This window comes from Neolamprologus brichardi, chromosome 15, assembly GCF_056152115.1.
Source record: "Neolamprologus brichardi isolate AB-2024 chromosome 15, ASM5615211v1, whole genome shotgun sequence".
Taxonomy (NCBI): Eukaryota; Metazoa; Chordata; class Actinopteri; order Cichliformes; family Cichlidae; genus Neolamprologus; species Neolamprologus brichardi.
In genome coordinates this window covers 19900232-20188589 of record NC_142118.1, presented here as the reverse complement: position 1 = coordinate 20188589, position 288358 = coordinate 19900232, and the positions used below count along the sequence as shown (strand labels likewise).

Genomic DNA, 288358 nt, shown 5'->3' with positions numbered 1-288358 from the left:
GAAAAGAAAAAAAGGAGGATGTAATGATAAGCAGCTGTTGCTGTAAGTTAACGTAGTTTCATGCCATACCACAAGGTGGCACTATCTGTAAAGAACATGGGCATGAGCGCTAAGAGTAAAAGGTGGTTGTTGTTTTTCCGGTTAACCAAGCATGGTGAATAAAGTACGTCGCAGATCACAAAAGGACTCTTTCTTCATAAATAAGGAGACAAACAAAACACTTACGAATGTCACAAAGGCACATTGCACTGTACTAAGTAGAGTGATACACCTCCTGCTGTCAGTCCTCCAAGTTTATCCCTGTGGTGTTCTCCTGTCTTGGACAACCAATTTTTTTTTTCTTTACTGGCACACATAATTTGTGGGGCATCTTGTTGCGTCACCTGATTGTTCAATGGCTGTACAAAATAAACGGCAGGTGTATTGGCTGCATTTTTAGATAAATAGTTGTATATATGTCCACAAGTTTTCAAAATCTACAATTTATTTAGCATTTTAAGTTATAAAAATAAAAAAATAATACTAGGATTTTTAGTTTTTTTTGTGTGATTTCAGGTCAGTAAGATTAATACAGTAGGTCAGTGAAAAAACAGCTAAATTCAGACACATGAGGTTGAGTTGAAAAGAATGATACCAAAGGCAAGGGGAAAAAAATAAAATAAAAGGGTTAATCCAATAAATCATGAAAAATCAGGTTTACATTTTTGTTCATGAAAGTGCAGATTTCTGACATTTTCTGTAATTTAAGCATGTAAAAATTAGATTTTTTTTCTAACAAAAAACCACGTGAAACTTAAACTAGACCCGTGTTTGTAAATGAACTGCTCAATGTTGTGTAGCTTCCTGGATTTTATACTTATTGGGCTACATATTTATTTATTATACAGGCTATACAGTACATGAAAACAAAACTTGCATGTTTTATGTAACTAAAGTGTTTAATTATGTGGGCTACAGAAAATAATTAAGTTATAGACTATATTTATATGAAAAACGTGTATACTTACTGCATTTGAATCATTTTAACCATAGCTTTGATTTTGCCACCCCATTTGATTTCTTTCACCGTAAGAAAATTTGCCACCATCGGCACACCTGTTTTCTCGATTACCTGAAGGAATATTTAACCCCGTGCTGACGGATTCTCGACGCCAGTCCATTAATCACCTTTCTGTGGTAACTTGCCTCCCGCGAAAGCATTGTACTGATGTATCATTTGAACTGCGTTAACTCTGCCTTCTTGTGTCTAGATTTCGATCCGGTGTCCTGCATCTGCCACCTGCCTGTCCTGCTCGCTTGGACCACCCGGTGCACCACCTGGCCTCATCACTGACTCTACGGATACCCTTTCCACGGACTTTCACACTCCCTTCCCGAGTCCCACGGTCCCACTCCGATCGTAAGCCCTGTCTTGTTGCGTTTCCCTGTTTTCCCAGCTCACTATTAATTTTCTCCCCTTTCTGTTGCAGCCTGTCACAGTCCCGCTTCCCCACGTCATCTATTTCCCCGGGTTTTTCAGTTCCTCGCTTGCTTCTCTGGTTATCCTGGGTCACCTTTTGTTAATATAGTAGTTTTTTGCTGCTCGCATTTGAGTCTGCTTTTGGATCCTTTTGCTGCACGTGCACCTCGGCGGTCTACGTGGGTCAGGTCCTCAGGAGGTCGGGTAGGCCAGAAGTAAACGGATGTGAAATTGGACGGTCTAGCCTGATCTACTCCCGCCCTTAATTCAGAGTATTTCCGGTCATCAGCGCCACAGCATGAAAAGCGAAAATGGACCCTGAAATCTTGCTTTGTTTTTTGTGTACATTTTTAATTATCGACGAGTTAAAAAAAAACTGTGTCACCGTCGTCATCGCCGGCATGCTTTGTACTGCAGGCTCATCAGAGAAAATCATATCCAGGTAAAACTATTAATTTAGATGCATTTAGGAATTACTTAGCTAGTTTTATGGATAATTTCAGTGACTGAATGACGGCGGTCATTCAAAATATATGAACAAAATCTCTTAGAAAATGTTCTTCTATAAGTTTCAATTTATTTTCAATTATTCATATGATCCTGTTACTTATTTGTGTACATAAAATGGCAGTAAAATTGTCAGAAAGCTGAAAACAGGGTTAATTTTTAGTTCATAAAAAAGCTTAGCTACGCAAATGAAATGTTTAAAGTGTTATTTCTCAGTGTTAGTACATTTCACTCAAGCTTAGTAATCAATATATGCCATAATATATATGTCATAAAATAAATGAAGTCATACCTTTCTATTAAAACTGTTTATGCTGTTCTCCACCTTTTCCTTAACCAGACAAGGCCTTTGTACTGCAGGATTAACCAAGGTGTACCAGTCCTGGACCGTTTTTTTAACCAGGAGGATCCAAGGCCTGATTTTCGGCTAAGCAGGGTGTCTCTGGCAGTGTTGCTAAATCTCCTGAACCAGGAACGGCGGCATGGATGGGGTGCCACAATTGAGATACTGGTGTTTCTTTTCTGGTTGGCAAGTGGATCATCCAAAAGGGTGGTCTCAAGAGTGTTTGGGATGCCTCATTCTACTGTCCACTACATCGTCCACCGAGTCACAAAACAGGTGTTGGCCATTCGCTACCAGGTCATCCACCTCCCAACAACCCCAGAGGACCTGGAGGTAGTGTCCCGTGGGTTTGCAGGGCTGGCACGCCACAGAGCCTTTATGAAAGCGGTGGGTGGAATCGACAGCTGCCACATACGCATCAAGTGTCCAAGTGTCCCTGATGGTCAGTCCTATAGGAACAGAAAACTGTTTCCATCCATCATCTTGCAGGCGGTTTGTGACCATCGGGGGCCGCTTCATCGACACATACACGGGCTGGCCTGGGTCGGTGCATGATTCCAGTCTACTCCCCTTCATCACACCTTACAAGAGGCCAGTCCAAGGTGTGTAAGCCCAGCGCTTTAACAGCCATCATTCCAGGGCACGCATCATCATAGAATGTGCTTTTGGAATGATGAAAACAAGGTTCAGGGCCATCTTCCTGCAAGTGCTGGAGGTGCAACACACCTTTAAACCCCACCACTCACTTAATTGTGTGTACACCCACATCTATATATATGTATATTAGGGGTGAAACAATACTTGTATCGATATTGAACCGTTCGATACAGTGCTTTCAGTTCGGTATGCATATGTATCGGACAATACAAAATTTTTAATTTGTTTTATCAACTTTTCTTCTGACGATGCTGTCTGTGTTGAGAGCTCAGTGGATCTGCTTTCGACTACTCCGCCTAGGCTGCACTGTCGAGTGCAGATCCACTGAGCGCAGCGCAAGCTAGCAAGATAGAAGCTAATCTCATTGCAACATGGCAACTGCCTCAACGCTACCCGAAATTGAACCTCCCCCACCCTCATTCAGATCTGGCGTCTGGAACTATCTTGGTTTTCATGTGAAGCATGACCCTGATGGTAAGCGCATCATTGACAATGTCGGATGTGCCACACAATGCTCAATTGGTGGGAACTAGTGCGTTAGCGCAGTTAGCTTGTTAACGTGTTGACGCCGTCCAGCCCCATGCACGGGGCGATCCGCGGTAACTTGTTAACGGAGATTTGCCGCGTTATGGCATTAATGTCATTTTAACGAGATTAACACTGACAGCAGTAGTGGGAACTGTCATGGTCCTGGGTCGGTGACCCAGCGCTTTCAGTTGATTATTATCATTTTTCTAGTTTGTTCTGATTTTGTATTTGTTCTTAGGGTTTGAGTTGTGTGTTCTATCATCCCTACCTGTGTCTCTCCTCTGCGTTCTGATCGTGTCCCCAGTTGGTTGTATAAAACAGTCTGTGTGTTTCCTGTTTTACTTTGTAGGTTTGTGTCTCGCTATGTCCATTAGTTCCAGCTGTGTCCCCGCCTGTCTGCCATTTCCTAATTACCTGGTGTGTGTATTTATAGTGCGTGTCTGCCTGTGCTCCTCGTCGGCTCGTCTGTGTTTCATGGTGTCCTGTTCCTCGTCTGCGTCTCTCTGCCTCTCAACCCATCCGTATGATCTCCGGTTTGTTATTTAGCTATCCCAGTTTTAGTTTTGTTCTGTAAATTCTCTTCCCTCGCTGCCTGTTTTTGCCACTCCACCACTTGTAAATAAACCTCACTCGAATCACCAGTCGCTGTCTGCATTTTGGGTCCTCCTTTTCCTCCACACCACACGGCTCACCCCGCCAGCCGTGACAGGAACACAACGAATATGACTGCACATTTACGCCAACATCATCCTAGTGCAAAGACAAGTGGAAGCAGAAAAAAACAACAAGCATGGATGCTACAAACTTTATCATTTAGACAGCCGTTAGCACATGATTCTCCTTATGGGGACCTGATATGTTTAATATGCTGCTGAGAATATACCCCAGAAGAAGCGTATAGTATAGCTTTTATTTTGGAAAGAGCCATTTCTCTGTAATAAACTCTCTTTTCCAAAGATGAGTGATTTCTCGATCAGATAGAATAATTTTTTTTATTTGTTGTTTCAGCAACATTAAATTTAAAAACTGTACTTTTGAGTTAAATATATATTTATAATTTTAATAAATGACAAATTAAAAAGGCATGAACATCGAACCGTGACACCAAAATATCGAACCAAACCGAACTGTGAATTTTGTGTATCGTTCCACCCCTAATATATATAAATATGTATATACATACATATATGTGTATATGTATGTGTTTGCATGTAAGAATAATGTGTGTATGTATATCACTACAGGTCATTAGAGCATGTGCCGTCCTCCACAACATTTGCCTCAGTGCTGGCTACACTGTGGCTCCTGAGGATGTACCTGAGGAAGATGGATCAGAGGATGATGAGGGGGAGACTGGTTTGGAGGCAGTCAGTGGTGCTCTTTGGAGGGACCAGCTGTCTGCCGAGGTGTCTGCCCTGGAGGAGGTACCACCAGACCATAACTACTGTTAACAAGCAAGTAAACATTTATCTAGGAATCTTTTTTAATAGCACTTTTTCAAACTATATGTAACTACTAGTATTATACTAGTAGTAATATAGAATCCACTTTCTACGGTTTGCATATTTCTGAAAAACCTCTTAGTGGTGTGGCAGCTGTCAATTGAGCCAGCCCTGCAAACCCGTGGATGGACTATGCAGTGGACAGAGGGAGGAAGCATCCTAAAACTCTCTTTGCAGACCACCTTGTGTGATTCTCCACTCTCCGACCACAAAAGACAAACCACGGGTCACAGTCGCAGCACCCCAACCATGTCTGATCTTCCTTCGGCAGATCCAGCAACACTGACAGAGATTTTCTGTTTGTGTGATCTATCAAACTATATTAAAGAACCGGTCCAGGAACAGGTCACTTAGGTAATCCTGTGTGAAAAAGTTTAAATATTTGTATATATTTTTTCCTTCTTTGACTAAAACTCTTGTTTTATTGTTATTTACCTTTAAATATCAATTTAAAACTCTTCAAAGTTTAATTAATGTTCATACATGTTAAAAACAACTGTAAATAAAATGAGTTCAGTGAAATTTGTTTTCATCAATTTATTCATAATGAAAAACTTTTAAAATAACACAACAAATAAATAAGAAGAGTAAGAAATAAAGAAACAAGTAAGAAATGTAAATGTAAAAAATATCTGAAGGCACAACCGATTTAGGAACTAATTTTCATTCATCAAAAACTTTTAGAATGACATAACAAATAGAACAAAGTAAGAATATATTTTTAACTTATTTAGGAACTAATCTTTCTAGTATAGAAAAAAGTCTGTCCATCCTATCCCTGCTCCTCAGCCTCCCTTTGGTACTGCATGTCCATCCCCCCTGTCTCTTCTCCTCTTCCTTCCTGTTGTTGGTGGCTGACCTCCTTCCTCATCTGTCTCCTCTTCCCTCTCACTTTGGTCACCCACTGCTGTACTTGGCCCTGGAGTGTCCTCAGGGAGAGAGGAAATAAGGACAGGGGGCCTAATGAAAGGCCTCTGTCCCATCACCTCATCCATGAGGCCAAACCAGGGCCAAGTAGCAGCAGTGGGCTTCCCACTAACTCCCTCTCCTGACCCTGGATACTTGCAATCCTAAAGGCAGAGGAAATCAGAAATGATAGACAAATATAAACAACACAACTTTTAGTAAATGTACATTTATTACATTTTATTCTTAAAAATTATGTTCTTGACAACACACATACTTTTTATCTTTTCTTTCAGTTGTCCCACTTCTTTTTGGCCTGAAAGGGGGTGACTTTCCCTTGCAGGCCCATCTTCTTGAGAATAGTCCTGATCGCACACAAAAAAATAAGAGAAGAGAGAAATCCATGACAACTATGATAATCCCTAAATCCAAAAGTTTTCACAGCAGAGCACAAGAGGAATACCATCTGGACATCACAGGTTCTGTACAGAATGAGGGTTATTGAAACCGTACTCAGATGAATATGATGTGTAAATTGATTTATTCTTGTACCTCCATCCAATAGTCGCTGAATTTTTTACCCCAGTGAAGAGGTGATTGTTTTCTTCAGCCTTTCAACGTAGTGATGTGTTGTAGTGATGGGATTTCCAAAAGAGCCGGTTCCCAACCAGCTCTTCAGGTTGTTTTGTTGCGCACCGCCTATCTTTAGGCACACCGGCACTAGTGATGTGTCGGTCGCGAACGAAACCGCTCTTTTAGAGCCAAATCTTTGACATGAACAACGGAGCGAGCTCGTGTATGGAACGCCAGGACTGCCATAATGAATTAATTAAATACACCATTAAATAATTAATTAAATGTGTCAATAATTAAAATGGGAAATAATTAATTAAATAAATAGTTATGACACATGTAATTAATTAATTATTGACACATTTAATTAATTATTTATGTATTTCACATTTTAATTAATTATTGACACATTTAATTAATTATTGACACATTTAATTAATTATTTATTGACACATTTAATTAATTATTTATGTATTTCACATTTTAATTAATTATTGACACATTTAATTAATTATTTAATGATATATTTATTTATTTCATTTTGGCAGTCCTGGCGCCTGGCTCTCATCATGAAATAATTTTATCTGTCAACCTCACCCATCAAACTCAGGGGGCGGGGTTAACGCTGATCGACTCAAAACCATTGCTTTGGCCTGGTGGCCATTGTTTTTAGCACACAACAACCAGCATGTGGAAACTAACAGAACTGAACTTTGAAAAACCCTGTTTGTGTGTCACCAAATACAGTTTTAATATTTTTTTAGCCGAGAATGTAGTGGTTTAATCTTCATGTGTGTGGTCGGTTTCTCAAGATACAGCCTCTTTGCAAAAGTGCTTCGATGATTTCGGAGATGTCTGCCCAGTCTCACAGCAAAGCGTGGATAGACCCGCTCGCCTCGCAAGCAATCGAGCTGTTATTACAACCGACAAAGCTCAGGCCCCGGTACACAGCTGTAATAACCCCCACTGACACGGACTTCTTTTACTGAGGTTATATTTATCAGGGTTTTATTTCCTGATGTTCTTATGTGTCCTACGTGTTTCAGTCGCCAATTCTGAATTATAACTAACATTAAAAACATGTTTAAGGAGGAGAGAGAGCAAATAAATTCGATTAACAGCTGATCTTTGGGTTTTTGTTCAGTAATCAGCGTGACCTGTGTATAAACGCATAAAAGAGATAACGTTGGTGTTTCCGTCATGTAGTAACTGCTGGCTTTAACTGTACAAAGGTTGTTCGAAACTATGACACACATACAGACTTCATGATGTTCGGCTAATATTTTTATTGTGAATATTAATCATGAGGGTAAACGGACCTGTACACCACAGAGCGAGGTCAGCATATCCACGATATCTTCAGCTCTCTGAGGTAACACAGAGTTTCCCAGCTGACTAATCTAACTGTCATCTACGAATAATTCACGGGTCATATCAATATGATTTTACAGAAAAGCATCCTTAATACTGCCAACTATTCCAGAGACGTGAAAATCTACAGCATAAAGAACACAAAAATATAGCAGTCTAACGCAACACTGTAGATGAACCGTCAGTTTGTCAAAGTGGAATGAAAGCGATTGGTTGAACAGGTGTTCGTGATCTGTGTTTTCTGCATTTTCATCAGCGTAAGAGACTCAGCAGCAGATTAGAATAACAGTTATACATTTAATAAATTACCAAATGAATGCAAGAAACGAGCAAACCTGTTCCGACAATTTGAGTTTGTGTTCCCTCAGCTGCAGACTGTTTAAATGTTTGAGAGGAAGATTAGATATAAAGCAATCGTCAAACATAGACTCAGTCTGCGTTCACATTTGATATGAGGCCAGGACGGATAATGGCTGTGTCCTGTTTTAAGATCATACATGTAAAATTGTTGTCTGACCTCCGTCGATCCAGCCGCTCAGAGTTAACTGAAGTTAACCTGGATAAATTATAGTTAAGGAGTATCACAGATAACACCCACGTGAGCTGTGTGACTGTTCACCACTACACTGAAATCAGTAGGCTATTACTGAAATACACGTGCAATTTCATAAACTATGATGTAAAGTCCTACTAACATGTTTAGTTTTAAAGGACACCTTCCTGCCTTATTAGCAGTATTAGTTTTCTTCTAACATCCAGAAGTCTGCACCATGTGTTTCATAGTTTGTAACAAACCTTTGACAGTTAAACATAACATGACCGAAAAAGCAAATAAATAAATAAATGAATAAAAAGAGAGAGAGAGAGAAAAAAATCACACAAATTATATGTTAACCTCATTTATTTTTAGTTAAGTAAACTCTAAAAATTCTAACAGATCGCTGGTGCTTAGAAAACCTATTAAAAAACAGATGATATAATATTTCTGTCCAGGTTGCAGTCTGCATTATGAACATGTAGTTGGAAACTCTGCTCCTCTCGGTGGAAATGCGCCTTCTCTTTCCTCTTTGTATAAAAACATTTTAAAAGTCAGTTTAATCTCAAAATTTACTGTTAAATCCAAAACACACCAGATAAAGAAAAGCGAATGGTTTAGTCGAACACAGTGAACCATTAAACGTCTGTAAAACTGTGCAGTTATGAAACGTAACTTTAACCTCAGCCAAACCAATTTGCTCAGTTGTAAATAAAACAGCGAAGTAAACGTGACCCGACAGACAGAACCTGAGTGAATTAAGTCCAGCGTTTAACACTGAGAGCTAAAACTCAGGTGAGGTTTCAAAGCTGTGTGCCGGTGATTGGACATCAGCCGCTGATAAAGTGGGTTCGCCTATTAAGTGCTCTGTTGGGAAACAAGCTCCAGCAGCTCTGCGCTCGGGAAAAACTATATTTACTTATCTTGTGCAGAAAAATGTGCTGACGTTGCGTAATATCGAGCACCGGCTGCCCAGTTAAACTGTGACTATCACCAGGTAACGTGGGCGTGTTTCTTGAATTAGCAGCAGGTGTTAAACAGCTGACAGGTGAGGAGGAGGATGCATGCAGGTAAACTGAGGGCCTGTTGAGCTGATCGCTGGTTTTGTGAGAAAAATGTCAGCTCGTTCTTTATGTTACAGAAGCACAGAGACACAAGAGCAGGTGGAAAGAGACGATCGTTCGGTGAAAATGAGAATCTGCGAATGCAACACATGGAACACGGAGAGTGGAATATGTAAACAAACCGGTTAACGTAACCCCCTCGGTGCACTCTGCATGCTGACTGTTAGCAGAGCTACTGAAATCTCTGAAAACATCTGAGCACCTTTGCAAACATGTTCTATGTTGACAACCTGACCCGACATGTGAAGATTACAGCGCGACATTCGCAGCTAAAACACTGTTAAAAGTGTAGTTGGTGACAGAAAAACGGGGTATTTTAAAACTACACCACCAACATTGCTGCTTGTGATTTGAAATGCATTCTGGGATACCTGGCTGCCCCAAGTCTACACAAGCAATCGATTATCTAGGATCGACCTGTTTTGACTTACTTTGCACGGCAACCAATCAAATGTTAGAGAAGCTGCATGGGCTGCGTTAACCCCGCCCCCTGCGTTTGATGGGTGAGGTTGACAGATAAAATTATTTCATGATGAGAGCCAGGCGCCAGGACTGCCAAAATGAAATAAATAAATATATCATTAAATAATTAATTAAATGTGTCAATAATTAATTAAAATGTGAAATACATAAATAATTAATTAAATGTGTCAATAAATAATTAATTAAATGTGTCAATAATTAATTAAAATGTGAAATACATAAATAATTAATTAAATGTGTCAATAAATAATTAATTAAATGTGTCAATAATTAATTAAATGTGTCAATAATTAATTAAAATGTGAAATACATAAATAATTAATTAAATGTGTCAATAATTAATTAATTACATGTGTCATAACTATTTATTTAATTAATTATTTCCCATTTTAATTAATTATTGACACATTTAATTAATTATTTAATGGTGTATTTAATTAATTCATTATGGCAGTCCTGGCGTTCCATACTCGTGGTTTGTTTGTTTTTTTTCTTTTTCTTTCTCTCACCCTCTCTCTCGCACTTTTTCCCGCTTCACTCCGCAGGAGCCTTGTGCTTTGCGCTGGAAAGAGGGGGGAGGGGCGGTAGTTACACTCGCAGTAGCACAGAAACAGGAGAGGGAGAGACAGAGAAAGAGAAAGAGAGCCAGGGACTACAATGTCACATTAGAAAGGTATAGTAATCATCCACAACTATTTTCAGTTGCGGATGACAAAGGATTCAGAAAGTTTATTCATGCAGGCCCATATGACAGAGAATGTGCATCTTCTTTTTGTTTTCATATTTTAATTTATATTTAATTGTTTTGTGGTTTGCAGTGTTTTGTGTTGTTTCACTTTAAATTTGTTTAAAAGGAAAAAGTTGAAAATTTAAATAGTTAAAAGTTGAAATGTGAATAAATGGTTTTTGAATTATATGATTTATTTATTACATTTTATGTGGAGTAAATAAAGTATATTTATGGTGGCCCCTAGAGACAAAGCACGTACAAACTCCAAAACACTGTTTTGGAGTTTGTACGTGCTTTGTCTCAAGGGGCCACTGCATATATTTATATATAAAAATATATAAATAAAACCACTTTTTTTTTTTACATTAGTAATTTCTTTTGTGCATAATTTTATATTATTGTTAATAATAAATTATTTAAAGCAACAAAACAACCTGAAGAGCTGGTTGGGAGCCGGCTCTTTTTAGTGCGCCGAGCCGATTCTCTAAAAAGAGCCGGAAATCCCATCACTAGACTTCATCAGAATTGTGAATATCACAGCAGATGCCTTTGTGTCAAAGTAACTGAGAATAAAACACAGAAAAACATAAAGGAGATTTTTCTGACTTGACTTTTTATAGCAGATAACCTTAAAAATATTCTGTAATTTTGCATAATTTAGAATTAAGAGAACCGGCACTTTCGGCTCGGCTCACTAAAAAGAGCCGGAAATCCCATCACTAGTAAATCCAGAATAAACACAAAGAATGTATGCTTAAATTCAAAGAGAATTTGAATAGTTTTCTTCATTCGAACTTGCACATTCATGTTAAGAAAAAACTCTGTAAACATTTATCCACTCTCTCTCTGTCACTCATGGGGAGGCACTTCCAAGTCCTCGAGACGAGGAACCAAAGCTATGTAAAGCGCGTGTTTTCAACGATATCAATGGGTCTTCAGTTTGTTGCAATCCACTTGGCATTGTGCAAGTCAATATATCCGAGGTAGACTTACTGAGTCCCCCGATGCTCCGTGAGTGGTTTGTTGCAAGCTGGGTGACGCGTTAGCCAAAGTCCTAGCAGCCTCCCAGACTAACATATGCTTCGCTTCAATGTGATATTTTAAGCTGGAAGTTCTTCAGTGAAAAGAAAATTCCTGCTTGCACAATATGCATAATACTTTATGTCGGTCAATTTTCCAGTCTGGTTATTTTTTTTAATACTCAAATCATCTTCAATATTGAGTTGATTGGTTCAGCTGCCCATCACAACCAGATCAACTTCCCATTTGCGCAAGTGCGAAGGTAACTCTACTTGGACAAACTGGCCAAAATGCATTGACAGAAACACTTCAGGGATTTTAAGTCATTCTGCGCTCCAGATGCGTTAATTGCGTTGAAAAATTTAATCACATTGACCGTGATGGCGGATTCATTTGCGTTAAATTTCACGGCATTAATAAGTTCACGGCAGCTACAATGGTCTTAATTTTTCTCCTTTGTACTTCACTCTTCTATTGTCATAAGGTTTGCCGAATTATTATCCAGCTGGGAAAAGAACTTGGACTGCAAATGGATTGTTGTTTTTTTGATTTCTGCACTCACCCTACAAAAGGCAGAATAATATTTCAATAGAGGCTACGTCCACGGGTATTTTTGAAAACTGAGATTTTCCGTCTTCGTTTTAAAAGATAATCCCGTCCACACGTAAAGGCAGAAATGAAGGAAAATGCTGCTAGGAACATGCCAAAGCAACAGGTGGCGATTAGGGGTGCAACGATACAACAAAATTCACGGTTCGGTTCGGTTCGATACTTTGGTGTCACGGTTCGATATTTTTTCGATACAAAAAAAATGTTCATGCCTTTTTATTAATTTGTCATTTATTAAATTTTCACGGCACATTCTGCACCACATCTCTGTGCGTTCATCATTTGTTTGAAGCCAGCTCACCTCCTGCAACCACTTTTCCGAGAATACGCGCTTCTTTTGTGGTTCGGACTCCTTCTGACATTTCTTTGGAGGTGGAGGAACATCACAGTAATTGCTTAAAGGAGCTTCTTCGACATCTTTAAGAGTTCTAAACAAATGTCTGTCCTCTTCCTGAAAATCTTATGTACGCAAACACGCGTTGCAACTTCTTATCTTGTGCGGGTTTTTATTTTGACAGCGAATGCGCACCTGCAGACCACTTATGTGCAGCCCTGGTTATTTAGCTCGTCATATTGCAGCCACAGAAATTCTTTTGTCCATGAAACCATAAAGCTGCACTTTCTTTTTGCCTTATAGTCTGATTTGTCATAACCTTTCCGTTTTGTCACTTCTTCACCCTGACCTGTCTTATTTGGCTCAGCAGAACTAAAATATATATCCTGCTGCTTTTACACACGCACTCACATAACGCTCAGCGATTCTCTGCGCGATCAACCTCTCACATGTTTAAGCTGCAGGAGATTTCACTTGTCATGTTTGCATAGTAAGCTAACGATTGATAAGACGATGTCAGAGGAATTGGTGCGCAAATTATCATCACTCACCAATCAGTACTGTCGCTCTCTATACACAGTTCACGCGATTGCAAAGTGAAAGCAAAAAACAAGCGCAAATTCAAACGCGATTTCAGTATGTCACATATTGACAGTGGCCGATGCCAATGACATAATTACCCAGCTACATTTCCGAAAGAATGCAAAAGCATTGACATATATTTTTCCTTCCTACGATAGGCCGACGGGCAGGGCAGAGATAGATTTTGGTAGCCCGACTGGAAAAAAGCCCCAGGACGTCGGGCTAGCGATTTTGCGAGCCCTGTATCTGATTGAGGAATCACTCATCTTTGGAAAAGAGAGTTTATTATGGAGAAATGTCTCTTTCCAAAATAAAAGCTATACTATACGCTTCTTCTGGGCTATATTCTCAGCAGCATATTAAACATATCAGGTCCCCATAAGGAGAATCATGTGCTAACGGCTGTCTAAATGACTCGGGTAAAGTTTGTAGCATGCGTGCTTGTTTTTGTCTGCTTCCACTTGTCTTTGCACTAGGATGATGTCGGAGTAAATGTGCAGTCATATTGGTTGTGTTCCCACTAGTGCTGTCAGCGTTAATCTGAAATGACGTTAAGGTCACAACACGGCAAATCTCCGTTAACGAGCTACCGCGGATCGCCTCATGAGTGGGGCTGGAAGACGTCAACACATTAACGAGCTAACTGCGCTAACACACTAGTTCCCACCAATTGAGCATTGCTGGCACATCCAACATACTGTTTTACTTTTGTCCATGACACGCTTACCTTCAGGGTCATACGTCACATGAAAACCAAAATAGTTCCAAACGCCAGATCTGAATGAGGGTGGGGGAGGTTCAATTTGCCATGTTGCAACAAGCTTAACTTCTGTCTAGGTAGCTTGCCCTGCGCTCAGTGAATCTGTGTTCGACTACTCCGCCTAGGCTGCACTGTCGAGCGCAGATCCACTGAGCGCTCAACACAGACAGCATCGTCAGAAGGAAAGTTGATAAAATAAATTAAAAATGTTGTATCGTTCGATACATATGCGTACCGAACCGAAAGTACTGTATCGAACGGTTCGATATCGATACGAGTATCGTTGCACCCCTAGTGGCGATATATTCCTAACCGTGTAGAAATGTTGGCCAATCACAAGTCTAGAAGCCTCGGCGGGAAAAAGTAAACAAAGATGGGGCATAAAAGCAGAACCGAGTCGTATGTGTGGAGGGACAGTAACTATGTGTGTATATGTAAGCATTTAAACACAGCAGAGAATACAATTAACAGTAACAGTATTGTAGAAATTCATTTCACCGAAACAATAACGTGGCGCACAGTGTGATGTCCAAAAAGGCGCACACCTTTGACGCTGCGTTTTCTGCGTTTTTCTTGTCCACTCGTAAATGCAAAAACGGAGTTTTCCAAAATATCCACCCTGGCCGGAGTTTTTAAAAATCTGCATTTTCAGTGACCAAAAATGCCGTTTACGTGTGGACGAAAGGTGCAAACGCATAGAAAAATCTGTGTTTTCAAAAATACCCAGGTACGTGTGGACGTAGCCAGAGAAAACTAAATTTGGCTAACCATAAGAATACATTTATAACTGAGAGTTGCATAGCACCTTTTAAGACACCCCAGGATACTTAAAAACGAGAACTGTCATTATTCAATACACATTTAAAAATCAGTTAAGTCTGTTCAAGACATGTGAATGCACAATCCATTAGTTTCTTGTATATTAGGTTCTTGCATTCATATATTCCCATTTATAACTGAGCCAACACAGGCTGCTTTAGCGGACCTTCAGTAAATCCCATTTGATCACAAGTTACTTCTATATAATATTCCAATGGAAGCAAAATATTGATGCTTTGTTTTTCCCCAGATCTATTCAATTACCTCACACACATGGAAGAGCTGGGCATTTCAATTTGAAATCAGCTATCATCGGTGCTTTGTGTACTACCACTTGCCTTCTGAGAGCAAAGGTCTTCTCCATTATTGCAGCCAACCCTGTGGTCATTGTTTTTCTTAACTTCTGACAGGCGGTCCACTCTGATTTCTTCTAGTGTCTCTGCAGTTTCACCAGCTGGATAGGTGGTGCCATAATTCACTTCACCTTTTCTTGGCTTCTTCACAGCATATGAAGTAGTATATATATCAGTAAGACTCAATTTTTTTTAGCCCAACTACATTCAAATCACAAACTTGATGATGGCCAATGAACCCTTTTGTCGACGGTCACTGATAGGGTTGGATGGCAACTGCGATCTGAGGCTACGTACACGGGTATTTTTGAAAACAGATTTTCTGCTTTTTTTTTTCTTTTCTTTTTTAAATCCCATCCACACATGCAGTTTTGAAAAATATTTCCATCCACATGTAAACGCCAAAAACACAGTCAAACATTGTCAAGAACATGCCAAACCCTAGCCATGTAGAAAAGTTGGCCGATCAGAAGTCTAGAAGCCTGGGAGGGAAAGAGTAAACAGGGTTTTATGCAAACCTTAAGTACTTCTGAAAGGTTTTGTGTTTTTCTGGATCAGCAGCTAATTCTGTATTACTTTTCCATTGCTTTTATCATTTAAAATGTTAATAACCAAAAAACAGTATGTTGGCTGGCGTAGACTCAGAACTTAGGAATGAACAAAATGCATACAGCATGCATACATTTTAATTAAAAATAAATTAAATGTATTCGAAACTGACGACAACGTCGGCGTTGTGAGACCATCAGTGTAGATTGTAGTAGTTCACTCTGATGTCTCTGTCTTAACTGCGTGTTGTAGAGACTGGAGCTTTCCACCGTCTCTCCCTGATTCTTTGATGTTGGCAAAAGAAGCACGACGAGATGTTAAACAAGGTTCAACTTTTATTTCAAACAAATCTAACATATGCGCATTTGGAGATCGACAGTCGAATACAATCTATGCTGCCCTACGTGACCCTACATTCATTTGAAACTTCCTGACACAGCAGTTACCCTTATACCTTCGCATACCTTCCCCTGCTGCCCGACTCCCAAACTTGGTGGAAAACTACTAAAAACCTGTGCCCACTCTACAAGTTCTACTCTTTCTCACTCTCTCTCTCTATGCTGTGTGTGTGTGTTAGTAGCTCACCTATGACCTACTTAAACAAATAACAACTATAATACTTTGTACGTAAACTTATGTAATTAAACCCTAAAGTTATAATACTTCATCCCCACAGTGTGTATATGTAAGCGTGTAAAAACTAGGGGTGCAACAATACTCGTATCGATATTGAACCGTTCGATACAGTGCTTTCGGTTCGGTACGCATATGTATCGAACAATACAAAATTTTTAATTTATTTTATCAACTTTCCTTCTGACGATGCTGTCTGTGTTGAGCGCTCAGTGGATCTGCGCTCGACAGTGCAGCCTAGGCGGAGTAGTTGAACGCAGATTCACTGAGCGCAGGGCAAGGTAGCGAGACAGAAGTTAAGCTTGTTGCAACATGGCAAATTAAACCTCCCCCACCCTCATTCAGATCTGGCGTTTGGAACTATTTTGGTTTTCATGTGACGTATGACCCTGAAGGTAGGCGCATCATGGACAAAAGTAAAACAGTATGTCGGATGTGACACGCAATGCTCAATTACATTGGTGGGAACTACTGCGTTAGCGCAGTTTGCTTGTTAACGTGTTGACGCTGTCCAGCCCCATGCACGGGCGATCCGCGGTAGCTCGTTAACGGAGATTTGCCGTGCTGTGGCGTTAACGTCATTTCACTAGTGCTGACAGCACTAAAACTGATCAGAAAACTACTGATCATTGGGGTCCAATGTTTCCAAATGTAACACAGCTGTGCTGTTTTCAAAAGCTAATTTATAAATTTCAAATTTCACGAATTCTCGTGTCTGAGGCGGCATGCTCTCCAGAGCAGGAACAAGGCTGAGGAGAAAATATTCTGTTGGAGACGGGCGTGGCCTCTTTAGGGACTCCAGGATGGCCAGCTCCACCGCCGATGGACCGTCCTGGAACCGCCTTCGAGCTGTCCTCCTCTGTGGGCCTGTAAAACACAGCACAAAACACCACAAAGAAATGAGAAGGCTGCAACTAGATTTTCATTTTCAAAATTGAAAAAAAAAAAACAGGATATAAGCAGATTGGTTGTAGATATTTAGTAAAGGTGATCACAAGGGAATTCAAGCAAGTAAAAAGCTCTCAGTGCTTGATGTTCATACCTGTGGGTGCAGCAGAAGGACCTGAGGGACCAGGGACTGGGGAGCCAGGAGAAGCAACAGGGGATTACTCTGCTGCATGATTACTTGACTCTATCAAGATAATATTAAATGTTAACAGGTTGAAGACAATAGTCATAGAGAATATTATATTATTATATACTTATATACTTATTATTATATACAGTGATCTCTCATTTATTGCAGCACATGAACAGTAGTCACAGTTCTCACAAGTTGATTCTCAAAGTGCAAATCTTTGTCGATTTTAAAACGTAAAAGTATTATGCCGCGCTTTTTCTCCGTCTGCGGCGCCACTTGTGCACCTTTTTTGCAGTGTTGCCAACTTAGCGACTTTGTCGCTATATTTAGCAAGTTTTCAGACCCCCTTAGCGACTTTTTTTCTAAAAAGCGACTAGCGACAAATCTGGCGACTTTTTCTGGTGTTATTGGAGACTTATTTATGACGTCTTTTTGACGTGAAAGCAAGTATCGCTCTTACTCTCAACAAGCAGCGGTGCTGCCGTGGGCACCTCGCCCGTGCCAAAGCGCTCACGGGTGGAGGATAGTCCTCCCCCAGCTGCTATCAGGGCAGGAGATGTTCACACCTGTGCATCCGAACTGCAAATGAATCGCGCATGAGCGAAGCCGCTGCTCCCGCACTGACTGTAACGCAGTCAGTTCTTCTTTTACTGTTATGCTGTTTTGTGGATCAGGTTTAAAACACACACACACACACAAAGTAACTCCACCAGAGTGCCTATTTCAGGTCACTTTTGCCGGTCCAAGCCCAGATAAAGGAGCAGGGTTGGAATTGTGACATTACAAAAAACAATTATTGCTAAAATAAATTTAATTCGTAGTTCTAAATAAACTCTAAATGCATTTAGGATGTTTTTTACTCACTTTATGTCTCTTCCACGATGTTATTTCTCTCTCCAACAACTTAGGTTACAATTATATTAGCATGACCAATTATGCAAATTAGGCGATGACGTCATTTAGCGACTTCTAGCTACTTTTAGGACAGCCAATAGCGATTTTCCTTACTGAGGAGTTGGCAACACTGCTTTTTCGCTCCCGGTGCAGGTGTCTATTTCCGAATGAGGGTCATAGTTATGAGTGTTTTTGTGCTGTTTTTTCTATTGGACGTTATGGTTATCAAAACCAAACATGATAAGTTTGGCAAGCGCAGGAGACACGACACGGAGGGGATTTGTCATTTGGGTTGCAGAATGCAATGCACATTGTTGAAAGCTGTACGGTGCAATAAAAAAAAAATCAGCGAAAAGGTGAGGCAGTGACGGATGAACAGCGGGACTACTGTATACTGTTTATTAATAAACAAAATATATTCCTATATGACAACAAGCATAAATTAACTGCCTACATTAATTAATTGTAAACATACCTTCTAACTGACACTCCCCTGCTGCCTCTTCGGGCTGTTCCTGGTCCTCGGGGGAGAAGTTCCCCACCGTCCGCACCATATTATATGGGCTAAGCAGAGACGGGAGACACAAACAGAGCCTTGTGTTTGTGCCCGAGGGGACAGGGGCGGTAGTTACATCGCAAAAGCAGTAGCACACGAAAAGAGCAGGAGGGAGAGAGAGAGAATGAAAGAAACAACAAGAGACAACATCATCACATTAGAAAGTTATGTTAAAGAAAATGAGTGACACCAAGAAAAGCAAGCAAAATCTGTAACCATTTCAATTTTATTGACAATAGAAATGCTTTTCTGAATAGTTTCTGGGATGCTTAGAACTCAAAATGCACTGCTTTAAATTGTTTATTTTGATAGTTTATTTTAATGCACATGCTGTTTTCTTTTGCAAAGAAAACAGTCTCCATTGTTGACATACCATCACCTGATCTCCAGTAACACCGTATCATCATTCCTTTCTCTGGCTTTTTCACATACATAATATAAAACAAAGTTTACACTTTAAATTAAATAGTTGTACAGCACTTTGTTTGAAAGCGCTTTATAAATGAAGTTATTATTATTATTATTATTATTATTATTATTATTAAATTGACTTACATTACATTTTCTTCTTTTCTATCTTGTACTTAATTTGTCACTAATTCCAACACAGATAAACATTCAGCCACATATGAATGCACTTCACTTAATATTAAGTTTTTGCTATTTTAGTTCAAATACATTTGTCGTTAGTTCAATCCATCTTAACGTGCCCGTTCTTATTCATTTTCTTAGGAACACTTTTCTTACATTTCTCTTCAAAACTCAGTTTTTGTCAATCACCAAATATTATAATATAACATAATAAATAGAATCTTTTTTTTAAATCAGAACAGATAAATAACTGTATAGCCACTTTTTATTTCACTCAAAATCGTCTTGTATAAAGTGTGATTTTCTGATTTTGTTTAACTTGTATTTTTCTTCTCTAGCAGAATTTGTGATTTTCATGCACTACTTAATGTGTATCCATACTTAATAAAAAATACTTGATAAAAATGTTCACGTCAGAGCAGAACAAAATATACATGTTAAGACATCCTCAACAACGGTATTACGGATGATAGCTTTTAGTTGGCTTTGGTTGCATCGATCCAGTCCACAAACTTAGAAACTTGAGTGTAGACACTGGGCGTCCTGCCCAACATACATCCCTCAGCCCATGTTGTGACACCCTGAAGGACAAACCTGTTCTGCTCATAACAAACCAGAGGACTACCTCTGTCACCCTACAGGGAGGAAACACAAATTAGATATTAGATAGTGGATACTTTACAATTTTACTCACACAGATCTTTTTGATGGTGTTTAGGTTAACTGATGCTAAAACCAAGCTAAGAAAGTGTCAGAGTCTGTGTGTGGAGAGAGGAGAGCGGACCCAAACGCAAATAAAATGAAGCGTGGAACCTAACTAGATTTTAACGAAAAGGGAGCTGTTTATTGTGGCTGTTAGAAAGGTGCAAAACAAACCTAAAGTGGAAAAACTAAACATAAACATGAAAACCTGGTGTGGATGGGTGGATACCTGGAAACAGGGTGTGAACACAACAGACAACCTAACAATAGATGCATGACAACAGATCACATAAATACACACAAGGGTGACAAGGGAAGTGGAAACACACGGGGAACACAGCTGAAACAGATGACGCCACAGGGGAAGAAAAATTAAACAAATTAGACTGTCAAAATAGAACAGAAAATACAGGTGCAGACTTAAGACACACGACCTTGACATAACATCAGGGAACAGGAGATGCGACACGGGTATAAGAAACAAATACAGAACATGACAGCGAGGGGGAGACAAGGAATGAGACACAAGGGGAAACATGTAAACAAGAAGGGGAGACAAGACTGGGGACACGGGAAAGAGAGGGAACGAGAGCAACACAAAGGGAGACAAAGACATCACAGAGACACACAAAGGCCGAGGGGGACTTAAACACAGGGGACATGACAGACTCCCACACTAAAGACATGAAATTATAACCATCATAATGAGGAAGACAGACATGGGGGGGGGGACCTGAACAGACAACTAAATAGTAGTGATGTGCGATACCACTGATTTCCTTTCCGATCCGATACCAAGTAATATTCGGGGTGGTATCGACGATACTGATCCGATACCGATACTTTGTACAAAAACTTATTTTATTTATTGTATCTCAAATTATAGCATCATAATGATTACAGGACATCAGATTACTTGTTCTTATCACTTAGTCATGCAGAGTTCATCACATAGAAATAAAAAAAATTAAAGTTGTGCCCTATTTGAACACCTTGCCTGGCTGCAGCACTAAAGGACTCTGTGAGAGACGTCTGTCTCGCCCTAGCAGCACCTGTCCCTGTCCTCCTCTTCAGTTCGCCTCAACATACGCTTGTCATATTCTGTGATATGATTTACTCTGAGGTGTTTGACAAGGTTAGTGATGTTGCCACAACCATATATACCAACCCTCCCGATTTTTCCGGGAGAATCCTGATTTTCAGTGCCCCTCCCGAAAATCTCCCGGAGCCACCATTCTCCCAAATTTCTCCCGATTTTCCACCCGGACAACAAAATTGAAAAACCATATCGCAGAATTCATAGCGCGGCCCAGCCTATTCCAGTTTCCAGATACTTAGTTTTAATATTACTCTTATTTCTCTCATATTTTGAGGTGAGAATGTAGCTGTGTAAACCTCAAATATCTGAGCCGATTGACACATCATCTTCAAACCCCCGCGGTCTTTCACTACTCGGGTTAAACATGATATACAAGTCACTTTGATAACTTAAAAATGTTATTGTTTGGCTTTTTCAGTGTTTTATTTGTTCGTGAGTAAATCGGTTTGGCTGAGATTAAAGTTATTAGATTAGATTAAATTAAATGTAACTTTATTAATCCCACGGGTGGGTTCCTCCGGGGTTTTCACACAGCTGAATAAACGTCAAACAGAAAACTGATTAAACAAAGTGTGAGATGGTCAAGAGTTTATGCCAGCGCCCGGTTATATTTTAGATAGCAAGGAGCAGACGGCAGAGTTTCACTCCACCGAGGGAGCCTGTGACGTATAAACACTGTATAATGTATTTATCACACCCCCACCCCAACAGCCCTTTTGAATATCTCCCTAATTCTGAGGTCTCAAGGTTGGCAAGTATGGCCACAACACCTCACTTTTTTGCCACATGTATTGCAAACCACATCTCAGCTGTTTGTGGAGGTAAAATACGTCCACACAATTACTCTCCGCCGTTGTTGTGAGTGCGCACGCCAAGGGGCTGCGAGACATTTATACAGCCATATTTCGCACATGACTATAAAAGGTGGAAGAGGAAGTAGTTCCTTTGAATGTAGACAATCCGAATGTCATAGTTTCTTTCCACTGGGTTCCTGTTAATGATAATCTACAAATTTACCCTAAATTACTAAAATATTGATATTTTTGTGTGAGAATCGATTCTAGAACATAAATGATTGGTATCGGAGGAATCGATATTTCAGGATCGATCTGCACATCACTACTAAATTGGCAAACAGAAAACTCAAACAGAACTAACTGAAACCTAAACAATACAAATTAGAACATAATACTACAAAAAGGCATTAAACTCAAATACTGGGTCAAAAGACCCAGAACCATGACAGAAAGAGCAGAATATTGAAGGCTGACAGGTCTGAGTTCTGACAAAGTGAGAAGATGTCATTTTTTAGTCAATTGCAGTGTGTGAATTTATAAAAATTGGAATGTACATGTTCACTTTTCACAAGAACCAAGCTATATTTCTTTTGAGATTATTTACAAGGATAGAAACTGTTAAACAATGGAGAAAAAAGAGAGGGATTGTTTGGCCATTGGTTCAGAAAAACACAAGAGTAGTTAAGAGAAAAGAAATGTATGCATATGGGTTGTTGACAACGGCCATAATTAGATGAATTATGAATCCTACCAGAGCAACTAGGTACGTTGCAGTGCTCCCAGCGGGCATTAGGATCCGTAGTGTAACACCATGGTCCATTGCTGTCCCCATCAGGGTTTCTGCAGAAGTTGGAGTAAAGCTCTGCTTGTGGGTGGCTCTGCGGCGTGAAACTGCAGCAGAAACATTAAGAACAAATCTTACAAAGGCATAAAAGGATATGAAATGATGATGCAAAATCAAATGCAAACACATACTTTGGCCTGTGTGGGTAGCTTGAGTCCCATCTTTGACAGATCTTTCCTGAGTTTGTTCTGGACTTTCTTCCTCTGTAATCTCTTCATATTCCATTTACACACCCCAGAACATAGTCTAGAAAAGAAAAGAAAAGAAAAAAAAAATAGATTTATTGATGTTTATCACAAATTTCTTAATGTAAGTTATTTAACTGATCTGAGTTCTGTGATGTTTTATGAAACTAAATTAAATTACAGCAGTGTTTAACTTTCAGGTGAAGCTGTTTTCAGTGGTGGAGATTCTTCCTCTGTAATTCTCACCACTGCAGACCATACAGTGGTCTCTGGCCTGCTGTAGTGGAGGGGTAGCACAGTGAGCTCGCAGGAGCGGCACGGGGGTGTGGTTGAAACAGGTATGCTGGGTCAGGTTAAATGACACTGAGCACCGAAACAACAGCATCTGCTGCCCACAGACAATAAAAGATAACAGAGCAAACTGCCAACTGTGTGTGTGCGTGGGGTCCTTACCACAGTGGTGCTGAAATCTTGGTGCTATGTCGGACCCCCCATTCACTCCGCCCGCTCCAGATTGTGGGCCAGGTGATGTCCGCACAGCAGGCGGCTGCGCAGGAGGAGCAGCTGGGGGTATTGCGGGACCACTTGGAGTGGGACACCGCTGTACTGGAGTGGCTGATGGGGGCTGCGGCTGTGCCAGCGTGTCACATGACGTGATGTCTGTCAGGCAGAATTGGATCACCTTGGTCTTTCCCCGGAGGATTACCGGCAGCAGTTCCACGCTGATCAGATGCCGGAGGGGAGCGGCTGATAGCATGGGCAAGGCAGCTCGAAGACGAGGCGAGGTGGCTGTGTCCAGGGCCCATGTAGGAAGAAGCCCGTATGCTGGACTTGGTGGTCATGGAGCAATTTGTGAAGGGGTTGCCCAACGCCACCACACATTGGGATCGCTACCACAGCCCCATCGATCAGAACGCGGCAGTCACGCTGGTGGAGGACCATCTGTCCACTGGCTAGGAGCACACGCATCTGAGCAGCCAGCCTACAGGATGCCGGCGACATTGAAGAAGGGACCTCAGCATGGACAGGACAGAGTGAGCACCGGTGTGGAGCCCCAAGAACCTGTTTGCACCCCTGCTTCCTGCCAGAGACCCAAAAACGTTCGTTGCCGCCTCTGAGCCACGGGCGGCTGAACAGACCCTGGGGCCGGAGTGCTGAAAGTGCGGGTGGCTGGGGCACCTACGGCGGGATTGTCCGATGATGGAGGTGGGCCAGGTGTTCCGCTTCGCTGGGGCTCCGGCCTTGGTGTCCACCTTAATGGACACGGGCTGCACCCAGACCCTCATCCACCGAAGCTTGGTTTGCCCCGGTTCATTCTTGGAGGTGGAGTGGGTGGAGGTAAAATGTGTGCATGGGGATGTTCATAGGTATCCCATAGTACCGCTGCTGCTAAAATTCCGGGGCAAAATGCATAGAGGAAAGGCTGCGGTTAGCCCGCGCCTGTCGCGTCCCCTGATTTTGGGTACAAATTGGCTGGGGTTTCATAGCTTGTTGGGGCAGTGCGTGGGGATCCGATTGTGACTGGTAGATGCGTGTAATGTCTGCATGGTGCTCAGTGGTGATGCGGGGTCGTCCGATGCTGACTTTTGTGGGGAGGAAGAAGAACCTTCTCCGGAGGTCCTTCTGTCTCCTGTGTCACGCCCTATGGAAGATTTTCCACTGGAGCAGTCTTGTGATGACACCCTACGCTCAGCCTTTGACCAAGTGATAGATATTAATGGTCACCTGGTGTGCCCTGAAGCCATGCAGACTTACCCGCACTTCCAATTGCGGAACAATAGGCTGTATTGACTGAGTTGCGACGCTCACACTAACGAAATACACACCCAGTTGTTGGTGCCACGGAGCCGGCTGAAAATGATTTCCCGGGCGGCTCATTGCAACCCCATGGCAGGCCACATGGGATGCAAGAAAACTCTGGAGCAAGTAATGGCCCGATTTTATTGGCTGGGCATCTGGGCAGACGTGCGCCGATGGTGCGTGTCATGCCCGGATTGCCAGATGGTGAGCCAGCCAGCTGTTCCAAAAGCGCTTTTGCATCCATTACCCTTAATGGAGGTCCCATTCGAACGCATTGGTATGGACCTCATTGGGCCATTCCACCAGAGTGCACGCGGCTATCACTTTGTATTAGCTCTGGTGGACTATGAAATGTGATACCCGGAAGCAGTGCCGCTGCGCACCATTTCTGCAAAGAGCCTGGCTCAGGCACTGTTTCAGGTCATCTCCCGAGTTGGTATTCCGAAAGAAATACTGACTGACCAGGGCACGTCGTTCTTGTCTCGCATACTCAAAGAGCTGCATGAATCACTGGGCATTAAATCTGTTTGGACCAGCATCTATCACCCTCAGACTGACGTGGCGCGGCTGAATAAGACTTTGAAGTCCATGATTCGTAAGTTCATTCATGAGGTTGAACACAATTGGGATCGCTAGTTAGACCCTCTGTTGTTTGCAGTGCGGGGGGTTCCCCAGGCCTCCAAGGGATTTTTTACCTTTGAATTACTGTACGGCAGGAAGCCGTAAGGGTGCCCCAGATCTGGTCCAGTGGACAGAGCAGTGCCAGGCAGCGTTTGTGTGGGTGAAACAGGCTCTCTGTGGGGAGCTGCTGCTATACACACTTAATTTCTCTCTCCCTTTTCTCCTGCAGACAGATTCCTCAAACAGAGGGCTGGGGACCGTTTTGTCCCAGCAGGTAGGGGGAGTCGACCGACCGGTTGGTACATCAGCTGGAAGCTAATGGACCAAGAAACCTGGTACAGCACTGTGGAAAGGGAGTGCCTAGCGATCCGGTGGGCGGTTGACTTCCTTCGTTACCAGCTCCCAGGATGTCCATTCACCCTCTGCTCAGACCATGCCCCGCTGCAGTGGCTCCACCGCATGAAGGATGCCAACGCCCAGATTACCCAGTGGTATCTGGCCTTGCAGCCTTTTAAGTTCAGTTTTTCAAAATATTGTGTAGTGCCTATATTTCAGATATTAGCTACAATAAATACCAAACCAAATGGAAATTGTTGAAAGAGAAATGGCTGCTAGAGGACAATTAGACATGTATGTCAGCTGAACAAAACAAAACAAACACAATGACATGTATGAATCTTACCAAAGCAGCTGGGTACGTTGCAGTGCTCCCAGCGGGCATTAGGATCCGTAGTGTAACACCATGGTCCATTGCTGTCCCCATCAGGGTTTCTGCAGAAGTTGGAGTAAAGCTCTGCTTGTGGGTGGCTCTGCGGCGTGAAACTGCAGCAGAAACATTTCGAAAAACTTTCACTAAGACATAAAAGGATATGAAATGATGATGCAAAATCAAATGCAAACACATACTTTGGCCTGTGTGGGTAGTTTGAGTCCCATCTTTGACAGATCTTTCCTGAGTTTGTTCTGGACTTTCTTCCTCTGTAATCTCTTCCTATTCCATTTACACACTCCAGAAGATATGCTAGAAAAGAAAAGAAAAAAAAGACTAGAAATAGATTTATTGATGTTTATCACACATTTCCTATAGTAAATAATTTATCTGATCAGAGTTCTGTGATGTTTTACAAAACTAAATTAGTCTGTGTTTATAGACACAGCACCTCACTCATAATGGCACATATGCTAAACATTAACTACAATGTCAACAAAAAACATTGGAAACAAAAAACATGTAAACTAGAAAAGACTTGTCACTGTAGCCGACAGAAAGGACAACATGAAAACAGAGGCTTTAGTATTAGTTTTAGTCATAGAGAAAATTGAGGATCGTTACCATTTTTTTCATACAAAGCTATGGTGCTTCTGCGAAAGACACTGACTGTTTTGGAGTTTGCCGCTGCTGTCCAACACTCTTGGTCCTTTTCATTATAGATAAAAGACCTGTGTGTAAAAAATAAATAAATAAATAAATAAATAAATTTAAAAATTGTTGATTCCTTTCTTGAAAGGTGCTATACAAATCTAAGTTATCTACACATTAGGTTTTGAGGTGGCCAATGGAACAACACATACATGGACAAGGATTAATAATATGGTATTAATAGAAAGCTACTATGCCAGCTAACCCACTAAGAGAGATAAAATCAAATCACTTTTATTGTTACATCACATGTGTGCAAGTTTAACAAGCAACAGTAGTGTGCAAAATACAAGAAACATAAGATGCAAGCCAAATATAAGAACAGGAATGTGAGAATTATAAGAATAAATATATGTATAAATATAAGAATGTATGCACATATATTTATACCATATATATATATTAGGGGTGCAACAATACTCGTATCGATATTGAACCATTCGATACAGTGCTTTCGGTTCGGACGCATATGTATTGAACAATACAACATTTTTTATTTATTTTATCAACTTTTCTTCTGACGATGCTGTCTGTGTTGAGCGCTCAGTGGATGAGCGCAGCGCAAGCTAGCAAGACAGAAGCAAAGCTCGTTGCAACATGGCAACTGCCTCAACGCTACCCGAAATTGAACCTTCCTCACCCTCATTCAGATCTGGCGTTCGGAGCTATCTTGGTTTTCATGTGAAGCATGACCCTGAAGGTAAGCGTGTCATGGACAAAAGTAAAACAGTATGTCGGATGTGCCACGCAATGCTCAATTTGTGGGAACTAGTGCATTAGCGCAGTTATCTTGTTAACGTGTTGACATCATCCAGCCCCAAGCACGGGGCGATCCACGGTAGCTCGTTAATGGAGATTTGCTGTGTTGTGGCGTTAACGTCATTTCAACGAGATTAACACTGACAACACTAGTGGGAAAACAACAAATATGACTGCACATTTACGCCGACATCATCCTAGTGCAAAGACAAGTGGAAGCAGACGAAAACAAAAAGCACGCATGCTACAAACTTTACCTGCGTCATTTAGACAGCTGTTAGCACATGATTCTCCTTATGGGGACCTGATATGTTTAATATGCTGCTGAGAATATAGCCCAGAAGAAGCGTATAGTATAGCTTTAATTTTGGAAAGAGCCATTTCTCTGTAGAAAACTCTCTTTTCCAAAGATGAGTGATTTCTCGATCAGATAAATTTATTTTTTTATTACTTTGCTGTTTCAGCAACATAAAATTTAAAAACTGTACTTTTGAGTTAAAATATATATTTATAATTGTAATAAATGACAAATGAAAAAGACATGAACATTTTTTTGTATCAAAAAAATATCGAACCGTGACACCAAAGTATCAAACCGAACCGTGAATTTTGTGTATCGTTGCACCCCTAATATATATATATATATATATATATATATAGAATTCAAATTCAAATTTTATTTGTCACATACACAGTCATACACAGTACGATATGCAGTGAAATGCTTAGACAACTGCTCGTGACCTATAAGAAAAAAAGAAAAGGCTATGAATAAGATAGGAAATAAATATAAAAATTAAAAAGGGGTAAATTCAACCGGGAAGGAATAAAATAAAATAAAATATAAAAATTAAAGTTAAAAATGAAATAACTGAACAGCACAAATTAGAATGAAGGGTAAATTTAACTGGGAAAGAATAAGATAAAAATATATAAATTAAAGTTGAAAATAAAATAACTGTACAACAAAATACACAATACAAAGTATAGAAATATATAAGAATGTATGAAGAAATATAAATATATATATATATATACACACACACACACACACACACACACACACAATAACAGCAGCTGTACAAGTATTAACAGGAAATGAAGAGTATAATGTCCAGTTTTGTGCAATCCACATTTGTAAGTGTCTTGTGCTGTGCAAATATGCTTAAAGTGATTTAAGTGATGAAGTGAAAACAATGTCCAGAGTGTTCAGTGTGTGTGTAAGAACTATATGTGTGGGTCAGTACTGTGTGGTGGTGTGATTGAGAGACTGTATCGCCTGCGGGAAGAAGCTCCTCCTCAGTCTCTCTGTGTTGGTCTTCAGGGAGCAGAATCGCTTTCCTGACCTCAACAGAGAGAACAGTCCAATGTTGGGATGGCTGAGGTCCTTCACGATCTTCCTGGCCTTGGTCCAGCACTGCCTGCTGTAGATTGAGTGCAGGTCAGGGAGCTTGGAGCGGATGGTGCGCTCAGCTGATCGCACAACCCTCTGTAGAGCTCGTCTGTCCTGCATGGTGCTGTCCCCGAACCAGGTTAAGATGTTTCCCGTCAGGATGCTCTCTATGGTGCAGGAGTAAAAGTTCTTGAGCACCGTGGAGGGCAGTTGTAAGTCTCTCAAGCATCTGAGGTGGTAGAGACGCTGTTGGGCCTTTTTCACCACGGTGTTGATGTGACAGGACCATGACAGGTCCTGCGTGATGTTAACTCCGAGGTATTTGAAGCTGTCCACTCTCTCCACTGGGCACTCGTTGATGACGGGGGTCTGGTAGTTCCTCTCCTGCTTAGTGCTTAAGTCCACTATCAACTCCTTTGTCTTACTGATGTTTAGAAGGAGGTTGTTCCTCTGGCACCAGTTCTCCAGATTCCTAATCTCCTTCAGGTAGGCCATCTCGTTGTTATCAGAGATCAGGCCCACCACGACGGTGTCGTCAGCAAACTTGATGGTGGTGGTGGAGCTGGTAGTGGCCACACAGTCATATGTATACAAAGAGTACAGCAGGGGGCTCAGAACACACCCCTGGGGGGCTCCAGTGCTGAGAGTGGTGGAGGCTGAGACATGTCCGCCCATCCTTACTGCCTGTGGTCTGCCAGTTAAGAAGTTGGAGATCCACTGACACATAGATGAGCTGAGTCCCAGATGCTCCAGCTTGGTGGTGAGTGTGGAGGGAATTATGGTATTAAATGCAGAGCTGTAGTCTATGAAGAGCATTTTAACATAATTCCCCCTTCTAGTGTCCAAGTGAGTAAGTGATGTGTGGAGGAGATGAGAGATGGCATCGTCTGTGGAACGATTTGGACGGTAAGCGAACTGTAGTGGGTCCAGTGTGTCTGGTAGTGAAGAAATGATGAAGTCTCTGACCAGGCGTTCAAAGCACTTCATCACTACTGAGGTGAGGGCTACAGGGCGATAGTCATTGAGAGAAGCAGGGTGGGTTTTCTTTGGGACAGGAACAATGATGGACTCCTTGAAGCATGTGGGGATCACCGACTGAGATAAAGAGATGTTGAATATCTCAGTGAACACAGGAGCTAGCTGGTATGCGCAGTATATATATATATATATATATATATATATATATATATAGAGAGAGAGAGAGAGAGAGAGAGAGAGAGAGAGAGTCATCAGTATGAATATTGTGCAAAAGAAATGGCATATATGTACAATATGGAGTGCATAAATGTCAACGTTTATATACACCTAAGAAACGGAAGCTGCTCACTCTCTCCACAGCTGTACCGTTGATGGTGATGGGGGTGTGTGCTTCTCTACACCTCAGGAAGTCCACTATCAACTCCTTTGTCTTCGTGATGTTGACTCTCTTGGCACCAGTGTGTCAGGGCGCTGATCTCCTTCCTCTAAGCAGTCTCATCGCCACTGTTGATAAGACCCACCACTGTTGTGTTGTCCACAAATTTCACAATGATGTTGGAGTTGCTAGTGGCCGTGCAGTTGTAGATGTAGTGTGAGTACAGGCGAGGGCTTAGTATACACCCCGACTGGCCGAATCGGGTGCGTAGGAGGGCTTTGTACGCATCCAGGAAGGAGGTGTAACAGTGGTCAAGCAGCCGCTCTCCTCGTGTGATGAAGTAAATGTGTTGGTGGAGTTTTGGTAAAACTTTCTTCAGGTTTCCTTTGTTAAAGTCCCCGGTTGTGATAAATGCCATCTCTGGGTGCATGGTTTTCTGGCTGCTGATCGCACTGTACAGTCCTATCATTGGTCAGTCAGCCTCGGCTTGTGGGGGAATGTAAACAGCCGTAATAATGACTGCTGTAAATTCCCTCGGTAGCCAGAATGGCTGGCACTTAATCATCAATTACTCATCAGGATTATACAGCTCATGTGGGAACTATGGATGAGGAGAAAGCCAACATTCACACTTACCAAGAAGCACCTAGTTGTTCAGTTTAATAACATCAAGAGAAGCTATTATCAAAGCTTGAGATCCAGAGTCTAAAGTACAATGGGAACAGCAGTGAGCAGTATGGAAATATTTAGCTAACCCTCGTAGAAGAGAGCAGTGAATCCAAACTAAATGTTGCCCAGCCACCTGCAACGGCAGATGCATCTACTGAATTGAGAAAATATGTAGCCAAGGTAGCCACCCAAGCAAAAGCATGAGTCTCCTGGTTAACAGTCCCATCAGAGGAGATGCTTGCAGATGTAAACAACTGAACAATACTGAAAGAACATCTGTGAGAAAGAGGTGCCACACCACACCAATACCAAGAGGCTGGTGGACTTAAAATAAGACCAGACCACAGCAACCTTCCATAGACACACAGAAGCTCCTCTCAAGCATAATAGCAACTAAACTGAGTAGAAACATGCGTCAATACACAAGAATAGCTCAGAAAGGCATTGGAAATACAACAGACAGCAAAAGCATCAGCTCCTTGTTTATAGAGCTGCAACACAGGACTTTACAACTACGCAGAAAACGCTGAGCACCGCCTAGATTGACAACCTACAACTCAATTCTTCACACATCCATATTAGAGTGCCTGGACTATACAAGGCATAATGGTAGGAATAAGATCCCACTTATTGTTTATTATTATTTGAATTTGAATTTGAATTTGAATTTGAATTTGATACATAAGCCTTACTGGTCATCAGATTCCCAGTGTGAACAATAAAGAAAGAAAGGAAAAAGTGTATGGGTTAGTGAGTGTCAGAGCCACAATTTGAATCATGGAGCATCGACAAATACAGCTGAAGATAGATGATGATAAGCAACAATTGTGATAGATGTGGCAATCCCAGTGCAGAGCAACATCAGGAAGAACGAGCACAAGGAAACAGAAAACTACCAGGAGCTAAAGGAACAACTGGAGCAGATGTGGAGGGTTAAATGCGGCCCTATGGATAATGGCAGGAGTAGGAGCTGAAAATGGAAACATATTTATTTGTATATACATACCGTTTGTATATACATGCAACATTTTGATTCACAGAACGAAATGTGAGATGTAAACTTACTTGCATGTGAAAGATGTTTCAGTGTTACATTTGGTGGCACACTCAGCCACAGTATTAACTGAATACGTTCGTTTGTTCAGTGAGAGAATCCATGCACCTTCAGTTTTGGAGTAGCCCTCCACGTCACTGCCACCAACTGCAATCAGCCAAAAAAAACCAATTACTTCATGTATTCCCTGGTCAGAAGTGACTGCCAAAGGAAATGAATGGGAACCCAAAAGCTAAATTTTCCAATCTTTTATTTAGCAGACCAAGTATTGGATATGAGGAGTAAAGTGAAATACTTAGGTCATATCTTAAAAAGTGATCTCTGTGATGATGATGATGATGCAAAACGCCAGCATTGTAAGTTGCACATGCAAGCTAATATAAGGCCACCTAAATTTTACATGTGCACAGACGATGTTAAAGTAGCCATTTTCAAGCCTATTGTGCCTATGGCTCATTTGTGGTGTAATTATATCAAAGTCATAATGGAAAAAAAACAAACTCCTGGTGGCTTTTCAGGATGCATTTAGAATTTTCCTTAAACTTCCAAGATTGACATCTGCAAGTCAAATGTTTGTCATGAGTAATGTCCCAGCTTTTCGTGCCTTACTGAGGAACTATATGTACAAATTTATGTGCTGTTTGAATGAGTCAAGAAATTCAATAGTAAGAGCTGTGACAGTTATAACACATGGCGACACAACTGTTTATTCAAGTTTTTATGAACATTGCAATAAGTGTCCTTATATTTGTAAGTTTTGTCTTTGTTTTTTTTATAATATGGAAGAATTTTGTCTGAAATATATATCTGTATATAAAAATCCCCCCTTCGCCCCTGTGGGCGGTCTATCCTTCAAGCTCAGGTCCTCTACCAGAGCCTGGGAGCTTGAGAGTCCTGCGCAGCATCTTAGCTGTTTCTAGGACTGCACTCTTTTGGACAGAGATCTCCAATGTTATTCCTGGGATCTGCTGGAGTCACTCGCCTACCTTGGGAGTCACCGCACCTAGTGCTTACCACTGGGACCACTGGTACCTTCTTCTTGAGCTCTTCTCTGAACCCTTGGTATTTCTCAAGTTTCTTGTGTTCCTTCTTCCTGCCAGCTACCATCTTGCACCCTGCTGTTATGTGCTGGATTGCCTCATGGGCATCTTTACACAGCCTGCACCTGGCATTTTGCCTGGTGTGGTAGACCCCAGCCTTTATGGATCTTGTGCTCAGAGCTTGTTCCTATGCTGCCATGATTAGGGATGCGTATCGTTTAGGTTTTATCCGATACCAGTGCCAAACTGGTACTTTTGAAACGGTGCCAGTGCTTAAATGGTGCTCGAACTGGTGCTTAAAGAATGGAGAACACAAACTTTGTCCAAAAACCTCTTATGTTTTTATTTTTAGCAGTCTCTTTTTTTTCTGCAAAATGATAACCAAGTTAGCCTTTTCTGTTGATACAACATGAAGGGAGTATCTGCCATCAAACAAGGAGACAGCCGCATGTAACTACGATGGTGTTTGCTAGTTCACCTTACATGCATTAATTTAATAACGTGGTTAGCCTACTCAATGTAAATAACACACGAACAACATTAAGCTAATCACCCAGAGAAGAACGGCTGCTACTGCCATCGTCATCCATCATCATTTCTGGTACACTGGCAGGGCTAGCACCAGGACTCTTCTTCGATGTTGCTAACTCCGGGTCCGATAACAGGCACCACACCCGCAGTAGATGTGCTTGGTGTGAGGACTTGCAGCAAGCTATCAATTACGGTGCATTTCTCGGCTTTTAAAAAAACGCTATGCATCGCCAGGTGTTTCATCAGATTCGAGGTGTTACCTTCTTTGCACAGTATCACCTTAAAGCACATGTTGCAGACTGCTGAGTTTGCATCCTTTGCTGTGAAGTACAGCCAGACTTTTGACCGCTTCGCCTTGGGCGTTTTTAATCCTTAGAAAGGTAAAATGATTGGCTAGAATCCAAAGTGTCAACATCTCAGGAAAAAAAAAAAAGCACCGGAAAAAAGCACCGAAATGTGCGCTGCTTTTCGGTCTGGTTACTACCGTTTATGTCAGAACACCGGTACCCATCCCTAGCCATGATTAGTGCCTCTGTGCTGTCTTTCTTTGTCCAGCCACTGGTAGGATTTCCGGATGTCAGCCACCTCCTCTATCTGCTGGTGGTACATACAGTGCAAGAGCCTGTCCTTCCATTATGGTCCCTTCTCTTCCTCCTCTTTCTTGGGTTTCGGTGCTTGAGGTATTCAATGAACACGCGGTCAGTTGGCGCCATCTTCCTGATGTATTCATGGATGTTCGCTGCCTCATCCTGGACTGTGGTGCTGACACACCAGTCCCCGGCCTCCTTCCTTCCGCTTAGCATACAGCCTCTGGGTGCTTGATTTGGAGTGAAACCCTTCATGCATGGTCAGAAGTTTCCTGGTCTTGATGTCAGTGGCTACTATCTCCTCCTTTGGCCAGTTTATTCCTGCAGGGTACCTGATCACGGGCAGGGCATAGTTGGTGACAGCCTGGATCTTGTTCTTACCATTGAGCTGACTTCTCAGGACTTGCCTGACCCTCTGCAGGTACTTGGTGGTTGCAGTTTTCCTAGCGGCCTCTTCATGGTTCCCATTTGCCTGTGGGATCCCCAGGTACTTGTAGCTCTAAATCTGCAATGTTGCCTTCTGGTAGTTTGATCCCCTCAGTTCTGACTACCTTCCCTCTCTTCGTTATCATCTGACTACACTTCTCCATTCTGACTGACATTCCGATGTCATTGCTGTATATCCTGGTGGTGTGGATCAGTTAATCAATGTCTCATTCGCTCTTGACATACAGCTTGATGTCATCCATGTACAGGAGGTGGCTGACAACTGCTCCATTCCATAGTCGGTACCCGTAGCCAGTCTTGTTAATGATCTCACTGAGGGGGTTCAGGCCTATGCTATGAGCTTGAAGTTGGCCGCTAGTGTTGTCCTCCAGATTCCCATTGAGTTCCTGATGAAGGCTCCTAGGGCCCTGTTGATCTTGTATAGGCCTATCAATCCAGGAGGGAATTCCAGGACATATTTTAAGAAATCTGCTACTGCTAAATTTGGGGGATTAACAGTAGCACAGGGAAAGATAAGGGTGGAAGGGATCACAACCAGCACCTCAAAAGCTCAAAGATTCTTATCTTTTAGATCAATATAAAACACTTTTAGACTCCCACATCAAGAGTGCTATTGGATTTCTCATCTGTTGTTATTAGATACATTTCATTACAAGTCTAGCAGTTCTCATAAGAGCAAAACACAAATGCTGTCAAGACTTATTTTTACATCAAGATTTTTTTTCTTTTGCCACCTTGCACAGAAGTTAAGACACAGCAGGTAAATAAAATATTTTACTGAACAGTTATCCAATATGAAGGCATATCAATGTATATTCAAGTAAGTATTTAGAATTTTGACTTGTTTTAACCCAACAGGCCGGTGTGTAAAAGTAGTTATTAAAGCAGAGGAGATATTGTAGCGCTGTCCTTTTTGTTATGTACCCAAATGTTACATTTTTAAATAAAGTATATATTCTTTGTCAATAAGCAGGTTTTGTCCAGTCAGTCAAGGTTGCTGATTAGAGGGTTTATTGGGAAATCGTGTAGCCAAACAATCCATTTTACGTCATCTGACTAAAAGGAACCAGTATACGAACTCCAACATGGTTACCAAATCATCCAACACACTGTTTTAGGTCTTTATAAACTACACTACACAGAATTATCCTAAATTACTTTAATGTAAACTTACATTTATCAAATTCCATTAATTATTCAAATCTAGACTAAAGGTATAGCTTTGAATGTGCTGATGTGGTCTGTCATGACCCGTTTAGACCTGAGACTGTGAGAAAAAATGAGGCTCTGTGCTTATTATTTTGCTGAGTTATTTCTAGCATATGTAATGTAAAAAAAAGAAAAGTGTTAGTGTTATTGTTGCATTCTGCATTATAAGAATTTAGCACTTAAAACGCGTCCATTATTACTATTTAAACTAAATGCTAAAAAAAAAAAAGAAGCCAACCCCAGCTAAACAAATAACAAGAAAAATCATCTTTACATGCCCTATAGTAGTTGTACTACTTACCAGTGGAGATCAAGGCTCCCAGGAGGAAAGCTGCTGTGTACAGGCCCATGGTGAGACCCTAAAACTAGCAGTTCATCATCAACTAACTCAAAGAGACACCTTGTGGCATATTATTGGGCTTCTTTTAGCATGTCAGGGGGGCAAATAGGGCAATTCAATGACTTGTTAATCATTGTCCCAACAAGGACAGCAAAAGCACTGCCGATCAAAATCCTTGTTTATGAGCGCCAGCAAAATCATTGCATCACAAAAAAAAGCACAGCGTTTCATTCTCAATTATGTGTTGCATATTGTTAAATATTTTCAGCTGTACCAAGTGTTTTTAATTCCCAGTTTTATTTAGTTATTAAACCACATTAGAGAGTTGAGAGAGAACTTGGAGGGTTTATCTGTTGTTGGATGTAATGATCAGCCTTCTGCCAATCACATAAGGTTTAAAAAACTACCCCTAAACTCTGACTTCTTTAGATATCATGTGAGGGTTTGTGTCTTCTATTGTATTCCATTATGCTCTTTGTTTTAAGAATTTCATTATCTAAGCTTTGAATCTGAGCAAGAACAGTTTTAATTCAGTTTAATTTCACTTAGTTCACAGAGTGGATTTTAGTTGTAATGGTTTAGAATTGTTACTTTTATTTTTGCTTATTTTTTTACTTTTAGCTCCATTTGTATTAGTTTGAGTTCATCTATATGTTTTTATAAAGTTAATATCAATAAGTATTTGTCAGGAGCAAAACTAAACACCTTCTGAAGGCAGGTCATTCACGCATAACTAGACATCACAGTCTAAATTAAGCTTCACTACCATGTCATGCTTGATGTGTTTGCCAATTGAAGAACATACACATTTGTAATACATTTATTTTAGTTTAATGAGTAAACAATATTGCCAAAGTTATTTTTTATTTTTTGAAATTATACTTCAATTTTCAGTTCACTCAACAATACTTCCTTTTTGTTCCCCTATTTGAGTTTTACTCTTTGGCTTACTGTAATAACTTTTAGTTGAATAATTAAAGTAATCTATAATTATCATACTGCTCTTCTTGTGTGTTTGCTTCGGTACACAATTCAGCAGCCAGCCAAACTCCATTCAAAAGAATATGGGAGTCAGGATATAGCGTCCAAGCTCCAGGTGTTTTATTTTACGTTGCACCGCTATACACCATTGATCAGATTGAAACTAAAACATAAAAACATAGAATACCATAGTAAGGTGATTAACACAATGATATATTACAAATTCCCTCATCTACCCTACAGCAAGACAAGGCTAGCCACAAAAGACAAAGATATATTCATGTAATAGGTTATCCTATGCATACATGACATACATGTGGTTAGATTAGCAATATACTCATACACAAACTTAGGCTTTAGAACACAACTCTCGCTAAGTTATACTTTTCTAGTTGTTGTTTCTGGCTATTGATTTGTGCTCTCCTTTGGTTTATAGATTTCCCTGGACCTGTCCCAGCCCTTGTTTTTCCAGAAGTTTTGATGTGAGTGTTTCGAGTGGTGTATGACTGAAGAGGATTAATGTTTGGTTTTTTTCATCCTAAAGGACCCCTGGATTTCTCCCTCCCCACATTTTTGTAGATAGCCCTTGGTGTGTTTTTCTCTTGTAAATAAACTGTTAAATGTTTTTCTGAGGTCCTGTGCCTGAATCCAGACCCACTTCTGTGATACCTTAGTCCCTAGTGACAAGTCCATAGTGTTCAATTTTTACTTTTCTTCATTAAGATAAAAAATATAATTATTGTTATATTTTAGAGCATTTTTAGTCAAATTCTAGGTATGGTTCCAAGAACAAGTAAAAAAACAAATACATACATAAACATCTGGAATTGAGATACTTGTGCAATCATAACTCATAAAATGTGATCTGATCTTTATCTGAATCAGATTTGGGCAAAAACAATCTGACTAAAATACAACCTAATTCCAAACAGGTTGTGAAACTGTAAATGAAAACAGAACTCAACGATTTCAAATCATTAAATTGACCCATAATTTCTTAACATCCGGAGTATAAAAAACATATCAAATGTTTAAACTGAGTCCTTTTACTGTTTCATGAGCAATAACTATTTAAAAAAAACTTCAAACCCATGCTGGAAAAGTAAAAGAAACAGCTGGAAGAACATTTTGTAACTAGTTAAGTAACAGCTCAGTAACATGGTTGGGTATAAAAAGAGGCAGAGTTCCTCTAAAGTAAAGATGGGCAATTGATTGCCAGTCTACTTTATACTTTTATCTCGTCATCTACTGTACATAGCATCATCAAAAGAGTCCAAGAATCTGCACAAATCTCTGTGAGCAAGGGACAAAGCAGAACATCATATAGGATTGTGGCATCAGAACGCTATCAGGGAGCACTGCATTCAAAACAGACATGATTCTGTCATTGAAATCACTCCACTGGTTATCAAACACTTGTAGAAATCATTGTCCGTGAGCACAGTTCATCACACCATCCACAAATACAGTTTACAGTACTGGCAGAGTCATGCAAAAGTCGACACATCTGGAAATGCTGCAATCACTGCAGCTTTAAATTGTAAGATAGGGCCTTTACCTTTATGCATAATCACTTATCACTATTACTTTATGCATAAAGTGCCCCGATGAAACTATTGTTGTAATTTTGTATTATAGAAATAAAACTGAATTGAATTGAATTCTCTTGGTAAAGCTCATTAAAATCCACTCAGTGGAAAACATGGATGCTGTTTCATCTGGAGTTAAGCAGAGACGGACCACCTGGCTTGGTACTGGTGCTGATTTCAAAAGTCGGCATCTCTGATCGTATGGAAGTGCATCTGTGCTTATAAGTATGCACATCTGGAAAAGCACCATCAGTGATGAAAGGTTTATACGGATTTTACAGCAACATATCTTGGCTTTGCATTTTTCTGAGAGACAATGCTAAGCAGCATACTGCAGCTGTTCCAACAGCATAGCCATCGAGTAGAAAAGTCCAGTTGCTGAACTGGCCTGACTCCAGTGCAGTGCTTTTAGCAGTTGAAAACATTTGGGGCATCGTGAAATAAAAACTACAACAAAGAGACCCAGGACTGTGAAGCAACTGTGCGTGCTTCCAACGTGAAACAAATTCTGTTGGGGATGCCTACCTTGGCCTCACCGTTGTGCAAGACACGCTTCATTATATTTTCTAGTCTTTGGCTTGGAAGGAAGTTGGTTTGGAAGCATATTTGGCGATGCTTCATCTTCTGCTTTGCGTTTGTGTGGGAGCCCTGTCAAAAACCTGTCCATTTTGCTAGCAGTGTCCAAGCATTCTTTTTTTTATTCATATTGCACACCCCCTAGCTATGTCTTGATGCATGCTCAATCATCCAGGTAAGTAAATCTCCAAAAGTTCATTCTGTCCATCTGGACCAAGTGTTATCAGATGAACAGAATGAACTTTGGGAGACCCCCTAGCAATGGCTCTGTGTCCTAGCATCTGGTCTCCTCAGTTCCTGGTTATTTAGTCCTCCAGTGTAAATGAACATGTATAGTGTTTGTACCTGCACTGAAATGCAACTCATACAAGACATTGATACTGTTTTGTAATAAAAGTAAACTAACAAACTAACCCTCAGATCTTGTTGACATTTTGATGAAACCTGTGGACAGAGAGAACCACAAAGGTTGGTATGCAAGCATTAGGTGACCTTAAGTCTCCAAATGCAACTGTGAAACAACACAAATTGCTAATACTACACTCCACTACACAATTGCCAATATGGATAGAAGAGTGAAAGGTCTAATCAAGTACACATTTCTGGCATTGAGTAGTGATTGCTCCAAAGTGAAACAATGACTGTTTTGAATACATTTTTATTAATACTAAAATAATGCCAGGTGGTGTTATATGTTGTTACAGTAAAGAATAGACTATGCCATTCATACAAAATATTATTAACTTTGGACATCAAAAGTCAGTGAAATTCAGTTTTCATCCACCCGAAGTCACTGGAATTGTACATAACTCAAAATCAGTCATCACGTTTTTAATGACAGTTCCAGGACTGACTACAAATAGTGCTCACATTTAACAGAGCTACAGGACAGAGAGGAGTAGATATCTACATCTTACAGAACTAGTGGGTTAATTTTGATTTGTGGACTCTACATTAAACACATTGAACAAAGAAGCTCAATACAACAGTCAGCATTCTCTGTCAGATATGGAGGGGGAAGATGGCAGAAGATTGCAACAAAGGTTTTGGCAGAGGGGAATATTTACGCTGATGGACATCAAAGAAATGGCCCTCTAGTGTTAGCAGAAAATGCAAATCAAAGTTACTAAAACATTAAATATAGGTGGAGTTAACAGCTAATCAGGGAAGAAGAATCACAGTTTTACTGGAGCCATGCTGTTACAGAACACAGTATAGATGTTAAGACATCCTCAACAACCACATTACAGATGATAGCTTTTAGTTGGCTTTGATTGTTTCATCGATCCAGTCCACACACTTAGAAACCTGAGTGTAGACACTGGGCGTCCTGCCCAACGTACATCCCTCAGCCCATGTTGTGACACCCTGAAGGACAAACCTGTTCTGCTCATAACAAACCAAAGGACCACCTCTGTCACCCTACAGGGAGGAAACACAAATTAGATATTAGATAGTGGATACTTTACAATTTTACTCACACAGATCTTTTTGATGGTGTTTAGGTTAACTGATGCTAAAACCAAGCTAAGAAAGTGTCAGAGTCTGTGTGTGGAGAGAGGAGAACGGACCCAAACGCAGACAAAATGAAGTGTGGAACCTAACTAGATTTTAACGAAAAGGGAGCTGTTTATTGTGGCTGTTAAAAAGGTGCAAAACAAACCTGAAGTGGAAAAACTAAACATAAACATGAAATCCTGGTATGGATGGGTGGATACCTGGAAACAGGGTGTGAACACAACAGATGACCTGACAGCGGGGACACGAAAGAGTGAGGGAGCGAGAGTGATACGAAGACAGACAGCCCACTTTTCAACAAATTATCATTGAACACATGCATAAGGTCAACCACGTGGAGTTCAAAACCAGTCTCCTTAGGCAGTGCAAAAGCAAACACTTGACTTTTTCTTTTTAAGTGCTCTTTCTCACGGTCCCTTTTCCCCTCTGTTTTTCTTTTCCTTCCTCTCCTTCCTTCTCTCTCTCCTATCCCCCAGTCATGTCTGTCCCATCTGTAGCAACTGAAAATAAAATAAAATAAATAAATAATAACAACAAAGGTCGATCAAATGGACCAATATGGCAAGGCCATGATGATCCACTTGGTAAAGTAAATCCATTGGGTACCTTTGTTTTTCTTTAGACAACAATTTTGATAGCTAAAGAACCTAACGGGACACGCAAAAAAAAAAAAAAAAAAAAAAAAAAGCAAACACCTGACTCAACCACTCTATCATAAATTAAGCATTGAGCAGTCCCATATGGAAAAGAAATAGTAAAAACTTATATGATTTACTCATGAAAGTGGCCACTTTCTCATTACTTTCATATATTGTTTTAGTAAGTATCCAAAACATACAAGTTTCATTATATAATTTTTCAAGGGATCTTATATGTGTTTTCACTCTTGTATGCTTTTCATACAAGTTTCACACAAGACAGATACAAACTTTATAAGATTTATATATGTCTTTTCCATCATTGTGCATTGATTTAGCTCTCTAATGTTTCACCTGTTTCATATGTTTAACATTTAAAAATTCTGAAAAGAACAGCACAAAATATCTAAATCACGACTAAGTTGCAATTCAGTGAGCCACAAGAAGATGGTAGTGAAAATTTGGGCTATAACGGTTGTATTAATGTATATCAACTTGAAATGCTCCCAAAAATGGCACTACAGCATGTAAAAATATAAAGATAAGCTCTGGCGGACTTGGTTCTATGGTAGGTCTTAAAGGGTTAACCTAGACAGGAAACATAGAGTGACAATTCACAATTACAGAGTCCCAACTGGGTTGAAACCAGTCATAACAGACCACATCAGCATGTTCAAAGCTAAAATTGTAGTCTAGACTTGAACAATAAATGGAATTTGATCAATGTAACCTTATATTAAAGTAATTCCATGCAATTCTTTGGGCTTTAGTTTATTTAAGTCCAATACAGTTAAGAAAGAACTAAAAAAAACAAGGAAAAGAATCTATGTAGACAAAAACACATATAAAACAATTTTCATTTAAACCTACATTTATTTGTTTTACAACATTTATGTGACTTTGTTTTTGCTCCCGTGCTTGAATTATTTTCAATCTGGATCTCAGTAGCAAAATGAACAAAAACAGTCTTAGGTGCATGCATGCTTTCTGTTCTTGAATAGCAAAATGGCATTGAAAGAATTTGCCAAAGTCCTGTGTCAGTGAAGCTAACCGCTGCCTCTTCTCTGGCAATTACACATTTATTAATGGTTATAACTTAAAGATCCTGCCATATCTTACCAAGGCACCTAGTAGGAGATTTGTTGTTTACAGGCTCATGGTGACACACTACTACCAACAGCTCATCAGTAACAAATTTACAGAGGAGCCTGTTGTAGTTGTTTCCATCCCTGTTTTCATTTGTTCAGTTTTTTAAATATTCATTTTTAAATTATTAATAATCTAATGAATGTGAAGTATTTTTTTCATCATGTTGTAAATTGTTTTTTGAATCGGCATGCTCCATCTGCCTGTCACACTATTGCAGGATGTACTGTGCATAAGATGGAGGACATTTATAGGGACATATCCAAAGGCAGGAATGATTTACTGTGTCGTTCAGTAATATTTGGGTAATCTCAGTCTCTCACTGAGCATCCGACTGTGACTAGCATGCATGTCATAGAGTGGGTGGGAGTTATTGTACAGCTCTTGGACAACATCCGCCCTTTTGACATTACCTTAAGAGAGTCCAGCTCCATCCCTACAACATTACTGGCCTTGCAGATCAGTTTATTGAATCTGTTGAGACCTTGAACCTGTTGCCCCAGCATGCAACAGTATAGAGGAAAAAGCAATCAAATCCTGATTAAACAGTGCATATTAGGTTAAACCACCGTATTAATTTTAGATTTATTAAATGTGTAAATCTATAAGATTACCACATTTCTTTATATTTCTGCTTCATTGCATTTCAGCAAAATAATTTGTCTTTTTACTCCACCACTGATAAAACAATTGAAAAAACATAGTATAATCTTAATCATCAACATTTTCAGTAACAAATAAGTATGTAAAAATTCCCTACATTAAAAGCACTAAATGTCCTTACACTATGGGATATATTATACTAAATACATTTTGCAAATATTTTTAAAGTTTATATTTGAATTATTGTATTTTTATTTTTGCATATGTGCCTCAGTGCTTATTTAATCACTGCTCGTCATGTCTTTGTAATGGAGAGCCTGTTTCATTGCATAGATCTTATATCTGGCTGCATTAATAAGTGTTTTCTTTTGTCTGGACTTTAGTTGTCTTGAAGAAAAAGAACCCCCAAAACAGAGCAATTGGCAGTCAGTGTAGTACCTATTAATGGCCTGAAGAGAGTGGTGTTGATCATCAACCTCGGGAAGCGTTACCCTTAAAACAAACTGCCTCGTCTCTCCAATTTCACCTGAGCCAACAATGGGAGCGGATATCACAGACAAAGGACGGCTTTTGTGCAGCATGTGAAAAGAAAGTGAGGAGAAATGGATGAAAGGTTGAAGCCAATATGTCCGTGTCAAGGACGTGAACTAAAATAGAGCCCCAGATGATGACATCTACAAATATAATAAACTGCTCAGTGTTCGTGGCTGATTCACATTGAATAGCCCATATAATGAATGACCAATACATATCATGATACAATTTGAGTAATTCTGATGGGGCAAATGGTTCATGGGAATGAGGAGCACCTCTACAGTTTTCAGTGTTACTATTGAGAGAGTAAAGTCATGTTTTTACACTCATATTTGTTTTGCCTTCTCCAAAGGTCAGGTACTAACAATCTATTGAGAAGAAATTATAATTTAATTAAATGCACACATGCAAGGAAAATGAAAACAATTTTTTATACATGATAGAGCTTGACATTGGCCTAAAACATTCCAAGTATTTGCATAGTTAGCCTTGATGGGTAATAAAATGATACAACTGAAAACCCCACTCAAACAAGTATAGAATTTATGAGACACTAGCAGGTACTTTGAGACACTTGTACTGCAGAATGAGCTTTTATTCCTCTCATTATGGTCAGTGGTTGCAATTCTATTCTGCACAATAAGTCAGACTGTTTCAAACGTGTTTTCATGGAATTTAAATACTTTAAAATTTGAATCATAAAATCACTACATTGTATTTATTGCTGAAATTATTCTAAATTAAGCCAGTCAAACTAAACAAAATACAAAATGCAGTTTTAAAATTAGGATTTACTTTATTAAAGCAAAATTGCTTTCTAAACCCTGTGTGAAAATGTAATTGACATTTCTCAGTCTTAAAAGGATTACAAAGCAATTTCCAAGGCTTTGGGACTCCACCAAACAACGGTGAGAGCCATTACCCACAAGTAGAGCAAATTTGGAACAGTAGTGAATCTTCCCAGCAGAGGCAAGCCTACCAAAATTACTCCAAAGTGATCAACAATTCATCCAGTACGTCATGAAATAACCCAGGACAAAATCTAAAGATGTGTGGGCCTCACGTCTCGGGGTTAGTGTTTATAATTCAGCAATAAAAATGACACTGGATAAAAATGGTTTCCATGAGAGAGTTTCAAGGTGAAAACCTCAGCTGACCAAAAAGAACAAAAGAGCTTGTCTTACATTTGCCAAAAAACATATTGTGAACTGATGAGAGTTCGGGTCCTATTACATCTGGCATACAACTAACACAGCATTTCACAAAAAGAACACGATGCAACAGTAATAATCTCGGGCTGCCTTGCTGTTTCAGGACGACTTGCCGTAATTGATGAACCATCAATTCGGAGAATGCCAAGCCATACATTTCTGCTCTGCTCACCTTTTTTTTTGAAAGTCTGGAGTCAAAGCTGATTGAAATACTTTGGCATTGTCTTAAACAGGCCGTTCATGTTCAAGTCTCTAATGTGGCTGAATTAAAGTGATTCTGCAAAGAAGAGGGAGACAAAATTCCTCCACAGTGAAAGATTCATTGGCAGTTCTCACAAAAACTTGATGGTATTTCTAACAGGGATTAAGTTATTAACCCCTGTTAGCAAGCTTAGGGGGAAATTACTTATCACAGGTAGATTAGAATAATATTTTTTCTTTAATAAACTAAATCATCATTTAAAAACTGCATTTTGCTCCCTCGGGGTTTGTGGTGGCTTTGACCTCCTTGTCATGTGATGGGGGCTCCACCAGGTGTCAGGCGGTTCTTATGGCCCTGTGGTCTGGGGTCCGGTCCTCAGCTTGTGCTGGAGTGGCTGCCTGCGGCCTCTGGTCCCCTGGCACTCCCGCCCTTGGCTGTGAGCACTCCTATCTGGCCCTCCCTCTTGCCTCGGATAGGCTGGACACACAGCTGTGATTGGGATGTGTGACCTCGGGTCTTCAGCACTTTTGGGGTGCTGTGGTCGACTGGCTTCTCCTGGATCTTTACCCTTCTGCCCTTGGCTCTTGGGGGGCATTGTTGTTGCAGTCTATCACCTTCATTTTCAACTACATTTAATGACAAACGCTCATACGCAGAAACTCACATCCTCTCTCTCGCTTTCTCTCTTACGCGTTCAAACAGAAAAATCGTATGTTTGCTTGTGTAGCTCACTTTGTTTTGTCTTTCAGGTGCTTTGCATCCTTTGAGTGTGTTTTGTTACAGATGCAGCAGTTGGAGGCCCAGCACGTCTGTTTGCTTCATCGTTGACTTTCTCCCACCGCCCCTCTTCTTTTCTCTCTTTCTTTCTGTCCCTTTTCATGTTCTATTCCTCCGCTTTCTTCTCCCATCTCCCGTTCCTGGCCTTCACCCCCCACTCCAGCAAAATATCCACACGCATGATAACACGAATAATAAAATAAAATATGATAAATAAGTAAAAGAAAAAGATTAACAAGGAGAGCCAACAGAGAGTCTCAGATTTGAGCATATTCAATGATACTAAAACTAGAGTGTGTTAAATGTATTAGTTCATTGCTAACTCTCTGAGAATTTCCAGCTAATATCATGGAATGAAAATTTAGAAAACTTCCGTTAAGCTTCAAGGTTGCAATTCTACCAAGTGTTTAATAATGATGTCACCCATTAACAGACAGGAATAAGGCAATAAATATACAAATATTAGAAAGCTTTAAAAATAATGCATAATGCAGTCCTGTGCAAACACCTTAGACTATGCCATAAATGATTAAATTTACCTCTTAAGAATTTTTTTCAGGGTCTCATGAACTTAAGAAAAGTCTTCACTTGAATGCTTGATCCTATTTGATAATAGTAGATGTAACATTACTTTTTAGCAAGGCTGTTCTCAAAAAGTATTTTATTTAAAACTACAGTATTTGTGTGTAAATGCACTTGCGGCCTGACCTTGGCCACCTGTTTTGAAATGGTCTGTTGAGTTGGTTCATAATGGCTTTTAACTCAGTTTAGACCATTATACTCAATGTAAAATCCATCAAATGTACTTTCAATGGACTCTTGTTCTCATTTTTGTGCACAGGAGCAAGGGATACATTCAGAGAAAGAATCGGCCCATTTTTCTATGAGGTTCCTACTTTCAGCTATAATAACTCACCATATTGTTTCACTAAGTGCAGTGGTTTTGTTACATGTTTCTGCAAGTTGAAGGTCAGGTTCCATAAAGTGGGATGACAACACTTCAAGCAGAAGATAGCAAGTTGAGAGCTGTGGGTGCAGTGTCCAAGGTTTGCTGCTCAATCAATATCCAACTATCAGACCTCAATTTAGAAATGTCCCTCTCCTTAAAAAGGGAAGAATGCCTTCCTTCTACAGCTGCACCAATCAGAATATAATTTGTTCTGCTTCTCATTCATTTCTCTCTCTCTTTTTGTGTGTGTGAATGAATTCAAACTAAACTAAATCTACAAATGTTCGTCTTTCTGATACATTTTTCCTGTCTTTCGTTTACTCTGTCCATTTATGACTGAAAAAGCATTGTTTTTCTGTGCTTTCAAGGTTTCTTCTGCATTAATATTTTCTAAAGCCGCTGTGCTTTAAATAGGGAATTCTGTCCAAAATTGTCTTGAAGTGGTTGATTTGTAAAGACAGGTACAACAGTCATAGACAAAAGGTCACTACATCATTACTGCTATATCATTTTCTAGCTTGGTGTGACATTAACCTTTCACCAACAAAAATCTGCTTCACTGTCAAGTCTGTGTGAACAAATCTGAACAAACTGTCTCGAGATGGTCAGCAGATATCGTGCTCACAGGAACAAAAAACCTGAAAAGATAATGTCCCAGCAGTGGTTGCTGCCGGTAAGCTTTGTGACATGGTGCTCCAGCCGTCATGATGATGATTCTCATATAACGCTTTTCTACTCTCCTGGAGCACACAATGCACTTTATACAACATGCCACATTCAACCATTCACAGAAGCACTTTCTTCTATGATTTTAAATGCTTTCTAACTAACATTCACACACCATCATACTCCGATGGATGCACTGGAGAGCAAGGATATAGACTGGGGGAGCCAGGGATCAAACCTCAACCTTCTGATCAGCTCTACCTGCTGAGCGACAGTCACCCCATTAACAGTGGTCTTAAGGGATGGACATGGTCAGCTACGAACCTTGGGTAGAGTGACTCAGCAGGTACTAAAGCTCTCAAAGTGTGCCAAGAAAATATCCCTTACATGATTATACCGCCACTACCGACCTGAACCGCTGATGGAAAGCAGGATGGATCCATGCTTTCTTTTTGTTTATGCCAAATTCTGATCCCACCTTCTGATGCAGAAATAAAGACTCATCAGACCAGACAAACATTTATCATTCAATTTCAGTGAACCTGTTTGAACTGTAGCTTTAGTTTCTGGTCCTTAGCTGACAAAGGTGGCACCTGGTGTGGTCGTCTGCTGCTTCAGCTGTACTTCAGGGTTTTGCATTGAATCGTTATTTGAATTACTGTTGCCTTACTATCAGCTGGAAGCAGTATGGCCATTCTCCAACAAAAACCAGAGAACTGCCACTGTCCTTTTTTGGACAGTTTCTGAAATACTCCGACCAGCACGCCTGGCACTAAAAACTGTGCTGTGTTCAAAATCACTACAAAACTTTTCTTTGCTATTGTGGTGCTCAGTTTGAACTACAGCAGGTGTATTTGACCATATTTACATTCCGCATTAAGTTTCTGTTATATGATTATCTTAGTTAACGAGCAATATACCTAATAAAGTCCCTGGTGAGTTTAGGCTTCCCATGTCCTATCAAAGTGATGTATTTCGTCCTCATGTGACCTTTGCTTTTTTTTTTCTCATGCTGCAATCTGACAACATCATGCATGATATTATTCTTGCCCAAAAACAATAGCTTGCATCTGGATTATCATAATAATCCATGTGATTGCAACGCATAATCAGTTTGAGTTTTTCCTCCTGACTGTAAACCCAATCAAACCCCAGAAACCTATCAGGGTCACTTTGTCACTTCAAAATATCATCGCTTTGTGTGTTTACAACCTCATCGAACAGAAGGTCCCGACAGATGGACACAGAATGATGATACATTAAAACTGCGTATTTTTTAAAAAATAAAATAAAAACACACACATTGTTCCTTAAATTGAGTGCATTTTTCCTTTGATTAAAGCATTGCTTAAGTGACTTGTCCTTGACTGAACCATTGTAGAGCACTGTGGTTTTGAAGGATGTGGGATTAAACACTCTGCACACCTCACAGTACAGGTATCGTTTGCTCTGTGTGCCCATGGATTTTACAACTGTTGTACATGGACATACAAAAAAAGAGTAAAAGCGTGCTTTGGACCCTCCCCATTGCACATATGGTTCAAGTCTTCACTGCTTTTGTCTGCCAGATAGAAAAGTGAAATTGTTGGATAGAAATGCTAAACTGGTTAACATCATTGTGTCAAACCCTTGTTATTATCAGATGGGAAAGGCAACCCTCTCTCCTCTTGACTGAAAAGGAAAAATATTTCCACTTTGGGTGAGTGCTTGTTATAGAAACCTCTTTGTCTGTGCTGGAGGTTGTCAGCCTTTGCTGTCATGCCAGAGAAATAAGAGATTCTGAGATTGACAGCTTTAGACAGAAACCTTATAACCTTAAATATAAACCTTATTAATTTTAGATTTCATCTTAAAATTGCCTGAAATTTAAAAGACAGCAGATCACTTTAAATTTAGCTTTTTAAGTGGTTGCACAAAAGTCTCACAGAACATTTAGTCCTGAAAGCTGGTATTTTATCCAGTCTTGGCTTTAATGGCTCTTTACACACACACACACACACACACAAAACAATCAGCTGCACATCTTATTTTTTCCCACCTGATATACATTATTTAATTATCAATTTTATGTTTTGAAAGGGTACCCAAATCCAGAGATGGGCAGTAACGCGTTACTTGTAACGTTACAAGTACAAGTAAGTATCATCATTCTGTTACTTGTAACGCGTTACTGTAATCCGATTACTTTTTTCAAGTAACGAGTAAAGTAAGGGATTACTATTGCAAAAACGGTAATTCGATTACCGTTACTTTCCCTTAGGAACGCTGCGTTACTGCGTTACTAAAACCGTGATTTTTTTGCAAGAATGTCTCATGACAGTGATTTAAGCAAGCGTGACGTTTGTGACAACAGCTGTGTGCAGATCAACAATGGATCATATATCGAGTGCGGGAGAGAGTATGAGCGTGCAGTGTTTAAAGCGTGGAAGTACTGACCTTATTTTGAGTTTGATTCCATAAAAAATGACAAAAACATTAGTGTCCATTGTGCGTGGGAAGAAAACTTCTTTTTACAGCAAAAAAACCACCCTAAACTTCCAAGCAAGCACCGAGTAGCTACGACGTAATGGGAAATTCACAGAGAAACTCTCAGATTCTTCAACTGACCGCTGCGGCTCACCTGCAGCAGGGTAAACCTCCGCCTACCCTACTCCTGCTTTACAGGTGAAAATAGAGCCAAAGGACCGCTAGTCTTTGACTTTATTTATTTTCTGCTGTGTTTTACTTGCATCTATTTGAAAGAGTGAGTCTAAACACAAAAAATATTTTATTTTATGTGCTGGAATGTGCAGAAAATAGGTTTAAATATTAAACAACTTTTTTCCAGTCAGAGAATGTTGCATATAATAAAATTTTGCTTGATGCATAAAGTTAAAAGATTAAAACTAATAAAGCAAGTTTTAAAAAGAGACTTTTCCATTTGATTACATTTTGTATGATGGATTATGTAGAAAAAGTAGAATTGGGCTGAAAGATCTATTGCTTTATCACCTATTCAGGTTGTAAATCGTGTTTTTAAAAAGTAACTAAGTTCAATTCAATTCAATTCAATTTTATTTATATAGCGCCAAATCACAACAAATGTCGCCTCAAGGCGCTTCATAGATACAGAGAAAAGCCCAACAATCATATGACCCCTATGAGCAAGCACTTTGGCGACAGTGGGAAGGAAAAACTCCCTTTTAACAGGAAGAAACCTCCGGCAGAACCAGGCTCAGGGAGGGGCGGCCATCTGCTGCGACCGGTTGGGGTGAGAGAAGGAAGACAGGATAAAAGACATGCTAAGTAATTAATTACTTTTGAAAATAAGTAATCAGTAAAGTAACGGGATTAATTTTTTGGGGAAGTAATAAGTAATTAGTTACTGATTACTTTTTTCAAGTAACTTGACCAACACTGCCCAAATCACAAGGGTAAAGATGCATTTCTTAATTTCATTTTACTAGTTTTCTTTTCTTTTGATTAGTGATAAATACTAGCGCATCTCACAAAAATTGTTTTATTTTGAAAGCTCTTTTTTTCTGCAAACTACTTCAAAAAATGAAAAATTTCATATGCAGGGCTATATTCATAACACATAAAGCAAAATAGTTCAAGCTTTATTTCTGTTCATTTAGATTTCTGTGAAAATCAGAAACCAAAGATCTATTAATAGATAGATAAATGCATAAAATGCCCAACTTCTAAAACTTATTAGTTTTAAAGTGCTCATTTTTCTACTCAGAGCTTGGTTGGGCCTCCTGTACCACAAATTATAAATGTGTCAAAGGAGGTAAATGGAATTTGTGGTAAAGGAGGCGTTGATGCAGTAATTTGTCATAAAGTGAATCCCAGGTCGCTTAGGCTCTTCTGTATTTTTGGGTGAGAAGGTTGGTTTGTAGGAGTTTTAATACTGTAGGCTGGTGCTAAGTCCTGCTGGAAAAGGAAATCAACATCTCCATAATGCTTGTCAGCAGATTGAAAGTACCTGATGGTAGACAGCTGTGTTGACTTGGACTTGAGCCAACACAGTGGCCCTCATTTGCCAATATCTGTGTGGAAACATCCATACTTGTTTGTGCAAAAAACAAATGTGTATTCATGAAATGAGCACCAAAATTAGAATATGTCCAGCAATGATAGAAGTAATCTTGAGATAAGGAATATGTTTAAATGAAAAGATTAAAGCTTTTTTCCATTTGTATTCTTTGCATGCAAATTATTATTGTTGTTGTTGTTGTTGTTGTTGGTTGTTAGTTAGTTAGTTAGTTAGTTAGTTAGTTAGTTAGTTAGCATTAGATAAAATGCTTCTGACATTTTCCCTGGTTCAGGATTGGCTTGATATTAGCAATGTGACAACTGTAGCACCTTTTCTTAAGACATCTTTGTAAAGTAGCTCCTGATGCACTGACATCATTCAGTCCATGCCTTGTGAAGCTCTCCCGTCTGAGTTTTCAATGTGTCTAAACCTTCATTGTCAAAACACAGCAGCAACGCACCAATCAAAGCATGTACTAATATACTGAAGGTAGTACTGACATAAAATGAAAACAATTTTTAAAATAAAGATTGAGATCTGCATTGATGTTAAACTTTCTATTTGAATTCAAACATCAAGCAGAACATTTCACACACAGTCCATAGAAACAGGCTAGCCGTGTGAATTTAGCTGCATTTAGCTTCTTTTTTTTTTATCTTCTTCCTCTCTTTTTTAAATTTTTCATCACATTTTCCATTATGCCTGAAGCTGACTGTGTGTGATAGGAGAAGGTGATAGAGCTTCATTTCATGTAAGGTGGTAGAAATCTTTCCGCTCATTAGTGTTTGCTATATTGCTGATCAAAACTACAACAGGACAAAACGAACCTCAGGCCTCCAGGAAATGCCCTTGTGCTCTCAATGGCCAATCTGTCATTATGTGAGTCTCATAACTGGCTCAAAATTGGGAGAATTTTGCAGTGTAGTTCCAAAACAATGTGCCAGTCTATGAGTGCATCCCCTCTAAAACCCTAAGATGATTAGGGTACAAAGCAGTGGCCAGAAATAACAAATCTTTTGACAATACAAGGGAATAAAAGAGTATAAGAAGACTATCTTCGCATGCTAAATGCTAAAGTTTTCATGTGTTTTCCTTAAATATAAAAATTTTATAATGCATGAATATGTGCCATACAACACTCTTCCACACAAGCTGGGTTTGTTACACTCTTATCACCCTGATTAGTGATAATAGGACAGCTCAGCAAAAACATCAAATTAAAGGGATTCAATTGGTCTGTGTATACTAATCTTGAGCTTCAGTCATGAAAAACATAAAACATGATGGGGTCCTGTTCTTAATGTTTAATGACAGCCCAAAATGTTAACTGATAAGCAATATTTTCCTGCAGCCTCCCAAGCTCCTCGTGGCCTCATCTCTTCTGTTGTTTCAGGAACAATGCAATGCATCTCCATGAAGACAGTCATATATACAGTGCTGCAAAAATATGCACACATGCACACACAGAGCCCAATGTACTGAGGCCAGCTGTCTCCTTCTTTGCCATTACTGTAAGAGAATACCCCCGGCCAGCGCTCTAACCCACTCCATCAATCTCTCTCCATTTGACAGAAACTATGCCCACCTGTTCTCCCACAGTCCACACACACACACACACACACACACTCAGAGACTGAAGACAAACGTGTGACTTTGGGCTTCAGGTTTGGCTTGATGGAGGCCAGTTTACTGTGTTCGGCCTCAACATGTCTACTAACGGACATAATATGATGAATGATAAAAACATCAGCTGCAAGGTTTCAGGGTCTTCTGACACATACATGTTGGGATCTATTGTTTTTTTCTAAAACCTCCCGCCTCATAAAATAGAGTTTAGAAAAGTAAAGCGAAATGAAAACAACAAGCTGGAAGACACTACAATGGGCTGGCTGTAGCATTTTTGCTTTATTTTTCTCTGGGTCCATCACTTCAAGTGACCCTTTTCACATTACACAGATTTCAGTGCTTCTTACACCACTCCCACACTGGCAGCAGCTGGAAAAAATACATCAAGGTGGAGTTCAGTCTTATTTTTAGGTAGGGGGTCTTTGTTACTGATGCTCTCACTCGTTCTTTAACATTCCCAGGGTACTTTACTGGGGAACACATTAACCTGAATCCAACAGTCTAAATATGTGAGAAATAGTCTTTTTTTGTGTGCGACAACTATCTGTAACTTATGTTAGTTAGGCATCAATCATGTGATGGACAAATATGCTGCACGTTATTTGAATGGAGTTTAAACCTCCTTATAAGATAAATGGTAGGTAAAGTTCTTTTTTTCTTTTTTTAGCTCTGATGTGATAGTATTCATACACTCCTGTATGTCTGCTTTTAAGTGTAATTACAGTTTAATCTTTTAACTGTTATTTCAGCTGCTGCTCTGCCTGCTAATCATTGCAGGGTTTCAGCAGGGATGCATCCATAGATCACCACATGTCTGTTTCAGCCACATTTTTCATATGCGCCACATGTTCACTTCTATAAACTACAGCTAACAAAAATGTGGGACATCGTTTCTACATGTGGGAAAACAAGGCATAAACATTCCTTATATTTCCACATAAAGTGGGGTGAAAGGTTTGATTGATTTTTGCTATTAAATGCAAATTTCTGCATTGGCATGGAAGTATTTTAAAACAGCATTAATTAAAATCTATACAAATTAAAGTGTCTGCTATATCTGTGTATTTGCTGCTGCACTTCAACTGCTGCAGTGTTTTAAGACAGAAGGTTTCAGGTTACTTCACACAGACTCTCAGTTTGTTTTGTCATGCCTAGGCGGTGCCACACAAACGTTTCTCAGCCCAGCAGCCTGAGGAATGCTAAATGGTTCTAACATTTGCAGTAGATTTATTGGTTTATACAAGACAACACTAGTTTAATCACTGCTATTTCTTTAATAAGAAACTGGTGGACTTTTACTGTTCCATCAATTTAGAGTTGTCTTCAAACTAAGATGCAAAAGGCACTTATTTGTTTATGTTGCACATTTTTTTCATATGTGTGATTGGGATCAAAGAAAAACAGTGAAAAGGATTTTGTGAAGTTTTCCCTAAGACTGTCTGTTTGGTGTATGGCTGTCATCTCTTGTCCTCTCTGTGTAGCGCTGGAAAGGAGGACCATATTTATGTGTGGTTGCAGTGGATGATGGAGATGCAAAACCACTTTTGATTTTGGTTAAATGTAAATAAGCATGTTGACCTTTTAGTAAACCAGTCAAGCATTTGCCTCACCATTGTGAGTAGTCAGACTGGAAAAAGAAAATGTCAGAGAACATAGACTAAAGAAACATACTTGATTTAGTTCATTTCTCAGATAACTCGATGAGGAAATGAAAAACCTGGAATTTCCCTTCAAAAAGGATGTTTTGTTTGTTTCTAAAACACAATATATGGTACAAATCAGTTGTATTAAACTTGAAAAAATCAATTAAGACCATTTAGTCATTAGGAAAGCATTTACTAAGAACAGGGAAGTGTCCCCCTGTTGGCCATTAGGAAGCATGACTATTTAAAACACTCTATTTGCTTCATTTTTCAAACCTGGAACTATTATATACAGTCTATGCATTTCAGTGCACAAAAAATTTCCAGTCATGGATCTTTTTTTTTTTCCAGAAATTACAGCTGGAATCATTCGGAATCAGTTTATATCTTCGCACTTTTAAATCTTCACCTGTCTGCAGCTGACATTTCTTAAAAGATTAAAGTTCTTTAAATCCAAACTCAAACATTCCTTGCAGGTTGTGGGATTTGAACCTGTGATCTAACCTTTAGGTTTCTGCTGCCCCACATCTCAGTTAAAAATCCTTGACACAATAGAGACCAAATCCTTTTTAACTCCCTCTTTATTGAACTTTTTTTTTCCTTTTCACCGTGGTCATAGATCACCTGTCCAACCAGACTTGCTTCTCTTCACACCTCACCAATCACTCTTCATCTCCACCCCTTTCCCACCTTTCCCTGTCCTCCTCTTCTCTACCTGTCTGGTCCTCAGTTCCATTAAACACACACACACACACACAAACCCCCGAGGCCCTGTGGTGCTTGCTAATGCTTGTAAGACTCAGGCAGGAAATGGGGAGGTGTTGGGTGTTGGTGGGGGTGGAGGTTTAGGGAAGAAGGGGCTCAAGGTGGGTCTTCTCAGGTTACCTGTCCAGGTAAGTCTGTTTGTTTAAGGGTATCTCTGTAGTATTCTGGAGGTCCGTGCTGAGACATGGAGTGCTCTCTGTTCAAGTGTGTGCTCCTGGTTTTAGTGTGTGAAGCTATGTTGACATTTGAAAGAGGTGACACCTAATCCGACTATTGTGGAAGACCCTCCTCCTCCTCTCTGACTGCCTCTCAAACACAGACCTCGGCTCTTGTCTTACACGTCAGCTATCTTCTTAAAAATAAAATTATAGCCACTGATGGGAACCATCTATCGTCCCAGAAAGAACTTGTCAAAGTAACGTTGGCACAGGTTTAGGCGCAGCCAAGGCCGAGCTCTCACTGCCTCAGAGAAATATACAGCCAGCTGAAGTGGGTGATGACGGCCTGGCGAGATGAACTTGGAACGATAATCTTTCTAAGTTCATCCAGCACGAAACCATATCTCTGTTGGGCTGCTCTCTGATAAGCACAGAGGAGTACAAGAAGACTTTTATAGCTGTAATTATCTGTTCCCAACTTTTACAGCAGAATCCATCAGGTCTAACTTGGTATAAATTCACTCTTTGCAGTGAAGGGAGTGACAATCAGAAGATGCCATCATAAAAATAAAAGCACTTACTGGACCTGGACTGGTTTTTGTTTAAAGACTTTCCTAAAATTCTGTGTGGACGATTAGTGGTGCTGTCAAGCTATATAAATCTCACCCAATGAAAGCCTGAGAGTCAGCTGTTGCAAATAAAATGTGTAAAAATAATTGAGTATGTGATTATTTTTGTTCACAGTAAGAGGTTGAGGTCTTTGGATTTAAGTGGCATGCCATGGCATAATTCATCAAGCATGGAAACAAGATGAATTCAACAGATAAATATTAGCATCATGTGAAGAGCTGGCATGCTCTACGAGTGACTTGATGACAGAGAATTTTTTTCAGTGAAAAAGGGCAGGATAAAAGAAATAATTCTTCTACCACTGCCTTTTTTCCATGGCAGTGTTTTTCGTCCTATTGTTCTGGGAAGACAACCTTGAAAATACTGGCTGCAGACTATTTTGGGAAATCTTGGATGCTGCCATTCAGGTGGCTGTTACTTAAATAGGTACCACACATCAACACAACAGTGTTGATGGAGGCAGTGCCTTTCGACAGAACATGTGCTCTACCATGCTGCAAAAACTGTGCACACACTCCCCAGATCCCAATCCTATAAGCATATGCTCTAACCCATAACCATGACCAAAGGACACCCCTTCATGTCCCACATCCATGCCCCAGTGGGAGAGAGCAGTTTGCCTTCCAAGATTCATTTTACTGTGTCACGCAATATGGACCGTCTCAGCACTGTCATCAGAAGCCTAAAGCACTTTTTCTATTACTACCTACTTGGATCGACTCGCCACAGATCGACTGGTTTTCCATTACAATCCAGTTCTACCTAACATGTGTTCTGAGACGTAATTAATATGCAACACAAACATTACAAAAAAGGTGGACATCGACACAAGAATATGCCTGCTGATCGGTCTGTGGCTTTTCATCAGATTCAGGTATCACCTGTTGTTTTTTGCCCTTTCCCCCCCTGCTGGGTTTCAAAAATGGCGGCTTTAATTTTGTTGAACGAGGTGCTCTCATGACTTATCGAGTGACGCTACTGATCAGCCAATCAGTGGCATGCAGTCTGACAACATCACTTTTTAGTATCATGCTCGGATTGCTTGGGTACTAAAAAAGTACCTGGTACCAGGTACTATGACCTAATGGAAAACCCTGAAAACCATGGTGAACTATGTAGTAGGTACTAATGGAAAAGGGGCTTATGTGTCACAGTTGTGATGTTTGTATCAAGTGGAGCTTATTTCAGCATTGAAGAACTTGATTAACAGAGTCAAATGGCCATAAAGAAGTGTACATTTTTTCTGGCTTTTAGGTGAATCAAACAGTTTTGTTTTTTGGTATTAGTTTGACTTTTGACATTTGTGCGTTTCAGCATTACAGTTTCCACTTCTGAATCAATGGAAATCATGCATGTGGGAGGTAAACACCTCAATAAAAGTTAGTCAGCGTGCGCTCAGCCCCAGGATTTGTTTTACCCCACAGCTGACAGCTCTGGCACTCAGACTCTGGGTAACAAGAACTGCAGCTGTGTTTCCACCCGACGTGGCTCTCCACGTTTGTTGCTCATGACAAGCAAATCAACCCTTTAATGTATTTTATAAATGTATCTTGTCACTGGGTTTGTTGATGCAAGTAGGTGTTTGCCATGTCATCTAATTTTCTATGACTAAAAAAGCCTTAATGTTACTGACATTTGGTTATTTATTTCTCCATAATGGAACATGCAATACACTCAAAACACATGGATGCCAGAGTCCACCTCACATATTGAATGTGTCAGGAAACCAATGAAATACTATTTCAAATATAGCCAAATATAACTTAAGAAAAGACACCTGCTTGAGGGAAAGTGTGAATATTCCTCTAAAATTAAGTTCACACTAACACGAACACTTTCTTCAAGAGAGTCATGAAAGTCACATCGTCAATAAACACTGGTGACCCTGCTCCATAAATGCCATAACCTTGCCACATAACCATTGTATGTATTTGTTCATGTGGTGTTTCTCTTTTCTCATTTTATTGTTCTGGCTGAAGTTGATCTTGGTTTCATCAGTCAGTTTGTCACTCCACATTTTTGCCATCTATTTTACAACTAGTGATCTTTACTCTTCTTAATCTTTCGTGTTAAAGGAGAAAACAGGCTTCACCTGGCCACGAAACAGTTAATACAACACAATCACACAATTTAAAAAAAAAAAAATGTGCAAAAACTTATGGTCCTAATTGTACGTGACTAGCAGATTGAAATTAATAATAATACAATTTAGTATTATGTTGAAAATACTTAGGTTGTTTGTTGTGACTGACAAAAGCATCATGGTGTAAACAATGCTTAGTACTCATCCACTTTCTGTGAATCATTTGTATCAAAATGTTCATCATCCGTTCTCTCTTTTGCTTGTATCTTTCTCTTTGCACAAAATTTTTTTTTTTTAGCAAAGTGTGGTAGAAATGTGGGGAATGCTGCAAAGCAGAGCAGGAAGATTCACTCTTCCATTGTTAAAGGGCTGTTCCGCCCCATCTCTCCTGTAAACAGGAGAAGAAATCAGATAGCCTCACTTAGCTGTGCTCTGCTCCAGCTACAGAGATCATACACTGAAACATGGAAGGTTTGGGAGGGCGGCAATAAAAAGAAATATATGCACTGAAAACATGAAAATGCTTTCAATTTATCTTCAAGAAATGTGAACATCAAATGTATCATGTTAAGATGAATGCATAAAGACACATGCCATTGAACCAGCTGCCTCAAGTACAGAGGTGCTCTGGAACTACTATTTCTAAGGGTGTCATTCCTTACAGTTCTTTTCCCCTATCTAATACCTACTGCATGGTGTTTATTAGTAAATAAGCAAAGGTATTATATCCACAATAAAAAAAACAAAACATAACGCAATTACATCAAATTCCTTTTTTTATAATTAGCCTTTTGTATATTTACTAGACAACAGTATAATCAATCGGAATCAGAATACTTTATTAATCCCAGAGGAAATTATGTGGTCACAGTTCCAAGACAGCAACTAAGTAAACTATCAATACTACTATTGTTTAGATATGAGCAACGAACAACCCATTTTTGTTTATTTCCTCCCAACACTATACTTTTTTAAAGGTATTTTTTATGTTCTATTATTAATTTTGATTGATTTTGAGTACATGCAGATAAGTTTTAAATTCCACCTATTTTTTTTTAAACAATCAATTTGATTTTGGCTGTATCAGCTTTCTCCACCAAAATGACAGCAGAACACGTTTGAACTTGTCGCCTCGAGCCACTGGTTTTCTACTGAAAACAACTGCCAGGGGCAGCAGGAAACATGGTTGATGAGAGTGTTGAAGCTGACAAAGTAAAAGAAACTAAAAAAGTAAGAACTGTAGAGCTAGTGATTAGTCTTTGTCACTCTGTCACTACAAGTGACCGCTTTCATCAGCTAAAACTCTATTGTTGATTAGGTATGTGGGTGTTCATCAGTAATGCTGGGCTCGTAGCGTAAATAACATAAAATTAGCAAACAGAGAAATTCTTTTTCCTGATATAAAATCTTAATTACTAGGGCATTAAAGTCTCAGCATCCCAAGTAACATAAATTAAGTCAAACATTTTGTTCATCATAATCATGCTCAAGAAATTCCTGTAAATAACTGACTCCCTGTTAAAACTTGTGACCTTTACAATCAAGGTCATCATTTGAAGCCCTAAATCTTTAATTCTGGATGAATTTCAACATTCAGTGTGGGGATCTGTAGAGCCATCTTGTAGTCTGGCTGTGTCAGCTCAACACACCCACACCACACAATGGTTGATATTCCTCCACATGTGCCACAGACACAGAAAATCCAGCCAATTTTCACAACAAAATACACGGTGCAGATTTTAGCAGTGCTTCTGAAATGCTCATGGTGACGTTTGAAGATGTGTGAAGGACAAAAACCGACTGAAAATTACAGCAAGTCTAACATATTTGCAGACCTGATATACTGGCTGATATTAGCTAATTGCCAATATATCAGTATTGGCACTTAAAACACCCAATAAATGAAATAGTACAGAAGAGATAGGATCAACACCCTTTAACCATGCTATTAGTGTCAATGTTAAATAGATTGTCTACCAAAGGGCACTCCAGAACTTTCCTGCTGTCAAACATAACAAGCATCTGATTTGAGTCATCCATAAATGAGTAATCTATGACTTTATGTGAGAAAATAAGACATGTCAGACATGCACCCAGTGTATTGTCAGAGTCAGAGCTGCTGTCATAAATGCATTATAATGAAATCGTTTTGGAAGCAACACTCTGCATTTCGTGATCATCCTGGTAACACATCTGGGCAGCTATTTAAACCAAGCCTCTACTTGAATGAATATGAAAAGAACCATAACACACACATAAAAACTCATGAATAATCTTTTTTTTTAACACGTCTGCTTCTACTTTGCACGCTCAAGTTTCACAGTGTTACGGCCAATCCAACCATCGTCTGCTCATCTGACCTACAGCTTTTCTACATTACTGTAGTTCCCCCCTCACCCCGACTGCACAGGTGAAAGTTATAAATCTACAGTGTGAATGCAACAGTCCAATTGGCTCAAATGTTTCCTGGTTCATCTAATGACCGGCTCTTTGGTGACATGGCAGGGACAACAGAGTATCTACATTTTACAGTTTCTATCGGTTAATGGTCGTGGTTTTTCACTCTGTTGGATTTGTTATTCATTCATGAGATACTTACTTTTAGTTTTTTAGGGCCTTTGAGTTTTGCTTACTTATCTTACTAGTTTGTGGTTCTTGTTTGCTTCATGTCTGTTCCTATTTTCATGTCCAGTCTGTCTTTGTCTCTTCTGTGTTCTGTCTTCAGCTTCTGTTGCGATCTTGTCCTCTTGTCTAGTGGGATTTTTTTGCTCTCCCTGTCTCGTTAGTTAGATTTAGTTCATCTGCATTTCCTGGTGTGTTCCATGTCCCTAAGTACCTCATGTGTATTTAAGTCTTCAGTTTTGTTCTTTGTCATGTCGTTGTGATATCCCCTCATGTTGTGTATACTCCATACTCTTCTCTGCCTTGTGTTTTGTTTGCCACTTACCAGGTAATAAAGCTGAGTTTTATTACATTGTGGGGCATTGTATATAAGTGTAAAAATATTGTTTACTTTTACAGTTCATTAATTAAAGCAAAAACCAGACTTAACATTCAATGTGCTAAAAAATGTGCTTTTTGACTGTAAGCTTATATAGCTTAGAAAGCCTTGTTGCTTTTGCTTTAGTTTCCTGAAATGAAATCATCTCCACAACATGGACTTGGTTGGCAGTTGCTCATATAATTTGAGTGTTGGCAATAAATGTGTTGTTAATGTGTAGTAAATGTGGAATGAATGTGGTAGCAAGTGTCTCAGGAGCTCAGAGGAATTAACAGGCTTTGAATTCCTCAACGGGCCATGAAGATTTTAGCGGGGCAGACAGCAGCAGACGTGATAGGGATCTGATGAGAAGAAAACAATTGCACTGATCGCTGTGGTAGAGCTGTATCATTGCAGCAGCAAGTAACAAGAAGTGAAATCAACATAAAAATTAGCAACAAATGTGCAATGAGGGCCGACTCCAACCAGTTGAATGCAACCACCAATCATTAAATTCTGTAAAATAATTTATTCTCAGTACATGTCTAATTTTGGTTTTTCAACATCAGAAAAGTACAGGATGGGACAATCTGGCCTCCCAGCAGCACCGAAAACATGAGTTCATCAGTTTAGAAAGCAAAACTGAGTTGACTGTAAGAATTTTTCATTTCATGAACACCGAGTAACAAATTTGTGCTGGAGGATTAGGTCAGATTTGGTTTCATTAAATGGATGGCACATTTAAATAACCATGACCAGAGCTGGTTAACAAGTTTTTTTTCACTTTAAATGGTAAATGGCTTGTATTTGCATCTTTGAACCTGACAGAGCTGTCACTTTATAGTTACAGGCAGAAAGCAAATACAAACAAAGACTTTACACTGGAGCAAGATTGACAGAAACAATACTTCAGGTCATATATCAATATATTCAAAAAAGGAGGTGGTTGACAGCAGGAAGCTGGTCTGTGGATTGGGGATGTTTTTGACTGTATTACACATCTCACATGGGCTCCTGCTGAGTTTCAGCCTCCACCATAGTATATTGACTGAGTGAGGCCCTAAAGAACCGTGCAAGTTTTACTTCTTCTTGAGAGCTTGTTGATTGTGGCTCTGATTCACTCATTTTGGCTTGAGTGGCACTAAAATTGTGAAAAATTGGCTTAGTGACATAATGGTAGGAATATCCATTTTTATAGAGACTTTGGTCAAAATCTGAATATTTTTACCAACATTTGCTTTCATTTCTCGTTGATATTTCACAAATATTTAAAAATTAATATTAAAGATACAATTTAACTTCCCGGAGGCAAGTAAATTAAAAACAAAGTATGTGATTTCCCAAGACTTTTCTGTACAAAAAACTAGTATATATTAAAAAAAAACAAACACCTGATGTAAAACAGCAAATTTTAGGCTGATATTAAGAAAAAATATAGAGAAAATCAGTCCTTCTCTGCTGTATTTTCTTGTATTAATGCAGAAATACACAATTCAAATGTTTCAAATTAAGAGAGAAGATCCTTAATAGAAATATAAATATGCATAAATAAATATACACATTTACTAGATTTTAGGTATGTTTTAAAAAAAACTGCCAGAAAATAGGTATTTACAAAAGTACAATTACAATCCTACGTTATATCAAAACCACGATGGAGGCGGACGGGCTTCCAACAAACCTTTTGATTAGTAAGTGGTCTGCTCTACCTCCTGAGCCACAGCATAATATGTACAAAAATGGTGCTTCAATTGACAGACAGAACGTTGTTACCAGATTACTAAAATAAAAACGATGCACTCCATCCTTCCCTGTGCTTTGATTAAAGAGCAGCTCTTGTCCTTAACCTCATCCCTGTGTCTCATACAATTAGAAGAGCTTTACGCCGTCCTATTCTTCAGGAGGGCTGAATTAACTCTTTGTGGAAAGAAGTGATTTTTTTTCTTATGAATCGTGCAAAAGTACAAAAGGATGAAAGAACTTTTTTTTTTTTTTGAAACAGGCATGTTTGCGTTAATGACAACACAAGAATCAGACCCTCTCCATCCCTTTTCTTTCTGTCGTCACTCAAGTCAGATGCTGACATTAACCTACAGCTGTCTTCCTCACAGCTGAAACAAATTCACAGGCGTGCCATGAGAAGGAGAACATGTAGCTAAAACTGTCTCTGTCTTTGATTTGACTCTCAAATTTTCTTTACCTTTCCCAGCAGCATTTTAAAAAAATTTTTACATAGCAGTACACAATATGGGCCTTCCGTTCCTGAATCACAAATTTCTCTCCATTCGTGTGACTGTTTTTTTCTGAAGCACAATACTCACATATTTTACAAGGACAGAGTCGTGAAAGGAGCACAGGATACAGCTGTGTATTACAGCCCTATTATTTAGCTGACAGTCCAGCCCTAATATTTTTAGAATGGTTGTTACTGTTTTAGCATAGAAACTACCAGAATCCTCTACATGTTATTTAAGAGGGAACCATAGGACTGATGTAGCATCTGCAAGGATATGGACGCTGTATTGAACCACACCCACAAAACCGTTGATTTATTTTCCTAATTTCACCTGTGCCAATGAAGAGCAACAAAGTGAAGTAGTTTCAAAGGGTTTCACTTCAATATAAGGAAAGCCCAGACTGGACCTTCTTGTTAAAGTCACCCATACACGTAATTAAAAAGCCTCCTGGTCAGTGTTTTCTGGCTATCTTTCCAGGAGGGTCTATGATGATGCAGGCACAGCAGACATGGGAGAGATCAGGTTTCTTGGTTAGCTTGTGAAGACCTTGCTGTCCTGGAGGATTTAGTAGAAGATAAGGAGAGGGAGGTCCAGCCATCTCTATCTAGACTGCTGTCCCTGCTCTGACCCATATAAACCGTCTTCCAGCTTTGGATCAGCCCTACTCTCCTGACGTCATCTGTATGTGCACCTGCAGAGCAGACGATTGGTAATTATCAAACAATCAATATACTTCACTATTTATCAATCAGCATGATTAATCAAAAATTGAAATTCATTGATTTCACATTAATTCACTTTTTTTTGTCTATTTAAAACGTTCGAATGCCTGCAAGCTTCTACTGTTTTTAGCATCCCAGCACTATAAACGTTGTGTAATTACAAAACTGCAGGAGCGACATGATGTGTGACAGAGGGCCACTTCATCCACTTCACGATTTGACAGTGGGGCAGCCTCATGCCTCATGGACTTATCAGGACCGTGCTTCCAACTCCTCGAGTGAGAAAACAAAAATAAATAAAACATTTGCAGAGTTTCTTACACTTTCTTTAGTGTAAGAAATAGTTCTTACACTATTTCTTACAATAGAAATAGTTCATGTTTTGCACATTTATTGCTTGAACAGTGTTATTTGTGCACTATTAATTGCTAATAGATGTGCTCATATGATAACAACCATGAGTGAGAATGTATCCAGTTAATATTGACAGCCCCTCTTCTCAATATGTTGCTTAGAGCTATTAGTGGTCAATAATATTATACATTTAAGCTGCCTGGTATGCCATAGTAAACATATATTTTCGCTAGTGTAGTGGTATTTGAAAAATTTAAATCACGCATGAAATTAAGTGACATGCCAGATGTACTGCTGTCGAGTCCTGCAGCCAAGCATCAGCTTCCTGCTGTGTTTTTTATGACAGCTACAATCTTTAAGGACCCCACGCGCTTCCTTCAACGTTAAAGTGCAAAAGATCATAAATAAATAAACATTGGCAAACTTAATTTTACCCTCCCCCATTAGTTACGTCAAAGACTTGTGATGAGAAAGTTTAAAGCATACATTTGGTAGCTCTTTCCTAAATGGGTACCCACAAACAACTCTTACTCATCACTAAACCTTCTGGCTGATTGAAAGCTGAGTGAGTGCATTTAGGGAGCATTTTTTGTATGTATGTATTGTCACAGAGGAAATCATCAGAGCCAGATGGATGACCAGTCATTTAGGCTGCAAGGGCAACTGGAGTTTCAGAAAAGCAACACAAACATTGCTTACTTCACTGAATGGCTTTTATCAACTGGGCGCAATCAGGTCAGTCAGGTTAGGAGCACTGCGAGGAATTTGAATCAGATTTTTTGGTTGACAGTCACAACATTAAAAGACGAGCTTTCTCTTTACCGTCCTGAAAAACCAGAAGAGTTGTTTTTTCAGATGTTCAGTTTTAATCACTTTTTAGTCATTTAATCATCCATTACATTGGAAATGGGCTTTTAAGCACTACATCTATCCAAAAGTATCCCCTCCAATTAAATTTCACTAAATTCAATTCCCACTTGGGCTACAACAATCTAATCCCTGCATCACTGTATCCGGCTCTCAATAAATCCATGATCCCAAGTCAAAGAAAATATTCTAAACATAACAGGGTCCAAAATTAATAGATTTTCTCTTTAGTAAATAAAATTCCCAAAGGTTAAATATTTGTAGTAAAATACTCATACTGATGATTTTGCCGACATTTGACACTTATTTCCATCCTGCCACTCATTTGTATTTCCACAATATTCACCCTTACTCTGACAATGAGTGGCCAACCTTAACACTAACCAGGCAGTGAATGCAAGCCATTCAGAAGCAGAGCTGGGAGGGTCTTTGTGGAATATGAGAATCAAAAATGTAGATAATAAAAAGGTTTAAGTGGATAAAACTAATAAAGCCTCCAATAGGTTTACAAACCTCTCGGTTTTAATTCTAATAGAAAATAATAGTAAAAATGTAGAATTTTGAGGATTATAATTCTCATATTTAGTGGTGTAAATTTTACTACACTTTCCACTCTTTCACAGTGGAGAACCGTTGCCTTAGACTTGACACTCAGCTGCAAACCACCCCAGTGCAAGCTGGAGTTTGTCATACATTAACTCCAAAAGGAAAGCAAAAGATCTCATCTCTGCTTTTTGCAACGATGAAAGCAAAGCAGAGAAGCAGAAAACCAGGAAATTTGTGTTGTCAGATATTGTCAGTGGAATAACATGAAGGAAAACACGGAGAGTGGGGGAAGTACATAGAGTGGATAGTGAGAATAAAACCCGCAGCCTTGAGTACAGGCCAAGTCTTCGTTTTGGGGAGTGGGGGCAGTTGAAACACAATCTCACACCAGTTTCACACCAAAGTTAGAAAATTCAATAAATATTTTGCATACGCACACACAGAAAAGGAAGAGAGCATAGAATATAGAATAATTTGTGCATTGGTTATGGAGGAAACTGCTTATTTGAGATGCTTGATATAGATAGATAGATAGATAGATAGATAGATAGATAGATAGATAGATAGATAGATAGATAGATAGATAGATAGATAGATAGATAGATAGATAGATAGATAGACAGACAGAAACTTCACAAGTAGTCTCAACAGTAAATAGATAATGTGAGTGGACAGCTAACCACAAGCAAGCTTTCTAATGTTGAACAGTGCTTTATTTATTCAGCAGTAAACTCTGTTCAAACCGTTTTGGCATTTCACTGCTTGAAGAAAATAACAGAGCAGCAGTCACTGAGGAGAGAGCCAATACATCTTTGAACCTGACAGAGCTGTCACTTTATAGTTACAGGCAGAAAGCAAATACAAACAAAGACTTTACACTGGAGCAAGATTGACAGAAACAATACTTCAGGTCATATATCAATATATTCACAGAGAACACTGCTGCATGCTGTGGCTGTTGATTTACAGAATGTACCCGGAAAATGGTATTTTACAAAATGACAGAGTAGTATTTCACAGTTTCACATAAATGGCTGCAGAGGTGGTCACTTCAGACGTACACAGATACACACGATGCAAAATAACACATTGCTATTCTTGTAAGGACTTCTTTTAAATGCATTACTGGCCTGACAAATGATTTTTTTCTATCTCTTTTTTTAAAAATAAAAACACAGTCAAAACAAGATGTAAAACTGCAAGAGGTCTGAGACCTGCATGCTTCCTCCAGGAAGTATTACAGCCAAAAACAGCTGGTTAAAAAAAAGCATGGCACATTCAAGAAAAGTTCTTTTGTGTTTATTAAAAAACAAAAATCCAAAACAATGAGTGAATTTAGATGGGACCTACAGTACCAAATGTGGCTGGATAGATGAAAAACGGTGTGATCTAGCTCGATATCAGCAGGGACAAACTTTCTCCTGCCTTAATAAATATTTACTTTATGTTACTAGTATGTTGTCGGTCAAATTTAACATGATTTTTTTTATTTGTTGTGCCCCTGTGGTTGTAGATTATCAATAAAATTTGCACAGCTGGAGAGAGAAGACAGGGGGAGTGTTTCTTAGCTTTTCAAGGAGGGCATCTCAATACCTAAGTCAACAATGCCAAGAGTACATAATGAGGAGGCTGGGGTGGTTTCAAATGGCATGGAGGAATCAGTGAATTCAAGGTGGCAAGTGTCCCGTAAAACTTTCCCCGCTGAACATCTATAATTGTGAAAGAAATTCACCTTGAAGTCAAGAAGCTAATGAATGAGCCACTGACTGTGAAACATAAGCTTTGTAGTTCGAAACAATCCTTATTTATGTTATGCTGGCCCTGCCTCTCTCAGATGATCCTCTGTCTGAAACAAGCCAATTTATCTATTTTTTTTCTCTTTGCTGCTTCTTTTAAACATAAAGGTTTAACAGCAGATGGCCACATTAGCGATATCCAATCTTTTTGATCTCATACCGGGAGAAGAAAAAAACTGCCTGAAAGTGAAGCCTGAGATTTTGGCTCACATGGATTACTTGTTTGCATGCTGACCTCATTATTTGAACCACAGGCCTTGGTGAATGTGAACATTCCCAATTTTAACTGTATGTATATATAACAGAAAATAAGGAAAAACATATGAAATCTTTTTTAAACTTACTTTCAGCTTATTTTATTAGCTTATTTTCAGTGTAATCCATTTGATGGGGTTACACTGAAATGGTTTATGATTCTTTGGTCAGTTTTAATTTTGGTTAACTATACAAATTTATGCTGTTAACCAACTGCTAACTTTACCTTTTCAGGAGACTGCCATCAAGTTTCTGTTAGCTTTTGTTTAAGAGAAGGCTCAAAACAAGTTTTCTGATCCACTTCCCAGTGTAACCAGATACTTCCCGTGGACCATGCAGGACAGAAACAGACTTCACTACCAAAGCCATGTTCATTACATTTAAGCAAATTGTCTTGTGTGTAATTTGGACAATGAAAATCAAAGACATAGGACACAGAAGCTATATCAAGCTGCAGCCTCACACACAGTATTTCTGTAAGCAAATTCACTTAAACCCAGATAAAATAATGCCATTTATCCTGAACCTTTAGTATAATCCTATGAATAATCGACATCTTACAATTAGTGTGTAGAGTGCAAACGACAAAATGATGCCTGAATTGTTGTCAGTTTTTGGGCTGGCTGGATATTGTGACCCTTTTAAGTATAGAAATAGACACACGCCTGTACATACATCCAAGCTCACAAATTACTTTTGACAGTTGTGTGTTCGTCCTCTGCTCCCTCCACTTACATCGCACCAGTTGTCCCAGTAGGGCGGGACTCTGCTCACACTAAATGCTCCCTTTATCGAGTCCGTGGGCCTGGCTCGGACACTGCACAGTAGGACAGTGTGCGTCCATGTGTGTGTTCGCTGAGTTGAAGAGCAGTTGTCGATGACAGCTGCATGAGAGGAGGGAGAGAAAGAGTCAAGTGGCCTCAAATAGCCGACGTTCTCCTCATTCATCTGAAAGACCTCGCCACTCTTTCTCTCTCACTCAGCAGCCATTCGTGTGAAGTTCACATTTCTTTTGCTGACACAGCCATACAGTTTCATAAAACGCTCATAACAAAGAGGTAAGCACAGTCCACTCTGCAGTGAAGTTTAGAGGTCAATCTGCTGCTGTCGTAGAAATGTCCCTCCTTTAGTCTATCAGCGGTAGGTAAAAGGCTCCGGTTATGCAGTTCGACCCATCAAGTAGTTTTACATTAAATATATACCATGGCAACATGCTTTAATCCACTTTAAGTGGTTTTTCAACCAACACCAAATGTCTCAGTTAACCTGTAAATGTATCGCCATTTCACAGTATATTTTCTGTGACATGAGTTATCATTGTGTAAAGGGGACCTATCATGCTTATTTACAGCTCAGAACTTTCATTCTTGGACTCTACCAGAGTAGCTTTACACAAATCACTGTTTTCTTTGGCAATTTTCCTGCTTTTTCTTTCATTTTTAGTCCAGTCCTTGTACCTGACCATTTTCAGAGAACCCTTAAATCGTTCAAGTATAAAAAGGCACCTAACTCAAAGCATTAACCACTGTTATGTCTACAGTAACAACCTAGCAAAGAACCAGTTTTAAATTGTATATCTACAGTAGGCACTTTGCTAGTAGCAAGCTGCTGCATAAGCATATTCCTATAGCTGAATCTATGAAAAACACCAAAGATAACAGTTTAAAAGGAATAAAATCATATTTCTGCACCAACAAGGTGATTCCCAAAGACCTACTAGCTCAACAATTTAAATCTCCTGCCATGATGTGCACTGTCTTAAACAAAATTGAAGAAACCTGACAAATGAAGGACAAAAGAAGAAGTGAAAGGTGTAAAATATATACGTATATATATAGCCAACAAACTACCAAACAATCATGTCTTTAAGAAATTTAAGAAGAAAAATATCCAATGAAGACCTAACACAGGACCTGGAGATGAATCTGGCCCTTCAGCTGATCCATCTGTTGTTTGCTGAAGCCTCATTAGAAAATGTCTCAGGGGAAGAGTGGCTGTCAAGAAGCCGCTCTTATGGAAGGGAAATAGGGAGAAAGGGTTGATGTAATGGACATAGCTGAAAATCACTGGCAACAGTTCTTATGGAGTGATAAATCGAAATTTTACATTTTTGGTTCAAATAGTTTTCTACATGTACGGACGAGGCAAGGACACCAATGAGTGTCTCCAGCAATCTGAGGAACATGGTGGAGGCTCTGTCATGGTTTGAGGCTCCATTTTAACCAGTGGTGTTGGTGATCTTATCAAAATTGATGGAATTATGATCACAGAAAAGTACTATTGGATTTTGACACACCATGCAACTCCATCTGGAAAGCATTTGATTGCCAATGGCTTCTATTCAGGTGTGCCAATGCACAGAAAGCACACCCGAATAGAAAATCACACAATGGAACGGTACCAGTCATGAGTTTGCTGCTCCTGAGCTCAATATTACTGAAGCAGTGCGGGTTCATCATGACAAAAGGCACCCAACATCCAAAGAAGAGTTCTGAATATCCTTCAAGAAGCCTGGAGAACTATCCTTGAAGACTACTTCAAGAAATAACAAGAAAACTGCCTAAAAGAATAAAGGTGGTCATACCAAATATTGACTTTCAAGCTGTTTCATAATGGCCAAACTTTGCATTTGTGTTTGCACATGCTCCACTATACTGCTCCTATTTCCAATTTTCCATGCAAAACATAAAGAAAAAAAATGTGTGAATTATTGTGAATGACCAAAAATAGTAAAGAAAGCAATAACAGGTCCCCTTTAACAGTGTATTTTGGGTTATTTTTGTTTGGGTTATGACCAAGAAGAAGCAGTTGGCAGCGTTTTCAAGCAAGCACTGATTTGGTGATTTGGTGAAATTTGAAAAGTGTGATATTTATCCTAAAGTGTGATTCAATTTGGACTACAAATAAAACGTTTAGAGACCTTTACATCACATGTTGGTGGAAGAGGTTTTCCTGTCAGGGCCAACAATGTGCTTAATATGCCAAGAAAACAGGAACTTGAGATTTTTAAAAATCACAAGTTCCTGAACCTTGAGATTTTCAGTATAAACACAAATAAAACAGAAAGGCAGCAAAACCTTGCAGTATAATTGGTGTAATAATTTCAGCACGTGATACAACATGTAATGCTCCTGCAGTAACCTTGATGAAAACATTTTAAATTTTAAACCAAATGCACTTGAGATGTTTTGGAATCATCAAATCTATGCTTACTGAGCTAACAGCCTGCTGCACTCAAAGAGAACAAAGTCTGCATGCCTACATTTTGTAAAGATATTGATTTGTTTTCCAACATCTTTGTTGTGGTATTGTCATATATATTAAATCCTCAGTCACACAGGCCTAGACGCCAAGCGGTGACATCTGGTTAGCTATGCTGAAGTGTGCATTCTGACTGAAAGCTGTTTTTTTGAGGTTGGTAATGTCAAAATGGTTACATGGAGATATACAGTGCAGCACTAAAAACTTCCTTGCGATTGCTTCAGTCAAAAGCAGAGTTCCTCAGTCATGCTGACTTGTCTGTTAACATTCGCCAACTACTCAAAAAGCAAAGTGAAACTGTCAAAACTGCGATGCAAATTTGAAATGGAGACCTTTGGCCCTTAAAGTAAAAACTGTGCACTTTAAACTGAGTTGGTATCAGTAGTAAGTCACTTTTACTTTGAAGGCAGTTTCAGCTTCACACTATTAAGTTTCACAACATCTTGGCGAGTGAATGGCAAGTCTTTGCAGATGAGTCAGCATCTCCGGGCAACGATTTACCTGGTGGCGGCCACCAACCACAAGCAACCATTCACCAATGGCTCAATGAATCCACATTTGTCCCTCACGACTAGAGGTTGCGGGGATTACTGATTGATCTTCAGGTCTGTGTTACTGAGCCCTAACTTTGCGCGGTGCCATATGAGACAACAGTTTGCTTCATCTTTAAAAAGTATGAGCACACTTAAAGGAACTTCACACATTTTCCCATATTTTCCCAGTTTTGGAGATACTAGCTGCCTTTCTCTTGAATTCAGTGGAACTACACAGCATTCATCTTGTGGTGTTCAAAGCACCAATAATGTGGATATTTTTAAAAAACTGCAATTGTGTCTCCTTCTATAAATCATGACCCAGAAGCCTGTTTTGTTTTGCTTTTTTCATGCCAAGCTACACCTGCTGAACATAGTTTCCATGTGGCACATGGGGAAAAAAACTAAGAAAAGACAGGGCCTGAATTTGGTAGACAGGAAATAGTTCTAGATGGTGGATTTAAAAAAAATATGATGTGCTCATTTTTTCTGGAATGACATACTGCTGCTATGTCTGCCACTTTAAACACCACATTGTCACTTAGTGCAATTTTAGGAGAAGGCAGCTGATGTATAAAACACTGGGCATCTCACATCAAAACAGTTAAGATGGATATTTAGCGCTACAAGCCAGGAAAAATATGCCTCTTTAAATTTTTGAAGCTGTAATCATGGCTTAAATATATTTTGATATCAGTTGAAATTCATTCATTCAGGTTACATTTAATGTGTACAGTGTTGTGCCGGATGAAACATTACTCCATGTATACCCAAAAAGTTTGTCCTCCTCCCTTCGCTCTCTGCCAAAATCTTGCTGTGCTGCCTCCTTGACACCAGCGTGGCCTTTCCTCCAGCCATAACACACTCCTAGTGTCTGAGCCCAGTTGCCCCAGTGAGGCAAGTCCTGCCAAGTCTTTTCAGGCGCTAGTCTTTGGAGTCCGACAGCACATGTGTCTCTGTCCGTCTGTCCAAAGACTTTTTCCACTTTAGGAATGTTGTCCCTGCCTGTTACAGAAGCACAAAGAGTCTTGTCTTTGTCCATATCCATCAAGATCATATTTTCTCTCTCTCCCCTCTGCGAGTCCACTTTTGTTTCCATGTTTGCTGTGTATCCACACTGTTGCCGTTCAGCTCAGCAGGGCTGCACTGCTGCTGCACAGTCCGCCGTAACACAGAGCTGCAAGTAAACCAGAAGCCGTTACAGCAGGAAAAAGAAACTGCTGCCTCACTGTTTTTGTCTATCTGTCAATTTATCTGTCAGTCATCCCACAACAGCAGTAGAGTAGAGCAGGAGGGCAGGAAAGCGGCTACAGCCGAAGTAGTAGACAAGAAGAGGGGGGAGGGGGGTCTCAGTGGTCTCTAAAACCAGTACAAATCCTTGCTCTTATCCTGTGCTGGCAGACCTGAGAGAAAAGGAGAGAAAAGCAGGAAAAAAAGGCAGAGAAGGAAAAGGGACGAAAAGAAGGTAGATTAGAAAACGAGGCGCAAATGCCCTGTTGATAAAAGCAGAAGGAACTGCCCGAGGCAGAGGGGGATGAAAGCGCGACAACAACAGAAAAGAAAGTTGACAGCTGGTGTTAAGGTGCTGATTGACAGCCAGTTTGTTGGTTTAAACCACTTGTGTAAGTTGATCTCAGGCAGGGAAACAGATCGTTATTTCATTCTGCTTTTCACAGTATGTTACTAAAGCTGTTTCCCCCCCAATTAGATACTGAGAGATACACAGAAAGAGAATGTTATAATGAATGCTAGAGCAGCCTCATTTATTAATTAGTTTTCTAAATGAGTGCGCTTTTTGACAAACCAAGTTCAACATCTGCACAAACAAGCAGCAAAGGTTTAGCATGTCAATATAGACAGCAGAAAATCCATTTAAAAGACTGATATCAGTGTCAATATGAATGTCACTTACTGGTTTTCACGGGTGGTTTTCATCGACTCGAAGTCAAAGTGTAAGCTCACATCTTAAGCTCAATTGATTGATTTTGTTTCAATTACTTCAGCCCCATAACAAGTTAACCTTGCATCTCATTACACAGTTTTCCCGAGCCTTTCATTCTTCTCAAACAGTATTTAAAAGAAAAAAATCCAGTAACTGACACTTCACAGATACGTGTGTTCTCGGTGTCTTTCACCAATACTAATTACCAATGAGAACAAATCCAATGAGAAGAATGCGACGCAGCATTTAAATCAATCCAGTCTGCAATTTGTATTAAGACTGTTCTGTTCTAACCTCACAACAACAAATCAATATAAAACAATTATTCTTATGTGTTTGCTTTGAATCTCTTAGTATGGGAAAACATTTTTATCTCAATTTCCAATTAAAGGTCGTGCTCTTTCTGAGATCTTTGATATCCGAGGAGTTCTCAGTCCTATTATTACTCAGTACTAGAGTATTGGATGATTTACACAAGCAGATTAAGCCAACTTTCTTTTAGGATTTCTTTTGGATATCCACACTCATTCCTAAAACTAGGAAGAACTTTCAAAAATCAAGTGTTTAGAGCAGTAATAAACCTGAGCTTTTGGCTCATATACTGACAAAAATATGTATGACAGTAAATAAAGAAAAACATAACAGGTCTCTCTTTATTTAAGCTAACATTTTAAGTAAACAATGACCAGCCGACATGCAATTTGAGGGCCTCATCATAACTCACCAAAATACTGGCCATCGACCCCTGAGGCAAAGCAAGCAGACTAAACCTTACCCACTGCAGGATTCTGCCATTAATTCCTTTTTTTTCTCTAACCATTCATGAAGTTTGCATTGTTTCATAACAAAAGCTAAGAGAGCATTAATAGAGAAAGCGTAATACATCTTAATCTGAAAGCTAAGGCCTTAAATAGGATTCAAATAACTTTAGATATCTAAAAATGTTAAATTTTGCATGTTAAAGGATTATTTTTAACTAATGCGATGACAAGAAGATATCCAAAAATTAAATTGAGGGGTTTTTTTATTGCAAAATTTACCTTCCAGTGCTTGGTTTGGAAATATTTTACAAAGAAAGCAGTTCTACTCAAACAAAAATATTTGAGATTTTTGATTAAACTTGGTTGTTGAATTGCTGGGCCTCTCTTCCCCAAGCACAAAGCTCATCATTGTTTTATCACTGTTTTACTAAAAATAGGCTGCTGACTAAAAAGCTGGTGTAAAAGTCATTTGTCATAACTGTGCAGAGAAACTGTTGTAAAACAGTTTCTATGTGTGCTCCAGTTCAGTCTATTGTTAGTTCAATTTGTTTAGTGCATATGACAGTTGTTGCAATTCTGATGAGGAGAGATCCTCCTGTTCATCATCCAGCTGTTTCTTCTTTTTTCTGTCTATTTTAGCTCAAGTGCCCACTTGAGTTGAAGTTTCTGTTACCTGAAGGACAGAAGATGCAGTTTTCTATGCAGATCCTAAAATAAGTCAACTTCAAAATTGGCAGTACCTGTGTCCATGTTCAGTCCAATCTCTGTTCCTGCCCCCGTGAAGGCACCGCTCCAGGCCGACCCCGTCCCCGATTCCCCTTTACCCCCGAGGTCACAGGGAGAGCCACTGGGCCCCGGTACCGAGCTGCCGGACGTCAGGCGGTGGTGCGACCTCACTGACGGCACCAGCAGCGAGCCGTAGCGTGGGTCGAACGCTGTGCCGTACATCTCGTGAACACCTGGACGTGGGTAAGCTGAGCTCTGGGTGCTTATAGCACCTCCTAGCGAGTAAGGGTGATGGTGGTGATGGTGGTGGTGGTGGGATGGGTGCCAGGCATCGGGGCTGGGCTGGTGGAGGTGGCTGTGCAGGGAGGCAGAGGAGTAAGGGTCACCTGGAAAGGAGAGCTCTGTGTGGGGAGCCGACAGAGCACTGCCCAGTGTGGAGGAGACTGACGGCTGGTAGGAACTGTTCCAGAAAGACGGAGGGAAACTTCTCTGGCTCATAGGAAAGGATCCATCTGTGAAGATAGAAATGCACATTAATAAAGGAAACTCATTTCATAAGTATGTCACACCTACTTATTTAGACTTTTAAAAAGTATGTAGCTTGAATAATGTTAACACATTGTGGTTGAAGGTTCATTCTTGACTGTTGTTTTGAAACAAGGATCATTTTTTTAGTGTCATAATTTATGGTATGCGTATTGAATTTATCGCAACTTATTGATCATCTTTTTAAGGCAAAAAAGCATAAAATACAGTCTTTTAGCTCCTTTAATGTGAATTTTGCTGCTTTTCTTTCTTTAATATCACTGCAAGTGGAATCAGTTTATTTTTTTAGACAGTTTAAAAATGAAATTTGAAGCTGTGTTCTTGGCAATGTGGTGTTTGTGATGGTCATTTCTCACATTTTTCTGATATTTTATGTACAAGATAATCAATGACTGCAAAATAGTCGATGCAATTTTAAAGCAAGCACTGCTGAGTAATAATAATAATAATAATTGTGAATAATTGTTATGTCGGCTTTTATCATCCCTTTATGTTTACACAGCTAAAACTGAATATTAATGGGGATACCAATTCAGTTTCTTTTAATTCTTTAGCTGATGGAAAGAATCACCGGTTAACGTGACCCTAAAAAGGATTTCACTTCAGCGAAACCTGTGATAGATGTAATGTCATTAAAAGCGATATACAAAAAAATAAATGAGAAAATTCCTGGCAAATACTTTTAATTGTGCACTGAATTTATATCTTTGGATAAATATGTAGCTCTCACCATCTTTAATCTGACCCTGTAAAGGTATTCCTGTTGTTGCATATATTTTAAATCACTCCAAATTAGATAACTGGCAGCAACACAATGTGGATTTCTTAACATATTGTCATATGTTTTTGTTATCATCTCTTTTTCGTTCCCATAGTTTACACAATAAAAAATACAAATTCAGACATGAGTGCTCAGGTGTAGTTGAGTTATTTCATTCTCATATTTCCTTTGGGACTCGTAAAATTCACTGAATTCTTTTAGTATTTTTTTTTTATCTGCATCGTCTTCTTTCTCTTATGGTGTTGGGGACGTTGCACTTGGGCACCAATTATGGAAACCCCTCCCCCTGTCTTGGATTCATTACTTCCTGAGAATTCTAGCCTAAACCAATTAGATCAGGCGTGGGTTGATCATCAGTTTGCTTTGTGTTTTTGTGCTCTGGTCCAATTCCAATCCGGCCCCTTCACACTCCCGCTCCGTCACAAGTGTAACTCCACGAAGAGTCACACTTGTGGCTGCTGAAGGATCGCTTAATTAATGGATATGGTAGAATCGTAGCGGCAACCTCTGGGATGTTCTCGCCTTTCTCAGCTCAAAACAGGAACTTGTAATCAGCATCTGGAGTGACTGGATGTATTAAGATCGGGTCCATTACTTATTGGAAAATGCAACTGCTCCGTTTCATTTCATTTCCTTCACAGAGTGTGGTTAGTAAGCCTGCACTGGTGCAGCTTTGGCTTTGGTGGGTTTATAACCCACTTCCACTCACGGCTAATTGGTTTGGAATAGCACTTAATGTGGGGGACTGTCCACGCAAAGGCGCAAAGGGACTGAAAGCATGCAGGGAGGGGGGTGTTGCTGCCAGATTGTAATCGGGCCTCTGACTCTGATGAAGTCACGGTAGTGTTGAAGCAGTATTATTCCACTGAATTTTCCTTGGAAATTGCAAAGTCAAGGCTCAATTAAAAACTTTTTCCCCCCTTAGAAGGACACAACATATAATTATGGTGAGCATGATGTTTTTTTTAATAAAAAATGATTCTATTTATGTGATTTTACTGTAATAGTCAGTAAAACGTCTGTTTTCATTTTAAGATATTTGCACAGTGGACCATTATCACACTTGTGGTACATATGAAACACGTCTCTCCCTCTAAATAATCTGAAAGCTGTTTCAGAGGCGTTTCTTTATAGACTAAATTCTTCTTTTTATTCACAAGATCAGGCTGAATTACGCCTACTTATTGAATACCTACTTATCATACTATTTGTATTCATCATATGTATAATGTTTCCTATATTTAATAAATAAATACTATCAGTTATTTCACTTGTAATTTTCTACCACTAAAGTTAAATAGCAGTTTTCATCATCGTTAGTGATGGTTCACAGCAAAAGGTGGCATTAAAATCAATCCTACAATTGTAAAGACATACACACGTTTTGGGGACATACGTGACACACAACTTTCCATTATCCTTTCTATACACATGGACAATTCCTAAAAAAAAAACCACTATAAAAATTTGGAGGAGTTGACATTACACATTTAAAAATATCACACCAGTGCATGTAAATAGATGCCTGGGGCATAATTGATTCTACTCAATCACTTCAATATTTAAAGACAATGAAAAGCAGCATAAAACTCCACTAAAAGAAATAAGTGGCAAATATGCAGGAATATTTAAGTATCACCAGCGGAAAAGGGCCACAACGCTGAGCCCGCCAATGTCAACATCAGAAAAAAGAACACACACCACACAACCTGAGAATATTAAGGCATTTCATGAGTAGAAATGTGAAATGTTGAGAAATGTTGCCTACAATTCTCAAAATACTGACAACTCTAAAATAATCCAAAACAATCCACTAATACACACATGTGTGTGTATGTATACACATACATACATACATATATACAAAAAAAACACTACACACCTCTTACGGCCTTGTGGCTGCTCGACGCGGGGTATGCACTCGTCTGGCTGAGAGCTCGGCTGAAGTGTTCATCCACCACCGCGCTGATATCGCCCTGGAAGTAAGTGAAGAGGACACAGCGGGAACTCAGGTACTCGGCACCGGGCGGCAGCTCCTTGTCCTCCTCTTTGATCGCTGGGGGGCCAAGCCGGCTGCCGCTGTCCTGGTGGTCTTGCATTTTGGAATACAAAGCCAACTTCTAAAAAGGACACAGATATATTTATATGATTGTAATAAAACAATATATTCATGCTTCTGATGCATATATAATTTTTTGTATTGACATGACATTTGACATCAAAAATATATTTCTATAAGGACACAGCAGGTTTTAGAGGAAGATGAAGGAACTCAGTTAACATCTGCTTGTCTGAGACTGCATTGTCTAAATATAATAACTTACAAATTTGGCATTAATTTCGAAATTTAAAAAATAAAGTTTTTTGCAGTGTTTGGTCATTTTTTTTAAAAAACCCACCTAATACGTCCAGGTATGAATGAATAAACTGGAACATGCTGATATTATCAACATGTGAAGTGAAGTGGTTGTTTTTAAATATAATAATGCATTAAAGGTGTGCATAGTAACTGATAATTACAAATAAAAATCTATAAATAACAGTGTTAAAACAATATGTAAATGACTTAAGTAACATCAGGGCATATATAATTACTGTGTTATATGATGAATTTAGTTTAAATGACTAAACAAAATAAAGGATTAGAATTTGCTGTCTAGCAAGCACTGAAAATCTAGACTATAATCATGTGGTGTAGCTGGAACAGGCTCATCCCCAGGCTGTTTAGACCAGACAAAGTGAGTTGTGGCACTATGCGAAATATGTGTAGATGTTGACTGAGAGTTTTTAAGAGTAAAAAAAGAAGCTCTTTAACAGGTCTAGAAAAGCCTGTTTAAAACTAGTCACTCTCTAACTTATGACCCTTGCAGGCTTCAGAAGTCCCCTGGCAGAAGCAAATATAATATGAAAAGTTTTGTTAGTAGATGAAGGACATTTAAGCTGAGAACAATCTGAGATATACTTTCAAAAAGTGACAATATTACTTTAAACATACTGATGTTACTTTAACTGCACTTAAAGATAAAACCCGCGTAGCAAATAATGTCTGTTGCAGTCTGAATACACATAAAAATATTTCAAGGCAAGAAAATAAATAAATAAATAAATAAATACATTTTAAAACACTTAAAGAGATAAAAGATTGTAAAGCAAATAAGTCTTCATTAAATCTTTTTTTATCATTATTTTATTTTAGTTGTACTTTTGACCACGTTAAATTAGAATGTTTATCTAATACTGCAATTGACTCTATACCACATATATAACCTATGAGGTAACTTAACAGTGACATAAATGCAAACAACATAAACTGTTGACGCAAAATTGAGTTTTAAACTTCTTTACACTTTACGTTTTGTGTAGCGAGCCTTGCAGCAGGTAGCGCAGTGATACAGTCATTTTTATAAGATCCTAAGCGGTGATTAACTGTCTGTTTAACACATTTTAAATGCGCGCTGTTTTTAAAAAGTGCTTTTAAGGGCTGTAAGTTTCGATTGTGCGCTTTAATGGCCTTTATCTTTTGGATTTATGCGTAATAAAGTTTTATTGACCTTAAATAAAGTTTCTGCATGTGGCTTGCAGCCTAAAGTGAAGACATAAGTCTTATAAAACACTTTATGTCTGTGTGTTCCGTACCTGGTGGTGATAGGGGCTGTAGGAGCTGAAATAAGGCTGAGGACCAAACACTTGGTACATCACATCCAGGCAGCTCATGGCGAAGAAATCACGGATAAGAACCAAGCTTCATTGATAGAGCGTGTATGGTCGGACGGAGCTCAAACAGTAATCCAGGAAGTGGTGGAAAGCGGCACACTCTCAGACTCTCTCCGTTGAGCCGCTCTGCGCTCTTTACGCACTGGACTCACACTGAAGGGAACCCCTACAGCTTCCAACCCTCCTCCTCCTCCTCCCGCCACACACCCATTCTGACACCTCCTTCCTACCAATCCGAGCACAGAGCTCCGCCTCCGCCGTAATGGGCTTCTAATTACTGAACACCAAAGGACACCGCTGAAGCGTGGAGCTCAGGCGTCTGCTGGAAAAAAAGAAAAAATCTTCACTTATAGTTTTGATAATTATACTATTATACTGTGCTCTATGAAAACTCTGTAATTATAGTCGTGGAATTTTTTTTTTTATTTTTTATTTTTTTACAAAACTTCTTCCTTCATTATTTCCAATTAAGTGACTATATTTAAGCACTGCTGTGATTCACATGAACATTAATACAAAACATATAAAAGTTCATTGTTGACCTTAAAAATGATGCTGCGACAAAATACTGTCAAATGTCTATTTAGTTACTTTATTTAAAATTATTATGAAATTAATTTTGTAAATATTTCACTTGTGAGGACAAACTCATGTCTGTAAGGAACTTTTTACATGGTAGTTAAAAAAATGATGACTTTATTCTAAAATTTCTGGATTTGTCTGCATTGTTGGGAGTGTTGGGTGTAAATGTCTTCAAATAATTTAAAATAGAGTCAAGTATTAGCATATTGGTCCAAATTAACTACACTGGCAGCCACATCATTAAAGAAAGGTGACATGAACATCCTGAACCTAGATCGGTCAGAGGTCACTTCCTGTTAATAGGTCATTCTTCCTCCCTACCATCATCAAGTGGTGCTCAAGTCTAATCTAAGTCTTAGGGGAGCTCTCATTAATATTTTACCGTACAAAACCGCCTTGAGACGACTGATGTTTCAACATAGTGCCATATAAATGCCATTTATTTAAACTGATCTGTCTCATTTTACAGTGCCGCTTGCCTTCTGCTGAAAACCTTGGGACATGACATTCTTTTGTTTGTTTGTTTGTTTCTAACATATAGATGTGCTGAAGTGAGACTTTAAAACACAGGATCCAAAGGACCTGCTGTAACTCTGCCATACACCACAGGATGACCTCAGAGGTCCCGTGTCCCAATGGGCTGACACTGTACGGAGACATGTGGCTTTTAATGTTGTTTGAGCAGTGTATTTTTACCCAGACACTGCGGTGGGTCTGTGGGGAACCTATGTGGCACCAGGTTACCTGGTAACTTGTCTTTATTCTTATTTTCATTATTAACAATAATAATACGCTAATCAATAATCAACACCATATCAAGTTGTAAGTTTTTGTTTTATTTAGTTTTTTCTCTTAAACATGGGAAATTAGGTTTCTGCTTTTGTACGTTGTATAGTAAGTACCATGATTTTTGAAAATGATATTTCCCCAAATTAAAAATCAGTGTAATACCCAATGATACTGGGTTAAACAAAGACTATGCTGACAAGTCGGTTATGTTAACTTCCATCAGTAAGACTTTATGGTGAGTATGATGGTGCAGAGCTGCTGTCATTGCTCCCAGCTGAAGTTTTCCTTGTGGTTGAAGTCACAGTTGAGAATGTAACAACTGCTGCTTCCTGCTAATTGAATGAGTAAACAAATGAAACCAACCAATGAGTGGAATGTAAAGCTATGAACTTCCCCAATCCCTCAACGGCTGCCCAAATTCTGGAGGTCAAAGGTCAGATAGTTTGTTCCCGGTATGGTGGTATGTCAGTGTGAGTGTGTATAAATATGGAGACTTGTGTGTGATCTACATGAAAGAAAATACAAAAAGTCATAATTCATAGACTTACTGTAATACGCAGCTTCACCAGGTTTTAATTTAATCTGGTGTATTTAACATCTACAAAGCCAATGTCAGGACAAAACTAGTAATATAATTACACTCCGAGAGTCTTTTTTTAAAGCTACAATATAACACAAGAATATACAGCAGTTATATTTGTTTCAAGCTCTGCTAACAATATTACTGACAATTATAAAACAACAGCACAAGAATAAACTTATTACAGTGTAATAAAAACAATGTATTATGCTAATAGACATCAGCTCACTTTTAGCTTTTCTTTTGTTTTTTTCTCATTTTTATTTCTATCAGGTGATTCACGTGATTATATTCTTTAATATACTATATGGTATACTGTGCTTTAATTTTTTTAATTTTTGCTTATTGTGTTCTACAGAATTTCAAAGGACGAAGGTTTGAAGCTGAATCATACTAAAATAATTTAAGATCATTTTAAGAGCCCTGGAGGATAATACTTCATATTACATATTATACTTCAGATAATATTTCAGTCAGCAGATGTTATGAACATTACTGCATCTGCTTCCTTGTGTTTGTGCTGATTACATTTCTGACGTTTTGATTTAATTTAGTCTGGATGCTTTTGTATCGCACTCTTACGTATATGTGTGAACTTTCTTGGTGAATTTTGCAGTGTGTATTTGTGTGTGTTGGTGTTATTGTTATGTAACCACATCTTTCTGAACTGCTGCCAATGATATTTTTAATCTCAATAGTATTATCGTCCTAAAAATGTTAAAAAAGATATGCTTACTTCCCACCAGAGTTATTAAAACTTTGTTGTTTGTTTATTTGTTTGCCTTTTCATCAGCATTTATTTATATTTCTTTCTTCTTATTTTTCTTTCTTTCTTTTTTCTTTTTTGCCAAACCGGTCTTCTTGGTTCACTTTAGTTGTTATTGTTAAAAAATTGTTATTTTGAATCTGCAAGGTCTAATATGCTCAGAATAGCTATTGCATTACACATGCGAATCCCACTGACTCACAGTCAGGAGATCCAAGGCTCAACAAAGCATGTGATCCAAAAGTTTCCTCACACTGTAAAAACTAATATTGTGTTTAATTAAAAATATTAAATAAGCTGAACTCAGTTTTTATCAATTTGTTATTAGAACTCGATTTAAATAAGTTACCAGTACTTTTTTATGTAAAAACGCTGATAAACTCAATTTATTTGAGTTTTCTTTACTTAGAAAAACTAAGTAAGCTGGTAAGTTTTGCTTCTCAGTGCGAAGGATGAAAGATGTGTGTTGAAAATGCCACGTGACTACCGTCCTCCTCCCTCTGGGATCAGTCCGCATGTTCATGGTGGCAGCATTTGTTATGGAATATGTTGAGCAAACCTGGAGAAGCTCAGTTCAAGATATTATTGTTGTCATTGCTGTGCATCTTTACCTGATACACTGACTTGGTGAATAAATGTTTACTCTTTTTCAAACTGATTTTGTGGCTTCTTTTAGTTTAGCACCAGGTTTATAATCTTGCTAGCTAGTTAGTGTTAGCCTAGCGTTGCTGCTGCCGCTGGGCTCATGTTACTTAAAAATTAACACCACAGCCTTAAAAACCAGCCGTTAGGGGAGGGGTGTGGGGGTATTTTCAATCCATAGCCATAAGTAACTAACTATATATATCATGTTTAACCTGAATCGCAAAAGACCACAGGCCAGGAGTTAGCTGTGCTCGCGGACTCTATCAAGCCTTGACCTCCCGGTCAGCTATCGCGCTGGTAGATAATGGAGCTCTCTGAAAACTTTTGCAAATATGTGATATTTTGAAAAATTAAGTAGATATTTGAGCATTACACAGCTACATTTTTTGCCTGAAAATATCTTAAAAGGTTATTTTGTGACAGAAAGGGTAGTCTGGGGAAAAGGAGAATGCATTTGTCAGCCATGGTTGCTGGAGCCTGTGCGTACTTGTAAGCCCGGCAATGGCGGAGGAGCGCCGCTAAAAAACATAACTTTTTTTTTCTTCTTGAAATGTTTGTCAGTAGGTAAACAATTAGTATTGTACAGCCTGAAATATCAAGTTATTCTTAATACTGCAGACTTGCAATGAATAAGTTGTCCTAACAGTCATCTTAAGTAAGCTTTACTTAGTTTTTTTGAGGCAGCGAGTTTGCATATTTTTTTGAGTTCTGGAAACTACATAGGTTTTTACTCTGTACTCTAAGTGAATAAGTTGCCTTAACTGTCCTAACAGTCATCTTTAGTAAACTTTACTCAATTTTTTTGAGGCAACGAGTTTACATAGTTTTTTTGAGTTCTGGGAACTAACAAGGTTGTACAGTGTACTCAAAAAATGGGTAAGCTGCCCTAACTTAATCATCTTAAGTAAAACTTTACTCAATTTTTTTGAGGCAACAAGTTTACATGTTTTTTTGAGTTCTGTGAACTAATTAGATTTTACAGTGCAGGCTTGTTGTGTTGACTGATTTGTCCAAAGGAAAAAAGCATTTCCTATCATTTTGCATTTAGCTGAACGATTATTGTTTCAACATTACCATAATAACTGACTCACAAATCATACTGCATGTTAATTAAATGTTAGAAAAGTTTTAAAAACCTGTGTAAAGAGCAAACCTGGGCTATAAATAAACATTACAGATAAAAATGGGAGTGCACACTAATGTAACCATTATGTTGAATTTTCCCCCTGTGCAGTAATAATCCTTTGTACTGATTTTGTCATTCTGGCACTCGACTGTCCTTTTAGCTGACCCCCTCCAACAACCAGCACACCTGTTCCCCACCACAAGTGCCCCAGAGAAGCTATTAAAACCCAAAATATCTTCCATTGAAGTGCAGCTCAGCTCATCTCACAGGCACCATTCAATGATCGGCCTGTGTGTGTGTATTATGGAACTGGGACCGCCAAGGTTCAATGAGGAATTTTCAATCAGGAGTGTTATCTGCTGTCACTCACAGGTTTGATAGATTTGAGAGAAGGTTTTTGGAAGAATCTGGAGGTGTTCTTCGTATGAAATTATTTCACCACAGATAAACATTGAAGGAGAAAGAATGCTTTTTTTAAGCTATTTCGGGGCAGTCCAAGTCAAGGCAGAAGTTGAGCATCAGTTTAACAGATGCTCGAAAACTTTGCCTTTTCTTGTGTCTTTTCTACATTGACATGATTTTATATGGTCACAACTTGAGATATGAACACGTCCTCTCAAAAACAACAGCAGCAAAGCAGGAAGTCAGCTGCTGACGTTACTGGAGTCTCTTCCTCTTTATTTTTTAACTTGCCGTATGAACTTTTGTGCTGGTTAACCCTACATGTGAACCATGAATATTATGCTGCTTCGTTAAAATCTTTCCTTGTGGGAAGCATTTGGTAACATGGATTTAGATAAGTGCTCCATGACCAAAGATAATGAGATGTTGTGAAGTAACTCAGTTTGCATCGGTGCAAAAGCCTCAATAAACACAAAGTAAAAGCAGATGATCTCTTTAACAGGAAGGGAAAACAGTAGATTGAGCCACACTTCATTTCACTTGACTGGTAAGCTTTATTTTAAATCCCAACTTTGGAAATTAAGCATTTGTCACCATCTTGTCTAAATTAGTATTACTTGTATGAAAGAACTTAGTAAACCATTGTCTTCAATCATAAAGTGGTTACCATGTTTGCTTGGTAAGTGAAAGGTTCGCCTTCTGCAGGTGGTCGGGCATCTGTGGTCAAACTCTGATAACACCTGCTATAGCAATCCCTTGTAGAAGGAAATAGCCAAAATCCACTTTAGCTTCAGGTCATTGCAGTTTCAATCTGACTAACAAATAAAGCTCAATGGCTGTTTTTTTCCTTTTCAGAATTCTTGACAAGTTTCCACCAAGATGAGGCAAAAAATCAGTAATTAGAAAAAGACATGGGACGTCTTCATTTTTTCTTGACTTTAAATTTTAACACACATTTCTGAACCTGCAGGGTTAGCATTATGAAGGGATCGTTAATTCCATAAATAATGATCTTTTCCCAAATCTAACAGGTGATTGGAACATTTAACAATAATTCAACTGTAATAATATTGTATATATGCTAGGTTTTCAAAGCTTAAATCATTTAGATTCTTTTGTGGATCAAATGAGAAATGCATTTTGAACCCAAATTAACCTTTCATGCCTGTGGACTTACAGTACGTGATCCTAAGCATGCTCTGTCTTTCCCGGACATGTTTTAGCATTAAAACGCACACACGCACAAAAACATCAGTGCTCTTTAGCACACAATAAACAGCTCTGGAGTTTGAGCTGAAAACTGACTCCGGTGTGCCCGCCTGGGATTGGAAGCTGTGACAAATGTGCAAACACACACACACAAACCTACACACACACACAAACCTGCACACACACTCCTGGCACTGGCAACTGTGTAGCTGATCCTCATGTTATGTCTACCAAAGACAGAGTACTGTTTCATTTTCCTCTAGAGAGGTGAACACTTCAGTGAATCAATTTTTTTGTTTTCATTTGTTTTGAAGTCCCACCATGAGTGTGACGACGTCTCTTCCCTCTGTACAACTTTAAAGCAGATGTCAAACCTTCGATTAGAAAGAGCTTAGATAGGCTGTCAGGGTCCTGGGTCGCTCAGACCATGGGCAGTCATGGACTTGTTATATTATTTGTATTTTTGGTGTTGCTGCCCCTCTTCTCCATGTAGATATGAGTGTGTGTGTGTGTGTGTGTGTATGGGTGCAGGTGTGTCTGAACACTTGTTTACAGGCGCCTTCAGGCCTGGTGGGTGTGGCCCTGCTAGGGGACTGGCCACACCTGAAGCTACACACCTGCTGCTGATCAGGGCTCGTCGGGGGAGCTACTTGGGAGAGTCTTGGAGCTCCCACCGACGCTGGATCATTGCGTGGCTTCACGTTAGTCTCTCGACCAGTTCCTAGTTTAAGTCTGCTGCATTATTGTGTGTCTGACGGCTGCCTCTCTCTTATGTCCCCAGGAGTAGCGGGGAGACAAGAGGACAGCGAGCACGGGGTGCTCATCACGGAGAAGCGGAGACAGAAGTACTAGCACTGGGAAGAGGACACGTCACAGGAGTCAGGAGAGCACGGGGATTTATTGTCATGTTTTTCCATCACTGTAAATAAACGCACTGCTAAGCACACAGAGCTCCGCGTCTGGGTCCTCCTTCCCTACACCCCCACAGTTTGCCCTGCCAAACCGTGACATAGGCAGGCAGATCAAAATAGTTAGTTAGTTGTCATGATCAGTTTTGTACATTTTGGAAAACTATATTTTATTTGGGCTTAATGCACCATTAGTTGTATTAGTCAGTTACACCACAGCAGCAAAGCTGTAGACACATAAACATAAACAGGGGAACAACTTGTAATGAGGTATTAATATAGTGATATATAGTGATATAATATAGATAGTTTAAACTGCAGTAAAAAATAAATTACATTTAATAACACACAACAGAATAGAAGAGAATAACACTTCCTTTGCACCTATAGTATTCAACAGTATTCAAGGTTGTGTCTCGCTTTGTTGTGTTTATTGCAAGACAATCCTTTGCCATAGCTTCTGATCAGCAGGAGCCATTTTCATTTGTCCCTAATTTCGGTTTGTAGGTAATTACCTTCATTTTCATACACTCCATTTACTTAGTTTATCCATTTTTTTTTGTCACTAAGATGATATTTCCAAATTAAAGAATGTGTTTTGACATTATTGGGTTTTTTTAAGATATATTAGCAAAACATTATTTACAGGAGAATGTTTTCTACCCAGAATATTATGTCCTTGGGGCCTGAAGAAAATAAATGTGGTTTTCTTCAGGTTGATCTTTCATTTGGGGCTGTAATTATTATTTTATTTTTTGTCCTGTGGTATCCATATTTGGACATGGACATGTAATGCCTGGATGGAAGATGGGAACTTGAGACCTCTTGTTTTGTTCAGTCCAGAGCCAAACATATTCAGGTTTTTATTAATCACAAAAACAAGAAGTCTTCACATCAAAGAAGCTGAAACACAAAAATGTTGAATCATTTTACATTTAACATGATTCACGTACATGAGAATGAATGAGCATGTGTGTGTGTGTGTGTCTGTTTATAAGTGTGGTCGTTACAGTTCATCCTGTTCAACCATCCTAGCTTTTCCTTGATGGTGGAGGAGTGTGCCGGTTTTGTTTGGCCACAAGATGAGGAAGACCCGACCATGACCCTCCATTTACCAATGGTCTACCAGTACCCCATCAAGGACAGTGTCTGTGTGTGTGTTTCTGTGTGTACTGCTGCTTCACACGTTACTGTCTAACTGTTATAATATATATATATATATATATATATATATATATATATATATATATATATATATATGCATGTGTGTGTGTTTTAAATTAATGTATATTCTGCATGTCAGAACAAAATTAATAATATACCTACACTACAAGAGCCTTTTTAAGAACTGCAATATAAGGCAATAATATACATCAATTATCAATGGAGAGACTGAATGAATTGTTGGGTTCTTAAACAAAATGAACAGATAGACGACTTTATTATAATAACGTCTAAAGTGTGTTTTGCTCTTTAATTATTTTATGCGTGGTGGTTGTGTGGTAGCCTGTTAGGAAAATTAGGTATAAAATTTGAATTGATTTAATACAGGTTAATGTGAGATGACTCAATAAAGTCAGTTCAAATTAACATAATAAACTACTAATATTTACATTTAACCTGTGAATATATCTTATGTTTCATTAACTCCAAAGATTGTGAAGAAAAGTGTAAAATCTGTATGGTATGTTGTAATTCAAAACCCAGGCAAAATGTTTTTGTTTGGCATAAATTGTTCCCAGGGATGTGTTCGCGGTATTGTTGTTGTTCGTGAAGGCCAGCATCCTCTTTAAACCCAAGAACTCTTTTTTTTCTTTAAGGCTAAAGCTAATCAATATCTTCAAGACAGCCAATACATTTATGCAACTTTAATTTCTTTTCCTTTTCTTTATGGATCTATATTAATGGAAAAATATTCTATCAGCTTCATAGCACCTGAGGGGTCATGTGTGGTGAGGGTGATGGAGAATTACTTTATATGATGCTTAAAATGAGGGGATGATCTGCCGCAGTTAACTGGAGCCATTAAAATATTACATGCTTGATGCAATATTTTTGCTGCTTTTCATCTGCATGTTGAAGGTTAATTGGGCCAGTATAAAGGGAACGACCTAACGACCTTAAATGGAATAACTCCAACTGCTTTAAGCATGGTGTTGTAAAGTTACAGTCAAAACTGCATACACGTCAGAAAAGAAAGGAATTCCCCAGCAGCTCTGAAACACACAAAGACACGGCAACATATACACACACACACTTGTGGCTTACGTCTAGAATCAGTAAAGCTGAGTGAGTGTGTTTCTGTGTGTCTTTGTGAGAGACTGAGAGAGAGGAAGGAAGACAGAGAGAAACAGAGCCCAGTCTCACAGCAACACATTATATTTGACAACAAAAGCTGGTTACATTTTCATGTCAAGTGGAGGGACTTGCCACACTACATCTATTCGTGTGCAGACAGGTTTATTTTAACCTAAACCATGATCTCTTGCACATTAGATACCTTTAAATGACAACAAGAGGTTGAACAATGAATCCCATCAGAAGTGCCAAAAACTGCAGTTCCTCTAATTTCCACTGGTCACTTTACAGCAGAAATTAGTCTGGTATATTAAAAAGTTTGGTTTTGACGCCACATTTTGCCTTTATGTCAGTTGTAGAAATGGTTGAAATCTATATAATATACCATTTTAAGTGTAGTAAGACTTAAAGTAACACATTATAAGGGGTGTGGCCAAGGGGTGTGAGAAGCAAGTGCTGTATTTTTTGTAAGCTTCCTTTTATATAAAGTTTATATAAAAACCTATATAAGGTAAAGTATCATTTTTGCTTTGTTAGTACTAAAACAAAACAAAACAATGGATCACAAAAGGCTGATACACACAGATTGCCACTGGGTGATTACATGGATGCATATATCAGGATCGCCCTTATCCGTGCATCCATGTAATCCATTTAATGACATGAACTGTTGGAGAAACAGTAAAAAATCTCCACAAATTGATGCCACTCGTCAGTGCAGTTGCAGCATTAGGCTATGATGTTACAAGGTCATGACTTTTGTAACTAATTAGGCAGCAAGTTGATAACATATTTGGGAATCAAAAAAAAGTATCTTACAGAGGAAGAGTTTCTCAGAAGTAAAGGTAACCAGAAGCTCACCAGTCAGCAAAAAACTGTGAATTTGAATCCTCATCTTCAGAGGTTCAGAGCATCTGGAGAATTCTCTGTGCAGAGGTTGAAAGAAATATTGACTGCCCGTGTTCTTCTGGTCCTCGGTCAGCACTGCATTAGCAGGTATGATGAAATCACAGCGAGGGGTCAGGAACACAGTTCACCACAAAGCACAAGCAAAATCTCTGCCATGCAAAGAAGAAGCCATAAGCGCAAAGCTCATTTAAAATGGACTGAGGTAACGTGGGAAACTGATCTGTGTCCAGATCTTTGACCAATTAAAAACATTTGGAACATCATGATTCCCATCAGACAAAAATGGGACAACATTCCTCTCCTACACTTTTTGGCAGCTGCACAGTTTCATATGTTTTCTGTGTTCTTTTGTGAAAAAATATGGGTTTAGATATTTACAAACCATTGCTTCTACTGTTATTTGCATTTTTCACAGGATCTCAGCATTTGTGGAATTTGATTGTAGATCAAAGGAGCAAGAAGTAAAGCCAGAACATGAACCAAGACAAGAACTGAAGAACTGAGCAAGAACAAGCGACACAGAATATAAAAACAAAGAAACGGTAGTGCTGCATAAAGCACGAGACACGTGGACCTTTTGGAAGCCTCTTAACCTCCACTGCACTCCCAGTGAACTCTTTCACTTTTCACGTTTGAAAAAGTAATTTCACTCAATTTCAAAGGCAGTAGGCACATTGAAAAAAAAAGATTCATAAAACCATGTTTTAATCAATGCTGTCAGATAGAAAACTACAATTAAATTTCACACTGATTAAAATAGTTGATTTGCTTCATTTTGACACAAAAATAAATAAATAATAACTGTTGCCGCGTCTCACAAAGAGTCTGTTTTTCATTTCAGGACGACACAAAAGAGCAGACAAAATCAATGTGTAACTTTTTTCACCTTTTTACAATTTATAAGCATTTAATTTCAAATTCATTTAAATGTATTATTACACCAGGTATAGCAAGGGCAGTGTTTTGAAAGAGTGTCTGAATATCCATTTTATTTTATTTTTTAATTCATTATGTGGTGGTTTTGAAAGAATAACTTTGCTGAAGGCCTTCCAAAAGAAAACCTTGAAGGTTCAGGGACTGCTAGTTGGCAGGATCAGACTTTTGTGTGAGTTTGTCATGGGGACAAAAATCCACTGACTGAATATGTACTCAAGGCACTGCTGTGAACAGTGCCCTCACGTCCTAATGGGTTATAAAAGTTTAAAGAGCATAACCTCTGATTTTGCTAAATAAGTTGATAAAAGTAATTATGGCTCACAGGGAACTATAGCACGTCTAATTAATTAAAAGCACACTGAAGCTAAAAAGTTTTAAAATGAAAGTATGTTGATCATTCGTCATCTGTGCTTGATGTTCCTGTTGGTGTAGGACACATTAATAATGGTTAATGCAGGACTTACAGTTTTGGAAAAGGAGGACATATTTGTGAAGTGAAAAAATAATTCTGATTCAAACCTAATACTTTCCTTTTGGACCTTGATTCCAGGGAAATTAGGAAACTCAGAAACAGATTACCCATAATGCTAATGTAATGATCCAAAGATGTACCAATAGGAAGCAGGAAACCACAGATTGGATCAAAGTAGAGTCCTAGAGTATTGACAAGTAGAGTGATAGGAAGTGGCTTCAGCTTTCAGGCCCCCCCTTCTGTGGAAACAGTTTGGATTCGGGAGACAGACACCATCTCTTCTTTTATGATTAGGCTTAAAACTTTCCTTTTAGGGTTGAATCAGATGCCCCTGAATCCTCCCTTAGTTGTGCTGCAATAGGTTTAAACTGCTAGTTATGATTAATCTCTAATTAATCTCTAATCTCACAGTGTGTCCGGATGATCTGATATCGTCGTGTTGGTGTTGGATCAACATTGCAAATGACCAATCACATTGTTGTGACGTTATTCTTTGGCGCACCAAGCCATTCGTGCATTTATGAAATTCCAATGTTGCAAGGACAATATCAATTCTCCTTAGCGTTTATTAAAGGGTCAGGGTCCGTTGATCGGCGGACAGAGGCGGTTTCTCGCAGCTTAAGTACAGTTTTTTGTTTTACGGCGTGTTTTCCCGAAGTTGCAAAAGTATGACGTCACAACATTCTGATTGGTCACTTGCAATGTTGATCCTGGAACAACATTTACTATGTTGATCTGGGAACAACACCAACACGACGATATCAGATCGTGCGTCTTTGTCCTGTCTTCATGCACTCATTCCCAGCTGGTCGCGGTAGGTGGCCACCTCTCCCTGAACCTTGTTCTGCTGGAGGTTTCTTCCAGTTAAAAAGGAGTTTTTCCTTCCCACTGTCGCCACAGCGCTTTGAGCATTGAGGCCTCTTCCACATGTTGTTGATTGGCTTCACCTCACAAACCTTCTGTTTGTGAGGTGAAGCCAATCAGAAGAAAGTTGGCCTAATGATGGAGAGAGGTTCACCTTGTTTCACTGAAGATAAACTGTCCTTCACCAAGGCTCAGTGTAAGATATGGAGAATATTTTAACCATGAATTACACAAATCTACTCTATTAATCTATTAATATCAGGATATTTCTAAAAGATGTGGACAAAACATTGGAGAAGTTTCTGATTTAACCCACACACACTCACCACTCTCAACACTATCACCTGCCCACTGAGTTGCTTATTTCATTTCATCTCATTTCGTATTCTCTATGTAAAGCCATTAGCCACAACAAAGAGATGCAATCTAAAGCAGTGAATAACAGTGAAATTGCATTCTTTCCTCAGTTTTGCCTTTTCTTTATTATTTGTTCCAGCTTCTTTATTCATTCACATTTGCTCCACACGCTCCTGTTTATGTCTGTACATCTCAGCGGAGTTAACACTCAACAAAACTTTAAAAACACTTACGCCGCCTCAAGGAGGAAAACAGCTTTTCTGTGTGAATGCCTTCACAGAAACCATTACCAGCCCGTGAAAAAGAGAGCTCTCTGACACAAGGCTATGAGGATATTCACATAAAAGACACAATTGTGCATGACTGCACTTCAGAAAAAGTCAATTCAGGAATAGGATCCAGTATGGCTTTTGTCAAAACTCGGTTTGAGGACCCCAAAGCACGACACACAAGTCAAGACAGCGAAAGCTGAAAACAAAAATCAAGCTTTACATACAAAAGCGCAAGTACAAGGTTAAACAAACCAGGAAGGGGGAATAAATTACAAAGAAGCGAGCAGAAATACAAGTTTGGTCCAAAAACCAGGAAACGTACAAGCTGAGCAATCTGAAGAATATAAGCACAGAGATGTATGTATACTGAGGGGGGCTTGTGGACAGAGTGGAAACAGGTATGCAGAGGAGCAGGTAATAATACGTGTCTCCTCATGCAGAGGGTCTCCTCTCACTCTATTGCCTTGTACCCTTGCCTCCTTAGCAGACCCCTGGGTGCCGTTGCTCCTCTTGTGCGTGCTGACAGGCCCAGCTGTCTGCTCTTTTTTGCCCTTGGCTGTAGCTTGTTAATTTCTACCAAAGGCCCCTAAGCGACAGCTCTACTTCATAGTGGCCATACTTGGAAAAGAGGAGCTCAGCAAGCAAACACACTTACTTACTTGTATGGTCACAAACACGTTTAGAATGAGAGGACAGGTAACTCAGAGGTGAGAACCAAGTCACACGGTTGTGTTTTAGAGCACAAAGGTAAAACCAGATGAGTAGAGATTCCTCTTCCTCACATATGGGAAACAATATTTTATGATCTGTTAAATTTTATTCTCATGAATACAAAATGTATGTTATGACTGACCTTGGCTGGTAACTGCAGGCTGGGGTTTGCTTCTGTTCATTCCAGCTCTAGTGTTTTGACTTTCTGATGATTCAGTACTATCTATTTAATCTTAACAGTTACAAACAACCATGTGGATGTTCACTGGTGTTAATCACAGACCCTCAGCCCAGCCGTGTGCCCCCAGCGCTGTCCCACCAAGCAATGTAAATTAGATCAGTTAATGAATGTTTTCTTTCATCACATACAAGTGCAAAGTAACTATGCTATCTATGCACACCTTGCCTCTCTGTTTACTTCCCCTATGTGCCAAGCATTCAGACTAAATGAAAATATACACGGGCAGAACCATGCCTGGCATCCCCTCTTAACAAGCTGCAGAAACGCTGCGAAGCGCGGCTGCTATGCTGCAGGGAATCTTGAGAATCTTCATGCTTAGACCAGCGAGCTCTTCCAACTTTCACTGTTATCAGACTTATCACAGGGTTAGAGAGCTGTGTTTTTCACCCAGCAGCAATTTAAGTAAAAACATCAAAAAATCTGAAGAATATGAGGTGCATTCTAGCTTTATGAATATCAAAAGATGCTTGCGAGGTGGAAAAATGCAAAGGATATTCTAATAATTCATTCATGAGGCAAACTATTACCTAAACCGATGGTGACAATGATGATCAAACAAAAGCAAAAATATTTCAAATAAGAAAGATTAGTTGCTCATCTGCAGTCCTCACCATCATATCAACTTTAGTATTATTATTATTATAACTCTCCCTTTTTCCTTTCTTTGAACTTTCTGCTTGGAGGAGAAAGTATTTTCTTCTGATAGTTTTTTTTAATATTATATCCAAGGATTTTCTTTTCCACCACTATTTTAAAATGAGAAAAAAATGCACTGGTGCACCTAAAGCAATAACAGAAACCCAGCTGATTCAAGGTTTACAGTAAGTGAGAAAAGCCCAGAAAAACAGTTTTTTCTTAATGAAAAAATTATGCTCATGACATTCTTTTTTCTATGTTTGTTTTATTTAACTTCTGTTTAATAGGAAGGGGCAGATTGTTTCATCCTGGCATTTATATTTTTGTTCTTCTCACGCTGAGAGAAGGGCCTGGGTTTGAAACCAGGCGAGGCCCTTTTGGTGTGGAGCTTGAACGTTCTCCCTGACTGTGACTGGGTTATCTCTGAGTACTCTGGCTAACTCCCACACTCCAAAGACAAGCAGGTTATAAACTGGTCATTTTGAACTGACCATAGGTATAAACGCAAGCAAATAGTGTGAATCTGTCTCTATCTGTTAGCCCTGTAACTCCAACTCCAGCTGCCCCGCAACCCTCAAATGGACAAGGAGAAGAAAGTGGTCAGCTGGATGGACAGTTAGAAAGAAACAAAATAACAAAGCTTACAGTTTTTTGTAAAAAAAATATTAATAAAAAAATTAAATCTAAGCCTATAAGTGGGCTTGTGTGTAAAGTTAGAAAAAAAACACTAGTCTGTCACGATTTGTGGAGGTTAATCGTGCGGAGAGAGAGGTGTGGATGCAAACACAGACACTGATGCAGGGGAACGATTAAACAGAAAAAAGCTTTTATTTTGGCTGCAAAAACACTACAAAACAAAAGCAACAGAAAACCGAGAGATGCTAACTAAATCTATACATGGAAAACTAACCTGAACCTGGAACACTAGAGACACGGAGGGAATGACACACAGAGGCAACACTGGAGAAAACATAGACCACCTGACAAGGAGCAGCACATGGTATGAATACACACACACACACACACACACACACACACACACACACAAGGAAATTAGAAAGAGGCAAACAAGCAGGGAACACAGCTGACACTAAACAAACATGATGAGGCAGAGAGGAAGCAAAACAGAATACATGACCAGAAACACGGACCTCCAAAGTAAAACAGGAAATGCACAGAGATGCGGACTGGAGGGGGAGAGAGAGGGGGGGAGAGCACACACATGAGGAGATGGGGAAACACAGAACAAAAGGAGGGGATGGGGGAGGAGGGAGACACCCAGGGCAGCTACACAGGGGGAGACTACTAAATAACCAGGGAACTAAACAGGAAGCACAAGAAACTCAAAACAGAATAATTAGACTCTTATAGCGTAAACTAAAGACTAACAAAGTGAACTTAAATTATACTACAAAATGACCAAAAACAGGAAAACACAAAGCACTAGGTCAAATGACCCAGGACCATGACATAGTCTGACAGCAATGACATTGTGTTTAGGCAGAATGTTGAATGTTGTTGGCTGAAAAGTTTCCAATGGCTACTGCGGACAGTTTTCCTTCTTTTTAACACTGAATTTTAACCCATTTTACAACAAAATAATCTTTCATCTATTTTGACTTCTGTCTATACAGGTTGCATAATTTTGTCTCTGCCCACTAGTTATTGTACAAAGTTCAAGATTATAGTTAGGAGTGACTAGGGTGACCAGAAAACAATTTCTTAATTATACCAATGCAATGCAGCAACATTTTCCTTACATAAAAAAGAAAAAAAGGTTCATTTGCCTAAACCACCATTGGAGTGTCACCTGAGAGCGCTGATTTTCACAGTTTGTTATTAATTATTTTTTAATCTGTCTCGCTGGTTAGATAAACCAAAGTAATTAATTAATGCTCCTTCACAACATTACAGTACACCTAATGGTTGAATATACTGCCTTAAGGTCAGGCTGCTGGTAGATTTCCCATGATGCAATGAGCAGTACTATTAATACTCTCTTTTCACTCACAACATGTTTATACATCAGTATTGTATGTCATGTCTCCTCTCTTTCTGATACCAACCAGTCCTGGCAGGTGGCTTCCTTCAACGAGCCCATTTCTGCTGCTTCCTGTTGTAATCAGGGAGTTCTTTCTCCCCACTGTCACCAAGAGCTTTCTCACAGGGGTTCGTTCGATTTTTTACTTTTGTCCATAATGTTACAAATTTTTTAATATAAAATGTCTTGAGATGAGCAGCTTTGTAGGGGTGTATTTAGGCAGTAAATTATATATTAAACTCTTAATACAAGAGAATTTGGTGAATTGGAGCCTATTGTCTGTCATTAGCACTGCATTGCATCAATTTTTCATACAGATACACAACCCATATGAATGACAAGATAGCAGCTTAACAGCAGTTGGTGTAAACTGTGTGTAGCTGTACACAGACGAGCATGGAGGGGTTCAGCCTAGAAACCCTAGCAGCAGCTCCTGGATGAGGTTACCAGTATTAGAACTGTGTCACATTCATCAAATTGTGTCCTGCGTTACACAGATTCCTTACACAAATCCTCTGTTGGTGTCTCAATAAAAAGTCCGTAAAGGAAGAATTCTGTTCTCGTAGCCAGCGGAGGAATTCACAGCCTGTCACAGTCTATTTCTGCATGAGAATATGAGACGCCTAACCGTCTACAGTCGCTTGTTCCAGATCAGTTTAATGTGTGGAGAGAGGCAGCAACAACCCTTGTGCACATCCAGAAGTTTCCACACATACCAAAACTTAACAAGCATTAAATCTGACACAGGAGAAGATTTGGCTAACATCACTATTTTGATGCATCTTACATTGGGGGATGTTCACATATCTACTTTATACTTTTATTGTGCATTGCTCAGTGTTTTTATGCTGTTATAATGTGATTTATTAACTATATTTATAGAACTTGATCTTCTTCAAAATACCCATCTGTGTCCTGTTCCAGCACTTGAGTGAAATAAGCATCCGCAGCACATCGATGTATCGTTCGCTCTCAGTGGTTGTAGTTGATTCATTCGCTCACCTGAAAGTTGTGATAAATTTAATTTGTCAGCAGAATACATCCTCTGGGGATCACGAATCCTCCTCAGAGATACATCTGGTAGTTCACTAGTTTCAGTCTGTGTCACAACAGATTTTTTTTTTTTTAAAGAGAGCGAGAAGAGGACTTTGAGGATTTTCTTTTAGCTGGTGGTGACTCGTTCTCAAACGTGATGGCTACAGGATCTCCACCGCTCTGTCTATTATTACCAACAGCCTGGTTCGTTTGTGTAACCCCACCTCCAGCTCATCAGAACCAACAGCTTATAAATAATCTCCTCAACAACATAATCCCTTTAAATAAACAGAGACATAACCTCTCTGACGATCCTGTTGCAACCACTTATAAAATTAAAGTATAACAATTAGATACTGACATATATTTTTCTCATCTTTTGTTTTTTGTTTTTTACAGTTTTTATTTTTCCAGAGTTCAATGTGATTTTTGTAAAATCTATGCACAGCAGTAAGTATATAGGTATGCTGTAAAGGTTCAATCCCTACTGTTTATTCCACACAAAAAAAATAGCAAAGGATAGTAAAAGCATTTTCTTTTATAGTAGGCAAATGGTAAGTCATAGCACCTTTGGGTGGGAATGGGCCCAGTAATTAAATCATGTTGGAATTAGAGACAAATGTGGCCACAGAGAGAACTGACCAACACCGCAGTGGAGCCATCTATCACCAAGACAGGCCATAACTTTTAGAATGATACTAAAGCTTTGCCAGCTTGATCAGATTTCAACTCACCCTTTAAAAAAGAAAAAGCTTCCACGTCAGTGTGTATGTGAGCACAAGTCCTGTGACTGGTAACAAGACTCCTCTGCCAGCCATCCGACCACCATCTTGCAGTGTTTAGTGATGAGATCAGTCTCCCTTTTTCTGTTTGTGTGTGCTGGAGAGTGAGACAGAGAGAGACACCTGCCTCCAGTGTGACAGCTCTATGAGCGTCCTCATGAATCATGAGTCATGTGGCTACCCTCATCTCATGCACCCAAGTTAGAAATGGCCCTGAAATCTGGCTCTGTGTAAGTGTGTGTGAGTGTGTGTGTGTACATTTGTGTTGTATGTCAGTGGGTGAGGAGATGTTTGTGGTAAGGGAGGAGTGGCCTCACTTTCCCGCAGACCTTCACTCTCAGACTACCAGTGTTGACCAAGTTACTTAAAAATAGTCAACAAATCAAATGATGCATTGCCTAATTTTTGTTACCGCCACCACATCCCCAAGTTTTATCAGTTCCTTTCAAACAACTGCAAACCCTGCACATTTACAGTTTGGAGGGACTTTTGGGACCATGCAGCAACAGCTAGCTTACCCTAAATTACTACACTGACCTCAGCTGTGCAGTTCACACACCTCTGAACTTAAAATAAAGCAAGGCAACCCTGGATTTGCACTCATCTGTGGCTTATGTTAGAAAGGCAACTAGGAAAACACGACCTTTAAGTTTGAGTTACTATGAGTCATATTGCTTCTTTTTTTGTAGGGATAACCTTCTCCCATCCAAAATCCAGACTCCACCCTGCATCAAAAAGAGAGTAATTCAGCTTTATCCAGAAAAAACTTCCATTACATTTTGAATTCTAAATTATAAACTCTCATATTTAAAGACTGTAAGACTTTAGAGAAGATGGACACCTAGTTACTTTAGACCTGTTATAAAGGCTCTGGCCCATCTTTGTGTTTTAACGAGACTTGATGAGAAATACTACGGGTGTGTGATCAACAAGTCATCAGCTAATAAGCATAATCTGGATAGTCCTACTTCTCTGACTCCAACTATGACCATAATTTTCAAACCATGTCTGGTTTTTACTTAATGACGTATGAACCCTGTTTCCGGGTCCAAACTACTTTGCGTTTATTAAGGCTGTTGGGTTTTTAACATGTTTTAATGCTTTGTATGTTGTTCTATTTAATCTGAACAAGCCCCTAAAAAAGTCAGTGATCACTGTCAGCCTCTCTGGGTTTTTATTACTACTATTCATCGGCAGCACGTTTTAAAGGCTTAGTTTTTTAAACCTTAAAATGTAACTACAACCCAGCCCATGCATCAGTATATTAATGACTAACCTCGTATTGTGGATGAATAATCTCAGTTGTTCTTCTGGCTGAAGTTTGGCCCGTTTAGCATCCTGCCATGTTATTGCATTTGTCTCTAACTATCAGGAACCCTCCAGTTAAGCTTTATCAAGTGGAAAAAGGTTAGCGTTCATCGTCCTGCTTCACTGTGTTTATATTATACTAACCATAGCTGTGTCGCTAGCCACCACATAGCACATCATTTTTTACCAGCTAGCCCAACTTCAGTAACCCTACAAACATCAATACTGTTTAGTTTTCTGTCATCATTTATGTTGGAAGTGATAGCAAAGCTGTACATTTTAATTTTTCAGAAATCCCTCAGTCAGAACATGGTATATTACGACTGGGTGGAAACTAGCGAGCTAACTCCCTGCTAACTTCAAACTCCGTTAAATATCATTCTGTTTTGGTGGATGCCTGGATATTAAACTTAATTGTTACACCTGGTAGAGCTGCCACACTGATCATTTTATTACAGATGAAATAATTTCGACAGTTCTTCAACTCTCAGTGATCTCACAGTGATCGTTTGACTGGATAGGCTTTTATGAATGGAAGTCATCTGGAAAAAACAGGTGTTGCCCCCTGCTGGTCAAGAAAAGAATGCAAGTTTATGGTCTTCATTTTCAGAACCAGAAGCTACATTCAACTTTTAGACCAGCTTCTACTTTCTGTTTGTGTGGTTGTTAGGATCAGGGGAGGGACTCGCTGGGAATGATTGGTATCACTTAACATAACTACCACGTAACATTTATTTGTACACTGAACATGTTACAACCTCGGTGACAATATGGGATCGTGTAGACAGGGCCCCAGTTACACAGGCCTGGAGACCAGTCCGCAAAGACCTTTCATAAAGGAAAATGTGTATTCGCCAACGAGTATTTCAAGCTGCAGTACAGCTCAGCTAGTAGTTAGTGAGTATTTATTTATATCTAGTTTCACCCAGTTAGTCAGAAACATTGCATGTTACCTTAGCAACCAGTGGTTATATCACGTTTGATGTGTGTATGATGTTACATGAGAAATCTTCATACACAGTACATGTGCGGACCAGCCAGCCATTCTTCTTAATTGCTGACAAGCTTACTGCATATGTAATTGAATGTGTTATGAGGTTTGTTTTCCATGAAACATTTCATGCCTTTTCACTTCCTCTGTTTTTTCTTCCTGTTAAAAGGGAGTTTTTCCTTCCCGCTGTCAGCAGAGGTTGTTTGAATGTTGGGGATTTCTCTTTATTACCTTATCCTTACCTTACAATTTAACCCTCTCAGGCTCAAATTAAGTTTTTGTTGCTAATGCACAGAAGAATACCTGCAGTGGTACTTCTGAGTAAAAAAAACTCATAAAATATGTATGTGGGGTAAGGTTTTACTTGTTGCAAATCAGCAACTCCTGCCTTGAGAGGGATAAAGTGCCTTGAGGCAAATGAAATTGAAATTGAAACTGAATTGATGTCCCTGCTTTTTTCCCCTATGCATTCAGCCTGGTTCATGACAGTTTACTATAGAAACTATAACTTTGTGTTCAGTAATAGGAACTAGCAGCTAAAACCATAAACTCATTAGTTAAGTGTTTGCTGAGGTCCCGATACAAAGAAGCCAAGGCCATTTTTACAAGACCCTTCCTTTTGATGGCCATTAGGAAGACTGCAGGTATAAAGCACTTTACCACTGCTAAAACAACTATCCTTGACTGTTGGTAAAAAACAGCTCTGTCCTGTGTTAAAGGCCATGTTTTGTTCACTTACTCACTCTGTAACCACCTCACATAACTTCCTCCTTTGTGCCTGTCATAATTACTACACCCACTGAAGGCTAGTGTTAGCTCAGCCTAAATATATGCTGTTTTGGGCCGTGTGCTGAAAAGACTGATCCTGTCTTACATGACAGCTAGAGGTCACAGAGATGTACTGCTGCCAAAAACAACCAGTGGAGTCATGTTTCAGTGGAGGACAGGCCTAAAGGGCTACTGGAAGATTACGATTTGGTTTTACAACTCGTGTCAGGATTAGGTTTATAGGTGCAGTTTGGTATTTAGTTATAATGCTTATGGTAATGGAACATAGAGGGCATTATGTAAAGGGGGTCCTGACAAAGTTACATGTATAAATTGCAGCCAACACTTTCTCATCCCAGTTTAACAAATACTGTGGTTTAGGCAAATGCTACTCGCATCACAACGTTACACACAAGGCGTGTTTTTGAAGATATTTAAAGCTGACCACATTAGCTCACATTAGGAGCAACAGGAGCATGGCTGGGTTATAATGACCAGTGAACCTGGACGCACACCTGTTATGGGCCCACCTGCTTATGTTCACACACAACACATGTCTCCATTCAACATAAGGGCAAAAGCTACATACATAGCACAAAATAAACACATTATGGAGAAAATACTTTAATCCAAACCAAACCACACAGATAAATGTCCTACATAAAGACATATGGTCCTACATAGTTTGTGTATGTTTTGTGCCTTTGTTTCTCACTTGCTCCACTTTGCTTCATTTCATTTTCATCCTTTTACTTTCACTCATGGTTATTTTTATGGACTAACAACTTTGTTAGGTTTAAGAAGACCATCAGATTGAAATATGGCAACATTTCAGCCAACCCAGCATGTTCAAATGTAATGCGAAGTTAGACATTTGTGGGTTATAATCTAAATTTATTCTCCTTATGTCTTTGGTTTTAATCTATGTTTGCCAAAACACTTAACTGTGTTGAAATATCTAAAACCTATAACCAATCGCAACAAGAGAGAGTACAATCTACAGGGAAAAATATTCACAAAACAGGCTAATTAAGATGCTCTTTTATGGGTTTCTTATTGCAGCACTGATCATTTTAATTAACCATCCAGTCTGCATCTGCTCCACCCCTGTCTTTTCTTGCTTTCATGTCTCTCTGTCTAACCTGCTGCTGATTAGCTGAATGAGCCTTGAGGATAAAGGCAGAAGGGGCAGCAGCTACATTCTTGTTACCAGGTGTCAGCCTCCGGGGCTCGGGGAGAGAAAAACGGGCTCAGCACTTGTTGGGAAAATATATTCCATCACCCAGGAGCCTGACTCAGGAAGTCGGCGCTAAGAAGTCACCCACACTATTCAAACGGCACAAAAGCTGGTAATTATGCAAGGCAAAGCAAAGCATTTGATGAACATTTCTCAGATTTCAGCATTGCTTCTGTCTGCGTTTTTGGATGCTAAACTAAAAACGTTTTGTTTGGTAGCTCTCCTCAGTCTTGCTCCGCTGCATCACCTCCTCACCTTGCAGGATCCTCTTAATTAGAACCGTCTTCTCTGCTATATCTTCTCCTTAATTAAGAAGGAGTCATTGTCACCCTCTTTTCTCTTTTGTCCTATTGCAAAGAAAAGAAGTGCTGCCTTTCTTGTCATTTGCCACTCTTTTCTTTATAAGGAAAGGTTTTCTATGATTTATTTTTTTAGTTTTTCTGTTGAAGGTTTTCTTTGAATTGGCAGATAAATAGGAAGAGGAAAAGAGGGAGCGACTGGATAATGAAAAGACCTACGTCCACCAAGGACCTAGGAGCCACCTGATAAATTGGCTTGTTAAGAGAAGAAAGATCACTATGTGACATATTCCTCCCATTCAGTCCTGGCAACACAGGTGCAAAACAGAGACGCAACAAATGGGAATCAATCAAAATGTGCTATAGCTGGTGCTTGTGTTGGTATATAAATGATGACGGCCACTCAGCTGCGGAGGGTGATCAATTCCACTCTTAGCCGTGTAGACTCACTTTGAGCTGTTGTAATATGTGCATAAATACTTGCAGACACACAAACACTGAAGCAGATGGTAGAAATCAAATGTTTTACAGGGCAAAAAAGGTCTAACATGCATCTATCCCAAGGCCAGTGTCTCGTACCGTGTGAATGAGAGAGTGGGGACAATGAAAAGCTGTGAATAAAGGGTGTGTGTGTGTGAGAGAGAGAGAGTCTGAGCACCCTATTACCCAGACATCACCAACATTGTATGGGAGGACGACCTGGTGCTGTGTATACTAGAACACACAGAAAGCACATTTGATATCTTAAGGAAGCGAATGAAATGAAGGCATGAAGGGGCAAAGGAGTTGAGATATGAATGGGATAAGGGGATTGATGATGGATGGATGGAAAGATGTGTGGAGGAGGGGAGGGAAGAAAGGATATAAGGGTTTGGACGGCACCTCTTTTCTGTTAGTCTCCAAGCAACTCACAATAGAAGGTCAGAGAAACAGCAGCGTAGGGAGACAACAATAAGGAAATACAGAATACTCCTTTATTCAACCACAGACAGACAGGTAGGCCGGCAGACATGCAGGCATGTACAACAAACAGACACAGGCACAAGACTATTCAGAACGGGCAGTGTGGCATTAAACACAATATTAAATTAAATATCTCAGGATCTGAAATTGTGAAGTTTGCATCCCACAAAGTTCACAAGAGTGATTAAAATTTGAATATGATGTGTACAAAAAAAAAGAAATATGATCAATATAAATTAGACTTGTAGAAATACAAATAATACCCTTTAAATGTTTACAAAAAATTTGAATTTCAATTTTTTTCCTTTAAACTGAATTAAAGCTGTGGATTTTCAGTAAGAAACAAAATTATTGCTAGTAGTGAAAACATCTCACATAATGAATCGTTCAAGATTAAAAAAGGAACCTAACTAAAGGGATGAAACACTTCACACAAAAAAGAAGTAGAAGAAGAAGAAAAAGGCATTTCCCGGGTAGTTGTTGGCTAAAAACTTGGCATATCTTGGATTGGTGTAAGTACGTCTTTAAGAAAATTGAAACTGTACAAGTGGAGGACAAAGGAACATGTGACCGGCCTAAAACCTATCTGCGGGAGATGAACAGTTTCTGACAGTCACGCCTTTCATAAATAGGAAAAAAAATCCTGTAAGCAGGGCCTGAGGGCTGCATCTGGACCTTCACTCACTCTACTGTACTGTTCACTGAAGCCACATCAGAAAGAGTCTCAGTGGAAACGTAGCTGTAAAGAAAACATTCTTAAGGAAGCGAAACAGGGAGAAAAGGCTGAGGTGTCTGACAGAGGCAGACTGTATGGATTGACAAAAAGGACCCAAAACGCAGACTCCAAGGAACAGGGAACAAAACTTGAATGTTAACAAAAAGCGAGCCGTTTAATGAGGCAGGTAAAAAAGGTACAAACAAATGGCAAGGCAAATTGAAGTAAAACTAACATTAACCTAAACTGGGAGAACGAAACAAGCAACAAGAAAAACCTGGCGTGGAGAACATGACATGAACAACAGACAACCTTACAGAGAATGAACAGAAACACACAGGCTGTATCCCAATTCAGGGTCTGCAGCCTTAAAGGCTGCATTTTAAGGCCGATTACATCACAGTCGTGCGCCGAAGGCTGTGCCAATTCAAAGGCTGCTCGAAATGCGGCCCTCAAATGCGTCCTTCATTTCCCTGAATTTTAAGGCTATGGCGGTGTAGACTTCGTGGCCCAACATATCCCACAATTCATAGCGCGGCAGTCGGCGTGGATAATTTTGCCGCAGACGGCAGAAGCGGAGCGGCCGAAGAGTAAACTGAAAAGTAAGTACTGAATATTATGTCACTTATTTATGTGCAAATGTTTAATAATGAAGAACATTAAAACATTACTGTTGGCCACATGTCGGCAAAGTTATTTGCCATTAGCGATGTTTGTACGTTCAGCTTTTACTTGCTTTTAAAGCCTTTAAAATATAATAATACAATAGTCGACCTTAATCTTACAGAGAATGTGATGATTTTATGGATAATTAAAGTCAGTCATATATCCACAAACACAACAAGCTGAAAGTCAATGAATGCTGCTCGGTTTGCAGTCCTGAATATCACGGCACAAGCAGGATTCACTGCACTGTTAATGTTAGCTATGTTATATTGCTGCTTCTGTTCGGTGGTGTTGAGCCAAATGGACTTTAACGTGTGTTTGAACGAGCTGACGGTTCACTCGTTAAGCTGAAAGAAAGATGCTTTAATCACAGCAGTCACACATGTGTCCACTGTACCATCTGGGAACTCTTCTTGTTTAGCACTCGTAGTAACACAAACACTAAATCCTCCTTCTGTTTTGTAGCAGTGTAAACACCTGAGACTGTCACCTGCACTCTCTCTCTGTTTCTTTCTCTCTGATTGTGGAATAAAAGTATGAACATGTATTTATAAGTTACACTTGTGTTTGAATCCTGCAGCTTATCACACATTTGATTTCCATGTGTGACGACTGCAAGTGTCCAGAGTGAGGACAGACTGAGGGACCCACTGCTGCACATCATCTGTGAGGCTTTGCACCCCTGATGATCCACCAGGACAAACTCAGCAGTGTGTGAGGAAGAGGAGGAGGAAGAGCCAGCAGCAGCTGACAGATGGAGAGAATAGACAGACTGTTCCCTGTTTGTGAAGGACTGCTAGGAAAGTGTAAAATAACTAATTGTCTGTCCTGAATCAGTCTTATTAGGTAATGTTAAAATAATTTTATCCTTCCAGTGTTTTCAGTGTGGGAGAAAGTACTCAGGGCCTTCAAGTTACACATTATGAAAGGCAGCAACAAGTTTAATGTTCAGAAACCTAAAGTATGTATTAGCAGCTGAATGGACCTAAAAATAAATGTTTGTTTCAGTTCTATGAAGCTTTGAGTATTTTGGATTAGTAGTACTGCTGTGTTTGTTGCATCATATTGCTGTAATTGTTTATATGCTTTATATATTCTGAGGTAAGTTGATCTATAGTGTTAAATCATATTCTATAAGGATGTTATGTGTTTGTATACTTTCTGCCCAGTTTGACCCATTTAGCAGAAGTCAGCCTGTTCAAGGCTCTGATATCTATTCTGTATGACTTAAAGCAGTTATGACATGGTCTGATTTTCTCACCCAATAAAGGAATATTAAATATATCAGTCTACTCTTCATTCTATCAGAAACAGTTATCACAGCTCGTACATTTGCTTTTTACACATATATGTAAGCATTGAGCCAAATTTAGTAATACCAACATACTAAAGGAACAACATTTGTCTCTTATATATAATACATCTATATATACACTGTCACAGATACTTGAGTGTCTTTAAGGGAAGATTTAAGGTGATGGGAAATATAAACAACTGCAACTTGAATCTTTACTGGAGCTCAGTGTTTGACACAGAGTTCACTCACATGTGCTGTACCAGTGTACCTGCACATGTGATGTGACAATAGAAGTGATTTGATTTGAGAGTTCAAACTCACTGCTGTAATAACTAATAATGATTAATATAATAACTATAATATTGGCCATATCATATTTACACTGACTTTAGTCTCATGAACAACATTAACTATTTGTTATTTACTAGCTAATCTTATATGACTGTTCAGTACAGATATGAAGCCCAACAATCATGTTTTACAGTCTTGTGGTCTCAGCCTCAGATACTTATTAAATCACACAAAGCTCATGTAGAAACAAACAAACAAACAAAATATGTTCTCCTTCATTTCTGTCAACCACACGTTTCCAGCTATCATGGTTGCTAGGCAACCTGGGCAGCGCGACGGAGGCTAGACCGTCCCATTTCACAAGCCTCACACTTCCGGCTTTAGCGGTCTTTGAGTACGCGGCCCTTGAGGACCGTTGAGGCTGCGTACTTTAAGGCTGAAGACCCTGAATTGGGATACAGCCACAGACTAAATACACACTAGGGTGATTAGGGGAAGTGGAAACACCTGGGGAAACAGCTGACACTAACAAGCCAAAGGAAGCAAAGCTGACTACACTGACGTAGGACATGGACCTTCAAAATAAAAGAGAAAACATGAGACACAGACATGACAATACAAACTTGAGAACATAAGACATGCAGCATGAAACACAAAGGGCAAAGGGAGACTAAAACACAGGGGTAGAAGACACAAGGGGAATCTAATAAACAAATGAACTTAATGAACTTAAACATAAACCATAAACATCAAAAATAAACTAAAACTCAAAACGCTGGGTCAAAAGACCCAGGATCGTGACATGAGGCGTGAAAACTAGACTGAAAATCAATGACAACAGGTCTTATGTACATTTCTGGCTCAAGTCATCATCAGTATACATGGAGTAGGTCAGAAGCTGTCAGGACACACAACAGTGAGTGCCTACATCTGTCTGTAAATCATGGTGCTGGGGATCTTGTCAATATTGATGCAATGCCATGTGGGGAGGGGCTGATTGACAGCAACTTTATTTCTCGGAATGGTTTATTGTAAATATATATGCTGTAAAATAATGTACTGCAGAAATAAACTGAGCCGAAATAACTGTTGTTAACAAACATCCTACTAAAACTGCATTACCACATTTTTAAAAATGACCACATACAGTATCTCACAAACGTGCTTGCTCCCCTCACATTTTATTGTATCTTTTAATGGGACAACATTGAAGATATGATGCTTTGATACAATGTGAAGTAGTCAGTACAGCTTGTATAACAGTGTAAATTTACTGTCACCTCAAAATAACTCAACATACAGTCGTTAATGTCTAAACCACCAGCAACAAAAGTGAGTACACCCCTAAGTGAAAATGTCCAAACCTGGCCAAAGTGTCATTTTTGTGTGTGGCAACCATTATTTTTCAACACTGCCTTAACACTTTTGGGTATGGAAACATGGTTGGGTAGTCAAGTGCTTTTACCAGTACTTGACCACCCACCTACGTTTTGGAGGTGTGTTTGGGGTTGTCATATTGGATCATACTGGAATCATATTATCATATTGGAATACTGTCCTGAGGCCCAGTTTCTGAAAGGGGGGGGGGGGGGGGGGGGATCATGCTCTGCTTCAGCATGTCACAGTACATGTTGGCATTCATGGTTACCTCAATTAACTGTAGTTCCCCAGTGCCAGCAGCACTCATACAGCCCCAAACAATGACATCCCACCACCATGCTTGACTGTAGGCAAGACTAGGGATGGGTATCGAAACCCGGTTCTTGTTGAGAACCGGTTCCCACTGTTTCAATTCCTTGGAATTGTTTGCCATTTTTGCAAACAATTCCTTTATCGATTCCAGTCACCCCGAATGACGTCACCACGTTGCGGAGCGTCGCTTACCTGGCAGGAAACATGGCGGCTCAAATGCTCAAAAGTTTGGTTATACTTTACGAGAACGGATGACAACAGGGCAACTTGCAATACTTGCAAAGTAGATATTTCATTTAAGGGAGGAAACACTACAAATATGCAAAAGCATTTGCTCACAAAACACGCGATAACCTTAAATGAATGTCGTGTTTTTAATTCCGCTCCGGACTCATGAATCTCAACCCAGCAGCAGCGGTAACGTTTGCACGTCCTCTCCCGTTAATGCAGCAGGTAAATAATCAACTAACAGTGCATATTATGTTAGCGCGATCTGCCTTATTACAAAACCTGCCATTACTGTGCGCTGCATTTAGGTGACCATGATGAGAGAGACAGACAGAGTCTGGCTGGCTCAGATGCTGGCAGTTCTCGCTGCAGTCTACCGGTAGCGTCTCCTTTCAGGCCAGGATAGACGAATGTCACCGAGCAGTGACAAGTTTGTGGTCAAAGGCTTGCACCCATTTGCCACAGCAGATGCCCCCGATTTTCGGTAAGTGAATGAGTTTAATTGTAGGCAGGGACATTACTGGATATTCTTGTGTAATTGCTACTGAATAATTTATGTTATACTTTGTTATTGCTACAGAAGAATATTTATTTTATTATTTTATATTTACATTTTTTTTTCCCGGGGACCCTGTGACACCCCATTGAAGAGCCGTAGGCTGTGGATCTCTTAAGATCTCACTGTTGGGTTTGTAAGGCCATGTTACTCCTAAATGTCTATCTTATTCAAAGAGAAGATATAAAACAAAGTTCTAAGCTAATCGACCTTAGTGTTCTCCTTTTTTTAAAAGAATCGATAAGAGAATCGATAAAGAATCAAATCGTTAAACAGAATCGAAAATGGAATCGGAATCGTGAAAATCTTATCAATACCCATCCCTAGGCAAGACACACTTGTCTTTGTACTCCTCACCTGGTCGACACCACACATCCTTGACACCATCTGAACCAAATATGTTTATCTTGGTCTCATCAGAACACAGGTAATCCACTTCTTAGTCTGCTTTTCTTCAGCAAACTGTTTGCCGACTTTCTTGTGCATTATCTGTAGAAGAGGCTTCCTTCTGGGACAACAGCCATGTGATGCAGTGTGTGGTGTATGGTCTGAGCACTGATAGGCAGACCCTCCACACCTCCAACCTCTACAGCAATGTTGGCAGCATTCATACATCTATTTTCAAAAGACAACCTTTGGATATGACACTGAGAATATGCAGTCAACTTCTTGGTCAACCATGGCGAGGTTTGTTCTGAGTGGAACCTGTTAAACTACTGTAGGGTGGTTTTGGCCACCGTGCTGCAGCTCAGTCTCGGGGTGTTGGCAATATTCTGATACCCTAGGCCACAGGTGTCAAACTCCAGACCTCGAGGGTCGCTGTCCTGCTGATTTTCCAACTAACCTGCCCTTGTAGCTTCTTATTGGCAAAGCACACCTGATCCAGATTATCAGCAGCAGGTAGGGCAGGGATATCTCAAAAACAAGCAGGATGCTGGCCCTTAAGGACTGGAGTTTGACACCCCTGCCCTAGGCCATCTTTATGCAGAGTAACAATTGTTTTTTTCAGATCCTCAGAGAATTCTTTGTCATGATGTGCCATGTGAAACCTCCAGTGATCAGTGTGAGAGAGTGTGAGAGCATTAACACCAAATCCAACACCCCTGTTCCACATTTGAACCTGACTACTAGCAGCAGGGTCGTCAGTATGTCACTATTTACTTTAAACAGTTTATTACGCTGTATAGAAATTTATTTTTTATGCTTTTCAGTTGTATGTAAAGATGATTTCTTGAATACAGAGTTTTCCTGTAGTTTTTGTTAGAAACTCAGGTTTTCAAACAGGAAAGCAACACTCCCACTGAATTAACTTCACTAACGGTGTAAATGAAAATCATTTTTTTACTAGATTGCCCTGTAAAAAATCAGCTTTGACTAAAGTTTAAAATATTTTTTCTTCACTCTTGTTAAATCATCAGTAACTACACACTGATCCAGACAATCACAGGAAACATTCAGGCTCCAACAAGATTGAAATAATTCCCCAAACCTAACAATATATCCAATAAAGAGATTTTTCACAAACAACACCATTTTAGAGTGAAAGCAGAAAATCAATTAAAAGTACTATTGAGGACCCTAACATAATTCATAATGCTCATAATGCTGTGGTCAAGAGTATGACGGTTTCACAGAAATTAAGATCAGACCGTCCAATGTGTTTGCAGCAATCAGGAGGTCATTAGTCACTTTGAGTGAAATGGCCTCAGTGCTGCAGGGAGCCTTGAATTTTCTTCCAAAAGAAGGTGAAATTTATAAATGACAGTCATTAAAAGAAAAAAAATCTTCTCAAGGACCTCAGCCAAGAAGTGTACTTTTTATGTTTGAGTGAATACTTGTGTTCCAATGAAGTTACCAAGCTACCGTAGTCAGGGTATGTTTTTCATCTCTTTATCTCTCCATGTTTCCATTTAAAACAAAATTTAAGGAAATAAATGTCTGTAAAGAAAATAGGTTTAATTTTTATGGGATGTAAAGATCAGCATCAGCGTATTTGCAGCAGTAACTCTTGCTATTGTTGCATCTGTTACCCAAGAAGAACAAATTTGCTGTTTGACCAAAACATTTTGGCCTGTAGCAAGCTCGCGGCAAAACATCATAACACACAAAGACACAAACATCAGTGAAAAAGTAAAAAAATTACAATAAACTGATTGATTGATTGATTGATTGGTAATTTATTTCAACATGTGAAAAATATACAAGTACATTTAGAAAAGAAAATAAGAAAGAAAAAAAATACTGTACAAATTACATACAAAAAAAATTATTAATTTACATGTTGAAAGGGAGTGGGAAGAAGTAAACACTTATTTAATCCCACCCCTTTGCCATAAATTATCAGTTAATATTTAGTCAGCTTCCTTACTGATATAATTTGTAATAAAAACAGTGAACAGATTTCTGATATACTATATACTATAATATCACATCATGAGTTGTTTTGGTTTTTTTTGTTTTTTTTAAATAGAGACATTCACTTAATTTCAATATTTTCCTTTTCTTTATAGTTCGAGAAGATCGTATTTTTATAACTCTTTTTGAACAGTTTTATGTTTGGACATTGCTTTAATTCCATATTCAGACTGTTCCATAGTTTCACTCCATGAACAGAAACACAAAAGCCTTTTCTTGTGGTACGTACCTTCATTGCTTTGAAGTTACAAAAACCCCTTAAATTATAACTTCCTTCTTTCACAAAAAACATACTCTGAATATTACCTGGCAGTTCTTTATTTTTTGCTTTGAATAGAATTTGTGCTGTTTGGAATTTCACTAGATCGTCAATTTTCAATATTTCAGACTGCAAAAATAGTGAGTTTGTATGTTTCCTATAACCTGCATTGTGGATGATTCGAATTGCTTTTTTTTGAAGAGTAAAAAGTGAGTTTAATGTGGTTTTATAGTTATTGCCCCAGACCTCTGCACAATAGCTTAAGTATGGTGAAACCAGTGAACAGTATAGAATATGAAGTGATGTTCTGTCGAATACCTGTTTTGCCTTGTTTAGTATTGCAATGCTACGTGATACTTTGGAATGAATATATCTTACGTGAGCTCTCCAGTTAAGTTTTTCATCTATTATTACCCCCAGAAATTTATTTTCACTGACTCATTCAATATCAACACCATTTATTTGAATCTTTGCATTTGTATTTAAACTACTATTTCCAAATAACATAAGTTTAGATTTATTCAAATTTAATGATAATTTATTTTTATCAAGCCAGAACTTCACTTTACTTATTTCATTAGTCATATCCTCCAATAAATTCTGCAGATCATCACCAGAGCAAAAAATGTTTGTATCGTCAGCAAAGTACTGAAACGTTATGTCAGAAAACACAAATATTTCAGCACAACTTTTCACGGCCAGTGGGCCAGCTCCTGTGAAGTAACTGAGACATTCATAGTAGGAAAAATATTTTATGATTGAACATATTTCAACAGCACATATAAACACATCTGAGGTTATACATTATCCCAGTCAGTTAGATGTAGGTTAAAAAATAACTGAATATTTTGAAAAATAATGACTATCGTAAATGTTTGCATACAACACAAGACAATATTAAAGTGAAGTATTTGAGGTGTGAAGATTATTTTTTCACGTCTGTGAAGGTTCTCAGTTATCCAGGTCATTGTAGTCAAAGGAGCTTGCAAAGAAAAGCGTCTGGACTTCTTTAGGTTGCTTGGAGACGTTTCACCTCTCATCCAAGAAGCTTCTTCAGTTCTAAGGTCAAATGGTGGAGAGCCCCAGATTTAAACCCTGTGGGAGTTTCCCCCCAAGAGGGACAAAAGGACCCCCTAATGGTCCTCTACCTAATCACAAGAGCCAAGGTGTGAAAATGGGTGTAGGTCACAATCAGCCAAGGTTTCGGGTGAGCTCATAGTGAAACCTAGCCCCACCCTATCATGTGATTTCTTGAGGTCAGATGGCCCAGGATGTGAGTGAGCCTTAAGGCGTCTGGGAAGGGATCTCAAAACTGGATTATAGACAGCAGACAGTTGGTGTCGTAAACCACCGGCTCTATTCAAAGATGGCCGTTCCCAGTGGACATAGATGACTAGTTTCACTCCTCACTCTAACCATCTGTCTACTCTGTCCAAAATGTGAACATTGGCATTCTTGAAAGAGCGACCTTTGTCCTTTAGATGCAGATAGACAGCTGAGTCTTGTCCCGTGTAGGTGCCATGCATTTATGAAGTGGCTGTTTGGTCTCTCCAATGTAGAGGTCTGGGCATTCCTCGCTACACTGTACAGCATAAACTACATTGTTAAGTTTGTGTTTAGGAGTTTTGTCTTTGGGATGAACCAGTTTGTGTCTGAGTGTGTTGCTACAGCAACACAGACCCAGAAGTCCATACTCCTCTGGTTGCCCCTGTTTTATTGACTGTTTTATTTCAATCTCAGTCATGAGTGGGGAAAATAACTGAACTGGAAAGAATTGATACATTTAATGATTCATCCCTTTCCATATTAGGATCTATTCATGACTTCCCTTTCTTTATATTTCAGATTCTTTTTTCACTTTAATATTCCTTTTTTTGTTCCCACTATTTTAGTCTGTTTAGGAAAATCATCACTGATCGTATCATAACATACCATCACCATCCATCACTGTAGGGAGTGGTGGTAGTGAAAAATTGGTGTGGTATATGTCACCGTGTAGTGGAGTGACAACACAATATCAACTATTATTGATCACCCAAACTCGTATGCTCATAAAGGAAGCAAAAGTGAGAGCACACGCACAGCAATGAAATGATAAATCTGTCAAGTGTGGTACGTATGCACTTGCATTTATTTCACACTAACAGTTTAAAAGCTGCCACAGTGGAAAAAAGATAGGCTATAAATACAAGATTGTTTTAAAAAGGAATTTTTAAATTGAGTGAACAGAAACCAGAATGTCAGTGACGGAGTAGGTCATCCAAAATATGAGCCGTTAGAGTTGTGATGAAGGACAATGATGTCAGGGAGTCATTAGCAACTGCTCGTCACTTTTTATCTAATTTCCTAGATGCATTAAATTAATATCATCATTATCCTGAGATTCATAATAAATTAGCTACAATTTAGCCACATATAACCAAAACTTAGAACAGAAATGTGTCTGGGCATGCACACAAGTTCATGCCCAGCGTTTTGCGTTTTGAAGTTAATTTGTGTGTGTGGAGCTGCTAAAGTGATTTATCAAATTATCTACAAATGAGAGAAAATAAGAGGATTTTTCTGACTGTTGGATTGATTTTTAATTTGGAGCATAATGCGACTCCATTTGTGGAGATTACATTGTGTTTGGGGAAGGGAAAATGAGGAGTGCAGGAGAGATAGAGAGACAAGTTATTGTTAAAAATTCATCTGTACATTTTTCTTGAAGGCAGAGGTGTCTTTGGGGGGTTTGTGCAAGTTTAGGCCATACACTGGAGAGTCCTCTTCACACACCGAGGTTAATTATGGAGTTCCACAGGGTTCAGTGCTAGGACCAATTCTGTTTACATTATACATGCTTCCCCTAGGCAGCATCATTAGAAGACATAGCATAAATTTTCACTGCTATGCAGATGACATCCAGCTCTATCTATCTATGAAGCCAGATAACACACACCAATTAGTTAAACTGCAGGAATGTCTTAAAGACATAAAGACCTGGATGGCCACTAACTTTCTGCTTCTTAATTCAGATCAAACTGAGGTTATAGTACTTGGCCCTGAAAATCTTAGAAATATGGTATCTAACCAGATTCTTACTCTGGATAGCATTACCTTGGCCTCCAGTAAAGCTGTGAGGAACCTTGGAGTCATTTTTGACCAGGATATGTCCTTCAACGCACATATTAAACAAATATGTAAGACTGCGTTCTTCCATTTGCGCAACATCTCTAAAATTAGAAATATCCTGTCTCAGAGTGACACTGAAAAACTAGTTCATGCATTTATTACTTCCAGGCTGGACTACTGCAATTCATTATTATCAGGATGTCCAAAAAACTCACTGAAAAGCCTTCAGTTAATCCAAAATGCTGCAGCAAGAGTACTGACAGGGACTAGAAAGAGAGAGCATATTTCTCCTGTTTTGGCTTCCCTTCATTGGCTTCCTGTTAAATCCAGAATTGAATTCAAAATCCTGCTCCTCACATACAAGGTCTTAAATAATCAGGCCCCATCTTATCTTAATGACCTTGTAGTACCATATCACCCTATTAGAGCACTTCACTCTCGCTCTGCAGAACTACTTGTTGTTCCTAGAGTATTTAAAAGTAGAATGGGAGGGAGAGCCTTCAGTTTTCAAGCCCCTCTTCTGTGGAACCAGCTTCCAGTTTGGATTCGGGAGACAGACACTATCTCTACTTTTAAGATTAGGCTTAAAACTTTCCTTTTTGCTAAAGCATATAGTTAGGGCTGGATCAGGTGACCCTGAATCCTCCCTTAGTTATGCTGCAATAGACGTAGGCTGCCGGGGGATTCCCATGATGCATTGAGTTTTTCCTTTCCAGTCACCTTTCTCACTCACTATGTGTTGATAGACTTCTCTGCATTGAATCATATATGTTATTAACCTCTGTCTCTCTTCCACAGCATGTCTTTATCCTGTCTTCCTTCTCTCACCCCAACCGGTCGCAGCAGATGGCCCCACCCCTCCCTGAGCCTGGTTCTGCCGGAGGTTTCTTCCTGTTAAAAGGGAGTTTTTCCTTCCCACTGTCGCGAAAGTGCTTGCTCATAGGGGATCATATGATTGTTGGGTTTTTCTCTGTATCTATGAAGCGCTTTGAGGCGACTTTTGTTGTGATTTGGCGCTATATAAATAAAATTGAATTGAATTGAATTGAACTGTATGTCACAGAGGATTCAATTCAATTCAATTCAATTCAATTCAATTTTATTTATATAGCGCCAAATCACAACAAAAGTCGCCTCAAGGCGATGCAGCACACTGTCATAATCGTAGGCTCCTCTGCCATCCAGCACCAATGCTTTCCATCATTGACTTTCGACAATAAAATTGTTGCAAAACAGAGATGGTCGAGCAGAAAAAGGTGAAAAAATTGGCTGATTTGAATTGGAATCAGTTGTTTCTGGGAATGTTGAATAAATAAAATGTCGAATGTTTCTTCACCAGTAGCTGTTGATAAAGCTCTCAGATTAAAATAGAGCAGAATTTAGTTCATCTTATTGGTGCTACCCTCCAAAGCAGTGCCAGTGTGGCCCACCCTGCTCTAGAACCAGTGAACTGTGAATTGTGTAAAACTCATGAATTTACTGTATTTATTTTTCAAAAGACTGAATTTAAATTACAATTTTATTTACAACTAAAGTGCCATCAGTGGAGAGCATCACTTGTAAGCAAGCTGGTGGTTTTAAAATGTTTATTGACTGCAACTAAAAGATGTGGCTTCTTCATCTTAAGTGGTCGCAAAGAGTGTCTTCATCTCAGAGCCTGGAGGGAATCGTGGCTGTTGTTTACTCAAGGGCAAATATTACAAAATAATTTACTTTTTTTCTCCTTGGTGATTGCCTTGTATAAAAAGGAATCATTTTTCTTTCGTCTTTGTCTCATTGTTGGTTTTGAAAAAAGTTGCAATTGTTTTTGTATCACCAGTCCACCGGTTCAATGTCCATTAGCAGGGCAGGCAGAAAATTTATTTCTGGTGTATTAAATGGCATTAAGAAATAGAAACAGCTTTGAACCGGGTTCAAGGCAGAAGGTTTCACAAAGCGTTTTGTTGGCCATTCATTTGAAAGCCCAGCAAACAACAGAGCCCGGTGCCCTTGAGCTTAATATTCACTTAACTGAATTTTCTTCCATTTTTCATTCTTATATTCATATGATCATTTTGTTGTGTAGAAGAAATGTGACATCAGTTCTTGGGTTACTTTTAGCTTTTGAGAGGCTCTGGATTCAAAGAAAAAATTGGAAGTTTCAGAGGTTGGCCATGTTATATTTACCTGTTTGGTGTGAACCAGAAACCCCTACAATGATCCATTCTTCACTGAGGGACTGTTGGATGTTCAGTTTCGCACTAACAGTTTTTTGGAACTCTGTCCCTCATAATTTTTCTGTCCTTGAGACTCAACAGTCAGACGCTTTCTGAAAGTCACTTTGTCACAATTTTATATTCTTTTACAGGAGCCAGGAGGATAAATTCAAGAGGATTTTGAAGAGGCCTCAGATTTGTTCACTTTGATTTAAATCACAAAAATATTAAGCAGACCTCAAATCCCAGTGCGTCATTCTTGCAAATCACCTGGGACTGCATCACTTTATAAAAAACCTGAAATCCCAGACACAAATACAAGTTCAAAACAATATTCAGTTTTGTAAATGTTCAAACTGCATAGGGTCTACCCTCCCTTTCACCCTGTGTCTGCTGTCAATGGCATGAGCCCATCTGCAACTGTTGGATTAGTAAATGGATGGAAATACAGAAAAATGACTGACTACATAAGAAGGGATGTGGAACGTGGGCAGACATGATAACAGAAACCTAAAAACTGAGTAACAACACTAAGACTTGAGAATACACATTTTAAGCACAGAGGGATGACAACTATAATAAGACCCCAAACCTGGAATATAATCTTAACCTTAGAATATTAAATACACAATAATTAAAAGTCCAAACACATAAACACAGAATCACAGACCCAGGACCATGACAAGAAGAGGTGTAGATGAGGCCTAGATGAGTGGCATCAGCTGACCCTGCCGTTTGTTGTCCAACAAAGGCATGAACTGGCTCCAAGACAACGAGAAAGGGTGTCACATTACAAAGATTTATACAAGTTTCTTCTTTCACTTTCTGGCTTTAGAGATAGTTCTGTGTTGCTTACAAAAGAAAGTATAGTGTAATGAATAATACTGCTGAAAATGGCTGATCTACCCAACAGCTTAAAAGAGCCAAAGTAGTAGAATTATGCACATGTATCAGTACTTAAATAGTCCAGTAATGTAAGATATGCATTTTTTTTTTTAAAAGAAATCATGGAATCAATTTAGAGACCATAATGTGTTCTAAACTTTTGACTCATCAAAGCAGCCACCTTTGGCAGATATAACAGCTGAACACACCCGTTCTTTCTACAAATAGAAATCAAATATTCTTCAGAACGTTTTCCCATATCTGTTGCAGAAGTCCCCATAAATGTGTGGCACTTGTAGGTTGCTTTTTTTCACTCTTCTGCCCAGTTTGTCCCAAACCGGCTCGAAGGGGTTTAAGTCTGGAGACTCTGCTGGCCACTCCATGTTTTCAAGCTTATCATCTTGTTCTTTTTTCCTAAGGTAGTTCTGGCAAGCTTGGACTTGTGTTTTGGGTCATTATCTTGCTGTAGGATGAACCTCTGACCAACAAGGCGAATACCAGAGGCTATTGCATGGCGCTGCCTGCAGAATGCTGTGGTAGCCATTTTGGTTCAGGGTGCCTCTCACTCTGTGCAAGTCACCGACTCTGAGTCCAGCAAAACAGCCCCAGACCATTGATTCAACTGTTGCTTTGGGTCTGCCAGACCTCTTCCTGTTAGAGTTTGCCCCAGTTTCTAAGAGCTTTTTGATGGTGAAGGAAACTGTCCTCACTGACACTTTAACTTTCTCTCAATTTCTCTCCAGGAGAGACCTACATTTTCAAGTGTTATGATTAGTGGTGCAACGGATCAAAAATCTCACGGTTCGAATCGGATCACGGTTTTAAGTCACGGATCGGATCAATTTTCGGATCAGCAAAAAAAGAAAAAAAGACACAATTTTGACATTTACTTATTAACTTATTTAAGTATTTTTTGCCTATTATAAACATTCAACTCAAGACTCATTCCACACAATTATATAAAAACAAATTAAGGTGCAATATAGGGCAGTACAGGGCTTTGTATCTAACACTCCGCTGTGATATGATGAGCGGTCACGTAGCTTTCCGTTGACCTGGAGGTCCACCCGTTTGTAGTTCGGCAACAGAAGATGCCTGGGACAGTTCAGCCATAACTTTAAACGTTTCCTGCTCATATATGCCTGGAACAAGCTGCTTACAGTGCTTTTTCAAAGCACTGTATGCAGCTAGACTTACATATATTGGTAACCAGTTCCAGCTGTATAGGTGACCTCGAGAAGAACATGAAGCATTCCTGGCCAAGCAAACATTACACTGAAAAAAAAGAAATATATGAGTTTCATGCACCAGATAAAAAAACATTTTTTTTACTTAAATAAAGTAACTGTTATAATAAAAGTTGAGTTTCAGCCTGTCAGTTTTGTTTTGAGTTGTGTTTACAACACTGGGCGCCTTCCATCCAATTACTATACTGATAGAACAAAGTTACAGCACATAAAGCAAAATCTTTGTGCTTTCATTCAGTCGACCAAATAAAGCATGCGCTTAAGTCCACAAAGAACATCCACACTTTTACCTTGGATGCTTTAAGGGCGAAACACACTGGGTGTAAATAGCACATTGCGGTGAAGGAATACTTTTGTCTCATTGTGTAACTTATTTCTCCTTGTCTCAGATGGTGTTGTTTACTTCAAGGTGGTGCTCACGTCCTTACTTTTTTGTGCCATGGAAAAGAATGAAGGCATGAGTCATAAAAGAAACCGTGTTAAACTGCAGCATTAATGTGCTCTTTCTTCTTTTCTGCGCTGCGTGTCTGAATTAGATGTTGTTCACACTTTAAACCTACAAGACTTTAAAAATCCAAAAGATTTTTTTTTAAAAATCCACTTGTATTCAGCATTAAGCGATTATGTACGCAGATTATTTTCTTTGTGGTTTAAAAAAGGTATACTTGCACTAAATGCACACTTCAAGGGGCGAAATATGCTTGTAAAAATTAACAAATCCCACGGCCACAAACGGCGAGACAACAGAGAAATCGGAGATGGCCAATGAAGAGCAGAGTGGAAATCAAATTCAGCTCTGCTGCTGCAGCTACTGAGGTACAGCTAAGAACGTAATTAGAAGTCTTATTAATGTCTGTTGGTGCTACCAAGGTGACTCAAGTCAGGAAGAGTTTTATAAGAGCAGAAGCCACCAAAGTCTTTTATGTAGTCTTTTCTATGTTCTTTCAAAGCAGGACGGGCTTGACTGTATTGAATAGTTTGTCTTTTATAGTGGAGGAATGTATTTCTGTGTACGTATGAGAGACATTAATGAAAAAATGTACCTGAACTTGCACTTATACTGAAGTATACTTTCTCCCTCTCAGATGCACTCAAGCGATAATTTCTTCAAATCCACACTATGGAAAAATGTTTGTTTCATGGCACTTTATTAAAATGAGTTCTTTTTTAAAAACATCAGGAATTTTTTTCTATACAAATAAAGAAGCAACCTGAAGGCTCATATGTCTAATTTATTGTCGTTCCAGACTATGTGTGTTGCAATATCTAACGAGGCCACTATAATAAGCGAGTCGTAGTATAGCATGAGACATATATGTCTTTTAAGACTGTGTTTGTATTAAACACAACATTAAGCATTGGAGGAATTCTTTTCAAATGCAGCAACACAGAACATTACTTTCTTTTTTGTTTGTTTGCTTGAAACAGTTGGGTACCAATCCAATCAAAATCACAAGGTTGTGCTTCCAGTACAAGTGCATTGTGCATAAATAAGAACATGTAGACCCAGACATCTGTAAACACATATACTCAAGCGGTATTCACCGTGACACATTTGAGTCCATTTACCTTGATCTGTGGCAAACACAGTGAAGAATTTTGGGTATGCAACCAGCGCTAAAAAAAAGAAAAAACCAGCAGCACATAGTGTAGCATGAAGGCGACGAGCCTGTGTAGGTAGATTGCTAATTATCTGAAAAGTTTGTTGAGCAGGAAACGATGTGAGAGCAGAGCTCATAAAAAAACTGGAAGATGAGAAGCTGAAATAACACTGCAGCCATGGCTGACAACACTCCCATAATTCACAACCGTCTCCTGGGAAAATCCTCCAATTTTGTACATGCATGAGCAAGCTCTACGTTTTCATAGTGTAAGGGGTAAGTGGACTGGTACTACTGCAAGTCTCATTTACCTAATCCCACACACAATGATACGGCATTTCTATTGATGTCTAAGCGCTTTCTCACTCACCTGTACACCAGAGGATAGATCGAGGAAACGAGGGGTTCAGTATCTTACTGAAGGATACTTTGGCACATACCTGTAGGAACTTCGGATTGGTAGGCCACACCACTTTACAACCATAATCTTCCTATACAATCCATATCCTAAATACAATTTAACCAATAACCTGATCATTTATATATTGCCTTTCTATTCAGTTGGGCACCCAAAGTACTTTATGCTAAACTCTGGATTTAGTATGTCACCCAAAGATATTTCCGCATATGGTGGAGGAGTCTGGGATCAATCCACCATCCTTCCAGTTTGCAACAAGCCGTTCCATCACCTGAGCTGTGCAGCTAGTTAGAGTTTTGAGTTGAATTTGCTGATATGTTAGTGGTAGTTTGACCATTAGTGTCATCGCCTCTACAGTAAAAAGTTAGATTTTAAAAGCACGTTAAAATAACAAAGAGGAGTTTGAGCTATACCTGCAACTCCAGGTCCGTACAACAGACACTGCAGACTTTGATCTGGTTGTAAAAAGACTGATAGTTTAGAGATTCTAGAGTGAATCGTGCATTGTTGAAATGTTGTCAAAACACAAAAAATGCCTCTTTCCAACCTAGACTATTTTCTTCTGTTTACCCAAATTAAGTGTTGGAGTCACTCCTAGCTCCCACTGAGCCACGGTACACCCTGGACAGGTCATAGTCTGACACAAGTCTAATACCTACAACTAATGCTTGAATCATCAATTAACCTAACCTCACTAACTACATGCTATTTGACTGTGGGAGGAAGGTGGAGAGAGGCTGTGGGCAGATGGTGGATTCAAACCCAGCTGTGAGCAACAGTGCTAACTGTTAAGTTGCTGTTTGGTGTCGTGGTCAGAGGAGTGTGCAGGCACTGGAAAAGTGAAATACTACAACAACAACAAAATCAAAATATGCAGCAGTGTAGTGTCACTAAGATGAAACGTACCCGTAGCCTGATGAATGTGCAGTTAATTAATCAGTCAATTAAACTGGAAAATAAAATCAAATCACTGGTTTTAAAATTAAATGACTTCTGTGTTCACAAACAGCACAAATATGAACAAATGTCGCACACATTTGTGGTTGTTTAACATGTTTTGAGTTTGTCCCCTGGTGACAGCACCCAACATATAGACAAAGGCCTGTAAAGCTCTGCAACACAAACCTGCCGGCCACCTCACACACATATAGCTGCACATGACACAGTAGCTTAAGTTGTTTATTAAGTGTTTGCAAGGTAGCTCTCTGAGATATTCATCACAAGGGAGAGAAATACCTCCAACTCCTGCCAGTGTGGGGTGAACACACACACTGCAGCAAACCAGAAACCAGAGGTCAGATTAAAGGTTAAAGATCAAATGACATCATTCCTTCAATGTACTGGAGCACACAGCAGGAAGTTTTACAATAAAGGGTGGCACCTTTGTAGACTGTGCGGGAGGTAGACCACATAACTCCCACGTGATCACTGCCAACTCTGAGGAGAATAAGGTGGACTCAGTCAGATATTACAGACCTAAAGAGGACTCCGGAGCTGGAAGATTGAAGGGATGAAAGTGCAAGGATTATATAACAACTGTTACATGCTCACTCACATGATCACACAGGCTTATCGTCACAAGACACCGTTTCTGCTGCAACATTCAAAAATTGATGTAAACAAAATGAAAGAATAGATAAATCCTACGTTGTGTCTGTCTGCTACTCAGGCTGCTGGGGGTGTAATGTGGGGGATATTTTCACAGCACACCGTGGGCCCCTTAGTATCGAATGAGCATCATTTAAACATCACAACACTCACCGTACCAGATTATTGATGCTAATCATGTCCATCCCTTTATGACCACAGTGTGCCCATGTGCGGCTGGCTGCTTCCAGCAGATAATCACACAAAGATCAAACTGATTTATTGAACATGACACCAGAGCTCAATCCAATAGAGCACCTTTGGGATGTTGTGGAATGGGAGATTCGCATCATGAATGTGCAGCAATTGTGTGCTGCTATCATGTCAGTATGGACCAACATCTCAGCATGAAGAATTAAGTCAGTTCTGAAGTCCAAAGAGAGTCCAACCCGGTACTGGTAAAGCATATTTAATTACATTTCCAGTGACCAGTCTACATCCCTTAATGTGACACTGAAAGTGTCATTTTTTTGGCATTTGGGTGAATCCCAATGTCCCCTTAGAAAATGGACCACTGTTGTGTAACTCTGTTTTTCTTACTACCAGTAAATGCCCTAAAAAGCGAAGGAGAAAAGCCCGTCTGGCCACCTTTAGGCATTTTGCTAACTTTCTACTCTATTTGGGCTACAGATGTCAAATCCAAAACCTCATAGTTTCTGCTAATGGTACTATGAAATCATTTAAATATACACGTCAGTCAGCAGAGTCACAACCAGAATGTGTATAATCTTTGAAAATTTCATTAAGTATAATAGTAATTATGAATAATATAAATACCATCTTTCAAGTGCCTCTTAATCCCTTTCATGTTTTTTTTAGCACTGACCTGTTACAAAACATTTTAAAGAACAAGTGCTACACGTGACAAAAAAACCATGAAGCATGGTTTATCTAACAATTCTCGATCGATGCTCAGTTTTAGAAAATTATTATATGAAACCAAACTGCTGCGACTGCATTTCAACACTGGAACACTCACTCTAGGAATCCAAAAACCTTTATCAAATAAGACATTGATCTTTGGCTTAAAATTCCACTTGTAGCTTTTGCCTGATTGTAGAAACAGCAACCTAATGAATGGACTAAAAATAATGACAACCTCCCTGGTTTTGCTGAAATATCTTCTATGAATATGCAGGTATTCCTCAGGCTATTTATTTCCAACAATGCACCAGTGTCAGAATGTCAAATATCATGAATAAACTGAGATTCTAACATTTTTTTCTCCCAATTCAAGGTATGTAATTAATGAAGGTATGCATTTTTTATTAAATATAATACATTGTAGCCTTGTAAGCTTCCCCAGTTTATCCTCATGGTGGCAGAGTTGTTTCACTGTTACTATGCATAAGAACCCAAACACAGTGAGTGGAGTCTGTTTACTTAACCAGTGACAGAGATGTTCAACGGAGGTCTGAGTTTAAAAATAAGGTAGTATATATATACATATATATATATATATATACATATATATACATATATATACATATATATACACACACATATATATACATATATATACATATATATACACACACATATATATACATATATATACATATATATATATATATATATATATATATATATATACATATATATATATATATATATACATATATATATATATATACATATATATATATATATACATATATATATATATATATATATACATATATATATATATATACATATATATATATATATATATATATATATATATATATATACACATATATATATATATATATATATACACATATATATATATATATATACATATATATATATACTAATATTAAAATTTGTTTTGTGATCTGAAACATAAATATGGAAAACACTAGGAAATCAGGAAGGGGTCAAAAACATTTTCACTCCAGCACATAGACACATTCAAATACACAGTAGCCTCAGGTCCGTGCTCTCCTGCAGTGGGTGGAGCAGGAGGAGTTCACCCTGTTTTTGATTTTACAACTTTATAGCAAAAATGTTCCGGGAATTACAAACAAGATTATCTAAAAAAGAAATCACCACCTACAACACCTACAACTCAAATTCAAAAAAAGAATTTGAGTTATCTAAGTGAGTTAGGTGTTCATGTCAGTATAGATAAACACAAACATTTCAATTTGCCCTCCTTTCATTTTTCTCTCACTGTGATTGATATTTAACTCACTTCTTTCACAATTTTCTCCACCGGAAAAGTCAAATTTTTGTTAATGTTATTTCTGCTTTCACATGTACACACATACATTTCACACATACATTATTCAAACTATATCTAAAGATATTAAAGTCTTGAGAGAGTTTGGGGACGATAAGCTAACACAATTAGACATTTTACATGTCACATTATTGATGAGGTTAAATATTTATTCATTTATTTATTTATTCATTGGTTGAGTTTTAGGGTCTAAATTGAGTGCATTCTGGATCACGGGAATACTTTTAGAGACAAATAAACCAATCAGAGCTGTGGTGACACCCTGTGGGAAATGCCTGGTAGTAGTACACACTGTGCACTAACTGGATTTACAGTTAGTTTGTCCCTCTGCAGACACACGCGAGTTGGGCATGATTTATGTCTACAGTTTATGGTACTTAAACAATCAGGCAAATGAACAGGAATTTAGATTACTAAAAAAAAACCTTTCAGAAACGATGAGAAAAGACAGGAGCTTAAACAAAACCAACCTGCTATGAGGCATTAAAATATTATATACTTAAATATGAATATTGACAATTTTCGATTCAGTTTTAGTTTTTTAATTTTTGTTGTTTTGTTCTCAGGTTGGAGAAACCTTTGTGTTTTGTTATATATATAAAGAATGTATCATAATAACCTTCAAAGGATTTTATTTTTAACATGTGGGCTTGATGATTTTTTGTGTTTGATCTCAGAATGAAGTCAATAATCTAACATCAGTTTAACAGTCTTTTACTTAAAAGACAGAGTGAGTTAAGCAATTCAGGAAGAGATCTCACAACCAGAACTTAAACCTGGAGCTCTGCGAGTTAGGAGATGTTAGGAATGACCAAGACAGGTCACATAAGGTTCTGAGACCTTATTTGCTGGTTTCTAAATTAAAACATCTGGAGGGGTTATTTGTTGGCAGGCAGACTTCCACCAGTGGGGCTAAATCTAAAGGTGACCATCAGGTGGCCTTAAAACAACCTTTCTAACAATCAATCACTGCCTTTAACTCATTTTTTAAAATGTCATTGTGTAGTTAGGTGATATCATTTATTATAATTTCATTATTGTTTTTGGTTTGCCTTGTCTGTTGCTTTTATGCACGTTTTCCAAGAGTTGTTTTAACTCTTCCTTAAACTCAGCTTCATTTGATCTCATCTTGTTACAGTTTAGTGTTTGAATAACAAAAGTTGTTATTTTTTAATGCTATTATCAGTGTTGGTCAAGTTACTTGAAAAAAGTAATCAGTAACTAATTACTGATTACTTCCTCAAAAAAGTAATCCCGTTACTTTACTGATTACTTATTTTCAAAAGTAATTAATTACTTAGTTACTTTTTAAAAACACGATTTACAACCTGAATAGGTGATAAACCGATAGATCTTTCAGCCCAATTCTACTTTTTCTACATAATCCATCATACAAAATGTAATCAAATGGAAAAGTCCCTTTTTAAAACTTGTTTTATTAGTTTTAATCTTTTAACTTTATGCATCAAGCAAAAATTTTATTATATGCAACATTCTCTGACTGGAAGAAATTTGTTTAATATTTAAACCTACTTTCTGCACATTCCAACACATAAAATAAAATATTTTTTGTGTTTAGACTCACTCTTTCAAATAGATGCAAGTAAAACACAGCAGAAAATAAATAAAGTCAAAGACTCAGCGGTCCTTTTGCTCTATTTTCACCTGTAAAGCAGGAGTGGGGTAGGCGGAGGTTTACCCTGGTGCAGGTGTGCCGCAGCGGTCAGTTGAAGAATCCGCGAGTTTCTCTGTGAATTTCCCATTACGTCGTAGCGCACTCGGTGCTTGCTTGGAAGTTTAGGGGGTTTTTCGCTGTAAAAAGAAGTTTTCTTCCCACGTACAACGGACACTAATGTTTTTGTCACTTTTTATGGAATCAAACTCAAAATAAGGTCAGTACTTCCACGCTTTAAACGCTGCATGCTCATACTCTCTCCCGCACTCGATATATGATCCATTGTTGATCTGCACACAGCTGTTGGCACGAACATCGCACTTGCTTACATCACTGTCATGAGACATTCTCACACAAAAAAATCACGGTTTTAGTAACGCAGTAACGCAGCGTTCCTACGGGAAAGTAGCGTTATTACAGTAACGCGTTACAAGTAACGCGTTACTGTAATAACGTGTTACTGTAATAACATGTTACTGTAATAACGTGTTACTGTAATAACGTGTTACTGTAATAACGCGTTACAAGTAACAAGTACAAGTAACAAGTACAAGTAACGCATTACTGCCCATCTCTGGCTATTATCATATAATTGTTGCACAAACCAAGTCCAGAGGCTGATAAGTTTGGCTGACTGTACCATAGAAATCCATTATTATACCAAACAAGAGCCATGCTGTTGCATTAAAGTGACATATGCATTATTTCACTATACTGGCATGTTAAGTTTAATAAGACTATTTGAATTTCTTGCTGCAGAGTAACATGAACAAAAGAGCTCCAATCTCAAGTAAAGAGCTGTAAGCACACAGGTCAGAAAGTCATCCTGTTACACCTACAGCTACCTCTAAAAACCAGGTGATCCTTCAATATGAACAAATAATAATAGAAAAAAAACCCCGAGAGCTTTAAAGTGCAGATTACTGATTTTAAAGCAGCAAGGTTAGTTTATTTTCATACTTTAAAAAAACGTTTTGAAATTGTTATAAGTCATTTATTGTGCCTAAATATGTAAACTGTAAAATGGAAAGCTTTATATTTCCCGTTATGACCTGTAATACCTGACGCAGTCTTTCAGCAGTACGGTATGAGACTGATTCATTAATGATTATAGATTTCGGTGGGGTGATGAAGAGGTCACATACCTTCAGTATTTAATTCATATACAGTTGTCTCACAAATGAAGGACTTATTTAGCAAAATAGCCTTAGCATTCCGCAGCGAGGTCTTCTTCCTTCAGCCGTGGATCTTTTATCCAACAGTTCATACCAACTTTGAATCTTTTATAGGAAATTTGATTATCCCTGTCACACACATGCACTAAAGCCACATAGACAGTGCTGTCATCTCAGGGAGGCATGTCAGAGAAACCACAAGAATAAAATGAAGAGGAACCCCAGCATTAAGTCCAAACACCAAGTAAAGAGGGGATGTTTATAAAGTTTGTGAACTAATCTTAAGATTAAGTCCTTCTTGCTTTCAGTGAGAAGTCATTAAAGGCTTGCAGCTAAGCTTTTAAAGTCCCCTTGTTTGTAGATGAATTCATGTGTATGTGTGTTGACTCATATTAATTGAAAAAACATTTTTGTAAAAATTATTTGAAAGAGTACAGTGTCTCATCATTATCAGTCATATTCCTGCAATCTGGTGCCTGCTTTCTGTGTGTTTGTTTCTCTACACAAAGACATTTCCACCTTAAACTTGCCTTCAACTTAGAGCTCGAGCAAAGCCTTCACCAATTAATGCTTTTCTAACAGTCATTTCGGTCACTCAGTCAATGACATGTACACGTCATAACAGAAATAAACATATAAACTTGTCATGTAGCAAAGGAAGCTACAGTAAGAGTCATGTAAAGAGTGACTTGATTCACATCTGGATTCTCTGCATTTTTGTCTTATATTTATACCCTTTTATAAGTACAATAAACTAAACCTGGTTTAAGGCAAGGCAGGCAGTGGTTACAACCAAGAAAACCTGAGGACAGTCTTACCTGCTGCACTGTGACAGACTACATACACACATATACACACAAACACACACACGGAGACTGTCTCAATCAGCACTAATGCAAAGTTCTGGTTAAACATTGGCCCAGAGTTTGCCTTCTGCCTTCTGTTGTTTTTACACTAAAGCTCCGGCAATTGTTGCAGGCATTATTGACTTAGTAATTAAAGTATTTTAACGTGGGGATTCTGTAATCATTACATATGCCGCCATCTGTTCCTGCGCCGCTGCGTGAGCACCTGAAATGGATTTTTCCCCCTGAGTAGATAACATATAAAAACCAATCAAGAAGGAAGGTAGGGAGGAAGGCCACATCTCTGCCATTCATCTAAATAAGAGTGAGTCATGACAGTGTGTGTTCAGTTTTTATTAAATTTTCAAGTAAACTGTCAGTTTCTTTTAGTTTCAGATAGTGTTTCTTTTTTTTAAATTGCTTTTCCTTCAGTTACACGTCACAGTTACAGAAAGTGCTCTTTCTGTATGATGTGTTTCTATATTTCAGCCTTTGCATCTTCTCTGTATGATACACAGTTATGAAAAATAGGAACGTAGGTCTTAAAAGTGTCCAATTACACACGAGACCATACAACATAAAATAAAAACACCTGCATTGAATTATTTGTTTAAATGATTAATTTTGTTCTAACAGTTGGGACTTAACAAAACAAAATACTGTCCATAACAGTGGTGAGACTTAACTTGTGTTCTGATATAATCTGGGCACGGGAAAAATCTGGAGGTGTGCACATTGTCAGATTTCCAGCACATCTCAGAACAGAAGAGAAAGATTTACACCTACAGAGAATAAAATCATCCATCTATCCTCTTCTGCTTATCCAATTCAGGGTCAAGGGGGGCTAGAGCCTATCAGAGCTGCCATTGGGGGTGGGGGGTGGGGGGGGTGGGGGGGGTGAGTTGTCAGTCTGTCGCAGGGCTAACACAGAGAGGCAGACAAACATTTACACTCACCTTTATGGCCAATTTAGACTCCCCAATTAACCTAACCCTGCTAAATGCATGTCTGAACTGTAGGAAGAAGCCGGAGTACCTGGAGAAAACTCCCGCAGACATGTGGAGAGCGTGCAAAAAACCAGGACCTTGCTGTGAAGCAATAGTGCTACTATGCTGCCCATAATAAATACACAGGACAAAAATCACAATAAAAAATCACTTTAATTATGCTTATCTTAGTATTTTATGTTATTATTTCATTTATTGTCACATCTCATTTAATTTAATCATCATCCATGAATAGTTATTGTTAACATATTTTCACATATTTAAATAAATTTTATTTTTCTTAAAACTGTCTCATGCTAACATCTGTTCTGCTAGGTCTCCTCCTTTTACCACGGCGTTCTTCTTCTCCACTGTCACCACATCTTCAAGAATCACCTGACTGCTGGGTTTTTTGTTTCTAATGCTAATGGGGTCTGTTTTGGTCTTTTCCTTACAATATAAAATATAATAATGTGAACTGGCACTAAATGAAATGAAATTAAGCTTCTGACTGCTAAGATAGTGGATATAGTTATATTTTTTTTATTCTAAATTTTTCTTTTCAGAAATTTTTCATATTGGTTGTATGAATTCATAAAAAGCACTGCACCTAGGAAATGTCAGAAGCATTTAATCTTAGTTTTCCATTTTGTCTATAAGCAATCAGACCCTGATCTCCAGTCTGATCATGCAAATTAGCATCTTTAAGCACTCAAGTAAATCAGCTGATCAGATAAATTACAAAAGAATCCATAAATATTGCTGTTTAAGACTTAATATGATAAACCGCATGCATACTGTCTATCCTTAGTCCATCTCTTTTGAGCTTAAGATTTTATTACATCCCATCTGGACCCCAGCGTGCAACGTGAAGAGCAGGCAGTAGACCCTGTTTTACTGAGTTCGCCATTAGCAGTATACTTACAAACATCCTCCACCAGCCTTCCCTCTTCACTCATCTCTCTGTGTGTCTTTGTGTGTCTCATAACCTTTTAGTAAATATTTTTATCTGAGTTGTATCTGCCTGCATTGTCCCTCGGAGTAAGCAAATAATTACAAATAGAAAGCTCCCATCGTCGAGCCGCAGTCTTCAATTGTGCTTCCGTCCTTTAATCTCTGAGTTCCTCTGTTAAAGAGTCATGTGTTAAATGGTCTGACACGGGGTCTTTGAATAAGAGCAGATAAGGACTCTATTGGGGTCTATTGTTGAGTGGGTGTCAATCTGCTGCAGAGGCAAACAAGAGCACAAACTGTTCCCTGATCTGTTCTGTTCAGTGTTCCCATTAAAAAAGTAACATTTAAGTGAAGAATTACAATGACAGCTGTGCATTCAGTCCACCAGATTGGAACATCACAGCAGTTATCACACACGTGTCCTGGAGTTTTGCAAAAGTATTCAGGGAACACTGGTTAGATCACATTTAAATATATAAGACTTTGCTAAGCTTTCAGTGAAAGTGGATAGATAGCTTTGAGGTATATTTCCTCTCATTAGATGGACTAATTAATGATAAATGGACTAGTACTTATGTATATAGCATTTTTCTACTCTGAACACTCAAAGCACTTTTTACTAAATGCCTCATTGACCAAATCACACACACATACACACGCTTATGACGGTATTTACTTTGCCTGTCAGCACCCTATGTTCATCTTTAATCAGATATAAGCTCAGACTGTGTTTAAAGTTTATTTAGGGGTCAGACAAAATAAATAAATATTAATATTTGTGTTTCATGAGAATGAACTTTCACCTTAAGAGCTGTTATTGTTTCTATTCTTTGAAATGAGGCTTACAGTCATATTTAGAAGAATCCGACCTTTCTAAACCTTGCTGTCATAGTATGATTTTAATTCTTCTTCAAAATATAAAAACTGATTTGTTTAAAGTTTTAAAGAACAGTAAGGCAATGAGGAAACTTGGTACATAAAAAATTTCCATTACCAAGGCAACAGCCTTTAGCTCTAAATGAGTAGTGTTTAAAAAAAAAAAAAAAAACTGTGATAACAGCAGAAATGTTTCACATTTTTAAGTCTAGACTGATGAATTATAAGTCAGGGCAGACCAGGTGTTTTTCACTTGCTGTGCAGTCAGTGGAAAGTAAACGGTTCCATTTTCCAAAGCTTTATTTACAACTTCTTGCACACAGAAAAAACACTGAAGGAACAAAAGCAGTGTTTGCTGTTATTTCCAATCTGGAAAAATTACCAATTAAAAAACACAGTTGTGGATGAAGAAGAAACAACTGTTTCGAGGAGTCTGCGTGTATTTAAATATATTTAAATAAGATTTTTGTTAAATATAAATATCTTTATGTTAGCATAGGTATCAAAGGCTGGCTTCCTGATAAAACTGTTATCAGACATCAACTGTTTTTCATCAGCACTGCATGCTGGAGTGTCCTGGTGGCTGAGTGAAGATTCATACTGTACCTTGCAGCTTGGATGTTTGCTGTAGTGAATTTAGTAGAATCTTACATGTCGTTACCCTTTGTCAGCCCACTGAGCTTGTTGCTTTTTTATAAACCAAACCATCCTACACGGCAGTACTGGCACATACGTCGCTCCATGGATGATGGATCCATCATTGCACTCCTCCTGTCCCCATGAACACAGTGTTGATGGGGGGCAGCGAGGACACCAGGTCCTGGACCTCAGAGGATGCCGTCACACGCTGCTGAGAAAGCAAAGATTCCTGCGAGGTGAACTGAGAGGGAAGTCCAAACATGCAAGGGGCAGATCCCGACGAAGAGAGGGAGTGATCTGAGGAAAAGACAGCAGACGTGTTTCAGTTTCTTACACAGGATATGAAGATGAATCCTCCTTTCTTTGTGTCTTCATGGATTGTTTTTGCTCTTATGAAAATTTCTTTTGCGCTTCAGAGCTTTTCTTTCAATTTCTGATGGCCATTTAAATGGTTTCCTCTGGATCAAAAAGAACACATGATTTAAATCCCTTGCAGTACCTTTATGACCACCAGTGGGGTCATGAGAAGAATCCAACCAGCTCTCATTAACAGAAAGTCAATTACTGCTGTTTTGTTAAAGCTGCTAGCATCTCACAGTTTGTCTTTGTCTGTTGGTGCCATGATGTAGCCAATTTATGGCAACACTAAGATGAGTCTTAGTCTTAGAGCTGTGCGTGATTCTTTATCCAATCACGCACAGCGTTAACTTAGCTTGTTTTTCAGTGTCAGGAGAAACTGGAGCTATAAACTCCACACAGCAGAACTCTAACTAGTGTCCTCTTGTTGTGAGTTAACACACCTAACCACTAAGCTATCATGTTGCTAACAAATAGCACAGTTTCCTTGGTGATACACTAACATAATTTCAGCCAGTGACGTGTAACCAAGCTTCCAAATCTATGAGATGGTGAATGGGGAGAATCCATAGAGAATCACTGCTATACCAGTCTAACAGAGTTTTATGTTTATGCTAAACTGCTGTCAAACTCTGCTGTGCACACCTTCCAACAAACCCACCCTGACGTGGAAGTGGAAGTAGACTTATATTCATGAAGTACAACGGTGCAGCTGAACTGTGCATGACATGTATATTTTACTTTTCTGTGCACTTTATTTGTGTTTATCTAGCGAATTATGAGTTACGTTAATCCTACCAAGTCGTTTCAAGTTGAAGTGGACCTCTGCACATTTTTAGCATGATATTATTTTAGACAGTTAAAAATAATCCTTATTTAGCTTATCCTGGGTCTAGTGTATTCCTTTGGTTTATCCTCTGTCTGAGCTGCTTCAGCTTCCTTCCCAGCAGAGGCTTTGAACAGCCACGGCTGTTGTGAGCCTGAGGTGACCATATGAAGGAGATTCACCGTCACTAAAATCACGATGTTCCAATGGTAGAAAAAAACCTGTCTGAAACAGAGCATTTAGAGCAGGCTGACGTCTGAGCTTGTGGTTCACAGAGATGTTTTGAACATACACTAACCTTGTTATATGTTTTATATGGGGTTTTTTTGTTGTTTGTTTATTTTTTTGCCTGTCCCATTTGGATCTTTAGCCATCAGAATTGTTGTCTGAAGGCCAAGAAAGATGCCAAGCTGATTTACTTTACCAACTGGATCATCATGGCCATTGGTCCATTTGATTGACCTTTGTTATAATTATGTATTTATTGGATTTGATTTTCGGTTGTTACAACACCATCACAATAAACTAGCTAACAGTAGATAACAGTAGATACTAAATATAACATGTTATTGTGCAGCACGCAAGATCGACAGCACACAATGTGCTTTGAGGCAGCAGCCAAGAAAGGTGTAGTTTGTGTCTGTGAACACCCGTGTGTATGCATCTGTGTGCACACCTGTGTGGATCAGCACACTTGTATTCAAAAGGTTTCTCCATGTAACGATCTGCTAGGGAGTGTGGGGAGCCATAGCCCCATCCCCCAGGGCATGAAGCAGGTATGGAGGAGATCCAGGCCCCAGACATCCAGAGGCCCCAGAGTACGAGGACCGAGAGTACGAGGACCCAAGGAGAACCACCACAGGGGAACCGTGCCACCCTCCTGGGAAGAGCTGAGGGGAGCCCCAAACGAGAGGTCACCCAGCAGCCACGGAGCAGAGGCCAGAGGGGGTTGCAGTGACGTGCCCGCGGGTCTGCCGGCAGCCAGCTGTGCCAGAGAGGACCGAGCCTCAGGCCTAGAGCCCAGACCGCCTTCTTATCTGCAGTAGCAGGGAGGCCCCGCATCCCAGACCCCAATCTGACGGCCAGCACCTCCTCCCAGCCCCCCAGCCCCAATGGTTAACAGAACGGGGGTGAGCAGCCTACAGTTTACTAGCACAATAGTTTCTCTCCAAGCTTCTTATTTAGAAAGCACAGCTCCTCTAGCAGCTCACAGTAACAAAAGAAAACCCTCAGATGTCTCCAATGGTGTATCCCTATGAGCCTACTCCCCATCCTGCAAAACTGCTCCCATTACTCCTCTGTGCTCACCTGCTCCGTTTTCTGCCTCACTGTAAAAGGCTCCTGCCGTTTTCCTTCCTGGCTCGTCCAAGATGTTGAGTGGATCGTGGACTTCGGAGTACGTCGAAGGGAAAGGACGCAAACTGCCAACGCTGCTGATGACAGACACATGCTGGTCAACCAGTGATGTCATGCGCTGGCTCTCCAGGTAACTGCTGTTCCCATAATAACCTGCTGAAAGAGAAAAGTGTTTTCCAATGATGTACAGTTTGGTAAGAACCTTTTTTACTTTTTTACTGTGTAAAAAATTGGGTGTGCTTTCCTTGATGGTGCATTTAAAAAGATCCACTACAATTATAGTCACCATCATCCCCCACATTGAGACATCTGGTGTTACTGTGCACAACAGTTATTACAGTTCATTTAAACACATTAAAATCATTGTACATAAAACGCTGGTTCCAAACTTAGGCACCAGGGATGCTCAAGAGGCCAGAAAGATCTGAGTGGAAGAAATCAAATTTACAGTTGATTCACAAAATATCTAAACCCTTTCACTCTGTGCAAACTGTATTTATAACAAGTATGCTTAGTCTTTATCAGTCAGAGTTTAGCCCGATATCCATAAATAGAAATTTTACACTGGATTCTTTCATATCTGGTTTCTGAAGATCAAATCAATCACAGATTTTATATTAAACTCTCTGAGGCATAAAATGTAATTTCCAGTCCTGCAAATGTGTCCATCTGCATATGCTTTTCTATGTGGACAGCAAACAGAGAGGGGCTTTCACCCACCACAAATGTGCAGCCCTTTAAAATCTCATCTGCAAATAGCTGGACAGGGATGATGAATGCATCCATCAAATGCTGCTTGGTTGACAAGTGGGCTGGCATAGGACAGTTCACCAGAGGTGGGAGAGGAGCCAAAAAAACATCAAAGATTTTTTTTTTTTTAAATACAGCAGTGGACATTTTCACTGTTTTTAACACTCAGTTTCACCTCAGCTCTTTGTATGTTATAATGTGGCTCTTCTCCACAGCTAGGTGAAGGACCAAGAGCAGCAAATTCAAGAGTAGCCCACAGACTGCTTGTACCACACATTTTGCGCACTGCCTTCATCTACAAACACTCTCTGCAGGTAGACAGGCAGTCGATGGTTCGCACTCAAGCATAAAACAAGCATCTGTCATCATAGGTGGTTCCCCTGTACTTTGGAGAAGGGCAAAACTGACTTTTTCAGGAAAAAAAATAGCTTTTGATGTCAGTTAGTATGATTATTTTCTTTGAACACTAATTGCCAATATACACACACATTCTAAGCCTGTATTGTCAGAGATAGGATTAGGATCATAGTAGTCACCAATGATGACTTTGACCTCAGACGCTTAAGATGCTCAGACATTATATTCAAGGCATTGCAGTTTATGAGGACCTTAAGTCAGGTACCAGCATCAGCGATCTGCAAAATTGCTATTTTCAACACTGGTATCATGCCAGCACTGTATAGAACTTAAATGAGCATCATAGGGCTGAATATAAAAGCATGACCGCGCACGAGACAAGAAAAACCAATGATAAGAAAATGAGTGGCTTAAGGTTGTTACACACCAAACATTTTGCTAAAATAACAACACGAAAATTTCAAATTTTTCAGATTGAAACTTGACGTGTAATTTCTATACACACCGAGCGTGCTGCATTTTGCAGAAAATCTTCCCTAAAAAAACCTCACATATAAAACATTTGCAGGGATTTTATGCATCCGGTGTTTAAAGACATTTAGACTGAGGCCACAGTTTGGGAATCCTTACCACTTGGTCCTGTGACAGAATATGTCTGTGCCTGACATCCACCACCAGGAAGGTTCAGTCCAGTCTCCACAAAGCCAAACCCCTCAGCTGAATCCAGAATCTGGGCTGCAACCTGAGGGTCAAGTCCCTGTTCACTGTGAGCGGGATCTGAACCTGAAGTGTAGGCAGATGAGGGCCGGACTGCAGAAGCATAGGGTGCCAGAGAGCAGTTAGTGCTGCTGGATGAGTGATGGACAGGAGCAGGTTGATGATTGTAGAACACGTTTTTATTCAGGTGCTGATCGTTAAAGGAGGGGTACCGAGACAGGTGACAGGCAAGAGATGAAGCTTGAGACTGAACCGAAGCCAGACACTGATTCTGAGGCCTGGAACACAAATTAAAATTATTTTGGCAGAAAGTTTAAACAGAACTGTCAATAAAAGTTTGTTGTAGCTCATGACTTAATGGTAATTATCAGATTTGTTCCAATGCAGGTAAATAAATAAAATGCAAAATACCAAATAAAATGAATGAAACTGACCTGAGAGCAGATTGGTAGTTTGGGGTTGACGAGTTGCTGGCTGGAGGAAAATAACCGGAGGTGGTTTGAGGTAAACAATGGTACAGGGTCTCCGTGTATGAAGAGCAGGGGCTGGGCTGGGTCATAGCACTGAGAGATGAAAGGCAGGAGGAAGAAGAGGAGGAGCAGGTGGTGGAAGAAGAAGAGGACATCAGGGGCCTTCCTGCCATGGGCCCCTGATTGATGACAGAACCTCTGTGAACTAATCCCGCTGGAGAGATTGGGGGGGTCATGAGGGGGCCGCTGACCTGAGAGAAGTCCATCTGAGGACCTGATTGTGGATGAAGAGGGATACGACACTTAGAGGCCTAAAGAAACCAACATCAGACATATGCTTACAGGAGTTTTAAAAGTTTTTGGTAACAAAACAAAGAACTCAGAGTTAAGACCGAGAGGCTTTGTTATGTAACCTTTACAGTAACATCACAAGCTTCTAACACATTAAAGTGACAACAACCCGGAACCTTGGTTATCTATCATAACCCCGTGTGTCTGAGGGCTGGATGTTGCATTAGCTCATCTGGTGGAAAAGAGTGCTACTCAGAAAAAAGCTAACCTTATGATAGATTGCACTTTTGTTCAGCATCACCATCAAGACTTTTCAGCATTTTTATGATGAGTGCATGCTTCCCTAAAACATACCTCAAGTTAGAGGTGAGCTTGTTTACACGGACCTGTTAAAACATTGTTTTATTCAACTGAGCAGGAGTGCAGGATACACTAGTACATCAGTGGGCTGATATTTTTGGGGGACACCTGATATGACATCTGCTTTATTTTCACTATATGAATAATTTTGTATTTGTAATTGTCCATAATTAAGTACAACTGTTCTAGTTCACTTTAGCACTTTAATTATGTATCCATCAAAATGTACCCAAAAAGCCTAAACTTCTGCTCATTTGAGGATTTACAGAAGACTTAATGATAGCAGATGTCCCTGAAGGGAAGAGCAGCCAAATTTAAATTACGTATGATTCCTGTTTTTTAAACATAAAGCTGTCAAAACCTTCGATTACAATTCGTATTGTATCGCTGATTATTGTTTTTTGATTAACCCAAAAGACCACAGATTAAAACATATTTTATATGATAGTAGAAAACATTTTTTAATGTGACAGAAAATCCGAAATGTCTTTTCTTTTACCAGAAACTGTGAAGCCAGAGGTTTCAGTCCCCTGATAGATGACAGTTTTTCCCTCCAGGCTTTGCTGATTGGTGGACAGAGACATGTAGGCGTGTTCTCCCAGAGACTCGTTCTTTACCGGCTGGTCTGTGGCAGCAGTGGCCTTGCTGCGATTTGCCAGGAAGCAGGAACTGGGCGAGGCCATGAACGCCGCTTTACTGGCATCTGAAAGTGATGTGAATAACATGAGGAACCTCTGATAATAATCTGGGTGTTTAAATGTATTACACCGCACACGGGTCATGAAACTAAAACATACATGAACATGAGTCTCATGTTTATATAAGATATCTGAGGTTAGAAACTTCCTTATTGCTCTCTAATTTTATTTTATCACACATTAATACATGTAAATTCATTATTAATGTACTAAAACATATATTAATTCTATTTTTACTGTACTGTAGGACGTTCTGCATAAAAAGCTGGTACCCCAGGTTGTTTTTTTTTTAATCTACATCCAGGTTTCGATTCATCTATTTACTACATCCATAATAATTACGCTCTTTAAACAGTAGTGGACCTGCAGTCAATTTGAGTTAATTATGGATCTCTGAGCAGCTGAAATGATGCTTGATACCTGCATTTTTCATGTATTTGTCCAGCAGGTTCTGAAGGTCCTGCTCTTTGTCGTTGTTGAACTGAGTCTCCAGAGCCAACAGGATGTACTCGTCCAACAGCATCCTGATCAGATGGAAGGAACCTGTTGCAACACAAACACTTTATGTATCTACAAATATACCACAGTCCAAAAGCTCTGCGACTTCAGCTGAGTGCCTGCGTCATGCTTTTTCTCTATCTGCTGTGTGATCTTTAAAATCAATCTGCTCTCTGTTTGACCTGCAGAGTCACAGATTCAGCTGGACTTTAAAACAGAGAGGGAGAACGAACTACCAAATGGTCAGTGTTTATTCACACACACACACACACACACACCCCTGCACAGTGTTTAAACAGAGAGCACACGACCTACAGATAAGACTGTGTGTAATCAAGGCAAGTCTGGCCATTACAATTTATGATGCTATTGTAGCAATCTGCTCAGAGCTAGCTTGTATTAGACCTGTGTGTGTGTGTGTTTGTGTGTGTGTGTGTGTGTAGATTCACTAATGGACAAGAAAGCAGTGGCAAATTCATATCTGAGCAGCACAAATATTACAAATATCATGAGCGATATGTAAACAACAAAAGACATTTAACTGGACCTATTAAAGCTTTTCCTTATTTCCTCGCATAAATAGAACTGTGCAAAACTCTTGAGTCATTTCTCATTCCTTTATATTTTGCTTCAAAGGACATAGACGGTTTTCTAGGGGAATTTTTAAGCAACAGTTAAGCTTGAGCAACAGTTCTCCAGACTTTCTGAAGATGCCTCAAAGTTTTTCTTTGGACATTGGCTGCTTTTTCACTCATTTCCATTCCTCTTACCTGAACATTTTTCCAAGCAAAACATAAAGAAATAAAGAAATGTCTCAAGACTTTTGCACAGTCCTGTATATACTAATAAAAAAGGCGGCTACTCATATTAAACATGGCAAAAAGCTTATAATAATAAGATCAGCATATGTACAAATAACCCTGGTGGTTAAAAGCTCAGACTTCAGGCAGTTTTTTGTACACCCTGGTGTGCGTCTGCGGAGGAGAGCATCTGTAAAGCTTCCTTATCCCCTTGCTGTGAAATTTACACTCACTGTCATTTTAAATTAACTATCAGGTGTGAGCGAACTTCTCGGATGTTCTTACCAAAGCTAGAAGCATTGTTGAGTGTGAGCGTGTGCATCACTCTGGCACCAAAGAAACTCCACCTGAGGAGGAAATCCTGAGCGCGCTTCTTCACTGACCGGCCGCTCTGTTTACCAGGCTGATCGAAACACAAAGAGAGAAAAAACAGTCCTCTGGTTTCATGGCAGGACCACAAGGCAGTATATAAAAGATGGACATGGCTTCGTGGTTTGACAAGTTAATTTGGAAGTGCCTTGAACACTTCCCTGGTGGTCTTTGTGCCAGCAGTGGGCGCATCCTGTGGTTTCAAAAAGTTAATGTGAAAATGGCCTTCTGGTATCACTATCTAAGACTGCAGTAAAGACTATCTAGAGGAATTCATGATGTAAACAGTTGGTTTGGAGTCTTAACAAACAAATCGTAATGTTCATTTTTTAAATTCTGATGTCTATTCATGTCCAGGAGGAGGATAAAACAGGGTTTACTTTGGGCCTAACTACTGTATGACAGTACAGTAGCAACTACTGCTCGCTTGTCATGACTGTTTTCAAATCACAAAAATGGCAATGTAAAAATGCTCAAGGCTTCACAACTTGACCTCACTAACCAAAGAGTGATGTCACGATGGCTATATTCTTCTTTGAAATGCAGTCTTTGGTATCCACACAAATACAGGGACACTCAGGTGAACAGCTTTTACCTTGATGACTTTATGCTCCACCACAGAGTCCAACCACTCGATGAAGGACTCCACTGTGGCGTTTTTTCTCAGCAGCTCCTTCAGCTCCTGAAAGACTGTAATAGAGTCATCTAGGCAAACAAAGGAAATAAAGAAAGGAGAGAACAGGAAGAGAAAAGTTATTCCTAACAGGAGGTTCTCATTTTCAGTGTAACAACAGAAACTGTACAAAAGTACAAATCATTTTAAATATGAGGCCAATGTTGTGCTTGAATCTTACACTCAGAGTAGACATCCGGGTCTTGATCTCCATTAACGGTTACGCTGAGAAGAGGCTGCGAGCTAATGCTGCTAAGATCCACATTGTCGATATCCAGCACCATACTGGTCACTACAGCCTGGTCGAAAAGCGCCGGGCGTGCTATCTGGATTAACGGAAAGAGAAGAAAAAAACTCCAGAAGTTTTTAGCATGCTTGTTTTAAGATGCTGGTGTACACTGTCTTCTGTTGTATAATGTTATACCTGCGCCAGGTGTAGGAATGAGGTCTGTCTCTTCAGGGATGAAACAAAGCGGCGTGCTATGGGAAGCTTCTTGGCTGCGAGGCATTCGGGGAGGTTTTCCAGCGAGGAGGCCAGCCAGTGCTCCCAGTGTTTGGCAAAGTTGCGGATATCTGCCAACAGACTGGAAACAGAAACATCCTCAATGTGTAGATTTGCTGATTTTTAAAAATCTCTGTCGGACTATTTTAAAATGTAACAGCTACATCCCGTGTCTCTACAGTTTAAAAAAGGATATTTCTAGGATCCAGGCTGTCTTGAGGAAAGTTTAAGATAAGATAAGACTTCATTGATCCCACACAGGGGAAATTTGTGCTTTACCACAGCTCAGGTACAGCTAGCAGAAGAATACAAAGAGTAAACCAAGAATATAAAGTCAAGAAATACAAAATAAATAATATAATATACAATACAATACAATATATACAACAGTAGCTGAGGTTCTATGTACACGCATACACAGTATATGTGTATATAAGGTTTGTGGAAGTATGCAAGTAATAAATTTCAACTATTATACTTCTAGTATTACCATGTAAGCAATAGATATCTATAAGTATAGACATGTACATGCACACACACGTACAAATACACATACATCCATACCCACTAAATATACATATATTTACACATATACATGCACATGTCCATACTTATATATGATGCAATTTGCATGAACTGGTGACCGTGGATGACCAATGAATCCATTTTGAGTTATTTTGCATCATTTTACATTATTTTGCATTTTATAAAAATATTACAAACCTTGTTTGTTTGCTTGTTTTTCAAAAGTACATCAGATGAACATTACAAGCACAGCTGAAGTTACAAACCTTTCAGGCATTTCCTGCATTGTGGCAGGAATCAGAACATCTGTTAAAACCTGAGAAAACAAAAGACAAATTACAAGAGAACAACAGGGAGACGATTTAAATGTTTATAGAAGACTCCTCTCCTTCTTGCTCAGGGATGTTAATGAGACTTTTTTTCTGTAACCGGAAGGTCGCCGGTTCGATCCCCGGCCTCTCTGTCCTGGTCGTTGTGTCCTTGGGCAAGACACTTCACCTACCGCCTACTGGTGTTGGCCAGAGGGGCCGATGGCGCGATATGGCAGCCTCGCTTCTGTCAGTCTGCCCCAGGGCAGCTGTGGCTACAACTGTAGCTGCCTCCACCAGTGTGTGAATGTGTGTGTGAATGAATAGTGGCATTGTAAAGCGCTTTGGGTGCCTTAAAAAGCGCTATATAAATCCAATCCATTATTATTATTTTAACTCATGCTAAGCTACTCTAATAGAGTCCAAGAAAAAAGAACTATGTTATAGTAAATAAGCAAAATCAATACTTTCAAAATGCTTGAGAAACATTCCAGCTTTCACAAATAATAAACTGTCAAAATAAAAAAGAGATTTTTTATTACAACCTTATAGAGAATGGAGTCACAGACACAGAAGATGTCGACTATAACGGGGTTTTCCAGCAGCGGCAACAGATGGTCCGGCATTCCCTGCCAGAAATGGAGCAGAAAATTCTGGATCTGAAAGAAAGATTATTCGAAGAGCTTACTCAGCTTGAAGTCATGTTTAAATTTATATATTTAAAGTCATTTAAACAAACCTCCTCAAAATTGACATTTATGGCATTATCCAGGATGCACTGGCAGTGTGTTTTATACATCATAATCAGAGTGTCCACCTGAAGAATAAAAAATTAAGTTACCAGACTTGAAACAGTAACCGAATCAACTACTTTAACTAGAATACTCTATATTGTTGGGGGTAATTACATAATTATGTGTGCTATATTTTATAGAAAGCGATTCATCAGCAAACCTTTTCTCTGGAAATGTTTCCTTGCAGGAGAAGATGCTGGGCGCTGGGGAAGTCTGGGAGCAGCGTTCCAGTTTTAGAGCTCAAAGAGTATTTCCTGGTGAAGCCACCCTGCAAAATATATTACAGAAGACATTAAATGGTCTGTATTTGTATAGCGCTTTACTTGGTCCTAAGGACCCCAAAGCGCTTTACACAATCATCCACCCATTCACACACACACTGGTGATGGTAAGCTACATTGTAGCCACAGCTGCCCTGGGGCGCACTGGCAGAGGCAAAGCTGCCGGACACTGGCGCCACCGGGCCCTCTGACCACCACCAGTAGGCAACGGGTGAAGTGTCTTGCCCAAGGACACAACGACCGAGACTGTCGGAGCCGGGGCTTGAACCGGCAACCTTCCGATTACAAGACAAACGCCCAACTCTTGAGCCACGATCGCCCCATATATTACATTTACTGAAAAGTTTTTATTGTGATTTGAAACTATGAATTTATTAATATGTCAGTGATGTTGCTTTATAAAACTACTTTAATGAGTTCAGTGAACTCACAGCAGTTCTGTCACAGAGCTTAATATGGTTAATGAAGCCTAAATTAATAAAACTTATATTTCTGATTTATTTATGTTTAGTTTATCATAATAAAAAAAGACAAATTCCTCTAAATTCCTGTGTAATATGTTTATAATATGCTTTTCAATAATTGACATTAAAAGTGAATATTACCTCATTTTTGAGCTTGCTCCCTGAAAACCTGTCATCAAAGCAGAATTATTTGGATTTTACATTCAGATGGAAGTTTTTTTCAAAATTCAGAAAAGTGTGAATTTGATCAAATAAAATAAGAACAAAACAATAAATGCAAACATAGCAACGGTATTATTTGACATCCAGAGATGATCTTGTTTATACATTATTCAGAATCTCCTAATAGAATACTAATGGACACAGTAAACTGGTGGAAAAATCAGGTAATGTAAAGAAATGAAAGCTTCTGTAGATGTAAGGAGAACAGTGCGTGATTGTTGGAATAAGGGAATTGGTGAGAAGCTTTTAAAGGTACCTGGTCAAACCTTTTCCAGAATAAACAGAGTGATAGTAAGCGCTGCTCTCTTTGATGCCGATTCCATAGTAATGATATCTTTAAAAAATAAAATAGGTAATAATGTCAAACACTAACCAAACCTTTATTGAAGGAAATGCTGTTATGTTGTGTTGTATTATTTATTCATTGTGTGTCGCATTAGAAGGTAAATGTTGCATTACTTGGAGTGTCCTCTGGTGCCGAGTCTTCTTGTTGTCAGGAGAGGAAACTTCTGTCGGATTGTCTGAGAAGGTGAAATCTTTTGGTAAGATCAATCACAAGTTCATTTTCACAAAACTACTGTTTTTATGTCAGATTTTAATGTTGTAATTCATTAAATCAATCAACAGTCTACAGTGACTTTATAATACATGTAATGTGTATAAACCGGATGTGTAGGGTTTGTAAGAAGGTGCCTTTAAGGTTTAGTAAGTAAAAGCTGGGACTTCTAAGTTTTTTTAAAGACATAAAATAAGTGAAAGAACCGTATCTTTAACTAAACAGTGCATAAAACACATGAAGAGAATAAATGAGAATACACCTCACACCTTTCCAAATGTAGCAGCACAGGCCGGCTCCAGCTTCTCTTTCCTGCAGAAGTCCAGATAGTGGGCATAGAGGATGCATCGAGGCAGACACACTCCTTCACACACTATGTAATTCTCCTCCAGCCTGGTCACACACAAAATCTCTCTTATAGAGTTATCAGAACAACGCTTGAAACGTTCACTGATTGCAGCATATTCAAATAAAGCTCTGGCTCAATAACAAAGAGGAAAAAAACAGTAATCTAAAATGTTAGATCCAGATACACTGAACAAAAAGTACAGCTTTATTGGGACCTATAAGATAATAGTGCATGAAAAAAAGTCAAAAGAGCAGGAAGAATTTAATATGAAGCATGTAGAATAGAAAAAGTAAGAGTACTAATACCACTCCTGATGGCTGTTTTTAGTGCATGGACCCTGTGCACGAGAAAATGCTAACTTCCTGGTTTGAGACTGGATGTGGGGTTGTACATTTCCGGTAGCTTTACTTTGCGGTCAATCGCTACTGCGAAGATATACTCCAAAATTGATGTCCAAAACTCGAAAACGGAACGATCGCGTTAAGTTACAAAGAGCAGAAGGTGGGAACACTCACCACTGTTGTGTCATAAAAATCTAATGATCAATTTTGACGTTTAAAGAGTTTAGATCGATCGGTTGTTTACATCACTAAACACAAGCAGAACTGCAGCAGAAGACACATCGTCCACATTCAGAAGCACATCTCTGTATAGTGACTGGTCTTATGATTTAAACAGGCAAATGTTCAGCATTCAAACTACAGGTGAAGAATAGTCAAACCAGGTGTTTTCCCCGTTATGTCGATATCAGCTAGTCAAGTACACACCTACACAGCATGTTAACAAACCGTGAAAAAAAGCCACACAAAAAATCAATGATTGCTGGTAACGGTTTCTATACATTAGTATTTACGAAGGGTATGTTGTGACTTACCTTCAAAATTACAGCGGTCCCTCGCTATAACGCGGTTCACCTTTCACCTCGCTGTTTCGCAGATTTTTAGTGCAAGTTTGCATGCTTATTTACGTCCTGCGTCCTGATCGCTGCAGACGATCTCCTCCGTCTCTCCTGTACAGTACAGAATCGCTGCATCTATCGCTAGCAGTGTGACTCTGAAGTGCAGTGCTGTATGTCCACGATGTACACGAAACGTTTTGCACCGTCAAAAAATAAAATTGGCTACTTGATTGCACATATTGCTGGTTATTTTTAGAACATAACACCCGCGATAAACGACGGACAGCTGAGAAATATAACGTTTGAATCCATTTTCTCTTTTCCCCTGAGGCGTGGGGGGAAAATATTGACAAGTCGATGAACATCATTTACAGATATATTGGGTAAATGCCCGAGACATCTATAGAAATGTGAATCGCCGCTTTATTTATTTATTTGCTTAACTTGTTTTGGACCGTAAACAGGGCGCGAATAGGATACCGGAAACAAACGTCCCCACAGGAGTTTCCGCACCGGAAGTAGCATATGCTAACGTGCACATAGTCCATTGCAAATAATAGTAAATCTTTTCATGAGGAATTTCTTCTGATGTCTTACTGTGTTATGTGAAGGCTGTGTGCACGCAGGGGTGGTGACATGAAGGACCAAAATGCAGACTCACGGAAATCAAAGGTGAACTTAAATACAGCTTTAAACTCAAAAAAACAACAAAACTGAGTATCCAAAAATAAACTTACACGAACAGACTGACAGAACACACAGCTAGATAAACGGTAGATCGCAACAATGACAAACTGAAACACAGGGCTTAAATACATAGAGGGAGCAATCAGGGAATGGACAACAGGAGGGAAACACAGCTGGGGCAAATCAGAGCTGACGAGACAAGGAAGCGTAAACTGAACACACTGAGATAAGACAGAGACCTTCAAAGTAAAACAGGAAACACATAACACAGACTGAACAAAAGACACAGACTCACATGCAGGCACTACAACAGAGGGAACAGAGATGTGGGACCAGGGCAGACACAGACACTGACTGGACACGGGGATATAGCAGACAGGGGAGACAGCAACTAAGGATTATACAGAGACAAACCATAAGACATGACTCTAACGAAAACCCAAAGACTAGAAATTATAAATAATATAATAAACTCAAAAACCCTGGGTCAACGACCCAGGCATCTTAACATACTGAACCTTTTTCTTACTTAACTGATTGTTTGGTTTTGGAAAAAAAAAAATCATCCCAAAGGAAAATTGTTTGAATCAAACAAGAATTTTGTACATGTGAGAAACTGGGAATATGTAAGATTATGTTTATATCAAGTATCATGTTTTATAATGTTATTTTTATAAAGCACTGTAGAATAGCGAAGAAGAAGTATAGCGGAGTCCCACAGGGATCAGCTTTAGGCCCTGCGCTGTTTACTCCATATAAAGGAGATATTTCTATCATCCAAATAAGTGCTGTTTATTATTATGCATCTTATATTCTACTGCTCAGACCCATAGAGATAGCTCAGTAGGTAAAAGTGGTCGCCTCATGATCAGAAGGTCAGTGGTTTGAATCCACTGAACGGCTACCCTGAGAGGGATAGATAGAGGGATAAACACGGCCACAACCAACATTAGTAGGTAGTTAGTGTTCATACTGTGTGTCACTAATACTCTTACCACTGCAGTGTGAGCTGGGTCTGTTTTTTCTTGTCCTTGATGATCTGACTGATGGTCTTCCTGGAGGAAGGAATACTCTGTTTGATGCTCAGGTCTGAGTTCAAGTCCACCAGGTCTTGATCTTCCTCAGACGACGGCGTCTCATTACTTTCCTCCGCTTCTGATACAAACAAATACAGGGCAGAGTGGCATAAGGTGAAAAATGTATACCATAATTTGCATATACTGTATACTATAGTCATAATACATAAGATATCTACAAAAAGATACCAGTACTCAAATTATCACTGAACATAAAAAAGTGGTTTTAATTTTCATTAATTGCAAATATACAGAATCTCTTTTACTTTAAGGTTTTAGCTGTTTGATAAGAAGGACTGAGTTAGTCTTGCATTTAGTCTTTTAATAACACATCGACTCTGCTCCCCTTTGTAAGAGCTTCATTTTATTCGTTATTACTGTAGGTATTGTTGCAGAGCAATTCTGAAGATGGGTCAGCAAATCGTCTGGTCTTCTGCTATAATGTTTAACAAATCTGAATATGCCCCAAACAAAACAATAAATAAATAAAAGGTAAAGAAGAGTTGTGTTAGATTTAATCTCAGTCTGCAGAAAATTAAGTTTAAGTTAAAATTTATAATGAGCCCAACACCACCTCCTCGTCCATCCTAACAGCGAGCTTAAAGGATGAAAACACTGTAAAAATATCCTGTGACTATTAACTGTCAGGACCTTGAATCAGTTGATTTCCTGTATATCTGAGGTGCTGTCTGAACATAGTTATTACTTTTCTTCACTAATGAAATATCGTTCATGCAATTCTATGATTTATTTCAGTTCCAGTATTTCATCTTATCCTTGCTTCAAGGCTTTCCTTGTAAAATCTCTTTTTTTTTTTAATCCACACTGGTTCTTGATGGAAATGAGGACAGTTTTCTTATTTCCAGCCTTAAGAAGGTGATTTTCTGTCATCATTTCTCAGATGATGTGTTTGCTGATGTGTACACAGTAAACCATAAATTACATGAGGAATTTTAAAGCAAATCAAATAATAAACTGTTACTTTCTGAAGCGCAGCAAAGCAGCCTTTCAAAGACATTTACTGTAACTGCATCTTGACTTGTTATTGTCCTCAGTGGGGACGTTTTAATTGCTTTTTGAAGGATTTTTTTTCTAAAGAATCTTTTTCTCAACAAGCAAGAACAAAGGACACTCCAGAGGAAGAAAAGAAACAAACCTGAATACTTTTAATGCCAGACTGTAGCTGTAAAGACGGAAAACAGAAAGAATGAAAGAAGATGATCACTATAGCTAATCATAACAAGGCAAACGGTTTAGAAAGCCAAAACAAATGTATGACTACTCAGTCAAAACAACACAGTGCAGGTTATGTTAGATATGATGACACTGTTTATGTTTAGAACGATCCTTTAGGAGTTCATACAACAACATCTCCAAACTGGATAGCAGAGTTTTATGATAGAAAGCAGGTAGACGTTAAAGAAAAGCGAAAAACAATAGTTCACTATATAGTAAGTGAAACGACTAGTACTGGTTAAAAAAATTAAAGTAATAAAGCATAATAAAAATAGATTTTAATCTTCACACTTATTCTAAATAGTGTGTGTTTTAAGCACTATTTTTGGAGGCACAGAGGATTCATTCACTTACTTGGAGGGATTTTACATCACACAGTTTTTTGGTTAAATAATGCCTGTAATTGAATCTCACATAGCTTGTGGTGTACCGCAAGGTTCAATTGTAGGTCCTGTTTTATTCTCTATTTATATTATTTCATTCGACCAAATTATGCACCACAACCTCTCTTTTCATTGATGCAAAGACAACACAGAGCCTAGGTTACCCAAAGATCCTGAGTGTTTTCAACCCCACCAAGCCTGTTAGTTCCCTTGGCCCTTTGTGAATGAATATAAAGCCTGCTGACAGAAGGTTTGAGGTTAGAGGTTTGGTTTGACTCATCTTAGCCTTGAACACACATGAAAACAGTTGTCCAGGTTTGATTCCTCCAAAAATAATCTCTAGAATAAAATCAGTTAATTTCTTTCTTTTCTTTCTTCTATCTCAAGGCTTGACAGCAACCTCTTCTCTCACACCTCCAACCTCAGAATGTTTTAGTTCATGTTCGTGGTGACTAGACACTATTGCATCGTTCATATGCTTTTAATTTTCTACTATTTAAAGCACACATAGGTCCAAACTCAAGGTGGATATCAGAAACCAAATACTGTATAAACCGCAGATTCTCAGGTAAAAACCTTCCAGCTGTCCCACAGTCAAGATTTCCATGTTCATTTCCATGAAGAACTCTATATTCTGAAATAACCTGCTTAACAAGGTTTGGAAAAATAAAAATCTAAATTAAAAAATGACTTTTAAAAACTAATTGTTATTATAAACTTTCTCACTCTTTTATAATGTGATGTTGCCTTTCAGATGCTTTTATTTAGGTCTTTTTTGTTTTCTGGTTATCATCTCTCCATTATGTTGGGTATTATTTCCATTTCTTGCTGTTTGTCTTTTGTTGGTTTGTTTTCCTACTGTTTAATTGGATCTCTACTTTAACTTCAATGTGTCTGATTTGTTTTATCTTAACATCTGAGGCTTTCTGCTTGAGTTAACTTGATTTTTCACATTTGCTAAACCCAAAATCTCCTAAATAAATAAAGGTGACTTGTTTTTCACGAAGGATATTCATCCTGAGTCAAAAAATTCTGTTGAACTCTGTAAAACCAGAAGAAAAGTTCATATCTAGTCAGTGCAAAATGAAAATAATGGGAAAAGACTGCTGAAGATGATTGTTGTTGAGCTTAATTCCTTACTATATCCTCTTTTCCTTTTGTTCTTATCATCATTATTACATGTGAACACATATAATAATGTGTGGCTCTGAGAAGTTTGTAAAGTAACCAAACACAAGAGAGTGTGTTTTACCAGAGCTGAAGTGAAAATGAGTCAAAAGGAACATGCGTAAAGATTCTGATTGAAGCATATAAACAAAACAAAAAAACCTGAGAAATTTTACATAAAATCAAGGATAAACAGTTTGAACCTCCAGCATTAACTGAACGTGGCTGCTTTGTTACCTGATTTAATTCCACAGTCGTCGTCCTGATGAAAGTGTGTCTGCCCGTTAAAGTCTGAGCATGTTTCCTTTGGCGAGTTGCACAATGTTCTGGTTAAAGAGCGAATAAGAAACACGCCGTCTCTGGTTGAACTTTCACTGCTGCGTTTCATCGGCATTGTGTAAGAAAAAGAAAAGAAGTAAAAGAAAAAAGTGAAGTTAGTCTGCTGTGTGAAAAAATCCTCAGACACCAAATAAATCCTTAAGCGCTGTGTGCTATTCCCTCCATCACACAAGTCCAGAAAGAGATTAGATCGATCAGAGACACCATGTCCAGAGTTTCTCTATCAGGTAAAAAAGTGGAGAAAAACTCCCAGGCTTTCTCTGTGCGACCTCAGTGTAATAAAGCAGCGCTGTGAGAAGGCAGAGCTAATGAAGCCGTGGATGCATTCATCATATTTACAGAAGACTGGGGCTAATCCACTTTATTAATGATTAACAGAAAAACCCTCATCCATCTGTCCATCCATCTACCTTACCTCACACAGTCAGCTGGCCCTTTATACGGGGTTAAATACACATAAAACATGTGGGTTTAAGTCACACTCAATTCAATTCATCTGATCTTCATTTGTCTGAACGCTGAATCTTGAAATGAATGTAACTGTGTGGCACTAGCAGAGTTAATTTAAAGCTTCTATTCTCTAATAAAAAAAAATCAGCATAAGGTATATTAGGTATATATATATATATATATATAATAGTTGCTTTTACATTCCTTTATTTATTTCTGCGTCAATTACAGAACCACAGGCAATAACCTACACTGAGGAAACACTTAAAGATTGTCAAATTAAAAGCATACATTAGCAAATTTACTGTGAAAACTGAATAGTCACTTCTTTCTGAAAAACACAACCTCTACAACAACCATGTATAAGATGTATATAATCTATATTTACTGGCCACCAAATGTATTGTCCAAAGGTATACCAGATTTTAAGGCAGTATTGCAAACTTAAACTGTGCACGTGATCCAATCTGACACTTCTAATATTTCAAAACAATTACATTTTCATCTTTTACAAATTTGTAGTTATAAATTGCTGGTTATTTTGGGAGATGCAGTTGTACCATAGAGCAGTTCTTAGTTTGTATGTAAAGTGTAGAGGGTAGCTTAGAAATGCAGCTGGGAAGTAAACTGTGAGAATATAGTGGGAAAAAAGTGTAAATTACAATCTACTAACAATACAATCACGAATCAATCATATTTCATCATTCATCATAACCAAACAACAAAAACAGCTGCAACTATGTAATATTTGGTAATTTGCTAGATCGTTGCCAAATAATCTTGCTTCATCCTAATCCATTAATCCACTAATTTATACCACAACACTGAAAATAATACAAGAAAGGTTAACCCCCCCCATTATGATTAAACACATGTCATATTTATTAAGTTTATAGTTTTGCTTGTTTTTGTAAGTGTTACTCTAGAAAAAGGAAGATATCCTTTAAACTGTTAAGCTTTCAGTCTAAAAGTTATTTTCTTCTTACTTTTTATTGATCTCACTTTTTAAGATGACTTTATTCTTTAGTTACACTGTTCACTGATGTTCCCACATAGATAACAATATTTATGTACAGTACTGGTCTAGACTGCTTGAGCACTGGAGCAGACACGTTAAGTATGGAACTCGGAGGTCCTCCACCAGCACATATTGACCCTCAGTTATTTCCATAGTTTCTAGTGAATTTTATACCTTTATTCATTTACAATGCTTGAAATCCTCAGCATGCAGAAGTCATCCAAATAACTGCGGCTCTGGACAATGCAAAAATAAACTTACAGACAACATCATTAGTTACTTCTGTTTATCTGCTCATTGAGATGAATATCTAATCAGCCAGTCACATCTCAACTCATTTAGGTACAGCAAGAAAGAAAGAAAGAAAGAAAGAAAGAAAGTTGATTTCAGTGATTTTGAGTGTGACACGGTTGACGGTGGGTGCCTCACAGACTGGTCTGAGTATATCAGAAACTGCTGGTCTACTGGAATTTGCTCAAACAGACATATCTAGGGTTTACAGAGAATGAATTAAAAGAAAATATTCAGTGAGCTGGGAGAAAATGACTTGTACATGTCGGAGGTGAGAGGAGATGGATCAGACTGCTGTCAATTGTTACACAGATATCCACTCATTGCAGCCAAAGAATGCAGAAGAGCATTCAAAAAACACACTTATTAAAACACTTATTATGATATGTGCCCATCTTACTCCTTATTGTAATTATGTTTAGATTTTTATTTACGGAACTCTTTTATTTTATTTGTTGTGTCCTGTTCTTTGTATCCTTCTTTCTTTTCTAACTCACCGAGTCATTTTATTGAGATTGTCTACTTCATTTAAACTAGGCCCTTTTAAATCATAGGCTGACCTTCCACATTTTGGGATAAATAAAGTTGTTCTTGTATTATTGATGTAAAAAGAAGTAGAAGAAGAGCAAAACAAACAAAATAAAACATTACAACATAAGTAGTCTCCTCCTGGATTTATTAGGACGGTCAAATGTATGCGTTTTAAATACTCGTCGAGATATGTCCCCTCCCCTCTATTGTTTATATGAGCAGGGAGTTGATGGTACCTGTTGCTTAAAGTATCTTGTACTTCAGGCCGCCATGTTTTTACAGATTTTACCTGGAGCACGAGACAGACTGCAGCAGCAGGAAATTAAGTCAGCCACGTGCTCTCGGCCTGGACCGTCCTTACACGTCTAAGGCAGGACAGAAGGTAGAAAAGAGACTTCAAGGTGAGCCAGGGAACTGCAGTCACACAGGTGTTACCAGCTGACCAGTACTCTTAGTCACGGAGGGCTCATTAGGGATCAGAGCCAGCACAAGGAAGGCGTTAGACCCAGCTATGAGGGTAGCTTAGCATAGTTAGCTCTGTGCTACTTCTACTGAAGCTAACTTCTTTTCATGAAACACTCTGCTCACTTTCCGTTTACCGAAACGCTTACCCATCCTGCAGGGGTAGGCAAATAACAGTTTGTCAGATTCTGTATTCAATAATTGCATTTTTATTATAGGTTTATATGCACTACATCGCGAAAATCTAAGCTAGCCGCGGTATATGCAATATTAAAAAAATTAAATGAAAAGGTTGTGTCTGGATAAAAAAAATTCTTTCTCTGCTATAAACTATTTATCGTCATAAAAGGCCTTTATTTACTACTACTACTACTACTATTATTATAATAATAATAATAATAATTAGTAGTAGTAGTAGTAGTAGTATGAAACTGTTGTGGAAAGCCCGTCTGGATTAAGGGAGGCCTCTTTCTATATAGCTTTTTGCTATAGAAAAAAAAAAGATTTTTCCCACAAAAATAAATAATACTTTTAATGGATGGAAAGCTAGTGTGGGGAAGCCAACATCTGCCAAAGTGGAGAAAAACAAAAATTTGGAAAAAAAAATTCTTAAACCTGCCAAGAGTCCAAAAATCTCACTCTACAGCCATCATTTACCCATGGACCCTTCTTGTTGAACAAATGACTCAGGAGAGGAAAAAGCAGGAACAATTTTAAGACTGGGGAAACAAAAATTTGCAAATACTATATATTTTTATCAGCTAAGCTACCTCTTAAAATGATTTAATAATTTAATATGAAATAATTAAAGTTCTTTTTAAAATGGACTCACCCACATCTTCACCATGTTATCATCCTCATCCTTTGATCAGTGTCCCTGACTGGCTGTGTTTTTAAGTACTTATAAATCAGGGGTTGGCAACCTGTGGCACACGAAGGGTTAACTGATGGCACGACCATAGCTGGACTGGCCATCGGGCATTTGCTCGGTGGCCGATGATATTTTTTTTAAAAATTTTTTGTAACGGTATAAACAATGAAAGGTGGTGGATTGGCCAGATGCTGGCCGATGTGTAAAAATAACTCAGTTGTTTGGTGGTGGCTATGCCGTAGCTTCCACGGATTCAGTAAAATTAACAAGTGGTGGAGGCCAGCAGGTGGATGAGGAAAGGGGAGGCAGGAGAGACCCGAGGCGGCCACCGGTCCGAGTGTCAGGTGAACTGAACTTCAGGTAAGAAGTTATGACCTGCAGTCTGTCTGGATCAGATATAAACCAAGTTTAGGTGGAGTTTATTTTCATTGTGCTGACTTTTTACTGTCAGTTACAATAACTCGTCCTGCGTACTAGCTAGCACGACGGAGTTTCTATACAGCTGGGTGGGTGCTTTGACGTTACTGATAGTGAACTTTATTTTATTCATAAGGTTAGTTAGTAGAGTTGCCAAGCATCCAGTAAAAGGACGGAATCGTCTCGTATTCAGAGAAAATATTGCGCATTTCGTGTTGAGCTGAGAAGGGATGCAGTTTGTCTAGGATGGAAAAAGACACAAAGCTGGATTTATTCTGTCGTTACGCTGCACAGCTGCCTCTTCTCCTCTCATTCTCTCCCCTCCCTCTCCTGTTGCTACTTCAATCATGAAACTGATCAATGATCAGCTGATCGGCTTTTCTCTCTTGTTTATTTATCGCCCACTTTGCACCAGAAAGAGGAAACCAGCGGATGTCGCGCTAAACAACAGCAGCACGTTTAAGCTTGCTCAGCTGTTGTTAGAATTTATTTAATATTAATTTCTAGTATCAGCTGATGTTTGCTGGAGCCACAGCTGTAAAGCAGCTGGTCATGATATCGGTTTGGTTATCTGGTGAGAGGGAAACATGAAACCAGGAGATGTCCTTACTGAATCATCAGAGCTGAACAGGTGATGGAGAAACAGGTTTACCTTTTAGGTGACATGAATGAGTTGAAGGGAAGTTAGGAACTGTTTCTGAGAGACAAATAACACCAGGATCCTTTTCTAAGTAGCTGACAGCTGGTAACTGTGCAGGGGCGGGTCTAACAAAGTTTTGCCAGGGGGGCCATGTAGGGCATTAACAGGGAGAGGGGGGCACAAAGAAATACTTTCTTATTTTCATTTAAAATGTCTGGCTGTTATTAAATAATTATCTGAAGCTTACAACCAAAGTTTTTTTCTGATGTAAAATGTATAGAAATCATACATATACCAACAAGACTGTACATCACTGTCACAACAGCATTTGTTTTCATTCAAAGGCTTTATGGCTTTAATACCTGGTGGGCCGGTCTCTAGTCAAAATGCCCGGGCCAATCTTTTATCACAGTCCAGCCCTGGGCACAACACGCAGTGAATTAATCTGATAAGGTGCATAAAAAAATAAATGGCCGCGCCAGCGGTGCACATCGCAAATAGCTCGCATAGACAGATTAGTTGTGGCTCTTCTTAATGACGGTATCTTAACTAACAACCCCAAACTACCAGATTCAACTTGTAATTTGCTAAAAATAACTTCACCTACTGGTAAGAGGGACGTTGTTAGCTTTCCATATTCCGACACTTCAAAAGCTTCAGGAGCTGTTCGCTCAGCACAGCATCAGCACCATGGAAATACACGGATACATCCGTAGACTCGAGACACAATGCATTTTTGGGACTTTCAGGTGTATGGACCAATGTTTTATTTTCTGATCAAACCAGAAGTCTTTAATGAGCAACTAGATTTGTCTTGCATTAACTGGCTGAGTTAATGCCAGTTAATGCAACATCGAAGCAGCTGGAATCCATAGCTGTGCGTGTTCATGCAGCTTGCATTTTCACCTGCTGGACATCACTACCTGACAAGTTTAACTGTCTTCAGAACATTGCAGAGGCCCTATTGACAGTATTTGGCTCTACTTATCTGTATGAGCAGATTTTCTCTCACATGAGTGTCCTCAGGTAGCCGTATGAATGATGGACACTCGGAGGCCTGTGTCTCTGAGTGGGAGACCAGAGATCAGATTAACATGTGTGTCTCTGTATTATCAAACATGCCATATTGGCTTAGTTTATTTTTCTTATCATTGTTGTGAGGAGACCATAAATAGCATTTGTATTTTCTGTTGTACAGTCCATTTGCTGTTATGGAGTTCTTGTTATGGATAAAAGGTGTCTTTTTTTGTTTCAAAATAGCTGATAACGATTCGCTGATAGCTGCCAACATCTGCGAACAAATATAATTCTATGAAGTGGTTCTATATATTGTGTAACTGTTCATATAGAGCGTTATTAAATGTATTGCTAATGCAATCATATGGCACACTGACTTGAGGAAATGTTAAATGGCACTCGCCATCAGAAAGGTTGCCTACCCCTAAATAAATAAATAAAATTTTATTTATACAGCACCTTTCTAAACAGTGTCAGAAAGTGCTGCACGTAAGATAACAAGTCATAAAAAGGTAAAACAGGCAAAAGTTAACCAAAAGTTTTTTTGAGTTGTTTTTTTAAAAACAACTACTGAGTCCACAGTTCTTAAGGTTTGGGAGAGAGAGTTCCACAGTCTAGAGGCCACAGTGGCAAAAGCTCTATCACCCTTATTCCTCATCTTAGTCCGTTTTATAGCAAGTAAGCCCTGATCAGATGACCTCAGGGACCTGCTAGGGACATAGGGCTGTAGCAGATCAGAGATGTAGGCTGGTAAATGACTTACTTTGCTCTGAGATCAGACTTGACTTTAAAAAAACATTAGTTTCATGTACACTGCTCAAAAAACTCAAAGGAATACTTTTTAATCAGAGTCAGTCTCACTGATCGTAGCACGAGTTGATACTTAAACCCTTACAGAGGTTGCACAGATAGTCCTGCTCCTGCATGAGGGCACATCATGCTACTGCCAGGTTTGCTGTGTCTCCCAACGCAGTCTCAAGAGCACGAAGGAGCTTGTAGGAGACAGGCAGTTACTGTGGGAGTGCTGGAGAGGGCTGGAGAGGGTTCTTAACCCAGCAGTAGGACCCGTATCTGCTCCTCTGTAAGGAGGAACAGGATGAACACTGCCGGACCCTTACAGAATGAACTCCAGCAGGTCACCAGAGTCACCGGTCTTTGATCAAACAGTCAAAAACAGATTTGTTGCCTGAAGCTTAAATATAAAATAACATCATTCACCATGACCAGTGTGGTGGGTCAGTGATGATCTGATCTATTCAAAGAGGAACGCACAGGCCTCTACAGGCTATGTAAAAGCACCCTAAATGTCATTATGTAGCGGGATCAAATCAGACACATTTTCAGACCCTACAGTGGGTCCTGTATTCCTCCTGCTGTATGACAATACCCGGCCTCATGTGGCAAGAGTATGCTGGCAGTTCCAGGAGGATGAAGGAATTGACTGCATTACCAGCAAAGGAAATTGTGTGCATTTCCTAAAAAACAAAACAAAATAAACAGGAATAAATGACTCAAGTGCACACTTTGCAGAGCCATTCATTAGGATAAACTGGAGCCTTTAGAGGTACAGTCTGGCCCTCAGGCTGCATGTTTGAGACATATCCACCTCTCTTTACACCTCCATCAGAATTCCTAGTTATAATCACAGCAAAATGCTGAAAATTATGTCACTGTATCTGGAAATATTGTAAATCACTTTATCAGACAGCAGGGGGGGCTCTTGCATTGATGTTGGTTTGTGAAATTTGCTCAGCTCTTTTAAACAGGTGCGAGGGGTTAACAGTATTAATATTTAAACCCAGGTTTCACTGATGTCAAGGGTCTCACTTGTGACAGCGTGCATCAGATATCTCATGTTTACCTTTTTCCTGCTCTGCTTCTGTACACACACACATATACATATATACATATGTATATATTAGGTGTGCAACGATACACAAAATTCACGGTTCGGTTCGATACTTTGGTGTCACGGTTCGATATTTTTTCGATACAAAAAAATGTTCATGCCTTTTTAATTTGTCATTTATTAAAATTATAAATATATATTTTAACTCAGACATACAGTTTTTAAATTTAATGTTGCTGAAACAACAAAGTAATAAAAAAATCTATCTGATTGAGAAATCACTCATCTTTGGAAAAGAGAGTTTATTACAGAGAAATGGCTCTTTCCAAAATAAAAGCTATACTATACGCTTCTTCTGGGCTATATTCTCAGCAGCATATTAAACATATCAGGTCCCCATAAGGAGAATCATGTGCTAACGGCTGTCTAAATGACTCGGGTAAAGTTTGTAGCATGCGTGCTTGTTGTCTTTGTCTGCTTCCACTTGTCTTTGCACTAGGATGATGTCGGCGTAAATGTGCAGTCATATTCGTTGTGTTCCCACTAGTGCTGTCAGCATTAATCTAGTTAAAATGGCATTAACGTCATAGCGCGGCAAATCTCCGTTAACGAGTTACCGTGGATCGCCCCGTGCGTGGGGCTGGACGGCCAACACGTTAACAAGCTAACTGCGCTAACGCACTAATTCCCACCAATGTAATTGAGCATTGCGTGGAACATCCGACATACTGTTTTACTTTTAACCATCAGGGTCATGCTTCACATGAAAACCAAAATAGTTCCAAACGCGAGATCTGAATGAGGGTGGGGGAGGTTAAATTTCGGGTAGCGTTGAGGCAGTTGCCATGTTGCAACGAGCTTAGCTTCTGTCTTGCTAGCTTGCGCTGCGCTCAGTGGCTCTGCGCTTGACAGCACAGCCTAGGTGGAGTAGTTGAACGCAGATCCACTGAGTTCTCAACACAGACAGCATTGTCAGAAGAAAAGTTGATAAAACAAATTAAAAAATTTGTTCGATACATATGCGTACCGAATCGAAAGCACTGTATCGAACAGTTCAATACCAATACAAGTATTGTTGCACCCCTAACATATATGTATATATATGTGGTGAGAAGGTGAGAGAAATACCTGTACCTGATAATAACCTCAGAAGCCTGACTTTAAATCACATATTAGTTGTTGAATTAAGACTTTTTTCCCCTCCCTACAGGTTTATTTTGGGATGCAATTGTTCCTTATTCTGCTGCCATGCAGTCCACACTGGGATCTGATCTTGAAAGGTAAGTTTCTGTTTCTTTTTCTATTTATTTTGATCACATAGACAATATGCAGAAAATCATTAAGAGGAAAAAAGAAAAATATATATTATAATATAAAAATACTGTACAAAATAAAGCAAAACACACTACAATATCATGTAGTGAAGCCACGGCTAACAAAATCACTGAAATTCAACAGCTATCTCTTCCTTATATCTTGTGAAAACCATATCTTTATACTTCTTTCTAAAGTGCATCACAAATGTGTAAAACTATTATGTAAAAGTATTATATCCGACTTCATGCTCTTATGCAGGGGATACACAGTTTGGAAAATTATGGGTATTTAAAAGAACATATTTTTTGATGTTTTATGTTTTCTTCTTTGTTAACTAGCTTCAGGAAAATGGCAAAGCTAAATTGTTCAGCCTTTCAATTGCACAAATTTCAGAAACAGAATTTCACATATAAGGAGCATTGTGCTACACAGAGAAAAAAAGAAGCTGATAGAGAAGGGATTGTCATTGTTAGGGCTTTTAAGTCGTACAAGCCATGCAAAACTTTATGAGGCATGACATAACGATGCACTGCTACTAATACATGGTGTAATAAAAGCAGAAAGTCAAATCCAGGCTTTTGAGTCACAATTTCAGTGATATTAGTCCCAGATATTGGATCTCAAATAAAAACATCTGTTGTTTCAAGTTATGCTCTGTTGTTTATGGCAATATTGTTTTCATCATTTGGATGATTGGAAGCAATCAGGAATGTGAATATAAGCATGGTGAGTAAAGGTGAGACAGAGGCAGAGGCAAAATGTAATATACTTTGATACATTTCATTATTAGATATTGGGAAATGAGATTTTGGTATGGAATATCAGAGTGATTTTGACTCTTTGCATTTTAACATTTCAATGAATTGGCATATATAAATAATAGATAAAACATGAATATAAATGCTATACAAAGTAACCATTTAATCTGTGCTTGTAAGAACTGTTGTTGATAATGGAGGTCATTTTACTTTGCAGGTCTCAAGATTTATCCCCGTCGGCACCATGCGCCCTTTGGCCAGTGGACCTCAAGTTAACTCACTTGGACTGGAACCCTGAAGCAATCCTGATACACTTCCAGGGACAGTACCTTACCATATGTGAACTTGACTACAGTATCTTGCAGGGAGAAATACAGAATGTACCAAAGACTAAAGCTGAAGTGGATATCGGAGAGTTTTGCCTCGTGGAAGATTTGACTTCAGCTCGCTGGTACAGAGGAAGAGTTCAGAAACGACGGGACAACTTCTTTGATGTTTTCCTCATTGATCACGGTAACGTGTTGACTGTCAGTGCCACAAACGTTTCTTCCTGTTCAAATGACCTGTTCATCCTGCCTCCGAAAATAGTTTGTGGTTTTCTTGCTAATGTGCTGCTTCTTCAGAGTTGTTCGCACTCTGTGGTTGAGGAGTATTTCTCAAGCCTGATCGGCAGAAATATCAACGGTTACATTCAAGCACTGCTTCCCCACAAAGTCCTCCTACTCGAAGCCCCTGACATCAACACCGGCTTGCTTACACATGGCTTTGGGAGATATGTGGACACTGATACATTCCTCTTCCTGGTAGAGATGCTTACAGAGATGCCTCTCAAACAGAAAATAGAGCCGGTTCCTGACTTACTCATTGAAAAGCCAAGGGGACAAGAAGTTTGTTTTAAACCATCAGGTTTGCAGGGATATGAAGACATTTTTTCACTCTATGGACCAGCCTTGTGTTGTGGGACACGAGCTAAAGTGAGAGTAACTGCCGCTGTCAGCCCTGGGCTGTTTTACTGTCAGATGGCCAGTGTGGAAACAGAGCTCTGGGAAATGTCAAAGAGGTTAGCTGCATCATGTGACTGCAGACCTAAAGAAAGTTATCAGATGACTCCAGAGAACCTGGGTTTATTGTCCTTAGCTAAAAGCAAAGATGGGAGATGGTACAGAGGCTTGGTGCAGTTTCTCCCAGGCAGTTCTTGGGTTAGAGTCTTGTTTGTTGACTACGGATTCTTTGAATCAGTCAAAGTTGAAAACATCCACAGGTTGGCACCTGAATTGTATTCAACGCCAATTATGGCATTCCCTTGCTCTCTGGCATGCCTGACTGATGAGGATAAGGCCATCAAAACTCAGCAGTTGTGTCTCCTGAAATCAGGCTTGCTTGGAGGACGATTACACGTGGAGATCACTAGATACGATGAAGTACATCGCCTGTACTGTGTCACTATAATTAGTGCTGAAGATGAAGGTGTGGAAGAGCTGGAGCCTGTCAGAAAGTGTCCAGTCATGAAGGTTGAGTCCGTTTCTGAGGCTGAAGAGCAGGGTGGCTTCTTGTACCATGAAACAATCTTGGGTGAAACACTGGGGCAAACGCTGAAGGTAGAAGAGGTGCAGGTAGACTCCATGTTTGTGGGCTATGTTGAACATGTCCAAAATCCAAACCATTTCTGGATTAGAACAAAAAAACGCAATGAGGAGTTTGAAGAAATGATGTCAAAGATGGCAGAACACTTCAAACATGTGAAGCTGGATGAAGACGTACTGTTAAATCCTAAGCTTGGAACACTGTGCTGTGCGGTTTATGAGGGAGACATGCATTTTTACAGGGGTGTAGTGACAGACACTCTTAAGCACGGAGCTGAAGTTTTGTTCATCGATTTTGGGAACACTGAGAAAGTGCCACACATGCTGATCAAGAATATTCCTGAGTCATTTGCCTGCAAGGCGGCATTTGCCATTTGTTGTACTCTTTCGAATGTTTTTCCTGTTGAAGACATCTGGACAAGTTCAGCCTCTGATTTCTTCAGAAGAGCTGTGTCAAACAAAGCCTTGCTAGTCCATGTCATACAAATGAGAAAAAACAAATTTGTTGTTGACCTTTTTGAGATGGGAAGTGGCAACAATCAGAGTATTACTGAGCTCCTGGTCTCTTCCAAGCAGGCTGAATACATTCCAAAAGGGCACTTGGACCAAAAAAGGACAGAAAAGACAAGGTGCCTCCAAAGTAATGTGAAAACAAACATCGCTGAGGATAAGGAGCAATGGAAGATTTGTAAGGAAGAAGAGAATGCATCGAATAAGGAACCTGAGAAAGCTCAACTTCTTGCTAGCATCAAGCTGTTAAATATCAAGCCTGGGTGTGAGTTGACTGTGCACTGCTCTTATATCAGCTCTCCATTAGATTTCTGGTGCCAGCCTCAAGACATGGTTGCAGCTTTGGAAGAACTGATGGATAAACTTCAGCAGTATTATTCAACTCATTGGGTTCCCCTAGAGTCAGGAGATTCATGCTGCATTGCCAAGTCACCTCGAGATGGACGATGGTACAGGGCCTTAATCACTGCAAAACAGAGAGACAATGTCACAGTAACGTTGGTTGATTATGGGAATACTGTCCAAGTCAGTGAACACATTCTTCAAGCAATAATGCCAGAATTTCTTTATTTGGAAGGACAAGCTTTCAGGTGCAGCCTTTACAACTTAATTGAGCCTGCTGACCCTAAGAGCTCTGGGAATTGGAGTCCAGAAGGGTGTAGGTTGCTGAAAGATTTTGTCTTCAGCAGCACTGGAGCTCTAAAATGTAAAGTTGTCTCCCAGTTATATGTGAAAAACAAGGGGCTGTGCAATGTTGTTGATCTCTACAACAGCCAAACCCAGCAGAGTGTGACAGATGCGTTCACAGAACAAGGCCTGGCAACACGAGTGACGGCGTCAAAGAGGCAACAGCAAGCAGTGTTTCCGGAATCTTTTATCTACTCTTCACATGATCTACACCCAGGAAATGAGGAAAAACTGTATGTCACCTACGTTAACAGTCAGTGGGAGGTCTACTGCCATCTTGAAAGAAACACTGACATTATTGTTGAGCTTGAGAAGAAAATCTCAGAGGAGAGTAAACACATGATGCAAGTTGTTACAAGAGCTGTTGTAAGCAAACTGTGCCTGGCAAAATACTTTGATGGCAAATGGTACCGCGGTGTAGTGCATCCTGTTCATTCACCTCTGCATTTCAGTGTGTTTTTTGTGGACTATGGAAACACAAGCATATCAGAGAAGACCAAAGTCATGTTCATCCCGAGAGACTCATCAGATTTGTTGTACACGCCCATGCAAGCCGTGAGATGTTGTCTCCATTCAGTGTCCAAGAAAGATGTGTATGCAGATGTTAAGGAGTGGCTCAGTAGTGCAGTCCTCAACAAGCAAGTGAAAGCTGTCATACTTGGAAAGAATGAAGATGGTTCATTTGATGTCGAATTATTTGATGGAGACATGAACATCAATGAGAAGGTGAAGGAGCTCATTCTCAGTCTTTCATGTAAGCCCAAGACTGCTGTTAGATTTGAGATGATCAACAGAAAACAGAAAACCTCCTGCAAACAAAACACAAAGTCTTTGTTCAAAAGCAAGAGTCATCCTAAAGTGTATTCAAATCTTTCGACATTGTCCACTGTCCACAGAGGTACTAAAAAGAAAGAAAACACAAAAAGCCTTGTTGGTGGGAGAACTCAAATCAAGAACACAAGCGTGAGAACACAGAATGAGAGCACATTGAACACCCGTGCCTCTGTGAAATCGCAGAACAATCAAGTGAAACAACAAAGACAGGAACAGAAGCAAGCCCAACAGAAAGAGGCAAAAGAAATACCCCAACTCCTGCCTGACAAGAAGATATGTGCAGGCTTTAGGGCAAAGTGTTTTGTTTCCCACACAGACTCCATTTACAGCTTTTTTCTTCAGCTGTCAGAGGATGAACCTGCCATCTTGAAAATGGGTGAAGCTCTCAACTCAGGTACCCTCAGAGAATCCTTGAAGATGCCTACAACCTTAAGAATCAATGACATTGTTTTGGCTGAGTTTGAGGAGGACGGTGCCCTTTATCGTTCAGTTGTGAAGAACTTTGCAGGCAATTCGTGTTTCAAAGTTGAGTTTGTGGACTATGGAAACTCGGCAGTCGTTGAGAAGAAAAAGATCTTCTCTATACCAAAGGAGCATCTGTCACATCCGAGATTCAGTATACCATGCTCGCTGCTGGATCCAAGCACATTCAGAAATGATGTGGCTTTCACTGATGCAGTAATGGAGAAGCCACTAATGGTTGAGTTCATAGTGCAATGTGAAACCAAGTGGGACATTAAGATTAAGGTTCTTGATGGAGAAGTGGGCCTTAATGCAGGACCTGTAACTGAAAGGGAGGATGAGTCTCCTAATTCTGAAGCTAATGAGAAATTGAGGTCCCACCAACAGAATAACCAAAGAGATGAAGCATGCAAGAATGAAATAAGGTCTGAAAGAAAGATGACTACTGTCAAAGGTGAAACATTCACGCCTAAACCACCATCTGTTAAGGTGTTAGTGCCGATGAGGATGAAAATTTACAGGTATCGTAGGATAAGAGTCAAGAGTAGCAAGAGTAAGACGACAAAGAAATTTGGAAATGCATCCCTTACCCCATCTATTCAAGCCAGTCAAAATGGAGGCACTGAAAAAGGACCAACCTTGGAGACCTGCCCTCCTCAGCGGCTTGTTAAACTGGACAAGTTCTATTCTGGATTTGCCGATGCAGTTAAAACTCCTTCGGACTTCTGTGTGTCTCTAGAGACACACAGAAGTCCAGACAGGATAACAGCCCTCCCAAAGGTCACTTATTCCTGCATCCTGAGAGGTGTGAAGCCAGCTGGATTGGATGATCAGTGGCCTGATGAGGCGGTGGTCTTCTTCCAGCAATGTTTGTATGAGAAGAACCTCCAGATCTTCTTCAGAGAGTTTGTGTCAAACACAGACTGGAAGGTGGACATTCTTGTAGATGGCGTCCATGTTGCCAAGGAGCTGGTGGATGCTGGACATGCCAGCTATGTCGATGTCATGCTAGGACTCAGGTATGCTTTATAATTTAAAATCTGACTGAAAGTGTATTAGAAGTGATCAAAATAAGCACATATTTAGTCCTTTGATATGTTTTTTTAATGAATTCAAATCCACGATTCAGTATTCTTAGTGTAATATATATCAGTTGTGCTTTAGTCAGTGAATAAATGAATGAAAGAACAATGAAATGTGTGTGGATTTGTGAGATAAATATCACATTTTTTGTGCTTAACTTCTGGCACTTTCAGGTTCCTGGAGCCGGAAGAGGAAGGCTCATGTGAAACTTGAGTCCACTGGGGGATGTGAGGGGACGATGTCACTCAGAAAAAGTTTGGGCTTGTTTTGTGGATGTTTAAGGAATTTAAACAGTTCTTTATGTTAAACAGCTGTTTGTGTGAAAAATAATATATTGGTTCTAATTTCTGTTTCTGATCATTTTGACTAAACATGTAGTACCAAAAGATGTTTTTGTTATTAAATTTCACATACTTTTAAATATCTAAAACTTAAAACAAAAAGTAATTGCCTGATTAAGACAAAATATTGTCACTACCTTGTCAGCACTTCTGACACTTTTCTTTTTATATTTTAAATACGTTTTGAGTCAAGGCCACATTGTGAAAAATAAAATCTTTACTGATTGTTATTTTGGTCTCACGTTTTTTGTTGTCCTTAGTCAGCAATCAGTCACTTGTGTGTTTAAGGAATTTAGTTTTTTTTTTAGTTTTGTTTTTATGACCTGCACACATGTTCCACTTGATGGTGCTGTCAAGCCAAGATTTCTTATTTATAAGCTCCTCAATGAGGCAGTGCTGCTAGGAACAAACTTTCTTTTGCTGTCCAAAAAGAGACAAAGAAATAAATGCAGCTGAAAGAGATGTACATTTATCTTTAAATAGTATATTTTACATAAAAGTGGCATTATACCACAAAGTACAGTACACCCCGTTATTATTTTCATGAGTATCATTAAGTCCACAACTGCAGCCAATAATAAATGTAATTAGTTTGGAGTGATCACGTTGTGAAAACTGATGATAAGAACAGTAATGAAAACATTTTGTGGCGATGATGGGAAGGAAGGAAGAAAAGAAAAAAATACTGTCAGAAGTGGGATTCGAACCCACGCCTCCAGGGGAGACTGCGACCTGAACGCAGCGCCTTAGACCGCTCGGCCATCCTGACATCTACAAACCGGCGAGCAGAAACTTAGTCATAAAGCCGTGTATAACCGTCATGCTCTGTGTATTCTCTGTGTCATATTTCCAAATAAATCTCCAGAGAGAGGACACTGGCGCGGGTTAACGTTACAGAAATAAACCGTCGCCATGTTCGTTTTCTGTTACAAACGCGGTAAAAAAAAAAGTTACATATTTTCATTATATATTTCAATATTTCAACAAACTTAAAGATGATTATATTAAACGTATTTACTCCTGTCGCTCATAATCTCTACACAGAGACGCGTTTTTCCGGACGTCATTAGCCGCTTCCGGGTCAGAACTCCGCCTCAAGTTCAAAAGTCACAGGATCACTGCGAGTTACTGTGTAAATTATTATTTCGTCTTTAATAAAATGATCAATGTGGCTGCTCTACCAGTTGTAAAAATTAAGTTTGAAATCCAGGTATCCATGAAAACTGGGTTTTTTTTAAATTTTTATTTAACTGAGTAACAGGGCCTTGCAGAGAGGTTTAAAGGGGCAGGTGCTCAAAGTTAAAAAGGGGCACATTGAACCAGGCTGAATAACAACAACACACATTCATCAAGAATCTAATATGGGCAACAAGGCAAAGCAAACATAGCCGATGTTTTACCTGATGGGTACAATGTTGCTGTTGAGGGGTTGCTGCTGATAGTGCTGGAGGGCAGGGCTGTGTTGATCTGAGACTGTAGACATTAAAAAGTCCATAGGAGAGATGGTAGGTGATTAAACAAGTATCATGAGATAATAACAAAATGCAAAGATTGGTGACAGCGCTTGGAACCATAAGGCAACAAAAAACTGTGAGAAATAAATTAGGCTCTGCCTGTGAATCACTCTTTGCTTCTCTTCTTCCTTCCATCCCATCATTTCATATATCACTCTCCACTTGCTGTCTATCTGAGAACAAGGCACAACTTGCTATTGCATTAAACTATAATTTAATTATCCACACCTAACAACTCTTGCACTTAATCTATAATAAAATGATGACAGAAAAATGTTATAGCACTGCCTTTAGTAGCCTCACACAGCTCCTACTGTTTCCTCCTCATGTCCTTACCAGGCATGTCTGGACAATGTTATATCGTAAGTAATAATTTAAAAAAATCCATATACATAAAACACACACATGCACGCACACACAGTGACATTTTAGACCTTCTTCAGAATACTGTATATACTATGGGCATCATGGTGCTGATCCAGAATCCTTACATTATTATTTATTACTAGAGCTACAATAATAAACCAATGAGGAGGGAGAAGTAATAAATATGAAATAATGTATTTATGATGATTCCATTTGTTTCACTATCCACTCTGTGCAGGGGCAAAGTTTATTACATTTTTAAACTGTAGAGATACAATAATTTTACTGCTGTAAAATCCAAATTTTGTCTTATTTAAAATATAAATCTAATATAATCTGCTTCTTAATGTATGTTCTTTAAAATACAGCGTGTTTTTTAATATATTATAATTATAATAATGCATAATTATGTGGACATGCATATTAGATCGTTTTTTAGTGAAATATAATCCCCCCAGAAAGGCAGGAAAAGCTCTGTAACCTACTCTAAAACTAAATATGTTCTAAATACTTTAAAACTAAATATGTTCCCTAAAACGGAGACAGAGCTACAGACCCATGACAGCCTTACACAGGTAGCCAGCAGCTATGACCAGCACTACATGTGCAGTTAATAAAAGGACAGGTAATGTTTGTCGCGCTGTTGCACACACAGCACGCTCGTTTGTTTCAGTTCGTCAGTTACAACAAGACAACTTACCAACGTGTACATAATAAGCTAATACTCCTGTGTGCTTTAGACTACAGTGTACGCTGTACACCTGCTTACTGGTTTTGTCGCATCAGTCTGTGTCTCTGAGTTAACTTGTGTTTCTCCTACAGCTCCGGACCGCAAAAAATGCGCGTGCTCTTTGTGAGCTCGTTCCCGCCTCGTAACCAGCGCGTTCTGCCGTCAAGGGCGATCATTGGTTAAATGTGATCATGTGACTGATGCAAGCCAGATCCTTTTATTTAGCAAAACTGTGATTAATAGTTAAATATTATTGTTGAGGGGCACAGACAGGACTCCGCACGCACACACATAAAAAATAAATAAATAAATAAATTTAAAAGTTGCTTCAACAAAAGGGCACTTTGGGCACCCATCAGGAAAGGGGCGGGTGCCCAAGCCCCTCTAGCCCCCCCTTCTGCACGTGCCTGCTGAGTAAGAAGTTAACAGGGTGTTAGCTCGCTAGTTTCCACCTAAAGATGATAGGAAACAGGAAGTGTAACGTTGCTGACCGTTATTGATTAGTTTTGCTTTTGGTGGGGATATGATGGTATTATTCTTATCACCACAGAGTTCCCGAATGTAATGATGGTGGGTTTAGATTTATATTTGTTCATGTATTGGAAAATAAAGAACGCCGATTCAGCTGCTAAGTTCTGTGTACCAATCCTTACACTAATATCGAAAAGCAAAACGCATAAACAGCAAAGACATTTTAAAAACGTGTCGATTCCAATGACTGTAGAAACAGCTAATGACTGTAGAATTCCCGGGCGAGTTCTGAAGAGCTCTCCCAGACTTACCCTATCATCTCCCAAGTTGAACTTCAATTTTTATGCTATAGTTGATTACACGTTAAAATAAGCAGGCCGATTTACATGTTATCAGTTTTTTTAAACGTGCGCCAGTAGGTGTACGTGCATTATCAGCAAAATAGTTTAAAACCGAAAAAAATCTTTAAAATGTCAGGATTCTACAGCGAGTTCCGAAGAGTGACGATCTGCCACAGTATTAACTTTGCTTACCTTTACACAGACAGATCATAATTTAAAGTACATCGTTAGTGCTGGAAACTTGTGCTGGAAATTTGCTAATAGCAAACTATTAGCAAATTATGTTATAAGTGAAGAAATCTTAAAAACACCATTGTTTTCATGCGAGTTCGGAAGCCCTTTAATTTTTAACCATCAAGTATATTGCACCGACTTTGTCTGGTGGAATATTTTACGAATACAGTTACCTTTTGTATCATTAATGTTAACTTAAAATAGGAACAAATAATAATAATAATTGTTTATCAAGCACAACTTCCAAAATCAGAGCACTTGTCCCAGATTAAATACACCCGAAATGCCCCAGCACCGTTTCACCGCCAGTTCATATTCCATTTGAATGTAGTACCACTGGCTTTTTACAAGTATAAATAGCTCGTCTTTAATCCTTTTTATCTATTCAAAGTGCTGATGTACCCAAAAAGTGACCGTATAAATATACAAATAGACTGTGAAGGCTACATAACACCCTAACTAGTTAAGTAATAGTCTTAATTGAATTGTTTCTAACCATATATCGATTTTAAACGCAGTGACAAAAGACCACGCTTCCAGTCCGCACTGTTGAAAAATCTGTATTTATTAATGATTTACAAAAGGCTAAACATGAAACCATTTAAATGATTCAGTTCATTTTGAAACCTAAAAAGGAGAAGTTGGTGTTGTTGCTGTGTTTGTTTGTTTGTATGTGTGGGGAGCATCTTGTAGTGTTTTTACAGGTCAGTTATTATAACAGCATCTTTATCTCGTCATGTCTTATCAGAGGCTCCTGTTGAGAAAAAATATATAAGTCTACACACAGGATGGAGTCAAACAAACAAACTGCAGGAGAGGGAGAGAGAGATACATCTGAAACGTCACAAGTTTGGGGGAGGGGGTTGGAAGTGCGCTTCATTTCTACATCAGCAGTGGCGGTGAGTGATTTTTTGAGACTGCACTTGTGTGTTGTGTTGCATTGTGTATATTTGTACAATTGGGTCATGTTGTGAAACACCTGGCTCCCTCCGACTACAGCTGGTGTAAAAACAGAACACTTCTCTGTCTCTAAAGCAGAAAAAACCCACAGATTATTAATATTATTGTTATTCTTATCACCACAGAGTTCCCGAATGTAATCTCAGAACAGTTTGCAGATACATATTTAATAATAAAACAAGTCGTTGTGCAAGTTTTTCCACAAGGTTTGAAATAAATATCTGTAAAGCAAATAAGCACTTAAAGAGTAGCTGCATTTTTTTTCCTTTTTGTTATATTATTGTCAATATTAATATTACTGTGAAAACCAACATTAATCACATTGTGGGTGAACAAAACAAGTTCCTTTTTCCGACTTGAATTTAGGGCAAAAAATTCATCTCACACGACTACTCGGGTTAAAAGGAAATAAAAGTAGAAGTCAGGAAGGGGAGAAACATGTAAAAATGTGACTCTGGTGGCAGCGAAGAGGAGGGGTTGGGGTGTGGGCTGTTAAATCACATTAGTTTTGCAGATTTTTTAAATTTTTTTTTAAAGTTTCCTGGCAGATTTCTACAGTAGTAAAAGAGTGAGTGGACCCGAGTATTTACAGTAATGTTGTGCACTTAAAAGATCCTTCCTGAAGAACCTTTTCAGAGTTTTTCTAAAATAAAATCACAGAAAAAAAAAAAGAAGAAAAAAAAAAGATGTCCCACACTTTCTCGCTATAGAATGAAATAACAGTGTTTCCACTCGCTGAGAATTTAATTAAAAAACAAAATAAAAAAATAAAATAAAAAGGTGTGGAGCTCAACGTGGGCGTTCCTGCTGGCAAGGAGGGATTAAAAGATTGAAAAACAACATGATACAGAAAATAGAGCATAAAATAAAACTGTAAAACTGTTCAAATTTCACTTAGCTATGAAAAAAAAGAGAATAAACCTCTCTCTACCCCTCTCCCCCAAAAAAATTAAAAAAAAAAAAATTTACAAACAAAAATATATCCCCTCTGTCATGTGATTCTCGGACTCTCACTAGATATAATTAAAACTTTTTTACAGTGCTTTATCATTATATATCTTTAACAGGTTTTAACACGAAGGGGAAGCAGATTTTTAAGCCATAAAAATCTCTTCTGCTGATATCGCTACGTCAAAAAAAAAAAAAAAAAAGAAAGAAAGAAAGAAGAAAGAAAAAAAAAAAAGAAAAAAGAGTGGTCCAGTTATTTGATGATTTAAGTCAAAACAAAAAGAGAGAGGGGGGAAAACAAATGGGCGGCGACGGTCAGTGTCAGGGGGAGCAAGCGCCGGCTCTCTCGATGTTTTTGTCCCCCAGGAGCACCTTATCACGGTGGCGTCGGCGTTAAGGTGGCGCTGGGAGGTGAAAGGCTCAGGTCTACTGCTTGGTGTTGAGCTCGTTCTCCAGCTCCATGAGTTTGCGAGAAGCCTTGACCTTGTTGGAAACCTCCTTCCCCTGAGAGAAGAGGCGCTGGCGCTCCTTGAAGGTCAGACTCTCCGGAGCATCGCTGGGGATCGAGTTCTCCTGCTCTTGACTGCAAAATTAAGATTAAAACCAGAAACTTACTAGAAGAAATAATGCAGGTTTATTATAGTTGAGCACCAACTTGACTTTTTCCTCCAAAATAAAAATGATAATTTACAAAATAAACATCCTTTTTTATTTAACGACTCAAAAATAGTAACTGAGACCATAAACTCACCAGGGGAGCGTTTACTGAGACATTAAGTCAAGTGACAAGTAGGTGTCTTTTCTTTTTAGAGCGGGAGGAGTTGCCCCCTGCTGGCCATTAGGAATAATTCATTTTTAAGGCACTTAAACCTAAATTATCTGTAGTTTAAGGCAAAATGGATGTAGACTGCTACAACAGAGGCAACCACCCATGACTAAAAGTGGCAAAGAAAGAAAAAAAAAAACAAAAAACCCACAACAGAGCTCACCTCCTCGTCCATTTGTCTCTCGGGTCCTTGTAGACTTCTCCTGTTCCTACAACTCCTGATGAGTTTCCAGTGTACGAGTTAAATCCTGCTAGATGTTCATGAGCCACACAGCACAAAGACAAGAGCAGCAAGACACGAGTTAGCATCGCTTATGTGCAGCTTGTGATTAACCAAAAATCATCTGCAACAGAAGCTGCTGGGAGACAGTTCGGAAGATCTCTGATATCAATTATCAGTGACGACAACTACACATAGTGAGTGCACTTGGAAATGCTTTAAGTCAAACTGAATCGACAGCAGACCAGAGACCCCAGTGACCATTACCCAGCAGCTTCTCCAGTCATTATCACTTCATTTCCCACAGACCAGCCTAAGCAGAAAGGAGGAAAGAAAAGAGAGCGAGTTGTGGAGAAGCATTAGACAAAAACCTCAGATCTCATTAAACTAGAGCAGCGAGCAGAGAGAGAAACACAGCAGTAAAGTAAAAAGCAGTTAAAGAGCCATTCCCAAGCAGCAACAATGGTCTGTGGAAGTGTCAGGTGGGCTCTGAGGTTGAGGTCACCGCTAAACATGTCCGAACCAATTCTGTTACTATCTAAATCCAGTAGTGCTTAAACTCGGCGTATCTTCAGAAAAATGAAGAAGGGCTCCCAAAGAAGCCAGGTGAACAAACATGAAGAGGGTGACCGCGACCTTTAACCCCAAGTGAGACGTTAGTCAGTTGTTTTACGCATTCCTGTGTCTTTCCAAACTGTAGCAACATCAACAGCTTAACGAAGGTAAAGCTTCGTAAAACCATCGCAGGATCCTATGAGCCAGGAGTCTGAGACTTGTTTCCAGCACACAAAAAGTTCCTTCCTGCTGGCTATAGAAGTGTTAATGGTTTACTTTCAATAAAGACCAAAACCGACAGTGCTGATATTAAAACTTCAGAAGTATTTGAACTTTCTCTTTTATTTGCTTGTTTACTTCCCTTTGGTTGTTAAAATGACCATTGCTCACTTCAGCTCCAAAACACAAAGATCCCGGGCAAAGTTTGATCACTGACACCCAATTACATCTTCTCTGGCCAACACGGCTGCATTGGAGCCGGACAGGAAGAAAAACAGACTTCTAATTCTGACTAAGGTTCTTTTTTAAAAACACATCGGCCCAGATGTGTTGGAGCTTGCTGGCCACTTTCAGACTGGATGCTGGTGCAGATTCCCGCTTCCTTCCTGAAGCTGTTTGCAGATCTACTGCCTCCAACTGGTGACCAACCCAGGGTTTGGTTTGTTTCTTTTTATAGATTTAGTCAAGTTTGCTACCACATAGAGGGCAAAAGATGGGATTTTTAACCATTTATCTATTAATTTTACCAAATCATAATTAACCAGAACTAATGACCAAAAGAGATACATCCACCACTTTTCAGTGGCAGATGTATCTCCCTAGCTACCTTCATTCGAGTAACTATTTGCTGTTTTGAGAAATACCTGCAAAGTGCTCTCTGGTAGGAACACAGTGGTCCAAACGCGTATTAATCCACCACTGAAAATAGTCCCCAATGGATGAACCATTTACAGCTTTTCCTGTAACATGTGCTGAAATAACTAAAGAACCCAGATACTTACAAAAGTATCCCGTATGACAGTGCCTGGCTGTTTTGTTTTCCCTTTTATAAATTGAGTATAAATTAGGAATTGTCTCAAACCAATTGCCTGTTCAAAATAGTCGACATTGTTTTGTTTTTCTTCTTTTTAAAGGCATTTACAAGAATACAGAATCATTTAAAAAAATGCCCAGAAAGGCTGTTCTTTTCTGTTTTTAGCTGATAAAATGTTTCATTTCACTAGCTAAAACCAGCAAGCAGGAACTTGGAGAAATGTGGGATGATAAAACCTGGCAGACTCTCTTCGTGGCTCAGTATTTGGCACGTCATGCTAAGAGGAAACACTGGATCCACATGGTAAAGAGGATTTCTTCTCTTGTGTTCTGTGTACTGGTGAGGATAGTGGTTGAATCTCACTCAGGAAAAACCCACGAGTTAGACATTAAACATCCAGTCCCAACTCTACTTGGCTGCCTTTCCAAAGAGCACAACTGCAGTCTAGATGGATGTAAGGTTTCGTGTTTCAGGATGCAAATCAAAGGTTGGTACAGTTCAGACGCAGACACAGTGATGGGGTGTGAACCCCGATAGATTCATCCAGCTGGCAGCTCCCAGGCTTTTTACTTTGGGTTTTATTGAGCCAAAAGCAAGAGGGGGTGGGGGATCTGAAGTATAGTCTGGGACAGGATCAAACCGGGTCCCACTTCAGCCCACATAAATACAAACTGGCAGAGAACAAAGCAACCACAGAGAAACAAGCCTCGTTCAAGGCCAGAAACATTCCTCTGTGCAGCCAAAAGAGATGAAAATTATACTTCTGGCACTACAATAGAAAATTCTTCACATTCACATGAAAAAAGTCATCCACTGGCCTGTGATTGATTCTCAAAGGTTATGAATGTTTTTCTTTTACTCTGGCTCGGTTATCTTGGAGGCCAAAGGACGCCCGTTTAAATTGCTGTTTTGTTTCCCGGCTCTGGTACACATCTTTCTGTTTGAGCATCGCTCACTGTGGATAACTGAACTCGTCCTTCCTCTGCAGCTTTCTCCGGTTCGTGCACCTTTGAGGCAAACTGGCATCTGTATTGTTTTTCCTGTGGTTTCAATCTTGATTACACAAAAATACCTCTAACTCAAGAAGAGGCCACACTTTATTAAAGTGAGACTCAAACCTCTAGGAGCTGCCAGCTGATCAAATAACACACATCAAATACAGTTTCATATTGGCAGGGAAGCTGGAGACTCAGGTGCTGTTTGTTCACCTGAACCTGCCGCAAAGCCCTGTGGGAGTTGTAATAAGGTTTTAGTAAATAAAGCCGCAGCGTTAGACAGCACTGAAGCTACAGCAGAGACACAGACTGACAGGCGAGATGACAGAAATTAAACAAAAGCTGATACGAGGAGGGAAAATTAGGCACTTCTGGGACAGCAAATTAAGAGAGAGTCCAAAACAGAGACACGCAAAGTGGGGAAGAGCAGCAAAGAATAAATAAGGAAATAAATACAGACTGCAGCCTGGTGGAAGCTATGCACAGGCAGTAAAAAGCAATAGAAATCAAGCCGGTTACTGGGGTGAGCTGCTGGCAGCCAAAGTGCACTGTTTGCTGTGTGTTTATGCACAATGTGTTTGACTGTGAGGTGAAACGTGCAGATTTTACTCCCGAGGGAGGGGGGAGGGGGTGTTTGGGTGAGGTAGGTTGTTGGGGGTGGGGGGTGTTAGTGGGATGATTTTGTTTAATTTAAGTGAGATTGCAGCACAGAATTCCCATGAGGTCCTGGATGTGTTTTGATCTTTAATATAAGCAGCAGCAGTGGCGATGGAGGTGGTTTCGTGTTAAAGGTGCAGGCGGCCTCCTGGACCTCAGGTGCTGCTTAAACTCAGACTGTGCTGCAGTCAAAGCTCTGTTTGTCTATGGATGTTCAAACTGCTCAAATTGACAGCATCACAAAGGGATCGTTATGTCTACTCATCACCGAGTCATCTGTCTTTTTTCAGGCCAACACAATGCCTAGTTTAGGTACTTACTAGATTTTTGGGAACCTTACTTTATGAAAAATGAAAAATACTAACAGAAGATGCTAAAAACCTGATGAATCTGTGATACCAATACTATGGAAATAACTCACTTACTACCACATATGTACCGGGGTCAAAACCTCAATTTATCAGTTGTAGGTTTTTTTGACTGAGTTGCTTTTTACATGTGACAAGAAAAAAAATCCACTTTAGTCCCCAATTTAGTTTATTTTTTTTTATTTTGGGGGCTTTTTTGTTCTTTTAAACTAAAAGAGGATCAAAAACCTTAAGGGTTTACCTTGCTTTGTTTTTTCTCTTCAACTCTAAACTGGATCATCATTTACAAAACAATCATCTTTTATTAAGTAAATCTAATAACTGACCATAAAGTCATTAGGAAATTGCTTAGCGAGGTCATCTTCTCAGGCTAGCTTCCAAGCTGGCTTGTTTACTCGCCGCCTGCTGGTCATTAGAAAGAATGCGTGTTTAAGGCTCAGCAGGTTTCCCATTTCCATCGCGGAGCCCTGCGTTTATCTTTTACACGAGCTCTATCAAAGGGATAGGGAATAAATAAAATTCTGGGTGTAATTTTTGTGGGAACACAAAACTTCCAAACAGCTTGATCTCTTTCAAACAATGAAGAAGAGATGCCCATCTTGAAATAATATCTGACATGGATAAATCAACATTTGGACTGCGTTAAAGACTATTTTAACCTCTCGATAAAAAAAAAAAGCGGCAGCCTGATCATGAACCTCTAGAATTTATGACGCTCCGTCAGTGTGGTCTGAGTAGACTGAGCTATAGAGAAGGAAAACGAGCCGTTTAAACAGACACAGACAAAGAGGAGCTCCTTCACTCAACACACTGCTGCCGTGTGCAGTTTTTGCATGTTTATGAAATGATTCTGCTCAATTGAGTGATTGATGGGTGTGAGAAGCCAATGGTGTGTCTCCTTCCCTTTAAAGCCAACACCGCTAAGCAGAGCCACGGGGCAGGACGGGGGGGGCGGGGGGTGGGGAAGACGGGCAGGCAGGCAGGCAGACTGACGGCTGGCCTTTACCCCCGCCCCCCAACCCAAATTCCCAAGCAGCAACCAACCAGACACAAAGGAGGCGGCGAGCGACAACACCAACAGTACTATGATTGGCTCTGATGGGTCTCAATCTGCAGCAAAAAGTGGTGGCGTGATTATCGATTGCTTTTTTCTGTTCACTAGTGCTGATCGAAGGGGGTGGGGAGGGTGATTGGAGGAAGATGAGGACGGAGGGCGGGGGGAAAAAAATTACTGGGGGACAAGAGGTGTTCAAATAAACCTACAATGAAAAATATGAAACAAACAGAACCTGATTTGCTTGAGGAGGAAGAGAGGGGGGGGGGGGATTTCCACATATAAAAACTAACACAGTGATGAATCGACGACAAAAAAAAGGAAAAAACAAATAAATTTGGACAAACATGTAAAAGAGGAAAAAAGTAGACGGTGGAAGTGAAAGGGCACAACACCTCTCTACTGAAAACAAGATAAACCAAGAAGAAAGTAGCACTAAACCATAAAGGAGTGGGTAGAAAATGAAGATGAGTGAGTGAGAGGGAGGGGCGGGCGCTTTAAAGGGCGCTGTGGCGAGCCTGACTCCTCTCTCCAGTTCTACCTTTAAAGCCTCCTGGGGGCATGGAGCTCGGTTTGGCAGGAAGGGGGGGGGCTGTACTGTTGGAGTTGTTGACTGGCGGCTGGAACGAGCCAGACAGGAAGATGCCGTCAGAAAGAGGGCGGGGCTTGCGCGCAGTGGGCGGCGGCTGAGGCTTGCTGTGATTAGGCGAGGCGGAGGCCGGGAGGTCGCCGTACGACTTCCGGGTCGCCGACAGCTTCACCTGACCTGATTGGCCGCCGCCGCCACTCCCTGCTTTGGTGGAGTCCTCCTCGTCTTCGTCATCGCCCGTGTAGGTGACAAACTTGGCGGTGTAGAGCATGTCGGGGGAGGTGACCTGGGTTTTGAGGTAGGACGTGTTTCTCTGTGGTGGGGGTGGGGGGGTGTTAGTAGGGTTTTGGGGGGCGAGGGGTTGGTAATCCCGTGGAAGCGGGGGCCGATACAGACCGGCCGGCTCGTCAGGCGTCAGCAGCTTTCTCTCCGCCTCCTCGTGCTGCCGGCGCCGCTCGGCCTCCAGGCGAGCGTAGTACTCCTCCTCCTGTCTCCTCTAGGGGAGGGACAACCTGTTAGTAAGCGCCGCTCTCAATGGCTCACACCTAACACTAATCAGCTACGTGGGAAACTACTCAATGAGCTGCACTACTCTGCTTCTGCACAAGCAGCGCTCCACCAGTCTGATGAGACTCCCACCCAAACTCCAACTGAACCTGAACTACAGCCGCATGTAAGAACTGCAAAGTGCACCAAAACTAAACCGTACCAGCAGGTCAGGGGCATCGTTTCATAAGGTGTTCCAGCTGCATCTTAATGAATGACTCAGAAATACTGATGACATGTTTGAGGTGTAACAATTCTGAATCCGAGAACAAAAATGAAGCATCCCTGATTTAAGATCATCCACGGGACGAAAGAACTGGAAAATCGATAGAAAAAAAGTGGCTCAAAAGTGGAAGTATGAGCCAAACTGATATTAAGAAGTGGGGGCAGAGCTCAGTTGCATAAAGGTACTGCCTCACACTTCAGTGCGTCCTCTGGGATATAAAAAAGTTTTATTAATAAACAACTATAACATTTATTTTCTCCTGTGTTTCTTATTAAAACAAATATACAAAAAAATACCTTAAATATAAAGTCATATAAACCTGCTTTGTGGTGCAAAGCAGACAAAATCACAAGCAAAAAACTCGACCAGCTGTGAACGTTTTAAGATTTACACTAATAAAAGTTTAAAATGGAAAAAGCTTTTTTTTTCCTCCATTTGTTTTATATAATTTATAAATCAGAGTAAGCAGCTCTCCAAGTTATCTACATGTAAACTTTTTAGGCTGCAAATGGGAGGTGTAATTAATAATCAAGCACAATTTCCCTTCAAGCATAAACAGGATAATGTGAGGTATGTAAAAAAAAAAAAATGGTTGCAAGCTGTGAAAACAGTCCAGACGCGGCTGCTCTGGAACGAAGCATCTGATTACTGCTTTCATGAATGATTCATGTGTTTATTATTCATTTAAAATCTATTTAACTTGATTGAAATAACTTATAAAGTTTATGAAATGATACATAATTTCAGTTATTCAAATGTGACGTGTTTCCTCAGAGGCAAAAGTGGAATATTTTAAATACCTGCTTTTTCTGAAACCTACACATTTGAGGAGCTGGGTAACTCAAAAATAATAATAAAAAAGCATTAATTAACTAATAAGCTACTTTTTCAGAACTGATGTCAACAATCCATCCAAAAGGGAACGATTAACTTTATCTTTAAAATGTTATGATTAATGTGCTCTCAGTTTTAGGAACATAACCACATCTGCTTTCCCTTCCTACAGCTATTTCACAAAGCCAGCTTTTCTTTTTTTTTCTTTGATGATTTTTAAATCATCTTATTAGGTTTCAGAAAGATAAAAAAATAAAATAAAATCAGGGACCAACTTCAAGGCTGATGCCCCTGAGCTGGTCTCAATTCTGCTGGTTTCCTGTGTCTGTGAATGTACACTGATGCAGCTCGGCGGTCCTGAACGTCACGCCTGATGCATATGTTGCTCCACATCACTGCGAAAATCTAATATCGTGGTTTTTTTAATGCTGTCCATCAACCAAACCTGGGAAATCTCCTCCGACTGGTCTATGAAATCCGCTAACTTGACACAACGCTAAAAGTATCCAGCTTACCGCCGTCTCCTCTTCCCTCATCACTCTGTTTGTGTATGTGTGCTGGGTGTCCATGTGTGCTCAGTTTTCTGTGTGGCCCGGGTTTGTATTTTATGGTTTGTGGGTAGGTTTTTAAGTTTCCAGCCCACCCTGTCTCCAGTGGCTGAGCTCCAATATCTACACTAGGGGGTGGGAGGCCTGTGATGAAGCTTCACTGGTGAATGTGTTTAGATTTTGAGGTTTGGAGTGTGACCAGCCGCTCCGGGGTCACTCAATCTGGATGCTTCTTGTATCAGATTATCTTCACATTTTTTTGGTCCGTTTCATGCGTTGAAGGCCTGCCGGGAGGAGGCTGAGGGGAGGGCTGAGTGTAGTTGTGATTGTACATGTCTTCAGAGAGACCATGCGCTGCTGTGGGTGTATCTGAGCCGCTATGGCCGGGTTCAGCCAGCCCAGTGGGAATCTGAAGAAACTGGGAGGGATTAGTGGATGTGTGGGGTTTGAATGAGTGAGCGGCTGGGTTTCTGAATATGTACAGTATGGATGGCTGAGGGCGGGTATGAGGCAGGTGGGCCGACACACTATGCGGTGCGTGTGTGTGTGTGCATGATGTGGGTATAAAGCATGTGGTTTTTGGGAAAAGTTGGAGGAGGGTGGGCAGCATTCCCCTAAACATAGTTTCCAAAGCAATGCTGGATGAAATGACAACAAAAAACAAAATTAAAAACCTCACAAAAAATAAATGAATCAAAACTGCTTCCCCAAAATAACTGAAACTTCCTGACGCACACTGACGATAACAACAACATGATGGGAGTCCCATGCTTCAGGTGGGTGGAGGCACATAACATGACACAGCAACACATCACATAGGGTGGGGGGGTGCACAGGATGAGGACATGCAACTGGACAACTTCATAATAAACATCAGAACAATCATAACAGCCTAAAAACAGTTTATTTATCTTAGAAAAACCTAAATATTCTCCTAATTAACATTTAATCAAATCCCTGAGATTTCTGGGATGCCTAAAGTTGAAATTGAACGGTAAAAATCTGAATAAATATGCGTGATATTTTTAAACAACCAGTGGTCTTATGGGTGGTTTGCAGCTCACAGGACAAATGGACCGCGCTAACGGTATCACAGTGAAATCAGCGGGCACGACACAAAGATAAAAAACAATGAGCATGTTTGATTAAACACGCACGACACATGTGGGTGGGTGAATGCTGCACCAAACCACTGGTCATTTAAAAATACAGCACATGTATTACATTTCATCTCTCATATTAACCTGAGTTACTAAGTGACATTGAAGCCTAAGCCAACAAAGGCATGAAAGTAAAAGCTTTGGGTAGTTTTCAGACTCATTCATCTGCTGCACATTTTACCGTTACAGTGAAGATTTAGTTTAAAAAGAAGCAAAGGTGCTTTTTTAGCAATTAATCCCACATTAAGTGTCCCATCTTGTCATCCATTCATTCGTTGCTTTTTTTTTTCTTTTTCTTGTATGTTCACGTATTACTAGTACTCTGACACAGATCTCACCTCACACTCTCGCTAACCCTGACCGCCAGTGAGAGGAAGCCCTTGTCCGTCGCTTGAATCCACGATCTCATTCTTTCAATCACTAACCCTCACCTGCCGCCACGAGCGGCAGGTGAGGGTTGCAAAATGACAGCTGCATTTCTCGCTCTGCTCTCTATTTCCCACAACAGCTTAAGTAACTAAAAATCTCTTGCTTACAGAGGAAAACAGTTTGCTAAACGCCCACCAAACTGAGGCTAGATACAAAGGATTAATATATAAATAACTATAGTTTAACTTTATAGTAGGACTGATAAAATCCTATTATCTGCAATTTTAATTGCATTTATTAGACAGTTAAGCGTGCACCAGATAAAAGGGTCTGAATTCTTCCAAAGCATCTTCACATTCAGGGGTTAGACCGATATGATGGGCTGGTATAGTTTAAAATCTCTCTGAAATCAAGGTGTGAATGTACAAAGAATATAAAACGTAATTTATTTTTACCAAAGTGCAGGCTAAATATGCAAACAAACTGAATTGTAAACACAGTGGCCACATTTTAGCTTACATCGACAAGCTAGAAGAAAACAACATGCAACACTTTCAAATTAAAAGCCTTTTTCAGTAGGACTAAAAATGTTGTCATTTGCATCATCTGTGCTGTAAACACTTATCTGGTAACAGGGGAAACAGTTTGCCAGTATGTCTAAAAGTTTAGCACCTTTAAGTATAATCCAACAATCTGAATTAAATTACATTCAATCTTATCAAATGCCAATATTTTGGTTCTTAACAGGAATTTTTGATGTTTAATGAGGATTTTTAAGGACCTTATTTCATATCATGCTAATAGCTCCTTGTTAGCATCACGTACTTTGGTTTTATTGTGTATTAGCAGCTGGCTGTTGCACCCTAACAGGGAAAAACATACTTTTTAAGACAAGAGAAAGCTGCATAATTTTGTAGATTTGGATATAATGTAATTACTGTTCAAATATCGGTCCAACCCCTCTGTCTGTGTGTGTGTGTGTGTGTGTGTGTAAACCTAATCTGTGCTACACCTGAAGCTCTGACTCAGTAATACTTTAATAAAGGCACAAAGCATTAATTTTAATCAGGTCAGAACTCCAGCGGTTTCAAGGACAGACACACCGACCTTCTCCTCGGCCTCCCGCTTGGCTCTCTCCTCCTCCCTCCACCTCCTCTCCTCCTCCTGCTTCGCCCGCTCCTCTGCCTCCCTCTTACGAATCTCCTCCAGCTGCTGCTTACGCCGCCGCTCCTCGTCCTGCAACTGGTCACACACACCCGCAGGGAACATGCCGCAAGGCACGCATGCAAATGAGGAAAGAAATTAGTACGCATGTCATTCACAGACACATAATCTGAGCACATTTTCTTTTGGATTTGTTCAACTGCACTAATATGTTTGTGTACAAATGTGAGGTAGAACTGTATTTGTCTCACAGGACTGCTCCTGGGGGGAGGAGCTGTGTGCACTGCAAACACACAGCACAGGCAGAAAGAAACAGACACGCACGCGCGCACTGCTAAACATGCACACACCGACATGCAGCGACAACGACAACAGCAGCAGCAGTAACAACAACCAGAAAAGGGCAGAGTGAAAAGCAAAGACAGCCCCTCCTTTGGCTACTTAAGGTGTACTTGATTTCGTTTACAGATCATTAAATGTCCCACTGAGCAGTAGAGGAATAATAAATCAAGCGTACCTGAAGTAACTGCAAGCTTAATGGGCTGCAGCAGAAATATTCCAAAAACCATCCCGACATAAACCAAGTGCAGCATGGCAACAAACGAAACAAACACACCCATTCTAGGGCTGGATGGTGGTCAGGTAAAGGGTCAGCTCAACCAAACGTTCGCGGTGGTATCTGTCCACAAAGAAGCTCCAATAAGGCTCCCTGTTTTCTCCTTTTCTAATTCTTAGTTGTATTTACACTGTAAAGGTTTTCCAGCAGATTTGAAGGCAATGCGGTCTTCCTTCTTTATTTTTGTTATTTGTTAATATTTGCCACTATTGCATTAGGGTAAATATGGTAACTACATCATTCTAGGTCATGAATGCTATGACCCTGGTTAAATAAAACTAAATCTGTCTATCAATCATTTAACCACAAAGTGATTTTCTGAAGCTGTAGTGTCTAAAAATGTCTGGAACCTGCAATATTGATAATTGCCAGTAGGGGGCAAGGCCTTTCCTGCAAAAACAATTGTATATAAGTCTACGAGAAATTGACCCAACTTTTGTTTCTTCTTTTACCCAATTAAACACTTTCCTGATGAGTTTGTGGTCTCAATGTGGTCTACAAAATCTGTTTATTTTGTAAACTAGGATCTAGTTTTAGAGTAAAAACTCTTGTTGTTAGCTTATTAGTTCTAACTCCATGTTCAAATATGAGTTGGACATGGAGTGTTTTTAAGCAAAAATTATGATCTAAAGCACAGGTGTTGAACTCCAGGCCTCAAGGGCCGGTGTCCTGCAGGTTTTAGATGTGTCCTTGATCCATCACAGCTGATTTAAATGGCTAAATGACCTCCTCAACATGTCTGGAAGTTCTCCAGAGGCCTGATAATGAACTAATAATTTGATTCAGGTGTGTTGACCCAGGGTGAGATCTAAAACCTGCAGGACACTGGCCCTTGAGACCTGGAGTTTGACTCTCCTAAAGGTTTCAAAATTGTACTTCACAAACTAATGGATCTGAGTCTCTGGGTGGCCAAGTCCATCTCTTATGTACATTTAATCAAGTAAAGCAAGAATTAGCTAGTCTAATAACTTGGTTGAACAGACCCAATACAGAGAAGACAAAGAGGCTCAGCAGGTCACACACAAATGGATGGATGGGTAGACAGACGAATGGATTCATGACCACCACGACAACATGATGTGGCCCTTCGCAGGCAGCGCAGGGGGCTCGCAGGACTGTCATGCATTGGTCTCGACCCGGATGCCCCCCATGATGCATTCAGCCATGCAGGCACCACCTCAATATGTACTCAAAACATCACTGCTGAAAAGAATCACACCAACCGCAGCTCTGCTAATCTGAAAGCATGGACAGGTTTGGTTTGCAGTTATCAAACACCAATATTTAAGCAGCAGCTTCGTTCACCGTCCCCCAGCAGGTGTTTTGAGTTGACAAAGAGATGGACAGCTTCCCCAGCCAAACAACATCAAGCATCCCAGGACCAACTGCTCGTTAGCTAATCATGGCCCAGTCCCGTCTACCACCACGACCCCCGATGAAACGACAACAGCAAGCCCAGATGGGTAGGGAGAGACACGGGCAGGTGGGAAGCCCAGACAGGAAACAGGAAGTGATGTAAGGGCAGGGAGAAGATACTCGTCATTAACAGGATGAACATACCAAGTCTAGAACAGAGATAGCTGGGACAGCAGTCTGCTGCTGAAGAGGAAGAAGAAGAAGAAGAGAATAGAGAGTGAGAGAGGGAGGGGAGATAGTTGGAGGAGGAAATACCCAAATACTGAAAAGGAAGGTGTGGAGGAGTTAAGACTAGATTAGAAAATCAAGGGAGGAACTAAAGAGTAAAACAGAGATAAGAGAAGAGCAGGGGAGGACATAGAATAAAGTGAAAACATTGTTTGGTCTTATTACTCTGTTGATGAGAAGCTTTTAAATCTAAAAACTACAGAGCTATATCTTTAACGTTGAGCTCATCATCCCATATTTTTCTCTTCAACTTTATCAATGAAGTCCAAGACGGGTCCAAGACGTTTTTACTTCTTAGAGAAAGTTTAATTTTGTGGTATTATCCATTTACTGTAAGCTGACTAAATGTCCACTTTTAGTCATGAAGACCTAAATAAACTAGACCCTGTTTACACTTGGCTTAAAAATACATTATGAACAATCTAACACAGGTGTAAATGACCACCGAGGAGCACTATCAAACCTTACTGGTGGTCTGGGACCCATTTCAGAACATACCTGTGGTAGTGTACATACTAATGCACACGTGGGGGGAAAAGTCAAACAAACCTCACTCAAACAACCACAAAGAGGCACAATTATCCCAAATCAGCAATAACTCCTTACTGCAGTGATGCACATTAGATGACTGGACAGCATTTAAATGGATTATTTTATGTTAGTAATACTGTCACAATAACCTCTAACCACGTTATCCAATGTTTTACCTTTTGCGTACTTTATCCAGTTCAGTATCGGCCCTTGGGAACAGTACTCATAGACAGTAAAAAAGATGGACTTACTTTGACCAACCACTGTGAACAGCTGGAAACGCCTGCACATTTCTATTAGTGTCTGAAATATGTTTCTGGTGTATATGAGCCTAAATTCCCTTCCTAAGCAGCCAAAAGTCCCCGATTTTAAAACCAAGTGTATACCAGTCTTCAAGATGAATAAAGTAGTTCAACAAAGAAAAAGAACACAGCAAACCAAAAACATAAAAAAATAAAATAATTCACACAGTGAACCAAACTGAGATTCATCCACAGCTACTAAAGACAACCACGTTCCGCATCCTAAAATATCCAGTCAAAGTCTGGCAAAAGTCAGCTACAAAACAGTTACCTTCACTACAGAGCTACTGGGAGGAACACACAGCAGATCTACACACGACCCGGAGGAATGCACAACTGATGTGTCTGAAAGGAAACCTAGAAAAGCACTTCCTCCTGAGGTTTCAACACACACTCAGGGTCGTGCTGGATGACTCGGTGAATTCAAACACCCAGCATCATCTTCACCTTAAAAATACTGGATATTTGATATCCATTGTAGTGCAAGACCTGTGCTTAAATAATCAAAAGGCTGCACATGTGCAGCATTTGTTCAAATAAAAGTCACATCCACGAGATGTGAAAGCAGCTTTAACGACGCTGCTGCCGCCTGCCCTCCCATCCACCCCTCCAGCCAATCAGATTTAAGCAGCTCAGCATGGCAAAGCGATGACAGAAGCATGTTGCAGATGCACATTGCAGGACATTCATAGTGGGAGCCATTTTCCCTTCTAGCATTTGAAAGGCGGTTCTGTTTTCCCCCCCATCAGCCCGATTTCCTGCGGCTCGCCCTGAAGTCTGAGCTGATGGGTAGTAATGCTTGAAAAACAGAAGTCAGAAAGTTTGATTTCTGCCAAAGCAGCCTTTGCACATGATACGATTTCGACTCCCTCCTTTTCTTTTTGTTAAGAAAAAAAAAAGCACCTTCCCTACTTCCTTCAAATGAAGAACTCATTTTTCCCCTTCAGTCATTTCCTTCCATTTCTTACCCTGGCTCTCTTCTCGGCCTCCAGCCTCTGCATGATCATCACGGTGTCCACGTCTTCATCATCCTCCTCGTCCTCCTCGTCGTCGCTCTGCTTGGACTCCTGCAGTCGTTTCTGGAACTGCCACTCCAGCATCAATTTCCTGAGGCGGTCGTTTTCTTCTGCTGTTCGCTCGGGCTTTGCCTGCAAAACAAAATGATGTTTAGAAACCGAAGTCGTCTTACCGGAAAAAGCCACAAGGTCATCTAAGTATACCTGATATCCAAAAGTACAGTACTCATCAGTCTTTGGAGCATTTGTCAATCTGAAAGGTGTTACAGTATACTGTAGGATGGGCATCACAAAGATTTCAGACGCACAATCAGAACGGGGCACTGGCCAGTAGCTTTTACAGAAATCCAGCTTTATGTATTTGGTTAAACCCTGCTCTATCCACGCATAGATGCAGGAGTGGAAAGAGTGTGAGATATATAACCTCTCTAATAATCATATCTTTTACACTTTTGTGTGATACAACATTTACACCCTGCACCTACCACTTGATATCAATATCTGGTAAACCATTTCTAACAATATCTGACCTAATTACTTTCTTTTGAATGATCTTAACTGGTTTTTACCATTAAATATTTCCTACTTGAGGCAAGAAGATAAAATAACAGTTTGCATAGGAGTTCTGGTCATACTCTTCCACAATATCCTCATAATGTCAAGTCGATCACATTAATTCTGCTACTTCCTTCTAAAACATGATCTCTGATTTCAAATCACTCCTCCCACTGTTGTGAACAAAAGTACCTGCAGCTCCTGGATTTCCTTGTCCAGCAGATCCACGATGTGAAGCTGCTGCTGTTTTTCGGCCTTCTCTCGGGCATCTCTCTTCCAAGGATCTGGAGACAGACTGTCGCTGGACGTCAGCTCCTCCTTGCTGATGGTGATGTACTGCAGGTCTCGCCTCTCGATGGTTCGCGGCTGCTGCTGTGGAAGCAGCTCCCTGATCACTGTATCCATGCCTGCAGGCATGTTGAATACTAGTTATTACAGAGACAAGACTGGTTTGTTTGTTTAAACAAGAAGTAACTAATACATTTCTTGTTACCAGCAGGGTTGGAGGCACTAGCAGGAAGAGGTACAGCAGACCGTGGCAGACTGGCCAGCTTCTCTGGTCTGGGTGGAGGAGGCTGAGGCTGTGGGGGGTGGTAAGGCTGAGGTGGAGCCATGGAGGCCACAGGGGGCTGGTGGTGAGGAGGAGGCATGGCTCCTCCGTTGTGAGGCTGGACGGGCATGACAGGGTTGGCCCGGATCTGACCCAACTTCCTCTCCTGCTCCCTCCTCTTCCTCTCCCTGGAAATGCATCAATATCATGGTCATTAATACTCAAAATCAGATGCATAAATGAAGCAGTATGACATCACCTTGTTTTTTTTAATTGAAAAATGGGAATCCTGTACTAACACTTTTTTGCTTTTAGAGAAAGTGCCATTTAAAAGGGTGACTTGGCCAAGGTCTTAAAATGCAACAAGCATAAAACAGGCAGAATATACATTATTATATATAAACAAACACTAATGCATTCCTCTTTTAAGATCATATTTGGTTTAGATCTTTCTGCAAAGTATTCCACATTCAAGGTTCTGTACAACGAGGGCACATTAAGACAAAACTACCTACTGAAGCGTTGTTGGTAACTAGACAGAAGGGTGCAGAGTTCATTTACTCCAAATGTAAAGAAGTGCAGCGTATGCTGATGATGCAGCAATCTCTGTATCAGCAAAGACTAAACAACACGTTGAAGAGTTACATACATTACTTTATTTGCATTTTATTTTTAAAGCATAAATGCTTGTCTATATCTTCCCTCAGAAATAATAAATAGCAAGCCAGATATAGTAAATAGTAAATAACAAAGATGCTTTTTTTGCTAACATTTCAATAAACAAAACAAAACAAGCCCACCTCTCCTCCTCGAGCCGAGCCTTCTCCTTCTCATACCAGCGCTGCTGCTCCTCTCTCTTCTTGCGGTCAGCAGCTTGCTGAGCCGTTACTGGATTGATAGCAGCTGGAGGGGGCGGAAGCGGTAGGTCCGGCTGTGGGTCGTAGGGTTCGGGGTACGCTGCTGGAGGTGGAGGTGGAGGAGGGGGCAGGTCAGACCGAGACGGCGGCTGTGCCGAATGCGGCGGCACGGCGTGAGGGGCGTTGGGCGTCTTCCATCTGCCCGGGCCGGTCTTCTGGTTTTGGGTCTTGTTCGAAGAAGAGGAGGATGCGGAGAAGTTGAGATGCTCCTGGCTTGATGTTGATGACTCCAGGGAGGAGGACACCTGCGGCTGTGGAGCCCAGTGGTCGGGCCCTACGAGACCTGCAGACACAAAGAAACACATGGTCACCTGCTTGACCAGGGACACCAACCGCACTTGCATTCAATACTCCATGAAAAACCAGTACCTCTGAACCCTCTTAGCCTAAAAAGGAATTTTATCACTAATGTTGGCACAATACTTTAGTACTAATCAGCTTTCTGAAGAAAGATGGAGGCTTGGTGATGGTAAAACTACAGAGTTTTTTTTCCTGGGCATCTGCAGTCCAAAACATCAGATTTTTATATTTATTTTTAAAGTGAAATAACTTACAACTTAGTTATTATTATTTATTTTCATCTGATGAATGTCAGAAATGACAGCACGTCTGATTTGCTATGCTTTTGCAAATTATCCTTGCTCTGGTCCTTGAATTTAATATCATGATTTGTGTGTTTTTATGTAATTGTGAAGGATAATCAACTTTTAAGGGACATTTGGATGCTGACAGCCTTTAAGCTGCTGTATAATCTGGTAGTGAACACACTAACAGGTGCTGCGGTCCTTTTTCTGTCAGCCTCTCTGATCCGATCTGAAGTCAGCTTTTCCTTCTTACCTCCAGGTGGACCTCTCTGGTATTCGAGATCTCTGTGTGGGTAGTCCAGGTCCCGGTGCTGGTAGTGTGGCTGCATTCGCTCATCTGGCCTCATGCCTCCTGGTGGTGGATACAAGTCCTCCTGAGAGTGATTAATCCGCTGCAAAGCAATCAAAACATTAAATATTAGATGAGGAAAAGTATGAGTTATAAAAGGAGAGAGGAGGTGGTGGTTGGAAGCACAAATAATCAATATCACCTCAATCACCTACTTATTACATTCCCAAGTTTACCTTAGAGGTTATTATGTAGGCTCTAGTTTGTCTGTTCTATTGTGTTATCTTAAATTGCTTTGTATTTCTAATGTTTAAATATGTTTTTCATGCCTGTGACGCTTTTTAAGCCTTTGCATATGCAGCTATAACCACGATGACTCATAGGAGATGGAACAAACGATGCTCAAAACTGGGAGGACGAAGATGAGAGGAGCTCACAGCCAGAAAAGGATGGAGAAGGAGATGATGATTGGCTTGTCAACACCATCAAGCTGATGTCTTCAAACATTTCTGTGTCACCAAAATGTGATTTGGAAAAACACATTGATGAAAAATAAAACTTTCCTAATCTTTTTGGGTCTCAGAGAGCGTTGTAACACCCAGAAAAACAGTATCTGAAAAGTATCTCAAGCTTCTGTACCTGCATGCTGTTGTTGTGGATGTTATCGCCCATGGGGAGGCGATCTCTGTCCTCCATACCCTGCCAGTGTGGTGGGGGCCCCTGCTGCCCTGGTCCCACCACCCGATCCTGGCTCTTGGAGGCTGGGATGGTGAAGTACTCCCTGGGATATGTCTGAGTTGGGATGGGGTAGGCTTCTGGGCGGGGAGGGGAGGGCTCATCCTGAGGAACAAAAAACAAGCGTGTGAAAAAAAACAAAATATTTTGAGATGGTTTTCCAGGAATAAACAAGACTAAGCCATAAACCTGATAAATGATTTCTCATCTCTGCTCAACATACTGAGGGTGCTCAAATGTTGTGTCACTCTGCTGTTACATTTCCCATAAGGGTAAGGATTCAGTCTGATGGTTACTTACGTCTGCACACAGGTTCCCGGTGGAGACAGAGGTGATCTTGGTGCCAGGTCCTCCGGGGTACACTGATTTGTTTGCAGGACTCTGGCTCTGATCTGAAGCAGAGGCAGGAAAAAACGTTGCTTTAGTGCAGTAACAAAAACAAAAAGTCTCAGCAATACACAATTACTGAGGAACAGAAGAATGAAAATGGTTGCTGAAAATATTTTCTTTTCTTCTGAATATAAATATTTTTCCAGCAGCAGGAAAACTGGCTGCCACTGTTTCTAAATCAGGGTGGAGCAGCTACAGAATAACATGAGGGTGGTTTTATTTTTTTTCCTATTTCCTTTACTGCCCACACCAAACGTTGTTGACCAGAGATGGCTCAATGGATCAATGGTTTTATTTATTTTTTTGCATTATAAGTGAACTATGAATGATTTTATGCTCTCCTCTTAATTGATTGAGCCATTTGGTTTCTGTTTCATATTTTAATTTATGGTACTGACCTTTTGCCCTTTAGACTACTTTGTTACAGATATTTTACATGCTGTAAAAGGAAATTCCCAGCTTGTAGCATAAATTACATATACTTTGTTGGGATGTGAAATACCATGAAAGGAAGATTTCAAACATAGTAAATAACAATAATTCTTTTTAATATACTTCATCTGTTTAAACTGTATTAAAGCTTAAAGTTATGTATTATTAGTGATGTGGCTGCTTTGAGTGACAGGTGGGTGCCGACACTGTGCACTTGGCTTTACCTGCAACAATTCAAGCTAAGTTTTAAATGTGCTATATAAATAAAACTGACTTTATTAGGTATCCATGTACACATGGAAAGTTTGCTATCGTTGATAATTGAGCAGCCCAAGCTCTTAACCATATCCGATTCCAAAACAGACAACACTGTGACAGCAAACATGGCCAACTAAAGGCTTTAAAACAATGCGCGACATCACAGTGGGTACATCCTTCTTAAATATACAGTCTGTAAACCAAATAAGTAGGAAGGGTTTCATTATTTTGTGCAGAACTAAAGTTAAAGTTCACGTTATATTTGTGGCGGAACAACAGGAATTATTAAAACGACACTATAATAAATAATTAATAAGCAGCTTTCTTACTGGCTACGTTGGGGCTGGAGCGGTGGTCGGCTCGGTTCTTCAGGAGCCGGTCTTCTCCGCTCATCTTCTTTGGCTCGGGGTAAGAGTCCCAGCCGGGCTGCGGGCTCTCTGGAGAGCCGTTCTGCACCGAGCTGTTGTAGAGCTCGAAGCCTTCACTCTTTGGTCGCATTTTCCCGTTCTTCTCACGGCCTCGGTCTGACGCTGGAGGTGAAAGAAGAAACAGGAGCAGAGGAAAACAGTTAAAAAAAAGAAAAGTGAATCTTTGTGTTGCTGCAGTTTGTCAGCCTTTGTTCTAGTCAAGCTTGTGTTTGGGCCCAACTGATTTCACCTCTTTGGAGTCGTTTGTTGTCTCAGACCATTTTAAACACACATCAAAGTGCTGATCTCCTGCTGGGGCATCTGTAATTGTGACTGAAGCTAATTTAAAGGCATTTAAGTGTGTTTTAAACATAGGTTCATATAAAATCCATACAGCACAGCTACCAATTTGTTTCTTCTTCTGGCTTCACGCCATCGTTCTGTGAGAATCTACACTCCTGCTCAGCTTGTCCAGTTTCCTGTAACTAAAGACCGTCCTTCGACGTCTGCTTGTTAAACATCTCTGTCAGCAGTGCAAGAGTCTGCGGTTGAGGGAATTTGGGAGAAACACGCCTTTATCGTCATCGTGGACCACAGACTGGCCCGGCCAGAACGCTTCCTTAATGAATCTGGGGTCACCGCTCAAGCAGACAAAGACCAGCGCAAAGCCAGACAACCCTGTAAACTCTGCCATGCATGTGTGTCTGCACACACACACACAGCTGGCTCTGGCCACAAGCTCTCATTATATCCTCCAGTCTGCTAGCAGGATTTTTACTGTGCTGCAGAGAAGACAACAAGGACACACTGTCTGGACAAGCCTGCTTCTTTTCCATCATCCACAACACCAAATTACTGGCACACCCTTCAGTGGGACTAACAATAGTTCATTCATTACCACTTTTAAATACTTTAGAGAGCCGTGTTTGTGTTTTTAAATGCCTCTGAGGGTTGTTGATTGAGTTAATGAATTGTAACAGAGGTAGAAAAATGGCTTCATTATTTTTAAAACTCCTAATGATTTTATTCATTTTATTGCTGTTCATTTGTGTCTTACTACCAATCCTTTAAAAAAAGAGAAGAAAACAACCTTTGTATCTATTAGACACAAATATTACATTTATACCAAAATTAGAGAAAAATCAGCATGCGTGTGGAAAGGTTGAACCCAAGACAAGTTTTTACATCTATCTGTATAAATAATGGCTGAAATAGTTGAAGACAACCAACCAGAATTCAAAATGAATTCTCAGTTGATTTAATATTTGATTAATAAGCCATCAAAGTTATCAATAAGTCACAAAGATTTCCACAAATCATCAGCGCTTCCAAAAATACATCCAGAACCTTACACCAGAACTTTTAGTCATGAATAAAATCCTGCTTCTTGTGCTCACCTCTTGCCATCATTGGGCTCGGCTGGTTGAGGAGGGTGGCCAGTCCGTGGTAAATGGCTCCCTGCTTGGCGACTTCCAGAGTGACGACTGAGCCCGTCCTCGTCATCAGCTCTGCCGCCCTGAACAAGAGGGGGGAGCACACATTAGAGAGGGACACACTGAGCCAAGTTTCTTTGCAGCCCCTCCACAGCCCCACTCTGTGGGACAAACTTAGCCCAGTGTGGAGTCGCAGTTGTGGCTGTCTAAGGGTTTTATAATTAAAAAATAGGGTAGAAAAACAACACTACACCATTTTCGGCAAACAGGAATTTATAATCTGCATCTGTGGCGATCCATACCACAATCAGATGAATTAAGATGTATACATACATTTAAATTTATATTTCATAGACAATTTAAATTTAAATTTCATAGACAAACTTCAACTGTGTGACTTGTGATTATGTTTAATTTGGCTTATTTAGTGGCAGTTTATCAAGTAGTCACATGCTTAGGAGCGGCAACCTTGATTACAGGTACCTGTTCACGTGGGAAGCACAGCTGTAGTTTTGGTTTATGATCACCTTTTATGCTGATCGCTGTTTGTTTTTTGGATTACTTTAAACACTTCAGGGATTTAAAGCATGTCAGACAAGAAGACCTGACCTGTGTCTCTTTTTAGTTTGTTACTGAAGTTGCTATGGTTGGTTTCCTTGTATCCACGTGATAAATATAATCTGAATGTATTGTACTAACTTAAGGCATGGTGTTTTTTTTAGCTTCAAAAGTAAGAAACATGTCGAAGGCATTTTGGTTATGTAAGACAAAGCGGTTAAGATATGACACATATAGAAAAGAATGTGATTGTATAAGACTGAGACCACAGAGCGATGAGGTACTAACACGGGATGAGGACATGACTGGAAAAAATAAAAAAAATCAAAGTACCTTTTTTGGTAAAAGAACGTGTAGACAGACAAGGTTGTATCTAACACCCAGGTGGAGCTATAGAGGTTTATTCTAAGTTATTCTAAATTATAAAATAAAACCAATTTTCTTTCAGCTTCATCGTCAATATTGTTTCAAATATTATTAAAGTTTGTTAAAAAGGAGCAAATTCTCACAAGGTGTTTCATGTTTTGCCTGAAAAGTTCCTGAAATGTTGATTGAACTTCACTAAAACACAAATTTCATATCATGTAGACATAATGGTCTTAATAAGCTCATGCAGCAGAGCCTCCTGATGCTTGTTGGTCGAGCACATTGTTGTTGTTTTTTTTGTTCAAATAAATACATTTTGAGCGGGAAGTCTGGACAGCTCTGCAGCCCCCAGCACTGCTGTGAGTTAATAATGGGAATAACAACTGCCTTTACTATGAACCAGAGGAGGCAGGGATTATATTTGTCACTACCAGAGACACACTTCATTCCAACTTTGGCTCCAATGCTGATGTGTCACTCAGACACGCACGGGATGCCTGCTATTATCTGTTACATGTCCCTGTGTATGGAGCTTTAACCTAATCCTATAAATAGTTGTAGGGCAGAAGCTAACTGTTTGACTGGAAGTGATTCTGGGAATGTAACATCAGCCCCTTGGCGCTGAGGAGAAAACAGGCTCCAAATCCATATTTGGAAACATCATAGCTTTACATACACATCTATGTCTGACAGAAAGGGTAAAAATCCCTTCATCTCTACTTGCTGGGATTTGAGATTACCACGCTATGATACCCTGACAAAAACTCGAAATCTAGAAAAATTAGTTAATTGCTTTAGCTGCTACCTGCACGCTAAAGCAATTAACTTAATTATCTGTTAATCCAGTTTGACTCTTTTTGTCACAATGCAGGTAACAACACTAAAAATCAAGCCTGTGCATGTCAAGCAAGAGGAATAACAGGATTAATCTGAATGGGGCGTTAGCCACCGCGTGCTCTGGTGCTGTTTCCAAAACACACACACAGACACACAGACACACAGACACACACAGCCTTTTTCTGCTCGAGCTGCATGTTCCAGACGTGCTGGAAAATCCGTGTGTTTACAAGGACTAACGGGATGCAACGACCTCAGGATGTCTTAACCCTGAGGTCTCCGAGATGCGGTCTTCTTAAAAGTAAATTATCATGCTGACGTACCGCTGAATGTTTTCTGCTCTTAAAATAACATTAAATGTCAGTTTCATCATCTCGTGACCATAAATGCGTCACTACAGCGCGGTAGGTGGTTAAATATATAAAAAGAAAAACACTATTTACACCCTGCTGCTTCTTTGGGGTGAATCATCATCGGATGTCATAAAAATTGTAATTATAATTTGCTCGTGTGTGCTCAGGATTTCCCAAATTATTTCTGTAGATTAAAAAATGTTCCTGTACAAGTTTCTCACCTCTCTTGCGATAGGCCGACTAGACTCCGCCCATCAACACTCAACAACTGGTCACCTGCCGCCAAACGACCATCCTGTGTAAACACAAACAGACGCACACTCACACATAATGATCACATCCTGATTCTTTCTCTTGTTTCCCGTCGTAGTTTTCATACTGACCATATCAGCTGCTCCGCCTTTGACAACAGACTTGATGTAGATGCCCAGCTTCTCCTGACCAGCACCCTGCAGAGAAAAACCAAACACAGTAAGCATAATGTTTAAAAACCTGCGGGTGAAAAAACGAATGGTTTTCATAAGTGCTTCAGTTTTTATCGAGTAACTCAATTCATTCCTAACACAAAAAGTAGACACATACAATTACCACAATTATTTACTCTAAGTAGGGAATAACTTTGAATGCTCAAACTGAGTAGAAAGGCCGTATACAAGTACTGGTCCATTTATAATTTTTATTTCAGCCGGTAATGGTTATAAGTTACGACTGGATCGGGTGATCCTGAACTCATTTGAGCTGCTACAGGCTCAAGCTGGGAGAAGCAACCTGCGGCTCTTTAGTCCTTATACTGCGGCTCCACGTGGTTTGGGAAAATAAATTAGAAGTATTTAGCTGAAGTATATTTTATTTATGTTAGTTCTTTCTTTTTTTTTAACTTGTAGTTCTAAATTGGAAGATTATTGTGATATTGAAATATAAAAATAAAATAATATTTTATTATTTTTTCATCGCTCAAAATAAGCGTCACACTCGCAGAAGCCGGTGTACCCGCTGAAACGCCGTGCATTTATCGAGACTTTCAACCCCAGATAGGCCAATTATGGATCTTTGGATCCACATTATGTCAGCAGCTGTTCTCCACCGTGAACTATGTTAAAAACAAACACCGCTCACGCCTCACAGATGACAGCTTACAGTCCTGCGTAAAGATGACGTGACTTCGTACAGCCCTGATTTGCAGACGCTGTGCGCAGAGGTTCAGGAGCAGAAGTCCCATTGTAAACACGGCAGACCCGACGCTGTTTGCATGAACATGCTTTTCACACACGGTTGCTGTACGCATACAGGCGGCTGTAGCTTTTCAGCTCACAGCCCGACACACACCAACACAACAGCATAGATAGCACAGACGTTAAGGCGGCGAGGCGTGATTGCGTGTGCCGCTCAGGTGCGTCCGCCTCCCCTGCAGCGCCGCTGCAGACCACGCCCCGCCACACACATTAACCAGGTAAAATACATATTTAGGCAGAATTTTGCAAATATCTATTTTTCATTTTTAGCAGCATAGTGCTTCTTTTCCAATTATTTTTTAAAAGTCAGGTCAAGGCTCCAAAAGCCCAAAGGTGATATAAGGGTGGTGGCTCACAACAGTTTTATTTGCTACATGGATCATTTTAGTTCAGCTGGGTGTTTTTCCTTTTGTTATATTTCTTTAAGAGTTCAAAATGTGTTCATTACATAAATAAAATGTAATTTTCTCTGTAGCACTTCATGGATTTCATAAGCAACACACCTTAGTTGTTCACACAAAGCATAAAGGTAAAAAACAATATATACAGTGTTATCTGCATTTTAGATGTCAAAAAGTATTTGCGGCTCCCAGTGTTTTCTTTTGCGTGGAAACCGGGTCCAAATGGCTCTTTGGGTCTTAAAGGTTGCTGACCCCTGCCTTAAGGTGACTTTTGTTGTAAACTGGAGCTACATAAAGTAAATAAAACTGAAGAAGAAGACAGTTTCATTCTCATGATGAATTCTAGACGATCAGATGCTCCCTTGATGTTGTAGCATGAGGGATAAGAATGCAAACATCTCAAGTGGTTAAAACATTTGCACAGAGCCGTACTTAATCTCATAAGTGTGTCTCCGTCCTGCCTTTTTTCAATCTGCCTATCTTAGCCAAGAAAGTCAGGGAATTAAAGCATCCATCTCAAGAAGGAACTGTTATACAGTCCAATCCTAATGTGTTGAGACATAAACGGTGACTGAAGGTCTGGACCTGGTAGGAGTCCAGGATCAGCAGGTTTTTAAACACACGTTTAGATCTGATGCTGAACAGAACCAGGCTGGATTGCAAAGCTGTCATTTCCTGAACAATAGCAAGTTCACTCACATGTCAAACTGAAACTCTTCAAGACATTTACTGCAGTCAAACACACTCAAAGGCTTTGCTGTACGCCTGGAATATTTACAGCAAAAACAATCACATCTCTCCACAGGATTCAGCACAGATTTAGTTTGTGTCAAAACATTTTCTTTAAGTCAAATCTTTTCTTTACAAAGCATAGCAACAAAGATTTTTTTTCCAAAACGAAAGAAGGGGGAGGACAAACACGTGCTAGTGTCAATGTGCTCACAAAGCCCAGAGCTTCTGTCCATGTGTTCTGACTGTATGTGTAGTTTTCCTGTGAAGTGGAGAGCGCTGGCTTACTATCAAACGTATCGCTATCACACGCTTTCTTTACCATCAAAGCATGTTTATCCTTGGAGTTTGTGCAACTGTTGAACCAGAAACCATAAAAATATCTCAGCAATCTTTCTTTGTAGAGATCGTGCTGTGCAAAGTATGAAACTATTTTCCACCGTCAGCACTTCAGGATTTTCTTAAGTGAGGATAAATTAAGAAATGTTCTCTTTTTCTTCTAAGAAGCAAAGAAAACATATCCTACAATCTTGCTGATAAAAGACTGGAGACAAGTCTTAATACTTTCAAGCCGGTTTAAGAAAATAAAGCTTAAAGGCGACCCAAAACATCACAAGAAAGGTTCAAACGCACAACCTCCACATTAAGAATCACAGCATGACTATAAAGTCACTCATAAAACTGAAGTGGATTAAAAAGACTTCTAATTGCTGCCATTTGTCAGACCTGTCAACGTGGCACAGTGTGTCTGTGTAAAGCCACGTCTTATGAAAAAAGAAAAAAAAAAAAAAAAAAACAGGTTGCACTCAGGTTAACAGCTCTCACTGCTTACAGGTCACTTTTATGAACTGATTCATCAGCTGTGGTTAAGAAGACAAAGACTGCAGAACAAACCACAAACACCTGGAGGAATCGAGGAATGGAGGAATGGAGACATTTCAACGCTAAAGTTTACCCTAAAATCAAAGGTTAATGTGTTTTCCCTCTGGCCTGTAGTGCTATTCACCCATTCAGGGCTGCACATCACCAGCCCATCTTGGCCTTCGATGAATTAGCACTCAGGTTTGTTGCAGGCTGTGGTGACATTATCCTCTGTTGCATGCACAGACACACAAGACAGACAAGTACTGATTTTGCTAGACTGCACTAAAGTTGAGGACTGGAGAACCCCACCATTAATCTCAACACAATTCTGCTTGGTCTTTTCAATTTTAGCTCTTCATAAGCTCAACGGTGGCTCTCCACTACAGTCCCAGTTTCTCATGTAGAAACTTGGGATTTTAATGGCCCATCAATGCCGCAATGCATTACTGCACTCACAAGTTTATAAACTAAAGTGGACGTCTAAACTAAAAAGCCAACATAAGGAGATGAAATCAAGCCCTCACATCTCTACTGTTGCCGTCAGAGAGAAACCAAAGCAGCCACAATGACTGCAAAACTCACATGTCAGAGAATGAATTTAAAAAATAAAGCAAAAACAAATTTTTATTTTGCTATTTATCTGGTTTTTCTGAGGTCAGGGCTTTGCACACTGGATAAACAGGCCAGAAAAAAAGGAAATTTAATTAACTCTTTAAGCGGCGAATTGAAAATTTCTTACTTTACCATTGCCTCAATGCATAAGTAGCTCATATTTCCTCAAAATTTAGCAGGTCAACCAGAGTGCTTGTTACTGAGAAGTTTGTTGACTATAAATGATTTCCTGCAGAAGGAAACAACTTCTGAGTATGTGGAGACATAAAAAAAGAAATGTAGCTGCTTTTAAGTAACAAAGGCCTTTGTCTTGCCCCGGCTTCTAAATGAGAGGAATGTATGCCAGAGCTTTCACATATTTTGCCCAAATGTGTGTGGACTGTGGATGAAAGCCTGTTATTGAAGTCTAGAGCTTATGCATCACAATTACTAGTATATTTTAAATGTGCATAATTTTCTCTATTTTTACTCCAATGACTAGCTCATTTAAATATGCACTTAACAACGAGTGAACAGATCTGTGTTCTTGTTTCTCCAGCGCAGACCCTCAGGCCTTGAAGCCATTTGAGCCATAAGGTTTCAGCTGTGTGTGTGTGTGTGTGTGTGTGTGTGTGTGTGTGTGTGTGTGTGTGTAAAATAATGAGGCTGCATTCATGCAGGCACGAATTTCCTGTGACTGACATTAAGATGAGAGGAGAACAGTGAATCATTCTGTCTCATGTCTGTTATACATTACAGGCGACATTAAAAGAGTGTCTGTTTCAGACGGAGCCAGGCCCTCATGCACTGATCCAGAATGAGGCCCAGAGACATTTGCGGGAATTCCCTAGATCCCTAGAGAATATCATGGGATTTTTTTTTTTTAAGGAAAGATAAGAGGATCCTACAGCGGGGCTCAGAAGGGCTGCATCGGCTTCAGCTCGTGTCTGATGACTCCAGCTGACTACAGCAGCACGTACAGGACGCAGCACACAGACTGAGGAAGTAGTTAAGGTACAGCAGCTGAGATGTGCTACTGTGGAAGTCGATGTGTAAAGGTCAGAGATCAACTGACGAGTTGCAATGAGTGGAGGTGCAGACATTCACAAGAATGGGAGAGGCAGAAACAGTATTCACTGCAAATGTTATATTTACACTTTTATTGATGTTTATTTATAAAGCACTTTTAAAAGCAGAGCAGTTATGGACCTGGGTCGCTCCACTTGGAACTGTTTGCAATGCCCACCTGCTGCCATACTTAATCGGTCTGGTCCCAGAATACAACCAGTTGGCAACCAGTTAGGTTGAGTCTCCCATTGCAAAGAGAGGTACTTTATTAATAATAATTATTATTATTATTATTATTGTTGTTGGCACTTATCTGCAAACCTATGCGAAGGGGGATTACAGAGGTATTACACTCCAACTCAGACCCTGTTTGTTTGGAGACAGGTGTCCTGTGCCTTGTGACTGAATGTTGCAGCCCAGGGTTGAGTGCACAACACCCGCAAGCTCTAAGTAACCTCTTGGTCACCACAACTACCTACAATCAGTCTCAAAATGTAAAAGACTTCAATGAGGATGCCATAATTTTTACTGTAGTGTGACAAACACTAAGTGCTGTCTGTTAGGAAGGCTACTTCCTATGTCATTTTTGTTTTAATAGGTGGGCCAGTAAGCACTGGATTTCATTTTTTTCAAAAATATTATTCTTAATGACAACAGCACACGTTAGCTAAGACTCTTCCATTAGCAATCACCTTTTGTTTTACTTATTTGGTGCTTGGCTTGAGCAGCAGCCTCCTGCTCCACGCTTCTGGTTCCCTTTTACATGACTACTATTAAATAAATGACTCAGTCTAAACCTCTTTCCTTGTGGTTGGTTAACTTTTTGCCTCTGAACCTAGTGAGCTGGGATGTAACAGTTTTATCGTGCTGTGAAGGCCTCAGACTGGAGAGGCAGGTAAAAGGTGCATACTTTGCATATTTGGGTGGAAACCAACTCGAGTGAGTCAGTAGAAACACAAACAGCAGCTAATTAACTGAGATGTGTTTTTCCTTTTATGCTTCAGTGTGCTGGAAGACCTGGGAGGAGCTGAAAGTGTTGAAACCTGAAACCTCATCTCTAACCGTTTCAGCCTGGCCTCTAGTCAAGCTATTGAGCGCTAGACATCAGATAATATGACACATTAGAAAAGAAATTGCACCGCAGCAAAAAAATATAAAAGAGATTGATGTTATCCAGGTGGATTCTTTTGTATAAATAAATGAGCACTAGCTGATAAGCTTAAATCCTAATAAGAAGCTAAAAGGCAAACAAAACTCTGTTAAACGTACTGATTACAAATACGAGTCACGGTCCCTCTGTTGTGTAAACAGAAAAGACGAGCAGGCCAACTGCAAATTCACAAGCAGGTTGAAACATGCACGAGCAGATGCAAACAGCAGGTTTGTTGCAACAATTAAGCTATAAATTGTTAATTTTGAGGTGTGTTGCTTGTCACAAGCATTGGCAACAAATCAACACAAATTTAGATGTATAAGAATAACTGAAATATCTGAAGACTCTTTATTTATTTAGTCCTGTAACGAACCCTTGCACACCAAATAAAGCGCACCTTTAAGACATAACACCTCTATTAGAGTGAAACAACCCGAATAGTCTGCTCTTTTAAATATACTTCCAAATTCAACCTTTATGGAAAATCCAGCCTTTAATATTCAGCCAACTCCAAATCCTGTTGCTATGCATCACACTTCTCAGTGTAACCTACAATGAATCAATGTAATCCTGTCAGGTGCTCTTGTCTTACAAGTTCTAGCCACACAACAAACATGAGCTTGAACATCAGTGCCCCGAGGGTGGCCTTGCTGGCTCCACACTCAAAATTTCTCTGAACTCGCACCTGTTAAAGAAGAAAAGCCTGTCCTCGACTCGTACAAAGAACACCAAGTATCAAAAGGAAAAGCCCTCCTCTGCCCACAATTTCATTCTTCCTGGGTGTCTAACGTGAGCTGATAACCCACTAAAAACAAAGCGTTGTCTGTTATAGAGGTAGGACTGCTGTGATATATAACAATTTCTACAGCTCATAAATGAGGTGTAGTGCGCATCTGGTAAATGTAATCAAATTTCCTCCTTTAATTATTTCTGCAATGAAGGTAACGTCTTTACCCAAAAATAAGGTTTTAAAAGGCTTTTGCTTCTTTCTTTGAAAGTTATCCTTCTATAACCAACTTTCCTGCTGCTGAGTCCTCCAATAGATTTCTAGTCTACTCTTTAGACACCATGTTTCTCACTTATGTCTCTGGTAATAATCACTCCTCTTGAAGAGAGGAAAATAAATACGACTCAAAGTGATGTGACATTTTTCTCCTCAGCCATTCTGTGGCTGACTCACACTGAGAAACACACGAGTCACATATGTCTGATACACATCTGACACAAACTGCTGCTAATGCAGGCTGGCGGCATACCAAAATTACAGCTTACAGTTTGAAAGCATGTCAACCTTTCCGCAGCCTGACTGAGGTTATAAACCACTTATCCACGAGAGGAATTTATGCTCAGCTCACCCTCACAGGTATGCTTTATCATTTTTAGGTGATTAAGTCTCTTCTCTTGCCTTCCCTAGGCAAGTACAGACTGTTCACTTGTTTGTTCCCAATTCTCTGATTTAAATTTTGTTGCGGCTGTCGATGCAGAGACATTTCTAAACCTTTGCAATTGTTAAATAAATACAAAAATGCAGACTTCAACAGGTTTATAGTAGAACCCACAAGCCAAGATGATGGCTGATCTCTTACCCCTGTATTAAACAGAGACAGTGATGGAAGATGGGAAAGTAATGAAATAGAAGGTCAAATGTGCAGGTCAGAGCACCCTGGTAACTCAAAAACTGTTCAAGGATTTTGTTCTGTCGAATCTCAGATTATCCTACGTATATCTACGAAGTTCAGGGTCTCAAATAATGGTGAGATGCATATCTTTCAGCTCCAGAAAAGTATTTTATTGCTGCCGGAAATAGGGTGGTGCAGTTTGGTGCGGAATGGACAAAATCAGACAAAGACTGCAAATTGTATTAACTAGTGCCTGTACCTAGCATTGTAAACTGCAAAATTTAAAAAAAAAAAAAAGGAAAAAAAAGAACAAGTCCTCAAGGAACACAAAGCCAGCCACAGCCAACACCAAATGATATTATAGTACTTTGAAGTAATTTAATGTCCTCTAATAACTTCAGAAAACCCTCAGTTTAGCAGACATGACAACCAGCGATTAAGAGGGAAGATGGATGGACGAATGGACTGATCAGCTGACAGATAGAAAGATGGGTGGATTGACTGACTGATTCACTGACAGATATATGGATGGAGGGATCAGCTAGCAGACGGGTGGATGGACGAACGGACTGGCTGACAGACGGATGGATGGAAAGATAAATGGATGAATTGGCTGACGGATAGAAAGATGATCGGATTGATTGACTGACTGATTGACTGACAGGAGGATGCATGGATGGCTCGGCTGTTAGACTGATGGATGGAAAGACCGATAAATGGATGGATCAGCTGAAGGATGGATGAACTATTTTCCAGTGATTTTGCAGAAGGATAAAAATGGAGTTTGGGGCCTGAATACATCACGTGGTAAATGCAGAAGCTGTAGTAACCAAACTAAAGATTTACCAAAAAAATATTTTATTTTATTTATGTATTTATTTTTTGTTTTTAACCCAATAGACCACGTACGGCACTAGAAATAATTGCAATTCAAATTTTTAAAAAAGCAAAATGCTGAAATAAGACCAAAACTACAAAAATGTAAACAAAATAAGCAAAAGACAAACAATGAAAAAGCCCTAGCCTTTTACAAGCATGCCTCAGTTTTTCCCCCCACACAGATGTGCCAAAATGTGACTACATAGATTTTATAACGAGCGCCAAGGTGAACAAATGCTCTCCTTCCACACCTCGTAAACACCTCCTGCCCAACAGGAAAGCGAATGCATGTGTGTGTGCGTGCGGTACATCCTTTCATTGTTCCAGCCCTTAGAGGGGGGACGCTCTCATGCTATTGTTACACTTCCAATACGCTTCTATCAGCTAACAAACAAACACACACAACTAAAGCTTCAAACACTGCAGAAACAGACTCAATCCTCCTCCTTTTCAGTTTATAGCTCATTTCTCAAGCCGCATAACTCTGGTTTGAGTGCCAAACTTTTAACTATTTAAACCTCTATTCCCTGTCTGTCTGCAAGTGCACACAAAAGGCAAAACATTTGAAAGAAAAAACAAATTATAAATTAGTTTCCTAGAAATGTAGGGATAACAACGTATCATCGGCATGAGCTTAAATCTTAGTTTTTAATGTTAGTCTCACACGTCTCCAGAATGTATATTTCAACTTTCCATCCAAAATACCACACATTTTTTTTGATTCACACCTCTGGTTTTAAACCCCAATGTTAACTGTGTGAGTGTCTGAGATTTTAGACCGAAGTGTAACAGCTGCAGGCTCCGCCCCTTTCAGAAGAAGGTATGAGTGACGGCCAGAAGTTGCCAATGAGAGCACAGTAGCTCACCTGCTGCCAAAACAGACCTGAATGAGACACTTTCTGGCTTTTAACTTTTCAGATTTCTTGTAAAATTGTAATAATAGAGTTCATCAGAGAACATCATGGTTCCAAAAGTCAGCGGTGCAGGGCAGCTGCTTGGTAAACGGTCCGAGTGTGTTAGCTGTTTTGATGGTAGTTAAGGGCCTGCATTGACAAAATAATTCAGTCATTCAGTTATCTGAAAACAGGAAATTTTAAATCAACTTGGACTGAACCACAAAACCCCTGATGAGGATTGTGAACAAATTCTATAACCTCCACTATTTAATCATTTTTAATATACACATGTAATTATTGAAAATTGAGACATTTCCTCATAAGCATTAACCAAGCTCAACTTTAACAGTTGATGGGATGTATCAACCAAAGCAGTATAAATGACCAGAATTTTTGACTGGAGATTGGAAAAGCTCTCCTGTATCAAACACTGTCCTGTCTCTGGGAATCCTCAATTACGACACAACACAAACATTATCTGGTGTTTTTAAATCTGTACAGAGAGGATGTTCTGCTCCTTTCTTTCGCTGATAAAGGAGTAAACACACCAACGGACAACAAGAGGAGGGCGAAGAGGAGGAGGGGAGCGAGTGTTTCCTCAACTGCAGCTGGGAGCTGCCTGGAGGGAAGACAAACACAATACAATAAAACACACGTGTGTGGGTTTGACTGATGTAGTATTTTTAAGGATGCTAATCTGCTCTCCACACATTTGTTCCACAGAGACAAAGGGCTCCAACAAAATGACCAACATGTAAAGGTTGAGAGTTCAAATAGAGCAATCACTGATTCGACATAGAGATTTTATGAGCTAATATTCCCATTTTACACCAGAAATCTTATCTAACATTTAAACTGAGCTGAACTGTCAGACCCCCTCCTCTCCCCACCACACAAAAAAGAAATTCTTCAAGTCTAATAAAATATTTTAAATTTATGGAGATTTCTGCAAAATCTGATTAAGGAGTCTTCTTTTAGAATCTACATTTTAAATCAAGCCACAAATTTAAATCTGGCTGAAGAGCACTTTACCCTTTTCTTTTTCCCTTCTATTAAAAACAAAACACACCAGGGGTTTTTGTGTAACCAGTGACAGAACGGCACTGACAGCAAACGGTCAAGAGTGATGAACCAGCAGGCCATTGCACTCGATAAATCCAGGAATATTCAACCAGCTGCTTCACAAGCATGTGCTTCTAAATAAACACTAAATACTCATGGACTACTCATGTCCATCTAAAAGATTGTTACCAGCACAAAAGGAAACTTCCTCCCTCACGTACATTATGATGGTATTTAATTTACTGAAGTACACCTATTATTTTTTTTGTATATCAAACAGTAAGATTTGAGCCAGGAAAACCCCCAATAAGGTCAGCAATTTAGCAGAACGAGTCTATCATACATGAAACGCAACACAGTCTTAATCGGGTTTACATGGATGCAAACTTACAGACCACCTTTCAAACCTTGTTTTTTTTTTACATTTATAATAACATCAAAGAGAGCAGACAGAAACAGTCTCTTTGCCTTTAAAAGACACAAATGACATAAAAAGAGCAGTTACCCGGTCTTTCCTGCCCACCACAGAAAACCACATGTTGCAGCTGCTTGTTATCCAGACCAGTTCACACTGGGGACATCCACAGCGGAGGACACACACACCCGCACCAACTGCACACACCTGTTTTTTCCTTTTCTTTCCTTCTTTCTTTTTTTTTTTTTAAATCCCAGAGAACGATTCAACCTGCTAACATGAACCGACAAGTCTAAAACCTCCCAGCAATTACACAGACTGAGCGTAATCCATTGAGCCGAACTTTTAAAATCACTGTTTACGGACAGAAATGCGGGATAAAAAAGTTCCTGTATGTAAAGCAAAGACGTGCAGGAATCTTTCCGCTCTTCATTCTCAAAGGTTTGACTGGGAAAAAGAATAAATCTTGTTATAATAAAGTGTTATAATAAAATTTTTAAAAGTTGCCCAACAGTCCAGTGTGTGTTGCAGTAAATTCCTCAAATGTTCCCAAGAGCTCCCAAATTCCTCCACGACGTCCTAATTGCAGAGTGTTTGCTAAGAAACAGCAAATTCAGACAGTGGTCCAGAGGTGAAGTGTCGGCTGGGACGCCAGCTGGTCGGACTGAGGTGGAGCGCTGCTTCAGCTCCACCAGGCAAATACCACACACACGCACACACACACTCTCTCTCAGAGTTATATAATAGGACAGAGCTCAGCCTAGTTTACCGAGAATTTAGGCATCTGTTTGACAAAATTCACTCTACCTGCCTTTCCCATCCCACATACACACTTCTCTGCCACTCTCTCAAACATCCACACAGCTCTGAAAATAAACAGAGCAAGGAGGTTTCCTCAGCACATCCTTCCTTCTCACTCTTCCCATCCACACACACACGCAGAGTCAGACTGCACACACACAGGAAAGCTCTCGCCTTAAGCAGGAAACTTGCTCCAATCAAAAGAAAGAAAGAAAATCATTACGTTTTGTACAGAGAGCAAACCGTAGTAGTCTTATCTACTCATATCTTCTTGCATGGATGTATACTGGTTTGATACTGCTGTTCTGTACAAGATAAGCTACAGTACACCGAGGAACCCAGTTAGGGGGAAATCTTGGTGATGGAACGGCCTTAATGTAGAATTATGTAACTGTCTGGCCTGAAAGTGAAGGGTTGCCCCTGAAGGAAACTTGTTAGTCAAACTGGACACCCAACTGTGTCTCACTTCTCTTTGCCATTTCAAATTATAATCAAAGCCATGTCGGACACTGTTGGGGGCTCTGAGGTACATGCTGCGCACCGGTTCATGTTTGGCTTGCAGCTCAAAAAAAGTCAGAAAACTTTTTAAATTCGAGAAAGAGAGCCAGTGAGTTGATTTCTTACTAACATTAGGAAAGATACAGGGTAGCGAAGCCTTTTCTTGTTGCTATGAAACACTCAGGATGAGTCGCCTGATGATGGCTGTAACATGTAAAATTAGAGGGAACCAGTGGAGACGAGACCGGACTGGAAGATGATGTCAGTTGAATATACTCCACGTTTCACATTACAGCCTCCCTGTGATGTGCGGTGAGCTTATATAAACTATTTTGGAAGCAGACTTAACATTTTAATTGTTTTCAACTTCAAGTTGTGCAACTGTGTTTTTCCTGGACTTGAATGAAATGTTTTGCGTTTAGAAGTGTTTTTGTTTAAATTTTCAGTTCATCTGAAGTAGCTCGGTGTCACAGTCATCACATTTTACTAAACAACAGCCTCTGCGGCTGCAGTTCCTCCAGTGTTAATGTAAATGTGTCATGTTAAAATACTATGCCTCAGAGCTGAAATCAACATGTTTACAACCCTCAAATAATGAATTGTGACAGTCTGTCCAATTTTGTGGCCCACTGTGTGGATCAGCAGTCCAAAAAGTTTAGCATTTTCTGTTAATTGGCACTAACAAGCAATAATCTACACAATCAGTATCTGGGCATTAGCAACAAGGTGACAGTGGCCAAAATGAGTAACTCATAACTTGGAGGCAAAGCAACATGTTTATTACATCCATACTGAGCAGGTATCCAAGCCACATTCATTTTCTCTACCAAAATGGATCTCCGCATTTTCTTGGACGGCGTTTCAGGTACAGCTAGGTCCATAATTTGTTAGATATCAACATATATTTTGTAGTTTTTTCCTCTTTGCAAAATCAAAACAATCAATATGTGATAAAAAATAAATATAAGGATAGTTTTTAAATAGTTGGATGAAAATCCTTTGTCTCAGTAACTGAAGTCTAGAGCCCATGAACATTACCAAAAGCTGTGTTTCGCCTCTTGATATCTTCTGCCAGTGAAACAGACGTACTGTTGGGTTAAAACCAGGTACCTGCCTTTGCTTAAGAAAACTGGCTTGTGTTGGATCATCAGTGTGCTTTGGGCCATTATCATTTTGAATTGTGGAGCTCAATCTGATCATTTTGGGAAAGTAGTCCTATACATTTCAATTCATCTTGCTGCTTCTATCAGTAGTTACGTTTTCAATAAACATCAGTGACCCTGTAGTTTTTCAGGTCTTTTGGTGTTGCTGAGCTGGTCGCTGCAATCCTCCTTCAAACAATAAACCAGTTTGCTGATTGTTTGGCCACTCCTGATGTTTTTGCCAACTCTCTGAAAGCTTTATTTTGGTTTAAGTCTTGTGACACACTGGTATCTCATTGGTCCTTATCTAAAAAATTACCATTAAAGGCTGTAAAATACTAATTCAACACTTGGATTCAACTTCAGATTTTATGCCTGTGCTGTTTGTTGTAAAATAATGAGGGAACCAGCCTCACCTGCACATGAAACTGCTTATCAGTCTGCAGCAGCAACCTTCGGACCTTCTTTTACACTTTGGAAGTTTCTGATTTGTGCTTTCCCTAAAGTAGTTTGCATGCAATCTGACGACAAAAATGAAATGACTTGACAGCTACAAAACAAAACCTCTCCAAATGAAGTCCTGGTTAACTAATCCTATCATTGCCTCATGAAATACAACTATACGATGCAACGTCAAAACTCCTGCCCCACACTCTGTTTACCTGACTGACTTGAGCATGTCAGGTGATTTACACACACCGATTTACAACAATTGCTCGCACTTTATGACTGCCAAGAGATTTACAGCAGGGCAAACTCACAAAGCACAAAATTAACACGGATTAATGTTACAAAACACTTTAAAATAAAGTAAATATAACAAAAAAATTAGCTTGGAAATTGGAATTTCTTTATGGCTGTGACATGGTCAATCGTCCAATCACTTTTGGTCTTGTGAAAATGGGGGACAAGGTATGAAAATGGCTTTAATTCCTAAACAGTTGATGCAAAATTTTTGTCAGGCCACTTGAATTAAAGCTTAAGGTCTGAACTTCAAACTGTTTCATTTCAAATCCACTAAGGTGGTGTATGGATGCAACAAATTAAGGACCTGGATATTCACATATGCCCAAGTGTATAAACCTCCTGTTAATAATCCAACAAAAGATGCATGAAGTTAATACTATTATGTGTATGCAAGCCAAAATTGCATCTTACACAGACATCTGCAGACTTTCGTACTTTGGTCCACACATCAGAGGTGCGGTAACACAAACACACGGACAGACAATGACCTACAGTTAAATTAGCCCCACATCCCCTCCCTTAAATCAGCAAACTGCACAGAGCACGTTTTTGTCCGGGGCTCATCCAGAAGTTTCTTTGTAGTGTTGCTGTTTAGTCTCTGCGCTGCTGTCAGACTCAACAGTGAAAGGAGTCTATTTTAAACAGCAGCCTGTTCTGTCAGCAGTGTGTGACTCAGCCTCACACACACACACACACACACACACACACACACACACACACACACACACACACACACACACACACACACACACACACACGATAAAAACATCCAAGTTATTTTGGGGTTTCCTGTCAAATGCATGCCAGTCGTTTACTTTTCAGTGTTAGATTTCATTTTTTAGGAAAAGTTTCCTGCAAAATTTAAAAAAATAAATAAATCCCAACAAACTGAAAACATCTCAGAGCTGCCAAAGTTTGACTTTCACTCTTTAACAAACTTCCAGGTGACATTTCTTACCTTGGCGGCCACGATGCTGAGGCCCATGCCGTTGTGCTTCTTCAGGGTTACTGTGACAACCTCCGGCTCTTTCCTCATTGGCTGAAAAGAGAGATGGACAGGAAGGACAAACTGTAAGCGAGGATATAACCTCTCACTGTGAGTGAACGCGTGAAAAAAGGCCTGAGGAAAGCTCAACTCTCCTTTAGCGTGTTCCCTTCGTCTGAAACATGTAGGAGAATAGTGAGAGAATGTAGAGTTAAAAAAAGAAGAAGAAGAAAAAAGAGGGAGGGATGAGAAAAGGGAGGGAAGGCATGAAGGAGGGATAAAGGGGAAAAGGGGAAGACCGCAGAGGAACCTGTGGTCGCTGGAACCAAGTCAAGAATGAAAACCACTTCATGGCTACCCACACACACACACACACATACATACACATATACACAGCAGGGCTCATTTGAGCAGGGCTGGGTGACTGGGTGGGGAAAGATGGAGAAACAAAGAAAGAGAGCTACCGAGGTTTCCCACATGATGAAAAAATATTCTGACAAAGGATACTCCAAAAGCTCATGTCACACTCATAAAAAAAATATGCCTGCATCGTATTTTCTATTTTTGTTTGGTGTTGTTGTCCTGCATGTCGCTAACTGGTGCTTCAAACTGCAGGAACACCCAGAAACAAACAAAACAACAACCACAAGTCAAGAGGACAACTCGTACACTACAATTACAGCTGCATACCGTCTCAATCAGGCTGAATTCTATTAGAAAACAGATTCAACTTTCTGCTTGAAGTTTATAAAGAGAAACAGTTCAGATCTGAGGTACAACCTGACAAAGAAAACCCGAAACAAACAAACAAAAAATAAAAAACCCTCTTCGACTTCACTGACGAGAAGTGGCCCTACATCAGTGATCAGTGTGTGGAGAAGGTTCCAAATTCCTGGGTACTTTCTGAACACCTGGGCTGCCAATGGTTATTAAAAAAGGTACAGAGACGACCTCACTTCCTGAGACTGCTGAGGAGGAAGAAACAGAGCCACGGCTCAGGAGATCGCTGGCTTAGCTCTGTCCTCCATACAGGACCTGTAAACCTCCCTCCTCCTTCTTCAGCAGGGTCAGACATATTTGAAGGTCCCTCACATCCTGGCCTTCATCTGTTTAACTTGTTGCCCTCTGGCAAATCAAGGACACAGACACAGGAAGAGCTTCTTTCCAAACCTCAACACCTCTTCTCTGGATGTGCCAAGTACAACATTTACTCACCTGAGTTATTCGATTATTCGATTATTGGTAAATCACTGTGTAATATTTGGGATACTCTCACCATTTGTTACCCGACTACCTAACCTTATTAAACATTAGTGCTTTTAATATACTTTAGTATATGTAGCAATTTTTTTCTTAAGTTGTTGATGCGCTCCAATTTCATTGTACATTATATAATATCAATAAAAGCTTCCAATTCTAATCTTTCTAATACAACCCAAGTCAGTTTGCAAAGTCACCAATTTCTTCTTTCTAAGTTACAAATAAACGAAAAGGTATGTCTGTAAATGAAAATGAATGAATCAATTACAGATTTGAAATATTTTATGGGTTTTTAATTGATTTTTTTAAATAGAAAAAGACATATTGTTTCTATCATAATCATGAAATACTGCTGCTGTTTACTTCCAAAAACTTTACTTGTGAAGTTTTCTGTTGTCCTATTCTTACCTCACCTTCTGTCATTCTCCAGTAAATACAACACTGCTGTAATTTATGTCTCCTGTCCCTGTTCTTTGACATATCTATCCATGCGTATTAAAAAAGGCATGCTCTGTTCATTATAAATTAGCTGAATCTCTCTGAACTGCTGCTCCACCCTAATAAAGTTATTGTTACACATCTGGATTCTAAGTACTAACGCTGTTAACGTTAACTTCACTGGGAATGCCGCCGTGATTGGTGTTCAGCATTCTCCTCATCAGTTGAAGTGGATCTAAATTTTTTAGCCAGCAGTCATTGTCTGCACGACTTCAAGTTCACACCTTTGTAGCCAGTCTGTGTATGCTAGCAAAACTTCCTGTAGCGTTGCAGAGAGAGACTGCAGCTGGCCAGCTGTTCCACACTAATGCAACAGTGGCCCAAACATTATTAGATTACTGTAATTCCGTGCGGATATTTCCACAGGAATTAATCCTGGAAGATGCTTTGATTTGGGTCCAGAGGAATTCAAGCCCTGTACAGGTTATTATCAGGCCCACAATTAGGCTGTGTGTGACACGCCGCTGTACTAAACACAAGTAAATTAATTAAACTTAACTGATACCCATGTTTATCCATCAGACAAACAAACGAGGTTAACGACTTTAAGCTCTTAGGAAAAACTTGAGAGCCGCACTTCAAATCTGATAAATACATAAAGCCGACTTCAAAGCTGGTCGCAACAATTTAAACCTAATTAGACATTACGTACTCAGGCGGCACAGCTCATTACACATTTTTGGCCTCTTCCATCCTTTTCTCTTCGCTTCCTAACCAGTCACGGTAAACTGGCAGCGCTCCCTGAGGCCTGGTTCTGATCCAAGTCTCTTCCTGTTAAAAGGGAGTTTTTCTTCCCACAGTTACCAAGTGCAGCACACAGGTTAATGACTTTTCAGTCTTTACATAATGGTATAAAGCACCCCGAGGCAACTGTTACTGAACGTTAACTGAATAAAACTCAGTATTGTGTCATTTTTCATACAGTACAACAGCATGGGCTCAAACATCACTGCAGGCTCTCCTTATTCCACTTGTAATTTAGTATCAGACTTTTCCACATAATTCAGTTTATACATTTATACACATAAAAAGCAAACAATATCACATCTTTGACACTAATATGGTTGCAGAGCAGAGCTGGTCTTGTAATGATCGCTTAAGAACTGTCGACAAGGCAGAGCTCGACCCACCAGTCTGCCTGAACACACACCATTAATCACTGTGTGTGTGCGCGTGTGTTGTGTGAGACGCCTGTCGAGACTACAGTCATGAAATAGTAGAGTAGGGATAAACAGACCAATTACAGAGGAAGTGGCTCTGTGTGTGTGTGTGTGTGTGTGTGTGTGTGTGTGTGTGTGTGTGTGTGTGTGCATAAGTAAAAGAAGTCTCTCATTTACTGCTCTGGGCTCCCCAACTTCAGCAGCGTGATTAGTGTTGATTAAATTGTGTGTGCGCTTGTGTCTTGGTGTGTGTCTTATGAAAAGTAAATAGATCCTTTTGAAGTCACTTTAATCTCTGCATTCAGATTGAGAGACCACACGCAGACACAGTCACACACACACACACACACACACACACACACACACACACACACCTCTGGACTCAAATCAAAGCAGTCTCCAGGTTTAAACGTGTCTAAAAATAGTCAAACTATGACAGTCGTGCCATCAAATTGTCTACAGCTCAGTTTCTGCACAGGAATTTTACCTGTTTTTGGCTGCTAGTCCCAGCTACCCTGAATCTCTTGTACAAACTCGGTGAAATCCTCTACTTATTGTCATTTTTGTCTTTAAAAAGAAACATACAGATGAAGTTTATTAATACAGCTGAAATATTAAAATGTATACACTAGCCACATTAGTATTTATGCCTTTCACGATGCTCAATTAATACTAATTGGTGCGAAAAGTCCTAAGAAAACCTCTCTGACACCACTACACCACCAGTCTGAAATGCTGATTCAAAGCAGGATGGATCCATGCTTTTATGTTGCTTAGGCCAAATTCTGACCCCATCATCTGAATGTCAGAGTAGAAATTGAGACTTATCAGACCAGAAGCAATTTTTCAGTCTCTTACTGTCAAATTGTTCTGAACTATAGAATCAGTTTCCTGCTCTTAGCTGACAGGAGGGGCACCCAGTGTGATCTTCTCCTTCAAGGTTTAATGTCCTGTGCATTCAAAGACGATTTTATCCAGAGAAGTGTTGCTCACTGGATATTTCTGCTTTTTACATCATTCTCTGTAAACCCCAGAGATGGTCATGTGGGAAAATCCCAGCAGAGTACGAAATACTCTGACCAGGCTGTCTGGCACCAACAACCAGGTCACACTCAAAGTTGCTTAAATCACCTTTCTTCCCCACTCTGAGACTCAGTCTGAGCTTCAGCAAGTCATCCTGACCATGTTGACATGCTTAAATGCACTGAGTTGCTGCCATGTGATCAGCCAATTAGATATTTGTATCAAAGAGCAGCTCATCGTTATTGACAATATGGAGGCGTGTCTGGGCAGCATACAGAGCAAAGTGGATGTGATCTAAGTGAAGATCATCCACTCAAAGCAAGAGCGCAGCATAAAAATGTAAATGCTGAAAAAAGAACAGTGTCCCAAAGTCACTCTGCAGCCATCAAAGACCCTGCGGCCACTTTGTGGCTCCAAGAGTTTTAGTCTTGTTTTCTGCTGTCTTAGCTGTCAGACTTACTTTAGACTTCAGTCTCCACAGTCTCTGTGAGTCAGCATTACTAAACCTGCAAAGTCTCCTCTGTGGCACAGACTTTACCCAGGATGCCCCACTGCACTGACACACAACTCTATAAATAAACGCACGCACAGTGTGGCGAGAGAGTGACTGAACGTCAACGCCGTACCATTTCAGAGTTGTCAGCAGCGGAGAAGTGGCTGTCGCAGTCAGCTCCTTCGAAGTGGACGGTCCAGGTGCCGGGCGAACGTGGATGTGGCGTTAACCTACAAAAACCTACCAGAGGAAACAGACGCACACAGAAATAATGTCACTGATAGTAGAGTGATCATAACCTTTGTTAGCAGCTTTTCAGCTGTGAGCAGCTTTTCTGAAATCATGACAATAAGAAAACATTAATTGTCGAGTGTAGTAATACAGCATACAAAGCAACCAAACTTATTTTAAAGCAGCAGCTACTGATGCTTTTTGTTTGGTCTGCTTTATTTTAAGATGCTTAAATCCCAACATAACATCTTTAAACTCACTGTATGTCTCATAGCTTTAAAAACAGGAGGCATAAAACTCACAGTTATGAAACATAATTCAATGAATGTTTGTTTTCCTTTAGGTATACAGGGTTTTATTTAAAACAATGACAATAAAAACAAATGAAAAACCCTGAGAAAAATTATCTGCTCATATTTAACCAAAGTCATTTACATTCTCATAAAACAAACCTATTTGAAGGCTTTCATTCATATATTTCCAATATGACTTCATTGCTTATTCACATATAGTTTGACTTTTTACCTCTTTGCAGGAGAGGCTCCAGGAAGTCCTGCAGGCCATTGGGGAGGCTGCGCACCACGTCGCAGGAGTAGCCGTCCTCAGGAAGGAGAAAGGGCAGCTGGAGGTCTGGATCCTCCTCGAGCTGAACCTCTCTGCCGTCACTCCTTGCCAGCTCATCTGCTGTGTTTTCCGCCACTGCCACCACGTGGTCTATCAGCTCCTAAACACACACAAACCAGCAGAACACACGCATCAGGCAACCTAACCTCTGGTTTGGAGCTTAAATAGTTTCTACAAATCAGTTTGACTTTAATAACTCCAGTTTCATCTAATTTAATCCAATAAAAACACTGCACATGTTTAAAGACGCCGTTTGTCTTACAGGTGGGATGTACGGCTCATCGGGGGCACAGTGGTAGTTGGTCATGAGGGCGTGAAGCTGCAGGGAGTTGAGCTTGAAGCAAGTGTTATTGATGGTCTGCACATCCTGCATGGAGTATTTATCCATGGTCAGCAGGGTGGTGGCCTGGAAGGGGACACAAACACATATGTTGTAAATCAAACACATTCTTATTGTTTTAAATGTAAACAGAGTGGCCACACGTGGTCGCAACGTTATCTGCAAGCACACGAAGAGAGACTTCCGCGGTTGTGTTGACTGGCTGACTGTAGGCGAGGCGAGTGTTGTGAGACAGTAATAAGAAACTGATGACAGCTGTTGAGTTGTTTGCTTGTTTTGCCAGAGTCAGTCGAAGCTGATAAAGCAGAGTCCCAGAGAAGCACCTGAGCAGGGGTTTGGAGTTTTTGCCTCTTAACGATTTTTCATTTCAGGTTTACTATAACAGAGGATTATACAAGTTTCCTTCTGGGCAAGAAGAGATCCTCCAGAAACGGCAAAGCTTCAAAGCATTTTTCCTGGTTGCATTCATGCTGCTAAAAGAGATTGTAGTGATGTAATAGCCAGTCAGCGGTTGGTAGTCCAACTCCATGTCTTGTTGTGGTCTCTTAATTTCTTGTTTCAGCCTCTTCATTTTCTCTCTGAATTGCTGCAGTGTAGTAAACATCTACTCCCAAACTTCAGACTGCCGCAGCCAATTTAGAGATCCTGAAAACCTTCTGCAGCCCACCCAAACCTTCAATCCCAACTGCACACCGCACAAAAGGAAATGATTCCTTCCATGTGGATTCACTGACTCATTTTAATCTTAATTTTGTTCACATTAACAGCTTTAGCTGATGGCCACATTTGTGCTCTCTGATTAAATAGAGTACAGTTCAGGGTCAAGAATAGGCCAGAAACTGAAGGAAAACCTGTTATTTTTAAAATCACACTGAGATTTTTTTCAGTTCAGTTTCTTCTTCTTCTTTTTAAAATTACAAATGGCTTCTTTCTGACTTTTTGCTGCAGTAACATCACAACCCACTTTCTTGAAATTCCTGGTGTCATAGCAAAAAATGACCCATTGTTAGTCAGTTGTGCTGGTTTCAATCATTATGCAAATGTACCATTTATTAGACTTGGGAAACCTGCGGTCACCTGAGACAGTAGTCGTCACTTGAATGAGTAACAAAACATTTCTGTGACTGAAAAAGTAAAGTTGAGATAAAAAGAATCAACTTTCTGGGAGTTGTCACTTCAAGACCCTCTTACTCTTCCACAGGAGCTACTCTGTAGGTCTGCGTAATTCCCTAAAAACAGAAAATGGGTACTACCAAACAGTTACCAAAATACAGAAAAGAAAAAAAAATCTAAAAGGATGTGTTCATATAAATATTTCAGGCACATTTCAAAGTAAAATTGTGGTTCTCTTTGAAAAATACACTTTCATTTATCTGTAATTTGGACAATTCCAGACACAACCAACAAGTAAATCAGTCGAACATATTCTTTTTTTATCTTTTCAAAACCCTTTATAGTAATAAGAAAAAACTGAAATGGAGATATTTTAAAAAGATGCAACAAACCAATTAGTGTGACTGACACAACTGAGGAAAATGCCTCTAAAATCTGTTTTAGCGACCATCTGCTCACACCCTTGCACAGACTCTTACAGTTTACCATCTTACCTGTACGATTCGGCTGAGGTGGCAGTCAGCAGCGAGCTCCAGACCCTGCTTCTCAGCCCAGGCCTCGATGTGGCTCAGCTGCTGCCGGAGGATGGCGCCCCAGTAGTGACAGCACAGCCCCGAGCCGGTATCTGTCACCAGCTTGTTGAACAGCCACATGTTGATGAAGTGGAAGAGCTGCGAGAAGAGCTGGATGGTGAGAGCGGCATTGACCCGACACCGCCGCAGTAACGACATCGCCCCCGTCAGTGTGTGCAGAACGTCCTCTGAAAAGAGAAACCGGGACGTGAGAAAAAATCTTCCCCTCTATGTCTTATATCCTGTTCAAGGTCATTCTCTGAGGCATGTGAGGCTTGTTTTTTAAGATCACTCAGCAGAAATCCGGTTACATGCCCTTGTACTTTTGCTTCTGTGATAGGCGCACTTCTTCCAGTGTTAAAAAAAAAAAATACAATCTTCCAGCTGGATTATAATCATCTTAATAAACTGACAGGAAGCCAAGTGGAGGAGTTTGTGATTGAAGGTTGTGTTTTTTTTGGGAAGAAAACTTTCAGTACATATGTACAACATCCTCAGAAAAAAGACAAGCGCCTCCTGGTTTCACTCCTCACCTGATGCAACACTGTCTGACTTGAAAACTGTGGGCTTTTCAACCCGCAATGATCCTCTACATGAAATGTGAGTGAAGTATATGGACAGTTTCCAGGAGCTGTATGATCAGGTTATTAAAACCAGGCCTGTAAGCAAACAAATACTGTGTGCAACAATAGCTACAGAGTTCAACTTAGGCTTTCCTCTGAGTTTCTGTAGTCTGCTGAAAAATCTTGGGTTCCATGTTTGTGTAAATTCTTGACTTCAGAGAGTTTTGATAAAAAATAAAATTCTTTGAGTTTAAGGTGGCACTGCAGCTACTGACTCTGCAGAAAAGTAGATCCCAAATCAGAGACAGGTCCAAAGCATGTTTAAAAAAAAAAACAAAACAAGACACCTGAGAGACGATTAGGAAATAAAAAAATATTTTGTTCAGATTTTCTAATATATTCTTTCCAGTCTCACAAGGTCCAAAGGAACCTGAGAAAATTAATGCTAACAATTTCTAGATGTGTGCAACATGTGACAAACAAGTGGGGAAACATTTTAACATAAAACGGTGAAAACTCCAGCAAAACCTATAATGACATACGATTAACATGTGGACGTGTCTTCATTTTAAAGGGCTAATCACCTAAATTAATTCAGAATTGTTGCTGTTAGTCATGAGCAGTCTTGGTTGCTTCTTGTGGTTGTGTGTTTGCACATTACCGATCTTTGGTCTCTGTGGATTATGCTCCTCGGGGTCATCGAGGAAGGCAGGCATGTAGTTGTTCAGATCGGCCTGGAGACAGTGGACCAGGTACCTGCAGCAACACAATACAGCTTGTTGCAACGTCATTCAACACTGTTCACATCAAAGGTCACCACCTGAACGTATTTTACACTTTCAGAGGCTTTCAGAAATTTTAATGTGGGTTATCAGTGTGTTCATATATTTTCCATAATGCTTCTAAACCAAGTGAGAAGTTTAAATTACTGCTAACTGGCAGTGAATGTCATTTATACAAAAAAGATTGCAAGCCTTTGTTTCTTATCACCCATTTTATACTAACAAGTTACTTTAATAAGGATTTCATTACACTATTGGATGGACACTTTGGACTGCGTATAAAAGACAGCGCATGCTCACAGGGGGTTGTATGATCGTTGGGTTTCTCTCTATGATCGTGGGTCTTGTCTTTATAATATAAAGCCCCTTGAGGTGACTGTTGTTGTCTTTTGGTGCTATATTAATAAAACTGAACTAAAATTTGAGGTAGATTCTAGCTCTGCTTATTTCACATGTATAAATTTAAGTCCATCGTCATCATCATCATCATCACCTCTCATTCATTTTGACTGGGGCAACATTATTAACTGGATGCACTAATTTGTTTTTAGGACAAAGTTAGTAATACACTGCTCACTTGGATCAACCCCATTAACCTGCATTCCTTCTAATGGCCAGCAGTGGGCGACTCCTGCAGCTAGAAAAGATAACAGCTTCCTCCCCCTGTGACCCTAGGAAACGGTTTTGTGGTGAGTTTACAGGTATTTATTTAATCTCTTATTGAATTAATGATGAACATTTTGTAAGTTGCAGTTTCTGTTAAGAGTCACAAAGTAGAATGAACCAGGGTATAGTCATGACATGCCAATAGAAACACTGTTTGATGCTTTGCAAAGGGAAGGCATTAACCTGTGGGCATCATCACAATGGCTATATCTTTTGTACACAGTTTATTATCTACACCCACAGTCCCCACATCCACAAACACAAACTGACTTGAAGGCCATCTGGACCAGATGGGCGAGGATGTCCTGGGCGTCCAGCGTGATGCGACTCAGGTCTCGGTCCTGTTTGATGAAATTGAGCAGCTCGGAGGCATTGGCCATCCAGAAAGCCAGTGCTCCCGCGATGTTCTTCTGCTTCTGTAATGCACCAATCACAACCACACACAAAGAAAAACATGGTAGAAGTTGTTAGAGTAGAAGTGTCCAGGGAAGACTCAAGGGTTAAAAACAAAACAAAAAAAGTTAAAAATTAAAAAAAAAAAAAAAAGAAGGGAGGAGGACAGAGGGGTTTCTGTTTGAGTGACAGCAAGAAGGAGCAGCTGTTACTTTAAGATAGACTCATGCCTCGCCCACCCCTCCCTCTAAGCCAACCAGGTGTCGAGAAGAAGAGAGGTCATCACTTTCAGATCGGTAAACACAAACAAAGTGTCGTGAGCTCTCTGATAGTTTTGTTTTACACAAGAGTGACCTCTCCTTTTCTCTCCCATTCATCAGATCGACAGACACCGGCCGTCTTAGTTCACAGTTTAAATCATGACGAAGCTCGATGTCTGAGGAGCTGATTGGTTAAAATCCCCACCGCTCAGAGAGGGAGAGAGGATTGTGCAAAGCTTGGTCCCTTGCATTCATCTATCCCTGCCTTTGAAAAACAAATGAAAACAGAACAAAGAAAAGAAAATAATAATAATAATATCAATAATAATAATATCAATAATAATAATATCAATAATAATAATATCAATAATAATAATAATAATAATAATAATAATAATAATAATAATAATATCAATTATAATAATAATAATAACAATAATAATAACAATAATAACCCTTCATTCAGAACAGCCAGACAATGAGAGATGGAGCCAAGTGCATCCACAATGAAACACAGATGGATGGCTGAACACGTTAAATGAACATCCAAACAGACAAATGAAGCAGACGAGGTGGAGCAGATCAGAGGGACGCGACTTGTCTCTCATCCACACCGTCGAGTAGAAGAAGCAAGATGTGAGGTCACAACAAAAAAACAAAACAAAAAAAATGGATGCCAGAGTTAAAGACTGAGCAATGATGGAGAGAAGTGGATGCTTTGGTTTTTGTTCTGTTTTTGTTTTGTTTTTTTCTTTGGTGTGTTTGTTTTTTAGTACCAGGCAGGTCCAGGAAGCTGAATGGAATTAGTCAAGTTGATGTTGCTGTTGTTGCTTAGTTTTCCAGCTGTGGGGTAGGATGCATTATTATGGCTGTATTTTACATCATCTCTGTTAGAATGGAGAAAAAGAAGCAGCAGCAACAATGAAGGGCTGGTCAAAAAGAAAAAAAGCATAGAGACAGAAGAAGAAAGTAGGACAGGGAGAGAGAAGTGGGGGCAGAGATTAATAGAGGAAAGCCGAGGGGTTGATGAGGTTGGTGATGTGATTTTACGTCACCAGTGCTGTTGACGTAAAAATGTTATCTGATTCGCCTTAATTAAAATGTGTTGGGGTTGTTTTTTTTACCCAGTTGGTCTGGAGTCGAGGTTTCAGGTAAAGAAATAATTTAACATACGAGCTTCGATCAAAAAGATCTTCAAATCCATGCGCACTGTTATCCTGATCATCACTCTGTGGAAGTCTCGCTTCGACCACGAACACCAAACAAACAACTTTCAAGCTAAGGATCATCACCGAGCTGAGCATTTAACCATCGTGTCCATGCCCTTTCATGCAATAACGTTAATGTTCACATTTCCAATGAAATCAGCTGGCAGTAACACAGCAAAAAAATTCTGCATTACAGAAAAATGTATGTTGACTGCAGCTCACCGTCTCCAACTTTGTGACACAAACAACAATCTGAAAAACAGAAGCTGTCCTAAAGAAGTCCAGAGGTGCACAACGAGACAAACTCTGACGCAAAACTAACAATGTTAGAGATATGGTGTAGGTAACCATAAACCATACACCGCAACCTGATGTGCACCTCACTAGAAATACAACCACGCATCACGTTGATGCAGCTCGCAACGACTGTGACTCTCCTCCATGGTTATTAAAGTCAACGAAAACTAAAAATAGGTGTGAACAAAATGTAATTAACCAAATAAAAATTATAAACAGACCTGGGGAAAAACAAAAAAACAAACTAGGAAAAAATGATAGCAGGAAATTTGCTTAGTTTTTGTATTGTTTGTCTATAAGACTGAGTCAACCGCTTTCCAAAAGTTTGGCTTCTTTTTTTAAATACCTGAAATATCTGTTCTTTACCGCTGATATAAATCTCATATAATAATAACTAAAAGGCCAAAAACTAACTCTTAAATTAATAAAATTAAATTAAAACAAGAAATCCTCACTACGGAAACTGCCTGAAACTTAGCAAATTAACAGCAAAAAGTCAAAACTAAATAAAAATGACTACAATAATGCATTTTTTGCTATTTCCATAACTAGTGTTTTGGGAGTGACTGCACAAGAACAGAGACACACCATGCACACATATAAACGCCGACCACGAGTCGGTCACTTAAACAGGCTTTACGTCGATTCAACACAGAAGTATTTATTTATCTTTCTTTACTTAATAATTACAATGTAATACTAACATTATTATTATTAATAATAATAATAATAATAACAATAGCAATAATAACAACAACAACAACAACCATTTGTTCTGTTGCTATTGGGAGTAATAAATCAACCTACACTAAGAACAATACTATAATCCAGTAGTATTTTGTCACCATGGCAAACGTGATCGACTGTTTTATTTCCTCTGCAATATGTTCCTTAAAAACAGCTCTGAAAAGTGTGGATAATACAGTAAAAGTATTTAGTTGCAAAGCTCTTGGCATTGCTAACCTGTGCAGCTCACATGAACAGTAGCGAGTACAGAATATAAGGTGCACCGTGCAATTTATTTTACCCACATCACCCACCCCAAGAAAATGAGACAAAGAGAGAGTGTCAGAGCCAGGGAGAGAGAGGTAGACGAGTCTTTAGCAGCCGTATCATGATGTGCTATCCTACCTGATCCCCTTCAGCAATCTCCTGGATGGAAGGAAGAGGAAGAGGAGGAGGAGGAAGAGGACACGTTCACAGGACAGAGAGAAAACACGTCAACGGCTACAGTATGGACAGCTATGTGACACACAGATACACTTTGACACACACGATGATTATGGTTTACAATGTAAAGCCATCCTCAAAAAAGTGAAGTGATGGAGGTCAGCTGGAAAAAAAAATGTTAAAGAAAACACTGCAAAAGTGAACGAGGTATACAATGTTTTATATTTTACAACTAAAAGCTGCATAAAAATGTTTGAAGCGCACTACTGTAACCGCACACTAACAAGGATTAAATATTAGAGAGTGCGAGCACTGTTATTGGCGAGAAACATCCCAAAGATGCTCCAAAAATATCCTGATCTGCTGGATTAGTGTCTCGTATGCAGTGATTAATGTCCAGATGATAACTGAAAACACGCGCGTGCACACGCACACACACACGCAGTTTATAAGCAAGCTTCCCACATCTCTCAGTCTGTAGCTAAAGATAGTTTTCCTGAAACTCTATAAAGCTAAACTCCTACTACACAGACTGAAATAGTGTTACAGTCTTGTGTGTGCGTTTGTGAGTCTGTGCTTGTGTTTTCAAACTTTTCTGCATGCCAAAGACAATGAATAGCTTGCTGCAGGCTAAACAAATAAAAGCAGTAATGGCTTTACTGGATGCTGGAGACTTTAAAAGAAACATGTAGGTGTTTATGTGTTTACTTCTCCCCTCCTAAGATCCTCTGCTCCATATGTGGCATTGTGCTCCCACCTAACCCAGCAAGGATCACTTTTATCTTTTATTTTGTACAGTAACTTTAGTTAAGCAATGCAAAATCCTAACTTCATGCTATAAATATTTTATAGAGTATACAGAGCTGGATCGAAAAAGTTTTTTCACTCTTATTCTTCCTTTTAGGACAAGGGGTGGGGAACTCCAGGCCTCGAGGGCCGGTGTCCTGCAGGATTTAGATCTCACCCTGGGTCAGCACACCTGAATCAATCATTACCAGGCCTCTGGAGAACTTCAAGAAATGTTGAGGAGGTAATTTAGCCATTTAGATCAGCTGTGTTGGATCAAGGACACATCTAAAACCTGCAGGACACCGGCCCTTGAGGCCTGAAGTTCCCCAAACCTGTTTAGGACATGAAACTGATCGATGTGTCTAAATCAATTTACAGAACATCTGAACACGGATTTCTTTTCTGTGAAGGGATCGCAACTAGAAGATGAGCTTGCCATCAAACTATAGGTAAAAAGATTTCATAATCTATAACTTGTTGTGCCCAGCTATCTATCCCACATTGCGACATGACGCTTGTGAAACTTGGAGTGAGTATCAAAATTGGTTTAAAAACCGCTTAAATATGAAAATCTCATGTGTCAAACTCTTGTACAGAAAAAATTGAGGTACTGAAGTTGCTGGGAAAACGAGGAAGAATTTCCACCATTTCTGACTGTTTTTAACGTGGCATGGCCCGGAGTTAACAAAAAGTTTTAACAGATGGTGAAAGTCTTAATCCTTTTTCATATTTCCATACAGACTGTTTCAATTAAAACCAGGCATTTTTAGCATGTTTATTAGAAACTTCTTGCAGATGTTTGTCTTAACGCAATATTGAACACAGATACCTCTATGCAGTTTTATTTAGAGGAGGAGATCTCGAAAAAGTCTTTAAAAATTACTGTTTTGACACCGCCTCCCTCCCCTACAAAAAACGACTATAAGACCGGCATCAAACTTGACATTTTAAGTAACAGTAGCTCCATGTTGAGTCATAACAGGCTTCACATCTCAAGCATGTAACACTGAATGATGGACAAACAATCAAAAGCACAACTGTGGAGAAAAGCTGCTAGACACAAACACACACACACACACAGCTTACAACTACTACAAATGTAGTTTTGTAAGAACACCGCTGAGCGTCACCTAATATTCGACAAAAGCAGGAGGAGCATGAGAACGAGATAACGTGCAAATTAATCGATGATTTGATTCAACTGCTTTTAAAAATTACAGTGAAAAGACGTTTAAAAGACACATTACTGACCTGGATGACTCCTTCCATCATGCTCACCATCTTGTTGACGATGGCGATGACCTTGTGCGTCCTCTCTGACGGCGACATGTCGGGCCGGTACGTGGGCGACAAGACGTAGCGGCAGGCCATGTACAGGACGTACGTGGGCGAGAGTTTGAAGTGAACCGTGGAGCTGTTGGTGTAGTTGATGATGGCAGAGAGGAAGGTGTCTTCAGCTGGATGGACACAGAGAGAATACATTCGATATAATCTTTGTGGCAGCCGCTGTTTGTCAGAGGACGTAACAGATTTCACATGATTAATTAATAATTAATTAATTAATAAACCTGCAGTTTAAGTAATTCCCCACAAACTAAACTCATGGTCATGGTCGCGTGTATGGGTGAGACAACGAAGTCTGACGCAGAAAGGGTGAGTTGGGTTATGAAAACATGAATTAAAGGCTTCTTAGACACCAAAACAATGGAGAACTGAACTGATGACTACAGAGCATTTTTACTTCCAGCCACTTTATCGTAGTCCTACAGTAGAAAACACCGGAAATGTGTTAAAGAGGCAAGTAGGAGTTTTATTTATTTCCTGTGTTTTCATTCATCATTTCATTCAGATACTCCTTGTGTTGTCAGTTAATTCAGCAACTGGTTCCTGGCTTTATTCATTCATCTGTTATTTATTCTGTTTCCATCCATCCAGTTGTTTGTTTGTTTGTTTGTTTGTTTGTTTTAACCCACTCAGCCATTCATTGATGAATTCATTCATGGATTCTCATTTTATTATTTTATCTTGTTTCTTTTTGCTTTAATAAGTCATTTTTCTTTTCCCCACTGTGTTGACTGATAAATAAAACTTAACTTTTCTTAATAGTCTGTTTTTTAATATAACAACAACAACAACAACAACAACAATAATAATAATAATAATAATAATATTCATTTGTTTATTAGACTTCTAGTTTACTATTTAATTCATTCATGTTTTTATTCATCTATTCATTTATTTTGGCTTTCATTCATTCATTCCTGCCCCTTCTGACTACAATCTCCACCTGTTTAACTCTTCCACTATAGCTGATTTTTTTTAATTATTATTTCATGGAATAACAGCTCATCATTATAGCTGATAATAGTAATTAATGAATGCAAAGGTTTTATATATTATCTCTCATTAAAAACTGTATGTAAAGGCACAAATGACTGCACACAATAAATCAAACTGCATGTTCGAAGTGTCGGCCCACACCGCCTCTGAGCTGTGGGAGGCAGTTTGTATCAGTCGCTTTGGCGGTGCAGATATTGGCTGCACATGGGTGTCATGTTGAAAACACCAATAAAACCAGCTGCCTCACTTTAGAGTCATTCGGTTTTAACTCTATGCCAAACTGGTGGCAGCTGCACTTTAGCAGCTACAACACTCCATATGAAAACCTGAAGATGAGACTACTGCACCTTTTCTGCCTCTTACAGCACATGGTTAGGCTCCCTGAGGACTGTGGGTATGAGAGTCTCCACCACTTTATGACCAAAAACCATCTTTTGCCTGGAAAACAGATGATCTCTCACACACACGGTGCCAAATATATTGTAGCACTGTCTCGATAGACTCGGGCCCGGAGCAGAAGAAGAGTCAATAAACAGAAGACAAAGCAAACGGCTCGAAGCGTTCGTGGCTACAAAAAGCGTGGGAAATGAAATGTTGCACTGCCGTCTGGAACTCAATTATTATGAATTTAACATCCAACAGCAACAAAGAGTTCTGAAATCATCTAATAAAGGATTCACTAGAGACATTAGAAAATTAAATGACGGGGATTAGGAGAACTCAGTTCAGCTCTGAGGTTCCCTCCACACTGGCAGACAAAAGGAGAACTTTCATTTTATTACTTTATTAAAACAGGAATGCACAGTTCGAACACGGCTCAGAAAAACGCAGAGATGGAAATCATGAAGCTCAATATTAATCTCTGTGATGTACTCTGACATGTAAAGGCAGAAACACCCTGATGTAGCAGTTTTCATACATGCACCACAGCCCCAAACTTCTCCACCGTTCAAGGTGCACGAGAGAACAATAACAAACCTTTGAGGCCAGTCATGAAATGGTCTTCAACCTGCCAGCTTCACAGAAAAAGTTCCACAGGAATAAGTTCCTGGGTTTTAATCCAGTCTTTTCCGTTCTGTATGGAGCCTGCATGTTCTCCCTGTGTCTGCATGGGTTCTCTCTGGGAACTCCAGCTTCCACTAACAGTTCAAAAACATGCATGGGGTAAGGGTTAAGTGGTGATTATAAATTGATTGTAGTTCCCAAGGGTCTCCTCCCAGATAAACATGTCCTCGAAACCTCCAGCGGCATTGTTACAAGACGATGGAACAGCCTCAGCTGGCTGCTTTCAACACGATTGAGCAGAAGCTCCACTCTAATATCCTTCCAAATGTACAAGCTCTGCAACCTTGCTCTAAGGCCTGCAGAGGGAACTCATTGTGACTGCTTGTATTTTTGACTTTGCACTATTGTTCATTAACTTGCTCTCATGACCAAATATGATAGGTAGAACATATGTGGACGTCTCTTTTACAGCAGTCTGATACACTGCCCGTATTACTGCTGATAAGTGAAGGTGAAGGCTGAGGTCGATGGACCCATAAATCCACCTTTCCGCGCTATGTCTCGAGAAAAACATCCTGACATAACTGCCTTTCAACCCAGAGAGGGCACTTCACAGTCTCACATTTGGAGGTGTTGACCTCCAATGCTGAAGGTCACACTCTGATAAATCAAATAAAACCACATTGGCTTCAAAAAGCAGCGATGGAGGGTCCCCTTAACCCTGGCTGCACCCACAGATCTTGTTCAAGAATATCACAAGCAGGCTCAGAAACGAGGAGCAAAAACCACTGTGAACGTGCTTGACTTTGTGCCACAACGTCAAATAGGATTTTAATGATTATAATGGCTTTCAGCCTTTCATCCCTGCAGGTCAGCGAGGTGAGAGAAAACGTGAAAAGCCTCTGAACTGCCTGCATTAACCATGACACCGTTATTGAGCAGCACTACTTCCAGCACAATCAGGTCAGGTTTGTCGGGCCAGGACGTTACGACAGGAACTGAAAGGGTTCAATAGTTTCCAGCTATTGACTGTGTCACTGACACAGTGAGATGAATGAAGAGGCAGAAAGTGATGCGTGAACACTCACAGTTGTCTCTGAACTCGATGCTGGCTGGAAGAGTCAGCTCTGTTCTGTCTGCTGAAATATCCTGAGACCTGATGAGACAGATTCAAACCATGAGGAGAGGAGGCGCATACAGAGGGGAGAAAAAGGATAAGCATGAGGATCAAGAGAATCCAGGGTATTGGAGGAAACCATGTCTGACCTGCTGTCCTGCTGCTCTCCTCTGATCATGGGTTTGACCATTCCTCTCTCCATGTCCAGCTTTCCTGAGCTCTGAAAACACACAGAGAAAAAAAGAAGCTTCAATTAAACTTAATATACGGAAATTAGTCCCTTATTATATTTTAAAGATACTGGCTACAGTCCTACGAGGCTTAAATGCAGCGTGGGGAAACAAATCAAAGTTATGGTGACATGGAGTTTTGTCTGGGAACGCCGACAATGGTGACTTGGGTTGGATTTATTGGCAGAACTACTAACAAGCAGCAAAAGCAACATGACAACCCTTTTTCCACTTGTTTCTCTGTATTAAGTTTCAAACATTTAAAAAAACGTTTTACTGCTTCGCTAGAGTTTTTGCAGTTAGTCAAAGCAATAATCAAATGACAAAATTAATCTGTGGCTTTAATCAGATTTTTAAATAATCTGAATTAAACTTCTTTGGAGTTAAATGTTGGATGAAATGCACTCAAGAAGATCTGCAAATCAACACCGATAATCAACAAAAGACCTAATTATTTTTGGAAAACCCACGAGAGTCATTTTTCTCCTTTTTGTCATCAGCTGCTCTCTCACGGACGATTGTGGAATCATTGTGTTTTTATAATATTTATAATATGTGCATAGTCTTTACCTTTGAAAATAAAACACCTTAAGATGTGTCATGATTTGTCACTCTATAAATGACATTTAACTGCAAAGAAATTTGAAAGATACTGATAAATACCACCGGTGTGCATAATTATCATAATAAGATTGGCTCCATATTTTTAAATCTGTGAATTCTTCTACCACTACTAGTTACTATAGTAGTTTTGTTCCCCCTTGCAAAAATAAGGCTTAAATAGTAGGTGGGTGGAGCTTCTGTGCTCGCTGTGACAGCTGTGCACCTGTGTTGACAATAGTTGAGATAAGGCATCATACAGAGCAGGGGGAAAGAAACTGTCAAAATTGGCATGTTTAGAGCAGCCTGAACAGCGATGACTTGAACATAAACTAACGTCATTATTTGAAACTAACTTTAAAAGGAGAATCCACCACAGAAGCAGTGCAGTAAACAAAAATATGATGATGCCTGACTTTCAGCCAGTCTGCTTAATAAAAGTTCAGACAGATAAAACATAAAAATATTAACAGCATAGTGTTTAAGTGTTTAAGAGCAGAAAGCAGAGCAGAGAGAATTTTGAATGGAATAAAGTATATACACGAAAATGAGTGTGTATCTTTTTCTGTCTGTGTTCATGTGTGTTACCTTGCTGGTAGGCAGGGCTCCTCCACTGTGGATGTCTCCGTGAAGGTCGAAGGTGGTTTCTGGTACGCTGCTTCAGCGGGGAGACACAGACATTTAGAGGTTCAGATGAGGAACTGCGCTCTCCACAGCTGACTTTTCATTACTGACGTCAACAAGAGCGCAGACTTAAACCCAGACACACACACGCTCACTTATTTAACTCACCGTCACCGAGGAGAGCGATGGGCGTGAGAGGCAGTAAAATAGACTCGCTGATATTTGCACACAGATAGCTCGCTTTATGCATGCACACTCTTACATAACAGTCTAATTAGTTATAGAGAAGCCACGAGTCCTAACTCACAGCAACGCCAGGATGTCGTGTGTGTGTGTGTGTGTGTGTGTGTGTGTGTGTGTGTGTGTGTGTGTGTGTGTGTGTGTGTGTGTGTGTGTGTGTGTGTGTGTGTGTGTGTGTGTGAGTGAGAGAGAGAGAGAGAGAGAGAGAGAGAGACACGGAGTGTGACAGCAGTCGGGTTTAAAAAGACAGGCTTCTGCTTTCGCAGCCAGCGTGACAGCATGGCATCAATGTCGAATAAAGAGCACAGCACAAACACAAAGCATTAGTGCTTCATGTCATTGACACGGAGATCTCCATCACGCACACAATAAACAAAAGCAGCCAAACAACCATTACCAGCATCAACATAGACAGAGAAAGTAGACTGATTGTTTTTATCTTTCTTAAACTAAATTTCTAGTCAAATTAAGTACATTACAAACAAACTCATAACTCCAGTAAAAACAGATAAAATATTAAAATCTTTCTGATGCTGCCGTTTTCAGCTTTTGAAAACAGATTCTAACATCTTTAACAAGATGGTCCCAAATCCCAGCGTGGGAATCAATGACAGGTGTCATGTGATCTCAGAAACCAGACAGGCAATTCCTCTAACAGCCACCTGGGACTGGCTTCAAATGTGAGTCGAACCCCACAGGCTCCCACGTCACTGCATTAAAAAGCATGTTTTAGCCTCCACAGATAGCTTTCCCTTTCACAAACTCTGTTTTAAAGTGCAGACCATTTAATAAGGTTGTGCTTCAGTTCTGGTCTGTTAATTAGCACCAAGGATGGCTTTCTGTGTGTTTTAGCTGTACTGTACAATAGTGGGAGAGAGCCACTGTGATGTCACCTGTTTGTTAGTTTTATGAAGCCTCAAAATGAGTGTTTTCACTATCGCAGTTTTTTGAAACCAGATGCGGTGAACGAGATGTGGATCTGACTGTGAAACCACACACATATCCTGGATAACCCTGGAAAAGCCTCAGGATGACTATAACTTACAAAATGCACTCAGTGTTTGACAAAAATAAGGCCTGAAATCAGTGACTCATGCATTAAAGTAATGAAAAAATGTTTACAGAGTTCTTGGAGATAGGAAGGTGAGAGTCAACTTAGACTATACCACCAGAAACCCTCTGCAATCATTGGCCATTAAAAAGAATGAAGGCGTAATTTTTCAATCTTTGTCCATCTTTATACCATCTGTGGATGCAGCTTTCTAACCAATAAGGCTGCTATTATTTGATAACTCAGCTGGTCCCTTTAGGGGCCCACCATCTCACCCTGCCATCCTTGCATGTCTTCCAAGACGCCATCATTTTAAATGGTCACTTTCAATTCAATTTTATTTATATAGTCGCCTCAAGGCACTTTATGTTGCAAGGTAAAGACCCTACAATAGTACAGAAAAACCCCAACAATCAAATGATCCCTTTTAAACAAGCAGTTGGTGACAGTGGGAAGAAAAAAAACAAAACGCTCTTTTAAGAGGAAGAAAGCGTCAAGAGAACCAAGACTGCGTCATAGCAGTATGAGCACACAGCAATACCATCTGCCTTTTCTGGCAGTCTCTACTCTGACAGAAAATTCAAAACAAACACACCACAGTGCTGCTTAACCTTCGCCCGCTCACTAACAGTCTTCTTGCAACTCGCCTCATTTCTGTTTAGAAAGCGCACTATTGTAATCCTGCATCTGTGCCACACTTCTGTCAGCTGCTAACAAGTCAAACATGCAGAACACAAAAGGCTGTTATCATGATATAAAACATGAAAAACAGTGTTTAAAATGTGAATCTGCTGTGTCATGCGTACTGAGATTACTTCACAAGGATCTGATAACGATTTATTTAAAATGATCTCAAATTAAACATGATACAGATTAAAGTTCCTTTTAAGGCTTCCGGCTGGTTTCATTCATGTTTTTCTCTCACTCACTGACAGTGAATACAGATGAAGTTAAGAGGGAGCAGATTATCAAAGGATCAAACACTCATTCCCTTACAAGATCATCTGAACCACGCCAAAAAAAAAAAAAAAAAATCCTCGCCAAACTACTGCAGTAATCGGCCTAAACATTATGATGAGTCCTCAGCTTGACTGTGGGTAGGTATCCTGGTATGTTTGTGCAGCAGGACACTGGAAAGCAGCCCAGAAAACCACAGAGATCCACATCCACAACTTCTCCTTTTCTGAGCTGCACAAAATGATCCCTGGTCTTAATATAACTCCTCAGTGTTCTCATTTCTGGTAACATCATTTTACAATGCCTCCAACTGAGCTGACAACTGAAAAAGTTCCCAAAGGAGCTGATCAATAACAAAAAATCTAATAAAATGACCAAAGTATTATTTGAACCACTGAGAAATTGGATTATACAGGTGCACTTCTTGCTTATATAGAAAAATAAAAATGGGTTTTCTGCCATTTTGGGGCAATGAGGAAAATTTTCCCTTTCGCCATTCGTGATACCAAAAAAGCTTTATCTCAATTTAAGGTCGATATTCACACATTTTCTGTAACTCCTGGGGGAAATATGGACCTCTTTAACTTACAAAAAATCCACCATATCCATGACCCGGAAGCTAACTTCATCTTCCTCATGTTTGTATCTGGACAGGCAGAACCGGCTAAATGCAGCTGCCTATCGTTAAAACCATCAATAATAAGAATGAACTATGCGATTTATGCTACGAGCCATAAAACCAAAACCCAAAAACATTAAAATGCCCTTTATGAGACCAAAGGTTAGTGGCATATTTCACATTCATATATCCTATAGCTAGAAATTACAAATGTTAATGCACGATGTTTAACTCTTTAAAAAAAAAAAAAAAAAAAAAAAAAAACAACAGACATTAAAAATGTATTTAAAGCCTGTAAAAAAACTTTTTTGGCTTCTATTGATAAATTCTCCCTTTATAACACCTCTACACTGGGTAAAACTCATCCAATGGGACTCTGCCAAGTCTTAAACTTAAGGGCAGAATTTGAATCGGCAGACATAGACAGCTGTAGTTGACCTGCGCTGATCTGAACCATGCCTGTGCTCCTGGAGCCCTTTAGAGCATTTTTAATGGAAATGTCTGACAAATATAATGTGTTGCTGTTTGGGACAGGCTGAGCAAGAGATTTATGACTCTTGAGCAGCAAAAGTACCAACATTAAGACTGTATATAAAAGACCAAGTGGCTACTTTGATCTTATATATACAGTCTGTGGACTTCATTCATCCCGAGTCTTCTTTTTTTTAAGCTGAATTATTTTATTGTCACATTTTGCTGCTGACATGTGGAGCACTGTGAGCTGTATTTTCGTATTAAACATGAATTTTGAGGTCTTCCTCTATAGCTGAGGTTACTAATCAAAATCACCTGATGGGAGTTTCTAACTGGAATGCAAACCTGTGTCAAAGCCTCTGAGGAACATGTTGTGAAAGCAGTCACAGCCCACAGCTAAATACAGGATTAGCTCTCTTTTAAAACGCTGCACTGATGTATAATTTTGTGTTTGCTCAGCAAGCGCTCAAACCTAACAAACCAGCTCTTAAACACAAAAAAAAAAAAACACTCCCAGGCTGGTGGATTAAATTCAGCCAAGCAAAAATGTTATGCTCATTTTACTCCAAAATAATTTTAAGGTTTATTTCGTCTGAAGGCAAAGTTTACAGAGGCAAACTTTACACTCTAGATTGTTAAAAAAACAAATTTAAATGTGTTCATGACCTTGTGAGCTTTAGAAAATACTGAGCACATGCTTATGAAAGAGTGCTACAAAAGATAAAGGACAATTTCTTAAATCATTTGTAGAAACTAATTCATGCAGAAATACACCCACAGTTGTGAGTTAGTGTTTTGGGTACTTACAGACTTCCTTCTTTCTCCCTTCCTTGCAGTGTTAGTCATCCATTAAAGACTTTTAAGTTGTTTCTCCTTTCCTTCACTGATCCCTAACTTTCTCACACTCTCCTTTCTCTTCTTATCTTGTATGCCCTCCGTCTTTCTCCCGTTAGTGTGTGAAACTCCAGCGAGGAGGAGGCCACACCCAACATCATGTTGATCAGATTAGAGGGCAGCCTGCCTGCCGTAACCCCAGACCTCCGCTCTTCCTCTCATTTCTCTGCTCTCCCCATCCCAGACTCCCTCCTCCCACTTTTCCTTCCCTTCATCTCTGCTTCCGCCTGCCAACTCCAAACCTCACCCTCCCTTCATTTACAATAACGCCCTATTCTTTCTTTACTGTTGGTAGGCTTCGGGAAATTGTGTGTACAGAGGTTGAAGAAGGAGGGATAGTAAGAAGAATGGATGTCCATAAGTTTGAGGTGAAAACTTTGCATTCAGACACCCACAAACCCTTTTCCCATTCCTCACCCAGACTTGTGTCTGCCTCTCGGCATGGCCGGTTCTCTCTTCCCTCCCTGGTCGAACATCGGGTCCACGAATTTGAAGACGTGAGCAGAACCGAACTGGATGGTAGAGCCAGAACGCAACACCGTCGTCTCGATAATGCGCTGCCCGTCTACAAACGTGTCTGCGTCAGGGCCGTGCGGCGTCACCGTCACCATGCCTTCGCTGTGCATGAGGTTGCAGTGGTGGGGCAGAATCCCCGGACCAAGCAGCTGAAGACAAACACAGCAAGTATATCAGCTACATAAGCAGCATCAGGCTAAAACTCCACTTTTAACCTGTAACCTGTCGGGCTGGCTTCTGGCAAAATAAATAAATATTCTTCTGCAGTCAGTTTCACTTGACTTCAAGCTCCCATTAGAGCTGTGCACCGTTTCCCCTCTCTATAAGCTTAAACACCGTTGCTTTTTAGTTTAACTCGAGCCAGGACGGCCAAGTAAAAGTATCATAAACTAACCTTGGAATGATCATCAGCCGCCTGATGCTGATCTTGTCTCTGGATTTTCACCTGATCGACTTTCAAACAACAGTTAGCTGCAGCTGCTCAAGTGTAATGGCCCTTATGGTCAAAACCCCCCACTGGTCAGCATCTCACTCTCCCAGCTACACCTCTTTGCTTTTCATTTGAATCATATTTAAAGACAGCTTTTTAAACTGCAGTAACGTCATGATGTTTGCACAGTTAATTCTACACCGCGTGTGTGTGTGTGTGTGTAAGGGAACACTGAGTGTGAGGGAACTCCACTTGCATCAGTGCTCGGATGCACTGGCATCAAAACTTGGCAGCATGTGAGCTCTTCCCAAATACTGAAAGCTTTAGAAAGACAGAAATCTTAATTTAAAATTGCAATGTACTATTTTTTTTAAAAAGAGAGAAATTCTAGCATTAATATGTACAGTTTATATAGTGCAGTATTCTAGAGTCTGTATTAGAATTTTTTGTATTTTAATGGGGTGTTTACCTGGATGGCTCCGTCGTCTGTGCAGTCTGAGCCGACCTCAGTGATGCTGTGCTGAAGCCGATACAGCTTGGGTTTGTCCCGAGAGTCTGAGCCGTCTGAACACACACAGACACACGTTCAGATTTAGAAACCAGGTAAGGCTGCACACACATCACATTTTAAAGAAACGGCATACAGGTTCACTACACAAACTCACACATACACTGATTGACTGAAATCCCAGTCAATCAATTCAACATTAATACAGTACAGAGTCAATACATAGTGACATATGGAAAGCTGTGCATTATGCACTGCTAATGTGGCACAGAGTGTGGGGTTTTTGGTGGGGCTGCAGTGCAGTTATTGATATTAGTAAGTAGGGGTTTAGTAAAAGCAAAGCAGGGCATTAGTTCAGTGAAGGGAAAGGGATAAAATGTTGGCTGCTGTGGGGGGGGGGGGGGGGGGGGGGGGGTGAAAGGGTATCAGAAAAAAACCTACATATGACCATCTTATAAAAAAATAATACTGTCTGCTATACCGACTCTCAGTTTTTGTTTTTACCATCAATTCTGTGCCAGTTAAAGGTTTAAGGACTTTCACTTTCTTTAGACACTCAGTCATTTTTTCCACTTTCTCTCTCTATTTTATTCATTTATAACTTTTCATATTGCAACAGTTTTTCATTGTTTTGTGACTGATGCTATTATCATCATTATTTTGAATTTGAATACTATAAATTAATTAGAGATTAGATGCTAACAAATTTTTTTCATCTAAGTGATTGTTGAATTAAGTTGAATAGGAGCCACCCTTGCATATTAGTTGTTTTGTTTTTTTTTTTAGAATATTTGGATCTAATTTATTTGGCATTCTAATGGCTCAGTGACACGAGTAGATATATAACAGCTAACTGTCTGCAACTAAAAGGATGATAAACCAAACAAAAACACGGTGGCTGATAAACACATTTAATTTCCTTCCCTTTTGGCAGCTTAATGAACGCGCTGCAGAAACCAGATGCCTGATTGCGGCCGCACAGATCCCCTTGCAAAGGCAACCTGATTATTAGCAGGTTTGCATCTAATTTATTAACACAGAGACTGCCAACATGTTGCAATCAATCAGAGTTCGTCCACAACAATGAACACAACGTCTCTGCATCATGGCTCTTTAACATCGACCCAATATTATAATCCTACATAATATCAAGGTTCCTCCATCCTTTAACAGTGAAATTCAACATCCTGCTGCAACTATGTCACTATTTGTGATAAATTCCTAAATTCATGTTTCACATCTATGAGGTTTTGGTTGAAAGTAACAGTATATAACTGCCTAATGACCATTGAATTTGCAGTAACAGTGACAGCAGACCGACTCCATCTTATTGCCATTTTATCAAAGCTACTTTGAAGACACAGCTGATGGTCATCTTTGAGTGCTGCGAGATCATGAGGTCACACGGTTGCAACTGCAGTCTACAGACACCATTTTTCACAGTGTGGCATTATGCTCGATTTAGACTTCTGCTGTGAAATATAGATGCCAGTGATGGTTGCAGCTTCTAGCATTCTGTTTTACCTGTGCAGGCTGCACTGACAGTGACATGTGGTTACATTTCCATGCAGGTGGACTTCAGGTAACATCGAAGATTATGGTACAGGATTTCAGAAAGATTTGCAGTTACGACTATTTTACAGGTAGATTTAACACAGAAGAATAATTCCCATGTTTTGAGTTCTTCAGTCTTTCAGTCAGTTATGAGGTAACTCACTACAAACGTCACTTCGATTATTATCAGTTCATTTGTGAGCTTCTAGCAACTGGTGAAATAAATTGATTTAGTAGTTTCGTGTACCCTTCAAATAAAATGAATGTCAATCTGCAAAAATGCTTCCAAAAAGGTCTGTTTTCCCTGTGATTGGCTGGATATAATGTTAAATCCTATTTCTTATTAAAACTTAGTATCCTAAAATGTATTTAAGCTGTTATTGACTGTTTTAATGCCGATACAGAAAGTATTAAATAACTCTCATGTAAAATGTAAATAAATTGTTTAAATCACTTTTTCCTAACCTCTCTGTTCAGTACTAGTGCCTAAATCACATCTAAAACATGTATCAGGGCTGTTTGACCACTATTGGCCAAATGAGTTGACCCCACCAACAGACACACAGGGAGGTGCGGTAGATTTTTACCTTCGTGGTGCCGATAGGCGTAGTAGGCATAGTGATTCCCTCGCCCTAGGCAGGCAGGCAGGCACGGAGGTAGGAGACATGCACAGGCCCCACACGCGCACACACACACACACACGCGCATACGCACCATGCCATAAAGAAGGTGGGAAAGAAAACAGACAAATAGCAGAGGGTGAAAATGCAGCAAGGAAGGGAAAAAAATACCTTGTTAACCCGTTAATTGCATGGAAAGCAGGCAAACACACACACACGGTATTTTAAAAGGGCTCTCACTGTCTAGATTTGTCCTAGTGTCCAAATTTTAAATGAATTAAACAAAGCAGTCCTGTAGATGACAATGCACACTGCAAGTAAATTGTAAATTCTAGTTTACAGAGTATGTATCTTAAAGCAGGTCATAACAAAAAAGATCTTCCCAACAGTTTAACCACTGATCCAAACAAGTATGCATTTTGGTGGCATTACGTTGCCTGCCCTGACTTTGAGGTTAAAGCATCTTTATCTGTTTAAACGTGTTATATTTGGTAACTTTGTGGTTTATTTCTCACCTCACGTGTTTTTAGAATCAAGCTTGAGGTTAATGGTCTGCTTTTTTAAAGTGTAAAATTTTGGTTTTATTTTAAAATCCAAGAGCAGACAGAGTGGTGTTCATTCAATCAGGTGGTGCCGTAAAGGCTGTAAAATGGGGAGAGCACCCAAACAGTCGTCTATTGTGATGCATTATAGGGGCTCGCCTTCGCCCCACAGTCAGCTTTGCCCTCTGCTCGTCATATCTGGCTTCATAAAGCTTAGATGGAGACACAATTCTCAGCTTGAGGCTGAGACATCCCTTATGCCCATCTTTTAAATACAATCTATGAAGAAAACACACTGAGAGGTATGCTTGTGGTTACAGGACTTCCCTCAGTAGCTCGGACATCACTTAAATACTGGAAAGTCATTCAAAAGTAAAAATTACAACAAATTGATTTTTATCTTAAGCCTTCTACAGGGTAACCTCAGTGTTTTCTTTAATAGAAGTGGATTAAAGTCCAGTTAATTAACACACACACACACTCTCTCTCTCTCCTCACACAGACACACACACACTTTGCCAAGCAGCTGTTATTTAGACGAGCCACCAAATCAATTTCCCATCCTGGCAGTCTTCCACAGTCAGTGACCCGTCAACCTTACAGTAGATGAAGTAGACGTGTTAGTACATTCCTGGATAGGCCCCACTGGTGAGCCGATATCATTCCAGCACCACAGTTCAAACCAGTTCAAGTGCCAATAAGAATTGGGTTCACCAACGGGTCTGATAGGTTAATGGCATGATAGGAAGAATGACAAAAAGGCCAATAAAGAAAGAGAGGGATCAGTAGCAAGAAACAAGCTGTTAGGGTTGTGTCATATTTAACAAGACGTGGGTATGTTTCTCCAAAATGCCCTTCGAAAGGCTCTCACAACAAATAATCTGGGGTTTTATGTACTGCATTCCAGCTGTTATTACACCACTGTAACTTACCTCTTACAGTAGGAGTGGTCCCTATCCCGTATACTCTTACATCAGTAAGCAACTTCGTATAATTCACCAAATGAAGCTTTTTCATAGTAAGTTTAACTTTTTTGCTCTTTAAATCATCTTCATCATAAAAAAATATGATAAAGACTTTGATGTGGCTGTTAAGATTAGGACAGGTTTTCCCCCTTTGAATAATAATAATAATATGATGATGATGATGAAGAGATTCATTATACATGAGTGGTCTAAAAGAGTGATCTCAGCTGCTGTGACTGAGGACAGACACATTTTTGTTCTAACAACACCTACATATAACTCTTACCAATCTCTGCCTGATAACTTTACACTTTAGCCTCAAGAACTGCCAGATATTTCCCCTATAATCCCCCAATAAAGAATTATCTTATGTTAGAAACCCTTCAGGCAGGTATAACCTCAGTGCAACAAGCATAAAGGAGAAGATCTAATGTCCAAGTCTTTTTTATTCCGTGACTTCTCACAGTGCACTCATGTGTTTTGGAAACTTTAATTCATATTAAAAGCTACAGCTCTTTCTGATGGGGGGATAAAACAAAGTCAGGCAGCTGTAGCACGCGCCAACATCTCCAGCTATTTTTAAGAGCTGTCTGCAGCTTTCAGTGATCGTTAACCGCCCGCAGTGGTTTTTACACACTGACAAAATGCTGCAGTGGCAGGAAAAGAAACCACAACACAGCTGAAAGTGGTGAGAAGATGTGGGAGCAATAATGTAGCCGCATTATAATGTGCTTCATTCACCTCGGCAGGGAACACGAAGACAGACTCACCTTTGACCAAACCTGAGTGTTTTTTAATGCAGCTACACTGCAACCTGTTGGTCACTGTTTGCCATTACAACAACAAATCCAAAAAAAAAAAAAAAAGCTGCTTCCGCTGGTGCTGTCACTTGTAATGCATACCAACACTGACAGCAAAGATGAAGGGTCACATATGATAGTGTTGTGGTCCTACCTGGGCTCAACTCCACTAGATAAGGCAGTTTCTCAGGAGGCAGCGAGCTGTCCTTCCCTCTGAGGCCCTTGTCATCCACTTTCCTTCCCTTCCTCCCCTGGTAGTCCGGGGGTCTCTTCTTCAACTGGAACACTAATGCCCCTGAAAATGAGGAAGACTAAATTTTACTACCTGTACTCTCAGTAGAGATTCCACAGGTTAATATACAGTAAGAAGATCAATGGTCAAAGAAAAATTACATTTAAAAATAACATTTAATGTAATTTCAGTAAACCAGCAGCAGGGGGCGATAGTGACCAAGAAGCAGGGGACAAGTGCCTGAGTGTGTCTTTTACCTCTATCAGCAGGCCAGTCCCTGAAGATCTGCAGTGGACACTCATTATCGTCCAGAATCACCTCCTTGCCCGACTTATCATCTTGCTGCAAATAAAAGGAGACGAACACCAAATAAATTCATAGTTTATTCACATTTCATGCAGCTGTGCTTATTATTAGACTAATTAAACAACATGTTATAACATCTCCAGATGTTGCAGTTTAGAAATTGGTTGTTTTCCCATGTCCACATGGTCCATAATCCCCATTAACTAGTTTTCCAAGACACAATATAAAGAAAAGACGTCAGCCACTAATCCCGTTTTTCCACATCACACAGTCTAAAAATGCGTGCTGACCTGCAGCTTGTACTGGTTCAGTTTGCAGCTCAGTGGAGAGCAGATGCATTAGCAGATGAATTAGCCCCTCAAGTCTGAGGCCCTGGTATTCAGTAAGAGATGGGTTGTTTTGAGGAAGCGCTACTGTCTCAAGTGGAGCATCTCAAGTACCTTAGGATGATGTTCACAAGTGGGGGAACAATGGAAAGTGGGAGAGCGACAAGTGGGCTTCTACAGCATTTGCAGTACTGCTAAGTTCTGGTGAGCATAGGGTTTAATTAACTGGCAGGGCTATGCTCTAACCATCGCCTGTGGCTATGGGTTGTACCAGAAGAAAAAGATCATAAATACAGGCTGTAAAACTTTGTTTCCACCGAATGGTGTCTGGATTCAGACTACACAATATCAGCTGATTGCAACATGGAACAAATGTGCAATGTGTTCTACATTTCATCCTTCTACTCGTCGATCAGTGTCCAGGGATAACCAAAGAGGCTTTGGCCTGTCCACAGAGAAAAACCACCAATAAAATTCCTTACCAAAAAAAACCCTAACGAATTTATTCAATAACTTTGTGAAAAAGACAGAAAAGACTAACTGTGGTAGTGGTTACAGATTACACATGTCCTCACCTCCAAAAAGTCCAATTTAAACCTACAAAAGCCTTGTAGGTTGATAATTGCACAAAGGTTAAAGGGGAAAAAAAAGAGTTTTCCTCAACTTCAGTGACCTTGACTAATATGAGCTGATGGAGGAAATGTGAAAATCAATGAATAAGAAGATCACCAGGATCATACACGTCACCACTGTGGGGGTTTTTCTGGAGATCCCTAGCCAGCATTTCCATCCTGATGATATCACTTAAATTTTAAAAGCCAATAGGGGAGCAACGAGCAGCTCATCATGTCTCCAACTCTATAATCTTCTAACCTGACACATTAACCATTACAACAAACAACAATATTGTGTAATCTCAGTCCAGCCTTACACACAGAATGACTGATGTAACGTGGTTCAGGCTCCTTTAAGCCTCAAAGATGAGGTCATTTAACTACATCTGACAAGACAACGTCTCCAGAGAAGTCACAGGATGCAAAACAGAGCTTGAAAAGAAGGTGACTGGACTTCTTTAAGTTCTTTGAAGATGTTTCACCTCTAATCCAAGAGGTTTCTTGATTGTTTCACAGGATGAAAGATTAAAAACAAAACAAAAAAAAAAACTTCATCCAGTCGGCTTCTTTTTCAGCGCCTTAGACTATCATGACCTGTACGACTGAGAACCTACACAGACACGACGCAACACCTAGTTTTCAACTCTCCAGAAGAGCTGGAGGCAGTGGTGGTTGTTAGTTTTTGATAGCTGTGCTTAGATTAATGCTCCCATGATGCAGATAAGGAGAAAAAAAAGGACGAGTGGGTGGATAGTGGTTACCAGTTTCTGGTATTTCTCATTGTTGCAGACCTCCTGAACCCTGCACTTTAGGGTGAACTCGCACTAGGCACAGTCAGTGACTGTCCCAAACTCCCACACTGGCCTGTGCTCGAACAACACTTAACGATGCAGACCCAAGGATGAGTCAGTCTGCCTCAGCCTCTAAACACATCACTCCATTTTGCACACTGTCCTGTCAAAAATGTGTTAATTACTTAAGGCAATTTTTACACAACCAGCTGTCACTGAGGAAGTACTGGAGATCTGTGCAGGGAGTTTAGCTGAATTGTGCTGGACACACCTTTTCAACAGGCCAGACCTCGCAGCAGTAACACTAGTCAAAGGAAAAGCTCCAAACACACAACAGCTAACAAGTTAGCTCAGCTGAAAAGGGAAACTAGTGAGCTTGTTACTGGTTACGATGTGCTATCAATGTCAACTCTCTATGAGATCACACAGCCTCTGTACAATGTAACCATATGAGGGCTGTGCAGTTTTGGTAAAGCAAAGCACGCTGATGAGTTACTTTTCTAAGTAGATGGCCCTGTAATGTAACAGATCACTTCACAATAGTAACAACACTGTAAAGTGAAAAGGTACCTTTAAAAGTAACTGTGTGTGTGTGTGTGTGTGTGTGTGTGTGTGTGTGTGTGTGTGTGTGTGTGTGTGTGTGTGTGTGTGTGTGTGTGTGTGTGTGTGTGTGTGTGTGTGTCTGGAGGATCTTCCAGTGTATTGGCAGTTGTTTTATACGACTGGCAAAAGCTGAGAGGACAGATAGGAGACAGGCTGTGAGCCAAGTTCACCGTCACAGTCTAACACACACACACACACACACACACACACACACACACACACACACACGCTGATATAATAGAGCATCTGCTGCTACTGTGGCACTCAAACTGAAAGTAACTGAGCTGCATTCCTTAAGCTTTCCTTTTCAATCTACCATTCCTGTGAAGTGGGCATGGATTTTTCTTTTCTAACTTTTATTAGTCATCTTCATTTAAACAGGGACCAAAAAAATAGAAAATGTGTTTAAAATGTGCCTTAAAGGTGGGATATATAACACGCTCCTCCTATTGGAAGCTGTTACAATGTTTACTGACAGCAGTGGTGACCCTTGTGGCACTGACTGTGAACTTAACTTTCCACAGCCTCTCAGGAGGATGATAAAGGTGTTTATTACTGAACTCGGAGCGTTAAGGTTGTATAGTGCAGAGAAGTAGGATTAACGGTGTAACAATTCTCAGACGACAACAGAAATGGCGATACAAATGTCCCATCTCACGATGAGTCCCATGTGGAGTTGTTAAAGTATGCAAGTCTGGCAAAACGGAAACATGATTTTGGAAACATTACACCTCTAACCATGAAGATCAAATATGAGCTGTGAACATCACGCAGTGTACTCAAAAATAAAATCACATATTAAACTGTGACAAAAGCTCAAACTCTGTTACTGTTAACGTGGGTTTGATGGAATTTGCTGCAGCTGGAGGAACTAAACCTAATTTAACTCGATTTTAGTTTTAGCGAGAACAAAGCAGATTTTATGGTGTTGATGGATGTGTTTACTGGGAGCGTGAGAAGGTGGCAAGATGGGTTACAAACTTACCCGAGCAATGCAGTACTCTTTGGGGTTCTCCTTCTCTAGTCCATACTTCTCCAGAGCCTCCACCACAGCAAAGTCAGCTGTGTCTCTCGTGGAGAGGAGGATGGTTTTATACGGGATATTGGGCTTCAGACTGTCAGCGTATATCCTCAAAGTGCCTCCTGCAGAGACAGAGTGTGTTAGTTCTGAATGCAAAAGCACTAAATACTGTTTCACACCTACTTCTAGTTTTATTTCAGTGAACTTAGGTGTATTTTTCACATTTAGTTTCATTTTTGACTGCATTTAATATAGCCAATGTAATGGTGCTAGCAGACTCCCACTTTACAAACTTCTGTCACCATCGGTTCTCGGTCTATCATTTCTTGCTTGACCTGGACGTTAAACTTTCTTGCGTACACTTTTAGATGAGTTTGGGGAAAAGCAATAAATGTAATGCTCATAACAACTTGTTATTGTTACCATTACCATTGTTAACAACTAATGGGGACGGTTCAACTGAAAATGATCACCTTTGTAAATGCCACAAAAGAAGGCTTCAGCAGAGCAAACAGGATTTTCATTACATAAAATAAGGGTGTTTTGTTTGTTTTTTTAAATAGTGCTTTCTGCCGGGAGAACGTCACCGTCTAACCACCGGCCACCCTGCCTCACCGGCTGCATGTGTATGCGGACAGTGGTTTGAGCCGTTTTTAGAGCCGGTTCACTCGTCCATCTGTCTGTCTGGCAGAGTGATTAGGTAATGCCTGAGTCACACGCTGAACCAGTCAGCATGTTTGTTTCATTCATTCGGCACGTCCGCGACGTATGTCTGTGTGCGTAAACATGTCAGCGTGAGACGCTCCAACGGCATATGGCACTTCTGGGAAGCAGCTGATGTGGGCGTGAGTGATTAGCGATGAGCAGTGAAAACAATTTACTAATAACAAAAAGTGGGCCGCTGATCCGCATGTTATATAAACACCACTCCAATAGATGCGCACACCTGCATTCATAGAATTTAACTTGCTTTCTCATGCCCTTCCACACCAGATAAGGAGCGGCAGTGAACTGCGATGTTCAGGTCACGCTGCAGATTATCTCCAGAGTTCACGTCAGGTTTCCTTTAAGCCATACAAGGACATTCAGACTCGTTTTGGAGCCAATCCGGGTCCCTCTCTGGCTGTGCCATTTCGGTTTGTGACATAAAAAGTCAGTATTCACAGCTGATTTTCATATTTAGGTCAATTTACTGTTTACTCCAACAAATACCATCATGAATTTTAACATTTAAGATTCTGGGGGTTTTGCAGTTACTCTGACACTGGATTGAATTTGGTGGCAACACACACCTGAACAGTCCAAACCAGAGGTGCTCATACTTGTTGATCATCAGTGAATTTGTCGATTTAATTAGCAGCACTTGGCTTCTACTTGCCCTCTTAAGTCCTATGGAGGCTGTGACTGTGGACTCTAGAGTCCTGTGCTCTCTTTTCCACATGTCTGTAACAATATATCAGATTAGCCTTTGATGTTGACGGTCTCATTATTTTAAAGTAATACCACCTGCAAACTGCCCACGTGAGCCAATGTGTTCTGACTTTAGTTTATTTCCAGTGAGAAAAAACTTAAATACACAAGGGATCATTAAACATACTGTCCTCTGAGCTCTGTCTCTTGTCTCATCATTAAAAAAGTGAAACAAACACTTTAACAGTGTTCAATTAGTCTACATTTTGGATCTAATGGCACTATATGCTTTTTAATTTTAACATAAATGAGGTGCAGGCTATCTAATTGGGAAGGAATGTGTTTGTTATACATTTATTGTTTTTTCCTCTACCCACCCCTGAACTAGTACACATACGAGACTAGGCACAGTTGGTAATCCGAGCTCATGTTGGGATTAGGAGAAAAGGGTCTGAATAAACTCGTAAACAAGATATTTGCAAATTCTAAGAAGTACCTGAGTCTGGCCTCCCATCGCTGCTCATAAACTCCTGCATGCGTTTCTCCAGTTTCTGCTGGCGTCTTCTCTTCATCACCACCTCTGGGTTGGAGATCGTCCTGGTAAAGCTGGTTTCTGGCATGTCTTTATAAACCTCTGCTGCCAGATTTTCTCTAAACCAAAGAATAAATGGGACAGAAAAAGAAACGCAAGAGGAAAAAAAGGAGTCAGATGAAGGAACAGAAAGGTCAAAAGTTTAAATCACTATTCTGTCATTTTCTGGAGTGTTCTGTGCTTTTCCTCGCATTAAGAAAAAGAAAAAGAATCTCTGAGGACTGTCAGGATGTAAGATGAATGAGTGTGTTACCCGTCCTCGCGACTCAGTGTCTGATCGTCTCCATCAGGGATTCGGGTGAATTCCTTCTCCCTCTTCTTTTCCTTTTTCTTCTCCTTCTTGGACAGAGTCCTCTTGAAGTTCTGTATCACGCCGTCCTTCTCCTTCTCAGGCCCGTTACTCTGACTCTTCTAGAAAAACAAGAGAGTGAGAAACTGCTATAGATGCACTCATTTGTGGGTGAATAAGTGGCACATGAGCAAAGTGAGCAAGGAAAAGAAGAAAATCTTTGGCATCTTTGTGACATTCGAGTACGCCAAAATGTCCAAATTTGACTGAGGGCCCAAAAGGACTTTTAAAACCCACTAAAACCTGAGCAAAACACCTCTTGCAAGGTCAAATAGGCACACTGCAGTACTCCCCACAGGCTGTTAAATTAAGACTGGTAGTTGCTGTCTTGCTCTGCATCGTCAGTGAGCAGGAAGACGTAAACTACACCTCCACCTGCTCCAGGTTCTGATCAGAGCGGTCCTGTAACTCCCTACAGTGAAATACTCACCACCTCTTATCACAAATAGTACTGATTAGTGTACGTGTAAACAATAATACATTCCACTTTTAAATCACAAAAACGTTTGGGAGGCTGGATGAGGTTGTTGGTAGAGCGAATTTTTATGCACATTGAGTCACCGAAAATTGAGTTGTACACTTCACAGATTTTTACGCTTCATCGTTTTCTAATTTTTTTTATTACATTACAAATTAAAAATGCATCATTTATTATGATTAAAATTGGTTAGGGTTAGTGGGATAAAGATATAAAAACTATAGAAAAGATCAGTTTGAAGAGACAACCTGAAGGAACAGTTGAAAGATATTAAGGACCATAAGTGTAACCTGGCAGGAAGCCAGCTGGTACAAAACATGAGAGCAAATGAAAAATACCAAAAAAATTAAAAAAAAAAAATTAAAAACTTGAAAAAGATTAAGGAGGGTTGTTAAATATACCCGAGCAGCTCACTGAAGTAAAGTCTATGTGTAGGAAACACTATGTTCCATTTAAAGGCAGTATCACATATAGAAGTAGCTTCCCTATTGGAAAATGAAGCTGAGTACAAGTCCTTAGCCAGTGAGCATACGTTTCAGTTTTTAAAGCCAAATCAGAAACTCACTCGTCACATCTGGTCACAAAATACCTGAATGGCTTCCCTTCATTAACCAAGCGGCATCCATCTTTTATATACAGTCTGATTATATTCTAGTGGCAGCTGGTGGCTTTCCAATGCACATTTGTATCTTTGTGATCTTGAAGAGCTGAACAAAGTGATTTAAAATGATTCGTTTTTCCTTGACAGGCTACGGATGAATGGAAGAATAATTCATCTCGCTAGTAAGCCTAATGATTAACAGTGAACACTTGGACCGAACAGTCAGAGCAGCTGACCTTGGGCAGGATGTCGTTCTCATTCTTCAGGACAAATCGTCCTTCTCTGTCGTCTTTGTTCCAGTTCAGCTGCACAACAAGAGGCTTCTCGTCCAGGTCCAGCTGACGCTCTTCTAACACAGACACAGAAAGACCAGTTTACTTGAGAGCCATCCATTTCCTACTCTACATTTTTACGATTAATTTGATTCTGTAAAGTCTGTCGCGCTTTTCCTTGCATCAGAAATCTGTGGGACTCACCGCCACTGACATGGACCTCGTACAAGGAGTATTTTGGTGAGGACAGCATCCTCATGTCTGGTCTGAACTTCTCTGCTAACGTTTCAATGACGTCCTGCGTTGTTGCTGTGCTGGAGACTCTGATGCACTTGGTAGCAAAGTTACCGGCGACCCGGTCCTGAAAGTAGAACCTCATCACGCCATGGAACTCCAAGTCCTTTTAGAAAAAACACAGGAAGAGAGTCACCAATTCTGTTTATACAAGCCGCAAATTACAAAAATACACCAAACATTTACATTCAACACAATTGCGTTTACATGCAGAGCATAAACAAATACTTGGATATTAACATTGAAGATTGAAAAAAAAATAGGGCATAAACAGTAGCTCAGACTTATTATTAATGCAGGATGGCGCTCTTAAGGTGGCTGTTCAGCAGCCTCGACTGTAGCGGGAGAGCAAAAAAGCAAGGCTGGCTAAGATCCAGAGAGCCGAGTGTGTCAGCAGGTTGTGCGAGGACAGGAAAAGAAGGGTGATCAGTTATTCACCGATATGGACTGCCAGCCCACATGCATCAAGTTTTGAGCACAACAACTTACTTCAGTGACATCGGTTCTTAAATAGACAAGATGAATGTTTGCCGTCCAAATATCACATTAAATACTGAAGACATCACAACCATGAGGCATGTCATTTCGGATAAACTTTCAAGTATACGTGTGAAGTATATTTGAGGTCATAAGTGAGCGTAATAGGTCCCTTTAAAGCAGTTCAACACCGATTAGTTCCAGTTTACTTTGAATTAAATCTTAAATCTGTACTTAAAGTCATTTGTATATAATTGGTATCAAATGTTATTTCCAGGAACCTTCCTGATCTGCACACTGATTTAATGTGTTCCAACTTACTTATCTACTTTATCTCAGCACACTGTGCATGTCTAAGGAAACCTCTCCAGAACACACACAGCCTGTTACACAGCTACCCAGGGCTATTTTCTCTACATGTGTACAAATTCACTGCCTACATGTAGACATTTCCTTCATCTGCTACAGAGTGTACTACAGAACAGGAATGTGTAAAACCTGATGTATGTACGCAACGTTGTGCTGACGCAGCAACTGTAGCTCGCAGCCTGTGCACACACATGCATATGTTATGGCTCAGCAGTAAATCTGCCTCATATTTCATCATAACCGCCACCAGAGAAAGATCTAAGGTATTCAGGAGCTTGCCAACATTGCATAGCTATGCATAGCTCTGAAAAAGTAGGTGATTGTATCTTACTCTAGGGGACAAAAACAAATTGAAAGCGAGAGACAAACTTGTGGAAAGATATTCAAGTAAGATGAAGGCAGCTATGAACACATCAACCCATATATAGTTTCTCACAGACGCTGATTGGTTTCTGGCATCATGGGGGGGATGCACGCCTTCTTAAGTGCAGCATTAAATGTTGCCACTTTAAGGTGAATGCCAGGACAAGTGGATGAACCTGTGGAACAAAATGCAGATACTACTCGAGCACCATGGTCCAAGTAACATTTCATGAATAGTGATGTCATTTTCAGAGAACCCATTGGTCAGGAGGTGACAGTTATATATATTCTCAGTGGACAGAGTAAGCACTGAGAGAGTGTGTCTTTAAGGTTTACTTCATATGAAATTGTTACATTTTATTATGGCAGGAAAGATGTTGCGTCTTCACTGTGGATCTCCTAGACCGCAGATATCTTTTCTGTCAGCATGCCAACAAAACAACTCACATGCCAGCTTCTAATAGGGGATGCAAACAAACAAATTCAACCATATAATCTGAGGCTGAGGAGTGTGTGCAGAAAGACTTACAACAAAAGATTCAACTACACTGATTCTGCACAGTTTGTGGACTTTGTTCCATATAGAAAAAACAGGAAAATAGAAAAGAGGCCGACAGAAGTGAAAACGTTCCCCACCTCTTTCTAACTCGCCGCCTCCCCTTCCCCGTCGAGTGGAAACACTGAGAACAGTTTCGATAGGCAAGGGTGGAGTCGGGAATGTGCACGCGTTGTGATTTACTGCTGGAATGTGGGTCATCGAGGGCTGCCGTTGTCAAGCTTGCGTAACTGTTGGTTACAGTTACCGTGGAGACACTGAGGTTCAAACAAGGCCCAGCTTAGAGCGAGCGGTGGATAATTAACACACTGGTCAGTACAACGGCAGACACCTTCTGGGGCCACTGGGAACTGTTAAGGGCAGCCATGTGTAGTTCAAGTTCAATGCACCTCCAGATGATGGTGCATTCCTGCAAAGTCTCATCTCAGCCATCTACACCCCTAAATAATCCAGCCCTAAACTCCTGAAAGTCATAATCTTAAAGTTGTGGACCAGTACTGACATTGCATCCACTCATTTCCACAAGTTTCCAAGGGGGAGGGGATTTAATTAACTAACCAATTACAAGAGACTAAAGCAGCAGCATCTAACATCAGCTCAATTTGCCTTCATGTTGTCCTTCGCTCCAACATCTTGAATACTTGCAATAAGGACTGCTCGCAAGCCCGATCCGGTAGCGCCATGGCTGTGAACTTGGGCTAGCAGCACTCGCAAAACGGCACAGCTGCAGACAGTTTACTATGTACACAGTTTATGCACCTTTCTCCCCCCAACCATCAATGCTTTGATCTACAAACTGCACACAACTACACATCTAAATAATTTGTAAATCACACTCAGCTTTCAGAATCCCTTTACTTTAATAGTTTAAAAACAAACAGCGTACACAGTAAAACAACTAGTAAGGCTAAAATCTCCGTCTCCAGTGTGAGTGCTGGGTGATAATCTGTATATAGTCAACACTGATATACCTCCATGCCAACACACTTGTTCTGCAGGAAAGCTAAAACTGGACTAAAGTGAAAACAGTTCAGCATGTTCTTCCATTTTTTTCAATGCCATCCTGTCTCGTGCCACAAAAAGGCACGCAGTGGCTGTGTGAATATCAGTTCCCAGCTTCACAGAGCTGACATGAGTGCAGCGTTAATCCGGTGTGTAAGCAAGTCTTCTTTAAGATCAACTCTAAACTTAATTTTGTGAACTATTTCAAGCACTTACTTCGCTAAAATAATAAAATGTGCCATTATTTTTTTATCTTTTCAGCCACTACAACCTGGCAACCCTGACTTTGAGGCTGAGGAATGTTTCAAATAATGATCTAGTGATTTTATGGAGGAAAAATTATCTTTGATATTATTTTTGGACAGAAAAGGAAAGAAGGGCAGGCAAAGGAGACAATACTTAGACACAGGACTACTGTTACTTTATTGTCCTCCACAGCTGACAATTGTCTTGGATCAAACCAGATTACAGGAAATATTAGAATAAAACAATAAAATTTAGGCAAAGAAATTCAAACATATCAAATAAAAGAGCAGAACAGGAACAAATGGCTCCGTTTATGCCTCTGCGGCTTTCACTCCAATAATCCCCAACAGCTTTTTCTATTTTCTTCCATATTTCACAGACAGCACATGGTTTGAGTGGAAATGCTAATGCAGCAGTATACCAACAAACAACAGCCCGGATAAGAGCTGCTGCGCTCCGCCTGTCAAACGCACGCAGTCCCACATTTCCAGTCGAGTGATGGCAGAGAGGAATCAGCTGAGGTTTAGGGGAGTCTTTGATGTTCCACTAGTTCTGTCAGCGTGTTTATATATGCTGGGTCGACATATGCTCTATGTACACAAATTAACTAATGCCATGTAATTACTGCATGTTAGACCATATGTGGCACTACAGAATATTGTGCATCTGTGTAGTTCCCTTTCTTCACTGTGTCAAGCATCAGGGAATGCTCACGTACACAGAGTGAGTGTAATGCAGGCCAATACCATAGATACCTGTTACGTTTTCAATTTATTAAGCCCCTTCAATTCTCACACAAATAGCGAGCTATGTCAGACTTTAGTTGTTTCTAGTTTTGATTTTTGGTAGTGTCCTTGTCATTACTAATAGCATTCAGGTTGCACAGGTAGTCTGGCTCCTCCAGGGTGGCATGAGAAAGTTTGTGTCCAGCAAAGACTCAAGAATAACTGTCGTTATTTGAGAGCTGGACAGGGTCATTGATAGGCATCAACACCGCACCAGGACTATATCTACTTTTTCCCTCCTTTATTACCATCTTGCTACAAAACTCAAACAAACTCTTTGTTTGCACATGTGCAATATTCCTAATATGTTGTGAAAAAACACTGACACATATTTAGAATATGTAAGGAGGCTCATCTCTATAAAACAGGCTGTTTTGTCATCACTTTGTTATTCAAGTATCTGTGGCAGTAAATCCTCCTCCTCCCCTTGTGTTAGCATTGGACAAAATCACAATGTCGTTATTAGAAGTGAAAACTGAAAGTAATTTAGTCACGGCAAGCTGTAGTATTTCTCTACTAAACAATCTCTCACATGCTCAGGTCTTATTCTAAAACTGTGTGAGAGCGTGCAACTAACAGCAACAGTGGAGGGAAACCATACTGCGTGAGAGATAACCTCGATTTTCAAATCCAACTGACTAACAGCTCAGGGTCAAAGTTCTCTAAGGGAAGAGTTCGAAGGTCACGTCTTTGTTTGTATGTGTAAGTGAGTTTACTTCACACTGCGGCTTTTTCCTTTTTTTAAGAGCTCCTACCTGGTGCTTGTCTCATGTGTGGGAACAGTGGATTAAACTTTAAGCCAAATGTAGTGTCATTACCGTACAAGACAAAAAATAAATAAATAATACAGCAAATACTTCACCCTTTTAAAAGAAACAACCTTTTCACAGGATATTAGCCAAGCAATTTTGTACCTTTGAATATCAGTGTGTAAGCACTTTGAATAAAACCAAAAATATGTTCATAACCCTAAAGTAATATTCAGAAACTGTCACATTAGAACTACAGACCTAAAGCAAAAAGCTGATGTCTGGTAAGTACTTCTTTTGGCTGCTCCCTGATTTAACTCCACTCACCCTCTCTCTTGCACCCTCTTCGGACACACCAACCCTCAGCATGCCCGCTCAGTAAATCCATAAATCTTCTCTTTGGCTTTGCTCTTTTTCTAAATGCTTCATTCCTAATTCTGCTTGGATAAGTACAAGTTAACCCCCCTGCAGTGACGGTATTCAAAGAGGGACAACAGGACGATCTGGACAATTAGGAAGACGGTCCAGACCTACCATATTGGTCTGTTGGCAAATAAGGTGACAGGAAGGAATTTAAAACTTTATTAAAACGTTTCATTATTTTAATGGCACAACAGTAGGAAATAAAATCAAATTAAAAAAAAAAAAACATCTTGTAAATCTTCCTGCTTGCAAAAGATTTTTGATGAGCACACGTTTGTCCAGTGCTGCCTGAGGTCAAACAGTAAACTGGAAGCATGTTGTACAGGATGTTACAGCCTCTCTAATAGTCATCATTAACTCAGTGTGCACCCTCAGCAGAAGTTATGAAACAGTACTTCTACTTTCTGTATACAAGGGTCACTGGTACACAATCCAAGAAAAGAAAACAAGTCAGTGTCAGAAACAAGTCAGTGTCTCAGAAACTCTCCTGAGATCATTAACATGAAGGTTGCTAAAAAATTAAAATTAAAAAAATTACAAAAAAAACAGCAAAAAGATAATTTGTCTAAAAATCATCTGTACTGATGTGGAATGCAGTGGAACCTCTTGGCTCCGGAGGGGCAGGTGATGTTGTCCATAACATCATAAACCATTTATAATTTTTACAGCATGATAAGAAACAACAGAAATTAATGCAAAATGAAAATAAAAATTAAAAGGACTATTTTCCCCCACCAATTATTTTCATAAACTTTGGAAGAAAATCTTTTTTGTAATTACATTTATTTATCGCCCAGTCCTGACTGAATACATGCATCCCTAACTATCAGCATGCTAATATAGTTACACATAATTATTAACCCACGTTCACATTACACATATGAAAACCAATAATTTATATAATTTGCGTGCACGGTTTCAGGCTGCTAGTATAACACAACATGGAGCAACTATGAGTTAGCCAATCGAAAACTTTGCCTTTCTCCACCTAATGGTAATGGACTTTCATCAAACGTTTCAACACACTGCTCGTGTTTTCATCAGGTTTTTTGCTTGTAAAAGCAGTGTCAGCATCAACTCTAGTAAAGTGCAACCACACTTTTTAGCACTCAATTCTCTCCACCTTCCTCACAAAGACCGGGGTGTGGCAAAGTTGCCCCGCCCTTTACAAAAAGTAAATAGGGAACCATGCATCATAGATTCAAGTCTTAAACAGTAACAGAGGTGGTCAGATTAAATGCGAGAGATAACTTATGTACCAGGACCCATTTAACACCAGGTTTGGGTACCCATTCCTACTGACATCATCATGTCTCACTTTCTTATCATCCTTTCACATCTCTTTCTCACTATTCTCCCAAGTAAAAGCAGCACGGCCTCCGGAGCCTTCTTAAATCTGCCCTAAATAAATGCAGCTACAGTGTGTGTGTGTGTGTGTGTGTGTGTGTGTGTGTGTGTGTGTGTGTGTGTGTGTGTGTGTGTGTGTGTGTGTGTGTGTGTGTGTGTGTGTGTGAGAGATAAACTTGTGGGGGAGTGGTGGGTAGGAGGTTATCAAGTGCTAAGGAAACTAACCAGACCTCCACATAAACCACTCCTGGGCTCTGATGTGTCTCTGCTGTGCTGAGACTGAGCAGAGCTGCTGTCTATAGATAACAGAGATACCACACAGTACTCGGGATAAGATGGACACCATTCACAACCGTGCAGGTAAACGATTCCATACTCCTGGTTCCCATCTTTCAATTCTCTGATGAATCCATTGGCTGCAGGCAAACACCGAGATCTAAATGAGATCTCAAACTCGTTATCCCCAGCAATTTACAGGAAGAACTTTATATAAATGCTGTTGCTAAAAATACAAATCATCCATGGCTCACTGGTTTAAATGCTTGGGTTGTCTTGAAACTAACATTATTCCAAAATATCATTTAGAAAAGGTGTGATGCCACAGTGCTGACATAACAAAAAAGATAAAGCACTCCAAAAAAAATATCCACAGTTGAAATCTAGAGGAGAAACCAAAAAATTATTAAGCCAAAACCCAAGTTTAAGGCCAACATGCACAGCTCAAACCTGTACACGAGTTGCTCAGCATCAATTTAGATGTCAGAGGAGGCCATTAAGAAACTTTTGAAAAGTTTATTTCCAAGCACCACCTTTTTTCCAAGCTTTTCCTTAAAGGTATAAAACTGTTAATGGGAACAGTAGGTTAAGTATGGCAAGTCAACACCGCAGTAAGTCAACTACGAAACTGGTGTCCTGCTGAGCCTAATACACTGCTGGAAAGCCTTTGTAGACTCAAAATAACTACCTGGAGTTGTTATGAACATGACTGCCGGGAATGAAACTTTTTTCTAAAAGGACTTTAATAATATATGTTGTCATGTATGATTTTGATGTCTGGATAATGTTCTGTGTGTAGAAGTTTTAATTAAAATGCTCTTGTTGCACATCTGTGGCGTGGAAACCAATCCAGAGAGATGTGCAACAAAGAACCCCAGCTGGCATCCAATCTCTGTTATAGAGTGTGCATCTTTGACACTAGGACACCTCAGAAAACACTTTTGACACCAAATGTAACCCAAGGACACCAGCATTTTATATTTGTTACCCTTTTTACCTGAATGGAAAACATGCAGGTGTGCACTTGAACACACCTGCCATATAAGCGTCTTGCAGACAGTAAGAGCAGGGCACCATTTCCTGAGTTTGGCTTTATTATACATCTGCTGCACCAGTAAGCAGTTATTTCAGCTGGCTCTATGTCTGATCTCAATTTGGGGAGGCTCATGCTCACAGGGATGGGACTGAACTGCAATATGAAAACAATTACAGCCAATAAAATGTTTCCCATTACTTGGTCATGGTCAATTTAAGGTCTCAGATAAATTCTAAGGAGTCTAAGGATAAGATCTCGCCCTCTATTGTCTTTCTGAATTTGGCATTGAGGAACTTTTTGGGATAAAACTGCACACTTATCACTAGATTTGCAGCCTAAAAAAACAAAAAACCTCATTCTAGGCAGCATGTGTCCCTGGTTTGGACGGCTTACAGCTAAGCTGCTATGTTGCTGGACTTCAAAACCACAGCTCTGATCCCCACCCTAAAATACAAATAAACAAAAACAAAAGTGCTTAACACTGTGATTTCACCCTCTCTCATACTGCAGTCATGTTTATAATTAAATACCAATACTAGCAAACCAGAAAAAGGTGAAACCCCTAGTTTCCATGGAGACACTGAAACTTAAATTTGGATTTTTTTTTAGTTTTTGGCACTGAAACGATGAATTTGAAGTAGGGAGGAGAGGAGCTTTCTGGGTGATGGCTGTTTGAAAATGAGAACAGATTCCAGCTGCTGTGCGTCATACACACACATGAACATGAGTCTAATAAAATGAACTGAATTCCTGAGTCAATATTGTTGCAGCCCCACCTGCAGAAACATGGGGGGATTCCTCCCTAAGCCCGTGTCTAAGGTCAGCTGGACCGAGGTTTTTAAGGCAGACGTGGGGAGGGGAAAGTCATCCGAGCAGGGGCATTTCAAAGACTTCACAGCATACCAAAGAAGAATAAAAGACATGAGGAGAGGGAGAGAGGTGAAGACGAGAAACCCTGAAGCAGGAGAATTACTTTCCCATTCCTTTAAATAGCCATGGGATGTGAGGCTTACACCGCATTATCCTTGATATCAAATATCTCACTGATACTTGCGGTTGCAGATGTAATATCAGAAATCCCATCCTCTCCTACTTTTCTTCCCCCACTTGAATACAAGTTAAGGGCACACCCTCAAGCAAGCTCTCGATAAGTGTAAGAATAAAGCTCAGTAATAAATCTTTAAGACCTGTTTTGATGGTGCACTTAAATTTAAGAACATTTTAACAACTTGTTTTCAGGAATAAACGCGACATGCTGCGTATATGGGCCGTTTTGTAGGTCCATCAAAGGAGGAGAACAAGATGTCCAAAAAGCAAAGCCGTGGGTCACATGAAGAGATAAATCCTCATTTAACTGCTGAGCTGAAGGGCAGAGCAAAAGATTAAGCAAAAGTGCCAGAAACGCACCACTTGTTATTCCAAATGTGTGGAGAGAAACTGAGTAACTCAGAATAACTACGCTGTAAATATGAGTGTTTCCACACACTTGCATCTCACTTAGGTGGGCTGCCTGGGTATATTTTGCAATTTGTATTTATTGTATATATTAGTGCTAGTATTAGTTTTCTCTATTAAAATGCAGGGAAATATTTGTCAGGGGCAGTTATTACAATATAAACGGCTAATCAGTAGCCACGTAAACGTTTAAGTCTCCCTAAGCTTAATGTGCAAGGATTAGAACTGAAGACATTTCCAAAATGTTTTTATTTTAGTTAGCTTTGTATTCTTCTTTGCTACTACAACTAGTTTTATTTCAAGTGATCTATAACAAGCCAGCCATTCCTGTGTCCCATTACTTCACATCCTTGAAAACAAATCAGCTGGTTCTCCAGTGAGTCTCTCCTCCCAGTCAGTTGGACTCCAGCTCCCCAGTCACAAGCTGCAGCAATCAACATTTATTCTTGTGCTTTGGAAATCCAATGCAAGCTCGACAGCTACTCTGACAAGAGCCTGTGTTAGGCAGGTTGGAAATCTATTGGAAACATTCACTGTACAGTGATTCTGGAATAACTTCTCTACAAAACAAAAACATTCATTTTTGTCAAACATCAAATATAACTGGGTAGTTTAGAAGTGTGTCGGGAGGTAGCATTTAAGAAATTTGGAATAAAGTATAAAGAGACATAAACCACATGCTGACTCAGTTATGTAGACATCACAAGTCTCAAGAAACACTCTACCAATGTCTACACAAATGCCTTCCTCCAATCCAAAAGCAGCAGTGAAATGGCTTATTTCAAGGCAGGAATTCGGCACGTAGAGCACCACCATTTGATTATGTAATGCAGAACTGTTGTTGATTTACTGCTGACCTCTAACTTTAGAGAGAAACGCACAAGACCCATAAGGACCCCTGTTGGGATTAAACTTTCTGACCAATCAGGTGATGGACGCTTAAAAAAAGTTCCATTTTCAAAATACTAATAAATCAAAGCTGAAAGCATTAACTTGGAATGACTGTACTGTTGTAGAATTTCCTGCAGAGCAAAAACAAACTGAACCACCAGGAAAAACAAAACCGTGCAGCTGAGGTTTGTTGTCCTGAATGAATGACTAAAAGCACACATTTCCTCTGTGGCTGCGAAGAAAGGCCTCTTTGTTTCAGGTGAGTTTCTGCTTCGGTATCGGGCTGCCCAGCCTCCATCCCCCATCCATCCTGCCCACCCAGTCATTCTGACTGAGTAAAGCATTGTGGGAAGGTATGGCATAAATTTTCTGGACTCGTGCAGTGATGTCTGGCCACAAATCAGACCTGCTCAGCGCCTCAACGCCTCCATCAGCAGCCCCAAAAAAAAAAAAAAACCTGACAAGATAATCATGATAAAAATGTTTTTTTCCTTTGCTTTTGCAAATTTTACTGCAAAGTTCTCATTTGACTTTGCTGTAAATGTAAGAGGTGTTCTTGATTTGCTATGTACAGGGCTTTCCCTCTTCCCTAAAAAAATTTTTTTTTTTAAAAACTCATTTACCTCAAATGACAGAAAGAGTTTGGTCAACAAAGATATCTAGAGCAAGGTCTACATAGCTGAACCCTTCAAAGTGTCATTGTTACTGGTGTCCTTGTGAAGTGGGCTTTATGGCTAAAAACGTTTGCTAATCAGGATCTAGCTCTCTACCAACAGCTCTTTGCTTTGCTTATTTAATCACTGAAATTATCATTGGAATGAAGGAAATTCCCTGCAAAAATGTTTTGTTCCTTTAAACTGTCAAGCAGTCCTCACATGATGAGGCTCACATGGCAACTACTGTAGCAAACAGCTATGTTTCACACATTTTAACATCTAAATTAAGGGCTGTTCATGGTGACTGGTTTACTATTCATTCAAAAGAAAGAAAAAAATAGTATGGGGATTAAAAAAAATGTTGCTGAACTCTGTGACACCTTGCACAACATGCCAAACAAACTGGTTATATCATTAGATCACTGAGCTTGGCTAACTTAGGAGCAGAACCTTGCCTTCTATGCACGTTAAATTCCACACGCCTTAGCAGACTGATGGTTTGGACTGTCTATCTGCCTACCCACCTGTATTATACTGCTAAAGTGACGCCAATCCACTAGCATACGTCTGGCATTCATCACCTGCTCAGACACCCTCAAACAGTCCTGTGACAGTCTGCCTGCTACCCGTTCAGATGCAGCACTTATTTAAAGTTTCTCTCAGAGGCTATGTTTGTTTTGCTTGGCATTGTGTTATTATCCAATGTCTTCCAACAGCTGACACACTTGGCACTTAAACTGCAACAACAATATATGGATGTCACCAAAATCTCACAGCGTACCTGGACTTGCCTCGACACACCATTTGTGGAAACTGACTCTATATTTTAGGAATGGGCACTAGTCTATATTCCATATAAGACGTGTGGCCTGCTAGGATTACCTGCCATAGTTTGAACTGGACTTTTTCTTTCTGATGGTTCCTGTCGGCTTTAGTTTTTGTGCAGCAACATCTAATCTCACCAGCAGGAGAAAGAAAGAGCTGGCATCAGTTGTACCGTTCATCAGACAGAAGCCGTAAAAACGTGCATAACCTTAAGATGCACAACTTTAAGATCATCCTCCAACTGATGTGACATATGTATTCAAACATGATCTTAGTGTGATTTAATGCAAGATTAAAATCATCTTAATACACCAGAAATTAGTAAATACAAAAATAACTTGTGTTAAAACAAATTAAAAGCAACAGTGTGACGAGTGCAGTGCAATTATGTTGGTGTGCAGTTGGAAAAACTGCTGAGGCAAAGCGCAAAAAGCACGAACAAAGCTTAATTTGCTATAAAAGACTTTTCACAATACACTAAGGGGCGGGGAGAAGATGGAAAAAATGAGCCATTTTCGTCATAAAGAAGGTGAAAATTGGGCATAAATGCTTTCTGCTAATATGACCCTACATAAAATCAAAGTGGATTCTTTCTGCATTTGTAAACAGAACCCATTGTTAAGAGAATTTATTGCATTTTGATATTCCTTTGGCACTAAATTACTCAAACCTCAACACAATGAAAGCTGGCCTGCATGTGTCCTATAAAAACAGCAACATGGGTTTTTGTCCTATCACTCTAAACTCTGGTGGAAAAATTTAAAGCAAGACTCAGAAACTAACTGGATAATGAGAGGAAGCATTCACTTCTGCTCCATTTACTGATATTTTTGCTCTCATTCACAGTAACTACAAAGGAGGAGAGAGAAAGAGGAGAGAAGGTAGAACAGAGACTCCAGAAACAGCCAGAAAGGTCACACATGCTCTTTGCTGTGTTTGTGTGCTCGCTGTGTATGTATAAGAAAGATCAATAAGAGTCTGCAGCAGTTTACAGGGGGGCTGGTTAAACACTGTACCTTGTGATCAGGGCTATGAAGTTACACGCAAACACACATACATGTGCACACACAAACGTGAATGTGTGACCTTAACAGGAATTTCTGAAGGTCCCAACGTGCAGAGAATAGAGAAGCACTCTTAAGAATCCAGCGTTCAAACACACAGAGCATACGACACGCTGACAAACACACTCGGGATGAGGCGCTGAATTATGCAGGTCCGCCCACATCTCGCTCTCACAGCCTTGGAGTGACTTTGGTGCAGAGCAGGAGCGAGAAAGTGGTGACAAACTATCAGAGTGACCAACAGACCAAAACAGTCTGACTGTGCAGATCGAGCTGAATGGTAAAAAAAAAAACCTGATAAACCAACAGAGACTGCCTGAGAATCCCACGAACTACATTTCAGCCAATCCAGGATGTATTCGTCCAGCCAAAATTACACCCAAAGTGCCCACATCTTTTAGCACATAAAGTTATTTTTGTCCATTTTCCACCGTATCTAAAATCATGGAAAGATTAGGGGAAATTAGGCCAAACAAGAAAAACTTTGCACATTTCACACACACAAAGCATGAGCTGCCACAGTGCACAGCCTCAACTTTACAGATAGACTTTACAGAAAGCAAGAAAATTAGAATTAGTTTTAACAGTATTGGTAGAGACCCAGGAAATAACCAGTCTGATCCAAGTAACCTGAGGGGGTTGAGAGCTTTAATGGTGTATGATCATGTCAAGAGAGGTCAGAAACCATGGTGTGGAGGTATGTGCTGGAACTTAATGTCGGCCTGGGTCCTTTAGGTGCAAACTAGATGTGTTCCTGGTGACCAATTATTACAGTCAATTAAATAGGAGGGGGGAAAATTGTGAGAAATTTTGACAGTTTTTCCAGTCTAATAGAAACGGTTAAACTTTACCCATTTATTTAGGAGTCAGTGAAACTGATAACCATATTCTTCAGATGATGCTGAATGTGTTTTGCAACATCTATAACCTATCACACTCTCTCACACAAACACATACACACACTACATCTGTAATGTCAGTAGTGCTAACACAGCAGCCCTTTTTCCTCCTTGCAGGCCTGTGCAGAATGTGGTTACACACTGATCCAGCTGAGTGAGTGGTTGCCAATTTACTCTGAGACAACCAATCATTTTCTACACCATAATAGTGTATAGGAGTACTGGTAGGCAAGGCTTTCATATTTCTTTCTACCTTGCTTGTTTACGACTACAGCTGCAGTCCCGACTAGTGGGAGGTGGCTGCTTAGCACCTTAGACCGTGCATGAGTAAAAAGTCAGCACTGCTATTTCACTCGATCTCAACTGACTGCAACCTCATTCAACACATTTCTTTAATTTGATTCTTTTGTGTCCTCAGTTTTTCAAACAAAAAGTTTGCATTCAGTGTTGCTCAATTTATAAAAGTGAGTTCATCTATGCCAGTATGACGTCCTGAGGAAGTATTAGTGGCTTCCACAGGGGGCCTCAATACTTACCTTAGGAGCAACAGTTAAGTGGAATTGTGCATTAATTAAGCGTAACTAATTAGTACAACTGAGTGTTTTTGGTGCTGACTGGCAAGATAACACTCAATTTACTAAAAAAGTTCATACTCCTTGAGTTACATTCCAATAAGGGAATGTAACTTTTGTAAATTATCTACTGTATATCCGGGCCCTCAAAAACAATTAAATGCAGTGTAATTTAACCCTCATAGCCCTGTTACACTGGGACCAGTAATATCTGGTTTAAGATTTTTAATAACCACAGAGGTCGTCCTAATTGCTTAATACTGGTGGAATCTCCCAAGCCAATTATGTCCATAGTGAAAAAAAAATAAACAAAAATTAACTCGAGGTCATTTAAGTATTAATGGTTTTCATGTGAATCTGCAATTTAGCAAAAAATGGGACATACTACATACAAGGATTTGTGCTATTGCTTTCCCTGTGGCTTGTTTTTAGGATTTATAATGGCTTGATAGAAAATTTGACAGCATACCGTGTTCAAATTCCAGACATTCATTTAGAAAGTCAGCATGAAGACATATTTGGCGAGGAAGCAAACTTGCAGCCAGGCTGGAAAGCCTAAATGAAATACAGACTTTGTTATCGACAAAACAATTTAAGGTCTAGCAGAGCTTTCAGCGGGCTGCTCGGTTGTCATGTCAGGTTGAAGATGTTTTCAGAACTTCAGCTCAAAACAGCAGGTTGTCAGACTTCAAAGTAAAAAAGAGAAAACTTTAAGGAGAAAGTCATTCATCAGGTGGAGACTGAAGACAGCTTAAACTTCTGGGAGAAGGCAGCAAATGGACTTGAGCTAGAGATGTATTCCAAGGTAAAGAGTAAGCTGCCAAGATTTGTTTTTAAGTAAAAGCTATTTTTATTTCTCAATTAATATGCTCTTAGTCTTCAACTGAGTAAATGTGACTTGGTTAGTGGTAATCACAGAATTGAAGAAATTCAAGGTGACAGTTGCTTAACTATCTCAAAGCCGTAAATGTGACACACTTTTGAACTGTTGATTCATTTTCTGACGATCAGCTATTCGTAGAACAAACTGGAAGATTTTACTCATCCAAACTCATCCTTAAGGCTATTTTTTGGCACAGCAGGAGAACAGGTTAGAATACAAATCTGCTGCAGAGGTGATGAAAATCTATTTCTGTAACAGCCCAGTACATTACGTTTACAATATTTTTGTAGATATTCTGATCAGGTTGCTTTTCAGTAACCTTTCTCTGAGTAGTGTCAATAGCATACCAGTTTCGTATGAAACCAGTGAGAGCTGCCTCTGAAACAAACTTCCCTGAACAGTAGCCGGCTGCCGAAGGAACCCAACACCAACAAGCTACTGAACGCCTCCTGGGTAACCTCCTAGGCGGGGTGTCGTATTCCCGCAGACCTGGTAGGTAGGCTGTGCCTACTTCTCAGGTGTCATGTGGACAAACAAGAGGGTGACAAAATATGCTACTGAGTATTATTACGTTTATAAGGTCATCAGAAATACGGCTGCTTTTCAGTCCAAGTAGAAGTAATTCAGTAAATTCAAAGAAAGCTCCCTGCTAACAGCAGCTTAAATTTTAGTTCTGGAAAGCCTTTCAAAGAGCAAGTCTGGCAAAGTAAAAAGGTCACTTCTTTTCTTCCTCCTCATCATCCACTTGTGAGCTGCCCCCCATCCAGCAGCAACGCCCAGCGCTGAGAAATGAAGCCAACTTGGATGTCTCAAAAAACTGCAGTTCCTCTAATGGCCACTTGAAGCTGGGAAGTTCATCAGTCCCATAGAGTCGCATTAAAAAGGCCCCAATTATATCTATGTAATTAACTTGTTTACACCCAGATTTCTTTTTCCCCCTCTGTAAACGATTTCTTACATTATAAAACCTATTTTATGGCTTTTTCATTTTTGTTTTAATAATTCTCCCTAGTGGATTTTTTAGGGCTCAAAGTTGAGGTGCAACACCTTTGACTGGCAAGTCTACTGATACAGGCAGCTGTAACTGTCAGCTGTCTGTTAGGGCTCAATATGACTACAGTGAATTTCTCTCTCATAGTGGGCCATTCTGAAGCAACTGTGGAAGTAAGCATGTGTATTCTGCACACAGCATAGGCGCAGAGTCTGTGTAACCTTATTTGACAAGATCTCTGCATTTTCTGATATTTATGAATATTAAATATCTATTATGCTTGAGTACATTAACCAGCCAAAACCTATTAGGGCTTTTCAAAAGGTTCTCTAGACAGGAAAAATAAGAGAAAACACAGACTTTGTACCAGGGAGCCTGCAAGAGTTTAATATTTAATGCTAATCTAACTGAACTGGGAATTTGCTATGTTGCATTTTGGGTTTGTGACTGTTGTACTCCTTTGTGTTGGTCACATGTTACTCTTTGTGTGTTCAGTGTGGCAACTTCAGATCCTCATGTAGGGGCATCCATGCTTGAAGATGTCGACTTATTTTTGAGGGATCAAGGCTTCAGAGGGACTTTTAATTTGTTTAGGGGTCCTAGAGGAACCCTTTTAAGGGAGGAGGTGTTACGTCCCTCTGCAGCCTCTAATCTGCTGAGTGTGTTCAGCTGGTGCTAATTGGCCACACCTAGTCAGGTGTGGAAAAAGGCATACCTGAGGCAAGCTTCCCAGGGAGCTCACTTGTCTTTGCCTTGGTGGCACCAGCCATTTTAGCCGACTTGATAGTCCATTTTAAGACAAAACCTCTGTTCACCTACTCTCTGGTATTCGTCTCCTTTTTTATGTTGCGGCTTTGAGCCGGGTCGTAACAAGCTGACAATTTGAAAGATGTCAATCAAATCCAAAAGCTCAAGCATCAGAGAAAACTTCAAATATCTTGTTTTGTTAGACCATAACTCCTAAAACCTGAAGATCTCAAGCTCAAAATGTCTGAAAATATTTTACAAGCCATTTTACAAGTTATCAGCAAATACTTGTCATTCTATGTGATCATTTAAAGCAATATATAGGAGATTTTTAAATAATAGGTTTTTCAGACAATGTTTTAGGGTTGTTGTAGCACAACATATGAAATCTAGTTAAAAGTTGTAAAATTTGTAATGCACCCTGAAGCTTTTCAAATCAAATCCAGGGTGTGTGTGTGTCTGATTTTAATTTGTTGGCACTTCAAACCCAACTATTATCAAAAATTACTGTGCAGAAGCCTTACACTTTATTCCAGCTGGCATTTTAAAAAAAAAAAAAAAAAAAAAAGTCTTGATGAAAGTTGCAGATATCCTGAAACTAGTGCAACTGATGCCACAAGTATCCAAATTAGCACATGACATCATCTGGCCTTCACCAAAAATACAGTCCAAAGAAGAGACACCGCTCGCCTGAGCTTCGTTTCCACATGTGCAGGATTAACGGCCGGAGGACACTCCAAGCAGAAAAGCTCCACATATTTTCCTCTGCTTGTATAAAGTGGCTGGTACCGACAGTGTTATGTGGCAATCTCTGCCTCTGTGCAGTCGCAGCAGGCACTGCCTCCTTAGACAAACAACTGACCAGGAACAGAGGCCTTTCCCCGTCTACACACACATACAAACACGCTCTCAGGCCACACATAAAAACATCTGGGAGAAAGGAAGTTAGAGATAAATACATTCTTCTCCAAGAATCCACCCTAACCCTGAACTTCCAGGTACACACAAACACAATCTGGGCTTACTTCACCTGTGTGAGGCCAAGTCACACAATACCACTGTCCTGCTCTCTGTTTATAACTGTCAAAGCCAATCTTATGAAGCAGGGTGCACAGCTAAGATCAACAAATATGACCGGGTGGAGCGGGGTGTAGGGAAGTCCCCAACATACTGAGGACACCCACACAGTAATATTGTATTTCTGTTTAAATTCTCCACCAGGTTCTTCCAGGAAGAAGGTGGGGCTGAACTAAAACAGGGCGAGGACAGGGTGCAGCTCCACTGGGGGGTCCAATAACAACCCACAGATGAGAGGAATGGACGTAGGACATACACAGGGTCTCTGCAGCAAAGTCAGTATGTTAACTTAAGGCTGCAGCACATATTGCAAAGCCCAATTAAAGCTATGCTGAACCTAGAGTCACTGTTTTTAGTGGTTCAAAGGTAGCTGGATATACACATTTAAGAACAGCAAATGACAAAACAAGTCTTCTCAGGAATGCATTACTATGGTTTTACTTATTGCAGAAGCTACAGCAATTTGTGTCTGCTTCTCATTGCCTCATTTTTCTCTGTAGTTATTAAGAACAAATTAAAAATGAAATAAATATGCTGAGTAAGACTGCAGGAAAATAAAACTGTTTAATACAGCTTTTTAAGTCTCAAGTGGTAAGAAAAGGGTGAGCAATCCTCTGTTATGCACCACACTTACTACTATCGGGTAGGAGGTACCAGGAATAATCTTTGCAAACTTCTTTTATGCCAAGAAAGCTTTAATGCCTTCAAGTACAACTCTGTTGAACAAATCCAGACCATAGGAGGAGGTGTGTTGCTTGTATTCTGTGTTGCTTTGATTTCTGGTGATGATGTTACCACTTCAGAGCACTTTATTAGTAATGCATGTAATTATAGCTGCAGTGTCTTTTTGTTTTGGCTGTGGCAGAATGGAGACTTTATCCTTTAACTAACTAGACAATGTTAACTTATTTGTCAACACATAACAGAGTGTTGAGCAGGTTATGTGTTCAGAGTTTCAGTTTAAAACTGACTGAGAGCAGCATGTTTTTCCCCTGACAGCACTCTCAAAAACGCTCTCCTGAAGAGCCGTGCATTAGTAATAGTGCCAGAAGAAGCCCTGCTGTGAAGTTATAGCCACAGTCACATGGCACCTTGCATAAGTTCAATTGATGATGCAAGACATTTATAAATATGCTCTATGCTTGGTCACAATCTGTTGCCAGGTAAGCTTTAAATCTAAATAATACAACACAAGAGTTCATAACCAGTAACATTATTCAAATCCTTTCACCAAAAACCGATGTGGATAGATGTTTTAGCTGCTTTTGTAGACCAGTGCTTTGTTTCAAACGGAAATAGAATTGATTTAAGAAGCTGAAATGAAAGCTGTCTGCAGGGGATAAGCAGTTAGATCTTCAGCTACCCTCTCTTTCTAGTGATAGCACCTGCACCATGCAGGGTTGGTCTGAAAGGGTTCAAGTTTTAAGCTTTTATGTGCAGCTTTGATGTTACAGATAAACAGCAGCACTGAGAGCAGAGTGTCCTAAAATATGCTAACATATTTTCTGCTAGCATTGTTTTGCAAGATTACCATCACCTGTTCTTCTTATAACCTCTCTAACCAAAGTTGGATTGCTTTAAATCAGTCCAGTTGATGGACATCAAAGCCCAGGTTTATTTGAGCACAAACAGATCATAAAGCAGGAAGCTCAGGCTAACAAAGAAAGTTGATAGAAATCATCATGATACTCATTTTGGGATGATGTCCTACAAAAACCCTGATTCTTTACACAAGTACTGTACAAATTACTAATGTCATGTCTTCCCTAACCTCAGGAATTTGTAACTCAACTTCCTTAAAAATCATACCCTGCTTGTTAAGGTCAGCGTGAGTTAAACATTAATGGGGGGTTTTATCTCGCTGCAGTGGACCCACGTAGTAAACACAACAGTGACACATTAACACCTTGTAAAATTGATACGGTGATAGTTGGCAAACAAAAATTAGATACACATGCACCAGAGTGTAAAATTAGGACTTACTCAGAGTCGTGCTTCTGGACAGATGAGTGTAAAGGTAAGTACTCACTGCTTCTTTAGAGTTTGTTTGGGTTTTTTCCACCTAGCAGGTAAGGTAATTTGGCTCTTTAACTTCAACTTTCAATTACAATTTTGGTTTCCAACTAGTATAAAAGTAAAATAACTAGAGACAAAACAGCTATTGTGGTGTATTCATATCCATCTAGAGCAGTGATGTCAAATTCATTATACATCCACCATACCTTGATCTTAAGGTCCTTTTCCTTTTTCCTTTTTCTTATTTGCTCAAGATTTAAGAAAACAATTACGATGATGATGCTTGCCATAACTAAATGTCCATTCTTTTAAGTGGTCCGCTATACTCACTAGGTAACTGTCACCCATTAATTACAGCGGGATTATGAAAACCATGGCAACTGAAACTGATGAGAGTAATGAGACTGAACCAGAATAGTAAATCTGTAAGTCATTAAATGAGGTGACACTGAATAGCTGTGCAAAATAATGGAAAAACTGCAGTCTGACTTGATAAGAAGACAACTTTAACAGTGCATTTCTCCCCCTAATAAAACTTTGAGCGACACACCCCAGTCATAGGAAGAGCTCATGCAGACCAAAGAAAAACCATCATCACCAGCGATGTCCCGTCGAGCCACCAGCAGATCTGCTGTCGTGAGTTTGTTATGTAGACACTTCTCACAGACCGGCGACGCCAAACCAGCAAACATTTCAACACAATGAGAAAAAGCACCAAATATTTTGTGGTCCCGCTTTTACGAGTTGTGGAATTTCACTTGTGTGCTCATGTTCGTCACAGATGTGCGCATGTTTGTGTGTCTGTTCTAGTAATTAAGTTCAACTCATCCAAAAGAATCACACCCTAATGCAGCCGTTATCCCACAGCAGTTTTGACCATCACACCCATTAAGACGAGTGTTTTTAATCATGTTATTTTCCAGAAGGTCTTGTTTTTTCCATAAGAATTCTTTGTATTTTCTGTCATATACAACGTATATTTTGTGGAGTTTTCTGGCTCAGATTGTGCTTTTGGGGGACAACAACTCACATGATTTGACACAAATCTATTCGTCTTATTTTTTCAAATCTGTTAAACAAAAATGCCATCGGTAAAAATGCCTTTGAGCAGATAGAAACCAAAAGTCTTACCTTAGGTTTTATTACAGGGCTAATCATTTTCTTTTGACTTTGGCCAAGATCCACCTTATTGATGGGGCAGGAAAACCCCTGTGTTACCACAGTAAATTACATTTCATTTCATTTAAACAACTAAGAGCAGTTAAAGTGGACTTTCAATGCTTTTTCCTTATGTTCTTTCATTGATAATAATGCTGGAATTGTGGCTATAATTTCAGGGAGTCTTCATAACCACTAAAAACTCTTTTCTGAAACTTGTATGAGTAAATATAATGTAAAATGTAAACAGCAAAGTGTACTGCAGCTTCTTTCCAATATTTTTATGACTTACTGAAAGAACATAAACAAAATTATTGGGATTGCACTCCCTCTAAATCTACTAAATCTTCTGTCTGTGTAGCAGTCTGTCCTGGGGTATCTTGTGTTAAATTCTTCCACATCCTGTAACAAAGTCGGACTGCTGATATTTTAGATTTCACAAGCACAAAACTCCTACTCTAATGTAGCAGTGAGGAAAAATGGGAAAACGGCACAAGACTGATTAATTTCTGCTGTAAGTAAGCAGGTTTTATTTTCTGTGCTATAACTGCTACCATCTGACCACAAGTAAACTGCCAACACGTGGCAAACAATGGGTTTTACTCCTGATTACTCCCAGTGATTACACACACTGCTCCTCCCTGTTTTCCCTCCTTGTGGGCTACAAATTAGACATTGATCTGCAGCAAAGCACCATGGGAAGCTGGTCGCAAGCGGTTCTAAACAGTGAGTGACTGAATTGGTGATTGCTGTCTGATCCTGCGAGGTCAATGGGGAGTTACCTCCTGTGCGACTGGCCCACATGGATGTGCACGAGGGGCTGACTGACAGGTGGGACAGCATATCCGGAGGCTGGGGGGGGACAACACAAACCAATGGAGATGGGAGGAGAGGGGGAAGAAGAAAAAAAGTATGGGAGGAGGTGAGCCAGGCCTCTGAGGGGATTAACATGGTCTGACAGGCTGACTGGGACAAACACACACACAGAGCTTTGAGGGCGGGCTGCTCTGCTGAGCACACACAATACACTGCTTGTTTTAGAACAAGAGGAAAGAGAGAAAAGATAGATAAGAAGTAGGGGCCAAATCACCACGAAGGAATGTGAGAGAGCAAAGAGAGTGAGATTATGAACCACAGGTGTTTCCCAACAAATGTCCTGCTGCTGTCCTAATGCATATTCCATAACTCTTCCACAACTCTCCCCCTTTACTTGAAGAATGAGCTGTCTGGATTGTACTGCAGTTCTGTTGGAAACTACACATGAAATACGCTCGCTTGCTATTAACAGGAATCTCTAACATTCCCCCACTTTTCCACTGAGTATCCATCAAGTTACCTGACCTTCTCTGTATGGAATTCTCCACTTGAAACTCCATTTGCATTCCAGGAATTCCATGACCACTAGGAGCCCTGAAACCCGTGGCATATCACCCAGTTGGACGCTCAAGCACACAGAGAGAGAGAGAGAGCGGGAGAGAGAGAGACCATGCTGATGTGTTATTGTGGAGTGCTTAGGGAGCAGTTTAACATATTGATCAGATTCCGACGGCCCATTACAGAAAATTAACTGCCTCCAAAGTGGAGCTGGGGTTTCCACAAGACTGAGTTTAATCCAAGGCTTAAAGAACTTAAACTAAGAATCAATTATTAAGATGTAAAGAGAAGACAGTAGGTCTGCAGAAGCATCTTTAAGATTCAAGTGATCAAATGGGGTCCATAAATGTTAACTGCTATGAAGCTGTCTTTTTACTTCTACAACTTTTCATAGTTTTTACAGGAATAGGATTTTGAAAAGTTGTGCTGCTTCATTAAGGACCGTGTTAGTGTGTTTTTTTAACACTGTGGGCTTTGACTTCAGTGTAATTTTCCACTTCTTATCACTACAACACACTACAATACACTGCACTGCAGTTCTTTCCCATAACTATTGTAGCAAGATTTACTTCCACAGCAGACTTGATGCCGATTAGGATAAAAAAATATATATATTTAATTAGATTTGAACATTTCAGAATATCTGCCATAGATAAACTAAAGACAAACTGATAAACTCAAATATAAGAGTTCCTGTAAAATTTAATTGTCATTTCAAGTAATTTTCATCCTAAAACAACTTGGTTGCTTTAAGGTTAAAGTGTTTTCAGGAGCAACAGAAGATACAGAAGACACATAAATTTGTATCTACAGTTTTTTCATTTAGCTGTCATACCCATCTTACGTTTTTTCTCTAAATACAAATCACTGAGGCTTGATGGCACATGCTGAAAAAAGAAAACTACCTGTAATTAGCCGTACTTCTTGTTTTTATTAGGTACAGTTTACAGACGTGCTTTAAATGCATCACATGCGGGCATGCAGTTACTGTTCTAAAAAGACAGCTGAAAGATGTGCGTGATTGTTTCTGCTGGGGAAAAAAAGTCCTTTCTAGGGTTTCAGACCATCAAAGTGATTAAATCTTGTAAAAGTTTTAACTTTTTGCCCAGCCCTCATTTCTTCATGCCTCTTCAAAATTCCATTTAAGGGGGCAGACTGCAGGCTGCACTTTAAAAAAAAAATTTAAAATAAAAACAGCTCATCCAAAACAACATGAGGCTGAAGTCATCTGTCACAGGAAACCAAAGGCAAAATCCCCAAGTCTGTCTGTCTGTCTTTGAACCAGTTTGAATTTAGTGGTGGAATTGTGTTTAAAGTTAGAACTTTAAATCTAATTTTCTTTCTTTTTGTACCCTTTCAAAGTGTTTGAGGGTTAAGACTTTGCTTTACTGTTAAAAGTTGTAGTCATGATCATTTCTGGTAAACAATCATTTATAAACTTGCCAAACATGCATTGAATAAACTTCAAACCTCTTTTTATGGGAAACTCCATCTTTCCATGGGTGGAGATGGGCATGTTGTTGTGAGTTACACTTATACTAGCCACTGATGCCCTCTTGAATGGCAGCGTAAACCAAAAATAACGTGACAACTGTTGGCGTTTGCCACACAGCTTGTCGTGCCTTTGGATTTATTTATTTATTTATTATTGTTTTTTAATTACATGGCACACGAGAGTTGGTCGTTCTTTACCACCATTTAATGATAAATGTGTCTCTAGGAGCACAGAGACTGTCAGATAACAGGGAAATGCTTTAACATCTAGAAAAGAAGACTTTATGTAGCAAACTCCAAAATTACCTCTGTTCTCCTTATTTCCTGTTTTGACTTCTTGTCCTCCTGCAGCAGCACTGATAAGAAGTCGAGGGGGTTTTAAAGTTGTGACACCTATCGTTTAACGCCAGTATAAATGGTTACAGGCCTGCACTGATGTCACTGCTCACACAAGCAATGAGTAACAAAATAACCATAATCACGATCAAGTGGGTGTTTCTGACAGTAAAGCCCATTTTGCTGTTGGTCTCTGCCAGCCCATAGCCTCGACTTTGGGGTTGTCTGTGATGGCAGATGGGGATGAAGCGAGAACCTTATAAACCCGAGTCCTTATGAACTACAAGGGAAAGCCAACAGCTTACCATGACCTAAGTCGCTGATGCCTAAACCTCACCTGAAAACATTCAAACTTCAAACTCTCCTAAATCTCATGATTCATCTTTCATGGCTACCTAAACTTTAAACTTTATTAAAACACCTAGGATAATCTGGACCATACTTAAACCTCAGAGGCCCCTCATTCTGTTTGCTAATTGAAAAGGCAATGCCTATTGACATTAAGATGCAACAAGCAGGTATTCGCCTACTGATTTGTATGCTTTAGTAAAAATACCTTTAAAAAACACATAGGTGGTTTCATTAATTATTCAGCATTTCCATGAGTTATGAACACATTTTGCCTGGTAACAGTGTACTAAGTAATATCTAATCCATTTCATTTATCAGCTATACATTCATACATTTCTCCCATGACCCCAATACGACCTTTAAACAATGTACAGGAGGCTAAAATGGACTTCCTAACAAGCTGGGAATAAACAGTGGTGATGAATATCCTGGCTGCCCAGCTTGACCCCCATTCTTCTATTTAATAGACAGCAGCCAATACACTGAGAGCAGATGCATTAATTAAAGATGATGTAGAGAGCTTTGCAGCTGGGAGATGATAAGATGCTGAAATCCTGCAGAAATGCTGTTGTAATTATTTGGTGTGGGTTTTTTTCCTTTTCTTTTTTCCCCCATTGTAATTTCTGGAATTGCTAAGTTTATTATTATTATTTATTCAAAAACAATGTACCTTTTTAAGGTCCTGAACAGGCTTGAATACCAGTTAACATCTAAGACATTTGGTACACATACATAACAGCCTCTGACGCATACTCTAAACCACAATAACACCACCATTTTGAATGTAAGAAGCAATTTGGATGCAACTTTTTGCCATTTCTAAGCATTAGAATTTAAAAACATCCTGCTGGAGACTGAATCAAATCCGTTTCAGTGTCATACATGGTCAGTTAGGGCTGCTCAATTAATCGAATTTTAATCACGATTACGATCTGGGCTTTCAACGATCATTAAAAATGGCTAAGCCGATTATTAGCCCCTCCCTCGTGCTTTACTCTCGCGCTGCTCCGTGTGGCAAATCGAGCGCACCTCTCTGCATTTCGAACACGTGTCACAACAATTAAGAGCAGCGGTCCCCAACCTTTTTTGCGCCACGGACCGGTTTATGCCCGACAATATTTTCATGGACCGGCCTTTAAGGTGTCGCGGATAAATACAACAAAATAAAACTAGTACCGGTACCGAAAAAAAGAAAATTTATTCATAACACACGTGAAAAGACCCAAGAAAACCGAGTAAACGATAAAAACTATAACAAAATAACGCTGAAAACCGATAAAAACCCTGAAAACTATACATTTCACACCTGAGCCTCAACTCTCGCGGCCCGGCACCAAACGACTCACGGACCGGTACCGGTCCGAGGCCCGGGGGTTGGGGACCGCTGATTAGAGGACCCGAGGGAAGCTCGGAAAGCTAAGCAGAAGTTATTTGGAGAGGAGAGTGACTGCTGTTGGTTGAAAAGAGAGGTAAAAAAAAACTTCAGTGCTGTGGAAACATTATGGGTTCGCGGAGTCAGACGTGGATCAAGTAGACAGTGTGTAAACTTTGCTACAGTGTTGTTGCTGCACCACAGAGCAACACTGCAAAGTTCACTAAACATAGATGTTTACATTTTTCATTTATATTGCAAACATTTGCACTGTTATCAGTATTTGCACACTATTTTATATTATTTTTTGACAATCTTTAAAATCATTATTCAATACATTGTTATTTTTAAATAAATATCGTCAAATAATCGAGATCTCAATTTCAGTGAAAATAATCGTGATTATCATTTTTGCCATAATCGAGCAGCCCTATGGTCAGTTTTTATTCAAGGGAATGTCCAAAGCACTGAGAAATTTAAAGCTCTTGTAATTCACCCATACATTGCTCAAACCGGCCCAGACTTGTCATGTTTGATAAGGATCCCACCATGAACTATGAATGCCATGGCGCCATCAAGTAGCAACAGGAAATCAGTATTTAGTGACACAGTTCATTTGATAAACCTAACATTTGCATTCTGGGTTCTACACATGGACACAGGAATTTGGTTTGTCCAACATCCACCTGCCTGGAGTATAATTGTGAGTTCACACTCAGTAATTCAATTCAATTCAATTCAATTTTATTTATATAGCGCCAAATCACAACAAAAGTCGCCTCAAGGCGCTTCATAGATACAGAGAAAAACCCAACAATCATATGACCCCCTATGAGCAAGCACTTTGGCAACAGTGGGAAGGAAAAACTCCCTTTTAACAGGAAAAAACCTCCGGCAGAACCAGGCTCAGGGAGGGGCGGCCATCTGCTGCGACCGGTTGGGGTGAAAAAAAACACAAAAACAACTGTGACATCCAAATAAAGAAAGAACAGCATCACTCTGTTGCATCCTGTCAGACTGGACGAATAAAGCGCACCACAGCATTTCTCCAGACTGAGTGAAGGTGACAACGTTACTTACTAAGGTTTAAACCGCACAAGCATCCAGCCTGAGAGTTACTGAGTATGTGCATTCAGTATATAGGGAAGAAAAGGCTGGTTGGTGCAAATGAGCTGCAACAAGGTTACTCATCCAGTCATGTCTCTCTGTGTATTTATCTCTGGGTCATAACTCTGCGGGGCAGGCTTTAAGGCCTATGGTCACGATCTTTTGCCCCACTTTGTAATGAACCTGTGCTGAGGTGCGATTACTCTCAGGCAGACCCACCTATAGCCTGACCATGAAATGTGACATGCTACACATTTACAGCTTCATCTGGTCAGCCAGATAAAAACAAGCTCAGCAGACATTTACAGCAACACAGACAACACAGCTGTAGAGCTAGAATTATCTCAGGCCTGCTAAGAAGGTGCAGGTGGCTGTTGTTGCAGCTGATGGGGAAAAGGGTCAAATGTTATAGAAGGTCCTTGACTTCCTTTTTTTAATGTGGGGTTTAAGACATTTTGCCTATAAAAATGCAAACAATTATTAAAATGTGGACCAATTGCAGTTACATGCATATTCACGCCAGAAGAAACTGTGGTAGCGTTATGACCAATATTTTTGCAAGCTGACAGATTTACAGGACAGTAGAGTGTGTTAATTACTGAATGGAGAAAGAACTTGATGAGTTTAGAATATCTATATTTAGTGAGGTGGCTGTTAAAAAAAAATTAGTTTTGGGGTGGCCAATAATGACTGATTTTTTTCTTTTTTGTTAGCTGGACGCATTTCTAAAGCTTAAGAAAGACGTCAGATTGGATTGTTTCTTTAGTACTTTTAAATTATGTAATTACATTTTGGAGTCTTGTAAGTCTATGTGGGCTGGGCTTATTTTTTATGGATGAAACCAAATTTAAATCAATCAGCGAGCAGGCCTTTTACAAAAGTTTGCAGTGTTTCATTTTTCTGTCAGGAGTAAACAGAATGCGCTTTATAACTATACATTTATATTTCAATGTCTTTGATTAGGAAAAAAAAAATACAAACCATACAGTCAAACCACTACTTGCTACTCTTCCACTCTTCTCAAAAGTTAAATATTTGGTCCAGGTATATAAACATGTAACAGGGCAATAAATCATTCCAGCTACACCGTCTTGCACTGCAGCTGAGAGTCCTTGTTCAGCTCTGCAGCTTCAGTGAGCATGGTGTAGCGGCACGTGAGCCAGTTCAGAATGACCCTACAGCTCACAGATGACCTCCAAAGCAAAGGAAGAACTACCGTGACTAGTTGCAGTCCGAGAATGTGGAATGTGAGTACATCTGACTGCAGGATGAGATGTTCTGGGGAAGCAGGAGCTGAATGGTTTTGAGGACCACCACAACAGCAACATGGCCAACAAGCTTGTAGGAAAAACACAAGACAGGAAGCACCAGGGCTAGCAGATTATAATTTATTCATTTATTTCTTTTTTAAAAGCTAAAAAAAGGAAACACTGGAGCCTGTCAAAAACCGTGTGTGTGTGGCCTCCTATTTTTTTTTTAAACTGCTGTAGTGTGCAGCTCATCACAGCTACAGCGTTGCCATGGGGACGCAGCCAGCTAATGTCTGCATGACGTGAGGGGTGAGACAGAAAGAGAAAAAAGGGAGGGCACGGGCAATGAACACACAGAGGAACAATGCAAACAGAGATAAATGCACGCCGTGGTCAGCGCCTCTGCATTAGTGACCTCATGCTGCTGTCATTGTGGCTGAGGCCAGCATGTCTGTTACCCAAAAGTGTTTCTACTATCTCCAGCTGCCACTTTAGCAGGTACACCCACGGTCAGCACTGACCTTTAGTCAAAGTCAGACACCAACCAGCTAAACTCTTAAGTCCTTTCTGCCTTTATAAGCCGTAGCATTTTAATTTCCCAGGATACCCTATGCCATCTCACAGAAGATCAAAATACTTATTCCAGCGAATTTATTTAAAAAAATAAAATAAAAAATTTCCATTATCATAAAACAAAGGGCTAGACCTCAAAGTCCAAAGGCATTTAATTATCTAACGCAATGAGGAACTTATTAATGCAACAGTAACATGTTTCCAACAAAGAAAGGAAAAGAAATTGTCGCTGAGTTGTTGGAACAAAAGCATTGTATGTACAATGTGTACATCAGCTTTTATCATGACTGTGCTAGGAAGGACCTAGCATGGAAAAGAAGCAGCCATCCATCCTTGCCTGTCAATCAAGGTTATTAAATCCACATTGCCTACAGGTCTCTCAGATCTGCAGACACCTTTAGTAACGTGCTACTACAATTTCAATTAGAGCCAACACAGTTAGGGTTAGAGTAAGTATATCATATATCTGCAACGATTTTCATAACTATTTAAGTTTAACTTTTAGGGAAAAAGTGAAAAATTATTTCATAGTTCCAGGTTATTGACCTTGCCTTTTCTTGATCACTATGGTATCTTAAATTTAAAAACAAAAAAGGAAGAGATAGTCGCTGTTACATAACACAAGAAAGTGGCATTGTTTATTTACAAAGCTCAGCTGCAAAAGCCACCTGGTTACCTCCGCACTTTGCTTAAATTTAAATACTTCATTTACTATGTCAGGTCACGGGACTTTCTAGGATTAGCTAGAGGTACTCTTATTCACAATAAAAACTAAGTATAAATGCTTTGCCACCTACAAACATATGAAGCAACAGTTTCTTGCTTCATTAGAAATTTCTACTTTCTGATATCCTGTAAATTATCTATACTCTAGTTGCCTTTTAAAAAAGAAAAAAAAAAGAAAAGAAAATCCAAATAGTTTGAATTTCAAGAAACTGCAATTCAGTTCAATTTTAATCATATAGCTTCAAATCACAAAAACAGTCGCCTCAATGAGCTGTGTCTGCCTAATGATGAAAACCTCTGTTAAGACTGACTGCAAAAGATTTCCTATGCAATACAGATTTATATACAGAGGTATTTATGCTCTTGCACTCAGGAGCAATGTTGCAAATCACTGAGCTGATCCGCTTTATATCAAAATGCGATTGTCCCGTCAATGTGATGGACTATGTCAATTTGTCAGATATGCCGTATAGCTTTCTGGAATTCTTTTCATATAAACACAAAGAACGTCAATAGGTTTCCTTTTTTTTAAAAAAAAGTAAATACTTAAATAGAAAAAAAAAATCTGACGGCCAGCATCTGTATACATATATCAGGTCTGAAAGTATAAAAATTATTTAAAAGCACTAAAAAAAAAGAAAGAATAAAAACTCCTGTGAAAGAAGGTACAGTAACTGATGAGTTTAACAGCCAGCAACTTCAAAAAAACAACAACGACAACAAAATATGACCAATAATATAAAATATCTAACCACACTGAAATATTTCTTCACAACTAAATTGCCACCACTGGTGGAAATGACTCCTCTGGAGGACTGAGAATCTGGGAATAGTTCGAAAAAAATAAAAGAAACCTGACCGTTCTGAAAACAAATCATTCCACCTCATAGGCCAGGAAACACACTATCTCCACAAAACACACACTTCCTTTCTGCCGAGTTTCCTGCTTCCTGTGCACCAGCAGGGAAAAAGCTGGGAGGGAGGGAGTGGCCACTGATGTCACAGCGAGTCTGTCAACATGCAGCATATCCCAGGCCACAGGAAACAAGGTGGCTACAAGTCCGACTTCCTGCTAGTAAATACCTTCCACCTCAAATTATGATGATAAGTACAGGGAGGAGAATAATCCTTAAGGTGATCAGAAAAGTCATTTGGTGTGAATAGTAATCGTTGATTTTGGAGTTCAGAACATGACAGGAGAAAAAAGGAGCGGCAGGAGCACACAAGAAGTCTCTTGTGCTGTATAGAGACTTCAAATAAATACTTTTATTTAGCGTTTCTCAGGCTTTTCACCTTGCTAGGCCATGTGACGGCAAGTGTCTTAATATGCTGTGACATACCATCATCCCATTCAGCTGTGCATTACATAACTGAGATAAAGTAATAATTAAAATCCATTTTTATTCATGCCGATTTCCAATTTACTCTCCTGTGGTGCTCAAACTGAAACCCTTTCTCTTTAATTTTCCTTAAATTCAGCCTTAGTAGTCACTTCACTAGTCCACTAGGCCTATGCACCAGGTATTTTTTATTCATTTTTTATTTTTTGGGGGGGGACAAAAGCTACAACCACTAAGTTAGGGAATTTATATTATAACCTGGTGTTCTCTAATGACACACAGGTCCCTGGGTCAGACATCATCCTGGCTCAAAAACCTAGATCAGATATAGGTAAAAACAGGACAATCAAGTCAATGCAGTTCTGTGTAGTTCTGTGTTTACTTTGCCATGCAACAGCAGCAGCTAACACATTTACATCACGCAGCTTTCACAAAGACAAACTGGGAACACTTTAGGATTCAAAAGATTCATTTCAGCAGTTAGTAAACCGCAAACAAACAAAAAACAAAGAGCACATATCTGACAAGCAGAAGCTCCTGTAGTGCATGTGAGCAGCGCAAGGTAAAGAAAAGTGTGCCTTTAAAGAGAAGATTTTCTGCTCTGTTTACCAAAGTACATATAAAATAAAGAAAACATCTGTCATAGTGTATTAACTATGCTCTCTTCTGTGAGGACACAGTGCCTGTGGGTTAAATTAAATGCTTAAACTGAAAGTAAAAGTATGCATTGTGATGTAACATTTGCTTTAATTTCCATCTCTGCCTCAACTTTAGAAGCCCTAAAGTCTATTTAAGGCATTTATGTCTGTTAAACGTCTTAAATTTAGATCCAATCATTGAGATCTAACAATAGATTTGTCTTTTAAGCTGCTGTACTATGGGACAAAAAAACAACTGTACAACTTTGACTCTAATACTTAACAACTTTCTGAGGCTTTTAGGGTCACTGTTCAGCATAATTGATGTTTGGGGCAGAACATCTTGTTCCACGCAGGATCAGTGGAGAACTGAGTGGACAAAAAAATGCTGCCATTCCCATTTTTAAACCGTAAGCTTCTCTTGAGTTGCTCAGGGGGAAGGGGAGGGGAAAAGGTCTTGGGTCAGCATTCAGGGCAAGAGGAGGAACTGTAAAACCTTATCACCATCCCACAGATACAAAGGTACTGTTTAATGTAGCCAACTCTGCCTTGCATAAATAAGAGTTTCCTGATAATCTGATTTACATGATTGAGGAAAATCACACTTATACAGGAAGCAGAGGGAAATGTCAACATAATAAAGATCACTCCTGTCTGAATGATGGCAATGTTACACGTAATTACAGGCTTAAAGAGTACTACCTGCTAATTACTGCACTGTCAATACCCTCATGAAACCCACTGCCGGAGAGTACATTTGTAAAGGCGATATGTATCATCTATTCTCTATTATTTATCCAGCATGGTCTGCTTATCTTGTAAAATGTTTGTCAGTCTGCTTTTATTTATGGCTCAACTTTATGGCATATAGCAGAATTTTTACATTTATATGAGAGGGGGGGGTGAAACTGGACCCAAATTTAACAAAACCTGCATTCAGTTTCTAGCACATCATGTTGGACAGGATATATATACATAACCGGTGGCCTCATGTCAGCAAAATAGTAGGTGGCAAGCTGATTGGCCAGCTGCTGGCCTTTAAGGGCCATTCACACTGGGTTGTGTAAACTGGTCCCAAAATTTATTCAAAACTTACTTTTTCTTACTTCCTGCACATCAAACTTGCTGTACAATCTTTGTTTTTACTCCAGAACTCATATTCAGGACAATCTTGTCAGCAGCTTTTTTTTCCCTGATGAGCATCATTTTCAAGCACAAGAAGCTGCAGAGCTGTCAACATCCAAACTATTAGAGGAGTCTTCCTGATGCTGCATACTCAAAAAAAGGTGCTTCTTTTCAAAGATGACACATACCATTATTTTTAGGTTGCATGTAGCAAGTTATTGAATGCCACATTTCTGAACACACACCATTTGAGCTGACTGAAGAAATTAGAGTAGACAGTGACAAATTGAAGGAAATAAGTGAAGCCTTGACCTAGGGCTGTGCAATATGACCAAAATCTCATTTCCCGATATAAGACATCTATGTCCCGATAACGATATAAATCACAAAAATTTAACATTTTCTGTAAATTCTGTGGATCTCGGGCAGCTCGACTTGCAGAAAGTGTTTCCAGCTAAGTGTCGCGTACCTGGAGTCGAGTGTTTTAACCGATGCATGAAACTATACATTTTTAGACATAAGTTGTAACGGCCGCCGTTTTCTTTGTGAGTATTTATTACACAGCATGCTGCGGGGAAAAGCCTGTTCTAATGTTTGAGTCTAAGGTTTATTTTTTAGCACCTGACGGCTCTTTTTTGCTTCTCCTCCGTAAATAATCTGCTCTTTCACGTGATTCTGTTTATTTTGAAAAGTCTCAACAGGATCTTGAGCTTTATTGTGAAAGGTTTATGTGGAAAATAAACAAGCGGACATGCGATGGTTTTACCGTCGTTGTTCCTAACAACAACGCATAAAAACAGGAGCTTGTCCGTCCGTAGTGTGATTATATTAAATATAAGAGAAAGAGAGAACTTTAAGAAATTAATATAGCCACTACAGTGACCATCAAAACGCTGAAAAAATATTGCCGTAAACAGTAGAGGTGGGAATCACCATACATCCCACGATACGATATTATCACAATACTTAACGCACGATACAATATTATTGCAATTTTTAAAAATATTTTGCGATATTCAGATTCTGTACATAAAGGTAAACTTTAGCAATATTCATTTTATCTAATATCAAAGTCTCGCACTCAGTCTTTCTCTCATTCCAGTCAGTTTTATTGTTGACAAACTGAACGGTTTGTATTACAGTCTAGTCCAACTTAACTGAATGCAACCATCTGGTACAATTATCGCTATTTATATATTTATGAAAACTATGAAGCCCATTCAGCAACTGAAGAATTTGAAAGTAAATTAAAACAAAATATAATTTTGCATTAAATAAAAACGTTTTAAACTTAATTAAAATAAAACATGTCTTAAATTAAAATAAGTAAACTGTCATGTTTATTGCTGCCAAAAAAAAGTTAAACACATTTGGACAGTGAAGGAATGTCAGGATTCTTGCTCAGAAAAAGGATCAACATGCTCTGAAGTCAGAGCACAAAAACCTTTTTGTAACAAAATATCGATTTCTGCTGTCCCTGTATCGGTACATTATTAGCAAACAAAATATCACGATACTACACAGTATCGATTTTTTCCCCCACCCCTAGTAAACAGTTTATTTTCTGACACCACAAAACAAACGATAGCGTAAAATGAAACAATAGACATTTTTATAGCGTCAACCCATATATATTGTTATATCAAACAGCCCTACCTTGCCCTCACCAAATCTGTAATGCTCTGGGAGGGTATTTTGCTAGTTGCCACATAGGGAAGATATTTATCCTACGATAAAACATTTCTCTCTCATCAATTTAAAGATTATAAAAAGTGTGAATCATGTCTTATGGTTGGCTGGGTTTGTCCCATTTAGATTGATCCACTCCATCAAGCTGACTGATTGATCTGGAATTGAGATGTGAAACAGCAGTTCCTCAATTAAAACTTACATCGGTTCACTGAGCACGGTGTGAGGACTAACGATTAGCCAACCAGCACCGTGGCGTGGGATTTAATCTGGTGTCAATCTGTGGAACCCAATTTTTATTTTCTTTTTTTCTTTTTTTAAATTGCCACTGCTTGCTAATTTGCTGAACAACAAATACTGGACAAACATCAACTAAACAAGTAAAACTGTAAAAATTCGTAACATTTTAAGATTCTTTAAGAGCCTTTTTAACTTCTTTTTAGTTTCTTAAGATTGTATTTTATATGTATGTAAAAAAAAAACAGCCAACGGGAACCGCAGAGTAATATGATACTTACACACAATCACTTTTGTCAACACATAAAATAAAGATTTTTTTTAAAAGATACTGAGGCTTAGACCCTTAGGCTACAACTATACAACTGAAATCGAAGAAAGTGCTCTTAAAGCTCAGGCAAAACCAGTTTGTTTCCATGGATATTAGACAGATTAATATGTAGGGCTCCAGGAATTTTTTTAGAGGAAATGAAATGCCGTCCCTCACGGAAAAGGCTGCATCCCTCTATTATACTGCATTTGTGCCCAAGTGATGGAAATGTCGTCACCAGGCTGTTAGCACGAGACTCTGTGCGGACTTCAAGCAGACCTCGAGTGGACTTTAAAGAAATATAACAATAATCACTACTCATCCTCTGTTTCTGTCACTGTCCACAACCAAGTGTAAACCTCACTTAATCCTATGGTCTGCATGGTCACTAGATCACGACTACACATGGAGTATCCTCAGCCACATATTTGCTTTGAGTTGTACTACAGGAGCTAAACTTGCTTGATAAATGTGATATGCTCTAACTATGATATGAGACATGGAAACACCAATGTTTATTCTCCACTTTACATCCATAATCTAAATTCAGGAGTATTAAATAAGACATAATAGAAAACACAGGTAGAAGATGAGCCTGGTGTCAAAACAATTAAATTCTTTAGTTGGTGCAGGTTTCAGTTTTTAAACCAGGTAAAATGTGCTTTTTCAACTCACAAAAGTTCATGTACTTATGAAGGATCATAAAAATAAGGCAAATTGAAAAGTATCAAACTGTGGCCTATGTCTATGTACTTGAGAGCCTGTTCCTTGGACAATTTTAGAGTATGAAGGTAAAATTATCAATGGCTTCATTAAATATTGCACAAAAACAATAATCCGATTCTGAGATGGGAACTTTTGATAGGTTTGGGTGCTTTTCTTGAATAACTCTGGTGCAGAGTTTCAGAGAATCATGAAAGCTAAACACTTTAGGAAGGCTATTGAGCCACACATTCACATGTCCCACCAAAACCTAGAAGGATTAGAAGTCACTAAACCTCCACATCTCCTGTGGGTGGAGTGGAGTCATGTAGTGCTGAGATGCATGCCTGCATCTCAACACTACATGACTATTGTGCCACAACATCCAAGCCCAGTGTTTATTCAGTCTGCAGAAATAAGTCCCCACATCTCTTCCCACTGCGAGTCCCCAACGTGACATGGGTACCTGTTATGTTATAATGAGCCTCACCATAAGTCCCGCAGCAGGACCTATTCATTTTGGGTTTGAAAGATTAAGAAGTTTGAGAACCTTTGCTCCAGACTAATCAGCCAGCCGTGCCTAATCTAATCACACAAATGATCTCACTGCTCTCAGTGGCAGCTTGCTCTGAAATTAAACTTTTATAACAATTACCAGATATTCTGTTTTTCTACTGGGGGGGGGGGGCAGCTTTATTTAAGGATAACAGTGTCAAGTTTTATCTATAGCACAGCTTCACTATGGAGTGGTCTAGCCTATTTGGAAGACACTTGTGCCGCTTGGGCGCTCCACCACCTGACATATGGGTGGGGTGTGGCGTGGTGAAGGAAGGCCATGCATCTCCTTACACTGAGTTATGCTCTGCTGGACTACACTGTGACGCTTGGGAGCTGAAACCCCAGTATAGTGAGAGAATTACAGTCTGGGAAACTTCTGGACATGCAGAGTTAATGATTCCTCACACAGACGAGGGGTTGTGTATTTGTCTGCGCGTGTGTGCTGTGTAGTATGCAACACTGGCCAACGGCTGGCCAGCTTCAATCCTGGTAATCGGCTCAAGAGGAGAAGAGAGGGGACCCTGTGGCCCCCCTACACCCTTATCCAAGAAAGAGGTGGGGGGTGGGCAGCTCGCCTAAAAACACAGCAGCTGACAAAATCACAGTCATAGATTTAAATTAAAACTACTTAACCACAAAATGCACCAGTCACGGGCAGGGCTGGATGCAAGGACGTGTCCTGAGGGGGGCACAGGGTGGCACCAGGCATCCCTCTGCTATTTTGCTAGAGCACTAAATCATCTCTACTAGCAGCATTAAAAGTGATATGCACACACTCATGAATCAATAATTATGATCCAATAATGTGTTTATGACTGAAGGTTCTTTCACATTAGGCAGTTGTAGTTGAACTATTTGTATATTTTGATGGTAAATATCTAAGAAAATGGCCTAGATTAGATTTGGGCAAAATATGAGGGCCAGAATTTCCCTGTAAATCAATTTGGTCCAGCCCTTCAATCCTAAAAAAAATTAATAAATTTAAAAAAAATAGTATTAAGCTAAGTGTGGAGTCTGTAATGCATTTACCTCTATTCTAACACAGTGCATTTCATCAGGTCCAGTCACTCAAATCTACCTTGAGTGCCGGCACCTGCAGAATGAAATTCAAATTAAATTAGAACTATTTTGTTTGTTTTATCTTGTCATTAATGTTAACGTCTTGGTTTGGTCTCAGTGGTGCAGACAGAAAATGCAGGAATCTTGTTTAACTCCACATTTGTCTGGGCTTTAGCCAGTGTAGATGTTATGTTATGTTGTTAGCTGCTAGGCTAAACAGCATCACCAGTTTTCTTGGTGGCGTTGAATTGGCAACGTTATTGCAACTCTCATCAATCATGCTGACGTCCTGTGAGCCACCACATTTCAAAAATCCTGGAAACGCCCCTGGTTTGCTGGACACTGAACTTAGTAAGGACTAGAGACATCACCAAGCCCTTGCTACTGTTCGGCAAGGAGGCGTTTCTTACCCCGTTATGTCACTAGTAAACAGCCACAACCGGAGTCCAGACGGGCGGTTTAATTACAGCACTGCTGCTCCGCCGTGTTGTAGGGTCAAATTATTGCTGGTCAAACAAGCAGCTCGTACCAAGCTAGCTCGTGTGTGAGGACAATGCAGGACGACATGACATAGTCAGTGTGTTGCACAGACAGATCGACAGACATACAGGAGAGGGGCTGTCCTGTGGGTGGTGGGCTAGCAGCATCTGAGTGCCCAGCTAAGCTTCCACACCCTGCTTGTAGCTAATACTTTAAGCTTTTATCTATATGCCTAACGTATCAAACAACCTGACCGTGTTACTGGGTTTGTCAGCCATTGCAGGCAGTGCTGCGAGTGCGCTGCATGCACTGTACACGCCGGCTATATTACAACTTTGCCCCCTCATTTAAAAAGCGCAAATATGTAATGCATAAATCACCAATAAGGGGGGTTGTTTATTCTGTTTAATAGTAGCACAGCTTATGTTTGCTCTACAGGTAAAGTGCTTGCTAACTAACTAGCTAGCTAGCCCAGTTAACGTGCCGTTCGCAAGATAACGCACCAAATCCCATTCAGAAATCTGGAAATTACATCGTTACCTACTTATCGCACGCATCCACAGAAGCAAGAATAAACCTCAAGGTAGATAATATTCTACTCACATTCGCGCCAAATCCGGCATATTTATCGCACACATAATGTTAAGAGCTTCTGTGATTTGCCAACTTTCAAAATTATTCCTGCCACTTCCCAAATACACAGCTGTGGGCGGTAATAGCTACGCAAGTGTGAACAGTTTCTTTTAAAAGAAAGCGATAGAGGCAGATTTACCTATACACGATGCTCAACCATGGACTGTTAAATAGTTTGCCTGGGTTGCCGTGAGGGCTCAAAGATTTAATTAAATTTATAGGCACCATCTTGAACAATGTGTTTACCCTACTATCTGGCAAATCCAGACAATTTTCAATGGAGTTTGGCATTCATTCTCTCGCAGCACGTACGGGGACATGCCACCGAGTAACCCAAGAGAACCACGCTGCCCAATACTGCTTGGCTTTCAACATTTTCAACCTAAGGATCAGCCGGGGGTAGGTTTACAGGCCCTCCCCCAGGAGAGGGCCCGCGTGTCCGCGGCCTCTCCTGCCACTCCTGGCTGAGCTCCTACCTCTGTGGGCCGGCTGATCTCGAACAGGTCGAGCCGGTTGGCGTTCCAGTGGTTGATGATGTCGGCCAGTTTCCTCCTCTCCTCCTCCCTGCTCCCCGACATGGTGGACAGCCTTTCCGTAGGTCCGCACTGTTGAATAAAACTTCCCGTAACGGTAGTCCACAGGAGAAGAAAAAGCCGCCTCACAAACCAAAGGTTCAGGTCTGCTGTTTTATCGCCAGGACTTCGTGCGTCTCTCCGCTCACCAACCGACCTGCTGTCTGATCTGCTCCTGCTTCGCGTTCCCGGTGAGCTTCTGCGCGCCCCCGGTCTATGTGTATGTGTGTGTTTGCGTTTGTGAACGCGCAAACTATTAACTGTTTCAGAACCGACACAATTGATCGATGACGCTGCTTTTCTTAAATGTGCAGTCTCAAAAGAAGTAGTCCGCTTATGGTGGTCAGCAGGATTAACTCATTATCTTTTCATTAAGACCCCAACACACACACACACACACACACACACACACACGCCCTTAAACCCTCTGAGCGATTTATTTACACTGTAAATATACAATATCTACAAATCAGACAGTGAAATCTCACTACTTATCTTGTTGTTTGTTTGCACTTTGAAAAAAGTAAACAAACACTTGTGCAGAAGAGGAATAAACCTAAAAACTTAGAGATGCAAAAAGATTTGAATACAGTAGAAAAATTATAATTAATCTTTTTAAATAATTGTAATAATCCAATACATTACACAATACATTAAACACAATACATTTCAAGTAGCACACAGAATTTTTTTTATTTAATTCAGGAGGCAGAGCTAGCTCATCTCGAGGTCAGCTCCTCCAGTCCAT

General features: G+C 39.7%; 5 protein-coding genes and 1 non-coding gene across 22 annotated transcripts; 1 reads left to right on the top strand and 5 right to left on the bottom strand.

Annotated features, from left to right (window-relative positions):
* Positions 1 to 19102: 19102 nt before the first annotated feature.
* On the bottom strand, positions 19103 to 36437 carry LOC102778139 (plasminogen-like). The gene is made up of 8 exons (XM_087852202.1): positions 36312 to 36437; positions 32208 to 32343; positions 26881 to 26987; positions 26454 to 26568; positions 26230 to 26369; positions 23073 to 23187; positions 22849 to 22988; positions 19103 to 20134 (listed from the first exon to the last, which is right to left on the bottom strand). The coding sequence occupies exons 1-6, from the start codon at positions 36358 to 36360 to the stop codon at positions 23156 to 23158; spliced, it is 579 nt and encodes a 192-aa protein (XP_087708328.1). The 5' UTR covers positions 36361 to 36437; the 3' UTR covers positions 19103 to 20134; positions 22849 to 22988; positions 23073 to 23155.
* A 30671-nt stretch (positions 36438 to 67108) lies between these two features.
* vgll2a (vestigial-like family member 2a) lies at positions 67109 to 80824 on the bottom strand. 2 transcript variants are annotated; one of them, XM_006793558.3, is made up of 4 exons: positions 80607 to 80824; positions 78853 to 79090; positions 75658 to 76155; positions 67109 to 73617 (listed from the first exon to the last, which is right to left on the bottom strand). In XM_006793558.3, the coding sequence occupies exons 1-4, from the start codon at positions 80682 to 80684 to the stop codon at positions 73574 to 73576; spliced, it is 858 nt and encodes a 285-aa protein (XP_006793621.2). In that variant the 5' UTR covers positions 80685 to 80824; the 3' UTR covers positions 67109 to 73573. The 2 variants fall into 2 exon arrangements, with proteins under 2 accessions (XP_006793621.2, XP_035764849.2); XM_035908956.2 differs by having other exon boundaries at positions 67109 to 73391.
* Positions 80825 to 133323: 52499 nt separating this feature from the next.
* rfx6 (regulatory factor X, 6) lies at positions 133324 to 151775 on the bottom strand. The gene is made up of 20 exons (XM_035908958.2): positions 151619 to 151775; positions 148515 to 148674; positions 145855 to 145978; positions 145489 to 145550; positions 145286 to 145363; positions 144949 to 144976; positions 144223 to 144330; positions 144008 to 144085; positions 143814 to 143927; positions 143227 to 143276; positions 142358 to 142517; positions 142115 to 142259; positions 141856 to 141965; positions 141177 to 141294; positions 140014 to 140136; positions 139395 to 139598; positions 138209 to 138518; positions 137688 to 138052; positions 135903 to 136106; positions 133324 to 133708 (listed from the first exon to the last, which is right to left on the bottom strand). The coding sequence occupies exons 1-20, from the start codon at positions 151773 to 151775 to the stop codon at positions 133530 to 133532; spliced, it is 2877 nt and encodes a 958-aa protein (XP_035764851.2). The 3' UTR covers positions 133324 to 133529.
* Positions 151776 to 154312: 2537 nt separating this feature from the next.
* On the top strand, positions 154313 to 167034 carry tdrd15 (tudor domain containing 15). The gene is made up of 4 exons (XM_006793560.2): positions 154313 to 154411; positions 160477 to 160546; positions 161559 to 166436; positions 166674 to 167034. The coding sequence occupies exons 2-4, from the start codon at positions 160515 to 160517 to the stop codon at positions 166711 to 166713; spliced, it is 4950 nt and encodes a 1649-aa protein (XP_006793623.2). The 5' UTR covers positions 154313 to 154411; positions 160477 to 160514; the 3' UTR covers positions 166714 to 167034.
* Positions 167035 to 167527: 493 nt separating this feature from the next.
* Positions 167528 to 167610, bottom strand: trnal-cag (transfer RNA leucine (anticodon CAG)). The gene has a single exon. It is a non-coding gene; the product is annotated as a tRNA-Leu (tRNA).
* Positions 167611 to 171044: 3434 nt separating this feature from the next.
* On the bottom strand, positions 171045 to 287796 carry afdna (afadin, adherens junction formation factor a). Of its 16 annotated transcripts, none has more exons than XM_087852175.1 (39): positions 287515 to 287796; positions 248732 to 248927; positions 248492 to 248604; positions 247081 to 247238; positions 246732 to 246886; positions 244790 to 244947; positions 241422 to 241506; positions 241087 to 241227; positions 238593 to 238637; positions 236413 to 236507; positions 235415 to 235662; positions 230727 to 230796; positions 229458 to 229528; positions 229280 to 229347; positions 226098 to 226303; positions 224019 to 224039; positions 221000 to 221145; positions 219943 to 220037; positions 218641 to 218906; positions 216956 to 217099; positions 216595 to 216793; positions 215972 to 216078; positions 211378 to 211458; positions 196706 to 196771; positions 196544 to 196617; positions 194173 to 194291; positions 192698 to 192898; positions 191589 to 191680; positions 191193 to 191393; positions 190518 to 190656; positions 189564 to 189963; positions 188707 to 188951; positions 188406 to 188620; positions 187611 to 187790; positions 185726 to 185764; positions 183493 to 183627; positions 178655 to 179198; positions 173395 to 173482; positions 171045 to 172988 (listed from the first exon to the last, which is right to left on the bottom strand). In XM_087852175.1, the coding sequence occupies exons 1-39, from the start codon at positions 287614 to 287616 to the stop codon at positions 172832 to 172834; spliced, it is 5865 nt and encodes a 1954-aa protein (XP_087708301.1). In that variant the 5' UTR covers positions 287617 to 287796; the 3' UTR covers positions 171045 to 172831. The 16 variants fall into 16 exon arrangements, with proteins under 16 accessions (XP_087708301.1, XP_087708302.1, XP_087708303.1 ...); XM_087852176.1 differs by having other exon boundaries at positions 173395 to 173479; XM_087852177.1 differs by having other exon boundaries at positions 173395 to 173479; positions 178880 to 179198.
* Between the last annotated feature and the right edge of the window lie 562 nt (positions 287797 to 288358).

Bases quoted from the DNA above. Each gene is read 5' to 3' on its own strand.
- vgll2a (XM_035908956.2), bottom strand. From the start codon at position 80,684: ATGAGCTGCCTGGATGTGATGTACCAAGTGTTTGGTCCTCAGCCTTAT. The intron at 76,156-78,852 runs GTGTGTAGTGTT...CTATCTTCACAG, and splicing joins CAGCCACAAGGCCGTAAGAG to ATGGATCCTTTCCTATGAGC. The intron at 73,392-75,657 runs GTACTGCCAATT...GTTTACTTGCAG, and splicing joins TGGACTGAACATGGACACAG to CTCTGTGTTACGGCGGACTG.
- tdrd15 (XM_006793560.2), top strand. From the start codon at position 160,515: ATGCAGTCCACACTGGGATCTGATCTTGAAAG. The intron at 160,547-161,558 runs GTAAGTTTCTGT...TTTACTTTGCAG, and splicing joins CTGGGATCTGATCTTGAAAG to GTCTCAAGATTTATCCCCGT. The intron at 166,437-166,673 runs GTATGCTTTATA...TGGCACTTTCAG, and splicing joins GATGTCATGCTAGGACTCAG to GTTCCTGGAGCCGGAAGAGG.
- rfx6 (XM_035908958.2), bottom strand. From the start codon at position 151,775: ATGCCGATGAAACGCAGCAGTGAAAGTTCAACCAGAGACGGCGTGTTT. The intron at 145,551-145,854 runs GTGTGAGGTGTA...TCACCTTCTCAG, and splicing joins GTGCTGCTACATTTGGAAAG to ACAATCCGACAGAAGTTTCC. The intron at 133,709-135,902 runs GTGAGCACAGAG...TCTTTTCCTCAG, and splicing joins TGAGGCAGAAAACGGAGCAG to ATCACTCCCTCTCTTCGTCG.
- LOC102778139 (XM_087852202.1), bottom strand. From the start codon at position 36,360: ATGGGCCTGTACACAGCAGCTTTCCTCCTGGGAGCCTTGATCTCCACT. The intron at 26,569-26,880 runs GTAACGATCCTC...TTTCTTTTCTAG, and splicing joins AGCTTTGTATGAAAAAAATG to CATATCTTCTGGAGTGTGTA. The intron at 26,370-26,453 runs GTATGTGTTTGC...TTTCTGCTGCAG, and splicing joins AACTACCCACACAGGCCAAA to TTTCACGCCGCAGAGCCACC.
- afdna (XM_087852175.1), bottom strand. From the start codon at position 287,616: ATGTCGGGGAGCAGGGAGGAGGAGAGGAGGAAACTGGCCGACATCATC. The intron at 241,507-244,789 runs GTAAGTTTGTAA...TTTTATTTGCAG, and splicing joins AAGAGTACTGCATTGCTCGG to CAAGATGATAAGTCGGGCAA. The intron at 187,791-188,405 runs GTACTTTTGTTC...TTTGTTTTGCAG, and splicing joins AGGAAATCCAGGAGCTGCAG to GCAAAGCCCGAGCGAACAGC.